The sequence below is a fragment of the Drosophila teissieri genome, chromosome 4, assembly GCF_016746235.2.
Source record: "Drosophila teissieri strain GT53w chromosome 4, Prin_Dtei_1.1, whole genome shotgun sequence".
Classification (NCBI taxonomy): domain Eukaryota; kingdom Metazoa; phylum Arthropoda; class Insecta; order Diptera; family Drosophilidae; genus Drosophila; species Drosophila teissieri.
The window spans coordinates 122675-411032 of record NC_053033.1 but is presented as its reverse complement, the minus strand read 5'-3'; the positions used below and the strand labels follow the sequence as shown (position 1 = coordinate 411032).

General features: G+C 34.6%; 20 protein-coding genes and 3 long non-coding RNA genes across 94 annotated transcripts; 12 read left to right on the top strand and 11 right to left on the bottom strand.

Moving 5' to 3' along the window:
* Nucleotides 1–9844: 9844 nt before the first annotated feature.
* On the top strand, nucleotides 9845–22632 carry LOC122622905 (nuclear factor 1 C-type). 8 transcript variants are annotated; one of them, XR_006326361.1, is made up of 10 exons: nucleotides 9845–9994; nucleotides 11110–11249; nucleotides 16593–16748; nucleotides 16802–17399; nucleotides 18232–18414; nucleotides 18471–18737; nucleotides 18802–19470; nucleotides 19569–19577; nucleotides 20348–20543; nucleotides 20591–22632. XR_006326361.1 is itself a non-coding variant. In XM_043801595.1 (9 exons), coding segments are annotated over exons 2-9 (2259 nt in total). In that variant the 5' UTR covers nucleotides 9845–9994; nucleotides 11110–11168; the 3' UTR covers nucleotides 20593–22630. The 8 variants fall into 8 exon arrangements, 6 of the variants coding, with proteins under 6 accessions (XP_043657530.1, XP_043657533.1, XP_043657528.1 ...); XR_006326360.1 differs by having other exon boundaries at nucleotides 20604–22630; XM_043801595.1 differs by having other exon boundaries at nucleotides 18802–19577; nucleotides 20591–22630.
* A 1665-nt stretch (nucleotides 22633–24297) lies between these two features.
* Nucleotides 24298–34500, bottom strand: LOC122622900 (rho GTPase-activating protein 6). Of its 2 annotated transcripts, none has more exons than XM_043801559.1 (12): nucleotides 31522–34007; nucleotides 30252–30406; nucleotides 30048–30192; nucleotides 29580–29672; nucleotides 29346–29503; nucleotides 28257–28538; nucleotides 28044–28194; nucleotides 27706–27991; nucleotides 26850–26984; nucleotides 24911–24988; nucleotides 24675–24853; nucleotides 24298–24611 (listed from the first exon to the last, which is right to left on the bottom strand). In XM_043801559.1, exons 1-12 carry the CDS (start codon nucleotides 33437–33439, stop codon nucleotides 24394–24396), a joined length of 3798 nt encoding a protein of 1265 aa, XP_043657494.1. In that variant the 5' UTR covers nucleotides 33440–34007; the 3' UTR covers nucleotides 24298–24393. The 2 variants fall into 2 exon arrangements, with proteins under 2 accessions (XP_043657494.1, XP_043657495.1); XM_043801560.1 differs by lacking the exon at nucleotides 31522–34007 and adding an exon at nucleotides 34203–34500 and having other exon boundaries at nucleotides 24313–24611.
* On the top strand, nucleotides 28876–41810 carry LOC122622908 (zwei Ig domain protein zig-8). Of its 3 annotated transcripts, none has more exons than XM_043801604.1 (8): nucleotides 28876–28942; nucleotides 36361–36476; nucleotides 38148–38358; nucleotides 38843–38896; nucleotides 38950–39049; nucleotides 39106–39293; nucleotides 39349–39528; nucleotides 41695–41810. In XM_043801604.1, exons 1-7 carry the CDS (start codon nucleotides 28891–28893, stop codon nucleotides 39483–39485), a joined length of 858 nt encoding a protein of 285 aa, XP_043657539.1. In that variant the 5' UTR covers nucleotides 28876–28890; the 3' UTR covers nucleotides 39486–39528; nucleotides 41695–41810. The 3 variants fall into 3 exon arrangements, with proteins under 3 accessions (XP_043657539.1, XP_043657540.1, XP_043657537.1); XM_043801605.1 differs by lacking the exon at nucleotides 28876–28942 and adding an exon at nucleotides 34332–34464; XM_043801602.1 differs by lacking the exon at nucleotides 28876–28942 and adding an exon at nucleotides 35651–35811.
* A 2007-nt stretch (nucleotides 41811–43817) lies between these two features.
* Nucleotides 43818–60311, bottom strand: LOC122622901 (MATH and LRR domain-containing protein PFE0570w). 23 transcript variants are annotated; one of them, XM_043801568.1, is made up of 15 exons: nucleotides 60205–60272; nucleotides 58939–58982; nucleotides 58082–58636; nucleotides 56317–56397; nucleotides 55721–55801; nucleotides 55010–55090; nucleotides 54597–54677; nucleotides 53138–53428; nucleotides 50749–50830; nucleotides 50309–50485; nucleotides 48613–48681; nucleotides 47585–48000; nucleotides 47422–47536; nucleotides 45018–45428; nucleotides 43818–44596 (listed from the first exon to the last, which is right to left on the bottom strand). In XM_043801568.1, the coding sequence occupies exons 2-15, from the start codon at nucleotides 58960–58962 to the stop codon at nucleotides 43962–43964; spliced, it is 3099 nt and encodes a 1032-aa protein (XP_043657503.1). In that variant the 5' UTR covers nucleotides 58963–58982; nucleotides 60205–60272; the 3' UTR covers nucleotides 43818–43961. The 23 variants fall into 23 exon arrangements, with proteins under 23 accessions (XP_043657503.1, XP_043657499.1, XP_043657501.1 ...); XM_043801564.1 differs by having other exon boundaries at nucleotides 48613–48831; nucleotides 50297–50485; nucleotides 60205–60271; XM_043801566.1 differs by having other exon boundaries at nucleotides 47585–47910; nucleotides 48613–48831; nucleotides 50297–50485; nucleotides 60205–60271.
* Nucleotides 60312–60533: 222 nt separating this feature from the next.
* LOC122622907 (protein yellow) lies at nucleotides 60534–72532 on the bottom strand. Of its 3 annotated transcripts, none has more exons than XM_043801599.1 (3): nucleotides 68574–68927; nucleotides 61800–62466; nucleotides 60534–61067 (listed from the first exon to the last, which is right to left on the bottom strand). In XM_043801599.1, exons 1-3 carry the CDS (start codon nucleotides 68807–68809, stop codon nucleotides 60579–60581), a joined length of 1392 nt encoding a protein of 463 aa, XP_043657534.1. In that variant the 5' UTR covers nucleotides 68810–68927; the 3' UTR covers nucleotides 60534–60578. The 3 variants fall into 3 exon arrangements, with proteins under 3 accessions (XP_043657534.1, XP_043657535.1, XP_043657536.1); XM_043801600.1 differs by lacking the exon at nucleotides 68574–68927 and adding an exon at nucleotides 72459–72532 and having other exon boundaries at nucleotides 60544–61067; nucleotides 61800–62434; XM_043801601.1 differs by having other exon boundaries at nucleotides 60544–61067; nucleotides 61800–62434; nucleotides 68574–68592.
* Nucleotides 72533–72709: 177 nt separating this feature from the next.
* On the top strand, nucleotides 72710–86868 carry LOC122622904 (fibulin-1). Of its 6 annotated transcripts, XM_043801586.1 has the most exons (13): nucleotides 72710–72841; nucleotides 75454–75948; nucleotides 76010–76339; nucleotides 76921–77142; nucleotides 77200–77282; nucleotides 77338–77395; nucleotides 77909–78202; nucleotides 78555–78692; nucleotides 79184–79628; nucleotides 80350–80482; nucleotides 82012–82100; nucleotides 86311–86541; nucleotides 86604–86868. In XM_043801586.1, the coding sequence occupies exons 1-13, from the start codon at nucleotides 72769–72771 to the stop codon at nucleotides 86764–86766; spliced, it is 2754 nt and encodes a 917-aa protein (XP_043657521.1). In that variant the 5' UTR covers nucleotides 72710–72768; the 3' UTR covers nucleotides 86767–86868. The 6 variants fall into 6 exon arrangements, with proteins under 6 accessions (XP_043657521.1, XP_043657523.1, XP_043657522.1 ...); XM_043801588.1 differs by lacking the exon at nucleotides 86604–86868 and having other exon boundaries at nucleotides 86297–86530; XM_043801587.1 differs by lacking the exons at nucleotides 86311–86541; nucleotides 86604–86868 and adding an exon at nucleotides 82182–82333.
* Nucleotides 83391–85411, bottom strand: LOC122622909. Its single transcript, XR_006326362.1, has 2 exons — nucleotides 84078–85411; nucleotides 83391–84006 (listed from the first exon to the last, which is right to left on the bottom strand). It is a non-coding gene; the product is annotated as an uncharacterized LOC122622909 (long non-coding RNA).
* Nucleotides 86869–88039: 1171 nt separating the features above from the next.
* On the bottom strand, nucleotides 88040–95185 carry LOC122622888 (adapter molecule Crk). 7 transcript variants are annotated; one of them, XM_043801531.1, is made up of 6 exons: nucleotides 94946–95185; nucleotides 94748–94870; nucleotides 89763–89982; nucleotides 89570–89698; nucleotides 88494–88595; nucleotides 88040–88434 (listed from the first exon to the last, which is right to left on the bottom strand). In XM_043801531.1, the coding sequence occupies exons 1-6, from the start codon at nucleotides 94975–94977 to the stop codon at nucleotides 88210–88212; spliced, it is 831 nt and encodes a 276-aa protein (XP_043657466.1). In that variant the 5' UTR covers nucleotides 94978–95185; the 3' UTR covers nucleotides 88040–88209. The 7 variants fall into 7 exon arrangements, 6 of the variants coding, with proteins under 6 accessions (XP_043657466.1, XP_043657467.1, XP_043657468.1 ...); XM_043801532.1 differs by having other exon boundaries at nucleotides 89763–89967; XM_043801533.1 differs by having other exon boundaries at nucleotides 94748–94842.
* Nucleotides 95186–97617: 2432 nt separating this feature from the next.
* Nucleotides 97618–108307, top strand: LOC122622869. The gene is made up of 5 exons (XM_043801491.1): nucleotides 97618–97806; nucleotides 100963–101142; nucleotides 101206–101797; nucleotides 103238–103458; nucleotides 103516–108307. The coding sequence occupies exons 2-5, from the start codon at nucleotides 101082–101084 to the stop codon at nucleotides 107073–107075; spliced, it is 4434 nt and encodes a 1477-aa protein (XP_043657426.1). The 5' UTR covers nucleotides 97618–97806; nucleotides 100963–101081; the 3' UTR covers nucleotides 107076–108307.
* Nucleotides 108308–110963: 2656 nt separating this feature from the next.
* On the top strand, nucleotides 110964–120692 carry LOC122622853 (ATP-binding cassette sub-family D member). Of its 4 annotated transcripts, none has more exons than XM_043801450.1 (9): nucleotides 110964–111233; nucleotides 114648–115318; nucleotides 115374–115472; nucleotides 115529–115668; nucleotides 115730–115902; nucleotides 116667–117529; nucleotides 117588–117677; nucleotides 120231–120356; nucleotides 120417–120692. In XM_043801450.1, exons 2-9 carry the CDS (start codon nucleotides 114717–114719, stop codon nucleotides 120514–120516), a joined length of 2193 nt encoding a protein of 730 aa, XP_043657385.1. In that variant the 5' UTR covers nucleotides 110964–111233; nucleotides 114648–114716; the 3' UTR covers nucleotides 120517–120692. The 4 variants fall into 4 exon arrangements, with proteins under 4 accessions (XP_043657385.1, XP_043657386.1, XP_043657384.1 ...); XM_043801451.1 differs by lacking the exon at nucleotides 110964–111233 and adding an exon at nucleotides 111269–111425; XM_043801449.1 differs by lacking the exon at nucleotides 110964–111233 and adding an exon at nucleotides 112896–113144.
* Nucleotides 111423–112595, bottom strand: LOC122622856. Its single transcript, XR_006326344.1, has 2 exons — nucleotides 112362–112595; nucleotides 111423–111860 (listed from the first exon to the last, which is right to left on the bottom strand). It is a non-coding gene; the product is annotated as an uncharacterized LOC122622856 (long non-coding RNA).
* LOC122622857 lies at nucleotides 117689–155248 on the bottom strand. Of its 2 annotated transcripts, XR_006326345.1 has the most exons (5): nucleotides 155179–155248; nucleotides 136657–136741; nucleotides 132030–132096; nucleotides 131030–131057; nucleotides 130835–130960 (listed from the first exon to the last, which is right to left on the bottom strand). It is a non-coding gene; the product is annotated as an uncharacterized LOC122622857 (long non-coding RNA). The 2 variants fall into 2 exon arrangements; XR_006326346.1 differs by lacking the exons at nucleotides 130835–130960; nucleotides 131030–131057 and adding an exon at nucleotides 117689–118971.
* On the top strand, nucleotides 124396–127626 carry LOC122622855 (ADP-ribosylation factor-like protein 4C). 5 transcript variants are annotated; one of them, XM_043801458.1, is made up of 5 exons: nucleotides 124396–124553; nucleotides 124608–124727; nucleotides 124783–124880; nucleotides 124980–125038; nucleotides 126969–127104. In XM_043801458.1, the coding sequence occupies exons 1-4, from the start codon at nucleotides 124488–124490 to the stop codon at nucleotides 124996–124998; spliced, it is 303 nt and encodes a 100-aa protein (XP_043657393.1). In that variant the 5' UTR covers nucleotides 124396–124487; the 3' UTR covers nucleotides 124999–125038; nucleotides 126969–127104. The 5 variants fall into 5 exon arrangements, with proteins under 5 accessions (XP_043657393.1, XP_043657391.1, XP_043657392.1 ...); XM_043801456.1 differs by having other exon boundaries at nucleotides 124397–124553; nucleotides 124936–125038; nucleotides 126969–127626; XM_043801457.1 differs by having other exon boundaries at nucleotides 124431–124553; nucleotides 124624–124727; nucleotides 124936–125038; nucleotides 126969–127626.
* Nucleotides 132773–152487, top strand: LOC122622852. Of its 6 annotated transcripts, none has more exons than XM_043801448.1 (10): nucleotides 133058–133100; nucleotides 134343–134396; nucleotides 146118–146312; nucleotides 146368–149926; nucleotides 149986–150218; nucleotides 150278–150407; nucleotides 150465–150988; nucleotides 151046–151542; nucleotides 152243–152292; nucleotides 152350–152487. In XM_043801448.1, exons 2-9 carry the CDS (start codon nucleotides 134394–134396, stop codon nucleotides 152286–152288), a joined length of 5187 nt encoding a protein of 1728 aa, XP_043657383.1. In that variant the 5' UTR covers nucleotides 133058–133100; nucleotides 134343–134393; the 3' UTR covers nucleotides 152289–152292; nucleotides 152350–152487. The 6 variants fall into 6 exon arrangements, with proteins under 6 accessions (XP_043657378.1, XP_043657379.1, XP_043657383.1 ...); XM_043801446.1 differs by having other exon boundaries at nucleotides 152201–152292; XM_043801445.1 differs by having other exon boundaries at nucleotides 152201–152261; nucleotides 152350–152459.
* A 327-nt stretch (nucleotides 155249–155575) lies between the features above and the next one.
* Nucleotides 155576–157620, top strand: LOC122622875. The gene is made up of 3 exons (XM_043801515.1): nucleotides 155576–155855; nucleotides 157020–157140; nucleotides 157207–157620. Exons 1-3 carry the CDS (start codon nucleotides 155708–155710, stop codon nucleotides 157391–157393), a joined length of 456 nt encoding a protein of 151 aa, XP_043657450.1. The 5' UTR covers nucleotides 155576–155707; the 3' UTR covers nucleotides 157394–157620.
* Nucleotides 157621–160201: 2581 nt separating this feature from the next.
* Nucleotides 160202–161798, bottom strand: LOC122622890. The gene is made up of 4 exons (XM_043801537.1): nucleotides 161410–161798; nucleotides 161165–161348; nucleotides 160602–161108; nucleotides 160202–160541 (listed from the first exon to the last, which is right to left on the bottom strand). Exons 1-4 carry the CDS (start codon nucleotides 161787–161789, stop codon nucleotides 160251–160253), a joined length of 1362 nt encoding a protein of 453 aa, XP_043657472.1. The 5' UTR covers nucleotides 161790–161798; the 3' UTR covers nucleotides 160202–160250.
* Nucleotides 161799–168536: 6738 nt separating this feature from the next.
* LOC122622897 (polyamine-transporting ATPase 13A3) lies at nucleotides 168537–181700 on the bottom strand. Of its 4 annotated transcripts, XM_043801554.1 has the most exons (9): nucleotides 181555–181697; nucleotides 176389–177739; nucleotides 173925–174213; nucleotides 173760–173869; nucleotides 173342–173703; nucleotides 172782–173285; nucleotides 172518–172718; nucleotides 169427–171305; nucleotides 168537–169360 (listed from the first exon to the last, which is right to left on the bottom strand). In XM_043801554.1, exons 2-9 carry the CDS (start codon nucleotides 176831–176833, stop codon nucleotides 168768–168770), a joined length of 4383 nt encoding a protein of 1460 aa, XP_043657489.1. In that variant the 5' UTR covers nucleotides 176834–177739; nucleotides 181555–181697; the 3' UTR covers nucleotides 168537–168767. The 4 variants fall into 4 exon arrangements, with proteins under 4 accessions (XP_043657489.1, XP_043657491.1, XP_043657490.1 ...); XM_043801556.1 differs by lacking the exons at nucleotides 176389–177739; nucleotides 181555–181697 and adding an exon at nucleotides 174764–174966; XM_043801555.1 differs by lacking the exons at nucleotides 176389–177739; nucleotides 181555–181697 and adding an exon at nucleotides 174310–174451.
* Nucleotides 181701–182562: 862 nt separating this feature from the next.
* Nucleotides 182563–195008, top strand: LOC122622896 (ankyrin-3). Its single transcript, XM_043801553.1, has 12 exons — nucleotides 182563–182697; nucleotides 182852–182969; nucleotides 185771–185878; nucleotides 186132–187245; nucleotides 187614–187717; nucleotides 187782–188723; nucleotides 189546–189870; nucleotides 192393–192486; nucleotides 192545–192769; nucleotides 192826–194510; nucleotides 194594–194694; nucleotides 194753–195008. Exons 2-10 carry the CDS (start codon nucleotides 182868–182870, stop codon nucleotides 194483–194485), a joined length of 4674 nt encoding a protein of 1557 aa, XP_043657488.1. The 5' UTR covers nucleotides 182563–182697; nucleotides 182852–182867; the 3' UTR covers nucleotides 194486–194510; nucleotides 194594–194694; nucleotides 194753–195008.
* Nucleotides 195009–197229: 2221 nt separating this feature from the next.
* Nucleotides 197230–238772, bottom strand: LOC122622926 (protein pangolin, isoforms A/H/I/S). 8 transcript variants are annotated; one of them, XM_043801705.1, is made up of 13 exons: nucleotides 238156–238772; nucleotides 235832–236129; nucleotides 235558–235603; nucleotides 233433–233530; nucleotides 230927–231035; nucleotides 226501–226588; nucleotides 226367–226447; nucleotides 225309–225458; nucleotides 216404–216596; nucleotides 216016–216181; nucleotides 210737–210806; nucleotides 203725–204697; nucleotides 197233–203670 (listed from the first exon to the last, which is right to left on the bottom strand). In XM_043801705.1, the coding sequence occupies exons 2-13, from the start codon at nucleotides 235994–235996 to the stop codon at nucleotides 203605–203607; spliced, it is 2205 nt and encodes a 734-aa protein (XP_043657640.1). In that variant the 5' UTR covers nucleotides 235997–236129; nucleotides 238156–238772; the 3' UTR covers nucleotides 197233–203604. The 8 variants fall into 8 exon arrangements, 6 of the variants coding, with proteins under 6 accessions (XP_043657636.1, XP_043657635.1, XP_043657639.1 ...); XM_043801702.1 differs by having other exon boundaries at nucleotides 197233–204697; nucleotides 238156–238303; nucleotides 238430–238772; XM_043801703.1 differs by having other exon boundaries at nucleotides 197233–204697; nucleotides 238156–238303; nucleotides 238548–238772.
* Nucleotides 238773–243807: 5035 nt separating this feature from the next.
* On the top strand, nucleotides 243808–244828 carry LOC122622832 (40S ribosomal protein S3a). The gene is made up of 2 exons (XM_043801385.1): nucleotides 243808–244194; nucleotides 244286–244828. The coding sequence occupies exons 1-2, from the start codon at nucleotides 243854–243856 to the stop codon at nucleotides 244749–244751; spliced, it is 807 nt and encodes a 268-aa protein (XP_043657320.1). The 5' UTR covers nucleotides 243808–243853; the 3' UTR covers nucleotides 244752–244828.
* Nucleotides 244829–256319: 11491 nt separating this feature from the next.
* On the top strand, nucleotides 256320–264339 carry LOC122622829 (transcriptional activator cubitus interruptus). 3 transcript variants are annotated; one of them, XM_043801380.1, is made up of 6 exons: nucleotides 256320–256489; nucleotides 259782–260142; nucleotides 260205–260854; nucleotides 260914–261426; nucleotides 261493–261657; nucleotides 261712–264339. In XM_043801380.1, the coding sequence occupies exons 2-6, from the start codon at nucleotides 259848–259850 to the stop codon at nucleotides 264187–264189; spliced, it is 4101 nt and encodes a 1366-aa protein (XP_043657315.1). In that variant the 5' UTR covers nucleotides 256320–256489; nucleotides 259782–259847; the 3' UTR covers nucleotides 264190–264339. The 3 variants fall into 3 exon arrangements, with proteins under 3 accessions (XP_043657315.1, XP_043657314.1, XP_043657316.1); XM_043801379.1 differs by having other exon boundaries at nucleotides 256320–256755; nucleotides 259766–260142; XM_043801381.1 differs by having other exon boundaries at nucleotides 256320–256755; nucleotides 259766–260142; nucleotides 261560–261657; nucleotides 261712–261924.
* Nucleotides 264340–268074: 3735 nt separating this feature from the next.
* Nucleotides 268075–281155, top strand: LOC122622828 (plexin-B). Its single transcript, XM_043801378.1, has 5 exons — nucleotides 268075–268645; nucleotides 272463–277232; nucleotides 277291–277877; nucleotides 280563–280745; nucleotides 280800–281155. Exons 1-5 carry the CDS (start codon nucleotides 268075–268077, stop codon nucleotides 280905–280907), a joined length of 6219 nt encoding a protein of 2072 aa, XP_043657313.1. The 3' UTR covers nucleotides 280908–281155.
* A 1661-nt stretch (nucleotides 281156–282816) lies between these two features.
* LOC122622831 (sodium/potassium-transporting ATPase subunit alpha) lies at nucleotides 282817–287529 on the bottom strand. Of its 2 annotated transcripts, XM_043801383.1 has the most exons (7): nucleotides 287366–287529; nucleotides 287049–287315; nucleotides 285042–285987; nucleotides 283904–284981; nucleotides 283349–283523; nucleotides 283051–283283; nucleotides 282817–282992 (listed from the first exon to the last, which is right to left on the bottom strand). In XM_043801383.1, exons 1-7 carry the CDS (start codon nucleotides 287510–287512, stop codon nucleotides 282872–282874), a joined length of 2967 nt encoding a protein of 988 aa, XP_043657318.1. In that variant the 5' UTR covers nucleotides 287513–287529; the 3' UTR covers nucleotides 282817–282871. The 2 variants fall into 2 exon arrangements, with proteins under 2 accessions (XP_043657318.1, XP_043657317.1); XM_043801382.1 differs by having other exon boundaries at nucleotides 283904–285987.
* Between the last annotated feature and the right edge of the window lie 829 nt (nucleotides 287530–288358).

Sequence of the window (288358 nt, the reverse complement as noted above, 5' to 3'; positions counted from 1 at the left end):
TTGAAGTTTTCTGACCGAATTTTCTTTGGTGGCCTCCCGAGCCCGTCGCGGGCAAGCGTTTTCTGGACCCTTTTTTTTGGCTCTTTCCGCCGTGCTAAAATAACACGGTTTTTTCAACCGACTTCAGCGGCCGCATGCCATTTCGTCTAATCTTTCGGCGACGACTCACTTGTCGCGCCAAGAGGTGACAAGCCCTGATCAGCAGAAGTCGATTCTGAGAATGCCCACGGGAGGCGACAAGAAGCCCCGTACGATATCTTCGATCCGCTTGGAGAGGTCCCAATCCGCATCTCCGCGGCCGTCTCATTTAAAGCAAAAGGCTGCCACTACTATTCAATGGGCAAAAAGCGACTAATCCGTCAATACCACCCCCGGTCCCCCATCAAGGTTTATTCGATCGGTCGCAAAAATGATGCAAAGTGTGGTAGATGTCGCCCTAAAAAGGTTTATTGCCACGACGGACAGTGTTAGCTTATACGAAGCTAACCTCCACACTACGGGCGCCTCGGAACCTGAGAGATTTTCCCCGCAGATGTGACGAGTCCATCTGGACGAAATCCGGGCCTTATGGCAAAATGTGAAGAAGGGCTATGATAGCTGCTCCGATCTCTTTTCCGTGTCCGCCGAGGATCCCGCCACCTTAACAGTGCTGGAATCCAAATACAGCTACTATTATTCCGTCTTTTCGAGGTGTGTTGCCAATCTTCAAGAGATAATAGAAAAGGTGGCCGTCCAGTCCCCGCAGGCTTCCGTCAGTGTTCACACACCTTCGACTACAGGGTGTCGTCTACCGCCAGTGGACCCCGAAGTTAGATTATCTCCGGTGGCCCGAATTCTGAGACTTTTTCACCGCGATATATGTCCAAAATCCTCGTCTTACACCGGTGGAAAGGTTGTTTTACCTGCTTGTCCAGAAGAGTGGCGATGCACACGTAATTGTGTCAAAAGCACCGGTGACGAATGAAGGGTTTAGTTTCGCGTGGCGAGACCTTACGGATCGCTATGAAAACAGACGCTTGTTGGTTAACACCCACTTGAAGATTTTACACAGCCTCCAAGCTGTCCACCAAGAGGCCGGGACCGCCTTAAGAGACCTACAAAGCACAATTCAAATTTAATTTGACAGCTTTAAAGACGTTCTCCATTTCAGTCGAGGCTTGGGATTGCAACTTGGTGTTTATGGTGTCCGCAAAGCTTCCCAAAATCAGCAATCGATCCACAACAAGGCCGAAATTCCAACTTGGAATGAGATGGACGCGTTCCTGACCGAGCGCCATCGTAATCTGGAGGCCGTCGACGAAGTCCGGCCTAACGGTTCGGGGCAATTTCCGCCGAGATCGCCAACTGCGAGCGCCCCACCGCGCAGGCTCAACTCATACGAGACCAGGGTGGCTTCAGCCCCCAAAGGGTGTGATCTCTGTTCCAGGGAGAGCCACCCTATTCGCTTATGTCCACAGTTCCTCGAAATGGATGTAAATGGTCTCTACGATTACATTATGAGAAGGCAGCTCTTCCTGAACCAATCCATTTTGCAACCACTCCAAGTTCGACTGCGACAGCTAGGACTCGGCCCGCACCTACTCCAGAAGGCACGGGCGCCTCAGAGGATTCCTCAGATGTGCAAGTATGCTTTGCTTCCGGTTCAAGATCCGTTCTACTGTTCATTGCCCTCATTAACGTGTGCCATCTGGGGAGCCCTGGTTGACCCTGGGTCCGAAGCAACCTACATTACAGAGCGGCTGTTCAACTTAGCAGACTTCCTTTCAAGACAATCCAGGCCCAAGTGTCCGGCCTAAACCAAACCGTGACCGGCCTTGTCATTAAGGTGTGTAATTTTTCCATCGCCTTCCAGACCTGGGATACAGTTAGAGACCGCAGCCTATGTTCTTCCGCACCTGGCTGGAAATCTGCCCTCGTATCCAATCCCACAAAATCTTCTTAAGGATCTTCCTGAAATCCCCCTTGCGGACCCCAAGTTCTTTGAGAGCTCCCAAATCGATGTCTCGATAGGAGCAGACATTCCTCCGTCTATTCTCTCGGCAACTGCAAAATAAACATTTGTGGATCACTTTCCGGCCAGGAAACCATTTTTGGATGGGTGTTGACAGGGTGTTTACCCGAGTCCGGTCTTACAGTCCTACTTAACTATTCAAATCCTAAAGTGGCGATACTTTAAGTTCGTCTTTAATGCCGACATCGAGAAGATGTACCGGCAGATTTGGGTAGAACCCAAGCAATCTATTCTCCAGCGCATTCTGTTTCGCAATTCCGATGGAATGGAATCGGTCACCATCGGGATCAATTGTGCTCCATTCCTGGCGATACGGGTCCTACAACAGCTCGCCGAAGACGAAGAGTCGAGGTATCCGCAGGCTAGTCAGATTATCCGACATTTCATGTACGTCGAGGACGTGCTCGCTGGGGCAGACTCAAAGACGCAGGCGCAAGCAGCTATCCGAGAGCTCCAGGGGGCCCTGGGTTCAGCGAGGTTCCCACTTAAGAAGTGGACGTCCAATAGCAAGGCGATTTTGGCAGACATCCAGACTGACCATCTCCTTCGGGCTGAATTTCTCGAAATCGACGCAGAGATCATGACCAAAACTTTCGGCGTGCGGTGGAATTTCTCCAGAATTGACCTCAGGGTCGTCATTCTGAAAGCTTTAGGTCCTTTCCTAAATTGCCTAGTTATTCGATCCAGCCGGCTCGCAAGCCCCCTTCATTGTCCGAGCGAAGATGTTTATGCAGGACATCTGGCTCCAGGATCTAGGCTGGAACGATGTTCTCCCTCAAGAATTCTGCAAGAGATGGGTTGACTTCCGGGAAAATTACTCACATTCTGACCACACTTGAAGGTAGAACATCATGGGTTCTGTGATGCCTCGTAAAAGGCGTATGGCACCGCCATTTACGTCCGAGTTGAGGTCGGATCCACGGTAGCGTTGAACTCGCTAACGGCAAAGCCACGGGTGGCCCCGGTAAAGACGGTGTCGCTCCCGCGGCTAAAGTTTTGCGGAGCCGTTTTATTGTGCCAACGCCATTCTTCCAAAGATGCCCGGGCTCGCTTCCGCCCTTTATTGTTGGACGGATTCAACTATTGTTCTCGCCTGGTTGCACAGACCGGCGTGTCATTGGACAACATTCGTGGCAAATCGGGTCACAAGGATCACTCAGTTCACGGAGGTGGGCAAATGTCCGCTCCGAGCATAATCCAGCTGATCTCGCTAGCCGGGGGGTAGGGCTTCAAGACCTCGCGGACAGTCGGCTGTGGTGGCATGGTCCTGCCTGGTTGCAAGGGCCGCGTTGCGAGTGGCCCACTCAAGGCAATGACTCCCACGGACCCTTCGACATCAAAAACTACACCGGACGAGCCTGCCTCATTACAAAAGGGTATGTGTTGGTACCTGTGTGCCTCTCCACCAAGGCCATCCATTTAGAGCCGACGTCCGATTTCAAAGGGGCTCAAAGGGGCTGTGACGGGTGCCTATAGTCACCAGCAGCTGCTTTGGGAATTCATTCCTCCGACGGCCCCCTACATGGGAGGCTTGTGGGTGGCCAGTGTCTACAAGTCTACGGCCACGCATAAATACACATTCGAAGAGCTGTCCACGCTTTTGGCTAGGATCGAAGCGTGCTTGAATTCGCGTCCGCTCGCGCCAATGTCCGAAGACCCCGCGGACCTGTGGCACTTACGTCTGGACACTTTCTTTTTGGAGGGCCCCTTCTTGCAACGGTTGAACCCGAGATTAAGAGGGATACAACGTCCATGATAAGCCGCTGAATACTCTCCTTCAGCAATTTTGTCTGCGATGGAAGGAAGAGTACCTTAAAGAACTCCATAAGCGAAACAAGTGGCGAGTCCCTACTAGAGACCTCTGTGTCGGGGATATGGTGGTTGTTAAGGAAGACAACCTTCCGTCCAATGAGTGGCGATTAGGCCGAATTGACGCGGTGTTTTCAGGATCCGACAGCCTTGTCCGTGTGGTCGACAGCCGCACTGCGCGGGACTCATCAAACGTCCCATAGCAAAGGTCGTCCTTCTTCCGATGGAAGCAGCCGGCTGCCCTCAATACCAGTAGCTGGTCCACTCCAATATTTCTCGTCACTGTGCTGTTTTGTAATCCATAGTTTTACCAGTACTATTACTATTTCCGCTTCTCTCTCCGTCCTAATCCTCCAGTCATATCATGCACGATGTCTCTACGTCCGCGCAGCGCCACCGCACTGAAGAGCAGATGTACTCGAGTTACCAACGCCTACCGTTGCCGAGTCTGCAGTGGGATCCATTCGTTACGAAAATGCCGCCGATTTCTACGGACTTTCCTCGCCAATCGGTACTGCCCCAGCTGTCTGGCTCACGAGCACTCCGATGGAGCGTTTCGGTGAGGGAACTGCTGCCAAACGTGCGGTCAGGATCACTACCCGCTGCTGCACCTCTTCGAGCGCCAGCCGCGTCAGGAGGCGCGCCGGTCGCAGAACCACAGCCCGCGGAACTCTTCAGACGCTCTTCGCCCCTCGTCCGCCACTCCACGGTGGTCCCCAGCCGCTCGTCGGATCTCGGCCGGCGCTCCACGGCGTTCTTCAGCCGCTCGTCGGCCCTCGTTCGCCACACCACGGCGGGAATTTAGTTAATTCCTGTTCCAATCTTGGCTTTTGAATCACAACGCAAAACATGTACTTAGAAAATAAAACTGCGTATGGAGGAGCAAATTAACACAGATTCTAAAAAAAAAAAAGACTATGTGGAATTTATTCCTTTGAAAAAGAGTTCTTATTATGGGTAAAGCAGAAATAACGGTAAAAAATCCCATTATTCCTCTTTAATCAATTTACAATCTTCAAAATTTAACCAAAGTCTTTTTGTCGGCTGATGATATTCAAGTGTAAATAGCTTTTTGGAAATGTGCTATGTAGAGTAAAATTGTATACTAGATTCGTTGAAAAGTATGTACCAGGCAGAATGAAGCGTTTCCGACCATATAAAGTATATATATTCTTGATCCGGATCAATAGCCGAGTCGATCTGGCCATGTCTGTCTGTCCGTCCGTACGAACTTCGAGATCTCAGGAACTATAGAAGCTAGAAAGTTGAGACTAAGCATGCAGACTCCAGAGACATAGACGCAGCGCAAGTTTGTTGCCCATATTGCCACGCCCACTCTAACGCTCACAAACCGTTCAAAGCTGCCACGCCCACACTTTTGAAAAATGTTATGATATTTTTTCATTTTTTTATTAGCCTGGTAAATTTCTATCGATTTGCCCAAAAAAAATTTTGCCACGCTCACTCCAAGGCCCACAAACCGCCAAAAACTTTCAGTGTTGAAGTCTCTATTCACACTACCAATAGGTGAGTAACGGGTATCCGATAGTCGGGGAACTCGACTATAGCGTCCTCTCTTGTTTAATCTAAGGATACGACCTTTACATCCAGAACAATTGAAAACGAAGAAGGTCGGGATCGGTTGCTCCCAGCGTTCTTAGTGCCTTAATCATGCATAATGAGTGGAAAATCTTCTTTTGATGGAGGAGCTATCGATTTTATCTGAATGAAGTGTGAAGTACGAGTACAACTGCAAAATTTTGGATTTATAATAGGAATGACCTTTTTAGCGAAGGATGCAAACTATTTCATCGAGTTTTTATTAGTACACGCTATCTAAAATGAAAGTATGCGAAAATTAAAATGAAAACATTTAATGCTAAAAGGCATTGAAAATACACAAGCAAGACATTACCTTAAACTTCTTAATAAGTAAAATTACATCTATAATTTTTTCGGCCATGAACCAGTAGAAAATTTGACTTCAGTGACTAAAGCTGTTAATATTATTTTTGAACCTCACACACATTCAAGCCCCTCATATAATATATGTATATAGTAGCATAACTTACAATAATTAACACAAATCGATATCATCCTCATCATTCGTCGTTATAGAATTCTCACGAACGCTATTTTTGTTAACTTAAAAGTTCGTTTTTCTTTAAATAAAATGTCATACATTAGCTGTGGCGTTAACCCGCAACAAAACAAACTGTAATCGTAAGACTTTAAAGATATACTCATCAAACATCCAAAAATATGAAGCAGAGGAGGGGTGCAACTGGCTCGTTGAGTCAGACTGATAGCAACAAAGAAAATGCAGTTCGACTTTGACTAAAGCTCTTGTCTAGTATAAGAAACCTCAGCTGACTCAAAATCGGGAACTAAAGATTTCGTGTCCAGAGGGGACACAGTCTCTTTGGGACTGAAGATTTTATGTTCAGGGGGGACACAGTCTTTCGGTGACTACAGATTTCGTGTCCAGAGAGGACACAGTCTCTAGGGGACTAAAGATTTCGTGTCCAGAGGGTACACAGTCTCTCAAAGATTACAAGTACAGAGGGGACAACATATTTCAATTCCAGAGGGGACAGAGTCTCCCGCCAGGACCAGAACAAATTCTTGACCCAGGGACAGTACCAGTAAATAAAATGTTTTAAGATGGACGGCAAGCAATACAATGCCAGCGAAAACACCACTAATGCGGTCACTATGATAGACCACAAGGACGAGATCTTAGCCTTGCCGCACACTCTTAATGTCATCGTCATAGTGTTGCTGTTTGCGATAATGAAACGGGTTGTATGTGTTCAAGAGATCACTACTGTGGCGTCGAGACCGTGCTTTAGAGAAGATCCACATCCGCATTCGCAAAAAATGTGTAACGTAAAAGCAGCAATTAAAGTCGTAATGCAGTGGCATAAAAAAACCGGCTAATTAAACTCAAATAATTGCAGCCAGGAATAAACAGTCGGCAAACAAACAAAAGAATGCATGAGTGTCCGCTACGGCTCTGCCAATATCAGAAAAAAACTGACACCACGGATATGGAGCGACGAAGATCGAGCATCCGGGGACTAATAACAGATCTTGTTAGTCTTGTAAATTTCTCTTGATTTGCCAAAAATCTTTTTGCCACGCCCACTCTAATGCCCACTAGATGAGTAACGGGTATCAGATAGTTGAGTTATAGTCAACTATAGCATTCTCTCTTGTTTTATCTGTGAAGGACCTAGTAACACGTCCTCCAGTGGATATCAAATACCTTGCTCTTGAAAGACAAAATCAATAGTACCAAGACATTAGCATCGACCCGATATTCTGGTAGATCGCATTATTCTGGAAACAATAGCGGTAGCTCGATTGCCGATCGCTTAGCTGGGAAAACCTTCCCTCCACCAAGGCAGAAATAAACCTTCTAATAGAGCGCAGAATGTGTCGCTCTTCCAAAAACCTTTGGTCCAGCACACTCTTGTGGAGACTGCCGAAAACTGAACGCAGCTACGGTACCAGATAGACAAGATTTTAATGGACAACTCCAAAAAAAAATTTAAGTCAGTGTTGATGGGCAACAGTGGTACTCCGTGGCCACTGCTGCACTTCTAGGACTACGTACATGTTTTAGGAAAGACTTAAAGTCATAGGCCACAGAAATGTTATATTAAGTTCCATTACGCCTTCCCAACGAATTCTTTAATGACTTGGACACAAGCGCGGATCCTTCCACATTCTTATCAACATTCAAAGAACACATGCGAGGGATGCGACTTTCTCCGACCGTCACCACGTTAAGAAAAAGTTATTCAGATTAAAGGGGATTGATCAATGCTCGTATGTATTTATCCGGACAGACTCCTTACCATACACAGGTCCATAAAAAGTTTTATGTCGACTTACAGATCATTTTTTCATACTTAAAGTGAAAAACAAGGAGACGGCGTGGCTTTCGCAAAAACCAAATTAATGGGCTGGGACTTTGTTGTGGGCTCTCAGATGTAGATTATGTCGGGCTAGCAGGCATTTTTCTAAAAGTTTTAAAATACATGAGAGTAGACTTATTGGTCTGTAAGATGATGTGTGGTCTTTACCAGGCTTTGGAATCATTATGATGATCGATTTCTTCCATCGTAGTGGGAAGTAACCATAGCAAGCTGCAGAATGTGGCAGCTCGATGATCATTTCCGGTGTTATACGGTCGCACCCGGCGAATTTTTTCGGGCTGAGATTGTCTTTAATTATTTTAGTTATTTCTTTTGGACGAATCGCAATTGAGGTGAGTTGCTGGTGGTAGTTAACGGGTGAAGACAGTACCGCGACTATGCCAGTAGCCTCGTTTGTCGTAAATGCATTTTGTAGGTGAGCGGCAATTTTGGTGGCGCTGTATTCATCAATACGGACCCAGCCGCCTGAGGAATTCCTTTTTCGTAAAACGGTTTTAGTCGGTGAGCGAAGAGTTGTCCACAGTACTTATGTTTTGTTCCTGTTGGTGAAACTTCTATGTATCGGCGCTGAGCGTCCTCTTGTTTCAGAGCGTTGGCCAATTTTCGTGTGGCTATTTTACGCTTTTTTTGCAGATGAAGGTCCGAAAGTTTGTGGTTCTCTACGTAAGCGTCGCTTTTCGTGGACGAGTTGCACGATTTGTACGTTAGTCTTATTCGGATTAATTGTAACGTTTGAGATTTTAGGTGTTGCAGTACGAGCTGCTGCCGTAAGAATAAATTCGAATGTACCTGTGCAGTTCTTTATATCAGATTCAGTGTTGAGTTTTGGGCAATCTGTAAGATGGTTTTTAAATGCAGACATTCAGCTCTAACCAAGCTCCGATAAATATTTTTCGTAACTGCGAAGTTGATCAAGTCAGGCAGCTTATTGAGGTCTGATGGTCAGTATGTGGGACTCCCAGGAGAAACATGATCAAGTTTATTACTGGCTTTAATTATAGTCTTATATAGCTGTTTTCCTTTTGGATTCACAAGGCGCGATCCCCACTGAAGATGTTTAACATTGTAGTCGCCTGCTGCAATAAAGTGTGGCCCTAGTGCTTGGAAGAAATTAAGGAATCGATCTTCCAATACTGTGAAACGGTGAGGGCGGTATATGGCTGACGCTATGCGTAAGATAGCCATTATTTATTTTAATTGTTGGGTTGACGGCGTCATACCTGATTTTAAAACGTTTTCAAATGAAGGAGTGTTATGTTTAAGCGGCTCTTCTACTGCAATCTTACGGCGCAGAAGGAGCTGAAGTTTATAAATTGGGTGAATCACTTTTTTTTAAGATGCTTCTTTTCTGGTTCAAGCTCAATCTTAAAGAGTGGATGTGGCTGCCTGTTTCTGTTTTTGATATTGAACACGCTTTTGGGGCAGAATCTTTTTACCTTTAGCGCCTCTATTATCTCTTCGGGCTACTCGTATGCCCTTGCCGCTTTTAAGCTGCTAAATTAATTACATTAATAGTAGTTCTTACGAGGGAAATTATATAAAAAGTTATATCTTCCAGTAAGAAAAATGTTTATATATTTTTTCAGTTTTGTATTTCGTTTGTAAATTTCTATCGATTGGCCAAAAAACTTTTCGCCACGCCCACAAGCCGTCCAAAACTGTCACGTCCCTTTTGAATCATTTTGTAATGTTTTTTGATTTTATTTTTTCTTCTCCTATTTCTATCAATGTGCTCGAAAAAAGTGAAAATTTTTCGTTCGCGCTTCCACTAGCTGAGTAACGGGTATTCGATAGTTAGGAGTACTCGTTCTCTTGTTTTTAATATAAGAAACTTCACTGTTCCTTTAAGCTAGGTCACATAGTACTCCCGATAACTTAAGGGGCTTGGTAGATGATTCCGGCACGTTGAATTTTTACTGTAGTTGCATGTCACATGCGCATTTCGAATTTCAATAAGCTCTCTCATTTAGTTTCAGTTTCTCAGAGCACAAGTATCCATTTTTAGAACGTTTGGTTCGCTCAGGCCCTTTGGGTCGCTTATGTATTTGTTGATTAATTTGGATTCATGCACATATGTCTCTCAAAGAGAATAACAGTTGACTTGAACAAAAATCCACGCAGTCATCTGTGATTTGCCCATTTTAAATTTAGTCTATAAGCACAAGTTTTGCATAACACAGCTACTCAGTTATTGTTCAGTGTGCTACGAATTTTCATAATATATGTACATGTAAGTGTTCACAAAAAAATGAAATTCAGTTTTCCACATAATTAAAACCGGTGAGGTCTTAGAGCTGCCTTAACTATATGAGTAAAGTCAAAGACTTAATTAATATATGAGTGCTTATATTAAATACCGGTTTACTTAAAGAAAAAATAAAAGCTTTACTTCAGCGTTGACTTTTCGAAGCTTAATAACATTAAAGACGAGCTAATGTTTTACTTTAAATTTCTAAACATTAGTCTACTTAGAGAGCCCAAAGTGTAATTTTGATGTATTTATCCGTAACTTTGTTGTGGATTGTCCCTACAGTAACTGTCGAGTCTCTCGACTAACGGGTCTTTAAGAGAGATCGAGACATGTAAGTTGGAAGGCGATCCGTAACGACGGTCCGATTAATTGCTTGACCGTTATTCGAAAAAAGTCTTTACAGAGTTTTTTAATCGTGGGTGTTAAAGAGGACGTAACCAAAATGTTTTTGTCATATCAATAGAAATAGACACGGAAAATAACGGACATGGCTAAATCGAGTGGGTCTTGATGATCTTAAATAAGAATATATATACTTTACAAGGTCAAAGGTCCCACAAACCGCTCAAAAATGCGCTTGAAAAATGCGTTGATATGTTTTCATTTTCTTATTAGTCATGTTTTGTAAATTTTGCTACATTTCCCAAAAAACTTTATAGACTATAGCGTGCTCTCTTGTTTCTATTAAATACCCTTTTTTTATTGTTTTAGCATTTAAGATATTGTATTTTCTAAGTTAAGTATAAAATAATTGTTCGTCACAAAAGTCAAAGATACAATCGTCACTAGATTTTACCTCCTTACGAAATGTTTTTTATTGATAATGTATATATGTTTATTCATATTCAGGATAACTAGGCGAGTATATCTGGCAATGTCCTATAAACGTCAAAAACTGTAGCAGCTAGAAAGTTTAGATAAAGCATGCAGATTTTAGGGAGCATAGCCAGTTTCTTTTAGTTTCCACTCCCACAAGCTGCCCAAAACTGATACGCGGATACTTTTTGAAAAATGTTGCTCAGAATAGTTATTAAATTTATATAACTACATAGGAAGTATTTATTCATTTCAATACATTTTTTAATTTCCTTTAGACTGCTTTCGATGTAAACAATGCCATAATCGATTCAATGAAAATAACAATACCTGAGGTATGTTTATACCAGAAACTTTAAGAGGCTGTATGATCGAGACGGACGTTTCTTCTTATCTGCAAACATCATCATCGGGACAGGTAAAGCGCCGTACCTTAACTTTTTTAGGCTTTTATAAAAAAAAATTGGTAGTGTTGCTTAAACCAAACAATCGGTAAATTATTTAGTAAGATAGATAAGATTACAAGTGCGATAATTTATATAGAACTAACTTATGCTTTCGTTTATGTATATTTTACATTTTACTTTCAAGAATTACCCAAATAATCGGATTTTACTAATTTTATCGTCAGGTATGCATATTAAGTTTGTTGATCAGGATAAGAAATATGTTTGAATTCGTTTATGTATCTATTTAGATTTCCCGTTATCGTAAAAAATCTCATGATTTTTATTATCACGGTTATCTGGAGTGCATTAGTAATAAATTTTAGGGTGTCTTACATCAGCATACATTTAATATACAAAAATAGGGGTCAAAATTGCGAAAACCGGAACCGCAATGTACATAATGCATCCCGTCAATATTATTGTTAGAATATATATAATAATATATATATTATTATCTACATATGCAACTAATTATATAATTGTGTAAAAATAAGGAAATTACATCCACAGTACATAATCTTCAATTATATATGTACATATGTATGTATTTACGCATATATTTTCGTATGCTGATTCTTGTTGCGATGTTTGATTTCTCGCTTTCAAAATGAATGTTTCACTTCGCTTCTCAAAAGAAAGCTGATCTCCATCTCCGTGTTGTTTAGTTCGTTTTTTACACAATACAAACCTCTTCCCATTCGTAAAAAAAATATATTTATTTTGATCGCAATTTTATTTGACATTGACATTACATATTATTTTATTTCAAACATCATTGTAAATTTTAAGGATATACTTATTAGACGGATCTTAAATTTTTCATAAATAATTCAAAGTAATTAATATTTCATTACATTTAGACTTTATTGGTTTATGTAAGGAATGCTCTTATTATTCCGTGGACTCTAATTTATTAAAAACCCTGATAAACATGGTACACCTTATAAATGTATTATATTCGAATTATTATATACATACTTAAAATATTACTTCCGTTTTTCCTTCAATTTATATAAAATAAATGTAAGAAATGCACATTAAAAGCATTCCAACCAACGACATTACTCATCACCAACAGAATTACAATTGAGCTATTAAAATTGATAATTCCAAATGCCTTTTGATCAAGATGTATTTGACTGGACTATCATAAAAGATTTGCCATTCTGTGGGCCTGCACTGTGATTTGAGTTACGCACACGAGTAACTAACAAATTGCAAAGCCCACTAGAGACATGGTCCCGGTAGTAAATGTTGAGTCTTTTCTCTCAAATGTGACCCAAAATTACCTTATATTAACTAATATTTTTATCTCTTCTTCTCGTCCAAATCAGTCTGGCATTTCAATCAAAACATTCTTCGTTTTAAAACATTTTGTTTTCGACCGATATTTAACTTGTTTCACAGCACATAATTTTTAAAATTAAATTAATTAATTAATGATGCTCGTCTTAATAATAATTTTGGCTTACCAAAACAAAGGTCAACTCGTTTAAAAGGACCCTATTTCCTCCACTTACCAATGCAAATAATCCACAGCACCTAATAACTATTTTTTATTACATTTTCTTGGTATTTACAATACCGCGTTCAACGTGAGCTGTAAAACCATATTACATTTTAGCGCAGACATACATATATTGTCGGCGGAATACGCAATATAATATACTTATAAACTACACATGGCACATTTTCTATTTGCTCTTTCTTGGTAAGCAAAACAGAGCTGCCAAACGGCATTCCACCTATTTGTCATTTCTGCTGTTTTCTTGCGAACAATGTGAAAATCGCTTTGACGTAATATGTAAAGCTTACATCGACAGCTCTCTAATCCCGTTGAAAGTGCAGTTTCCTGTCATTTTCACTTCTAAAATTTTAAAACTTTTCCGTCTATAGCTCAACAACGTTTCTTGTTTGAGCGATTAGAAAGCATGATTTCATTTTTCACAGTTCAACATTTTATGGTTTAAAATCAAACAATTAAAGCAACACTGTCACACTAACAAAACTGCACATAGTTTTACATACGAGCCACAACCACTCGATGGCACGTGGTAAGCCTATTGTAAAGGCGGATCATCAGCAATCATTAAGAAATTTGGTCGCAGAAAATAGGTCAAGCGAAAATGTACGTACTGCAAGAGAGAACGATATAGTCGAGTTATCCGATAATCTGATACCCGTTACTCAGCGGGTTGAAGTGCGAAAGAGACTCCTTAACACTAACCGTTTTTGGCGGTTTGTGGGCGTTAGAGCGGGTGTGGCAACAATTTTGTTGGCAAATCGATAGAAATTTACAAGACTTATAGAAAATGAAAAAATATCGAAACATTTTTCAAAAGTGTGTGCGTGGCAGCTTTGGTCGATTTTTGGGCGTTAGAATGGGCATGGCAATAAGTTTTTTTGCAAATCGATAGAAATTTATAATACTAACAAACAAATCAAAAAACATCAAAATATATTTAGTGTCGGCGATACGAGACATCAAAAGTAAAAGGAAAGTAAAGTGTCTTGCAAGCACTATGGTATGGGGATGTACATATGTCTGCCAAAGGATTCAGAAAACTGCATTTCTATAGGAACTATATATTAATATTTGGAAGAAAGTTTGCTGCCATTAATATCAAAACTGGCTGGTTGTGGTGAATTCACTTTTAAGCAGAACGGAGCATCATTGCACTCAGCCAAAACAATAAAAGAAAGCTTCGAAATGAGCCGCAAAGGAACATTTTTAAGCTCAAAATGAAGTTGCAAGAGATGTGAGACTCGATTTCTCGAGAACATTGCCAAAATTGTTTTTAAATCAAAACGTGTTAAAGAGGCGACGTTCCACAATTCTAATATTAATTAATTTACGCAGCGTTTCGTATCTCTTAGGTCTACAATTTGAATAAAATACTCATATTTTTATTGTTGTTGAAATTATAACACAATTTTTTTATCATCTTAAAAAGAATAAAATTGTCTTTTAGATACTAGGATTCGTTAATATGTGAGTATGTAAGTATGAAAATATGTATATACAGAAGAATCCGGTTATAACGACTCCGCTTATAGCGTCAGTCCGGTTTTTGCGACGGAAACTCGATAGCTTGGTTGGTCCCTATACAAAGTTATATGAAAGGACCTCCGGTTAGTAGGTCTCCGCTTTTAGCGACAAACCGCTTATACTGACGCGATTTTTCATAATTCAACCGGATATTGCGACGTGCCAGAACAAATACAGCAAAATAATGCCAGCAAATTTAAGAATCTAACGACTCTGTTAGAAATGAATGTAACTATCAGTGACCGACGTCGCAAAAATGTTTACAGCGTGCGTGTGCAGACCTCATGCCTATATTCCATGAGATGTCCCGTTATATTTCTAGTTTTTTCTTTTGAAAAACCATATTAATTAATTAAATTTATTAAAATTTTTGTTTGATTAAAAAATGAATTTGTTTTATGTTTAAACATATTACAAACATGGCAACCATAAAAAAAAAACAAAAAAAAAATTTTTTTTTATACCTTTCTGTTAGTGCGTCTTTCGGGTATAACGACGTAAAATAATTAATAATATCAATAAATTGATCATTTTGAACTTAATGCCGTAGCTGCCTACGACCCGAACATAATACAGATGTATGTGCAGGCTCGGGCCAAAATGACGAACACAGCGAAGTTGTTTTTTGATTCCACACTCTGGTGTACGAGTTTGGTGTACTCAGAAATTAGTATGCCGCAGGAGACCGAGTTCAGTCGACAATATGAGTGCAGCGCGGATGTGCACGAGCATCTCCGCGATCGCAAAAAAAGGCAAGCAGGACTCATTTCATGAATACTTAGATAAAATAGATTTAGATGAAAAAGATAGCTTCACATGGCAATATTGATGCACGTTCGGTTATCCGCTATGTTGACCAACATAGCTATGGACCAACCACAGAAGCTGAGCACAGTTATATAGAAATCTGCTGGGATCGCCGCTTAAGCTGGTAACGGATTGCTCTGCTTTTAAGCAGAAGGCGGATGTGCCAAAGGCACATGATGCCTGAGTCCTCCGAGATCACAGCTCGAAATCAAAGTCGCACTAGGAAAAGATGAAAACATTGCTAAAGGCAATTGTGGGAATTCTGGATAGCTGTCCATATGAGGGCTTCAAGATGAAAGCTGGACTTGTCTTTAAGGAGGTGAACGGCAATGACCTCCTTGTGATCCCGAAAGCAATGGAAATAGAAGTAATTGTTGAAGGCCACAGTGTAGGCCATTTTGCATCACAGATCATCACAGAAAACCGTGTATGCTGTTCAACAATTGTATTGGATTCCTTACTTAGAGTTCAGCAGGTGTTAAACATCTATGTGAGATGAATAATTTTCAACAAGAAACTTGGCAAGAAAGAAAGGTGATCAACCCCTTCACACGCTGCACGTTGATCATCTGGGCCCCATGGATGCGATGGTGGATTCATTGCCAAGTTTATATGGCTGTTCCAAATGCGCACAGGAATCTTATAAAAAGAATTTTGACCTAAAGCGGAAACCGGAAGTCGAATATAAAGTAGGAGACTTAGTCGTCGTACGGCGGAAAAAGTTTGTTGCAGGAAATAAGTAGCCCGGAGAAGTTATGGGATAGTACAAAGTTTCAAGGGTCAAGAGGAATGGCAGATACGAAGTTCGGAAGGCAGCAGATTTTAAAGCTTTCACAAGCTGTGATTATATAAAGTTGTGAAGGTATGTCCAGGACAATGAGGATGGTATGTTATCTGGTACAGATGATTAGTCAGGGATGGCCGAATGTAAAAAAAAGAATATTGCGATTACGCCCACAAACCGCACAGAGCTGCCACGCCCACACTATTGAAAGAGGTTTTGATATTTTTTCAAATTTTTGTTAGTCTTGCAAATTTTCCTCGATCTGCGAAAAAACTTTTTGCCACGCCCATTGTCAGTGTTGAAATTTCTCCTTTTCATTTGCACTAGCTTATAAGGGGGAATCAAATAGTGGGAGATGTAGATTCATAAAATATCTGATGTGTAAATGGTTTTTATTTGATAACTCGTAGTTATATTTAGATAATACATTTTTGTCAATATTTTTTAACCATTTATTTTTTTGCACAAACAAAAATATACGTTGAATTATACTTTTAGGCTAACTACATAAAGAAGAATGTAGCGTCAATTAAGGTTTTTTAAGTCTCTATTCTATGGTCCTTAAATCCTGATTTAGCCTATATTTAAATCACATATTACATTAAGTTGTTTGCACTAAGACATCTAAAATTAATACGTCAGTTACTAATTTAATGCCTCTTTTACATATAGGATGAATTTCACCCTTTTATTGAGGCACTCTTACCGTACGTCAAATCATTTTCCTACTCTTGGTTTAATTTGCAAGCCGCCAAACGAAAATATTATAAAAAACATGAAAAACGTATGTCGCTGGAAGAAGAAAGACATTGTAAGGATGAACTCCAGGTATTAATTTTAAAAAAATATTTAACAAAAGTATAAAAGTATGTATTTTTTAGAACGAAAAGACTGAGGTGAAGCAAAAGTGGGCTTCCCGTCTTCTTGGAAAACTGAGAAAAGACATTACACAAGAAAGTCGAGAGGACTTTGTTCAATCTATAATTGGAAAAAGAAAATCAATTTGTGTTCTATCCAATCCCGATCAAAAAGGAAAAATGAGACGAATAGACTGCTTAAGACAGGCTGACAAAGTATGGCGGCTTGATTTGGTTATGGTAATACTCTTCAAGGCGATTCCATTAGAAAGCACAGATGGTGAGCGGTTAGAAAAAAATCCGGAATGCTTACATCCAGGATTATGTGTAAATCCGTACCATATAAACGTTTCTGTTCGAGAATTGGACTTGTATTTGGCCAACTTTATAAATACTCATAATTCATTTAATAATACAAATACGTCTTTTACAACTACTCCGGGCCTAAGATCGCCACATTTAACTATGTATAATCAAAGTAACGATCCAAACAGAAAAGATGAGGTCGCTGACATAAAAAATGACGTCGTTAGGCAAAATCCATATAATGGTGTAGTTTGTAATGATATTATTTTAGCAACTGGAGTATTTTCTTCTCAAGAACTGTGGTCCTTATCCAAAGGTACTAGTTATTTTCAAATTATGAACTATTTCAACAGACTATGTAAATAATCACCTACTTATACTTACAAATAACGTATTACATAAATTATGTTGTTTCAATACATATCTATGTATATTTTATATAAGTAATTTATTTTAGAGTAAATAATGCTGTCGACCACGCATATTTACGAAGATATATGGTTTTAAACTTATGACTTAGAAACAGGTACGCCATAATAGACTCTCTGCTTTAATTCACGCGGGAAAACTCAAAAAAGACGTATATATAGATACATGATTTTTCGTTTATAAGAATTTGTGTGCACTATTAAGTTGCTTGCTAAGCTCAGTTATCGTGCAATTATTTGGAACTACGCATTATAATAAAAAAATATAAATTCATTTAATTAAAAAAAAATTTTAAGTTAACTTGTTATTATTTAGAATTTCCGATAAGCTGTTAATCCTAATGTTACTTCATGTCTACCGTAAGTCAATATAAAAGGAGGGTATTCAAACTTTTCCCTGTAAAATTCTTTACAACCCTTTAAATGTTGTTTTACTGTATAGTAGCAGATAAAGAAGAAAAAATTAACAATTTATGGAAAAATTTGCAAATATAACGATGGCTGGTTTGATTTGAAGAAATTATCATTAAAGGGAAATTAATATTATCCGATTTTTCAATAGAAATACAGAGTTTTGGGGTAAAGGGCATCCCTTAGTCCCAAATAAATTTCCTAAGCAAACTTTGAAAATCAAATTTAAGTATTTTGAATGGTCATTTTACATAGTCTGCACAAAAAGTATAATGACAAAAGAATTAATTTTTAATGAAATTTTATTAGATTTAATTTTAGATGAATCAAATGATGTAAGCCTAAGCTCTAACCTCATAAAGAGGGAGAACGCTGGAGCTACCTATGAGTGTAATACATATCAAATTAACTCTGAATCTTCAATTTCTGCTACCCAGAGTCTGGTTCAAACTGGGTCAATTGTGGCTAATCCGATTCCACTTGGATACAGCAGTACGTAGATATGCATATGATATTGTTTTTAAAATGTTAACGAGATCTCCGTATAGTTGATTTTATAGATCAGAGGATTACCCAATTATCGCAAAGTCCATTGCAACGTACAGAAGGCACAAACGGCGATGCCCATGATTCTAACAAAATCGATCAAGGCAGCCCACCGCCGATTACAAGCACTGCATCAGATAATAGTATAAGTAGCTTTTCCTTGATCGTAAGAGCTACTGATAGTTCTATTGGAGATCCAAAAACTTCCTCGGACTCATCCATTTCCTTGCATCGCTATACGTCCTTGAATAGTCGGACATTGCCTCAAGGTATCGTAAAAGCATAAAAGCAGGATTTATTATTAGGATTTTAAAATGTTTAATTAAATTTCAGCTATCCCACAACATAGTTGCTCCTTGTTACATTCGAATTCCACTAGTCCGTCTAATACTTTATATTACCCCCAGCATACTAATACAAGACCATCTCAAACATCTTCCGTTGAGGAAGAAAATCGTGCTGGCTCTGATAAATATTCAACAGAACCTCAAGATATTTCGGACTTTGTCACTTATGTTTGTCAAGATACTAGTCATACGACAACAGTAACAGGATCAGCTGATACCCATTCATTTCAACACTCCCATACACTCCCACAAGGACATTCACCACATTTTCAAATTCATCAACAGCTGCGAACTGCAAAATTGACAAACTCACCGTCAACTCATTATCACAGTACAATGCTTCCGCCGATGCTGCCTCCAATGGCTCGACCTGTAGCTATAATTCGCAGTAGCAGTGATCTAACCCTAGTCCAGTCCCCACCTCCATCTTTAGCGCTGACAGCCCAATCTACAAGCTTGAACAACAATACTTGTATACCAAAAAATAGCTTGCAAACAGATAATATTAGACTTGCAAGTAACCTAGACAACAGCAATAGCCCCAATAGCACAGATGTTGTTTCACACCACGAAATGACCGGAACTACATCGCCTCAACCGCAATCACACACACCGGCCTTAGCGAGTCCCCAATCTTATCTGGATCCTGGACGATGTAAGCTTTTATCAGCTGGCTCAAACATAGGCAGAATTACAACGCAAATGTATCCCTCATCAAATAATAGAGAATATTTTAATCACTTTCATTCGCAGCCTACATCGGTAAGTAGGAATTGTAGATATGAGGTCTTTGCATTTGCTACAGAAAACAAGAGAGAACGCTATAGTCGAGTTCCCCCGACTATCTGATACCCGTTACTCAGCTATTGGAAGTGCGAAGGAGAGACTGACAGTTTTTGGCGGTTTGTGGGCGTTGCAAAAAGTTGTTCTGCAAATCGATACAAATTTGCAATACGAATAAAAAAAATTAAAAAATATCAAAACATTTTTGTTTTGGTTTTTGTATGTTTATTCTCAACTTTCTAGCTTTTGTAGTTCCTGAGATCTCGACGTTCATACGGACGGACGGACAGACAGGCATGGCCAGATCGACTCGGCTATCGATCCCGATCAAGAATATATATACTTTATATGGTCGGAATGTTCGTACGTCTCTGTATCCAAACGTTTGTGAGAATATACAACATGAGCTAGAATAATGATGAGCTAAGCGTGCAAAAACAAAAATCTTTCCCATTCATACTTTTGAACAAAACTTTACTATTGAAATTATCATATGAGTCCGAAGTTTTTAGGAATTTAATTTTGAATGGCCTATAATTTCAAAAAGTTTTGAACAATTAATGCACATTTCCATTTCCCTCGCACTTCGACCAACTGTTTTTCTTTTTATACGCATTAATTGTAAAGTAAAGGGAATACAGGGTTATAACGTATAGCATATAAAAGAAAGAGTTTCCGAACTTATAAAGATTGTATTAAAGTATGTATTAATTTATTGCTATTGACAAATATGTTTACTGAATTTTAAGCTTTTGGGATATGCCGGCTCTATTTCTACAATGTCTGGAGTTATAAGTCCAACAGATTTAACACTTTATTCAGCTCCAATGGCTATAGCACGTTCAAGTACCAGGACTAGATGGAACGAAGAGGAGCATAATGTAATTCCACATGGTGTATCTAGTACAAACATGGATAATACCCAAGTTATATTAATGGAAGACTGTAAGTTTTTGATTACCTTTGAAGTGACTACTGTTTAATTGATTTAGGAACTTATTTCAGCGACTGGACGTTATATAGATGAGTATTCGAATCGTGACTATGTGTCATGATCTAAGCTCTATAAAATTAAAGTGAACACACTCTTTGGCTTGGGCATGCCAAAATGTTGATTACTTAAGCAGTAACTAATAAGAGTACCTTAAAGAAATACATAAAATCCTATTGCAATAAATTTAATTTTTATAATAGGGGAATCATGTTAGATCTTCAGTAATGTCTGTACAATTAGACCGTTAAAAAGAATATTTTAAAGTCCATAAAAAATCAGAAGAAAGTGAACTATTAATACATCGGAGAGGTATTAATTTTTTTGTAATTACTGGTCTTGCTTATTTTAATCGGATAAAAAATTGTAGCCACACCTCTTTTATAAATACAATTTCGAAAAAATTTGCTAATTTCTATTGCTTGCCAAAAAATATTTTTGCTGTAAAGATAATTTTCCCTACTTCCCTAACATTTACGTTTAGAACAATATAATAATGTTTTAGTTCAAGTACAAAAAATAATAGACACGCATTGAAATTGCCAGACTAGCAAAATCACTCTATGAAACAGTATTAAATATATTATTGCTTTGCTGCTTTTTCAATTTGTCTAGTACTTTTTTAAAAAACCATGCTTTTGTGATCTTTAAAGATATACTCCTCTTAACTACTTATCTTAACTATGACTATAGTAACCACGTTGCCATAAAAAAATTATTGAAATGCAAACATAAAGCTACCAAAGTCTTAATCCATATTTGAGGCATGTGTACTACATACTTATCAAAGAAATACGTATAAACCTTTCAATAGAAAATGGAATATTAAATCGAATGTTAAAGCAATATGTTACTTAAGGGCGCGGTGGAAACTTCTTATTAAGAAAATTTAATTTTAACCTAAGGCATTAGTAAATGTTTAAATTAAATTAACTTTCGAGAATGTATGTTATATAAGGTAACTAATATTATGACAATAGTAGCACAGGACATCCAATCGTTTCTTTTTTATAAGTAAAGACAAATTTTAGAAAATAGTCGAGTTTGAGTACAGTCGTGAATCCTCAAACTTTTAACAATTTGATTTTCTTATGCAAGTTGAACTTATAGAGAATGAAAGAAAGCCATTATAATAAGTGCCTAAAATTTTATCATAAGATTAAAAACTAAAAACCCTAATAATCGATGTAAAGCAACATATGTAATTCTTATTCTGAAATAGATCTTTGCAAGCTCCACTCAATTGGTCAATTGAGTGGGCATCTATTTCACAAAACTTTCTCTGCTTGGGTTAAATTGTTTGCCCCCAAAAAATTTTTTAACAGCATAAGAAATATATATAAATTTAAGAATGTGTCGCTTCATTGTAATCGTGAGTTCCAGAACAAAACAAATAAAAATGTTAGTACAATAATAATATTAGGTTGATGGTAAACACATAATATATATAAAACTATTTATAAGATTTGGCTGTGAATATAATTATTACGCTAACGCTATTTGTAATTTAGGGTAAAACGAAAGTGCTTATTATAAAAATATATATAATTGTATTAAAATATCAATATATAGACAACTTAAATAGACTGTACACAAACGGAGACTTGGTAATAATAAATAAAAATTTTATCGAACAAAGCGAATTCGTTTATAAAAAGTATTTGGATTACATTTTTGATTAGTAAGAAAAGCACAGGAAAAATTTTTAACTTGGTATTCCGCGAACCACAAGAATCAGTCAGGAGGACGCAGGGAAATAGGGCAGTCAAATATACTACTTTCCTCATCGAGTTTACTCCCTTCCAAATACAAAAGTATCAGAGGATTCAAACAAGTAATAAAGCCGTAACCGAAACATTTTAATGAATGATTTATTGAACTCGCAGGTAAATTCTTACGGACTCCCAAAAATCTTTGACTGGATCTGGGAGTTCTAGAGATGGTATGTTTACAGCAGATATGGAGCCTTTTGCTTGGTGTCCTTAATAATTTTAATCCAGCAATGTACATTTTGTGCTTTGACTGACTGACGCAGTTCACTGTGTTTCGCCAATTGTTACATGTTCTCCAAGGAACATCTAAAAGAGTCGAATATTTATAAGCACAATTAGCTAATTTTAATGCATTTAAAATTAAACCAATAACAAACCTGCTCTCATCAACATGAAGAAGTAAAATACCGCCCAAGCAAGGATGACAATATAGTAAACATTCATCCAACAAGACATTACTGCAGCAGCATATTCAATTCCTTAAAAAGAGATAGGCTTAATAAAATACCAATGTTTGTGTTGCCGTAACTTGTAGCAAATAACGTAAATAAAAATATTTTCGTATAAAATATTGGGACGATTTTGAATACACCAAGTTCACCAAAAGTGAACATTTGACAAAGTGTTAATTTCATAAGAAACATTTGGCAAATCGATAGAAATTCGCAACACTAATAAAACTTTGAAAAACAAATCAAAACATTTTCCAAAAGTGTGGGTGTGGCAGTACTGGGCGGTTTGTGTATATTTTTTATAGATTTTGTTTATTTGTTGTTTATTCTAATTCTAAACTGAATAATTCTCATTTTTCATGAAATGATTGTGGTCGTTGCGGTGCAGTCGGATTTGCGGATTTGGATGCAAGGCTATTTATACCCGTTACTCGTAGAGTAAAAGGGTATACTAGATTCGTTGAACAGGGAGAAGGAAGCGTTTCCGACCATATAAAGTATATATATTCTTGATCAGGATCAATAGCCGAGTCGATCTGGCCATGTCCGTCTGTCCGTCCGTATGAACGTCGAGATCTCAGGAACTACAAAAGCTAAGATTAAGCATGCAGACTCCAGAGACATAGAAGCAGCGCAAGTTTGTCGATTCATGTTGCCACGCCCACTCTAACGCCCACAAAACGCCCAAAACTGCCGCGCCCACACTTTTAAAAAATGTTTTGATATTTTTTCATTTTTGTATAAGTCTTGTAAATTTCTATCGATTGGCCAAAAACCTTTTTGCCACGACCACATACCGCCAAAAACTGTCAGTGCTAAAGACTCTCCTTCGCACTTCAAATAGCTGAGTAACGGGTATCAGCTAGTCGGGGAAGTCGACTATAGCGTTCTCTCTTGTTTTTCATTGTATTTTGCTTTTTCCCTAGTAGTGTCTCGATAACAAGTTTTATTTGCAAGACTCTGTGTACCATAGAGTTCCAGTAACAATTCTTAGAATCCATAACTTTCCTCGCTGGTCTTTTTTCGATGTGGTTTCTGAATGCATTTCCTTATAGTTCAGATCCATAGGTCCATATGCGTTTTAGAAACTCCACGTTTAGGGAAGAGCAAACGTGTTTACGCCAAGTGAGCTGCATGTCCAGCATATTAGCTGGTAGTCTGTTTGAATATCCGCCGTGTATAGCGTTTGTGGAATTGGGTTCAGAACACTTCTTTTGAGCGCTCTAGCTTCTATTGTGCAAGCGCTTGAAGTGCTTGAACTCCATCTTATAACGAAAACTCTTTCCTACAGGTATAACCTTAGAAGCCTTTCTGTATTTTGAGTCAGCAGTTTGCTTATTTTAAACAGAAGTCCAACCACCTTACTCTGTCAAATGCTTGTGCAAGGTCTAGGAATAAAGCTTTGGAATATACACGATGTTCAAAAGCAGTGCTAATTTCTGTTGTGATGCGGTTAACCTGCTCATTAGCTCTATTTAAAAGTGGGAAATATATAATTCATCAAAAACAGCAGGAGTATATACATTTTTTAAAAACACTATTATTTGTTAAACAATTTTATAAATTATTATAAGTGTTATCTATGGTTCTTGGTTTATTCGTCTTGAGCTCGAAATTAGATGCTGTCGCTTATACGTTGTTTTTTTGGGAATATTCTGTTTATGGATGCCAAAGAAGTTGTTAGATGTAGGTATTTTAATTTTATTCTCGTCGTCATCTGCCCCTAATGTCTTGACACCGACATCTGATATATTGGCTAGGTGGCTAGAATTAGGCTTTTTGTATGACGTTTTAAGTTCTATGTTAAAAAAAATGAAAAATAGAGTCAGTATTGGATTACGATTAATAACTATATATTTACCTTGGTTTTTTATAGACTCTTTGGGACTTATGTGACTTTGTTCAGGAACAGATATTTTGAGACTAGCGGTGAGAATCTCTAAATTTTCATTATGACTTTCAGCCGGATGACTATGATCTGTTGGCTTATCTTGCCAATTTTTTAAGTCAATGTTGTTTAAATCGTTGATATTGTCATTCCTTAAATTTTGTAATGTAACACAATATTATTATAAAAAGACATTTATATATACAAACCGCTTTCCTTCGATGGGCGTTTCAAAAGCGACATTCGATAAACTGCTTGGTTGAGGGTCATCTATTTGCTGTTGGGGCCTAAATAATAGCGTTAAGTTCATTAGAAACATACATAATTATTGCTACTTAAACCATATTTGTAGTATTTTGAAGTTTCACACATAAAACCAGCCAGAATCTAAAGCAGGGGAATCGGTGCAACTGTCTCGTTGAGTCAGACGGAAAGCAAAAAAGAAAATGCAGTTCGACAATAAACGAGTGTCTGATGACCAGTCCAGCGGCCGCAATCGTTCACATGGAAATTCTACTCGAGTAATGAGCGCAGTTAATCAACAGGGTATTGACTCCCAAAATAGGGGAAATACGAAAACATAACTGCTAGGTGGCAACACTTGGCCTATGAAACTGATGACCGGAGTAGTCCAGAGAAAGCTCTATGCCGGTATAAATAGACCTCAGCCCCCTGATAAGGTGCTTAATTCGCGGAAGGTGTCAATCAAAGAAGGTGTCGTTATCGGGAGGAGACCGTCTTAAGAGCCAAGGATTTCGGTCGAAAGTGAAAAGTGGACATTTCAAAGTCAAGAAGTCCAGAGAACCCAGAGAGGACATCTTCGCTCCAATCCTATAAAAAGTTCCAGGATTTCAGAGTCCGGGACTGTAATGATAAGGCGAAGTCAAGAATGCGCCTCGTGAAGGAAGACTGACAATCAAAAGCAATATACAAAAAGTCTCAAAATGTACGGCAAGGAGTCCATGCCTCCGACAAAACAGCCAATGAGATCAATTAACCACAAAGACGAGATCCTAGGCGTATAGCCTAAAATAAAATGTATATATTAGTAAGTACAACGGAATCAGGAAAAGCTGGGTTTGCTCCTCCAATTCGGTTTACCATATTTTAGCTAAATACCTGAAGAACATATGCTATCGTTATGTGTTTCAAAATAAATAATGTCTAAATACAACAAATATCACCAAAAATAAAAAAACAATTCGTTTTTTTTTACTCTTTCGCGTATTTTTCAAAAAAGAGTCTAACGAGTTTAAAGGTGAGGCTAAAGACCTTCAATCATTTTCGAACGTTGTCGATCTTGACCCCTCATCGACCATACTTTTTTATTCCAAATTTACCTATTCGACACTCTCCTATAGAAAGTGAATGATACAAATGTTGGTAACGCTTTCCGAATATTTAAATTTTAGATATTGTATTTGGCCTGAAAATTTTATATTTTTTATTTTTTATAATCTTTTGTATGAGTGTATTGAAATAAACAGCTCTGTTTGGGGAAAAGATTGACACCTTTATTTCAGCTACTAAATCGATCAAGAAAATATAAACTTAGTATTAGAATAGAAAATAACCGATCGACGCCTTATTCCAATTATAAACAAGAGGGAACGCTATAGTCAAGTTCCCCGACTATCTGATACCCGTTACTCAGCTAGTGGAAGTGCGAAGGAGAGTCTTCAGCACATACAGTTTTTGGCGGTTTTGTGGGGGTTAGAGTGGGCATGGCAAAAAGTGTTTTGGCAAATCGATAGAAATTTACAAGACTAATACAAATATGAAAAATATCAAAACATTTTTCAAAAGTGTGGGCGTGGCAGCTTTGGGCGGTTTGTGGGCGTTAGAGAGGGCGTGACAACATGAATCGACAAACTTGCGCTGCGTCTATGTCCCTGGAGTCTGTATGCTTAATCTTAGCTTTTGTAGTTCCTGAGATCTCGACGTTCATACGGACGGACAGACGGACATGGCCAAATCGACTCGGCTACTGATCCTGATCAAGAATATATATACTTTATATGGTCGGAAACGCTTCTTTCTGCCTGTTACATACTTTTCAACGAATCTAGTATACCCTTTTACTCTACGAGTAACGGGTATAAAAACTAATGCACAAAACACAAATGCATATTTTTAATCAGAACTTACCATTCGGATCCATTTACTTTCGTTGAAATGAGCTCATATAACTTTTCGGGGCAATCTTCCAGCCCTTGCGTATAAATGGCATTCAGTAATTCTGCTGATATCTTGAAAAGTTCTTCATAGTGATTTATCATGGTTCTGGCAAAAACAATAATTTGAAAGAAAAGTAACATATATAAAATTTGTTGTCAAAACAATTTTTAAGACTTTGCAGTTGAGATAATTTAAAAAGATATATTAGAAAATGTTATGTGTTAGTGTAACCGTGCACTAACAATGCAATTGTCATACAGTCAATATTATTTATTTTATTGAGCTCTTAAAAAGAATTTATGTATTCTTATACATATAATAATATATTTATTTAATAATAATATTAATTTAAGAGTTTTGTGTAGATGTGAATAAGTTTCCTTTGATCCAAAGACATCGTAATGTCATTACATTACATTTCATTACATTACACATACATATGTACATTATCTAGGTCGTTATCTATATCTAAAGGCAAATTTCCTAATCTCAAAATGATTAGACAAATCATGGGTATGTCCTGGTTTAGATCACACTTTTGTTCTGTCGGTATATCAAAAATAATTTGGTAATTTTTTACCTTTATTTTTTAATTTCCCCACTCTCCATAAAAATGCCGACAAATATTGAAATTTGATGAGTATCTGATAGACAGGGAACGCGACTATAGCGTTCTTTCTTGTTCTTGAACTATTTTTTATTTATAATACATTAAGAAACCTAGCAAACATTTTACGAGGTAGTAGATTGGGTTAGGGCTTCAAAATGTCTTAAAAATTACGTAATAATAAATTGAGGCAACAGACAAGTATTATATTTGACTAACCTTACGACATTAATTGCATCGCTCATATTTTCTTGCTCTTTATCCCTTGAAAATGTTAAAAGAGTGCTACGCAAAATATTTGGAGCAAATACTGTGGCTAGATTATTGCTATCCATTTTATTTCCCAGAGTTAAGCAACATCCATCAGTAGACCATATATCATCGCTGCGTGATGCCACTTTAGCTAGAAATACTAGTAAGACATACAACGTGTCTCTGTGTGGTACGGGAAGTAGTCTTATCAAATGTGATATAGCCTCTAGTTGCAATCGTCGATTCCGAATACCTGAAAATCGTTTGATTAATGCTGAATGCTTACGCAAGTTTACAATACATGCGTTGTGTTTTTAAAAACGTTAAATAGAGTGTGTTGCAAAGTAGTGGTTCCGGAAGATCACGTAGAAATTCTTTAAGCAGTGTGGCTACATCATGTGGGCATGTGTCAACAGAAATTCCAAAATTAATATCTTTATCGAATTTCTCTCGCAACTAGTAAAGAAAACAGAGATAGAAATATGAAGACACTTTTTTAATGAATGTTCCAAACTTACTTGATTTACTCGTTTTTTGGATGTGCTCACCCGAAAGAGCCCAACCTGTTTTAATCCTTTCTCTTCTAAATAATCAATACAGGTGTTTACGAATATTGGTACCATTAATTTTGATGGTTCTTGATATGACTTAACGAAATTCATTTCATTGTGTTCAATTTCAGAATGAGATAGCGATGCTAAAGGCTTTGATATATTTGTAAAGGAACCTCTAGAATATTCAGAGAGGTCCGTAGTTCCGTATTCAAGAGACTTTGATGGTAAGCTTTCACATGACCTGACCTAAAAAAGGAACATACATTTAACATTTTATATTTTTGATATAACTTGAAGGCTAACTGTACCAATCTCCATTAAATCATAAAAAAATGTAGTTTTTATAACTATAATGTGTTTTTAAAATTTAGATCTACTGTTAACCAAGTTTTGGGGTTCTTTTAGTTTGGAACGTTGTTTATGCCATGTCTATATTAAAGAAATTTCTAACCACATACCAAAAGAAATTTAGAAATTTTGTTCTCCTTGTTTTTTTCTGTCTGAAAACAACCCGGTCTTTTATTAAAACTGAAATCATTTTATTTGTGTTAAGCAACTTTATTATACGAAATTACGATAGTTCTACCTATTCCTATGTATGTATAATATCAACAAAAAAACACTACAGGACGAGGTAAAGTATATATCCGGTAAGTGTACATATTACATACATTTATACATATAACAACTTCTAGGGAGTCTAAAGAGCTAGGACACTTAAAGGATAGGGCAAATAAAACTTGGCTAGGTATTGCTCAATTAGCGGGACTTAAAGCGCCATCTTCTTAAGGAATATGACTGCCCTTTAAATAGTATAAACACTTCCACTATCTTATTGGGAGTCGCTTTAAGTTTTAATTTGAAAATTCTTCTTAGTTCTTTGTTTCTAACCGATATATTATATAATCAATTAAAACTGTGCGGTAAGCTCAGCTTGTGCATGTGTTCGTTTATAAGAACCAGGACTTAGCAACAACGGAAATACTCTGAATTTTTTTATAGATTGTATAAAATAGATACATTTAAAAAAATTGTCGGAGTTATAACACTTACATTATCATTAAGCTTCAAAACACTTCCTGGGCTACCACCGCTTCCACGAAACACTGACATTAGTGAATACTTCGATCGGTCTTCTATATAAACTTTTCGTTGTCTGTCTCTTGCTAAGCAACATTCCAAAGAAGTTCCGAACAATACTGTGCGAGCATCTTAAAATATAAATAGTTACAATTATTTTTAAAATTGTGATTAATAATAGTAGACTGTATGTATAAATTCACTTACTGTGATCATACTTCTTTCCATTATCAAAAAAGCTTGTAGTCAAGGATTTTTTTTTAGGTGCAGCTTGTCGTTTTTGTGACAATATCTTTAAATCTATAAAACATGGTAAGCTTTATTTTTAAAATATACATATAATAATTAAATAAAAATATAAATTATTTTGTATTTATTATGAACTATTAGAATTTTCCCAAAAAACACCTCATGACAATCCTCATACAAGATTAATAAAAAATATAATTTAATATAATTCTTGGGCGTTAGAATGTGTGGGTATGATTAGATCTCGACGAGCATACGGACGGACAGACGGACATGGACAGATCAACTCGACTAGTGATCCATCTACATGTTACATAATTTACAATAACTGAACGGACAGGTTTAGATCGATTCCGCAGGTCATCCTTTCAGAAATACAATTACTTTATAGTGATTACAATTTTACAAATGTTAATTTTAACTAACCTTCAATATTTCCAATATTTAGTTCCTGAATTTTTTCTAATGCAACATTTTTTACTATATCTGATTCTGTTTTTGACAGCCTTGTTAGATTTGTCTCCACTATTTGAAAAGATTCGCCAGACTCTGAAATCCATAAATAATTCTCCTGAAATTGATTTGAAAAGGTTTTGTATTTAATTTCAATTTCAAGTTTAATTTTCTCACCGACGGATACCATTTTAGAGTTGGTGTACAGTTGTTAGAGAAACTCCGTTTATTTTGGCTTTTGGATCGACTCCGCCACATTCGTTTTGTTACAAATTGGCCCACATTAGATAACGATTTTGACTTCTGCATACTTGCCGTTGCATGACCCTGATCTAAAATTGGTAGTAAGTCAAGGTAATTGGGAGGAAGTTACAATGTTATACCCTACCTGATATGTTTTTTGGTAACTTTATTATAATATTTAACTCAAAGTGGACATTACCTAGTTACACTTCCATTGATCCTTCCATCTCAAAAAAGTAAAATAAACGATTTTTTACAAGGACTGTACATTTTGCATCATGTTTACTTTAAAATCAAAAAATATTTGTATAACCGTTACTCGTAGAGTAAAAGGATATAATAATTTGTTGAAAAGTATGTAACAGGTAGAAGGAAGCGTTTCCGACCATATAAACTATATATATTTTTCATCAGGATCTGTACATGTCCGTTCCTCTGTCCGCTGGTAAGAACGTCGACATCTCAGGAAATATAAATGCTAGATGATTTAGATTAAGCATTCAGATTCCAGAGACATATACCCAGTGCAAATTATGGAATGTGTCGCCCTTAAACCGTCCAAAACTTCCAACACATTTTGAAAAATGTGTTGAAATTTGTAAAAATGTTATTATTTGCCTTTTCAAATTCAAATTTCTGTCGATATGATAAACAATTATTTTTTCTCGTTTGCCCTTCTACTAGTTGAGTAACGGGTATCTGATAGTCAAGGAACTCGACTACGGCGTTCTCTCTTGTTTTGAGTATTATAGCAGTGAACGAATCTACCATTGCGTTATAGTAAAGATTTTGAGAGAAGGAGATAGATTGAAAATATTTTCCACAAATTCTAATTTATCGGTTTAGATTATTGTGAAATATTAAACACATCTTCTATACATAAAACCACAGTTAAACCTCAAACACATTCCTTTTGAATTTTTTTAATAAGTTTGCCTGCATGTTTTAAAAGGTAGACAGTTATTATTTAATATCCAAATCTGGTAACAGATCTGGTACAGAAAATTTTTATTTTAACTCTTTGCAACTATCATATTTTTGCGCCCAGATTCTTAAATAATAATAATAATAAAAAAACGTCAATGAACACCAAAATCTAGTTCAAATCGAACCCAGGCACCAGAGTAGGGCGTTCTGTTTTGCTTAGTTTAGACCTTACTCAAACGGTATATAAATAATATAAACAATATGCATGTATACTTACTTGAATCCAGAAATTTGTCTGTAAATGTGTTAAAATTGTTTCCAGCATTGCTATGTCCGTGCCAAATATTTAAAATAAATTGAGAACTTGAAGAGATTATTCCGCTGGAAGTCTTTATAGCCTTTTCTAACTTTGAATGACTAGTCGGCGAAGTAGGTGCAGAAGCGCACTTGGAATACGTATGGCTGTTTCCCGGACTAGCAATTTGTGGATTTGTGTGCACTTTACTCCTTATTTCTGTTAGATTTTTTTCCCACTCTAAATGTATCTGACTTCGTTCATCCTCTAATCTTAACCATTCTAAGTGAGCGTTTTTAAGACTTGAAGAACATTCGTTTCCCCGTATAAAATCCAAAGCTATGAGAGGCCAAGCATTTAAAGTTTGTACAGCCTTGTGTAATCCTGCACTTATTCCCGGTGGATTTATTGCGCCCTTTGCTTTGATATTTCTCAAGTTCTTATCATAGTTAATCGATTTAAATCGGTTTGAGTCAGAATCCTGCATACTTTTTTTTCTTGCCATGTTTAAATACCGTTTAATCGTATCGCTAACTGATTGAGAAATATCTTCGTCAATTGAACTTTTCCTACTTATTAAATTTGAAGTTTTTAAACAGTCTTTTTTATTTGGCTCTTCTAATAAATTTAAGGTAGTATCGCAATTTTTAACCATAGGGTTGTACTGCTGCGCCAAATTTTTTAGCTCGCTAAGTTGAATAAAATTCGTTTGAGTTCCACAGGTTTTTAGGATTCTCTCAACGATATGTCCGTTTGAGTGGCATTCGTTTTTAAACTCAACGTTTTGTGGAACCTTATAGAGATCTAAATAAAGTTCTATTTTTGCGCTTGATAAAATGGGGGTAGTATCACAATTCTTAAGACATACGAAATTTTCATGTAGTAACTTATTGTTTATATCAGTGTTACCTCTAGATAATTGCATTCCAGTTTTTAATAAGCAAGACAATGAAGTCGAAATATTATCTTTATACGGATCATTGGAATGTAGCGTTCGATGAAGCTGCTGTTTCTTAAGTGCACTATAGATTTTCTTCAAAAGAACTTTGTCTTCGAGAATGTCTAGTGGTGCATTGCCAAACTTAAACTGAACTCCCTCATGTGCAAATATAGGGCTATTAGATAACAATTTAAGATAGGACAAAAGCTCGCTTTGAATCGATGTGTCGGATGACATTACTTGATGGTTGTCACTCTTGTTTTTAAAGTTAGGCCTTTGTGCACTAGGAGATGATGTTTGGTCTGGCCGAACCGTTTTAGTTCCAAGTAATGTTGTGGTTTTGTATGCATCACGAAGTTGAAGATACGTCTGCAATAATTCGATGACTCGATCGGCAATATGATAATCTTTTGTTGCATCTACTGCATGTTTTCTGCGGCTGGCACTTGCGTGCCTCGACAATGGTTTTAATCTCCGCTTAGAACTGCTGAATGCTCCTGGATATGATGTTCTTCGACTCCATAAAATAAAACTTGGTTCAGATAAACACACCCGTTGAAATTGATCTTTAATTAGGTCATGATTACCTGACCCAGTTTGATAACCATCGGGAATTAGCTTGCGGCCTGCATCTGTCATATATCTCCAAGTTTTTCGAGTTAGAAGCCAGCGCTCGCGTTTTTTTTCCTTGTCTTTTGCGCTGCGTCGTCGCAGTTTATTTGGAGAAGAAGCTCCTTCAAAGAGCTTACTCCCAAAATTCACTGGCTTACGCATGCTGAAGGCATCTGGACAATGTGGGTCTTCTAATGGCAACGACCATATTTTTGATACGGCTGTACCGTCGTTCACTTCGTCAAGTGCTATATCCAACGGCCCTGACCTTTTTTTTACGACCGCCATGGGACTTCTCAATGTCGTCAAATAGTTCACAGATTTTTCGTGTTTTTTTGGAAATTCCATATTTTACGTTGACAGATAGATTAAAGATGGTATCTTATAAATAAATACCAATAGGTCTTTGTACCTTTTTATTGTATATACAGGGGTTCGAAGTACACATTTTTAGGTTTGACACTTATTAATTGATACATATTAATTGTCAGCGCATTTGCACATCACATATTTTCAGAAGGTAGGTTAACATTTATACGGAGATTTTAAAAGTAATATGCTAGGTAAACACACCAATTTATTTATAAATGCATATATTTGCTTTTCTAAGGGAAAATAGCATACATATACAATAGAATTGGTATCTACATATGTGAGTGATTTTATATATATTTCAAAGTACACAATATTAATGTTGGATTCTGGAATAAACAGTACTCTTGCATAACTTTATTAACAGAAAGTAACTTAGCCAGGTTGCGGTTTATGATTATTTATTTGTTAGGTTTTATTTTAATACGTTATATTATTGATTTGCACTTTAGACACTGTTAAACATAAGAACTCGCAAAACAACACCAAATCCATGACGAGATAGCGTGTACATATTAAGAGAAGGAACAGTATTTTCAGAAAAATACATAAAAATATTTCGAAGTTTACGAGATATTATTTTGAATGTATTTATGGTACACAAGCTTTCCGCTTGTGTACGACTAGTATAGAAATGTACATACATATAAATGTTCTCAAAACACACAAGAATATGGACACTTTTTAAATGTATATTTACAAACAAGACAGCAATCATATATGTATAAAATATACATACCTTATTTTCCCAATCGCCGTGCTTATACCAGACAAACCTGTTGGTGAATATCTAAACAATTTTTGAATTTGTATTTTCATTTTCAATTTAAGTATTGTAATAACAAATAATGCGACTGCTGTGAATGATAAATTTCGAAAATGCGCTAACCGGATACGGTGTTATCTTCTAAAGTAAAGAATTTGACCACATTTGCAGAGTGTATATGATCTTTAGTTCGATGCGTGTCATTTTCCATATGGATCAGGTTCTATGGAAGCTGGTAATTGAAAAGTTATAGTTCTACCTTTATGAAGCTATTTTTGGAATTAAAAATTGATTTTCAATAAGAAATACCGAAAGGTTGACGAAGACGGGGCAAGCCTGCAATAGAGCGAAAGATAATTTTATTGTGTGCCCCTTCTTGGCCGTAACTAACTGACACTAATCCTCAAAAAATTAAATTTCAGATAAAAACAAGAGAGAACGCTATAGTCGAGTTCCCCGACTATCTGATACCCGTTACTCAGCTAGTGGAAGTGCGAAGGAGAGTCTTCAGCACATACAGTTTTTGGCGGTTTGTGGGCGTTAGAGTGGGCGTGGCAACATGAATCGAGAAACTTGCGCTGCGTCTATGTCTCTGGAGTCTATATGCTTAGTCTCAACTTTCTACCTTTTGTAGTTCCTGAGATCTCGACGTTCATACGGACGGACAGACAGACGGACAGACAGACGGACAGACAGACGGACAGACAGACGGACAGACAGACGGACAGACAGACGGACAGACAGACGGACAGACAGACGGACAGACAGACGGACAGACGGACGGACAGACGGACATGGCCAGATCGACTCGGCTATTGATCCTGATCAAGAATATATATACTTTATATGGTCGGAAACGCTTCCTTCTGCCTGTTACATACTTTTCAACGAATCTAGTATACCCTTTTACTCTACGAGTAACGGGTATAATAATTAATTGTAACCTCCGCAATTTTAAATTAGTGAATAATCTCCAAAATTGTACGGCAGCAAACATATGTGACAATGGGCATGCGCGTATATTTTCAGGGGTGCAGAATAACACAAATCTGTATACAAGTCGTACTTGCAGAAACATTAAAAAGCGCTGTTTAGGGGTTGATAAGAGCTTACCATAGAAAAAATGATTGTCGATGCCAACGAAATACGTGTTAGAACTGAAAACATTTTATAAAGATTCAAGCCAGCAAAAATAATTGTATTTATCTGAAAAACACCGATGTCAAAACCAAACCCCTTTAACAGAATATTATATAAATCCATTAAAAGGTTGAAAATAGGAAGGCTGATTCAGAGTTGTTATAAATAAAGAAATCTTGTGTCAATAAGTGTTCTCGTGTGTGTATATTATTTAACTTAATTTAATACTTAACATTTAACATTATTACATAGGTATGTGAAAGTATATTCAAAGAAAAGCATATATGTGAAAGACAAATGAATTAAAGCAACATGTCTCGTGGCAAACATGCCACATTTTCGGATAATTCGCCAATTAAAATCAAACCATTCATTATTTTAGTCTTAAATTTAAATATATGGTGTCAGAATATTAGTGCAACTTCATATTTAACCCTAAATGGTAAGATTTATTTTAAATTTAAAACTTACCTCTGGAATAATATTTATGCCTTTAACCTTGCGGAGATTATTTAAATTTTCGTTGGACTCATTTCCTATTGCAGAGTGTATAATAGGAAAATTTTATGCATTACAAACTTGAAACGATTTAAAAATTTGAATACAAAAAGAAGGCTCGTAAATAATTACAGATATTGTTGCTTAACATTATTTCTAATACCTGTATTTCTATTACCTGAAATCTGAAAACGGAAGGAACTTCGGATTTTAACAGATGACAACGATTTCAATGTTTCCAACCTAAATCTTTTGTTTTACCGCATTTTCTGATCTTTTTTTTTTTTGTGCAACATTTGTCGCAATCACACTTCCTGATGCTCTTTGTCTTGATCGGCACTAGCGTCCACAGTGACAGCGAATTAAATTTAAAAACTTCGTCTTCGTATTTTATTTATTATTATATTTCATTTCAAACCGAAAGGGTAAATAAACTTCGCATAAGGAATTTAGCTTCCATTTTGGTTTTACATAAAATACAAATTCTTTTTAGACCTAACCAATTCTGAGCGACCTTACTTTGATGATATCAGCCCAAGAAATGTGTCGGCCGTCATCGACGAAATCGCAATTTTAAGATGTCGGGTGAAGAATAAAGGAAATCGAACGGTAAGTTTTAATATGTAATTTTTTTTTTTTGGTTTTTTTACAAGTAACAACAAAATGTTATACCCATTACTCGTAGAGTAAAAGGGTATACTAGATTCATTGATATATTCTTGATCAGGATCAGTTGATCTGGCCATGTCCGTCTGTCCGTATGAACGTCGAGATCTCAGGAACTACGAAAGCTTGAAAGTTGAGATTAACCATAAAGACTCCAGAGACTAGACGCAGCGAAGGTTTGTTGTAACGCACACACCGCCCAAAACTGCCACGCCCACACTTTTAAAAAATGTTTAGATTTTTTTTAAATTTTTTTGTTAGTAATGTAAATTTTCATCGATCTGCAGAAAAACTTTTTTTCACGCCCACACTTTTGGAAAATGTTTTAATTGTTTTTCATAGTTTTATTAGTCTTGCTAATTTCCCACACTTTTGGAAAATGTTTTAATTGTTTTTCATAGTTTTATTAGTCTTGCTAATTTCTATCGATTTGCCAAAAAACGTTTTGCCAAGCCCCCTCTAACGCCCACAATCCGCCAAAAACTGTCAGTGTTGAAGTGCCTCCTTCGCGCTTTCACTAGCTGAGTAACGGGTATTACATAGTCGGGGGAACACAACTATAGCGTTCTCTCTTGATACATTTAGTCACACGTTGAATAGACGTCTCTTCGACTTTGAGACTTCAATTTGAACAATATATGGGTTCACACTAAAATAACGTTTTATTTCTGAAGGCAATGTCGAGTACCAGTTTTCTCCCGAAGCCTTCATTCCGCTCTCACGCGCTGTCCCTTCGCTCCCCCTTTTCCACTATCCTCTTGAGTTTGCGTGGGGATTATCTTCCATTTCTAGTGAACAAGCTTGTTTTAGAGACAATATGCAAATTAAATATGTGAAAATTAAAAATGTTTTAAGACCTAAATTATTCTAGCAAGCTTGTCTATATCTAACCAAAAAGATTCATATATTATGGGATAAAGTCTGTTATAGTCAGAACATAATACTCTGGTCATGCAACTCAAAGTTATTTTTACAATGATAGACTCCGGACATGAAAGACGAAATATGGTATAAAAATGTTTGTTTAGGGTCCAGAAGAACACCAAGCAGATCATTAACCCGTGTTATTCTTTTTTCGAAGAGCAGCTACTGGAGTGTAAATCGCGTGTCTTGGGTTGACGCGACAGGTCATAACTTTACACTTCGAGCCATTAAAGTTTAGTACGTTATCACGGGACCATACCTAAGTACACGCGAATGTTTTATTCATTAGTAATATATAAGATAAAACGGAGCGGACCACAGTGGCTCCCTTGTGGGACACCGGATGTGACTTGCATCCACTATTTGTTACCTCTTTTTATGGAGAAGGATCACAAAGGACTCTTTCCATATATGGGGGACCTACGAAGATTCCAGAGATAAGGTAAACAATAGTACTAGAGGCTTGCACAAGGCTTTGGCACAGAATCCAAGCACACAGCCGGAGATTCTGTCGGGGTCTGGCGAATAGAGGGGCTTAACACGCTGAAGACCGTAAAAGCCAATTTTTTTTTCCGAATGATTTTTATAGCGGTGATCATATAGCCAAGGAATCGACTATATTGCTTTTCCTTGTCCCGAAATTGTTTATCTATTAAATAAAATTAATAAATACTTTTATTATTATTTTAGGTATCATGGATGCGTAAGCGGGACCTTCACATTCTTACAACGAACATTTATACGTACACCGGCGATCAACGATTTTCTGTAATACATCCACCAGGCAGTGAAGATTGGGACTTAAAAATCGATTATGCACAGCCACGAGACAGCGGCGTATATGAGTGTCAAGTGAATACTGAGCCTAAAATAAACTTAGCGATTTGTCTGCAAATAATAGGTATATATGAATATTTAAATAGAAAATGTAGTTAGCTCCGGCTTTTATTATAAAGTTTTTATATTAAAGATATATAATATTTTTGGATGTTGGTCCACATAGTGAGAAGCGCACCATAAGAGTGTGCGAATAAATATACACGAAGAAACGAATGTCTGCTGTGGTTGTCCCATAAAAATGTGAATATATTAAACATACACTTTCAGATTCTCTTTCAACTTACAAAGGGTTCTGATATCAACTGATAACCAAAAGACTCATAAAAGCTAGAAAATTTATATCAGATTGCTATGTAGCTGATTCGAAAACACACGCTTTTCTGTTTAAAAAACAACGAAAAAACATTACTTGCATTTAGTTGAATACGGGTTTATGATAGTTGAGAACCGCTTTCTTGTTTTAGGCCTCATTTTCACAAAGAATTCATGGATTTGCTTACACGCATAAAATCTTGTGCTAAACTTAATTTTGTGCAAATTTTCAGCTGGCAATGACTTCCAAGACTTAAAAACTGAGAAGCGCTTTTACGACACAAAATGTAAGGCTATTTATCTAGATCCAAATAAAAATTATCTTTGATTTTTAAATCAGCTCGAGCAAAAATTCTTGGATCAACGGAAATTCATGTAAAACGGGATAGCACTATTGCCCTGGCTTGCTCAGTTAATATCCATGCACCATCAGTGATTTGGTAAGAAACCAGGAGCTTTCAAAGAGCTTTTTACAAATTATCTTAATATCTAAAAGGTATCATGGCTCATCAGTTATTGACTTTGATTCACTTCGCGGAGGAATAAGTTTAGAAACGGAAAAAACTGATATAGGAACCACGAGTCGACTGATGCTAACGCGAGCTTCATTAAGGGACTCTGGAAACTATACATGTGTTCCAAATGGAGCCATTCCAGCTTCTGTTAGGGTTCATGTATTAACCGGTAAGAACAAAATTATTATAATTTCATAATTTTTTAAAATTTTCACTTGGAACAGGTGAGCAACCTGCAGCAATGCAAACTAGTGCTGCCATTCGGATTAGGGCTTACACTGCAATGATAACTATCATATCAGCAAAAGTGTTGTTATATATTTCAAGTCTTAAGGAGCATATGTATCTTAAAGAGAGATGACTAACTAATAGAATTTCCATTATGATATATAAATAACATTAAGGTAAGTTGATAAGATCATTAAAATTACGCTTACGCATTACGCTTTCTGGTTTAGTTTAGGGATACTTTTAAAAATATCGTTTCGATCTTTTTCTTTTTTTAATACAAATTATATTGAACGTGTCTCTTATCTTAAATATATGCGTTCATCATTATCATATTACCGGCGAAAATGTTGGGCTCGCACTCACCTAATACCCCCCGCTTTTTAAATCACTCTCCCAAGAATATCTCTTATAAAACCGGAAATCAGTCTCCAGTTCTCTCCTTTTTTACACATCTTGGGCACAATATTTTTTGACGAAATTTGTCCGTACACAGTGGAACACTGTGTGCTTTGCGTTGTCTAGTTCGGCATCTGCATACACACAGCGGGGGGCATCAATGGTCTTGTCCATCCCGTCCATATATGTATGTACGAACTAAAATATCCATGACCTATGCGTGCTTTATTTACATAGAAGAGTGCGTCGGCGCGCCGTGCTCAGTGCCTTCGCTGTCCCTCATTTTTTCCAGAGGTCAAGGGTCTTGATCTAAGATTACTTATATTTTAATTTTCCCCGCTTTTCGAACCTCTTACAGGGTCTTACGTTCTCTTGCTAACAAGTCTAACGCTTCTCTAATCAGTCAATAGTGGCATCTAGTCTGCTTTTGGATCTCAGCATTTCAGCCTAAACTTCGGAGCCATTTAGAATGGCGTTGTTGATATTCATAAGCATTCAGCATGATATTCATTCCGCCTGGATGGAAGTGGCGTGCTGGGATCACTACTACTAAGTTATCCGCGTCTCCTACCAGGAATGTGTCGTCAATTATTTTCAGCTAATATCGTCTTAGCTAATGTTCCACAGTTCAGGTTCTAGGATAGAATATTTTAAACGTCTAGCTTCGCCAAAAGCACACTTTAAATATTTGATATATAGGGGTTTTTCAATAATAATATTTAGTTTATGAAACAATATTCTGTAAATAAACCAAAGTCTCCAAGATCTATCATCATAAAAGAATATTCCCTATTATTAATATTATTTATTTTGTTTTAATAATTACCAGTTTTAATTGGAATGCCCTATTGCTTATTGCTCAATTTAAAAAGTTAAAAGATCAGTGTAAAAAAAAAAAGATTTGTTTATTATATTAAACAGTAAAGTTAACTACATTAGAAATAATGTAGATAATAACATTTATTATATATTTTTTCAATATAAATATATTTCAATATTTTTAATTTACTGATTGAATAGGAAGTTGTGGCTATGATTGTTGAGCTGGCTGATCATTACGTTGTAGGCGGGCTTGGCTAGAATTAATACAAAGGTGCCTTAGAATGAATAAGGTCGATATTGCTGCCACTCGTGTTTCTCCATAGCTGGGATCCGTAAGTCCGCACTGGCTTAAACGTAGATTTTTAATTGAGGATCTTAAAGCCCATGCAAAGGGGGAGAACGAGCGAGCGGCCAAAGAAGGCTATTGTCCTGTAGTTTTAAGTAACTTTTCAAAGCTCCGCCATGTAAGCCGTCAAGGTGGACGCCAAGGTATGTTACATCGTTGGCTTGTGGCGCATTATTCGGGTTTAGCAAGGGATATGTTTGTCTGTTATTTATTTACTCTTTTGCTTGTTTATAACCACCTGATAACTGATACAACGGATTGAAAAGCCATAAGTAATGTTACTTAAAGTAAGCATCTGGATCACCTTGTCATCTTGTTTTAACAAATAGAGTTGTGTTGTGTATTTTTGGGCAGAATGGTTCTGATTTTATACATCGTTCTGTACAAGTAAAGATTTATCGCAATACAACATTTACAATTTTCGAATGCGGATCGTAATTCTGTTATTTCGGTCTATATTTTAATTGATGTGCCGGGATACGCATTCTACCCATTTTACACATGCATGTGCGTTCGCTTATTTGTCATAACGATGCTGATATTGTCTATCGAATTTTTAACCGGTTTTCCAAAGATAAAACCAAGTGAAAGGTTTTCGATATGACAGAAAGACATGCTCTCAAATTTGAAAAGATCGACTTTCTTGCTTAAGAACATTTTCTTTGGTCACTAAACTATGTATTATATATTTTCCAACCTAAGTTAAGATTACTCATTAAAAACTTCAAACCTTACTGATTTCTTTTAATTAGTATATAAAATACATTTTTTTCAGATGACAGCGTGTTTGGAAAGGGCCCATTTCAAAATTGCGGTCTGTTTAATACAAATACGAACACTACTTGTAATTCCTATAGTCCTATAAAATAAATAACTATTATAAATTATAAATCCTTCGTTTATGTTATAGACCTGCAAGTAATAATGAATCTATATACATACATACATTTGTACGCGCGCGTTTGCTTTTAGAGTATTTTACAGTATTTCCTTACATAATTTATTAGGTAACTTTGTCGAGATTTTTTGTTTTTGATTTAAATTTTTTTATTATAAGCAACAATAGTCATGAATTTTGTCCAAAAATCGGTATTTTCACTTTTAAGTCTTGTAAAAAGTTCACAAATTTAAAAAAAAATGGAAAAACTTGACAGAAATACCTAGAGGAACATAAAAATTGATGGAAAAACTTTGGTTATTTCATATCAGATGATCCAGTGCTGAGGTATGACGTACACCGCAAAATGTATTTTTTCTGAGGCGCCTGCGAAGAATTGCTGCCATTCGGTCAAAATTGAAAATTGTTTTAATATTTTTCAACCAACACTTCACAGAATATAGTTCAATTACTACTCTTTAATGTACAATAATCAGAAGTAAATTTACTTTCACCGTATGCCCAAAAAAAATCTGTAAAAACCTTTTTTTTTCTGCCTTTAAGACCCTACCCCTCCTCTAGGAACCGCATCGTTTACCCTTATTATTCGTTGTTAGACCACATCTGGTTATTTGGCATCCAAAATAAGACTGGTTATTGCGAGAGCACCATTGCTTTTTACTTTTTACAGATGAACTAACATTATAACCATTCGAAACCGCTTATCCAGTTATTTTATTCTGACATTTTAAAATTTAAATCAATAAATATTTTGTTTAATAAAAAAGGAGAAATCTACTAGGGTTTTCTTTAATATATTATAATATATTTTGCTTTGAACTACATGAGCTAAATGTTCCACTTGAAAACCGAACTGATGCGCTGGAATAAAGAATCGTATCCCGAAGTAGGGAGTTATCCGGGTCATCATCACATTATTAAAATAGTTTCGTTGCCCTTAATCGTTTCCTTTCCTTACTAAGATTAACTTCCTTCATCTCTTAAAAATCTAACCTAGTTATACCCGTTAATTGTAGAAGAAAAGTGTATACTAGATTTGTTAAAAAATATGTAAATGGTAGAAGGAAGCGTTTCCAACCATATAAAGTATATATATTCTTGATCAGGATCTATAGCCGAGTCGATCTGGCCATGTCCGTCTGTCTTTCTGTCCTTATAAACTTCGAGATCTCAGGAATTATAAAAGCTAAAAAGTTGAGATTCAGCATGTAGACTCCAGAGATATGTTGCCACGCCCATATTAACGCCCACAAATCGACGAAAACGTCCACGCCCACACTTTTGAAAAATGTAATTTTTTGACGGAAAAACTTTTTGCCTTGCCCCCTCTAACGCCCACTAACCGCGCAAAGCTGCCAAGCTCACGTCTTTAAATAATATTTTGATTTTTTGTATTAGTCTTGTTAATTTCTATTGATTAGCCAAAAAAAACTTTCTGCCACGCCCACCCAAACGCTCACAAACCGCCCAATACTGCCACGCCCACACTTTTGAAAAATGTTTTTTCACATTTTTTTAGTCTTGTAAATTTCTCTCGATTTGCCAAACATGCCCACCCTAACGCGCGGGTTGCAGAGATACAAATGAGTAATACGCGTTAGACGACGCTTGTCTTTGTCTCTTTGACGTTGAACGCGTATTTCGTTTTGACTCATGTTATTAGTTTGCTTTTAGGTAGAATAGTAGTATAACATTAATGAATTGCACAACTATTATAATAGGCGATTTTACATTGCGTCAGATACGCGTTTCTTAGCTAATGGAAGAACGAACGAGAAATGTTAACATATTTTTCGCACATCGATAGAAATTAGGGAAAAAAAATAAAATAGAAAAGACAATTAAATAACAAATAATCAAACATTTTCAATTGCGTGGACGTGGCACGTTGCGTCTCTGGAATCTACATACTTAATCTCAACTTTCTAGCTTTTATAGTTCCTGAGATCGAGGCGTACATTCGGACAGACGGAAAATTTTCCAATCTTAAAAAAATCTTGGCAAGTTAAACAATTGCATTTATTTTTCGATGCAGTACCATTATAATTTTAAAGGAAAAATAAACAAACACATTAAATATTTTTTTTTATAATCGTGTAAATAATTGGTTTATGTCGTAAATCGCTTAGTTGCTAAAGCAACACCTAAAAATCTGAGTACGGTAAGTTTCCAGCTAATGGTGAGGTGTATTGACTTGAATAGGACTGTTGCTTGACTGGTGTAGATCGCCAACCCCTGGCACATTTGTTAAAGGTTTGAACGTGGTTCTGCAGCGGAGAGATCGGAGTTCCCTTTAGTAGGCCTTTTGGAGGCCACGAAGTCTGTTCATTCAAAGAAGTTTTAAAAGGTATTGGCGATGGGTTGCGTATTTGAGAGTTTTGTAGTGCATTTAGGTACTGTGGACTTCCACTTGTCAAGCTTCTCCTGTCGGGTTGTTCATACCTAGCCAAATTCTCTGGGGGTAGAGGTGTCTGGTTAAATTTGATCACAGACGAAACTTTTTCGAGCCCAGGTACTATTTTTGTATAGCTAGGCGGCGGTGAGTAAGGCTCCTGATTTGGGGTTCCAGTATTAAATCCAGTTGCCCATGGCTTTGATAAAGGAAATTCTCCTATGCCAGTATTTCCAAACGAATTTTTATTAGCTGAAAAGTTGGTCCTTGGTAACGTGTGCGAAAATGTGTCGTCGTATGACCGTTCACAATGTTTCGCGTGCCCTCCGCATTGTTGTGGGGGTGCTGCATAGCTAGAAAGAGATATTTCTTTCGGAACGTATAAGCCTGGGGAAAAAAAGGAAAGCAATACATGAGTATGTTTAAAAATATAGAACATGACTGGCACGTATGTACATATATGTATATGTATTATTAATTCACTACAAATAGTTTTTACTTGTTTTGAAAAAATGTAAAATTAAAATTTTTAAGTTCCCATGGCCTCTATTGAATTGCAGGTGTAGTGTGTAAATATAACAGCAATAAAGACATTTTTCTTTATAGAAATTAACATTAACTATATGTACGTTTACAAAGAATATAACTTCGATCGAGCATTTTATCTATCAGTAACGGGCAGTTCTTCAGGGTTTCAACAATTTGTTATTTAACATTGTTATATGCCTACATGTATGTAAATTTTCTTCTGCATATATGTACACATACAAGTACACAAAAATGACACAGACACACAAAAAAGCCTTGCCTTCATTGCCTTCTATTGGTGCTGGGACATGTCCTAGTTTCGTTGTACTTTGTTTCTCAAACGACTCAATTAGTTCACGCACATTTACCTTCTCATCTAGGTCATAATTGGCTTTTAATTCTTCGCCGCTTAACACATTAAATTCATGTTGTGGTGTAAAATCGTTAATGCTTTCATAAGCCTCGGGCTGTAATTCACAAGCACTTTCCCTGTTTTCAAGGCGCTGGTAATCCAAAAAGTATTTTTGAAATTTTTCTAGGGAATGTAATCGATTTTGCACATCAAAAGCAAAGTTAGATGCCATGCTCTCTCCGAATATATTATTATTTAAGCTATGATCGCTGTCATCTGCTTTCCCGAAATGGGTTTGAGTCTGCCAAGATGATTCACTTTCGTTACATTGAAAAGAATCTGAAATATGATACGATGATTCAGTTTCCTTACATTGAAAAGAGTCTAAAATATTAATATACTAAAGAAAATACCAAATACATACATACATGTACATACGTACATACATACATACATACTGAGCGATTTATTATTTCAGGAAAATTGAGAAATTGAAGTTTTAATTTTCTTGTACGTTTTAAACTTCTTACCGTATTTTTCCGTTCACGCAGCCTGAGGACAGGCTTCATATATTTTCAATAACAGTGAAACCGTTTTGTTGTCAAATATAAATCAATCATGGAACTTAAGTTAGAAAAGGGCATAGTAAGATGCAATTATAAGATATTATAATTAAAGACCAAGCAACAATAATGATCTGGAACTTTTGGATTTCTCCTACTATTCTAGGACTAATGAACTATTAGGTTTTTGAAAAAAATTTAGAATATCATACAGGTATGTACCCTTACTCATTACAGCATTGACAGTTTTTGGCTGCTTGTGAGCGTTAGTGGAGTGGTCGTAGTCAAACAATTTTTAGCAAATCAAGAAAAAAAAAATACAAGACTAAAAAAAATGTGAAGAAATATCAAAACATTTTAAAAGAGAGCGTGGCAGTTTTGGGCGGTTTGTGGGCGTTAGGGTGAACGTGGCAAAAACTTATTGGCAAATCGATAGAAATTCACTAATGATCCTGATCAAGAATATATATACTTAATATGGTCGAAAACGCTTCCTTCTGCCTGTTTCAAAATTTCTAGTCTAGTATTCCCATTTACTGTACGACTATCGAGTATAATTAAAACAAGAGAGAACGCTATAGTCGAGTTCCCCGACTATCTGATACCCGTTACTCAGCTAGTGGAAGTGCGAAGAAGAAATTTCAGCACTAACAGTTGTTGGCGGTTTGTGGGCGTTAGAGTGGGCGTGGCAAAAAGTTTTTTGGCAAATCAATAGAAATTTTCAAGACTAATTAATAAATGAAAAAATATCAAAACATTTTTTAAAAATGTGGGCGTGGCAGCTTTGTGCGGTTTGTGGGCGTTAAAGTGGGCGTGGCAAAAAGTTTTTTGGCAAATCGATAGAAATTTACAAGACTAATACAAAAATGAAAAAATATCAACACATTTTTAAAAAAATGTGGGCGTGACAGTTTTGGGCGGTTTGTGGGCGTCAGAGTGGGCGTGGCAACATGAATCGACAAACTTGCGCTGCTTCTATGTCTCTGGAGTCTGTATGCTTAATCTGAACTTTCTAGCTTTTGTAGTTCCTGAGATCTCGACGTTCATACGGACGGACAGACGGACATGGCCAGATCGATTCGGCTATTGATCCTGATCAAGAATATATATACTTCTGCCTGTTACATACTTTTCAACGAATCTAGTATACCCTTTTACTCTACGAGTAACGGGTATAAAAATATTTGTTTTAAAGAAAAATTTTGCTTGTATGTTTGTTTTGTCAGTTGATTTTTGATACAAAAATGTATTAATAATAAATTTGCACTTAATAATTTGTTGTATATACTATTTATCTATTTGGAGCAGTCAGCGTTTCATTAATAATTGACGTTTCTTTAGACTCCCCCGCTAACATCAAGATTATAGAGGTAGTATAAAGGGTTCTACCGACTCTATAAAGTATGCTCATAATGTCCATTTATTCAACTTAACGAGTTCTTTAATAGCTATAATATATAAAACGTCTTTTATTTATGGCATAGAGATATGCTTATATGTACACTAACAAATGTCGTTTTTAAAACTCCTGATTTCAATCAAAATCAACTCCTAACAGTGAGTTTAAATTGAACTCGTTTATTCGCTAAAAGGTTTTCTATTTAAGAAAAGTTATCAGTCACGTTTTTGGACCTCTTTTCAAGCCAGTTCAGTTTTGCCTTATGAAACACAATTATGCAATTACACCTCAGTACACAGATCTTCAAAAGCTATTTATGGATTTATAAAAGTATGAAATATTATTACAAATATGAAAGGAGTTTACTAACCTTTCGGTAGTTCCACATTTCGGCTTCCCCAGCCCTGAGCAACGCATGGTGTATATGCGAGATCCCTTTGTGGATTCGAGGGTACAATGACTGATCGTGACGAAGAAGCAACTGCCTGTGAATAGATTTTGTTATTTAAGTATATGAAATGGAAAACTCATACATTTGTATGGTGTCTCGGAGAACCATATGGCATGGGATCAATAGCGTCCGTCAAGTCCTTACAACAAGTTTGGGAATACGGAATTGGTGATACAGCAGGAGGTGAAAAACATTGGTCTTTGGTATCCTCTAGAAACGCTGAGCTCGCTGAACCAGTTTGCAAAGCTGCTTTCCAAGGAGACTGGACGACCTGCAGTCCTGGTTTTGAATACCTCTCAATTAGCTGATTTTGATGAATATTTAATTGGACGCGATGCTTCCCAGCATCAGAATACGCCGGCAAAATGTTTGGGCTTAGAACCGGCCTTTGGTGATACTGCTGGAAATCTGGAATACCAGATGGATGATATTGAGTCCCTGAATGGGATTCATCGACAACCCAATTATCAGCCTTTCTGCGGCGTTTCGCAAAAAGTTCTGCACCTTCATTTTTTATGAAGTTAGTTGTACTCAAGTTGAAGGCGTTGGCAGCGGCGTCGTCGGAAGAGCAGCAGGAGCGGCGCAGGAAGCATCAGTGATAAAGCAAGGCAAACGAATTTTATATTATTTATTTAGCTGGATTCTAATTCCGTTTTAAAACAGATCATATAAAATATAATATTTTTTAAACAAGTAATTCATTTCTTTGTAAATTTAGCTTTCGAACTAGAATTGTACGGAATTTTGGTATATCGTGAGATATAAACCGCAGCTTACGAGTAACTTTCACTAAAGTCATATGGTCTAATATAAATTACATAAACTGGATAAATAAATTACATGTTTTATAGCTATAAATACATATGGCGGTCGAGAGCCTGACGGCTACCGAGGGTCACCCACATACCCAACTAATTGTAGTAAAATTACGATTATCATTACGATAAAGGATTTCTTTGTATAAACAAAGCTGGAAATTAAATTTATTTTATTTAACATTAAAAGTGCAGTAAAGTTGAAAGTGAAATAGTTTTCTTTTGTGGATACAATTAATTTTTTGCCTCCTATTGAAATAACTTCACAAATCACATCTAAAATTTATAAAATTACCTCGTCCTTGATGAAGTTGAAGTGCAGTTATTAGTTCAGCGCAATTGTCAGGCGATAAAAGGCCAGCTTCTACATTAATCAATTCCTTTAGCGAATTATAATCACGAACTTTTCCATTTGGGTTCATTATAAGCTTTAGGGGTATTTTTTCCAACTTTTTAAGTTCAATTGTGGAATTTGTTTCAGAATTTTCTTTATATGGATTTATAGCATCATTCCCTGAATATGTAAATATTTGTGTATATACTTCAAAATTATAACTTAGTAGATTCTTGTTAGTATATCTTTAATAAGAATATAAAAATTAGAAAAGGAGGATTTCATAAGCAATAAGTGATTTTATTGGATAACAATATCACTACTTATGTATATTTTAACATTTTAAACTGTTTCTCATATGTATCTACTTAGTGTATAAGCTAGTAATAATTTACCAGCAAATCTGAAAATGTATATTATGAAAATGTATGTAAGCATTTAAATAGAATTTGAAACTAATTTTCATTTTTTCATTTTAAAGCTTTTTCATTGATACGATACATGAAAAAGAAATGCATTTGAACCTAATAAATAAAAAGGATAATTATGAAAGAAATATTTTTATAGTTCGCAAAAAATGAAATGAAAAAAGTTTTAAAGTCGGTATAAATGTATAGGTAGAAAATGTACATATATCTTATGCTCTTGTTGAAATAAAAGTAATCTTAAGCATCTATGTATCTTGTGAAGTAAATTGGCACAGATCATACAAAAGTTACATTTTTTGTGCTGATTGGAATTAGTATTTCTGTCAGATATTAGCAAAGCAGTAATATATGAGTAAGTATTTGCATTCTTGTGAAGTAACTACAGCCAAGTCGATACACTATAGGAGAATTGACCACTTTTTCTGTCAAAAATTAATAACTCCAGAACGAAGAGAGAGAACGAATTAGAGAATTACACTAGACCGTATTAATTTTGGTACTAAAAATTATGAGCATGGTGCCACTCTTATATTTTTTGTAGTTTGTAACTCCAGAACTAAGAAAGAAAGATTAAATTAAAAAATGTACCTTCGTTGTTTCTAATCTAATATAATCTACTTTTGATCTAATCTAATTTATTTTTTAATCGGTATACATAATTTTCATTCTTCTAATATATATTTACTGCAGGACAAAATATGTACATACGCCGAATTTGGAAAGAGCGAATTTCGCAAATTTTTTCAAACTAAGCAGTTGTGGACATTTTTCCCCCATTTTTTTTAGAAACAGCTATATATAAAAAACTTGACAATAAAATAGTTAAAAATTAATTTTGATTTCGTTCCTTTTATGTTTCTACATTTTATTGCGAGCGTTTATATTTTTGAGGGTCGTACCGGAAACCTATCAAATGAAAACGTGCAGTATTTTTGGGCTAATAATGCTTTATAAAAACAATCGGAACATACTAAAAAATACCTTTTTATTAAACTAACGTTAAACTACGCAACTGAATTTGTATACAATACAAATTTTTGTAAAATAACTCTACATACATACAAAGGCAACTCAAAATAAAATCGGTAATCCCTGTGACTGTGCAGCGTTAGACTTTCAATCAGTGTTATAATAATAAAATTGTAAGAATAAGAATTCATTAAGTTAAGAATTGACAGGTATGTTGACAACAAAAAAAATTGAAAAAAACACCATACCTTGAGATCTACCTTCATGAACCCATTTGTCTGACCGTTTTTTGCGATTGACATACATTGACTGACCCTTAGAGGTTTGGTTACTGATATCGCTTAAAGAATGTGAAATTCTTCGCGCTAGCTCGACTTGGTCTTCCACTGTAGGGTGTAGTGTTGGAGAATAAAATGCAGACGAGGCATATAGCTTTCCTATTTTAAATAAGTTTAATATTGATGTTAAAATATTTGCACTTCAATTTTTTTTAAAGGCGATACGTAAAATAATTGTATAAGCGTTTATGTAGTAAGCTATATCGATATTTTAAGCTTAAATAAGAAAAATTTTTATAAACGCAAATTAGTCATGTTATTATATTGCCTAAGTAATGGTAAATACAATAGTACGACTCTTACGTATCACCTTTTCATATTACTAAGATTTAAATCATATCATATCATATCATAGTGCTTACGATTGGGTAATATTTCAGCAGCATCGGTCGCAGGTGTAAATATTTTTCGCAAATCGACCGTCTTTGACACATTAGTGGATTCCTAAATTATTAATTAAATGTAAACTTTGATATATCCTCGTGTTCTGCGACCATGTCTTAAAAATGTTTTATTTTACTTAAATACGCAGTTATATAATACGTATGAAAGTATATACTTTATGCGCATAATTTATTTTTAATCGCTTTTTTTTTTAAATTGGTCAAGATGTTTAGAAATGGAAGCAAATGTAAACAGATTAAAAGTCAAATTTTAGAAAGAATTACTTTTTTTTTCTGCCAAATCTGCTTACTAAGGCTTAATAAAAGTTGACGTTTACTAGGATCAATAAGATCACTTGGGCGATAGCCCCTTTTTTTCTCAACTATACAATTCATAGTTTTTTGTGCAACTTAATAGTAACGAAATGTATTGACGTCTATGTCCATTAAAGTTCATAAACACAAAGAGAAATTAAAAAAATAAACACATCTTCCAATACAAATTTATATGTCCATACATACACAACGCATATATGTACTTTTCTGTATAGAGCGTAATGTGAGCGTCCGAAATGTTCATGAAAATTCTAAATTTAGAATCTCATTGGGTATGTGCTTCAAAGAGCGTTTTTATATATACATACTTTGTATGTACACTGCTCGGCACTTAAGTGTACAAAGTTTCTCGGCTTCCCCTGATCATTATCTGATGTATTGGTGCTTTTGGGCGGTTGGCGGGCTTTAGAACAGGCGTGGCCAAAATGAGTTTGGTATACCGATGTAAACCATTTTCCGATGCATTGGTGCTTTTGGGCGGTTTGTGAGCGTGGCAATATCAGGAAACAAACTTGCGCTACGTCTATGTCTCCGGAATCTGCATTCCTAATCTGTATAGCTTTTATAGTCCTAAGATCTCCAAGTTTACGGACATGGCCACATCAAGCCGGCTAGTGATCCTGATCAAGAATATATATACTTTTTATATCGGATACGCTTCCTTTTACGTGTTCAATACTTTTCAAAGAATCTAGGTTACTCTTATATAACTGGTAAAAAAATGTACTATAACTTTTAAGTTTCTAGTTTCAACCAGTTTTGTCAAGAAACTGCATTAGCATTTAAAAACCAGAAGTACGTATGGATCTACCAGCACTGTTACATCGTTACATTAATATGGTCGGCACACTTGCCACATCAGCTACACACCGCACTTGAACTACAAGTGCCCACTCGAGCATATTTTTACCGACAGGACCTCCTCAAAATTCACGTGTGTAAAACGAAAGCTTAGTTCCCAACAAAGCAAAACAAATAAAGAAAGACGAGGTATACTCCATCTATTATCGGCAATATCTTCTATATTGCCCAATATCAGTTGAAAAGCACACTAACGGACAACACGGGTTAACGCAAACGCGTTAACGACATAAAACTCTGCCAAAACACCTGGAATGATAGTTGGTAAGGTTTTATTAGATAAATCATTCAGGCGGCAAAACCCATGGTGGCCCTGGTAAAAAAAAACGTATATGACACAATCTCTTTGTAATATACTTAACAGACAAGCTGCAACAATTTATTAGGCGACCACATAGCCGCTGCGCAAGTTTGTAGACCCAAAACTCCCAAAACTGCCACGCTGACACTTTTGAAAAATGTTGATATTTTTTAATTTTCTTATTAGTATTGTCAAAAATGTTTTGAAATTTTTTCACATTTTTGTTTGTCTGGTAAATTTAATGTAATCAAAAATCTTTTTGCCACGCCCACTCTAACGCCCACAAACCGCCAAAAACGGTCAGTGCTGTAATTTCTCTTCGCACTTTCACCAGCTGAGTAACGGGTGTTAGATAGTCGGGGAACCCGACTATAGCGTTCTCTATTGTTTATTTTTGTGTTAGTCTTGTAAACTTATATCGATTTGCAAAAAAACTTTTTCCCACTCTAACGCTCAAAAACTGCCAGTGTTGAAATTTCACCTTCGCATTTCCACTAACGGGTATCAAATAGTCGACAAACTCGACTATAGCGTTCTTTTTTTTTTAGCGATTTTAATTAGCGTGACAAACGCTAAAAATGGCTTGTAGGCGTTAGAGTGGGCGAGGCCGAAATCTTTTTGACATATCGATATTATTTGGTGAAATAATTTTGACCTATTAAACTAATTTATATGGTTTTAAACCCGTAATTCAAAACATGAAATAATGAGGAAAACTATAGTTGAGTTATCAGATGTCTGTTACTCCGATAACCAAAATTTCTGTTTCTTCAAAAATGTATTCAAATATTTTGATTAAATAATAAGTTATGCTAAAACAAATTAATGTAGTGGCAGGTTAATAATAATTCCTATTAGTACTTTACTTACTTTACTGGAGATATTTTTCTGATACAGTGTCGAGGTGGGTCCGCAGCGCTCATTTTTATATTGGCTTTGTAAGTCGAGCTCTCCACTTTGACAATTATTTTGTGTAAGCTGATTTTGTGCACTGAGCTGCTTAGCTAGGATCTGCTGCTTTTGGATTTCATTTGCCAGATCGTTCTGTTTCTGAATGAGTTTCAGTTCTTGCTCTTTTAGCTGCGTTATTTTTTCCTGTGCTTTTATATTTATATCTATATCCGATATAATGTCCAGAATTTGGTTATTAAATTCGTTCTGCTATGTAAAAATTAAGATATTGCAAAATAAAGTTATTTAATTGTGTAAATGATTATGATTCTTGACCACTTTTTATCTAATTCGGATAACAAAGCTTTTGTACAATTCTAAGTTGATTAGGTTGGTATGTTGATTGCATCCAAAGGTTTGCAACGCAGTCAAGAAGACATTTCCAAAAATATAAAGTTTTTACATATTATATGTTCTCGATCAATATTAACAGCCGAGTCTATATACGAGGGTCGTTTGATAAGTCCGTGACTTTTTGTATTTGCCGCGCACCTGCTCTAAATACAACACTGCTCCTGTCAGCAGTTATCGATTAACAGCTGACTGTAAAATTTTGAGAAAGCTGCGTTTTTTGGTTTGCGTTTTATAGGCATTGAAAGCAGACGATCTCGTGAATTTTTTGTTCCATCAGGACAATGCACGGGTGCACACGTGTGTAGTCAGCATGGCAAAATTTCATAAATTGGGCTACGAACTGCTACCCCATCCAGCATATTCTCCAGATTTAGCCCCCTGTGACTATTTTTTGTTTCCAAACATGAAGAAATGGCTCGGCGGTAAGAGATTCGGGTCAAATGAAGAGGTCATCACAGAAACAAACGACTATTTTGAGGGCCTTGAGAAAACCTATTATTTGGAAGGAATAAAAAAATTGGAAAAACGCTGGACTAAATGTATAGAGCTAAAAGGAGATTATGTTGAGAAATAAAACGCTTCTTTGACGAAAAAAATATATTTTATTCAAAAAGTCACGGACTTATCAAACGACCCTCGTACAAGTAAGTCCGTCCATTTCAGTTTCTCAGTTCAAAGGCTATCTGCACGAAACTTTTACTACAGTCTTCTATTTTTTACAGGTAGCTTTCATGACGGGTCGGACCATCAAATCATATAACTTTCATTGAAATACTCAAAAAATATAACAAAATATTTGCACTTCGTCAAAAAATGTTATTTTTTTGTATGTACATATATGGCTATGGCCAATTTGACCAGAGAAATAGCATATCAAGGCTTTGATATTTCTGAATGGTAAATACACAGAAATAGACATAGTGTTTACATAAGGTGTTTAATTTTTTTTGAATTACATCTGAATTTGTTTTTTAAAAAGTAATTCTGATAGTGTCGTTATATAACTATATATGGTCATACTTACAGTTTTATTTATCGAAGCACCGTCTGCTTTAGTGTTTTCGGCCGAAAAATCAGATGCAGTGGTTATTTGTTCATTGACATTCTATAAAAAAATTGATATTTTTAATCACCAATTAAAGTGAATAAGGATATTCACGAAACAGTAAGTACTTCTTTAGCAAGCTGTATATTATAATATTCAAGTGCAGCTAAAATAATGGGCAATGATGATCTAGATGATCTAGATGATTAATAAAACAAATATAATATAATATAAAAATATATCAAGGCTTTGATATTTCTGAATGGTAAATACACAGAAATAGACATAGTGTTTACATAAGGTGTTTAATTTTTTTTGAATTACACCTGAATTTGTTTTTTAAAAAGTAATTCTGATAGTGTCGTTATATAACTATATATGGTCATACTTACAGTTTTATTTAGCGAATCACCGTCTGCTTTAGTGTTTTCGGCCGAAAAATCAGATGCAGTGGTTATTTGTTCATTGACATTCTATAAAAAATTGATATTTTTAATCACCAATTAAAGTGAATAAGGATATTCACGAAACAGTAAGTACTTCTTTAGCAAGCTATATATTATAATATTCAAGTGCAGCTAAAATATTGGGCAATGATGATCTAGATGATTAATAAAACAAATATAATATAATATGAAAATATGCAAGTGTGCAAGGAGTCGTAACTAGCCAGTTTGCCTTATATTCGGCGAAATTTAATCGCAGAGGCGAAAGACCAATATAAAGTATAAAGAAAGACCAGTAATTTCTATAGATATCCAAGCAGAGTCAACCATAGCCTTGCCTATTGTAACTTAACTTAAAACCTCACTTTTCTCGCTCAGAAATTCTTCTTCAGATGCAGAGATACAGAAACATGCAGACACAATTTTGTACAAATTAAGGAATTAAAAAAAATGAGAAAATGGGAACGTAAAATACTGTTACCTAATTTATGTATATGTTATTAGAAAATTATATGATAGAAACAATCGAATGCATAAAGACTTTTTCTGAAAACCGATAAGCACTATCGATAGTCATCTGCAAGCCGAGCTTACTTCGATATCGATCTGAGTACGTCGATCTTTGCTAGTTTTTCAGTGTGAGGTGGTGTTACTTACCGGTTTAATTGGCGATGCAACGCTGTTTTTAGTGTTTTCGATCGTCAAATCAGATGCAATGATTAAAGATTCAATAGCATTCTGAAAGTACAAAGAAATGTTTATTTAGTGTATCGGACTTATTATACTCTTGTAACAGGTAGAAGTAAAACGTTTCTGACCATATAAAATATATGTATTCTTGATCAGGATCAATAACCGAGTCAGGAACCTCAAAAAGCTAAAAACTTGTGATTAAGAATGCAGATTCCAGAGACATAGGCGCAGCGCAGTTTGTTTCCTGATGTTGTCACACATCCATAAACCGCCCACGCCCACAATATTAAAACATGTTTTCATTTCTTTATATTTTATTAGTTGTCTTGCCTATTTCTATCGGTATGCCAAATGTTTGATTGCTACACTCATTCTAATGCCCACAAACCATACAAATTTAGTAGGGGATGACATTGTCTACACTTTTATTTCGTCTTCATTGAACTTTATATTTCGGAATGGTATATAGGCAAAAATACAGATAGTGTCTACATGAACTGTTTGTTTAAACAAATGTTGTTGGTAGTGTCATTATAAAACCATTTAGGGGTCATACTTACAGATTCATTTAGCGAAACACCGCCTGCTTTAGAGTTTTCGGTCTTCAAATCGAATGCACTGGTTGTTTCTTCATTGACATTCTAAAAAAAAGTAATTTATTAATCACAAATTAAAACTAATATTGGATGATATGCACGAAACAGTAAGTAATCTTTAGCAAGCTGTATATTATTATAATCAAGGGCAGTTAAAATAATTGGTCAACATTTTCAGTTAAATCTACTAATAATTACTATCCCCGACTATCTGATACCCGTTACTCAACTAGTGGAAGTGCGAAGGAGAATTTTTCACACTGACAGTTTTTGGCAGTTTGTGGGAGTAGAGTGGGCGTTGCAAAACAATTTTTGGCAAATCAAGAGAAATTTACAGGACTCGACTTGATCAAAAATATATATATACTTTATATGGTCGAAACCGTTTCCTCCTGCTTGTTACATACTTCTTTACGAATCTAGTATAATTCTTTACTTTACGAGTAACGGGTATAACAATTATAATATTAAACAAATGTAAGTGAACACTGTGCAAGGATCCGTAATCGCTCAGTTGCTTTATATTTTCGAAAGTTTACTCGCATAAGCTAGAACTAGTTAACTAGTTGCTATTAAAGCATTATACCTGGTTTCTACAGATATCCATGTAGCGTCTACCATAGCCTTGCCTGAACTTAAAACAGCAGTTTTCTCGCTCACTAATTTCTCTCCATATTCTTTTTGGGTAGTAAAAAAAACCGATTCCCACCATGTCAATAATTCTTTCATTGCCATTCAATTGCTTAATCTTTTAAATTGCTTGCGTTACGCTGAAAGGCAGAAAGCATGAATGCAGAAAAGGCCGCCTATGCGATGGATTAATACCACAATAAACCATTATCAGATTTTGTGGCTAAGTTCGCAATTAAGGGAAACATGCACTTAAAATGTCGTACAAATTATCAAAAAAGGAAAAGAAAATACTGTGAACTTAATCTGATAAAACATTAACTGATTGTCGAGATAAAAAACAAAATTGCGACTGCTACAATAATAAAGTACACTTCTAATAGATACTAAGCGGGCCCCAACTTTTAATACATTTTTGTCATGGCAAGAATTATAGAGGCCAAAACTATAACTAACTACAATGCCAACAAATCAAAATATTTTTGGTGCAACGATTTCAAATATGTAAGGACCGATTGTCGTTCAGCTTACAACAGCGGCGGCTATAAAACAAAAATCAAATAAGGCGGTACTCCTACTATTGCCCTTAGTTAGCATAAACTAAAGAAAAAAAAAAGGGGAAGGTCAGTTAAATAAAGTGCGATGGAGACATGCAAGTTATTAAAAAAATGATTTTGTTTTGGTTCCTATTACAACCGAGATCTCGAAGTTTAAAAGAAACGTATTTGATCCTATAAAAAGTATATATTCATGATTTTATTCTTCATTTAAGTCTGTCCGCACTGACAGACATCGCGAGAAACAAGTCTTAAAATCAAGAATATATACTTTTTATATGATCAAATACGTTTCTTTTCTATCTTTTATTTAATTTTAAACTTACTTTTGAGTAAACGGGATAATTATTATTTCGAAATTAATTGCTAATACTTTCTTTAATTTTCTTCAAAAATATAAAAGTGTACAAACGATAGTTGCTTTACCGAAGCATTTTTTAAAGATTGTTTACATAAACTGTATATATGTTATCTCTATAAATATAATGTTAAATAAGCTTGAGGCAATAATATATATCATTTATTCTTAAAAATACAAATACTTTTTCTGCCGAATATTTAGTGTTGTCCTGTGATACACAAACGTCGGTCCTTTTATCTTCCTCGCCTTCTTTTAGAATGTTTAACCCATCTTCTTCGGATGATGCCTTTTCTGAATTCGACGAGTTTTCATCCATAGTATTGCCATCTACTATATCCAACTTTAAATTATTCTCAGAAATGGTGGACAAATTTTCCACAGATATGGATGGGTTCGTCTTAATAGATGAATCAATAATAATGGGGTTTTCCATCTCAAGAGTTTTCTCCGCAACTGATGAGTCAATATTTAAACACGGCTTTTCTATTGGTTTAGACGGGTTGTCTCCTAAATCTGTTGTATTTTTGTCTTCTGAATTGAAGTCTTCATTTTCTCTTTCTTCAATTTTTAGATCGTTGTCATCTTCATTATCTCTTGGAATGACGGATTTATCAAAATCACTGTGAATATCAGATTCTAATTGCTTTCCATTGAGGTTATCGTAATCTTGGGAAGTAATTTTAACTACATCAGCGTTAACTTTTTGGCTTCCATTTTTTGTTTCAATTTTTTTCTCCTTAAGATTGTAGAAAATATATGTATGTCATGTTAAGTTCTATTGTATAAACGGTATTATAACTGTGCAAAAAAATCATATATTTTATATTTATTTTTAATAACTGACACTATTAATTCCATTAAATTATTTTAACTAAAATGTTTAACAACTTTCTCCTTACAAATGTTGTCAAGTCCCAGTTATATATTAAAAAAGTGGGAATCAAGATCAGAATAAATTCGTCTTGTAAAATAATCTTGCCACTGTCCATAATTTCTTAAAAATGTTATATTGAATTAAATTTAGCTTTCTTCACTTACCTCAATATTTAAGGTAGAATCCATTTCTCAATTTTTTTACCAATCTATAAATAATAATAAAATTAGCAATAAAGAATTCATGAATGATCAATATGTACGTAAACATTTACTCGTATCAAAATAACAACGACAGGTTCCTGCACATATATTTACATGTTTAATTTATAATAATTCATTATACAACAACGGGTAATATCCTAAATGTACATACAGACGCACACAAAAAAAGTTCGTTAGTGCTGTTCTTATGTAATATATATATATGTAATATAATTTGAGCCATATACAACATGAGTGTTATTTTTGCTTTTACCACATTCATTTTTCTTTTATCATAAATATACATAATAATAATTTACACATGTATCAAATATAATCTTTTACTTGCCTAATTAAAAAATATTAAAATATTTAAAATATTTACTGCAAACAATGCTGTAGTATCGAATTATTGAATGATAATAATAAAACTAAAATCCGTATAGGCCAATAGAACGAACATGAATTCATACGCCCGCCTTGAGGAATATGATTGCACATCAAAGATAGCTTCCACACTGTCCACATGCTATTTACTTGATTATTGGCTCTTTCGCATACAGCAATTTAGGAAATGTATATTTAAAACTCACACACATATACAGATATTTTCACAAATACAAAAATATTTACTCGTAAATTTATATGTATGTACATATATGTACGTCAGTACGTCTCCACAGAGAGTAATATTCTCTTTCAGAAATATTATAAAAAAAAAGGTACAAATTGTTTTAACTATACCAAAAAAAAACTTTTTTCCGAATAAAAGAAACTAGTGACGATTTCACGAACTTGACGATACCAAGAACCGATTATACATTTGACAAAATATGTTCACGTTATGTGCGCATTGGATAGCTTCTCAAAAGCCTTTTTTTATGAAACGAACACGTCGTAGTGGAAAATTTTCATTCGGCATTGGAAACTATTATTTAAGTTTGCTTCACATTACTACAGAAGGCATTAACATAACCATGTCGAAGCTACAATAAATAAATTGTCGTAAAATAGCTTAAGCTGGAACAAATAATTAAATAGGTAGACTGTAACTTTCTCACACTTTAAAAATAAAAACGTAGGGCATTACATTACAATTATTTTAGCAAAACAAACCGTATTATAATTAATTGTTATCTGTAACTACAAGTCCCCGACCTTACTGCAGCTTAGTGTCAATATTATTTGTATTATTATTATTATTATTATTATTAGTATTATTATTACCGATATAGAAGTTTACAAAACCAAACGACCTGCTTGGCCTTATTGTTCCAAAATTAAATTAAAATCAGAGAGAACGCAATAGTCGAAATCCCCGACTATTAAATACCCGTTACTCAGCTAGCGAAAATGTAATCGAGAAATTTCAACATTTTTCTGGCATATCGATAGTCACGCGCACACTTTTGAAAAATATTATTTTTGTTCATTTTAATAATTGTCTATCAATATATAAATATTAATAACCACAAATTACAATTATAATAAGTGTTACCATCTTTAGCGTGCAGAAGTGAGCAATATCGAAAAGGGTATTTCCACAAAGCAGTTCAAACATTTGCAAATTTTTTTGTGCATTAGTTTATTTAACATAGTTCTCAATAACATTGTCCTTCTTCTATTAACACAAAAGCGGATTTTGATTTATTTATGTAACTATTATCCGGATTACAAATACTATTTCCTATAATCTTATTCACATTCGCCTTTAAAATTCGAAAATTTACTTCTCCATAGTCTAGATTGCTGTATAGAAAGAGTGGTAGTCGGTTACTTATAAGCCACACACTTTGCTCTTCCTCTTTGTCTACTTTTAAATCATTTGGAAATTGAATAAGATTTGAGTTTTCCAAATTAAGAAATTTTTCCAAATGCGCTCGAGTGTATGGTTTTGATGTATCCCAGCATCCAATAGCATCCTGATGAACTTGTGTAAAAAACATAATGCCATTCCTGGTGACTCCAGAGGTAGATGATTGAGAATTATACCCTCGGTCTCCAATCGAAATAAAGTATTTTGCGTATTCTTGATTATTCGATTGCCAAACAGTTTCGTTTAACAAGAGATTCAAAGGCACCATAAACTCCTAGATGAAATATTAAGAATTTTGGCTAATTAATATTTTTATTAAAATGTTTTAAAGAAAAATCATTATCATAATTATTTATTATTCCTGATGCTCGTAGAGTGTAAGGCCTTGCTAGTTTCGTTAATAAATGGGACATTAAGACGGAAGCGTTTTCAGACCGTAAAAGGTATGTGAAGCTGCAGATCATTGGTCTACTTAAATTAAAATTGAAATGTGTTTTATATTTTAAGATTTAGAATTTATAGAGTCCAATTTAAAGATTAGTACCTTAAGTAAGAGCGACGTCAAATGCTGGACCTTGGGGTGGATTTTGGGAGTAAATTGGTGAGCCGTTATTTAGACAATAAAAAGCTGAGTGGAAGTGCATTTATTTTTAAATTTCTCATCTGGCTGGATGTGGTTACTGCAGATATGGCATTTAAGTCACCGCTTCGTGATTGTAATGCAAACGAAATAAGATAATTGCAGCCTTGCTCAAAGGAGCTAATACCAGGGTGCACCATAGACACTAAATATGATGAAATTGTATTGTTGTAATTGTTTATTGTTGTTTTTTATTATTACAAATAGTCAAGATAATTTGCGTAGAAACGGACAGTTGGACAACTCGGCTTATTATACTGATCTAAATCATATATACTTTATTGGGTTGCAAAATATTCTTTACTGCGATGCAAACTGACTAAAATCGTTAGTGATCGTTATTTCTTGTCGTACCCTTATACTCACCTTAAAACTTGCCATTGGATGAAAATAAAGAACGCGTTGCATTATTTTCTTATTGTAATATATACTCATTCCAAAAACACCATCCATCCATTGAAAATTTAATCCGTAAACATTAAAATCTGAAGCAATTGGATCCGGATAAAAGTTATAGTTAGTCACACGCCAGCTTCGGTTTTTAGATAGACTGTAAACAACAAGGCCGAATCTCCATACATCCGATACGATAGCATGCGCATCATCGCAATCTTCTACAATATCCACAACAATATTGGAGTACAACGAATCTTGCATCACATGAGAAGCTTCCAAATTGTACCGAACAATCAATTTATCACTTTTAAGATCATAAACAACAATCTTTGGTGGGCAGATCTGATTTAAGTTAATTGTAGCATTGACAACTCCAGAATCAATAAGCCAAATTCGATTACACTTATCTACAGCTGTTCGATAAACTGACATTAGTTTCGAGCAGTCAGGTTTGTTTGGGTTTCCATGAGCCTCCCAGCTTGGATAGGGCTTAATTGCTGGACTGGACTCTTTTGGAGGAAGCGGCAGTGTACCTAAACTAGCAGGTACACCATTTTTCCAACGAGGAGTTGTAACAAACAGGCGGTTATTATGGACATCAATGCCTAAAGGTAAATTATTTTTTGATACAAAGTCTCTGTAAATATTAATAGATTAAGTCAATTTGTTTAAATGGAAAATCAAGAAAAATGTCCATGACTAATATAAAAATATCAAAACATTTTTCAAAATGTTTTGTTTCTAGACCTATATATGGTCGGAACACTTCTGCATGTAACTATTTAACGAATCTAGTATACACTTTTACTTAACGTAACAGGAGTAAAGTTAATGTAATATAACATAAGGTGAGTCACTTTTTCACTCACAGTACCCGTCAATTATTTAAGCCAATTCGTAGTTCTTCAACTAAAACAAGAGAGAACGCTATAGTCGAGTTTCCCGACTATCTGATACCCGTTACTCATCTAGTGAAAGTGCGAAGGAGTCTTCAGCACTGACAGTTTTTGGCGGTTTGTGGGCGCTAGAGTGGGCGTGGCAAAAAGTTTTTTGGCAAATCAATAGAAATTCACAAGACTAATCCAAAAATGAAAAAATATCAAAACATTTTTCAAAAGTGTGGGCGTAGCAGCTTTGAGCGGTTTGTGGGCGTTAGAGTGGGCGTGGCAACATGAATCGACAAACTTGCGCTGCGTCTATGTCTCTGGAGTCAGTATGCTTAATCTCAACTTTCTACCTTTTGTAGTTTCTGAGATCTCGACGTTCATACGGACAGACAGACGGACAGACGGACGGACAGACGGACATGGCCAGATCGACTCGGCTATTGTTGATCCTGATCAAGAATATATATACTTTATATATCTAGTATACCCTTTTACTCTACGAGTAACGGGTATAAAAATGTTTTGGCAGAGATTCCAAATTGGTGGTAAGTATGTTACTATTACGAATAATTATTGCTGAGATATATTCAAATTTTAAGGAAAAGTCATGCTACCAAACTTAATAACATTGAAGTCTCGGATCTTCTCGAAAAGATTCTGTCACCTCTGTCAACTGAGAACATATCAAAGGTTTTTCATTTGAGTTTGGCTAAGCTAAAGAATGTTCTAGTCAGAAAGGGGAGCGTGGATCCTGCTACCTATGCAGTACTTTTGGACTTCGTTAGATAATGTCCGTATCGTAAGAGCGTAAATACATATTGTTAAGCAAGTACAAAAATCTGAAAAAAACATTGCGATATTCCGATTTTGATAAATTTAAACCGAATCAACGAATGTTCATTTTGTTAATTTGTTCGATCATGCTTTCGTGAAGTGCGTGGCAAAAATCTTGTTTTTTGTTATTTGGGAAACTAAAGTTGCGATGTCAATGATTCCGTTCTTCGTTAGTTATGCCCTACTCGAAATAAAGGAAAAATAAAACGGATAAGAAGCAATTTAAATGGCTGTGGTTGCAAATCACAACAACCGCTGAACTCAATTTTTGCATTAAAAAAGAAAATTGATATTATAGTAAACTTATCAACTGCGCCTTAGTGGAGCATATCCACAGGGAAACACTGTGACCTTGAAGTCGTTAATGCTGTGGCAAAACTTTAAAACCCTTCAAAAGGTCTAAATTGGAGCTGATGTAGCTGCGGCCAAAACGAAAATGAGAGATGCTTTAAGTCCTTTTGCATCGTCCTCTAACAATGCTCGACTCATTACAGCTCAAGAGTCTGAGCAAGATGACGACGACTTTTGGACCCCACGTGTCAAGAACAACATGCGACGATTAGATTCAAGCTACCATTTCATACATAGCAACTCAAAGAGTAAAGATACTACCGCATAGTCATCCGAGATGTACATCCCTCCGTCCCGGATGAGGACATTAAGAAGAGCATTACCCCACTTGGCCACATAGTGCGGTTTATAAATAAGCCCAGAAGCCGTTTCGACAAAACAAAGCTCGTGAATCTAGTCTTTGAATTAGAGTTCGCTGCCAACAATAAGAAAATACGTGGGCTTAAGACGCTCTGTCGCCAACGGATTCGCTTTGAACTTTCACACAAAAAGAACGACATCGTGCAATGCCATCGGTGCCAATCCTTTAAGCACACAAAAAATTACTGCCATAAACATGCCATTAAAGACTGCCCACGAATGTAGGCTATCTACCAGCAGACAGAAAGTCGACGTAAAGGAGCTACATCCCATCGTGGTTCTCCCAGTGGTTCTATACACACTCAGCAAGCAAGTTAGCAGCAATGAACAAGTCACCTGCATCAGCAAGAATTTTCTCCACTAGGAATTAGGAACCGGAAGCATAACCAGCAAAGCCGACAAAGGGATCGCAATCGGCAGACGCAACAAACAATCCAGGACACAAACCCAAGGCAACAGCAACATAAAGGTCCTCAACTTCAACAACCAAATTCGTCACAGCTACAATCAGCAATGGCAACGATCTGTCCTCATAACTCAGTTTGACAAAATGTTGATGTCCATAATAACGGACATCACTGGTCTAATATCTTAACCTGCGCTAGGAACTGCAGAAGTAATCTCTGGCCTTCTCCCCGGTCATCCAAACCAACCATGAGTCAAATTGGGCTCAATTTCGGTCTTTATCGGTTTTACCGTTCAAGTCGGTACAACGATCGGCTTCAGGCCCACACCAACATCTAAAACGTCTTCACTGGCTAACCCGATGAGGCGAAGACTGAATAGCCGTCATCCAAGAGACCTTTGAACATGAGGAAGACAAAGAACACGAGTACTTCACCAGGAGCCAAAACTATATCAAAAAAAACAAGAGAGAACGCTATAGTCGAGTTCCCCAACTATTTGATACCCGTTACTCAGCTAGTGGAAGTGCGGAGGAGAGTCTTTAACACTGACAGTTTATGGCGGTTTGTGGCCGTGGCAAAAAGTTTTTTCGCAAATCGATCGAAATTTACAAGTCTAATACAAAAATTACAAAAGTCAAAACATTTTTCAAAAGTGTAGGCCTGGCAGTTTTGGGCGGTTTGTGGGCGTTAAAGTGGGTGTGCCAAAATTTGATTTGGCAAATCGATAGAAATTTACAAGTCTAATACAAAAATGAAAAAATATCAAAACATTATTCAAAAGTGCGGGCGTGGCAGTTTTTGCCGGTTTGTGGGCGTGGCAACATGAATCAACAAACTTGCGCTGCGTCTATGTCTCTGGAGTCTGTATGTTTAATCTCAACTAGCTTTTATAGTTCCTGAGATCTCGACGTCCATACGGACGGACAGACGGACATAGCCAGATCGACTCGGCTATTGATCCTGATCAAGAATATACATATATACTTTATATGGTCGGAAACGCTTCCTTCTGCCTGTTACATACTTTTCAACGAATCCAGTATACCCTTTTACTCTATGACGGGTAAAAAAATGTCACTCAGCGCATACTTTAAGAAGATGTCATCTCTCCTATCTGGTGCAATCTTGGCCCGAAACCCCTTCTGATTAAGGTCCGACACAATTCATGTAGAGTTAAGCCTATGCGAATGACCTTGTTCTTTTAATAACCGATTGCCTGAAGAACACATAACGGGGACCTGTACCATAGCCCATACGTCCGCCAGGTACAACGTCCCACACTACAACTTATGTAAAAACTGCGCGGATGAAACGGTGGAGCATTACACGCACGTTTCAAACATTTCAAAGGAACTGACATTTTAAGTTGGAATTTCCCAAAACGTCCTTCAGCAAGATATGACCATGTTGGTCATTCAGATGAAGAGTCGAGAAATCAAAGTATACATAAATATAAGAGTACAGAATATTTTAAAAAATCAAGAGAGACCGCGTCCAGTCGAGTTCGTCTACTATCTGATACCCGTAACTCAGCTAGTGGAAATGCGAAGGAGAAATTTCAACATTTTCTGGATATCGGTAGAAATTGGGAAAACAATTTTTAATGAAAAATTTTTATTTTTAATGATAAAGTGTTGTTGTGGGCGTAACAGTTTTTGGCATTTTGTGGGCGTCGCAATAAGTTTCTCTGTAAATCGATAGAAACGTACAAGACCACTTACCGTAACGCCCACAAATCGTCAAAGCTGCTTCTTATTAGACTTTTAAATTTCGATTTGCCAAAAAACTTTTTGCTACGCCCACCCTAACGCCCAAAACTACCACGCCCACACTTTTGAAAAATATTTTGATATTTTTTCAATTTTTTTTTTGCACAAAATTGTTTACGACGTCCACTCTAACGCCGCGTCCAAACCGCCAAAAACTGTCAGTTTTGAAGTTCCTTCGCACTTCCACTAGCTGAGTAACGGGTATCACATAGGCGAGGAACTCGACTATAGCGTTCTCTCTAATTATACCCGTTACTCGTAGAGTAAAAGGGTATACTAGATTCGTTGAAAAGTATGTAACAGGCAGAAGGAAGCGTTTCCGACCATATAAAGTATATATATTCTTGATCAGGATCAGTAGCCGAGTCGATCTGGCCATGTCCGTCCGTCTGTCCGTCCGTCTGTCCGTATGAACGTCGAGATCTCAGGAACTACAAAAGCTAGAAAGTTGAGATTAAACATACGGACTCCAGAGACATAGACGCAGCGCAAGTTTGTTGATTCATGTTGCCACGCCCACCCTAACGCCCACAAACCGCATAAAACTGCCACGCCCACACTTTTGAAAAATGTTTTAATATTTTTTCATTTTTGTATTAGTCTTGTAAATTTCTATCGATTTGCCAAAAAACTTTTTGCCACGCCCACTCTAACGCCCACAAACCGCCCAAAGCTGCCACGCCCACAATTTTGAAAAATGTTCTATCGATTTGCCAAAAAACTTTTTGCCACGCCCACTCTAACGCCCTTAAACCGAAAAAAACTGTCAGTGTTGAAGACTCGCCTTCGCACTTCCACTAGCTGAGTAACGGGTATCAGATAGTCGGGGAACTCGACTATAGCGTTCTCTCTTGTTTTATTCTTAATTTGTTGGGAAAATTCTCATAAGCTAAAGATAAATTTTACCTATCTGGTCACATGAAAGGAATTATATTTATTGTTTAAACATGGTTATTTAAAAGCGTAAATTATTTTCTTTTTTGCAAAGTTTTTTTACCTGTTACTCGTAGAGTAAAAGGGTATACTAGATTCGTTGAAATCCGATCCGATCTGTATGAACGTCGAGATCTCAGGAACTACAGAAGGTAAAAAGTTGATATTAAGCATACAGACTCCAGAGACATAGACGCAGCGCAAGTTTTGCCACGCCCACTCTAACGCCCACAAACCGCCCAAAACTGCCACGCACACACTTTTGAAAAATATTTTAATATTTTTTCATTTTTTTATTAGTTATGTAAGTTTCTAACGATTTGCGAAAAAAACTTTTTGCCACGATCACTCTAACGCCCACAAACTGTCAGTGCTGAAGGCTCCTTCGCACTTCCACTAGCTGAGTAACGGGTATCAGATAGTCGGGGAACTCGACTATAGCGTTCTCTTGTTATACCCGTTACTCGTAGAGTAAAAGGGTATACTAGATTCGTTGAAAAGTATGTAACAGCCAGAAGGAAGCGTTTCCGACCTTATAAAGTATATATGAACGTCGAGATCTCAAGAACTACAAAAGCTAGAAAGTTCAGATTAAGCATACAGACTCCAGAGACATAGTAGCAGCGCAAGTTTTTCGATTCATGTTGCCACGCCCACTCTAACGCCCACAAACCGCCCAAAACTGCCACGCACACACTTTTGAAAAATGTTTTAATATTTTTTCATTTTTGTATTAGTCTTGTAAATTTCTATCGATTTGCCACGCCAACTTTAACGCCCACAAGCCGCCCAAAGCTGCCACGCCCACACTTTTGAAAAATGTTTTGATATATTTTCATTTTTGAATTCTTGAAAATTTCTATTGATTTGTCAAAAAACTTTTTGCCACGCCCACTCTAACGCTAAACCGCCAACAACTGTCAGTGTTGAAATTTCTCCTTCGCACTTCCACTAGCTGAGTAACGGGTATCAGATAGTCGGGGAACTCGACTATGGCGTTCTCTCTTGTTATTAACTGGAATTTTGGTTTAGAGCAAGATATTTATATGTTGTGACTTTTCAAACGTTTTAAATTTAAATTAGGTCAGTTTTTTTGCATTATTTTGAACTAAATTCTTTTGTCATCTATTATTATTGAATTATTTTCCAATTAATGTTTAACTTTAATATTTGTTATTATAAGCAAATTAACTGTTTCGTTACCCATTTAAAATAGATTGTTGGCGTTGTACAAAAGTTGAATATAGGAAATCCAAATATTTCCATTCATAAACAGTCTCGAATTGACTTTCACTCTGTAAGTTCTGCCGAAACGACTGCGAAGTATATTCATAGTCATAAAGTGGTTGAAAAACTGGTTGAACACTTAAGTTTCCATTTGAAGTTTTCAATAAAAAAACCAACTGCGTAATTATATTAAAAATTGTCCTGAAGTGCATAGTAACTGCATAAAACTTAAACAATTCCCAAAAATTCGATTTAATCTATGGATCCAGTCGACCAGATCTACCAACGTTTAAAGACTGATATTTTCTTTGTTAAAGATCTGTTTTACAGGTTTTTGATGCACGTCAGAGCTTTTTTGTAAGAGCAAAAGCTTGTTCAATTATATATATATGTATCAATATGTTGTCTTGATCTTTACCAGCCGAATTAATTTTTGATTGTCATTTTGTTGCACAATTGGTTTAAACCTGTAGTAAAATCTTAAATAACAAAATATTGAACTTGTTTACTGTGCAGTGCATTTAATAACAGTGATCGAATTTCACTTTCACCTTACACCCACTATCAGATACACGTAACTCAACTAGTGGGAGTGGGAAATCTTAAAATTTTTTTCGGCATATCGTTAGATTTGATCAAACAAGTAAAAACATGAAAAAAATATAAAATTAAATCCTTAGTACTGTTTTAACATTTTGGCCACGATCGCCAACAGCTCAAAACAAGCACGCCCACACATTTAAAAGATTTTTAAATTTTAAATTTTCGGATAGCTGAGTAACGGATTTCTCATAGTCTAGGAAGTCGAATATAGCGTTCTTTCTTGTTTCCTTTAGTTTTAATGTAAGTTTCAATATTGGTATCAACGGAATACGCGGTATGAGCACCATTTCTCCTTTCGCTTTTCCAGTCAATATCGTGGCTTCAATTAAATTCGGCATACATTTTTTTACAACCAATCTTGTGCCATGGCACAATTTTGGTGCATTTAAATTCCGTAGTAAAATAATTGATGAGCCGATTTTTAGGTTCAAACAAGAGAGAACGCTATAGTCGAGTTCCCCGACTATCTGATACCCGTTACTCAGATGCTGAAAGTGCGCAGGAGAGTCTTCAACACTGACAGTTTTTGGCGGTTTGTGAGCGTTAGAGTGGGCGTGGCAAAAAGTTTTTTGACAAATCGATAGAAATTTACTAGATCAATATAAAAATGAAAAAATATCAAAACATTTTTCAAAAGGTTGGGCGTGGCAGCTTTGGGCGGTTTGTGGGCGTTAGAGTGGGCGTGGCAAAAAGTTTTTTGGCAAATCGATAGAAATTTACAAGACAAATACAAAAATTAAAAAATATCAAAACCTTTTTCAAAAGTGTGGGCGTGGCAGTTTTAGGCGGTTTGTGGGCGTTAGAGTGGGCGTGGCAACATGAATCGACAAACTTGCGCTGCGTCTATGTCTCTGGAGTTTGTATGCTTATTCTCAACTTTCTAGCTTTTATAGTTCCTGAGATCTCGACGTTCATACGGACGGACAGACAGACGGACAGACGGACATGGCCAAATCGACTCGGCTATTGATCCTGATCAAGAATATATATACTTTATGTGGTCGGAAACGCCTCTTTCTGCCTGTTACATACTTTTCAACGAATCTAGTATACCCTTTTACTCTACGAGTAACGGGTATAAAAATGCGGTGGCATACCAGGCGGTTCTAGGGAATTTAAAAATTCAACTGGATAATTCACTGCATCATCTTCTTTCATTGCGCTATTAAAAGATTTATATGATGTCAGTGCGCCTGGCAATTTTTCTTGAATGTGAAAATTGATTTCATTGACATGTACATTTTTTGGTGACAATATTGCTCGTTCTGTCAACCAATCGTGATTTCTGTGATTTTGAATTATATTTGTAAAAACGCTTTCTATTAATTCGCCTTTAGATTGTAGAATTGTACAAAAATTGTTTGGCAAAGTGATCAAGCCATTTGTATTTGGAACTTTGCCACTTCCGATTTCTAATAATTGCTTCGAAAACCGCTCTGCAGATTGATCATTGTGCAATTAAATACGCATGTTTATGTTCAATGTCAATTTTTGGACATATCGCCACAGGAAATAATACTTCAAGCACGCATTGACCTGATCCGCTAACGGTGCACGTGGAATAAAATATCCAATTTGATTCCCAAAAGCATAAAATTGAATGAAAGAGAATAGCACTCTAGAACTAACTGACCAGAGAAAAATGACATCCTATATTTCAGAAATGGCGCTGCAGCTTAAATCAATGAAATTTTAGATTCAATAAAGTGGTAAGTTGAACTGTGTAAATGATGTGATCGTGCATTTGAGGTTAAATTCACCGTTTTATCCCTCTTCGTCTTCCTCCTCCTCCTTCGTCTTCCACCGCTTCCTCCTTCTTCCTCCTCCTTCTTCCTTCTTCTTCTGACTTTTTCATGCTCCTTATTCCATCTTCTTAATCCTTCTTCTTCTTCCTCCTCCATCTTCTTAATCCGCCTTCTTCTTCTTCCTTCTTCGTCTTCCTCCTCTTCCTTCTTCTTCTTCATCCTTTTTTTTCTTCTTCATCCTCTTTCTTCTTCCTCTACCTTTTTCTTCTTCCTTCTTCTGAAAACCTGCGTGATTGTTGAGGCTTTAGTCTTCTTGCTTTATTGCGTTCGGCTCGTGTATCTTCTAATTGATGAAGAAGAAGGAGGATGAGGAGAAGGTCGAAGTGGTGAGTTTAACCTCAAACGTACGATACACATAATTAACACAATTCAACTTACAACCTCAAAAACAAATGCCAGCTGTTACAATTTATTTATGAACCAAATAAAGTTTGTCTCATGAATTAAAAAAAACGAAATGAGCAGAGAAGAATGACATCCTATGTTTTAGAAATGGCGCTGCATGTAAAAAACGGTTTTCCCAGCTTTTCTTTTGACTTTTTCCAGAATTTTCTTTGCTCCTGTCCTAACGGAGCCCGAGACTTTTCCAACGAATGCAACGTTGAAATCGGCTCATGCGTTCTGGAGTTATATATAGATTAATGTATGGAAATAATATTTATTATGTTACTTCTTAAATTAGTTTATGACATTTTGTAGGCCTTCTTCCTTTATCCATTGATAATACGTTTTGGTCCAATCAGTCCGATCTCCTTGTCTCCATTTTTGTTGAAGGATAGCAGGTTTTTCGTAATTCCAATGATTATACCCGTTACTAGATTCGTTGAAAAGTATGTGACAGGCAAAATAAAGCGTTTCCGACCATATAAAATATATATATTCTTGATCGGGATCAATAGCCGAGTCGATCTGACAATGTCCGTCTGTCCGTCCGTCTGTCCGTCTGTCTGTCCGTCCGTATGCACGTGGAGATCTCAGGAACTATAAAGGTTAGAAAGTTGAGATGCTGACTCCAGAGACATACATAGACGCAGGGCAAATTTGTTGATTCATGTTGCTACGCCTACCACGCCCAAAACTGCCACGCGCACAGTTTTGAAAAATATTTTGATGTTTAATTTTGTTTTAGGCATGTACATTTCTATCGATTTGCTAAAAATCGTTTAGCCACGCCTACTCTATCGATCACAAACCGCCAAAAACTGTTAGTGTTGAAATTTCTCCATCGCACTTCCGTACAGTAAAATATTTCACTAGATTTTTATAGAGCATGCTATAAAATTTGAAATAATAAAAAATCCAAATTAAAAGAGCGGACGGACAGAAGGATAGAGTTCCAATAAATCACTTTGATCAAATGGTTCCAAACTTTGAAGACAGGGTTACCAATGTGTTTAATATAACAAAATATAGCAGCAAGCCATTTTTAAAAAAATCAAATTTATATACGTACATACGTGTAACAAGAGCATATGTTTTACTACATGTATACACACATATGTATAGAAAACTGGCCTTGGCGCCCACACGCGGTTCAGTCGGAAATCGTCTTTGTTCTAAAATTGTATATTTGCTCTTAAATGTTCATATGTACAAGCATACATAAACATGCATATGTGCGGTGCTAAGTGACTGAGATAATTCCAGATAGCGTATGCACACAAACGTTCTTTATTTCTTTCTTTGCCGGACCTGTTCATTAAAGCTTCCATCTTTTTATTAATTTTATTTTTTACAATCGGTATAAGTTTTCTGGAACCGTAATGTTTTATAAACTATGTGCACTTATGTGTTTTTTGATCGTTGTAGAGCATATCACAACCACAATGTCCAGTGGTAAGTAATTTGAATACTTCCGTTTATGTCAATAGATACATTTACCTGGGGACTTAAATGCAAAACATACTATAGATCGTGACCGCTCCCTTGCACTGTGGTCCAGAATTCGATTTTATTGGCAAAAAGTCTAAAAATTAAGATACATACTTGAAATTTTGTACATTTTGTTGTTAAATCACAAAACTTGGAGTCCGTGCGACCACGCCCTCTCTTGCCTCCCATATTAACTACTGTTATGAGTCGGGAGTCAACGAAATTTTATTGTTTTTTTAAATATAATAAATGTGTATACGTGTATATATACTGTTTTATGAATAATCGCCCTCTTCTTCTTCTAGTTCTACATTATAAATTTCCGAATCTGAACTTGAATCAGAATCCGAATGTGAATCCAATATTTTGTCTGATGGATCAGGTTTAAAATTAGACTGTATTTCCAAAAGACTTATTACTGCCTTCGGAAGTGGTTTTTTCCTATTTTTTCTCCCTCTTTCTTTTAAACAAATTGTTGATAATAGTGGGTCCGAGGAATCAATCATAATGTTGAAAATATCACTCATCGTATTGATTCGACTACTTTTCCTGGCATGTGATAGTCGGTCCCTTTTGTAAAGTTTATTTCGGGCTTCACTCACATTATCGCCTAGGCATCCAAGTGGAACCAACGACGAATTATTGATTTGAAATCCGTGGACCAGTACTTTATGGATCGTTGGTGACATAGGATACCATGGATATGTTTGCATATATAATTGAAAAGTTATATCGCAAAAAAAACGAAATTTGTTGGAATTTATAAAATAGTTTGACGATATTGCTATTAAAATAATGTGAAACTTTTCCAAAAGATAATCTAATAATAATAATAAACGTAATCTGAAACATAGCTTATTTGCCGATTGTTACGCCTCCAAATGTCCAGGAGGTCGCTATGTCTGAACTCGAACTTGCCTATATAAAATCAAATTCTTAGAAAACGAGCAAAAATGGGCAAAAGATATTATTATACCGTCAAAGACAATAGTTAAAGGTACAAACTGACGTTTTTAACTTTTGTCAGAAATTGTCAGAAAATGAGTTATACTCCACGAAGCACAGGGGACACGTTAGAATTTTCTATTAAAATACACATAAATTGGATGTTACACAACACAAAAACAGTACAACTACACATATATTAACTACATACGTTAAAAACAACATACCTTAGCTTTTATTTTCCATATTTTACTATAATTTATGGATGCGTATTAACAATCGTACCACGTGCAAAAGTAAGCAAATAATTTGGCGGGAATTGCCTTCTCTCACTCAGCTGTTAACACTGCACCCCTAAGAGCTCATAAAAAGCTTTAGTAAAGCTTTCGGTAAATTTTGTTTTTGTTTTTTATTTATTTGATCAATTTTCTTTTAGAAAATAATTGATAAAGAACGATATATTGACATAAAAATTAAGATTTAATGACAAAACGAATTCTGGACCATAGTGCCTTGTATAAATTATATAAATTGAAGCACCGATCCGACTTATGAAGAAATCTCCGTTTAGTTTTATAAAACTAAAGTTATTAAGATAGGTTATTAAGTTATAGAGTTATTAAGTTATTAAGTTATTAAGTTATTAAGTTATTAAGTTATTAAGTTATTAAGTTATTAAGTTATTAAGTTATTAAGTTATTAAGTTATTAAGTTATTAAGTTATTAAGTTATTAAGTTATTAAGTTATTAAGTTATTAAGTTATTAAGTTATTAAGTTATTAAGTTATTAAGTTATTAAGTTATTAAGAGCTCATAAAAAGCTTTAGTAAAGCTTTCGGTAAATTTTGTTTTTTATTTATTTGATCAATTTTCTTTTAGAAAATAATTGATAAAGAACGATATATTGACATAAAAATTAAGACTTAATGACAAAACGAATTCTGGACCATAGTGCCTTGTATAAATTATATAAATTGAAGCACCGATCCGACTTATGAAGAAATCTCCGTTTAATTTTATAAAACTAAAGTTATTAAGATAGGTTATTAAGTTATAGAGTTATTAAGTTATTAAGTTATTAAGTTATTAAGTTATTAAGTTATTAAGTTATTAAGTTATTAAGTTATTAAGTTATTAAGTTATTAAGTTATTAAGTTATTAAGTTATTAAGTTATTAAGTTATTAAGTTATTAAGTTATTAAGTTATTAAGTTATTAAGTTATTAAGTTATTAAGTTATTAAGTTATTAAGTTATTAAGTTATTAAGTTATTAAGTTATTAAGTTATTAAGTTATTAAGTTATTAAGTTATTAAGTTATTAAGTTATTAAGTTATTAAGTTATTAAGTTATTAAGTTATTAAGTTATTAAGTTATTAAGTTATTAAGTTATTAAGTTATTAAGTTATTAAGTTATTAAGTTATTAAGTTATTAAGTTATTAAGTTATTAAGTTATTAAGTTATTAAGTTATTAAGTTATTAAGTAATTAAGTTATTAAGTGGCTATGGAATCAACTTTTGATACTGATTAGAATACTTATAGCGTTTCTATCTTCTGACTGGAACCATTATATGCTTTGCAAGGGTGATAATGCTTAAGTATGTATATAAATTGTATTTTTTTTTTTGTAGACAGCATTTCGGGTTATATACGAAAATGTTGTATAAATGGACTTCGTCATGCGCGTACCACCGCCTCCTGCAAAAATATAAACATAGCCCCAACAATAATTCCACAGCTTTGGCTTGGACTTTGTCATTCTACACTTGAAGTCTGCTGTTCTCGAGAACTGGACCATCAAAATTGTGAGCTAGGTCGACTGGCTGCTTTAGACGGTACTCGCTGCGACAGAGAAGGAAATGTTACATCTAGTTCGTACGCAACATGTTGTCGTTCTTGTCAAATTGGATTGGCAGTTAAAGCGAGTAAAGCTAATTGCAAAGATCCATTATTTTCATTTCTTTTCTCAATTGAATCATACCGAACGTGCTGTCACGGAGCTGCTGACCTTAACGACAAGCCCGATATTGGCAAAATTGATAAGGCTAATTCTATTAGTGATGGTGGTGAATTACCATTTGTTTCTGAAGAGGATATGAATGTAACTATTGTCCTTACCGGCGATGGTAAGTAAATAGTATATGTATATCGTTTGAAGTCAGAATATTTAATATTACTTATTGTTAGATGACATATGTGGGAAAATAGAAAATCTTTGTGCCCACATATGCGAAAACACTTTTGACGCATACCAATGTAAGTGCCACCCCGGGTTTATGTTAGATAATAACAACGTAACATGCTCTCCGATGAAAACCCAAATATGTCCCAGTGGGTACAATTTAGATAAACTGGATAACAAATGCATTGATATTGATGAATGCCGGGAAGAACTTCATGACTGCAAATCATCCCAATACTGCCATAATACGAATGGCGGGTTCCACTGCTTAAATGTGAAAGCAAAAGACTGCCCACCTGGATTTCATTATGAACATGATTACGATGAATGTAAAGGTAACTTTAAAGTCTGTTTCAAATGTACTAGAGTTCCTCAACTATCAGTTACTTAGCTAGTGGGAGAGCGAACGAGATATTTGAACATTTTTTTTACATATTGACAGACATTTGTGGGACAACATTCTTTATTGAGACGACATTCTTTAAAAGTGTGAGGGTGGCAGTTGTGGGCGATATTAAAACATTTTTTAAAAGTGCTGATGTGGCAGGTTTGGGTGGTATATAGGCATTAGAGTGAGTGTGAAATAAAATAGAATATGCATGCTTAATCTTAACTTTTAACCCCTTATAGTGCTTGAAATTAAAGCGTTCATACGGACAGACAGGCGGACGTGGCCAGTTCGACTCGGCTATTGATCGTGATCATGTATATATGTACATATATACTTTATAGCTTCGAAATCGCTTTCCTTTACCTATTTCATACTTTTCAACAACTCTTGTATACCCGTTTTTTCTACGAGTAACGGGTATAAAAAGCTAAAAATCAGTTATCTGAAGATTGAAAACGCATCTAAAGCCATACATACTTTTATTATTTAAGCTTTTTTAATTTGAGGTCAATTTTATTCACATAGATGAGTACAAATGCAAGGATCGCAAATGTGTTAATGGTCAATCTTGTGATAGAGGTTTCAGTTTTAAAAACGGTACCTGTACAGATATTGACGAGTGCTCACATAACACATTAAACAACTGCCATGGCATTAGTAATCAGGATTGTATCAACACCGTTGGAAGCTATACCTGCAATTGCCAGGCTGGATTTCATTTGGATGCCACACTAAATAAGTGTATTGGTAAGTAATTTTTCATTAAATTTTTAATTTAGTTAGTTTTTTTTTAATTTTCCATAGATATAAATGAATGTTCAATAAATAATCACAACTGCCTTCCAACACAGAGATGTGATAACACGATCGGATCATATATATGCACGGTATATTAATCCTTATACTACATGTTGCTTTTGTTACATCCCGTGTTCTATATAGCGTCTTCAAAGCTGCGGCACAGGATATACCTTGAATGCGGAAACGGGGAATTGCGACGGTAAGAAACTTCATTAAAGAAGAGCTTTTCTTATATAAAACAAGATAGAACGCTATAGTCGGCTTCCTCGACTAACAAAAATGTTGAAAAATGTAATTTTCAAAAGAATGCGCGTGGCAGCTTTGGGCGGTTTGTGGCAAATCGATAGAAATTTACATTACTAACAAACAATTTTAAAAATATCAAAACATATTTCAAAAGTGTGGGTGTGGCTGTTATGTGCGGTTTGTGGCCTTGGCAACATTTGTCAACAAACTTGAGCGTCTATGTCTCCGTAGTCTGCAACTTTTTAGCTTTAATAATCGTAGTTCCTGAGATCTCGACGTTCATACGGACATGGCCAGATCGCCTCGGCTATTAATCCTGAGCAATATATACTTAATATTGTAGGAAACGCTTCCTTCTGATTGTTACATACTTACTTTACTATTCCTTTATTGATAATCCCATAAAGATAATATTCTTGTGTTACGACTTTTATAATTGTGTAACTGACATTAATTTTCTTCTAAGATGATGATGAATGCATGCTGAGTACACATAACTGTCCTTCAAACTATGATTGTCACAATACAAGAGGATCATTCCGATGTTATAGAAAAATCAAAACAATGTTTACAACAATAACGACATCAACTACAGTTTCGCCTTCATCCTCGGAAAATGGACAAAAAGGTTTTAATAGCCGATACCCATACCCTCTAGCTGTACGCCCGGAATATTCTCTACACAACAATTCCTTTTCCACAAGTCGGCGCATGGACTGCTCCCCTGGATTTTATAGGAATAATCTTGGTGCCTGCGTCGGTAAGTGAAACAAATGTATACACCATGAACCGTGATCATATGTAATCGTTACCTTTGGAGCCGTAGATCTTACAAATTACCTTGATTTTACTTTTGTTAATAGAAACAAAAAATATTCAGTTGCACATATAAAAATAAAGCTGAATGATGTGTACATTACTTTACTTTAAATTAAACATTTCCGAGCAAACGACAACTTTTTTCTTATGAATATATACATATCTATAGTTTTGCAGAAATATATTGAATATGGAATACGTAGAATATATTGAAGTCTAAAGCAACCTATGCTTTTCTTACAAAAACGATTATAAAATGTATTTTCATTTTTAAATATCCTTATTTTTGCAAGATACAAATGAATGTATGGAAAAAAATCCCTGCGGTAACCATGAACGATGCATTAACACAAATGGGCATTTTCGCTGTGAAAGCTTAATCCAGTGCTCGCCCGGCTACAAATCAACAGCGGACGGTAAATCTTGCATAGGTAGGTGGCAGGTTTTAATTATTGTTGCGTAATTCATTAAAGGTAAATAATAATGTCTAGGAAAAATTAAATTGGGAGGTGGGAATTGAAATGTGTGTGTTAATTGAAATGAAAACTAGCTAAAGTACATAGTTGAAATTAGAAAGGAAGTAGAAGCAGTAATAAGATAAAATCATTTAGCTATATAAATAAATAGTTATTATAAATAAAGATTGCCACGCCCATAAACCGTCAAAAATTTTTACGCCAACAATTTAAAAAAATGTTTTTCTTTGTTTCATTGTTTATATTGCCTATTTCTATCAATATGCCTAAACATTTTAACGACGCTCACTCAAACACAAATAAATTGCTCAAGACTTTTACGCCCAAACTTTAACAAAAAAGCCTAATCATTTTTCCTAAATTCTGTAGGTTTTCTATATAAATGTAACTATATTCCCTGGGCATATACATATGGTAATATTTTTTTTAATTTTTAATTTTAATAGACATTGATGAGTGCAATACTGGTGAACACAACTGTGGCGAAAGGCAGATTTGCCGTAATCGAAACGGTGGCTTTGTGTGTTCCTGCCCTATAGGTCATGAACTTAAAAGACACAGTATTGGTGCTAGTACATGTGTTGATACGAACGAATGTGCACTAGAACAACGTGTATGCCCATTAAACGCGGAATGCTTTAACACCATTGGGTCTTACTATTGTGAGTGCAAATCTGGTTTTCAAAAGAAATCTGACAGTAATAATAGCACACAATGTTATGATATCGATGAGTGTCAAGTGATTCCGGGACTTTGTCAACAAAAATGTCTTAACTTTTGGGGAGGATATCGATGCACATGTAACTCTGGATACCAACTAGGACAGGACAACCGCACATGCAATGATATAAATGAATGTGAAGTACATAAGGATTACAATCTATGTATGGGGTGTGTATTTATCAATTTTTATACCCGTTACTCGTAGAGTAAAAGGGTATACTAGATTCGTTGAAAAGTATGTAACAGGCAGATGGAAGCGCTTCCGACCATATAGAGTATATATATTCTTGATCAGGATCAATAGCCGAGTCGATCTGGCCATGTCCGTCTGTCCGTCCGTCTGTCTGTCCGTCTGTCTGTCCGTCCGTATGAACGTCGAGATCTCAGGAACTATAGAAGCTAGAAAGTTGAGAGAAAGCATACAGACTCCAGAGATATAGACGCAGCGCAAGTTTGTCGATTCATGTTGCCACGCCCACTCTAACGCCCACAAACCGCCCAAAACTGCCGCGCCCACACTTTTAAAAAATGTTTTGATATTTTTTCATTTTCTTATTAGTATTGCAATTTTCTATCGATCTGCAGAAAAACTTGTTGCCACGCCCACCCTAACGCCCACAAATCGGCCAAAACTGCCACGCCCAGACTTTTGAATAATGTTTTGATATTTTTTCATTTTTGTATTAGTTTTGTAAATTTTTATCGATTTGCTAAAAAACTTTTTGTCACGCCCACTCTAACGCCCACAAACCGTCAAAAATTATCAGTGATGAAGACTCTTCTTCACACTTCCACTAGCTGAGTAACGGGTATCAGATAGTCGGGGAACTCGACTATAGCGTTCTCTCTTGTTTTTATATGTCTTTCTATTAATATTATAATATTTAAGATTATGCATTAACACTCCTGGATCCTATCAATGTTCCTGTCCACGTGGATATATGTTGTCTGCAGATATGAATACGTGTCGCGATATCGATGAATGCGCAACAGATTCCATGAATCAAGTTTGTACTGGCCGGGTAAGTTTTTATTATGGCTTCGTGTGTAGAGAGCGAAGAAAATACATAACCAAATTTCTTACAAGAAAATTACATTATATTGCAGTAATTCTATATATAAAAATAAAAGAAATGTATATCGAATGTATACCATTTTTATAAAAAGAATACTATAATTTCAAAGAAACAAATTTGCAAAACTGTTAAAATGAAATAAAATAATTTTTTGAACGCAAATTTATTAGGAAAGACCTTTAATTTCTCGTCTTCGCACTTATTTTATACCACTGTTTATTCCAACAAAGTAACAGTTAAGAGGACAAGGATAACACCCAGTAAACTTCACTCTCTCATTCTTTTTATACCCGTTACTCGTAGAGTAAAAGGGTATACTAGATTCGTTGAAAAGTATGTAACAGGCAGAAGGAAGCGTTTCCGACCATATAAAGTATATATATTCTTGATCAGGATCAATAGCCGAGTCGATCTGGCCATGTCCGTCTGTCCGTCCGTCTGTCCGTCCGTCCGTCTGTCCGTCTGTCCGTCTGTCCGTCTGTCTGTCCGTATGAACGTCGAGATCTCAGGAACTACAAAAGGTAGAAAGTTGAGATTAAGCATACTGACTCCTGAGACATAGACGCAGCGCAAGTTTGTCGATTCATGTTGCCACGCCCACTCTAACGCCCACAAACCGCCCAAAACTGCCACGCCCACACTTTTGAAAAATGTTTTGATATTTTTTCATTTTTGTATTAGTCTTATAAATTTCTATCGATTTGCCAAAAAACTTTTTGCCACGCCCACTCTAGCGCCCACAAACCGCCCAAAGCTGCTACGCCCACACTTTTGAAAAATGTTTTGATATTTTTTCATTTTTGTATTAGTCTTCTAAATCTCTATCGATTTGCCAAAAAACTTTTTGCCACGCCCACTCTAGCGCCCACAAACCGCCCAAAGCTGCTACGCCCACACTTTTGAAAAATGTTTTGATATTTTTTCATTTTTGTATTAGTATTCTAAATTTCTATCGATTTGCCAAAAAACTTTTTGCCACGCCCACTCTAGCGCCCACAAACCGCCAAAAACTGTCAGTGCTGAAGACTCCTTCGCACTTTCACTAGCTGAGTAACGGGTATCAGATAGTCGGGGAACTCGACTATAGCGTTCTCTCTTGTTAGTTTTCCCCTTACGCCCCTCTTTAACAATCTGCTTTCGTCTAAAATCGACACGAAGATCTTTTTCATCTCGAAATCAAGAAGGGTTATTTTCGTGAACACGATTGAGGCTACTAAGCCAGCTGAGACAACCAGATCTCGGGTTTTATTGATCAGTATCAACAGCAGTGTCGAATTAGCCATGGCCGTCTTTCCGTCTGTCCGTTTATTTGCAACCCAGTCTCTCAGTTTTAAAGCTATATGCATGAAATTTTCCAAGAAGTCTTCTATATAAGGCAGGCAGGTAATAGCATCTAGTAGTAGCGAGCTTCCTTTCTTGCTATATTTGTTTTAACAGTATATACTAACACCATTTGTATATTTATTTTTACGTAGAATGATATTTGTACAAATATCAGAGGAAGCTACAAATGTACTACAATAAATTGCCCGCTTGGATACAGCATTGACCCAGAACAAAAAAAGTAAGTGGAAAAGTATAAATAATGCCACAAGATGTTTTTAATAGATTTTTTTAAGTTACAACATTTTGTAGTTTTTTACAGGCCTGCGCTTAAAGAAGAAACTACCATTAGAGACCAAAAAAAAATTATTTTTCAGCCGCTATGTAGGAATATGAAGACAATGCTTTTGATATCCATATAATATTTATTTAGAGTGATGACTGAGGAAATAAGAAAACAATTTTTTTTCAAAAGTGAAGGGTCGTTTCACTGCTGATAATTTGGGTAATTGAGCATCATCGGAAAATCAAAATTCGTGATTTTTACAAAACAAATTTCGTTTAATTGCTGTCAAAAAGTGACAACAAATTTTTCGTATTTAAAATCTTATGTCGATATACAACAATTTTGAATGCTTTTCAAAATGAATGTTAGATGATGAAAATCGGTTCAGAATTTTTTTTGTTATCACTTACAAAAATGTGAAAAACCATGGTTTCGAGAAAATTACGTTTAAAGTTTCCAGTCATGAAACGACTGGATCGGTGCCAGTATCTTTTGGAAGGCTCTCTTCTACAATTTCGAAACATCGATTTTGATATTTTGCCACGATATTCTATACCTATCGATTAAAACAATTAAAAAAATTAAATTTTTTAAAGTGTCTAATGGTAGTTTCCCTATAAGTTAATTTAGTATTTATGATCCCCTTTATTTTTTTACATTTCGATAGAACACATTTTGTTTCAGCTGTTAATTTTGTTTTTCAAACTTATTCAGAACTTCAGCTGAACTTAACTCTGAATAAGTTTGAAAAACAAAATTAACAGCTGAACTTACTCGTAGAGTAAAAGGGTATACTAGATTCGTTGAAAAGTATGTAATAGGCAGAAGGAAGCGTTTCCCACCATATAAAGTATCTATATTCTTGATCAGGATCAGTAGCCGAGTCGATCTGGCCATGTCCGTCTGTCCGTCCGTCCGTCTGTCTGTCCGTATGAACGTCGAGATTTCAGGAACTACAAAAGCTAGAAAGTTGAGATTAAGCATACAGACTCCAGGGACTTAGACGCAGCGCAAGTTTGTCGATTCATGTTGCCACGCCCACTCTAACGCCCACAAACCGTCTAAAACTGCCACGCCCACACTTTTGAAAAAGGTTTTGATATTTTTTCATTTTAGTATTAGACTTGCACATTTCTATCGATTTGGCAAAACCGCCAAAAACTGTCAGTGTTAAAGACTCTCGCACTTCCACTAGCTGAGTAACGGGTATCAGATAGTCGGGGAACTCGGCTATAGCATTCTCCCTTGTTTTTTAGATCGTTTTTTATCGTGAGACCAACAATACTTATTCAAATCTTATTATATAAATTCGATAAATAACAATAAGAAATAATTGTATTAGTCAGAAACAGCCCTAAAATTTCGTTGTTGAGCTGGAGATATTTGCACATTTTTAATATCTGAATTTCCTCGTTGACAAGATTTCTGTGGAGGTCTCTATGGATGCTTTCGCTGCGTAGGTCCTATGGTGCCTCAGTGATAGCTCGCATAATCGTTGACTGAGCAATGTTACTAGGTCAGCTTATGGAATGAATGTATTGTTCAGGGTACAGGGTGGGCACGTTTGTCTGTTTAGTGCCTGCGTTTGGCCTCGTTTATTTTGATGCACTAGTCCGAAAACCATATTTTCACTGTTTTAAGATGACAGACAAGTTGTGCTGGGAGTATAGATCGTCAGCAAACGTAGAAGTTGTGGGCCCAAAACAATACATGGGGGACTACAGCATAGATAACCCGTTCGTGTCAAACTGTTACACCGATGAGATTCCAGCACTTTGTGTGTGTTCCAGGAAGCAACTTTCTTATCTTGTACATTATTACGTCCAGACTGATTGGTCTGAAAGATAAATGTTGCGTCTGCCTATGAAGAGATTGAAGGAATTAGTTCAGAACCGCACACGGTGGGAATTATATGATAATTTTTGTGTTCACCAAGTGATGTTCAGATGTTCGTTGCGTATCCAGCTCCCAGAGGAATATCACTTTGGAACGACTGTTTCTGTCGGTGTCTGAATATTTTTGTATACTTTTCACAAAGCGTTCTCTTTAATGGTGGGCGATAGTTGTTCGATGTATAAATGTATAGATCCTTCCAAGTGTTTCCTCGATCGATTTGGTCAGGCAATCAACATCCATGGATCCATGGATGAGTACTAACTTATTTCGCGTACCTTGCACAGTTACCTGTCAGCCTGTAAGGCCGCTCGATACCTAAGAGTAAGTAGAACTGGAGAGTGATCAAATGATAGTTCTGCAAGTGACTCGACCGAAATATTATTTCTTAGGATCTTTATTTTTATTACGACGGTTATGCGATTCGTGTGTTTATTTGTAACGAGTAGTAAGGCATAGCAAGAACGCGCTCTTTCTTGAGTTGTTGGCAAAGGTAAATTTGTTGGGTTAGGAGTGATTGACTATTCGCTGCGTTTTCGCTGGGCACAAGTTTTGTTCTAATTTTTGTTTTTCTTTTTATTTCTTTTTTTGTTTGAATATGTAAAACTACTACTGTACTCTACTACTACTTCGGACACAAAATATGTATACAAGCAAATATGTATATTATGCATCGCACTGAGCGTCTCTTTCGCTTTCGGGTTAATTATTTGTATATTATCAAATCAACCGATTTTATACGGAGCTCAATAAAAACACGTCTTCATACGTCCGCGACTTATATTTAAAAAAAACTTGGGTTCGTTGGTAAGCATGCCAATATTATTTATTTGCGTACCGTATACAAAATTTATTACTTCGCAAAAATATCTAAACCTATTTATGATGTTTAAATTAGTTTTTTATATTTTTATCGATATGCTTTTATTCTTTTAATTTTAATTTAATTCTTTATTGTGACAATAAGTTTGGTAAGTTTGAATGCCATTAAGTTGAAGTCTACTCGAGTCTGATTCTCTCCCAAGAGTGTCGCTTGGCTCGTCAGCTACGAGCCGTTGAGCCCTCAGCCAGCCAGCATAAGTGCTGACCAAGCGCAACGTGACTCTCGCTGTCGCGCTCGAGTGTTGCAATGCTGAGAGTGCCGGCCCAGCACCTCCATACAATGTTGTCGATATTCGGCTGACACAGCGGAATACCAGAACTGTGCTGACGATGATACGGGGGCAGCAGCGGCGGTGAGGCAGGAAACGCCCCACTTGCAGATCGATGACAGTTTAGCCGTAACACCAGTTGTATAGTGTGAGGGGCCAAGGGAAGCGTTTAGCTGTTGTTAACTTATATATACGTATATCTCTTGCTTTTATTAGCGTGTAACGAAGTAAGTTTGCTTTAGAATCTAGGTCTTCGTCTACAAAATAATAAGATATATGTGTTCGCAATATACCCTGCCCTAGCTAACTAAAATAAATTATTGAATTGGCTGTTCAAAACGTGTTAGTTTTTGTGTAAATTGCGTGCCTTTGTGTTTGACGTTTTTTGGTGTGTGCAAACTTTTGATATTTACATAGCCCCACAGAAATTTGTCTAGCGATGTTAAATCACAAGATGTGGGAGGCCAATTCACAGGTCAAAAACGTAAAATTAGACGGTCACCAAACGTGGCTTTTAATTAATCGATTGTGGCACGAGCTGGGTGACATGTGGCGCCGTCTTGTTGGAGATTAAACTCCTGGACATCATGGTTGTTCAGTTCAGGAATGAAAATGTTAATATTCATGTCTCTATATCGATCACCATTGATTGTAACATTCTGTCCATCGTCTTTTTTGAAGAAGTACGGACCAACAATTTCACCAATTTATTCAGCGCACCAAACCATCAGTTTTTCTGAATGTAATGGTGTTAGGAGAATGAGCTTCACCTCAAAGTTTGGCTTCTTAACTTGTCTGTCGATTTTGTCGACGATAAAAAGGACGAAGTGCGCGATACGCATTCCGCACAGAACCAATTCGAAATAAAATTCTACTATTTGCAAGCGTTTTTCAGGCGTGTGTCTACACGAGATGAATGGCCAAACCAAACTAAAAATATATCACTTAACAGCTGTTAAATCGGTCGCCATCTTAAGCAGTAATGCAAACTTAAGATTCTATTCCTCGATACAAAACACCCACCCGTTAAAGTGATTTGCCTTGTTATTTAACCTTGAAAAGACACTTAGAGTGTTATATAACATATTTAAACACTCATTCAAATAGTTTTTTTCTTGCAGTCGATGCCGCCAGAACACTAACTTTTGTGAAGGAGAAGATTGTTACACCAAACCGTCAGCTTACACATATAATTTTATAACATTCGTTTCTAAGCTAATGATACCTCCAGAGGGTCGTACCATATTTACATTGAGAGGACCACTTTGGTATGATAATATCGATTTTGATCTTAAAATTGTTCGCATTCAAGCAGCCACCCATATTCAAAGGGCAACCAATGGATGTTTTGAGTACGTATTAAAAAAATATATTTATCCTAAATTTTACAACAAAGTGATTAAATTATTAACAGCACTTTAAAAAACAACAACCAAGTAAACGTGCAACTAAAGAAATCATTGGAGGGTCCCCAGGATATCGAGTTGGAGTTAAGTATGACAGTGTACACAAACGGAATGCCCCGTGGGAAAAGTGTAGCAAAACTATTTCTTTTTGTTTCTCAACATACATTTTAAAAAAAAATAGTGTATTTCATTTGGTACGAACATGTATAACTTTAGACTTCCTACAAATCTGTATAGTAGACACAAATAAAAATTATACTAAAGGACTTAATATTTACCTCGATGTTACATTTTTAAGTCATTTTATAATCCATCTCCTAATAGTAGCTAAAATTCAACATTGTTGAATCTGATCGTCCTGACGAAGGACCGCCTAGTAAATTGATTCTATATTGGGTTGAATCTACAATTTAAGTTAAAATTTTGCGGTGCACAATTACTTATACTATGCAGCTTGGACACTTTGCCGCCACACCGACATTGTAAACGATCCTGTGGCTTCGGCAGACGTGTTTTCGGCTTGACTCGCAAAAATGTCATGCCTTGCAATAGTATTACTAGAAGACGACATTCAATGGGTCAGCTTGCTTGCTGAAGAAGCATTATACTGCGTTAAACTTTCAAAATTCATGGTATAAATACACCATAACACAGAATCGTATTCGCTTGAGGCATGGATAGAAATGTTAAGAAAGTACAACTGAAGGTAAACAAAATGTAATCCGATTCCCAAAAAGTCAATTTCTATATCTCCTTTCTAGTCAAAAACCTTTGAAAGTTTAATGTCTGTAGGATCTTATCGCTTAAGACGCAACACGATTGCAAGCAGCACAGCAAAACAAATGCAATCCTATCGAAATAAATTTCCGCAAATCATTTCTTGTCACCCTAAAGTCTATCTGGTACCCTTTATTTAGCTATTGGAATAGCGAAGGAGAAATTTTAACACTGACAGTCTTTGGCGGTTTGTGGGTGTTAGAGTGGGCGTGACAAAAAGTTTTTTGGCAAATTGAGAAAAATTTGCAAGACTAACCCAAATGAGAAAAAATATATCAACATTTTTCAAAAGTGTGGGCGTGGCAGTTTTGAGTAGTTTGTGGGCGTGGCAGCATGGGTCAACAAACTCGCGCTGCGTCTATGTCACTGGAGTCTACTTGCTGAATATCAACTTTCTAGCTTTTGTAGTTCCTGAGATCTTGACGTTCATACGGGCGGAGAGACAGACGTACGGACGGACAGACAGCTGGACGTACAGACAACTGGACGTACAGACAGCTGGACGGACGGACATACGTACGGACGGACGGACATGGTGAGATCGACTCGGCTATTGATTCGATTCAAGAATACATTATATAGTGGAAAACGCTTCCTTCTGCCTGTTACATACTTTTCCGCGATTTTCAAATTTATAACGTAGTAAGTTGGGAAAGTAAGGAACAAATTTTGAACGGGAAAGAATTTTATTGTGTCCTTTATACCCGTTTATTTCCATTTTAGTTATTAAATGTTTAATTTTCTGATTATGTTAATTGGTTTGCACAACTTATTATTCATACAATTAGCTTAAAAATTGAAATGGTCCAAAGAAAAATGTATTCCATTCGTTCTAAGTTAGCGTATTTCTGTTGAGTTTTTGCTTAAATCACAATCATCGACAAATTCAACGTGCGTGAAGGGAAAATGACCATTTTTTCCATTTAATTCTCCCTCCCATTGCCCATTAATGTTTGTTTTAGTGACTTTAATAATATCACCTATTTCCAATTTTAAAGCAGTCTTATCGTATGCGTTTGGAACCCTTGACTGTTTTACGCGGGCGTATGCAGGCAGTTTTCGCTACGTTAAAAAAAAACGAAAACATTATTTTTATAAAAATACTTTTTTGCAACGCTTACATTTAAATCTGTTCTTTTAAGTGTACTTCCAAACACATTACTAGATCCCGAAATGGATGGTTCGTTTTTATCAATTCCATCTTCATCCATATAAACATCATACTGAAAAGAAAATTTTTCAAAATGATTAGATATTCAACGCTTTTCAAAAATAAATAATGTGTCGTTACGAAGTTTTTTATTTTTTTTTATTTATTTCTTTAAGCTCATCTCATTTAAGCATCCTCTACTTGACGAGCAAAAGATTTGACAATTGTCAGTAATATCGCTGCAATTGGATTATGTTTGTTTATTAATGTATGTATGTAAGTTTTTAAAGATTCTAAGATTTCGACCTCGCAACAAAACTGAGAGAAATTAAGTATTATATGATCTCAGCTACTATTCCTGAACAGTTTTCTATTTTATCAGTTACCTGTTAGTCATATGGGCGCAATTTAGCGGCGGTTATTAATTACAATTTTTTGTCGTGTTATCTTTTAAAGTGTTTTGGTTTTTGTAAATAAACATTTTTATGATTTGTGGGGATTGGTGTCACCGTAACCCAGATCAATCATAGTTTAACGACGAACCATAAAAAAACTCAAATCATTTTTCAAGTATGCGAAGTCGCAAGACATTAGCTAAAGAAAAATACGAAATTTTGTTATATGCCTAAAGCTTTGACTATAAAAATAGAGTTTTAATTAAGTGCTAGGATAAATAGGAAAAATGCCGTGAATAAGTTTGCTTTTTCACCCGTGCTTTTGGTTTTTTACATAAAAAAAAATATTAAAAAAACCAAATTAAAGAAGAGAGGACGCTATAATCGAGTTCGCCGACTATAAGGTTACTTAGCTATTTCTGGAATATCAGTAAAAATTAAAAAAAAAATATAAATTTTTTAAAACGTAGGCTCGACAGTTTTGGGAGGTTTGTGGGCGTTAGAAGGCAAGGTGGTAAAAATGTTCGACGTTCATACGAACGTACGGACAAATCAATAATAAATATACTTTATATGGTCGAAAGCGCTCTTTTACTTTACGAGTAACGGGTATAAAAAGAGTAATAAGATCCAAAGATATTGCTCTACGCACCTGTTGTATATAAGGAACCGGTATTTGTCCAATTTTCCCTGAAGAGTTACGCGCAGTCCACCATTGATCCTCGTCTTTTCGAACTATAGTCAAAACTTCACCTCTTTGAAAAGGCAAATCATCTTGATCCTTTAATAAAGATGATAAATTAAATTACCATTTTACGAAAATTGATAATGATGTAAATGCTCACGCTGCCAACGAAATCGAATTTTCCTATTACTTTTTCCACCCTTTTACACGCAGGCCGTTTTAAAGGGGTTGTATCCAAATAATGGAGAGTGTAAAATGTTAATAGTTTCGGTAGATTATCAAAAGATTGATCCCCAATGCGGTAAACGATTTGATCCTGTTGTTGAACTTTGTTAATGATGTAGTTGCTAACTTTTGTATCTTCTCTAAATAATAAAAAACTTTATAAGTAAAAAATTATTTTATAGTAAGCGCAAAAATTCTTAAAAACTAAGCAAGATATTTTTTTAGGGTGATATATAAAACTCTATGTTTTAAATAATTTGATATATTTTAATGTTATATTAATAAACAACTTTTCAAAGCAAAAGGGGCATTCTCGATACGTTATTTCATTTTATCATACATGTAATAAAAAGTAACATGATTAATAATCCTTCCATGAATGACGCGTGGTAATGTTTTTACTTCGTAATGATTTTCAGTAATATCGCTAAATTCTTTAATTTATTTACCTCGTCAATACTTGGCGTAAATATTACATTCATAAAAAACTGCTATTGGATATAATGAGCTCATCATAAATATTTTATTATCTGTTTTAAAATTGCATCTCATACTATGGTAGAGAAATAGAAATTTAAACCCAAGATTCTGATATCACTGATCCCACTGGATCTAAATATCAAATCAAAATTTAACACGAATTTTGTAATATTTTTTTTGTGTGAAGTTACCCTGTTCTGTTTTAAAATTGCATCTCATACTATGGTAGAGAAATAGAAATTTAAACCCAAGATTCTGATATCACTGATCCCACTGGATCTAAATATCAAATCAAAATTTAACACGAATTTTGTAATATTTTTTTTGTGTGAAGTTACCCCATTAATATTTTGTACTTATAGCTTTTAAAATATTACCAAATTTTCTTATGAACCGTTTTCAAAGTCTTGTCTGTTCAGATCGGACCGCCACAGAAGATTTAATTTTCTTAGTGTGGACGGGTGCCCTTCGTCCCTAGGTGGAGTACCGTACTCAGTGATAAACTGGCATAGTATTGGTTAATGTTTCAACCGACCACTTTTGATGGCCTGCAGGTAAACTTGGATTAACATAGACACTTGGGAAACTAATATTGGGATTTAAATTATAGCCATTACATTAAGTTTGAGAATTCTATGACTATCCCGAGTCCTGTTGTTTGTCTCAGAGGAGCAGATGATCCTTTTATTATTATAAGGATATACATAATTTACAGATTTTATCTTCAGCCTCCTTAATATCTTAGAATCAAGGTCCACATGGAATAATTAAGATTGTTAGTTTTGTCATATGAAAATATTTTCATATTTTTCGTTACGTTCTTTCTTCAAAGCTTCATTAAATTTTTTTGAGGCGCCATTAACTGCAAAAAAAATGTGCGAAAGTAACGATTTTGCATTGCAAATTCATATATTTAAGAAATGGTCTTTTTCTCCATATCATCACTTCCATTATTCATTTCCCATTATTCTTAGTAGTACAAAATTCTAGATTAAAATACCATTTAATTTGTCTGGTTCATGGTCTATTTAAAAAAATAAAAGAAACATTTGTTTTGCGTTTAAATTTGGTTTCTTATTTTAAGATAAGGACATTGTTCACATTGACTACAACTATCAAAATAGCATAGAAATGGAATCTCTGAACAAAAGTTCACCCAACTTATTTTATGAGTCCCAACGTTGTATACACTGTGGCCAATTTCAGCATCAGAGAAAAGATAAAACAGTCTCTTAAAACTAAAACGAACAAATAATGAAAAAGTTTTAAAGCACAATATTATTGTAATATATATGTAATTTATTTTATACTTTTTTGCGGCAAGGGTTCGTACGGCTCAATTTGCTAAAACGGATAGTTTTGATCGCTTAAGAGATAAAGTCTATTTATAGTCAGAACATATTACTCTATAGAAGTCATGCAACTTACATGATTTAAATTTAGGGAAGCGTAATTTCTAATTGAAAAGTTTAGTCGACTAGAAAATGGAGGTAATGTAGGGTTCTCATCCTATTTTAGGCGATGTAAGATTACAATATAAAAAGCACTATTTCACGTTGTTTGATTTTGAGAAATAAAATAAAACAGGTGTTTGCGCAGCAAGAAGCGATGAGAAACGAAACATTCCGATAGCAAAACGATAGCAAAAATTTTGCAAAAACCAGAGCACCTACAAATCAAATTCGAAAAAAAATTACGATTACCGGAGCATGCCTGATTGGCTTATATTAAAGACTGTATGTATTAAATCAAGCGTCGACCTTCGATCGATATGCCGGCCGTTATTGCCTTATAAGTTATCGAGTGGGAGGACTCAAAGAAGAACGGCGTGAAGCTTAGTAAACTCCACGGCACATAATTTTAAATTATTAATCCAATCCGCTAATGCGCGTAAGGGTGGTAAATGTCTTAAAACTGTTGGTTTTAAGGGGCAGATGCCCTGAGAAAGCCAAAATCCTGCGCCCATTAATGAGTCTGCCTGACGCGGAATCGAAGAATATAGGGCAACAATATATCGCCATTAGGGTGAAACTAAAAAAACAACATATTTCACTCGTACTACGTAGTTGCAAATAAAATTAAAGATTCTGTAATATCCGATACGAAAGCAGAGGTGCCTTTACAAAGTTTGCTTAGCCACACAGCTGTCTGGATTCTAACTTTGCAAGAATTTGTTTTAAAAATAAGGGAAGATTAAGGGTCAAGTTTTTTAAATCCGAGCTTCGACTAAATTATAGGTTCGATGGAAGCACATGGCATTCCAGCTATAAACAAGGACATACCGATGTACAAAAGTATCATGTCGACGGAAGTATTTTCGCTACAACAGTATTTCTTTTGCGAATGATTGATTCAAGCGATAATGTACTTGGAAACAATCGCTCACTACAATTTATTAGGTTCTGTAGACCCTTAAAGTTGGAATTTATTCAAGAAACAATAGAAAGCCTAATTTTGCAGCACAAAAACTTGGAAGAACATATAAAGTAAAGTCTTCCAAATTTGTTTTGGAAAATGGGAAAACGATGTGTGTTAGGTTTTGTTTGCACATGACAGTAATTTATGGGAATGCACAAGATCAAGCCAATCTTGTCCTATTTTTCGAGCAACTCTATCTATTCAATACAAATTTCAAGAGTGAAACCTGGTATTAATCTAACATTAATAAAATACTTAAGAATTATTTATATGCCAATTGCCCATAAATGTTATCAAGTTTTAAAGCTTTTGCTATAATACGGCAGATATTATTATACAAAGATAAATATACTTGGCATACTATGAATGCAACGGTACACAACGTCCTGGTACATGTAAGTGATATTATTAAAAATACAATACTTCCCGTGGGATATTTTGGTGAGAAGGGGGCTGAGGCCAGGAATAAAATCTACAATACGGATCGACTTCATCATGCAAGGAACAGCAGTAAAACCAACAATTTGAAGGACTTATTCCACAGATCAATGAAAACATCAGATACGGTCCTTCGGTCGATCGGTCAATAACCGTATTAAATTACAGCATAAATTTTCGTCTTTCAAAATATGTATTATAATTGTGTGGAAGTGAATATCAATGCACTGACGACCATTCTGGAAATATTGAAGACGATCCACTTGAGCTCAGGACTTTTAAATTACCTGCCATAAGGAAACGACTTTTTCTTAAAATATGTTTCATATTAGCATAGAAAGCCTTTTAAAAACAAGAATCAAAATACTAAACCCGAATACTTAATTTTGTTTTAAAGTTATAAAATTTAGTTTTAAAATTACTCGCATTTAATGACTCGCATAGTGTATGTATATCAATACAAAAAAACTAAATACCTTTCTATATAAGATTATAAGATACAATTTTTGTTATTATAAAAGATTTGGAATGCCAGGATTGCTTACAAGACTAAAAATGTTTCTTGCCGTTCCTGCTATTGAAAACAAGAGGGGATTAATAACATTGCGTTGTTAAACCGACACTTATTGATAGCCTATAGTTCGCTGCCGTGACATACCGGCAAATAGTAGCTATCCTACTTGCACATATTCTGTCATTACTCCATTAAACTAGGAAGCGGGTAGCTGATAGAAAAAAAACCCTATTAAAACAATTTGTTTGGTGTCCGTTCAAGATTATTTATAAGTTCTTATTAAGATTATTTGATTTGCAGACTGGCGCCACATATGGTTAACCGACAACCTGGTTACCAGCAGTAATGGGACGTAAGATAAAGGGATAAATGCTCAAAAAATGTATACGTGCCGGACAAAAACACGAATCAGAAATTATTTGTTTATTGTTTCGAAAGAAGGTATCTTCCTTTAAATTTTTTGTTGTCTTGTCTTAAATTGATCTTGCTACATGTGTTTCTCATTGCATTGACAATGTCTGTTTAAATTGATCTTGCTACATGTGCTTCTTATTGCATTGACAATGTATATTCCACTTCTATTCTATTCTACTTCTTGTTCTTTGAGCAACAAAAATGTCATTGGACATTTATGACGTTAATTCGCTAACCAGAAACATCTAAATTGCTAGATATAAATTGTACTATTCATTCAAATAGTTCACATATCACAAATTAAATGTTATACATCTATAAGACACATATGCTCGTACATAGCTTAATAAGGAAGGATAGAAACAATTAATACCTGTCTATTAACAATTATTGTAAGCTGCGATTAAGACAAACGGACATTAAATATTTCTTACTAACTACTCCATAAATTCCGTTAATTGGGCCTCAAGGGTTTTTAGTGTCTGACAAGAAACGTGATATTTGCTAGAAGTTTAATTTCAAAAATAGACTTTTCTTGACTTTCTATGCAAAACATACGTAGAACATATGGGTAAAATCATAATGATAGAAAACAGCAATTAAACGATGAGTATGCAGCTGTAATATAGCGGGAAGTCTGTATTTGGTTTACTTACCTCACACATAGTACATAATCCCCTGTTATCGAATTACTATCACGGACCAAAAATACTCCTCGCTCGCGTTCGTTCATCAATACTTCGGTAGCATCCTGTCGGGACATGGGACCAAAGTACCAGCTATTAGGAACACATTTTGATGTTAAATAAACAATTGATATCTTTTTTTTAACTCTTAACTTGATCTATAGTTACCTGTTCCTATCAGAAACGTCAAATGTATCCATTTCCGTTTACGGTTTATCTCAGACAAATTACAACAAATTCCGTCCAGATTAAAGAAACAGAAATGACGTGATAGTATTTCCAATGTCGCATATAGCCGATTAAATACCAATATCCTTCAGTGATTTCATTTTTAAATTTCTTCCCTAAAACACATTAGAGTTTTGCCCTTTATATGTGTATCTAGCTGGGCCACAGTTTAGCTATCTAAGAAACACTATCGATATAGTTTGATTATTCATTTCGACTTACATATTTGATGCCAATATTGCACGGTTATGCCGCAGTTGCACAGACCACATCTCACCGAAATTAACAACCTTCAAGCATGTTCTCTAGGGTATAAAACAATTTAGAAAATTTTGTCAGCTTTTGAAAAGGAAAGAAAGAAATAAACTATCGAAAAATAAATACAATTTAGATGCGACTGATTTATTTTGTGTTACTGATCAATTTAAAGATGGATACAGTTCAAAATTATATATTATATTAATATGAAAAATTTAAAAGCAAAATATAGTCAACTTCTTTAACACCATGTTAAAACGCTTTTCTTGGAAGAGAAGGTCAATATCGAAGAAGTGCATAAGTATGTTTTTTAAACCTTCGTTCTTGGCGTCCAGTCTGTTCCGTCGTCAATTTGCAGTTGCTTTTATGCAGCTGGTTAACCTTCGTAAAGTAAAATATGTCAAATATGGGAAGTCCTATTCCTAGTTAACTAAATATACGTTCTCTTGTATATTTGTATCCTGTATTTACCATAGTCCTTTCTGAAATATTTAATATTTTGGGAACATGAAGAGGAAAATAAGTATTAAAGAGTGCATATTTTTCCACAGAACAACGAAACCGTTTCTTTTTTCCACAAAAAGGAAAATTGCTAAACGCGTTGGATAGAAGTCTTCCTATGGTACTCTACTATAATGCATTTAGAAGTACTCTTTTGAATATGTTGAAGAAAATAATAAGCCCGAAGTTTGCCGGTTGCTCATAATTCTGTTTTGTCCACACACAGATTCCGCAAATATACTAGCATCTTTTTTAATTATATATTTATCGCACAATGTCCTCTTATTATATTTTTGAATATTAAAATACGTTTTTTAACATACATTTATATGTACTCAAACTACTCAAAATCGAAAACACATATGTATGTACATCTATTTAAAATATTTTTTTGAAATGTGTGTACGTTTATGTTTTCTTACATAATATGACGCCATATGGTTGATCGCCATTCGTAAGAAAGGCAAGCACATTTTAAACAATCGGTGTGAAGCTTTTGTAGTTTTATTGGGTTTCTGTTTAATTGGTCTTTCAGTTTTGAACAATCAAGATCGTCAGTGTTTTCTAATGCCTTACAGATTCACCAATGGCGTTCAGACTTGGGTTTGTTTTTTGCAAGTAAGTAGCACATTATTAATGTTTGTTTTATTTTCTTGTCAACTTCATTTTTTTTTAATTAATAGCATTAAAAAGTCTCAATACTTCTATATGTATGTTATCTATATTTTACAGATGTTTGCTTTCCTCTACCAGGTTAAGTCAAAAAAGTTACTGATACTGAAATTTATTAACTTGGAGTACACTCATTAGAAATTTTCCGAATAATTAATTTCGAAAATTTCCATAAACAATCCTGAGTAACGTTTACGAAAGTATCGTAATATTAATATTCTGGAGTACTTGTTTCGGAAAACATCCAGAAGCCTTATTAGGGAATGCATCCTGAAGCTTTTCCTACTTGTGAAAAACCTTACACTCGAAAAGAGTTATAAAGAACTTGTTCCGGAATAATTCCACATCAGACTGGAATACACAAGAACAAAAACATTAAAATGTGTTCATTTTGCCTAAAAATAATCCTGACAGTTGTTTTATTAAATGTGACTAAGGTGCGAAGAGTTCTTACTACAATATTTATATTATGCGCTGACGAACGCATAGAGCAGGTATGGACCAGTGCGCAGAAAACCGGAATTTTCCATCAATACGAACTCCCAGGTACAAAATCTGATCTAACGAGGACAAAACTTCATTATTTGTGGAGTAAGAAAAAACAATTGTCGACAAGCATTTATTGCATTTTTATATAAAGGCGGTATTATTTTAGTGCACCATTTGCCAATTCTGTCTAAACCTGCCTGAATCAAGAAACTGTCACTAATAGTGTTAACTGTCATATAGATTTAACTGTTATACTTTTATATAATATTATATTATATATAATATCGCATGTTTTTACATTGTGCTTAACACACCTTTTCTTGTTACCTATTTCCACTGAAATCTCTTTACAGGGAGGTTAAACAAACATTCAAACATTTTAATATTAAAACATTGAATTAAATTTGGCCATGCATCAGCATAGAATCAAGGTGTTTTACCTATGGAATAATCATATTCAATATGTAAAACACCTTGATTCTATGGAATGTTGCATTATATAAAGTCACGAATATTTTCCTACGTTGTTACTGCGATACTATCGGAATCTTTAACTAAAGCGTATTAGTGCGCATACCCTGTAAGAGAAATAATCATATTACATGGACTTCAGGACAAGATATAAGCATATATATCGTTTTTACCGATTATTGATCGAATTAATATCCACCATTTTGTAGTTGTGTGTTTCATATAGTGAAAAGTCGAGACGTCATAATAAACTGAGTTGTTTTTATCAATGATTTCACAAAATGTGTTTATAGTGGATAATTTTTAGGAGTGGTGTTAATACCAATGGCCTACTTAAAGATATATTAAATCCAAATGTATACCCAAAGAATATAAACATATATTACTTATGTGTACACATCCAAATACATGTACGTATTCTATTTAATCTTTAAGTATAAAGCCAATATGTTGTATTGCGCTAGTGCATAAAGGATTTTTTTTGTCAATTATGGTATTATATATAACAGTAAATTTATACGTATTTAACTTTATATTACATCGTGTGTATATGTGTACACATATTAGGACTATATTGACCGAGTTAAATTAACGGGATATAAATTCAGCTGGAACAGAACTTATATTGATAGACGTTGATTACACATTTTCGTCTTAAATCATGGATTTCTGGGGCATTCCCGTTTTTATCCATCCAATCTATTTCATTTGATGCACATCTGCCTAGTATCTGTTTATACATAAATACTATAAATTAACGTTTCCAGAAACAGAATGGAAGAACATATGATTATATACCCAAAATAATTCGTACCGTAAATAAATAAACGGTGCATATATAAGCTTTTAAAAAATGTTTAACTAAACCTTTGTTTTATTTTTTATATTTAATTAATTTGTGAGATAGCTAGAAATGAAGAAAATAGGCCCTCTTTTGATTTAATTATAAATGAGTAATTAATAAAATTGTTATAATATGTTAAATTAATGTTAAATATTTTTTAGTAAATATTTTGTAGTCGTGATCGAATTGCTAACAAACATCCTTTACCTTTATGTCTATCTATGATTGGGGTATTTCCACTAACTCAACGCTTTCGGGATCAAAAAACTTTATTTAAATAAATAAATTAAATTTACAAATTCTTACCATTTTCTTAAATACTAACACTAAGATTCGTACAAAAATCTTGTCGCAAGTGAACCCGCAAGATAGGACGTGGGCCTCTCCGAAAAAGGCTCTGCTTATCAAGATATCCATTACTTTCCTTACTGTTCCGTTTCTTTGGACTAAACCGTGTTATTGTAGTTATTGTAGTAGGTTTTTAGGATTCCCAATAAAATATAACCATATTTATACCCGTTACACGTAAAGTAAAAGGGTATATTCAATTTGTTGAATACTATGCAACAGGTAGAAGGAAGCGTTTCCGATCGTATAAGTATAAATATATTAGAGTCGATCTGGCAATGTCCTTCTGCCTATCCGTCCGTAAGAAAGTAGAGGTCTCAGGAAATGTAAAAGCTAGTGAGTTAAGTTAAGGTTAGGCATGCAGATTCCAAAGACAGATGCAGCGCAAGTTTGTTTATTCCTATTGCCACGCCCACAAACCGCTCAAAACTGCCACGTTTGTGTTGTGTTTTTCATGTTATTATTTTTTTTTCCAATTTCTACACAAAATTCTCGAGCTAAATACATTTATATACCCGTTATTCGTAGAGTAAAAGGGTATATTAGATTCGTTGAAAAGTATGTATGTAACAGGCAGAAGGAAGCGTTTCCGACCATATAAAGAATATATATTCTTGATCAGGATCAATAGCCAAGTCGATCTGGGCATGTCCGTCTGTCCGTCCGTCCGTATGAACGCTGAGATCTCAGGAACTACAAAAGCTAGAAATTGAGAGATTTAAGCATACAGACTCCAGAGACATAGACATAGTTTGTAGATTCATTTTGCCACGCCCACAAACCGCACAAAACTGCCACACCCACACTTTTAAAATTTTTTTGATATATTTTAATTTTTTTATTAGTCTAGTAAATTTCTCTCGATTTAGAAAAAAAAACGCCCACTCTAACGCCTTAAAATCGCCCAAATCTTCATTTTTTTGTTAGTAATATACATTTGGATCGATCTGTAGAAAAACTTTTTGCCACGCCCACTCTAACGGCAACAAACCGCCAAAAACTGTCAGTGTCGCACTTTCACTAGCTGAGTAACAGGTATCAGATAGTCTGGGAACTCGACTATAGCGTTCTCTCTTTTTATACCCGTTATTGGTAAGGTAAAAGAGTATACTAGATTCGTTGAAAAGTATGTAACAGGCAGAAGGAATCGTTTCCGACCAGAATCAACAGCCGAGTCGATCTGGCCATGTCCGTCCGTATGAACGTCGAGATCTCAGAAACTATAAAAGCTAGAAAGTTGAGATTCAGCATGCAGACTCCAAAGACATAAAAGCAGCGCAAGTTTGTCGATTCATTACCACTCTAACGCCCACAAACCGCCTAAAACTGTCACGCCCACACTTTTGAAAAATGTTTTGATATTTTTTCATTAGTCTTGTAAAGTTCTATCGATTTGCCAAAAAACTTTTTGCCACGTTCACTTTAAAGCCAACAAACCGATTGTTGAAGACTCTCCTGCGCACTTTCACCAGCTGAGTAACGGGTATCAGATAGTCAGGGAATTCGACTATAGCGTTCTCTCTTGTTTTTAATTCCTATCGATATGCCAAAAGGAATGTTGAGCTTTCTCGTAAGCACTTCCACTAGCTAAGTAACGGGCATCTGATTTTCGATTCTCGACAATGAGCTAAGGTTTTCATGCCTTTGGGCATGGAATAATACTTCATTTTGTTGAAATTACTTTTTTCCTTACGTCGTTTAAGCTAACAATATTCACCTTTTTATTACTTTAAATTTTAAAGAGAGATCGTGCACTAGAGACAGTTTGCAAAGAACATTGGCAAAGCAGTTGGATCTGCTGGCGTAGAAGCCGTCTTTGTAATATTTTTGAGCAGTGATGATTGTGGAACTGCAGAAACAGCCCTGGTTCTCAAGCAACTTTATTAAAGTTTCATATGTTGTATATGTACATATGTATTCTTCATCAGGTCTACTTGCAGAGCCGATCTGGCCATGTCCGTCTGTCCTTCCATGCTTATGAACGGTAGATCTCGGGAACTATATCTAAAAGCAGATTCCAGTGATTTGAAAAACCAACAAGAAAGAACGCTATAGTCGAGTTCTGGTCAACTTTCTACCTTTTGTAGTTCCTGAGATCTCGACGTTCATACGGACAGACAGACGGACATGGCCAGATCGACTCGGCTATTGATCCTGATCAAGAAAATATATACTTTATATGGTCGAAAGTGCTTCCTTCTGCCTGTTACATACTTTTCAACGAATCTAGTATACCCTTTTACTCGACGAGTAACGGGTATATAAATTTAAAAAATACTAGTCAATGCAAAATAGGTTTTTTTAACCAACAATTGTAATAAATAACATAAATATATAAATACTGCTTACCTATTACTTATTTATCTTAAATTAGGTTATCACAAACTGCAACGGTTTTACTGGGTGTAACAATCGGCATCCACTATCGAGCTAAAGGCCTAATTAGCTTAGCCACCGATACAGTCACCGATTCACATTATAGAATACGATATCATGCCTGAAACGTACCATAGCTTTCGAATAAATGTGAAAAAGAAGAGTTTATCTACATCAGGTAAGGGATACACATATATAACTGTGCCCATAACCTTAAAAAGATTTTTACCTTTTTTTTAAGGCTACAAACATGATTATAACAAGGAAATTAATAGAAATTTAAAGGAAAATCGTATTAAAATCTCAACCACCAATACAAGCGCTATATCAGTATTAAAAAACGATGTAAATGCACCAGCTGCTATACTGATTTGTGCTCATAAAACGTTTACTGAATGCAATTCCAACATCACGCGGTTAAAGCCTAGATATTTGGGCTCCATATTTATCTCTATATTGCCCCCTAAAATGCATTCACGTCAACGTTATGTCAATTTTTTATTTATACTTTTAATTGCAATTCACCATATTTCCTTGACGAAGTCATTATTTTTGGAGGACGGTAGCTCAACGGGCAACATGACCATTTCGTCAGAAAAGTCCAATGGAAATCATAACTTCGGCAACAGCACTGGAATCAACATGATTTCCGGGACCTCATCGATAGTGCAAAAGGATTATTTGGAAAAATTAAATAATATTGAGCGTAGTGTCGCAGCTGTTCTCATAAAAGTAGCATATGGTACAACCTCAACCACAAAGCGAAGCATACCAGACACAAGTTATTCATTAGGTCTAACTACTGTAGCCACACCGTTTTTAACAACACAGAGGTAAGTCGTTGAAACGTTTTCTAAACCCTATCACTTGGTGTTTATTGTCTCGCTCCGATTGATAACGTAAGATGGGTTGAATTTTAAAGACCTAATAATGTCTCTATGTATAAAGTGAGTATTGTTGTCAATTTTGTTTTCGTGATGTTAAAGACAATACTAGATCAAACAAAAAAATCCCTAACGAGGTCAGAAACAAGTTGCTAAAGTATTTATGTGTTCTTCCGTTTATATTCTATTGTAATTTGCCGAGTAAGTTAAAATCATATTTACAGAGGTTGAATTCACTTTTCGTCTTCACTTTCGTTACTTTGTAACAATTTCTTATTTATAGGATTTCTTGTTTACTTTAATACTAATAAGTATTAATAAACAATTAAAAAGCTTGGTGACTGCAGACAAGTTTTCTCTTTGCGTCGAAAGATCGACACGACGACTAAAATATGTTTGCGAAATGTTGTTCAATGATTTCACAACAAAACAAGAGAGAACGCTATAGTCGAGTTCCCCGACTATCTGATATCCGTTACTCAGCTAGTGGAAGTGCGAAGAAGAGTCTTCAGCACTGGCAGTTTTTGGCGGTTTGTGGGCGTTGGAGTGGGCGTGGCAAAAAGTTTTTTGGCATATCGATAGAAATTTACAAGACTAATACAAAAATGAAAAAATATCAAAACCTTTTTCAAAAGTGTGGGCGTTGCAGTTTTGGGCGGTTTGTGGGCGTTAGAGTGGGCGTGGCAACATGAATCGACAAACTTACGCTGCGTCTGTTGCCACGCCCACTCTAACGCCCAAAACTGCCACGCCCACAATTTTGAAAAATGATTTGATATTTGAATTTTTGTATTAGTCTTGTAAATTTCTAACGATTTTTGCCACGCCCACTCTAACGCCCACAAACCGCCCAAAGCTGCTACGCCCACACTTTTGAAAAAAGTTTTGATATATTTTCATTTTTGTATTAGTCTTGTAAATTTCTATCAATTTGCCAAAAAAAAATATTTTGCCACGCCCACAAACCGTAAAAAACTGTCAGTGCTGAAGACTCCTTCGCACTTTCACTAGCTGAGTATCGGGTATCAGATAGTCGGGGAACTCGACTAGCGTTCTTTCTTGTTTTATATCACTGTGCTATAACCATGAGTTGCTTGCCTCCTATGTTCTGACTATAATAACCTTTAGCATACTATCTTATTCAGACTCTCTCCCGCTCTTAAAGCGATTGATACTAACTTTTTATCACCAATTAAGATCTTAATTTTGGATACCTATTACTAGATTCGTTGAAAAGTATGTAACAGGTAGAATAAAGCATTTCCGAACCTACAATTCTATGTCTCTAGCCATGTCCTTTATTGTCCTTTACTAATTTAATATATAATATTACAATATAAAAAATACGTTTAATCATAATGTCATTTTATTTTTTGTATTTATTTTTAGATATCACTCGTCACATCATCAACAACATGGCGTCGGTGGTCGTCCAAAAAATTATGAACTAGACTTGGAAAGGGACCATGCATTGCCAACATCCGCGCCCAACGCTGATATACTAAAAAGTAATAACAATCCGACATACCCAAATCCAAACCGCCACCATTCACATGATAGGGATCGTCACAGGAACGTCGTACAGCATACTTCCACGTCAATACCGTTGAGTAAGTACGATCGAATTATTTCTAATAATTTTATTCTTTAATGTGATATCTTTGTAGTTCCCAACCTTGTAAAAAAAATAAATGGAGCCCAACCACCAACAATACCAATGTATCCTGGTGATATTCCATCGTATTCTCCGCCGTCTCGGGCCTTTTTCACACCTCCACTTCCTCCAGAATATCAAAACCCATTTGCGGACAAACCAACTTTACGTGGTACCAATAACGAGGGTCTGCTTGCAGTGAATAGGCGTCCTATCCCACCGCCTAGTTTGATGCCCAGCCAGGACCGAATACCAATTCGACCACCAGACCTAGGAAGCAATAGTAACGACGCCGTTGTCAATAAACTGACGAACTTAAATTACGCCCCGCTTGGCATGGATGCAAAGCTACGTCTCGAAACAAATGTCTCCCATGGAATAGTGTCGGACACATCCATAACAGAACGAAAAAGCTTAAAAGCTTTAAATACACCAGCACGAACTAGTGGAGAAGAATTTTTAAACGAAAAGGCCAGTAGCGCAAAAGGAGAGACGTCCTATGACCCGGATGCCATTGGTCCAAATAAAAGACAGGAAGTTTTACCTAACATTAGACGTATTCTGGGATCAAACGGAAAGAATGGCGACATACCAGAGGTTTTGTTGAAGCAGGTAACTCAGCGACCCATTATTACAATGCGGCACCCTCCCTCTTCCCCAATTGTACTGATCGAAAAGTCTACAACAAACGAGGAAAATATAGATGCTGATGTACCTTCCGTGGTTAGTCCTAACATTAATCATAGCAAGTACCAGCCTGGTCAGTTGGAGTATTATGAGAATGCTAATCAGACTGCAGGGACAACGCCATCAGCAGCTGCTGCTATTGGAGATGTATCAGCCACTTCATTTTCATACGCCACCACAAATGCGGGTCAGCCCGGACATACAGGAAAGACATCTAATGGTTTACGGGAGCTTGGTACGAGCACAGCTGACCACAATGCTATTGGGGCAGCTGCAGCTGCTGCAGTACGCACAACTTGGACATGGGCCTGGAATATTCACATCTATCTGTCAGTTGTACTCTTTACTATTTTATCTGTATATTCGCTTTACAAACTGCTTACCTATAACAAGCTTACTCATTTGTTCGCACAGGCATATTTTGTGTGCATTCATCTAATACTGATAATGATATGCATATTGAGAATATCTTTTCTTTGTTTTGATGCATACAATGTTCATGGGAGCTTTAATTTATTTACTTCAGAGCTCTTGCTTAATCTACCCTCCACATTTCTAACAGTTGCTTTCTCTGTTCTTATATTGTTTCTCTTCCTTAAGGCCTTAAATCACAAAAACAATAGATACTCTGCTTTGATAAGACCGCTGACAGTTGTTGTGGGCTGCGGAGTTCACGTTATACTTTGCATTACATTACATTACGTTGAATCCTATACCTTAAAAAATCATAACTTATATTTTCAACAACAGCAGCAACAACAGTACTTTCGTCGGCAGCAACTTTATAACCAACAAGGCCAAACTACTGCTACAATGCCTCCATCGGCAATTTTGCCACCACCGCCCCGGGTATTGACTTTAATATGTCAGATAATTTACATTTTTATATGCCTTAGCCTGGGGCTACTATATCTTTACTTATACCGCATTTTAAAACGCATTCTTCGCAGCAAATCTCAAAACTATATACATGGTTATCAAAATTTGTCTTACGCTATCCACATTACGATTGCAACAGCTCTTTTGTTTGTACTACTGGCAGCCCTTCAGATATTCGGAGCTATATATATTTTATCTCGTCAAACCAGTATTGTCGATGTCGACTGGCTGCAATGGGGATATCAGTTCTCTCTGCGTCTCATAGAGATAGCTATAATTACGTTAATATCCTGGGTAGTTGGACTAAAGACAAGTGTCGGGCACGATTCTTTAAGCGCTGTTGCTGGCGATGTTCGAATGATTGGTCCAGGCGTGAGTGCTTATGGCCAAGATGGTGGTACACCTAACAATGCCATTAGAGAAAAACATGTTGGAAACGGCACAGGCACGCACAACTCAAATGTGACAAATTTTTTTCTTCCGTGTACATCAAGCTCAAGTCAGGAGCATTTTGAAACTGACTACCCAGCTATTTGCAATGCAAATACAAATCTTCATACCTACACAATGCGGACAGGGAAACTTATTTACGACGATAGTTACGCTCTGAATTCTATGGGACCAACAACAGCTGCAACTTCAAACGGTCGTCCCTGTGAATATCAGCTACAGGAGCCTATGTACCAGAGGCCATATGATACGGGGTCAATTGGAAGTACTTTAAATGGTCAAGCTTCTCAAAACTACAACCAACAACATCAATTGCATCAAATGCGTTTCCATGAGCATCCGACGTATATGAGTACGGACTATATGACAGACGCTGTTCCTGATCATTACGAAAATCCAAATTTCAGTTTGCACAGTACCGCCATTGCAACCACTGAACAAAATCGAAGAGATTTTTACGAACAAAATGGAGTTTGTTCTAACTCAAGTTCTGGGACTTCGCAGCAGCAAGTCGAATTGTTGCAAAACAATTGTTATTCTGAACCACTAGAGCAGGAAAACAAGCCATATGAATTTAACATCTTTGAGCGACCGGTGTTTAAGGAAAAATCTGTTCACAGTGTTCAGTCCAATAGTGAGTGTATTCAAGACCGACAAAAAATTTCAAATGGACGCGAAAAAAAGATTAACGGTGCACTTGAACGGCATTTCTTTGAAAGCAAGACTCATGAGCGCCGAAGTTCGAATTCAGCTAATTCGTGCTCTTCATCAAATGGGGGAGGTGGAGGGCGATATGCAAGTTTTAATTCATTTGAACGCGGATATTTCAACGGCGTCTGCAAAAGTGGTACTCTAAGTAATATAGCCAATGGTGGTGCTTTGGGTCAAACCCTTGAGTCACCGATGGCTTCTGCTGATACTCCACGAATAGTCGCCAATGGAGCGCAGACGTTAGGAATACCAGATAAGGATAGACCACGTTACTACCAGAGAACAAGTGCACGTAATTCGAACTTAAGGTCATTGGAAACTGGAACTGAACTGTTTAAAAGAAAGCCCATAAGGGAGAACCATTTACAAAAGCTACCTTATGATCACAATTCCGAGGAGGAAGACGATGAAGAAGACGACATTACATCGGGAACTAATGTAGAGTGTACAAACTTGATAAACAACGATCACGGTTCTATTATTCCTGCTGAAGATACGGCATCTAATTCTATATCTATCAATGGAAAAACATCATCACTTGTCGGTGCAGCAGCAACAAAAAATTCAAGTTCTCGCGCACAATTACATATTTCAAATAAAGGAAAGCAACGTTCGGAGTTATGTACGACTTCATCAGCTTCGGTGGCGTCTGCATCTTCAAATTCATGCACGACATCCAGTGCTTCCGATAGTATGCTTGTAGCAGACCAAGGTTTTGTACGATTTAGGCCTATTGACGTTCAAAATACTGTTCAAGACGGAAGCAATATAGGTTCCGAAAGGACTGCTCTTTCATCTCTTCGTCTTAAAAGTTGCAGTGCGACTGTAAATGGCATCGATTGCTAAGATTCTATACTTCCCAGATACATAGCTTTGCATGTCATTACAATAACTATCTTGTTTTTATAACTCACTATCAATCAAGCGCAGTGTTGATTGTCAATAAGTAGTAAAATAGACACTTTCAACTATCTTCAAACTTGTGATATATATATATAACAAAACAAAATATAATCTATATATATGCGAATTTTCAGTATACCAACCTATCACTTGGTAAATAATTATTTAATGCTTACTCTAAAATCTAATTTAACATTTAATTTTAAAAAGTTAAATGCTTAACTGTCTGCATACTAAAAAGCCTTTCGTTTTCCCATTAGATTTATGTTTTTTTTATTTAAAAAGCTTTCATAAATGTATATTTCGTCCGCAACCATTTATTATTTACCTAGTAAATATGTATATAATATTTAAAAATACTTCATAAATATGTCACAGCATTTCTCCGTGTAAACAAATAATAAAATTAATTTCACATACTGATTATGTTTATTTTAAGTATCCGTTGCGATTAATACAGGAAAATAAAATGAAAAATTAAATCTTTTTAGATGTATTTTTGCGAAGCCTTTTCGTACAATGAAAATAAATAATTTTGTGCGCATATGTATGGGACAATAACAAAAACGGAAAAAAATTCAATTTTGTCACTTAACACTAAAATTCAAGGATTATTAGTTTTCATATACACTAAGTATTTTTAAAGGCCGACGTACATAATATTGCAAAATAAGTTTTTAAACCTTAAATTCATATTTATTGGCTTTCCAAAATTAAAAGATTTACTTATACAAATTTCTATTCGTTTGACATAAGTAAGAAGCCTGTTACAATTAAACGTTAATTACATAGTACTGATTAGTTAAGGCTTTTGCATTTTCTATTGTTAAAATCTTCAAAAATAAATGGATTCTTAAAAATAATTATAATTAATCATACAATTGTAAGATTATAATTTTACTATTTCAATGCAGCACCGTCAAACTGTCATGTTAGGAAGCCATACATAAAATATTAATATTAGAGATAAACTGTAAATATTTTTATATCTATATGTAATATTAATTTCTCTTAATATTAATAAAATTATAAGTATTTACGAACAATATTTCCGAATTATAATTATACATAAACTTTGTACACATTGAAAAAGACGCAACATGTATGCATGTTCTTGAATGTAATTACCTTAAATAAGCTAGCCAAGCAAAAATAAATATTAAATACAGCATTTACATAAATTGAATTATCATTTAGTAGAAAGGTATGGAATTATAAGTAAGTAATTATTTGGATGTTTATTATTATCTTAGGTTAATTTACCTTTATGGATATTTTGACCAGTATTATGCAGGAAAGTGAGTTGGAATAAACCTGTTCTGAAGATCGTGTAATTATACCCGTTACTCGTAGAGTAAAAGGGTATACTAGATTCGTTGAAAAGTATGTAACAGCCAGAAGGAAGCGTTTCCGACCATATAAAGTATATATATTCTTGATCAGGATCAGTAGCCGAGTCGATCTGGCCATGTCCGTCTGTCCGTATGAACGTCGAGATCTCAGGAACCACAAAAGCTAGAAAGTTGAGATTAAACATACAGACTCCAGAGACATAGACGCAGCGCAAGTTTGTTAATTCATGTTGCCACGCTCACTCTAACGCCCACAAACCGCATAAAGCTGCCACGCCCATACTTTTGAAAAATGTTTTAATATTTTTTCATTTTTGTATTAGACTTGTAAATTTCTATCGATTTGCCAAAAAACTTTTTGCCACGCCCACTCTAACGCCCACAAACCGCCAAAAACTGTCAGTGTTGAAGACTCTCCTTCGCACTTACACTAGCTGAGTAACGGGTATCAGATAGTCGGAGACCTTGACTATAGCGTTCTCTCTTGTTTTTTTATAATTTCATTATCTGCTTCAGCAAAAAAACGTTATTAAATTTTCATAGCTATGCATATATGTATATATAGCGCCATATATCAAAACATTCAAAAAGATTAAGGTAGTGATAAAAAATTAGCTTTTGTATATTTATACTCTATACATAGAGTAAAAGGGTATACTAGATTCGTTAAAAAGTGTTTAACAGGCAGAAGGAAGCGTTTCCGACCATATAAAGTATATATATTCTTGATCAGGATCAATAGCCGAGTCGATCTGGCCATGTCCGTCTGTCCTTCCGTATGAACGTCGAGATCTCAGGAACAGGAAAGCTAGAAAGTTGATATTAAGCATAAAGACTCCAGAGACATAGACGCATCGCAAGTTTGTCGATTCATGTTGCCACGCCCACAAACCGCCCAAAACTGCCACGCCCACACTTTTGAAAAATATTTTGGTAGTTTCCCATTTTTGTATTAGTCTTGTAAATTTCTATCGATATGCCAAAAAACTTTATTACACGCCCACTCTAAAGCCCACAAACCTTCAAAAACTGTCAGTGTTGAAGACTCTCCTTCGTACTTCCAATAGCCGAGTAACGGGTATCAGATAGTCCGGGAACTCGACTATAGTGTTCTCTGTTGTTTAATATATAGCTGTTAGAATGTGCGTTGTAAAATTGGTGGTCTTATGAAATAGGTACAAAGCTACATAGCCGCTAGATATTTTGTACACCTCGTAGTGTAAACGAGTATAATAGATTCGTGGAAAAATGTGTAACAGAAGGATGCGTTTCCGATTTTATACAGCATATACATATATGTATATACATATGTTCGCCATGTTTGTCTGTCCGAATGAAGAGATCTTAGGTAATTTTAAAGCCAAAGACATAAACGCAGCGCATGTTTGTTTTCTAATGTTGCCACGCCCATACTTCTAAAAACTTTGTGTTAATATCTCATTAGACTAGTAAATTTCTATTGATTTGCAAAAAAACATGTTGCCACGTTCACTCTAACGCCCATTTAATTATACCAGTTACTCGTAGAGTAAAAGGGTATACTAGATTCGTTGAAAAGTATGTAACAGGCAGAAGGAAGTGTTTCCGACCATATAAAGTATATATATTCTTGATCAGGATCAGTAGCCGAGTCGATCTGGCCATGTCCGTCTGTCCGTCCGCCTGTCTGTCCGTCTGTCTATCCGTCTGTCTGTCCGTCTGTCTGTCCGTCTGTCTGTCCGTCCGTATGAACGTCGAGATCTCAGGAACTACAAAAGGTAGAAAGTTGAGACTTAGCATACAGACTCCAGAGACATAGACGCAGCGCAAGTTTGTCGATTCATGTTGCCACGACCACTCTAACGGCCACAAACCGCCCAAAGCTGCCACGCCCACACTTTTAAAAAATGTTTTGATATTTTTTCATTTTTGTATTAGTCTAGTAAATTTCTATCGATTTGCCAAAAATCTTTTTGCCACGCCCTCTCTAACGCCCACAAACCGCCCAAAACTGCCACGTCCACACTTTTGACAAATGTTTCGATATTTTTTCATTTTTGTATTAGTCTTGTAAATTTCTATCGATTTGCCAAAAAACTTTTTGCCACGCCCACTCTAACGCCCACAAAACCGCCAAAAACTGTATGTGCTAAAGACTCTCCTTCACACTTCGAATAGCTGAGTAACGGGTATCAGATAGTCGGGGAACTCGACTATACCGTTCTCTCTTGTTTTATATTGTTTTTACCAATATCTATTTATTTGCCTGAAAGTTTTCGTTTGTACTTCGACAAGCTAAGTAACGGGTATCTGATAGGCGGGGGACTAAACTATAGCGTTCATTCTTGTTTCCTTTTAAAAGTAAATAAAATTAGCCCCGTATTTGAAATTTTACCGTTCCATAAAAGTTCCTCAGCATTCGACGCTATCTTCACACATATTGCACTACAACAAAATATTATTTGGAATAGATCGTGACGGCACTTAATATGCTTCTTTAATATATGCATAATCTGAAACTACGAAACTTGCTTTTCGCAACTAATGACTTGTCGATCAATTACTTTTAATATACCAATTATTGAACTATCGTATAAACGTATTAAAATGCTGTGGACAATCATTTGGACAATTAATGTCAAGATGTACATATGTTTGTATGTACTTATAATAAGAAGTACGGCTGTTTCACTTAGTTTTCCACCCAGTATTGACGTTTAATGTATCTTAAATGGTACAAAACGATCAAAGCAGCAAACATACTAAGTGTGTACGTACATATGGATATGTACATATTTCTACTTAAAACAAAAAGCTTTAAGCTCTTGTGTAGTTCGGTCATAATATTAGATTCTTTACGGGTTTTTGTATTAGTACGAATCGTTAATCAGCATTGTCTTAAAGCAGATATGCAACTGAACTGCAACGGAGTTTTTCGAACAAAATGTGCTAGTAGATGTCTGTATGTATATATTTTTATTGATCTTTAGGGAAACAATATTGATTTACGAAATCCAATTCTGCATTATACTTCTGTACACATACAAACCTAGAAATCAAGTATTTATATGTACAAATTTTCTGTATACTGTGCATAAAGTACACATATACATACTTACATATAAAATGAAAAATTTTGGAAAGAATTGAAGTGCACTAGCTGCAGTATTTTTAACAAAAATTAATTGACAACTTTTAAATTAAAATATTATAAATTATCCATTATTCCTTTGCTCGTAACAACGATAACTGCTTCAATCGTATGCGCTGCGTTGGGTTCATATGTATGCATCTCGACCGTTAAATAAGCTAGTCAAAAGAACTGCAACATCATTAATTGTCAGTGCACTATATCGGCCTGTGTGCTGCTCGATGGTACTTTGAACCACTGGAACGACTAGTTAGGATGCTTTATTAATTTTTTTTCATTAATGCATTAAACCCTCTACTATTCTAAAATTAACAAATACTAATATATTTCTTGACATTTTTTAAAGATTCAATTTAGTTACTATTTTAGTTTTTTAGTTTACCATTTTGTAATCCAACTAATGAAATTTTACGGATGTAATAAAAAATAGAGGAATATCATGATTGTTAATACTAATATGTGTGAAATCCGTGGAGTTTGTTATCTCAAGGTCTACAATGAAAAACAAATCAATATGACCATTTTTGAAAAATCACTGAAACGTACAAGTAAAGATAAAGCCGGACTTTAACTATAATTTATAGTTTTATACAAACGTACATTGATTACTTTTCAAAGACATGTATACGTAATTTTGCTGAGATCAATATTTAATAAATATCGACAAAATAAGAAAGGAACAAAAACTGTAATTTTGAAATAAACCATTTTGTCTTGGTTTTTAAAATGTTAGTTTCTCTCTTTTACCATTTTTGATGATGAAGATATAAATTGAGCTCTTTGCACACCACACTCTCAGTTCTCATCGTCACTACGTGGACTGCCGTCTGGTATTGTTTGGAGAATATGAATTGTTATGGACTCAGCTCATAGTTACAGTCAATAAAACGATAACGTAGTTTCAAAGTCCTCTTCCGCTTACTTATCATTATTCTTTGTACATTAGGTGTTTTATTTTAGCAGTGTTGGTTTGAATTAATCAGTAAGTTATCAAAGGTGCTTTACTTTACATGTTTTGACTTATTAGAAAAATATTTGTTCAAACACATTTCATTAAATTTATTAACATATTTTTCTTTTTAAAAGTGATTTCCGTTTTAGTTATTTTCATTTCCTCTTATTGTGCTATAAGAATTTATTTGTTATATACTTGTTATACCTTCGAAAAGAACATTTTACGGCAATCCATATAAATACATATATAAATAGAGAATTGTACAATTACTGTTTCGAATTCTTAATTATTTTTATTTAATTTATTTATTTTAATTTAATTTTTATTAATTTAATTTTATATATATAATTTTTATTTTTATTAATGTAATCTGTACTGCGCAAAATATAATTTTCTGGTTTGATTTCTAATTCAACTTCCACCATTTCCTGGTTTGTCCAAGCACAATTGGGAATTTCCATTTGAGGAAACTGATTTGCTTCCTGGCTTTTTCAAGTCTGTTTGGTCCCTTGCCACTTTAGTGTGGATTAAAAACTTCGTCCTGCAAATGTAATCTTCTTGTCATCGGGTATCTCGTAAGTATTCACTTGCGTGATCTTAAATGCCAGATTTTTGATAAGTCCCATATTTCATTAGATTCTTAGTACCTTTCTGGTAGAGTAAATTAGACTCGTTAAAATGTATGTAACTTTATGCTCCACATTCTCAACGCCTCTATTTAGGTGTAACAGTGTAGTATATTGCAAATGATTCATATCGATTCGGATCGGACAACTATGAAAAAAAGATATTAATTAAAAATCGTTGTTTTTCATATTAAGTTATCCTACTTTCCAGTTTTTGTGTACAGTACTTATAAAAATCGGAATTTGTTTAATATACTATAGGATTGATCGATAACTTAGTGAAATATGTATATAATATCAATAACTTAGTTAAATAAATATATAATTAATGGACAAATTACGGAAATATATAATGGTTTATAATGTACAGTACTTATAAAAATCGGAATTTGTTTAATATACTATAGGATTGATCGATAACTTAGTGAAATATATATATAATATCAATAACTTAGTTAAATAAATATATAATTAATGGAAAAATTACGGAAATATATAATGGTTTATAATATATACATATATCATATTATATTATATTATGATATATAATATTATATTATGTTATGATATATACATATAATATTATAATACATAAAATATTATATATTTTGTAATGTTTTTTTGGTTACTTGTACACTTTTACTTTATATTATATTTAAAAACATTTCTTAGCCAACTATTGCCGCAAATAATTAATTTTTTTTCTATTTCCTTGTGACGGTACAATGTGCAATATACATGACTTTAATACTTATCTAATCCGTTTAAACCGCTTTAGATTAAAAGGGGTATTATGTGTCGTTTAGTTTTTATTTAATAGTTGGCCTAGCTATGTTTAAAAAAATATTCGCCGATAAGAATTTTTGAATATTTATTAAATTGCTGGTATTAATAAATTTTTAACTTATAAAAATAATACATTTTTTAAATCTTGCTATGACGGGTATTTTTAGATATCCGTAATGGCAACAAGTGGTTCTTATCAAAGGTTTTGGGAACTTATCAATTTCTACGTGTTTCTATTAAGAATATGAATTTAAAAGCCTGATTAACTAGTTTAATATAAGAGCGTGCCGAATACGGACCGTATTTTTGTGGCCTCCAAAATATTTAAGTGTTTTTTTTCATTTTAAATTAAGCACAAGAAATTACGGCTTACATTTTTATATTTACGAGCTAGTTTGTGTAATAAGTAAGTTGTTTAACCAGATCCTAAAGCCTTTACATATTAACATTAAAATCTATGCCAAAACAAAAGCTGTCTCCCCCATAATATTTATTAATTTTTGGTACTTTATAATTTTATTGCTAATTTATTAATATAGCAAAAAACAAAATTGGAAAAAAAATTAAATTGTTTTTACAGTATTACGAAAATATATTTTATATCGAAATATGATTATTTTCTATCTTAGCTTTGTCTAATTTAAAATATTTTATATAATTTTTCAGACCGATTTTCCATAAACTGTTTTGACCAACGATTTATCCAAACGTCAAAGAAAAAATAGACTTTCTACAATGAGTGTATTATCCAAATATGTTGACCGGATTGCAGAAAAATGTGAACATAGTGGGATTACAAAACACGCTTTTAGCTATGCTATTGTAACTAGTGCTATACTAGCACTTACCATTAAGGTTACCATTCCTTACGTTAAAAACGTGCACACTTCGTCTAGTGTAAGGGCCCAAAAAGGAAAAACTAATGGCAAACTTTCACCAACGAAAATAGATAGCGCTGAAGAGGATTTCCAGCTTGCAGAGGCCGAAAAGTTATTGGTTGCACAGCAGCTTAAAAAAAAAACTACAAATAATTTTGTTGAGCCTGGACTAAATAAGGAGTTTTTAAAACATTTAAAAATGTTGGCAAAAATAATGATTCCTCAGGCCTTCTGCTATGAAACAGGATTACTAAGCATTCATACTTTTTGCTTGATTTCTCGAACGTTTCTTAGTATTTATGTTGCCGCATTGGAGGGGGCTCTTGTTAAATTTATAGTTCGAAAAGATATTAAGCAATTTGGCCTAGTGTTGCTCAAATGGTTCGGAATTGCTATTCCTGCTACGTTTGTTAATTCCATGATACGGTTTCTCGAAAGTAAACTGTCTCTGGCGTTCCGGTAAATACAACATTTGACTACTTAAGATAACGTAAAGATTACATTTTTGATTTAGAACTCGGCTTGTGCGTCACTCATATCGGCTCTATTTTAAAAACCAAAACTACTACAGAGTATCAAATTTGGATGGACGCATTGAAAACGCGGATCACAGGTAATTTTAATAATTCAAAAGCAATACAACATTTAATAAGGTTATTTTTCTTATAGACTTACGGAAGATATTTCTGTGTTCGCAAATTCTATAGCTCATTTGTATAGTAGCCTGACTAAACCATGCTTCGATCTGATGCTTATTGGCTTGGCACTAATGAGATCGTCTAGAAAAATGAAAGCTAACATAATAACTGGTTAATTCATTTATTTTATTTATTTTATATGCATATCTGACTACTTTATTCCAATATTCAGGACCAGCTTTATCAATCGGTGTTATTGCCCTAACAGCCCATATATTAAGAATAGTTTCACCGAAGTTTGGACAGCTGGTATCGGAAGAGGCAAATAGATACGGGTATCTAAGGCACATACACTCCCGCATAATAACAAATGCGGAAGAAATTGCCTTTTACGGAGGTCATAAGGTGAGTTTACCCTTCTCTACACCCTAGAACAAAGTTTAAATTGCTTATGTACATGTAAATGTAAAATTTCATAAAATAATTTCAATCTAAAAGTAATAAAATAATAGCATATAAAATAGTTATACCTGATACTTAAAAACTTTTCGTTGAAAAGTTTAAGGAAATCGGAACAGCTAAGCGTTAACGTACTTATAAAGTAACTATTTTTTGGATTGCGATCACTGGAGTCCTTTAATAAATGTGGCTAAACATTAACCAAGACACTAAAGAGTCGCGAGTAATTCGATATTAGTATTACCCAATTTATACATATATGTACTTGAAAAGAAATGATAAGCGTGGGATATCCGGGCGGTTTGTGTGTGTTTATCTAGCTGTAATAGTTTCCGCGACGTTCATACAGACGGACAGACAGACAGATTGTCCAAACGGACATGGTTACATCGATCGGCAAGTGATCCTGATCAAGAATACATATACTTCAAGGGTCGAAAAAATGTCCATATACCTGTTACATACTTTTCAACGAACATAGTATACTTGTTTACACTAAGGGTTTATAACATTTTTAACAAGTTTCGATGTTGCCACTAGGCTGTTAACTTTTAGCCTTGAAACAAAAAGTTTCAGAGATAGGCTTGCGTAGATATACATACATGGAAATGGAAAACTCTTAAAAAAGTTCTTTCCAATACTGTTAAAACAGAGACTAGTTTGTATACAAATATACATATGTAAATAAATTTTTTATTTGTATCTTTTAGGTGGAGATGCAGCAGCTACGGCAGGCATACAACCGCCTTGTAAATCAAATGACTACAATTTTTAACCAAAAACTTTGGTTTATAATGCTTGAACAATTTTTTATGAAATATGTTTGGTCGGGTACTGGAATGATTATGGTATCACTTCCGATTTTGACAGGAAGTGATGTAGGACTTGAAACCGTTCGCAACACGGTCATTACGGAATCGCGAGTTAGCGAACGCACTCAATATTTAACTACTGCTAGAAATTTACTAATTTCCGCAGCAGATGCTATTGAGCGATTGATGTCTTCTTACAAAGAAATCGTGTCGCTTGCTGGCTACACATTTAGGGTGGCTGGTATGATGGATGTGTTTGAGGAAACTGCCCTCGGAGTTTATTGCAAGACAAGTGTAATGGAATTAAATCTGTCGAACGGTATTATTGAGTTTCGTAATGGCAAACCAATAGCAAAGGGTCGCATAATCTATTCAGATGATCCCGAAAATATGTCGATAAGCCTTCGTGCAGTGCCAGTGGTGACACCCAACTGTGATATAGTTGTACCAAAACTTACATTGTGCATAGAACCTGGTGTGCATTTGTTAATAACTGGTCCGAATGGATGCGGAAAATCGAGCTTGTTTAGAATACTAAGTGGACTTTGGCCTATATACGCAGGGGAATTGCAAATACCAAGGCCTGTGAAAGACGTCCCATGTATGTTTTACATTCCACAACGCCCATACATGTCAATCGGGAGCCTATGCGATCAAATTATATACCCTGACACGCGGGAAGATATGAAACGCAAGCATATAACTGAGAACGAGCTAAGATCCATTTTGAAAATGGTCAGTCTTCAGCACATTGCTCAACGGTAAATAATATTTAGTTAATTATATGAAAGGAACGTTTAATTTTATCTTTATTTTCAGGGATAGCTTCGACGTTGTTCGTGATTGGAAGGATATTTTATCCGGTGGCGAAAAACAACGTATGGCGATAGCTCGCTTGTTTTACCATAAGTATGAATGAATTTATTTTTTCGTCACGTATTCGTTTGTATTCGTTATGTAATATGGTATCGTTATTTTATGTAACAGGTAGAAGGTTGCCTATTAAGTATTATAGCCGAGTTGACATGACCATCTGTCCGTTGATCCGTCTGTCCTTATAAAAATAAGGATCTCAGAAACTATTGCATCTAGAAAGTTAAGACGCAGCATAAGTTTCAGAATATTGCCACGCCTACTATAACGCGCACAAAGCGCTCTTACTACTACTGCATTTCAATGAGACCAATAATAATATCTTTTGAAAATAACATTTTTTAACAAAGTTGTAGTATATTTCGTTGTAGGTTTTTCTGTTAGTTACACCAGCTGCCCGGTTTTAACAATATCTGCGCAGGTCAACCTTATTTAAAAGTCTTTTTTTTATTAGTTTTTTACTTTTACTCTCATATATTATTTTATTGATTGATTCTCTTAAAAAAGGAGGGAGAACGCTATAAGCGAGACCCTCTACCATCACATACTCTTTAGTCAGTGGGTTGTAAGAGAGACAAAGATATTATTAATTATTGATAATAGTTAAAATATCGACTGATTTTGAAATTTCACACTTTCGCCTATTGGCGGTTTCATTTATTGCAACTCTGTGACGAAACTGACTGCAATAAGGTCTTCATTAATTTATTGCTTCTAAAGTTATGTTGAAAATTGAAATGAACATTTTTGTTTATTCAACTATATTTTAACCGCAATATAAATATTTACTTTCTAGACCCTACACTCCACCTAGGTTTTAGGCATTAAAGTGGGCGTGGTCAAAAAAAAATTTTTATTAAATTAAATTTTTTTATTAAAATATAGAAAAACAAGAGATAAACTACCAACGGCAAGCCAAAGCTTATACTCCTTTGCAGTAACTAATACCGAATAAGAACTCTTTAACACTCGAAACTCGAAAACAATGAGCTCCGATTTCTTTCCTATAATTATCTATTCCTTTTCCGTGTGCTCCGAGTGTTCGTATGGTGATATAGTCGTCCGATGCTTATCAAATTAAATCCAAAATTATATATAGTCGAAAACCATTTTTATACCGAATCAAAACATTTCTTGATCAAAAACAACTAATGTAGGTTTGACAAAAATTAAATATAATATGATATATAATAGGAAGAAGACTTGCAAAGTTTTATCCAGTTTTATTCAACTAAGACAGTATATACTGAATATATACTGACATAGTTGATATTGAAAAAGAATATATACTATGGGTTCAAATGTCTCCCTCGCTGTTGGAATCTTCTATCTGCAAGGGTAATAAAAGAATGAAAACATTATTTAAATGGTGCGTATGAAATTATATCCGTTTTAGAGGGCTTTTTACATAATCTTTCACTAGAATTGAATTGCTAAGTATCATTAGCTCTTAGCTTCTGTGATATTTAGACAGACATACTAATGGGCAGACGAACATGGAAACGAACCGCCCTCTACAAAGTATTACCTTTTACTCTACGATAAACGGAAAGAAAAATAAAAAAAAAAAAACATTATAGAACGCTATAGCCGAGTTACCCGACTATCTAATACCCGTTACTCAGTTAGTGGAAGTGTAAACGAGAAATTTTCACACTGACAGTTTTTGATGGTGCGTTAGAGTGGGCGTGACAAAAAGTTTTTTGTCAAATCGATAAAAAGTTACAAGACTAATACAATAATGAAAAAATATCAAAACATTTTTCAAACGTGGTGGCGTGTTAGAGTGGGCGTGTCAAAAAGTTTTTTGTCAAATCGATAAAAAATTACAAGACTAATACAATAATGAAAAAATATCAAACCATTTTTCAAACGTGTGGGCATGGCAACATTGGGAGGTTTGTGGGTGTTAGAGTGGGCGTGGCAAAAAGTTTTTCTGCAAATCGAAAGAAATTAACAAGACTAATGAAAAAATATCAAAACATTTTTAAAAAGTGTGGGCGCGGCAGTTTTGAGCGAATAGTGAGCGTGGCAAAAAGTTTTTTGTGCAAATCGCTGTAAATTTAGAAGACTAATAAAAAAATGATTAAAACATTTTTCAAAAGTGTGGGCGTGGCAGTTTTGGCCGGCCTGTGGCCTTTAGAATGGGCGTGGCAACATGAATCGACAAACTTGCGCTGCGTCTATGTTACTGGAGTCTGCCTGCTGAATCTGAGATCTCGACGTTCATACGGACGGACAGACAGACGGACATGACCAGATCGACTCAGCTATTGATCCTGATCAAGAATATATAGACTTTATATGGTCGGAACAGCGTTCTTCTGCCTGTTACATACTTTTCAACGAATCTGGTATCTACGAGTAATGGTTATAATGAATAAATGGTAAAATGTGTAGCTTTATATGTTCTGAACTTTTGACGGTTCATGCTTCTATGTTTCTTAGACAGTTCTTTCCGATTATCTATAATACCCTCTGCCACTTTAAGAAAAAATTGTCGGAAAAGTTAATAAAAATATTAGGTTAACCAACCATTACGTTATAAGTTGGAAAAAACTCAATTGAACACAACATTTTTCCCGTTAGACCGCGGTATGCCCTTCTAGATGAATGCACGAGTGCGGTATCTATAGATGTTGAAAGCTCGATTTATGAAATTGCTAAAGGAATGGGAATTACTTTGTTAACCATAACCCACAGGCCTACTTTATGGTAAGATGACTCTATATTATAAAAAGTTCCCTAAATGTAATATAATTTGTACTATTTTAGGAAATATCACACACATATATTGGAGTTTGACGGCCTGGGAAGCTGGCAGTTTAGAAAAATGAATGGAGATGAAGAACAAAAAGATCAATTTATATCGTAGTACATTCTAAATGCTTAGCTCATTTCGGCAAACCGGAGCTTATATACCCTTGCAGTTTTTCCAAAATCGTACTTATCAAGATCGTAGGCACAAGAGTAAAGGAATACAGTCTTTTGATTTATAAGCGTCAGACTTTCAAAATCCTAATTACATATACGTCCATCTAATAATTTAAACTTCTTTTATTTTACTTCTAAAAATTATTTGAATTGAACAACGACGGGTATATATGTTTAAATAGAGCCGGACAGAGAAGGGGCGGGTGTTAATAAAACATGGTTATATAAAAATATATCAATATCAATCGAAAGGGTAAAAAACAGGATTGTGTCACATCACCTTTTAATATTTAATTAAGAAATTAATCCTCGACTTTATAACGTCATAAATAACTTTTTTGTAATTACAGTTATTTGAAGTAAAAGGTATATTTAAAAAAACTTGTTTGTGTCGCAGCGTGTTTTACTTTAGTTAAAATCTGTCGAGATGAGGAAGTATTAGGATGCAATAAGATTATCGACTTATGTAGATAAACGTTGGCTACATAAACTTTTCGTTGGAGTGTTCCGCATAGTGTGGATCTGAAAACACCCAAAAAAATAATCAGGCCTGCTCCGGTAATCGAATTCGTAATTCGATTTGAAATCGAAAAAATGGTGCTCCGGTTTTCAAAATCGTAAGAAGTTTTCGATTTGCACTTTTGTCTGGCCGAAAAGATAAGTAAATGCCTTTTTTATATCAAATCCGATCTTATTTACCTAGGGAACAAAATAGTTTAATCAGTGGTCTATTGATGTTTATTCCACATCACTACAAAATCATTCTGCCACTTAGTTATTTTATAAAAAAATTATTTCTGACCCCACCTCATATTTGACAAACAAAATGTTGGCAACAAGAATTTACGACTTGGTAAGGGGTCGATAAGTACGTCGCCAAAAGCTATCGCGAAGGTTGCCATACTGTTCGTGGAAAGAAGCAGGCTGGTACAGATACTTATAAAATAAAAAAGAATTCATTAATTAATTAAAAATAGGGCCAATAGTGTTGCTTGTAAATAATGCTATTTGATTTAATTACTTAAATAGTCAAAGTGCAGTAAAAAAGTAATAGCGAAAATCGGAATTAAAACTGTGAAAAAGGTAGCAGCTCTAGATTTTCTCAAGCCATCCAATTTCTGCCTTCTCCTGGCTTCAAAACAAGCAAATGCAAATATAAAAGGCATGTTTCACGTTGTTTGATTTTGACAAAAAAAATAAAACAGGTGTTTGAGCAGCAAGAAGCAATGCAAAACTAAACATTCCGATAGAAAAAATGTTGCGAAAAACAGAGCACCTAAAAACGAAATCGTAAGATTTGGCCCAAATCGAATTCGAAACCAAATTACGATTACCGGAGTGAAATGAGTATATATAGTATATGGTTTGTGCCTTATGAGTCGAAATAATGTCCCGTCAGTTGACTAAGGACAACGCTAAGAATACAAAAACTTGAAAAAATATAAAGACGTGAACTTTACTTCTTTGATCTCAGCTTAAGACTACATTTTAGTGACAAAAATCTTTCTTGTGCTGCCCATTTGAGATCGCCCGCTTGGCATAATGATTGCATACAATAATTGAAGAGTTAGAGTGCCGCTTAGGGAGAGCGGCATCGCTTGCTCCGGATGTGGATTGTTTACATTGCGTGCACACTCAACATATTCTTATATATTTGAACAGTTCTAGATATGTGAATATGTCACTATATAGATAGAAACATAACTAGTGCTTAATTAACATTTCAACGTATGCATATCGTACGAACATCGAAACAGGCGAAAATCATCATAGGGGAACTGTAGTCTCTTTGCGGCTTATGCAAATATGCAAAAGTACACGGTCAGCAATCTGTCCACAGCGCTGGATCTATTCTAATCACTGCTGCCGACCTCCGGCCTAGCTCTTAGAAAATATTTAATTTAGCTTAAATATAATATAATATATATATATTAATGTAACAGACTCGTAAAAAGTGTAAACGGATTCTAAATAGTAAAACCAATAGCCCAATAATCTCTAGAAGTAAATATTATTTTAATGTTTTAAATATCCAAACGCAAATATCTGGAATACTGTTCTTTGTTGATAAAAAAAAGATAGAACGCTATAGTCGAGATCCACGACTATCTGATACCCGTTACACAGCTAGTTGAAGCGCGAAGAAGAAATTTCCACACTGACAGTCTTTCACTGTTTGTGGGCGTAAAAAATGTGAAAAAATATCAAAACATTTTTTAAAAGTGTGGGCGTGGCAAAGAGTTTTTCGGGAAATCGATGCGCTGCGTCTATTTTACTGGATTCTGCATTCTGAATCTCAACTTTCTTGCTTGTATAGTTCCTAAGATCTCGACGTTCAGACGTACTGTACGATGAACATGGCCAGATCGACTCGGCTGTTAGCACTATAGCATTAGTTTTAATTTTTTGTAATTTAATATGTCCATGCATACATTTGAGTTCTTAATATGTAGTTATGAATTAGGTTTAGTCTGTGAGACCTATCTGGCCCACCAAAAAATATGTGGCTAAATATAGTATATTTTTTTTGGGCCAGTTTCTGTTTTGAGTACTGGGCCTTTGAATCGGTTTATTGATTTATTTATTAATTAGTAGGTATTTGGCTGCATTCCTTTTTTGCAAAGCGCCTTTGCAAAGAATCAAATGGACCACCACAATGATATTGATTTTACTGTTCGTGATCCATTGTATGTTTTGTATCATTTTGCATTTTGTATCAATGCATGTCAAATTTCTTTTTAATATACATAGAACCAAAAACCCAAGAACCCTGTTATAAAAATATATCAAAATTATATCAAATATGACGTTTAAAAATGATATATCGATATTTTAATAGATGAATCGAAATGTATCCCTCGACTGGTGGACTGATATTTTATTTTCAGAATGTACTGTTTTTAAGTTTATAAAGAAAGTAATTGAAACGTGTCCACAACAGCTTTTCCTTAAAGGCATCTGAATGCTTTCTGAACCAAGTATTCCTTAATACTTATTTTAGAAAACTTTCTTAAGCGTTACTCAAGGAATTGTTTGGATACGCCCCATAATTAATTATTTGGAAAGCATCTATTTAATGCTAGTGAATGAATTTTAGCTAAACTTTGAGCGAAATAAAAAATATATCAAACAAAATACTCCTTGTATATAGTAACATTAAATACAATATAACGACAGTGTGAACATTATATTAGAAAAAAAGCTACCATTGTACACCGATACTATCGATTCGAGTTACAGATCGATTGGAGAGATTTTGGACTACTTTTTCTGGTCGGCGTTTAAAATAAGTAAAAAGTAAAAATGAAATACAAAAAAATACGGGTAATACAAAATTAATTTTTTATTTTTATTTACCTACAATAAGTCTTTATATATTTTCGAATCAGTTGTCGTTTTGGTATATTTTTGCTTGCTTTTATCCTAACCAAACATTTCCAAGATATATCTTATTATTTATAAATAAAATATAACTCTAGGATTAGGATTATTTAATTACTAACAAGCATTAGAAAATTTGAAATACAAATACACAAATAATGTTTAATTCTGTTTGATTAAAATAAGAATCACATCAATTGGAGTCGACTATTCGGCGGTTAGAAGCCATAAATTTGATGGACAACTCCAGCTTCCAGGCGAGTAATTACTTTTTTAGGTGTGACTATAAATAGTTGGCTAGCGTCATCTTTCGTATAACGCTACGAATTAATTCCAACGCCAATTAAGTACGATAAGCAATATAAGGTACCATACAAAAAAGTTTCATAATTTGAACATAGTGGGAGCGAAGTGTAATTTAAGCTACATCAATTTATTTAATCGGTAACATTGTAACATCTTATGTTATCGAATTAAACAAAAATGTAATGGAGCAGAAGTAATGTGAAATCGACAATATTTCTAAAGAGAATGGGGGCTACGATGGTAAAACCTTTGGTAAAGAATGGAAATATTTTGGATGCACTGCCATCACAGGTAGTACAAAAAATTTATTTAGTATATATAAAACAAACTTATTTCGGATTTAAGGCAACTCTGCATGTAGTTATGTTAGGTTTGGATTCTGCGGGAAAAACAACAGCATTATACAGACTTAAGTTTGATCAGTACTTAAATACAGTGCCAACTATTGGATTTAACTGCGAAAAGGTATGTGTGTTTAGAACATTCAGCTTCTTTAGGTTGTCGACATTTATAATATTAGGTACAATGTACCCTTGGCAAAGCAAAAGGAGTTCATTTTTTGGTTTGGGATGTCGGAGGACAAGAGAAATTGAGACCACTTTGGCGAAGTTATACACGGTATTATATTTCAAATTATTTAAATGAGAGTAAATGTTTATTAAATCGCTTTTAGTTGCACTGATGGCATTTTGTTTGTTATTGATTCTGTTGATACAGAAAGAATGGAAGAAGCTAAGATGGAGCTAATGCGTACCGCTAAATGTCCTGATAACCAGGTAAGAAAACCCAATTTCTACCTTTCTCTGTGTTAAAGAATAAACCGCTGATCCTAGTTGTGCATACATCAGAAAAATAATGCAAGGCCAATTATTTATGAAATTCTCTGACAGTTAATAGGTAAAACTTACCCAAATCGCTTAGCATTTAATTTTTTTTTAATGTGATACTTCTGAGTGTGGATCTGCTCGTTTAAATATGTACATACATATGTACATGTTTGTGCAGCAACTAATATCTTATGTATGTTTTTTTCTTTTTACTCCTTTTTCCTTTGCAATTGATTTCGGTTTCGAAACTTTTTTATATATGTATGTAAGTGTGTACAATGCCATTGTAAGAGAGGGAAAAAGTCATATTAAATTTGTAAAATGTCATCTGTCTACGGATCACTTTCGAAAAATCGATTTTTTTTATTCCTTTATTCGATAGCTATACTATTCAAAAATATTATCTCAAAGTTTGAATGTCGTACTACGAATAGTTTAGGACCCAAAAACTTTAAAGCGTGTTTTCTCGAAACCACTCTTTTTTAGTCGGTAATCACGATTACGAACGATCCGCTGCACGTATAAAGTTCAACATACACTCATTTTTTAGATTAAAGTCACCGCCAGGGATTAAAACTCTAACATCAGTAAAAACTAATTGTTAAAACAATTTGTCAGTCGATAACAAAAAAAAAAAAAAAAGTGAAAATTTGATCAAATTGTTACTAAATTTCAATGTTTTTTAACATGTTTTTCATACTATGGTATGAGTCCCAAACATATGATTGATGGACCAACACGTACATATATGAAAATATACTTAAAATGTTTTCAACCTTATACTGAATTTATCATGTATTCAATATGGACATTCCAACAGGATAATGATCCTAAACACACAAGCAAAGAGGTTAAGATTGGTTCCCGGAAAATAAATTAGACATATTGCCATGCCCAGCACAATCTCCCGGTCTAAAACCGACCAAAAACCTGGGGGGCGACATTATGTGTCGAAAAACTCCCCGACTTATAAAACTCAGCTTTGGCAAGTTGTGCAGGACTTGGTGGACTCCATGCCGCGAAGGTGTAAGACACAACAAAGGCTATGCAACAAAGTATTAGACCCCATTCAAAATATAAGTAAGAAAAATAAAGTTATTTCTGTCATGTAGAATTTTGTTGCTATTTTTTCATAACATAAGAGTAAAACATTTGTTGAATGACCTAATGATATTATAAATAAATGTTGTCCTTTAAAAGTGTAAATCATAGGTTTTCCTATCTTAAACTCGAAGGTCATAAGCACTGCTATTTCAATGAACACAGCTTTATGTACATAGATAACGCAGTAAAGGCGACTTACCAACCCAATAAAATATATTTGTTTTACCCCAAGGAAGTTTAATGTTTAAAACATGTATTTTAATTGTCTGATAATATGATCAGGTATGTACATAGATCGTTAAAATAGATTATGAAATTTGAAAGCTTGCCTTGCTGTGACTGTGACTTAATTATCGTCGTAGTCATTGACTCAGATAAAAAAAAAATAAATTAGCCAACCCTATGTACATATGGAAAGGAATTATCGTGTAACCTTCTAGGCGTTCAAAGGGACAGACACTGATCGAATTTTTTTTAAATGTAAAAAGGTAGAAGCTAAACCGAATTGGTTTATTTTTCCCACAATTTTTAATTTTTCCGAGACCTTTTTTTTCAAAGTCTTAGTTTGGGGTCCTTTTGGTGTCTTTTGGTCCCTTAGTTACAAGTTTTATTTCATGTTCGTTATAAAGTGATATTTTTCGCACTCTCCTACAGTGTGTTCCACATTTATATCAGCGGTTTCGGTCATTACGTATTTATATATAAAAGAAAGTTATTAACATCTAGTTAGGATAAAATATGAAACCTAAACCTATTATTTTTGTTTATTTTAAAGGGTGTTCCCGTGCTGATACTAGCAAATAAGCAAGATCTGCCCAACGCTTGTGGTGCAATGGAGCTGGAAAAACTTTTAGGACTGAACGAACTTTACAACTTGGTGCCGAATATATCAATGCCTTCAAGTTCGAACTCTTCATCCACAATTAATTTAATCGGCTATAGCGTTTCAAACCAAAGTATTACAGATAAATCTTTAGAAGAGAAAAAAGAGAGTCATTTGCATTCTACTATGATTCACATAAAACCTGCACTTGATAGTAATGACCACAATTCCCCGTTAAGCGGAGAAGAATTGACAGCATTCATATATCCGCAATACCACAACGATTCTACTGTATTGGATCAAAAAAACCAGCAAGATGTTAAAAATGGTTTTCATAACAAAAAAATTAACAGGACTTCATCAAATTCTGTGCAATTTAGGGGGTGGTATATACAGCCGACCTGTGCTATAACTGGCGAGGGTCTCCAAGAAGGTTTGGACGCTCTGTATGATATGATTTTAAAACGCCGAAAATTTAATAAGTCACATAAAAAAAAATGTTAGCATATTTAATCTAGCACAGTCTGGCAGTCAGTGTTTTAAAATTTATTTATTTTAGCACAATTAAATAAAAAAAACCCAAATAATTGATGTTTTATTAGAATGTAAATATACTTTTTTAACTTACTGTACATTTTACAGTGACATTTTTGAAATTAGCATAATGAATGCATTAAATATTAGATGATGTGCAAAAACTAATGGTTTCAAACGTGATCCAATTGGTGCCAAAAGCAAAGAGGTTTTTTCGTAGAGTAAAAGGGTATACTAGATTCGTTGAAAAGTATGTAACAGGTAAAAGCGTTTCCGAGCATATCAAATATATAGCTAAATAATAAATAAATAATAATAAACTGTCAGTGATGAAGACTCTTCTTCACACTTCCACTAGCTGAGTAACGGGTATCAGATAGTCGGGGAACTCGACTATAGCGTTCTCTCTTGTTTAGTATTAAAAGTTTCTGAGATCTCGACGTTCATACGGACGGACAGTCGGACCATTTCGACTCGGCTATTGATCCTGATCAAGAATATATATACTCTATATGGTCGGAAGCGCTTCCTTCTGCCTGTTACATACTTTTCAACGAATCTAGTATACCCTTTTACTCTACGAGTAACGGGTATAAAAACTGAGATTACGCATACAGATGTTAGAGACAAACCCGCAGCGCATGTTTATTAACCTACGCCCATCTAACGCCCACAAACCGCCCAAAACTGCCACGCTCAACCTTTTTAAAAATTTTTTAATTTATATTCATTTAATTTTTTTTTCTATTTCTATGCCAGAAAAATGTGAAAAGTTCTTGTTCACAAGCTGAGTAACGGGTATCTGATATTCGGGGAGCTCGGCTATAGCGTTTTCTCTTGTTAAATTTAGTTATATTATATTTTTTTTTTCTTGCAATTTTTATCAATATGCCAGAAAACTTTTTAAATTTCTTGGTCTTTTATTTTCTTTAGCTGTACTTACAATCAACAAATAAGAAGGATTTTAAGGATTTAGGTACCAGCAGGGAAAGAATTAAAGTTGAAGAAATGGCTTATTACTAAAATATACTTATATGATATTCCAATTACATTTGACGAATGATGTTTCCCGATAAAAGGTCCTAATGAGTGCAATAATTAAATAACAGAACATAGGTTCCTTGTATTTGACAAAAAAAAAATTTGAGTTTGGTAAGTTATTAAAGTAGAACGGGTACATGACTTACTCCGAGTAGTTGCACGAAACTCTAGTTGCCACTTTCCCATCATTGTTAGTTGCTGGTTTAGGAAAAATACAAAATGTTCCTATTGTTCGGCGTAAAAGTATGTGTGTATGTATATTTTAAAAACCATATATGATCTTAAGCAAGCCGTTGTGTTTGTGTATATGGTCTGATTTTCAGGTCTAAACATCGGACAACCTCTATGTTCAAATTAGATCATGATAATCAACTGCTAATATCCACTGCTACCTAAAACAAAATAGTGATTTGCCTGCAATCTACCAATGATAACGCTGGAACTAAAATCGTAAAAGGCGGACGTTATATAATCTTAGTGATTGCAGGAATTTGTATACAAAAAAATGGTCCAAGAGCTACCTGATTCCGAATCCCAATCCAATTTATTTTAGAAAGAGCAATCCAAGAGCTTCTTACTCCTCAAGCACACAGCGAATCATCCCAGCGACCACAATAAAGATGACAAGCAGTTTCAAAACTAAAGCAGCACCTTACTGGACACAATGGTCACATGACTATCAACAACTTCAGCATCGACAAAAATGGACAAGGTCTATTAGTCAATGTAAAGACTGGAGCAATGGTGCTGATAAAATAATAATGCCCATTATCGAGCATCAAAGGCTATACATGGAAGAGACAATTTTGGTATGTTATTAAATACTTATACTCTTATACTTCCCTTCAGTACCAAAATTCTTCGCCCGTATTTTTCCTCGCGAGAGTTCGAAAAAACAAAAACAAATCTCACAGGTTTCGAACACCGAAGTCAATCCGAAATGTTGTTGTGGCTCTGCCGCGATATGTTGTTTTTTTTCGAATTAGTTCAGAGCAGTGACCAAAAATGAGAGTGAGAGATGAGAGAGGAGACAAAATCAGAGTCGAGAAAAAAACTTCTGAATACCGTTCTAATAATTGGATGGATACTTATATATTTTTAAGGGTATGTTTAATTTATATATGTTGATTTAAGGATTGAAAATTTTGTAAGAAAATAAACTCGCTTTTAATTTTAATTATTTGTCTATGTAATTCCAATTACACGGGATTAGTATGGTCGGAAATACCCTGGAACGCGCCTGTCAGAATTTTCGGTTTCAATTTCATTGCATTTGGATTGAATTGTAGCACGTGACAAGTGGTGTTTGGAAAATTTTCAACGTTAAATACATATATAAAACCGGTAAGTAGGGTTTCGCATTGACAAATAAGCATAGCTAACTGCATTCCAAACTACATGATATTAATACCAATACCAAGGAATACCAGAGGAATTCCTCGGGAAAACCCATTGCTTATTTTTCGATATTCCTCGGGAAACCTTGCCTTTTCTTCAGGAATTTCTCGGAAATTTTCCCAGGAATTCCTCGGGAACTTCGAATACCTCGCCACGAACACCTGTTGTATGGAAATTCCTCGCCGATTCCTCGCCTAAGGAATCCCTAGGGACTGGTACTGAGGGGAAGTATGAGATACAGAAGACCAGATAGTAACGTTGGCTAAGAATCATAGGTTGATGAGTGATTCTACAAACTTACGCTATGAGTAACGGGTATAAAAATGGCACGGAATTGGGCGAATGACTATGTTGTGAGTGTAGGAGATAAGGAGATATTGTATTGCGAAGATGTACACATAGTAGTAAGAGTGATGGTAAAAAGTTGCTCGAACACACAACAAAAGGCAGTTGAGTTAGTTTACTTAATTAAATATAAAATTAATTATATATTTGATATTTAATTTTAATTGATTTAGTAGAGTAAAAGGGTATACTAGATTCGATGAAAAGTATGTAACAGGCAGAAGGAAGCGTTTTCGACCATATGAAGTATATATATTCATGATTAGGATCAATAGCCGAGTCGATCTGGCCATGTCGGTCAGGAACTATAAAAGCTAAAAAGTTGAGATTTAGCATGCGGACTCCAGAGACATAGAAGCAGCGCAAGTTTTGTCGATTCATGTTGCCACGCCCACACTAACGCCCACAAACCGCCAAAAACTGTCAATGTGGAAATTTCTCCTTTGCACTTCCACCAGCTGAGTAACGGGTATCAGATAGTCGGGGAACTCGACTATAGCGTTCTCTCTTGTTTTTTTTTCAAAAAGTTTGGATTTCCAAACGTTGTTGAGTGTATAGATAAAACGCACATTATAAAGGTAAGATAAGTCAAATTTCCATCTTTATTTTAAAGCTGAAAGGGGTACCTAAAAGGATGCAAAGGCGCAGAGTATTAATGAAAGGAATATTGGTCTAATAAAAATTGGGTTCAATACCTCCAAGGGAATTCACAAGTCCACAAACCTATCCGAAGAGGGAGAGAGTTTGTATAAGTTATTTTATTTTAAACAAATTTAAAAAAAGAACTTAACACACTTTGTTGGTTCATAATTAATTTATTATATTAATTAAATTTTTTTAGTATTTCCAGCCTCCAGCTTCAATAGTTTTTAAATTTTTTTCCTTGCCTGTTTTTCAAAAGTGTATTCCGCTTGTCGCAAACCTCTTTCATAAACTGAGGTTGACTCGCTAATTTTATACTTTTATTTGTGAACGAACAAGACTGAACTGGATGTTTACCGATGCTTTAACATTGAAAGATACCGAAGACTCCGAACTCCTTACTCAATTTCGTCCACCATTTGGTAGATTCCACACCGAGCGACCACGTAAACGTAAATTTAATGGCGGTGTTCCAATCGGACTTACAGATTTATAGTTATAAAAAGAATCTAGCTATGTTCTCGCATAAGTTTTATGAACCTTTTATTCTGAGATGAATTATGGTTTTTCACCTGATAATATAATATAACTAAATTAATGTCGGGACTATTTGGTTCCTTGTCAATTGGTTTATATGTTTACAGTTTTATAGTTGTAAGAGGAATCCTCTAGTTATGTTCTCCCATAAGTTTTAAGAACATTTTATTCTGAGATGAATTATTGTGTTTCACCTGATAATACAATATAAATAAGTTAATGTCGGCACTATTTGGTTATTTACCAAATACATTATAGATATACCCGTGGAGTATTGAATAGTATTTAAAGTATATGGTTACGTCCGTTTCTACGAAATCTAGTATCTCAGTTCTAAGGCTGGGGTAGTTAAAAATATCGGATACAAATATCACAATAAGGAAAAAATGTACCTAAGAGTGTTATAATTTGCTATACACAGTTGCCAATAAAAAAGATGTAGTATACGGACCACTATATCATAAAGTCGTAAATAATAAAACAAGACTATCCGACTACCTGATACCCGTTACTCACCTAGAGGAAGTGCGATGGCTGTTTTTGGCTGTTTGTGGGCGTTAGATGGGCGCTGCAAAAAGTTTTTCTGCAAATCGATAAAAATTTAAAACACTAATTAAAAAATACAAATTTTTTTTTCAAAAGTGTGGTCATGACAGTCTGTTGCCGTTTGTGGGCGTTACATTGGACGTGGCATGGGCCAATAAACTTGCGCTGCGTCTATGTCTCCAGATTCTGTATGCTTAATCTCAACTTTCTAGCTTTTATAGTTCCTGAGATCTCGACGTTCAAGGCCAGATCGACTCTGCTTTTGATCCTGACCAAGAATATATATACTTTATATGGTCGGAATCGGTCCCTTGTGCCTGGTACATACTTTTCAACGAATCTAGTATACCCTTTTACTCTACAAGTAACGGATATAATAATAGATAAAATAGATAAAATAAATAAATAGATAAAAAAAGTATATAAAAGCTTATGCTGTTTTTTCACATCCGATAAACTTTTAAAGTTTTGACTATAATGGTGTCATAATTATAATATTCATTGACTCGCCTAATCTCACACTAAGCTTTAAATTATATGATTATTGACATATGTAGGGCGTATCATATCAAAACATACAATTTAAAGGCAGCTATAATATTTGCTAAAAGGGAACTATTAAAGTTGTCGAAACCAGCCTAACCACCTTTGTGTAGCTTAACCGCATAGTAACAACCGGATGAGTCTGTTATTGTGCCAGTGAAATCAGTTCTCTGTCTTTCGTTTCTTCAGATAGACGTGCGTGTTTCTCAAACTTTCAATTAATTTTAAAAATCAAATTGGTGTCTTATAAATTTATGAGAAGTACTTTAATTAACAAATTTAATTTATAAGTCTGAATCTGTTTAATATTTCGTTTTTGCATTTTAAAGAAACCAAAAATGCTTCAGCCACGTGAAGACAACGAAATATCGGATATTTACAATGAAAAAAGCGACATTTCAACCTTTACAAGAAGGATATATTCTACTTATTACCATTTAATAATGTTTACCACAATCTTATTGACCATGGTCCACATCGAAACTTCCCAAGCAATTAGTGAGTATGACGAAAATGGCAATACTGATCGCAATGTATCCCGTACATTTTTCCAAATATTATATAATCTTAAAAGCTTCGCGGAACAATACCTTGTAGTTATTTTGAAATTTCTAAGCCTCGGATACATGTAATTTTCGTTGTATTCGCGTCTAACTGGCTACCTTAGGTATTGACAGGCAAAACCGGTTTTAAGCCGTGGCCAAGTTTGGTATAAGTGGAAATCTCATAAAAGATATAAGCAAACAGCGTTAAGTTTAAGTTCAGTTAACAGTTAAGTTAGCGGTGAGCCAAAGTTTATCGGTGCTGTACAAATACATATATGTATTCGGATTTATTGATTAGCTTCGTATTTTATTAAAAAATAACATAGAAATAAAAAAATAAAATAGAAGATTTTTGAGAAAGTTTAGTTCAGATGGCTTTAAAACTGTGAAACGAGTTTAAGTAAAAACGAACATGGGTATATCGACTAGGCTGTTGATGCTGATGAAGCTTGCAACGCAGTGAAACATACTTTTGAGACCATAAATGTATAAATGTTTCTGTAACCAAAATAACGTACCAATTCTGTAATTTTAATATAGCTTCCTAGATCCTAACAGACATATAGACAAGGACAAAAACGGCAGCTACGCATTAAGAGCACATTAAAAAAACAAGAGAGAACGCTATAGTCGAGTTCCCCGACTATCTGATACCCGTTACTCAGCTAGTGGAAGTGCGAACACTGACAGTTTTTGGCGGCTTGTGGGCGTTAGAGTGGGCGTGGCAAAAAGTTGTTTGGCAAATCGATAGAAATTTACAAATCTAAAACAAAAATGCAAAAATATCATAACATTTTTCAAAAGTATGGGCGCGGCAGTTCTGGGCGGTAGAGAGGGCGTGGCAAAAAGATTTTTGGCAAATCGATATCAAAACCTTTTTCAAAAGTGTGGGCGTGGCAGTTTTTGGCGGTTTGTGGGCGTTAGAGTGGGCGTGGCAACATGTCTATGTCCTTGGAGTCTGTATGCTTAATCTCAACTTTCTAGCTTTTGTAGTTCCTGAGATCTCGACGTTCATACGGACAGACGGACATGGCCAGATCGACTCGGCTACTGATCCTGATCAAGAATATATATACTTTATATGGTCGGAAACACTTCCTTCTGCCTGTTACATTCTTTTCAACGAATCTAGTATACCCTTTTACTCTACGAGTAACGGGTATAATAATTTAAAACATTTATTTGATACTTGCAGGTCAGTCTTATCATGTGAGTCCGACACCAAGTTTGCCAGCAATAACTGGGGATGGTAAGAAATTTGAAACAAAGAGCGCTGTTCTTAAATTAGTTAAAGATTAATAATTTATTTAATTTTTAAGTGTGCTCTAAGTTTAAACATTTTAAAATGGTAGTCGAATTAAGGATTGGTTCATAGTATATTTTTAGAACTATATAGTACTTTATGATTTAAAATATTTTCTTTTTCATTTTCTTTCTCTCTTTCTATGATTTCACCAACTTTTGGAATGTACATTCTGGAATCATTAAATTACTTTATCTTTTATCGTATGCCTTCACAAAATAATATGGTCCTGTTTCTTTTAATGTGTATATATGACTTTTACGCTTTTTCTGTTTTTATTGTAATTACTACTTTACTTAATGACTGTGATTTTGGTCAATCCCTTCATAAATGATTAGATATTACCACTGTACTCTTGGTAAATAACGAATCCGGGCATGTGGCCGATTTTCATGGAAGGTTCTTAACAGTACGCCCAGAAATAGGTGTTTTAACATCAACAGCCAGAACATTTATTCAGGACGGAATAACAACAGAATTTGCCACCAAGATTTTGGGGACTACTTTAAATAATGGTCGCCTCTACGCACAATACCTAAGAAAGAGTTCGAGAGTCCTTTTTGAAAACGAAAATGTAGCTCCTTCTGTGGTTACTAGTTGGGTAGGTGAAGAAGCTTCTCTTCAAACACCGCTATTCTTACAAAGCCACAACGATCTTTTTAACTTTGATGACTCTGATTGGCAGAATATTGACGACAGTATAGGTGTTCATCAGCGAGAGTTCGTGGGTAATACGGATTTTGTGATCGAGCAAAGCACAAAAATAAAAGACTTAGGAGCTCCCGCTTTGCAAGATGAAAAAATAATAACATCAATGGAATATGACTGCAAAGACACGTCAAAGATGGACTTAAAAAAAAAAGATGAAATGAATAGATTGATTGAGGTTTTATCAATTAAACATTTGCAAACATATACAGTTAAAAGGCCTGACGGTAATTTTACCACTTTGACGTTAAACCAATCCGCGATCGACCCATATGCTCCAATAAAAGAAATCAAATATGAACGCCTGATGCAACCGCATACAGAAAAAAATATTGAAGATCATAACCAAAAAAATCGATCCGCTCGCAAGCAAATCTTAGCTACCGTTACGTATTACGGCTTCGCTGATTTTACCACCATTGTCGGTGATAGCGTAATAGTTTTTTCTCCTAGTACTACAAAGAGCAGCCTGCATTACGGACACGTTACATCAATAAAAGGCAAGCCCACTTTACATCATGATTCAATTCCCGAAGAAATCGTTCAGACTATTGAAAAATCTCAGAGTACTTTAACGATGGGTACTAGTTCCAAAAAATATGAAGATTTGGGGTCAGATATTAGTGCTAGTGAAATGTTTAATAATAATTATTCGAATAACTTATTTGTATTGAAACCTAACAACCCGTCAACTACATTTGCCTCCAATTTATTTGACGAAAAACAGGATGCCAGTTCAGTGTTATCTAAAGAAGTATTTACATTTAAGGATCTTATATCACCCTCTAATGTTACTAACGCTAGATTGAAAGAAGAAACTAAGCAGCTTGAACCTAGCATTACAAAGCATGAAGGCGCTACAACTGTATTTATTGATGACGATCCCTTTACTAGTTTTGATAGGATTAGTGATTCACCGAGCCTAAAATTGAATTCCGCTAACCAAATAAAATCTATTAAACTTAATCAATTATCAAAGAGTGATGAAGTCCATGAGACCGTGACACATCAAAATAATATAAACATTACAAACAGCAGCTTGGACATTAATCAAGTGCTTAAAACAAGTAATGAAAATCGTAACTTTGACGATTTATGCAACCATACAACTTCACAAGTTTTTCTTACTCAAATGACTAAGGCAAACAAAACAAACAAAGAAAATAATGATAGGGATACCATTGTTATAAATGCTAATCCACTTCATGCTTTTGAAATTGTAGAGACTACCAAATATTATTGCATACAAGCTTCACAATCAAAACAAAACCAAGAATTAAATATCATCAGTGATCCCCACGATACTGTTACTATGTCGAGTGGAGAATTCATATCAACTAATTTAATAGATGCTGACATAGACGAAACAACGGTTCAAGATTTACAGGAATATGAGGTGACCGCAGAAAACGAATATGAAAGCGAAGATGAAGAATATGAAAGTGTTAGTGATGAAGTTGACCTCATATATAAAACCCTATATACAACTTATACTTACTTAACCACGTTCTTTGAAGGGTCTAAAACTACAATATCTAGCCACACTGAGGTTTTAACAAATATCGTTTCCTCAACATTTTTGCCTGAAAGTAAATTAAAATCCAACACTTTAAATTATGTGAAAGAAAACCAGATTTCTGAAAATACAATTCGAGAAATTGACCATAAAGCGACTGAATTTTCGCGGAAGTATACTATACCGGATGAAATTGCTAGTCTATTAGCCCAGGAAAGTAAATTAAATACCGCTGAGAGTTCTAAACAGATGATGACCACCTATCTTGACGATTTAAAATATACTAAGACCTTGCTTACAACATATACATATTATACATCGATTTTTACAAATAACGAAACTGCAGTACAATCACGAACAGAGATTGTCAGCAATTATATTACCAACAATGTGCCAAACTATCAAACTAATATTATAAGTGTCAGCAATTCCAAAACTACAAATAAAACTTTTTTAAAATCTCAGTATTCTTTAGTAGATAATAAAATCGATAACGTAGAAAACATGACATTTGGAATAAGAGTAAACTCGAGCATTGTAAGTGAATTAAGTCCAGCTAGTTTTATTGACAAAAATCTCCCTGAAGACCAAGTAAGTTCGGAAAGTAACACAGAGGAGATTATACCGTCAGCAACGTTTCTTCTACAAACCAGTTTTACAACATTTACCTTTTATACAACTATGTATGTAGGGGATGAAACAAGTATTATAAGTCGACATGAGACTATTACCAATGTAGCTACCGAAACTTTGCAGCCCACAAAATTAGTACGTGTAGAGGATTCCTCTTTCCCTATTACTTATTTTACAACATTTACTTATTGGACAAAGTTGGCTAAAGATGGTGAGATTACAACATTAAGCAGAGAGGAAACGTCATCCAATGTAATACAACACAGTAATGGTACAACTTTAGCTGTTAACGATAAGGCATCATTAATAGATAAGGTATCAAGTCTGTCGACCGCGACTGAAAGCAATACCCAAAATAATCAGGATTCCAAATCTGACATTACCACATTCTATACAACATATACATATTATACTACTTCGTACGACGTTAATACGACATTTATTGATTCGCGTCTCGAAACCATTACCAATATAATGACATCCAAAGAAATGTCTAATCCAATGGAAGTCACAGATGCAACAATGATCAAACCAAGTCAGCCCATTGCTAATTTTGAAAATCCAATCGAAACCATTAATCCGAATGTTGTTTTGTATGATTTTAAGCAAATAATTGATGCTGAAAAAATAAGTACTTTGTATTTTACAACGGAAATTGTGTCGTCAATGAATAGTAAGGGACATGATATTAAAGTAACCAGTAGCACATCAAGGTTACACGTTGACCAGTCGAAAAAATCTAAATTGCCCATCTTTGGCAACATCCCTGAGGACGGCTTATCAAGCATAAATTTGTATAAAACGGGTTTAGTAAGGCTTATTGAAGGAAAACGCATACAAAATAGTACAACCACATTATACCAATCTCGAGTTATAGGAACTGTAATAGACAATCGATACGCGCAGATAATTGAAAGTACCTCAAGTTTTTTCTTTGAAAAAACAATGTCCGACCATATTTTGCTCCCGACAAGCGTTAAAATTTCTGATATGAATACTAAAAATGTTGACTTAATTGAAATAATAGAATCTACCAAAAGTGAAAATGATAAAACAGTTGTTCCCTATAAAGACCTGACAAGGAAACCAGAATTGGATAACATTGACGAGTTATCAAATCATTCACCACAAAATGCAAAGCGACCGTTTGCACCAGTAATTCGGCCGTTTGCCTCAAGAAACCGGCCCACATTCGCACCAAAACAAAAAACACTAGTCCCTAGTAGCGCTACTATTATTACAAGATCCGATATCACACCTACTATAACGGCAACACCTGCGTTAAAATCAACAGGTAGATATGCCGCATCTCGTCGGGGTATTATTTCTAATATTCCAATTAATTTTAACGAGCCTAACTTATCGCAGAGTCAGTCATCCAGGCGCCCGTTTGGGCGACCAAGTAAGTCATTATCAGATTTAATAGAAGTAAATGGCACTCTTCAGTCTAGCAACGCATTTTTACCATCAAAGACCCGGTTTGCTTCAGCTTTTCGCCCCATCGTTAGTTCCAGGCGACAAAATATTAATATTTCTTATCGATCATCAAGTTTTCCTGTGTTTCGTGGATCTGGAGTTATAACCAACTCAAGGTTACGCATAAAGCCAACTAGTTCCGTGCTAGTATCAAGCTATAGACCGACACAGTCCACAACGATCGTTACGGAGTCAAGCTCGGAAGGTAGCGATGAAGAGGATATCTCAACCGATGAAGTAGTTAATGTGGAAGAAGGAATCAATAACAATAACAACAGCTCGTTACTGCGCTTTCGTCGGCCCATAAATTCGCCCAGTGGATTTACTCCTCAAATTCGACAGACTGGCAATTCGCCAGCAGTTTCGCTCAGACGAAACCCGCTATCACCCCGACCAAAAACAACAACAAGTACAACAACAACGACTGCCAAGCCAAGGGCACGTAGTTTTAAGCGACCTATTGGCCCTCATCCAAGATCAAGACCACAAAACACACTTTTTCCGCCAAGAGGCCTTTTTCAAAGTCAGCTAAACAATGAAAACCTTAAGGCAGTTAGGACAAACGATAGTGTTTTTAACAATGATTTTGAATATGAAGGTGTCGAGGAACAAGATCTAGATGAAAATATTCATCGTAGAAAGCGGTCTATTAAAAATGCTGCCTTTTTCACCACTAGATATCGAGTGCGTCGGCAAGCGGATACAGTAAGGAGAAATAGATTCAGATTTCGTCAACAAAACCAAACAGTAACTACCAAAGTTGAGTCAAAGCTTATGGACTCCGGCGATAATACTGAGACTATCTTGACCCATCGCGATAAGTCTAGTTCTAGATTTGGATCAAGATTTCATTCTCCCCAGGCACATCAACTATACACGCAGGCATCAATCGTAGACTCAACAACAGCAACCAATCATAGATCGATTCGCCCAAGCAGACCGACAACAAAGCGACCACAATTTACGTTGAGAGAGAAAGATGCTAATTTAAAAGGCACTGTATCTAATAACTTTCGACGTCAACCAGCAAGTGGAAATTCTTCAAAAAGACACCCTGTTGGAAGTTCTGGAAATTCAAATAGTCGTAGACTAAAGAGCTATGCAAACTATAACAAAAATAATTTAGATAACGGGCGACAATCCACTTCAGCCCGTTCACGAAATTCGAACTCTAATACATTAAATAGAGGAAGAAGTCGTGGTCGAAATCGAATCGAATACGCATCTGATTTACAATCCGTAGAAAAAGATCTTCAAAGTATCACAGTTACACATTTTATACCATCTGAGGTCGCTGTGCCTGTAGTAAACGGACATGTAACTGAGTACAAAAACATTGTCACTGCCAAATCAAGCACCGAGATTGTAGGTCCAAATGAGTTTGCAGTAGTATTAGGTACAAACGGGATAAGTTCCACATACCTAAATCGAGAAACGTCTATTATAAATATTGCTGGTGCTACCGAACAAACAAAATATTTATTGCATGAATCTATCACAAGTTCTGTAACTTTTACACCAACCACTATTCGAGGAAGAAAGACATCCTTTTCACATATTATTCCATCCACAGCATATTCTGTAGAGTACATTGTAACTACAATACAGCCTCAAATTACTGAAAACGCACCGCTTGCCAACATTTTACTCTCCCAGTTGCTCTTAGGAAACTTAAACTTACCTGCTCATCCCTTGATTGGGGCTGTCGGACAACAAAACGTCCCATCCGCTGTAATTCCCACATCTGTTGAGCCTATCACTGAGTATCGAACCCACACATCCACATATATTACTACAATATTCGACGGGAAGTCTACTATTCTTCCAGTAACATTTCAAGGAAAAAAGATTTTAACTACTGTTTATGACACTACCGCACAGACTATAACAGCTACAGAATATAGTGTGGATACCATAATTAACACTATCCCACCAGTTCAAAGTGTGCATACTGTTGGACCGGCGGCTCATGTAAATAATTTGTTATTGCAGCACTTACTTATTCAGCAACAGCAGGAGTCACTCGTCCAAGCTATATCAAATACTACACCGTCACAAGTATTGTTAAGTGAAAACCTGCAAATTTTGGACGATGGGACACGGTCATCAATAAAATCGGATGCCATTGACATTAATGAATATGATTCGGATTTGGTGTTGGTCAGTAATGAGTCTCAAGTTACCAAAAGCCATCGAAAAAAATCACGAAAAACAAGCAGTGGCAGTAAGAGAAGTAAGCATCAGGAACCCAGTGTAATAACACTTTATGTATCGGGCCGCAGACCCGGCGAATTCAGTACTGTATTGTCAACTGTGAAAAGTGAGTATGATCACTCTGTGCCATTGCAGAAAAGACACGCAATTTTAGAAATACAGCCAACCAATTCTATGAATTATGTTTCTAACACCGAAAAGAGCGAAAATATGATGGAAACAAATTTAATATTAAAAGATCTAAGAAGTTCTTTGACAATTGAATTTGGATTTAACGAATTAACCGATCAAACTGCATCATTAGAAAGTATTGTAGGTGATGTGCATCTTTGGTTTGCGAATTCTAATGGACAATCTACAATGATGACAACATCAATAAAATCTGTAGTTATTTAATTTATAAATTTAAAAACCCCTATGCTTCTTTAAATTAGTTAAAGGCAGATTGTTACTTTATTTCACAAAAAAAAAAAAATAAATAAGAATGTAAGCGACATAATTCCTGCCAATCTTTGCAAGATGTCCAAATACTAGTCAAGGATAAATATAGTATCATTAGAAACTTCTTCAATACCCAACTATGCGCAACAGACTAAGCAATTTTTAATTTCATAATAGAAGTCCATTTATGGGATTTCAAAACGTGTTTAATTTTTAACATCATAATAAAACTAAAACTGATTCGACAATCGCGTTATCGCCCAAAAAGACTCAAATTTTGCAATGCATATATTATAAATCGAGATAAATTTTAATGTTGAAATAAAGAAATGCGACAATGTAGAAAATAAATAACTTGATTCGTTTACATTGCAATTTGGCTAAGATAACCGACATTTTTTATAACTGCTTACAAAGATGACCCTTTGTAAGTTGTTTGATTGAGTATATTAATAAGCTTACAATGTAACTATGTAACTATGTAGCTCCTTGGAGTCCTCACAATGAGGTGTACTTTGAAAATACGTTAAAAAATATATTTCAAGAATTTATAGTTTAAATAAAATTCTTTTCAAAATAATCCATATAATTACAACTGTGTACCTTTTTGTAGTTACTTACAACTTATTCCTTCAGTTATTGGTTATTTTGCTTCCCAATGCTTTAAACCGAACTTAATGTATATATGTAAAATAATGAGATTATTTAAAAAGTCTACGATTATTTTATAACAAAAATGTATATATATTCGTTCAATAAAAAAATTTATGTTGTTTTCAGGTATTTGAATTTATTTAAAACAAGAGAGAACGCTATAGTCGAGTTCCCCGACTATCTGATACCCGTTACTCAGCTAGTGGAAGTGCAAAGGAGAGTTTTTGGCGGTTTGTGGGCGTTAGAGTGGGCGTGGCATAAAGTTTTTTGGGAAATCGATAAAAATTTACAAGAATAATACAAAAATGAAAAAATATCAAAACATTTTTCAAAAGTGTGGGCGTGGCAGTTTTTGGCGGTTTGTGGGCGTTAGAGTGGGCGTGGCAAAAAGTTTTTTGGGAAATTGATAAAAATTTACAAGACTAATACAAAAATGAAAAAATATCAAAACATTTTTCAAAAGTGTGGGCGTGGCAGTTTTAGGCGGTTTGTGGGCGTTAGAGTGGGCGTGGCAACATGAATCGACAAACTTGCGCTGCGTCTATGTCTCTGGAGTCTGTATGCTTAATCTAAACTTTCTAGCTTTTGTAGTTCCTGAGATCTCGACGTTCATACGGACGGACAGACAGACGGACAGACGGACAGACAGACGGACGGACAGACGGACATGGCCAGATCGACTCGGCTACTGATCCTGATCAAGAATATATATACTTTATATGGTCGGAAACGCTTCCTTCTGCCTGTTACATACTTTTCAACGAATCTAGTATACCCTTTTACTCTACGAGTAACGGGTATAACAATAAAGAACGACATAGTCGAGTACCCGACTATCTGATACTTGTTACTCAGCTAGTGGAAGTGCAACAAAAAATGTATCGATACAAATTTAGAAGACTAATAAAAAATATCAAAACATTTTTTAAAAGTGTGGGCGTGACAGCTTTAGGCGGTTTGTGTGCGTTAGAGTGGGCGTGCCAAAATGTTTTTCATCGAATCGAAAGAAATTTCCGAGACAAAAAAAAATCTAAACATTTTCAAAAGTGTGGGCGTGGCATCTTTGGACGGTTTGTGGGCGTAAGAGTGGGCGTGACAAGGGGAGTCAATAAACTTGCGCTGCGTCTATGTCTCTGGAGTCTGCATGCTTAATCTCAATATTCTACCTTTTATAGTTCCTGAGATCTCGACGTTCATACGGACGATACGGCTATTGATCCTCATCAAGAATATATATATGGTCGGAAACGCTTCCTTCTGCCTGTTACATATGTACTTTTTAACGAATCTAGTATATCCTTTTACTCTACAAGTAACGGTGCACAGTGGTTTTTCTTTTTCCTTTTTTTTTGGCAAAAATTCGAAATGTTGACCTATCCTCACCAAATTTGGTTTGTGTTACTCTTTACTTCCCCCAAGATGACTCACAAAGTTTCTATTGATTTGGTCAACTTTTTCATATAGCTGCCATATAAACGATCGTGCCGATATGCCATAAAAATATTTACCTTACCAAAGAAAAAGATTTTTTATCTATATTTAAGTATTTACCAATGAAATACAACACTCATTTAAATTATTCTGACCAATGGTTTTAAATATATGCTGCCTAACTGCATCCTCAGAGCGACTATTGTTGCTTCAAATGTCTTGCAGCTCTGCATTCCCAAACAAATATTCAACTACAAAAACGTGATTTTTTAAAAAAGGAACAAAAGGAGCATATGAAACTATTTGTATACTATTATTCACATGTTAGTTAATAACTTGCCGTTAAAATTCTTTTGAAGTGGTTTGCCATACAAAAGTGATATTCCACAAAACACAGCTACATTTGTTAAGTTGACTGTAAAAACGGCACATAAACAAAACACGATAAAACTACACAAAAACATAAAAAATTTTAGTGAACTACAAATCTACATACCTGTGCTACTATTTTTCATGACAACACTTTAAACTTTTTTAATTCTCTGAGGAAATATAAACCACAAATGTTGCAAAATGATTTGCCGCCAATTTTGTCTTACGCATGTTATCGCCAATCAGCTATCTTTGAGAGGTTGGCGAAAAGCCTGTGTTGCATATAAAAGTAAAAGTCGACTTTTTTTTATCTAATTAGACTATCCTAACTATAAAAAAACCATAAATTGTTTAATTCCGTTAAAAATTTTATTTGACTTTCTGCCAAAAAAAAAACACAAAAAAAAACCAGAGTGCGGTGATTAAAAATAGACATGGCTGACTATAGGCAGAAAGTAACATATCTTTACCACTTTTGTACAAATAAGTATATTATTTTACCGTTTCGAGTATTATTTTCTTAAGTTTTAAGAATCTTTATATTATTTATATACCCAGATTAGTAGAAACGTAGGCAACAGGTAAGAGAAATCCATGCTAACGCCCATAACACTAAAATTTGTATGGTGATGCTGGAAAAGCATAATGGTGAAATTGTTTTGTTATTTTTAAATAATTTTAATTAATTATAAAGTGTTAGGTCCCCGTCAATAGGTTGCAATCGTGTTGAATCTTGTGATCAGTTGCGGTTCCGCTTGCATGGGTCCATCTTTCTCACATTTTCCCGCATATCTTTCCCGCGGTATCTTGAAGACGTCTCAGTGCATAGTCTTTTGTGCCTTTGTTTATTATTTTTATTAATAATAATTGACAATTAAATCTACACTTTAGATGAGGTCAAGACGTTTGTGATCTTCCCTAAGAACTAAAACCATTTAGTAAGCTAATCACAATGCCTATCAAAAAAATGTAGTAGTAAGCGGTGAATAAAGATTTGGTAACGACAGTTGCAATTCACAGGGAAAATTCAAAGCTTCGCACTTAATAGTAAGTAAGGTCTTTGGTGTAAAATCTTTAAGCTTTCTTCAGCGTGCACAGATTAACTAAATAGTATGGTCGCCAGAATACTCAAAATATGTGGAAGGTCCTGCAAGTTCAGATCAGGTCTTACGATTTGATATTCCCTAGTATTAGATATCCTTCTGTTGGATACAAAAATTTTGTGATATTGATGTGACTGCAGTAATACCAGTGACGATTCGCAACAAGGCTGCGATCAGTGAAGAACAATTTTTAGTACCCGTTTGTGCGGTAAAACGGTATACTACATTTGTAGTACGACCTAAGTATGCTTTTTATGTACTATGGGAAAGTTCTTTTCAAACACGCCCACAAGCCGCTCAAAGTGTTACGTCCTCGAAACGCATCATTGTATTGATTTTTTGTATTACTAATTAACGCTATATACCAAATAAATAAATGACAATCGTCATGCCCGATGTATATAGATCGTATAAAAAAATTATATACAAACATTAAACTCTACTATGAACAAAACGCATAATGGAGATTATCGGCTAACATCATTTTTTATTTTTTCTAAACTGTGTGACATCTCATTAGTTATATCTGTACAGCAAATACAATTAGGTAATAAGACATTTTAATATTTAGTCTTTATTTTGTTGGTTAATATGTTAAGAAGTGTATATGTTTTCACATTTCTCTCTTCTCATATCGCCTTAATCAAGACCGCAATTAGACAAGTGACCACACAAATATAATATTAAAATATTCTTTTGAAATTGATATAGAGCGCAGTCAATTAGAAGGTTATAGTTTCAAAGCACATAGCGAAACCGAGAAATATAATAAAAGGTACGAGTTAAATAACGAAAGTAATTTGTTATATGGCTCTGTCTCGGAAAAAGTATTAGACGAAGCCAGGTACAATCTTGCCACTCATGTTATGTCAAATGGAGTGGAACTAATAATTGCCGACGAAAAGGGGAAACATATTGAAAACCTAGCGATGGCAACCCAAAAAGCAACCAGTAATTATAGTCAACATATTTTAAAAACCTTACGTTCCGACAAACCTTTGACATTGGCCCCAAGTACATTAAAAAATCAGATGATTTTAACATTGCCTTTAATTAGACAGGTAAGAGTTTTCTACACGATTTTGAAAATTTAACAAGTCTTGTTTTCTCATTCCATAGGAAACACTTATTATTCCCAAAAACGTATTTGTAAGAAAAAATTGTTTAACTACTTACAAATATCACACAACCAATGTTGAAAATGGAAGCTTTCATTTGGTTACCAAAAACATGGTTATTACCAACAGTTTTACTGAAGAGCAAAATTACCTTCATGCAAGTAACTCGATGATAACAGACGTAAATTTCTCAAGGGTAAGACAATACGATTATATTATATTTCCCGTCAAATAATGTATATGAAACTCAGACTCCAGATCTAGTAGTTGGTATGTTCCCAACAAATTATCACTATTTTAACACAATTGATCGAGGAAAGTTGACTCCAATGATAGTCACCTCGAATTATACTGTTCCAAACACAATTACGACAACAAAGCAGTCCTTGGCTCTTCCACATTCAACTATAGATATTTCAACTAGCACAAACAATTACTTTAGTTACATATTATTTACTACAACCGTATATGATGATCTTGGAACTCCAACATATATCTCAAGTAAAAAAAATCTCACTCAAGTCTTTAATACAGAGCCCCTTCCAGGTACCACTTCCACTTACATGAATACAGAAGTTACTAAAATAGTTTCGAGCGTGAAACAATCAAATAATTCATCTACTTTTGCAATGAGTTATAAGGAATCTGACTATCTTATGATATATTCAACGAAAGCCTTGTTAGAAACACTAACATTTTGCTCAAGTATGTATAGTTCTAATTTGACTATTTTAAAGGAATCTTGTAAAAGGGATCTAAAAGTTCCCAACCATCAATTAATGCGTCACACCCACTTTATAAAACATATAATAACGGATACCGTTAATAGTTCGCTGTTAGGTTTAAATGTTTTGCTTTCCTTAAAATCTAAACTTTTGCTTAAAAAGAGAAAACATCAGCGCCAAAGTATTGTTACAATGGTCACATTGCTGCCAAGTGAAATTATTCGAGTAACGGCTGTCTATATTCTCCAAACAACACCCAATTTAAGCAATTTGGCCACGTCGAAGAAACAAAATATATATATAAGCCCAGCAATGAGTTTACACAGCGCTACGTTAATAAGTAGTGAGCGAAAACCAACTTTAAATACTAAGAAAAGTGACTTTTATGAGAGTTTTAGCAACGTTTTAAAAAATTCACGCCTCAACAGTAGCCTCTTCAACAATACTGATTTAATATTAATGGATTCTGAAAATAGCGAAGTATATATACAAACTAAAAATAACTTAATGCAATCGCGGTTTAGTTCTGCAACTTCCCAGAAAATTGGCTTGGAAAGTTTTCGTCCTGTGCTAAATGTTGTGGCACACTTATTAAAAAAACAGTTAATCAATTTACAGAAAGATCAGACGTATAAAAAAGGATGGCCAAAATCTAATAGTGTTCAAAGCCAAACTATATCAGCAGTTATAAAAAAACCAGTATATATACCATTGGCCCAAAACGTATATGAAGAAGTAAAATTAAAAAGCGATACTCCAAACAAACTAAATATTAATTCATTACATATATATCCACCGAGAATGGACTTAGTAACGAACACAAAAAAAATAACACCTCGCCAAGAGCATGTAGAATCGTCAAGGATATATGAAAACGAATTAATGAATACGGGAATTCCTATAAGACCTGGAGAAATCATAACAGCCAGCGCCAATGTTATTTTTGGAAGGCCAAATATTCCACACATATTCCACACATTGTTTATCAGAAATACAACCGCAGTAAACAATCGCCCCTCTATATCGCTGAAATCTTTTTACATAAATAATCAAATTATTTCCAATATTTTTGAAAATTATAATAATTCATACAATAAAAGAACTTATATAGAGTATGCTAGTATATTAAAACCGCCTTCAATACCAATAAATCCTCAAAAACAAGTAAAGAGTGCAACATTTAATTCCCAATTTGACCAAAAACCAAAAATTGATCCAATAATTGACCTCAATACTGCATTTTACAACCATCATATCTTAGAAATATTTCGGATACCACAAATAATGGTTACAAGCCCGCCAGTTTCTAAAAGTTATTTTGCCATGTCAAATACTCCTGAATATTTCTTTAGTCAAGACGGTCATCAAGACCCCATAAAATCGTCGTTATCCAATGTTACGCCCCTAATCATAACTACAGTGTCAACTGCTCAACAAATAAAATTACAAAATAATGTAATTAGCCATACTATTAAAATGCATGCCCGTCCTCTGACTTTCAAAAAGGAATCTGATAGCATTCCGGGTGCGACAACCGTAAAATTATATACCGACACTTTTTTTATGCCACATATAAAAATACCTCTAAGCGACGAAAAAAGTAATGTTCGTGTAACACCCAATAGCAAAATGTTATTTTCCCTTGATTACAATAAGTTAGACCACGATAAATATAACAAAGTTAAACTTCAAGGGATTTCCATTGGAAATATGAAGAAACCAAATAAAATAAACACATATGCCCCCGTTTTTCAAAATGATTTTCCTTCCCAACCAACTGCTGGACTGGATAGCACGCATAATGATAAACAAACAAGACATATCATTGAAGCTCCTAATCAAAAAGTAAAACCTTTTTCAAAGCCAAATCAAACAGCAGACTACTCAAACGAATCATCCCGTGTTTTGAAGTTTAAAATCACTAAGAAAAATAATATTTTCGGCAACGCTGCATCGAATAAAAGGTTCTCAGTGATAACCACAAATTCGGTGTCTCCTACCAAAAAGAATTGCTTTGACATTTTGTGTGAGCTATTTCTTGCAATAAATGAAACTTCACATATTAAACACTTTACAAGACATGCATCTGATTCTGAAAACATTACAATTGTTTTGAGAACAACAAATTTCAGCGCTAACTGCTCATCTATGTCTAGTAAATATATTAATTTTTCAAGCTCATTACCTATTTTGAAGGTGTCTCATTTAAAATCAACTGAATTTATAAAGACAAGTTCTCGCGTGTTAACGTCGATAAATGACATCGATCTGCAAACATTAAACTTGAAACTTCAAAATAGTCTTCTATACAATATAGGTTCATTGAACCGAATACAAGAGCCGCATTTTGAACCTGGTCAAGATTTGCGTAGTGCGACCTTGGGTATCATATGCAATATTAAAGAGTGCAAAAATAGTTTGATACAAAAACTAAAGAACGATGATAAAATGCTTGAACCATCTGAAATGATGCAGGATGATTCTATTTCACAAAAAAGTTCGATCACAGAAAAAACAACGAACTCTTTTAATACATTGCAACTCATCAAAACTGAAAGTATTGATGCTGAAAAATATATACCTCTTAGGCATTTTGTTGTGAATACTTCGAAAACATATTTAATGAAACCTATATACATTAGTGTTCAGAAAGTACTTATATCTCAAGGCAGTCCCGATGTTAGTATTCTCAATGGGTCAGACTATAAAGCGGAGCCATATAACGTAAAGTATGATCTCAGATTCTCTGGGACTGTAGATAATTTTGAAATGGAAAATGGACCAACCCTCTCTGGGCACACCGATTTTATAAACAAATCGAGCTCGGTAATCTCTAACTCGATCCCTGATCAGATAATGTATGCCCCCAGCGACTTAAGAAGTATGCCCTTTAGAGCAGACCTAATATATTCTCAGTCACAGAGAATTGATTCAATAAAACAAAAATCTGATACTGCTTGCCATTCAACATGCAGATTAAATAAAAATGAAATATGCGTTACCTATGGAAATAGTACCGAAACTTTAGGTATTTGTGAGTGTCGACCGAGTTTTGCACGTATGTTTCCGGATCACCCTTGCAAACGTATGTATTATGACTGTTTGTTTTTAATATGAATATGTATTATTTGTAATCTATTTCAGCTACTTATACGTACGAAATGATAATTCAAGCCAACTGGACGGAAAGTCATAAATTCAGCAATAAAAGAAAAAGTAATTCTTCAATCGAATATCGACATATTAGTAAAATATTATTGGAAGCCGCCGATCGAATGGTTATGCAATCTGATTATAGAGATATATTTCACGGTGTGCAACTACTAACTGCTTTGACTCAAACCAAGAACACGTTATTGGTCACCTACCTCCTTCAGGTTAGCGTTAAATAAAAACTTATTTAACTTTATATTTATAATATGTTTGATAAATATAGTTATCAGAGAATACCAATGAGAATCAACTTACAACTGTATTTAAAAAATATTTACGGCAAAGCAACTTTAGTATTGGAGGCACGGGACTGTACACCTCAAGAAAAGGGCTCCAATTCCTTACATTCAAGGGTAACTATTTCGCCTTGACAATTACTTCTTAAAAAATAATGTATTTTAAAATTGTAGACTTTGATGAATGTCGCAACGAAAATTTTTATGACTGTTCCCCAAATGCGCAATGTTTTAACTTAATTGGAAGTTACACTTGCAGTTGCAAGGAGGGTTACATAGATATCTCAGAAAACAGCTTATACCCCGGTCGATATTGCATAGATAATATAATCGGTTGCGATAAATGTAACTATAATGGCAAATGCGTCAATGATTCGGTTGAAAAGAGCCATCAAGGGATAGCGGTATGCAAGTGCAATGCTTGGTATACCGGGACGAAGTGCCAAGTTAACTTGAAAATAATAATACTATTTATTGTTACAAGTGGCGCAATATTGTCTTCTTTGGTTCTGTTCCTCTTTTTGCTTATAATCACCAAGCGCAAAAAACAAGTCGATAGGAAAACAAGCCAATTATGCATTGCAGCTTCCTCATTAAATCCAAGTATAACAACCTCAATCAAAATTGGTCGACCGTCAATCCGTGAAAAGGAAAATATCAGGGAAATATGTAAAAACATGACATTAATGTCTAATAAGGTAACTTTAAAAGTCTTTTAGAATTCAAATAATAATAATTCTGGTTTTACCCCACAGAAATGTAATGAAGTAAAGAATCATTTCATGAATCCAGAAACACATACAAAAACAAGTACGATTCAAACTTACACGAAACCGATAGCTTCTAGAAAAGTTAGAGGTTTAAAAATCACACGTGCATTTACACAGCATGACTTTCTACATGGTAGTACCGACCGAAGCCCACAACACGAAGACCAAATTAACCGTTCTATTACTCTAAGGATTCCACGAGCAAAATTTAGCTTTCCCGATATTTCTCAAAATTCTTTTTTATGTCATCATGGTAAAAGATCAAGTATGGATAGTACAAGGCAAGGATTTTTGCATAAAGATGACGATCGTATGACTGTCTATCGATCTTTAGCCCCAAATTGTAAGCAGCACTTACAATATTTAACCTTATCAGATAACCTTATCTACAGAGGTAGCACTTTAGCCAAAGCTGCTTTAGTATCTGCTGGATATGAGGTATCTGCCCTGATAACAGATAAAATAGGATGTGAAACTTCAACGTAAGTTGCTTATTTATCTTATTGTTCAACACATAAAATAATGAAATGTGAATTGACATTGACAACTATAATATTTTGAGTCTAGTTAGTTGTCAACAATTTGCTTACTTCAAGCAACAGAATTTTAGTTTGTGAAAGTTTGCATTGCAGAAATTCAGAAGATTTTAATGTAAATTATATGTTGATTTCCTTAGTATTTCCCATTCGAGTTTTATTACGACCATAGAAAAATGTGTATTGATCAATGTCTCCAAAATGATTGTTTAAATGTATAAGCCTGTAATCATAAATAACTCTAACCTTTTCGATAAAATATATCCTTGCAGAGGGTGTACTGATTTCAAACTATCTGCATGAAACTTTTGTTTTGTGTATACTGCAGATATTGTATAAGTCAAAGACTTTCAACATTTTTTTTCCTATACTGTATATATGTATCTATTGTAAACACATTTACGTGAAAAGTGACATTTTTGTGCGATCGTATACAAACGCTTTTTTGGGTAACGTAACCATTGAAATTATGCAAAACACCAGCAACAAATAGCTCAATTTTATACTGGTTCTTTAACAATATAGATAACTAGATCATTTAGATTAGAATATTACTTATTAATTAAAAGTAATATGATAAAATTCCTTTATATATATTTTTTAGATTAAATGAAAATATTTATTTTAATGAGGTTTATTCCAACAGCCAAAGCGCATTCAATGAGGTAATGTATTTAAAACGTAAGGTGTAAAAAGGTATGCTTTTCTTAATGATATTATTTAAGAAACTTCAATTAATTAGACTTATTTCAGATACCATATGATGGGACAGGCCTAAGATATTAGTACTCTAATCTAATCTGATCTGTCTATCAAGTGAAGCTGATCCATATAAAAGGAGGCTAAAAATAATGATGTATTTTTTTCACATAATGTATTTTTATTGGCGTGTACCAATAAAAAATATATGTATAAACAAAAATAATCAGAGCGAAAGGGGACGCTGTAGTCGACTACCTCGGCGGTTTGATATCTGTTGTCTTTTTTCGTTTCCTAGATGGGTATTGACAAGTACAATCGTAACCACTGATTATTTCATCTATTGTAACACCGATCTAAACATGACTGCTAAGCACATTACTTATAAAAGTCAAATAGAAATAGAAATGTGAAAAATCGGATAGCCTTGTTCATATCCTTGCTAAAGCAAGAAACTAGATAACGGCCGTTGTTGAAAAAATTGCTAGTAATTTATGTAAATGCAATAATTGTTTTTTTTGATTAAATGATGTACAATACGCTGCAGTTTCAAATCATTCACTGCTTTATTGAAAGCAGTGTACAAGGTTCAGCCCTTATGCTCTTATTGATAAAAAATTTAAAAAAGACGGAGACAGTTTTCAGATACATTTTTGAACAAGAAATAGCACGACATCTACAAAATATTTTACTAGCCGTTAAGGAAACAAACTAGTTCGAAATTTTCCAGTTTATTTTTGTTGACAATATAATTTCCGTTTTAGTTTGACTTTAAAATATCTTTCTATCATCATATCATATCTGCAATATGATAAATAATAATTAAAAACAAGAGAAAACGCTATATTCGAGTTCCCCGACTATCTGATACCCGTTACTCAGCTAGCGGAAGTGCGAAGGAGAAATTTTAACACTGACAGTCTTTGGCGGTTTGTGGGCGTTAGAGTGGGCGTGGCAAAAAGTTTTTTGGCAAAGCGAGAGAAATTTACAAGTCTAAATAAAACAAGAGAGAACGCTATAGTCGAGTTCCCCGACTATCTGATACCCGTTACTCAGATGGTGAAAGTGCGCAGGACACACAACACTCACAGTTTTTGCGGTTTGTGGGCGTTAAAGTGGACGTGGCAAAAAGTTTTTTGGCAAATCGATAGAATTTTACAAGACTAATACAAAAATGAAAAAATATCAAAACATTTTTCAAAAGTGTGGGCGTGGCAGTTTTAGGCGGTTTGTGGGCGTGGCAACATGAATCGACAAACTTGCGCTGCTTCTATGTCTCTGGAGTCTACATGCTGAATCTCAACTTTGTAGCTTTTGTAGTTCCTGAGATCTCGACGTTCATACGGACGGACAGACGGACGGACAGACGGACGGACAGACGGACATGGCCAGATCGACTCGGCTATTGATCCTGATCAAGAATATATATACTTTATATGGTCGGAAACGCTTCCTTCTGCCTGTTACATACTTTTCAACGAATCTAGTATACCCTTTTACTCTACGAGTAACGGGTATAAATATCATATATCAAAATAATAACAAAAATGTAAAAAAGTATTAAAAAACATTTTTCAAAAGTGTGGGTGTGGCAGTATTAGCTGGTTTGTGGGCGTTAGAGTGGGCGTGACATGCGTCTATGTTTTTGGGTGCTGAGTCTTAACTTTCTAGCTTTCATAGTTCCTGATATCTCGTCGTTCATACGGACAGACAGACAAACGGATAGACGAACGCACAGACGGACTTGGCCAGATCGACTCGTCTATTGATCCTGATCAAGAATATATATATATGTATATTTAGGGTTACCGATAGAAATTGGCAACCCAAATAATAATTAAGAAAAAAAAAACAAGAGAGAACGCTATAGTCAAGATCCCCGACTGATACTCAGCTAGTGGAAGTGCGAAGGAGAAATTTTAACACTGACAGTTTTTGGCGGTTTGTGGACGTTAGAGTGGGCGTGGCAAAATGGGTTAATAAACTTGCGCTGCGTCTATGTCTCTGGAGTCTGTATGCTTAATCTTAACTTTCTAGCTTTTATAGTTCCTGAGAACTCGACGTTCATACGGACATAAATTTCGGTTTATATAGTTTCCGAGATCACTGCCCATTCGGACAGACAGACGGACGGACATGGCCAGCTCGACTCGGCTTGTGCTAAAAATATAAATACATTGTGTACAAAGAGAGCTAAATACCTTGCTATTGCTTAGCATTATTACTAGATCCCTAAACGATTTGATACGAGTACTTTAAATATATAATTTAAAAAGGGGTGTTCAAATATTTGTTGGCTTGAATCCTTATCTGGCTACTTGTAGATAAACCAAAAGGTTTAAAACTCAGATACAAAAAACGTGTACGAGTTCTTTTTTAAACATAATTTTGTATTACTACACAACTTTAATCGAAATTTATTCCGTTCCATAAAAAGAGTTAGGGCTACAAGGGCTAAAACCACTTTGAATAAAAATAAAAATGCACCAAAAATGTTTAAAAAAAAGTTAGTTTAATTAAAGCTAAAACAGTTTTCCCGGTAAACAACTACAATTTTTCGTGGTGTCTAACGGAAAGCAGAGTAGAGAGTTTGTTTCCTACTTCTGGTCATAGTAAATCTCTTAGAAAACTTCTTATGTCAAACAAAAGCACATCTCGACGATGTAAAAAACGAGTGAAGATCGCACCTTCAAATTTTAAAAGTTTTGATATAAACAATTGTGACGAAAAATGTTTATATATCTATACTTGCATATATATGTACATAAGTATCTATATTATAAAGGAATCTATACATTTGAGCACGTACATGTTGTCTTTTTATTAAGATAACTTAATTTGTTCGGAGATTCCTTATATTACCATAAATATGTATGTACGCACCATGCTCGTGTTGATTTGGATTAACGACAATGCTGGTGAAAACCGGGTCAAAGCACAAAGCTTAGCACCAGGCCCGGGGGGGGGGGGGGGGGGGGGGGGGTGGTCTGTTTCCCCAGGGCCCGGACTTCTGAGGGGGGACCCGGATTTTTGACGGAAACATAACTTATATGCAGGCCCGGCGACAGGGGGTGGGGGGACGGGGTGTTTCCCCCCGGGCACGTATTCCCTGTCGCCAGGCCTGCTTAGCACTGTTTTATTTTGTTTAATGTAACAACTTTTAAAGTGGTATTCAATCCAGCACAAAAGCTTTATCTTGGGTAGCCGCTTCATATGTATATGTATGTATGAGATCCCCATAAGTATAGGTGCGACTGGCCAGTTTGTTTAATTTATTGTGAACTTTCGCTTCATGTAGACTGGCTAATTCCAGTTGTGTTCGTTTTTTGTATTTCTTACTTGGGTCGATATTATTTTACTCGTGTATTATTATTAAAAATTACAAAAATTAAACATCTTTGGAATCTTTAAAATGAGTTTTCATTTTGTTGTATGTGCCATCATTTTGATAGCCTTGACAGACTCTCTGTGTGCTGAACAAAAAAATACACAGGATGACGATACGAAAGCAGGTGAAATACGAATTTTTAAACGCCTTATTCCTGCCGACGTTCTAAGAGGTATGTATGCCAACCATCGTATTTGTAAATAATTAATAAAAAAGATATAAGTACAATATAAGCATTACTGTATCGAAAGAATGTTGAATCTGATAAATTTTGTCAATATTTAGCAATGATGATTAAATCTTACTTGCGTTGCCAATACAACGCTCACACGCTTAAAGTACTTGCCAGTGTGTTTAGATCGGACCATAAGAAAGCTATTAAAAGTACATTTTAAGTTAATTGAAAAAATACTAGCAAGTAATGCCTCATCGTGCGCACGTCTATATGTATTAACTTAAATAGTCAACAGTTTGCAAAAAAGTAATTGGCAATTGCGCTCTTATAAAGTATATATTCTTAATTAGTATCAACAGTCGTGTCAAAAGCCAATATACTTCGGTGCCACAGAAACCACCGGCGGGATTGTGAATAAGAAATTGCACAATTTTTTTTTTGCAAATCGATAAAAACAGTCTTAACTGTTTGAGCGGTTTGTGGGCGTTAAAAAGGGCGTGACTAAAATGTTTTTGGTATTCCGATAGTTATTGGCAGGACTAAAAAAAAAACGAAAAAATATCAAAACATTTTCAAAAGCATTTTTTTGGGCAGTTTGGTGACAGTTTTGGGGGAATTGTGGGCTTTAGTGGACGTGCCAAAACGTTTTTTTAGCAACTCAATAAAAATGTACAATGAAATCACAAATGAAAAATGTTCTGCACATTTTTCAAAAGTGTGGGCTTTGGCTGGTTTGTGGGCGTGGTAACATTTGGAAACTTGGGCTGCATCAATTTCTTTAGAAATTGTATACTTAATCTTAACTTTCTACCTTAAATAGTTCCTGAGATCTCGACGTTTATACAGACGGAGAGACAGACGAACATGGCCAGATCGGCTGGTCTATTGATCCGGACTTATATGGTAGATTTAGTAGCTTATTCGGTATACATAAGTTTTTGTTTAATATATAATTACTGCAAGGGTATATAAGCTTGGGATTTCCGTAAATAGCTTCCTTTTTTGGTTTTTGTGCCAAAATCGTTTTAACCACGCCCATTACTTTAAAATCTGTCTGCGAAAGTAAATATGAACAAAAGTGCTTCAAATAAAAATAAAAAGACGCTTTGCGGTTAAAATATTCCCTCGCACTTCCTTAAAATAAATTTTATAATTCTTTAGATTTTCCGGCAATGTGTTTTGCTTCTACTCGATGTGCCACTGTTGAGCCCGGAAAGTCGTGGGACCTGACTCCATTCTGCGGTCGATCTACTTGTGTTCAAAATGAGGAAAATGATACCAAGTAATTTAAAGAAGAATTTTATTTATTATATTATATTTTTTAATGAACAAATGTATTTATTCGTAGGCTTTTGGAACTCGTAGAAGACTGCGGCCCATTGCCACTGGCAAATGACAAATGTAAACTGGACACAGAGAAGACCAATAAAACCGCATCATTTCCTTATTGCTGCCCCATCTTTTCATGTGACCCCGGTGTTAAATTGGAATACCCCGAGATCGGAAGGGGTAATGACAAAAAGAATGTTGAATAACGAATTCCGTTAATATATTCTGAAAATGTGTGTCAATACAATAAAAACATCTGTTTCTTTAGTCAGAAAGAAAGGGCTACTTCTGTTCTATAAAAGTTAAATATATATATACTGCGAAAATGTAATCAAAAAATGTAATCAAAGAGATTTTTATTTGGCTTGTCGAATAAAACTGTACTGCTTTTTTGGCTCGTAGGCGCTATAGTGTGCGTGGTCAAAATTTTTAATTTAACAGCACTATTGCATGCATTATATAATTTTCTAGGTCATATAATATAGTTTCTGAGAACTCTTAGTTAAACAAGATAAAACGCTATATTCGAGTTCCCCGACTATCTGATACCCGTTCCCAGATAGTGGAAATGCGAATGAGACTCTTCAACACTAACAGTTTTTGGCGGTTTGTGGGCGTTAGATAGAGCGTGGCAACATGGAACCGACCATATAAAGTATATATATTCTTGATCAGGATCAATACCCGAGTCGATCTGGCCATGTCCGTCTGCCCGGAAACTTTATTATATGACCTAGAAAATAATTTTTTTTTGCAGATGTAGAAAACTCCAAATGTTTTCCTCATTCATTCACCGGGGTTCCTTTTCCATGGGGAGCTTGATCATGGGGAGCTTGACATCTACTTAACAAAAAAGCGAGTGAGTGTGTGTCTGGGAATCAGTGATTCTTGACTGTATTCAGTGCGATCACCGTCCGGATCACACAGTACATCTTTGACAGGACCAGTCAAAATCTTGTATTTTCTACGATGCCTGCAAGCGCTCTTGAAATCATTTAAACTGCTGCGGTATTCGTATTCGGCACGTTGGTCGTATTTTATTTTTGAGAAAATGAAAGAATTTCAAAACATTTTTCAAAAGTGTGGGCGTAGCAGCTTTTGCGGTTTGCGGGTGTTAGAGTGCGTGTGTTTTTCCAAAAGGACGGACAGACGGACGGACAGCGCCGGATCGACTCGGCTATTGATCCTGATCAAGAATATATATATTTTGGAAACTCAGCTTTCTCTCTTGTTTTATTATACCCGTTACTCGTAGAGTTAAAGGGTATACTAGATTCGTTGAAAAGTATGTAACAGGCAGAAGGAAGTGTTTCCGACCATATAAAGTATATATATTCTTGATCAGGATCAGTAGCCGAGTCGATCTGGCCATGTCCGTCTGTCCGTCCGTCTGTCCGTATGAACGTCGAGATCTCAGGAACTACAAAAGGTAGAAAGTTTAGATTAAGCATACTGACTCCTGAGACATAGACGCAGCGCAAGTTTGTCAATTCATGTTGCCACGCCCACTCTAACGCCCACAAACCGCGCAAAACTGCCACGCCCACACTTTTGAAAAATGTTTTGATATTTTTTCATCTTTGTATTAGTCTTATAAATATCTATCGATTTGCCAAAAAACGTTTTGCCACGCCCACTCTAGCGCCCACAAACCGCCCAAAGCTGCTACGCCCACACTTTTGAAAAATGTTTTGATATTTTTTCATCTTTGTATTAGTCTTCTAAATTTCTATCGATTTGCCAAAAAACTTTTTGCCACGACCACTCTAGCGCCCACAAACCGCAAAAAACTGTCAGTGCTGAAGACTCCTTCGCACTTTCACTAGCTGAGTAACGGGTATCAGATAGTCGGGGAACTCGACTATAGCGTTCTCTCTTGTTTTATTTTTGTATTAGTCTCGTAAATTTCTAACGATTTGCCAAAAAACTTCTTGCCACGCCCTCTCTAACGCCCACAAACCGCCTAAAGCTGCCACGCCCACACTTTTGAAAAATGTTTTGATATTTTTTCATTTTTGTATTAGTCTTGTAAATTTCTATCGATTTGCCAAAAAACTTTTTGCCACGCCCACTCTAATAAGTATTCAGCACATACTCTCCTTTGCACTTCGAATAGCTGAGTAACGGGTATCAAATAGTCGGGGAACTCGACTATAGCGTTCTCTCTTGTTTTTTTTTCTGATCTAAGCCCAGTTTCTGGAGGATTTTCTTGTTGCACTATTGCTATTACTATTTTGCAGCAACATTTAAATGATGAGCCATAAAATCAAATGCTTTGATTGGCAAGTTTGAACTTATAAGACTGTTTCATCAGATCTACTTTTGTAAAGACATTCTTTATAAAAGAAGATCTAAAAGAAGATGCAAAATTTGAACTTTAGTATTTTAAATTTTCTAAAGTTTAATTTCTACATATAATTTTGTGAAGATCTTCAGGACTTATAAAAATTTGACAATATTTTTTTTATGTCAGGATTAAATGAAAATTTTTGTACTCTAAAAAACACCAACATATTTGAGGTGAAATGGTGTCAAAAACAACTCCCACTTTGAGCAAATTGAATAGTGTGAATAGAATGTACTAATACAATTATGGTAAAGGCTTATTCACGCAAGATGCCATTAAACTGCAGTGGTCGCCAGAGGCGGAGACTCCTAAGACTCTAAAGATCCTTACTATTTCTTCCGGTAGCTATATTATGGGTATAAGTATTCGTATTATTAAGAACATATTAAGATTTTTAAGAATCCCCTTGATTGTATTTCAAAATTTAAAGGTATGTTGAAAATAAATAAATAAATAAATTAAATTAAATATTTTTAAAATATGGACCAATATTTGTAGAAATAAGAAAAGGTTTTTAGTTTTAAGGATCAATTTTAATGTTCTAAGGACCCATTTTACATTTCAATGAACAATTTGAATGTTTTTTAGGCGTTCCTGCTAATATTGGAAGGCGCCAATGAAATCAACTCGTCGATTGTACAAACCATTTCATTAAAAGATTGTGTAATAACCTTATAAACAAATATATTGGGATTTTGTATTGCATTAGGTTTAGTTTAATAGTGTGTAACATAAACATCAAGTAGGTTATCTAAGATATCGTCGTTTCTACCGAACTCAGCGCTATCATGTAGGTATTGGAACTGCTCGTCAATGCTGTCAACTATTTGTGGAAAGTGAGTGTAATCACAATTAATTGTTATGTTACATGGATATCTAGCAAAGGATACATCAGTTGATACATTTTGGTCTTCTACGATAGTTGAATTTGAAGCAAGCACAGGTGTCGTTTCGGAAAAGAAATTTATATTATTGAAAGTGCAGAAATTCTCTTCTCCAGAAATTGCCTGCAATGTATATTTTTTAAAAGAACACTCTTATCTTAATATGAACGTTATTAGTCTTACCGTGTTGGTAGTATCTATCTTGTGCGAAAAAAAACAGTTTACGTTTTGAGAATCTGTTACAAATTGGTCACTGCTTGATATAATGTCAAGCTCAGACTTCTTTTTTAAAATGTCCTCTTGATTTATTGTTCGTAACCATCTTTGTTCATATTGGACATCATTTTCACCAGCGACATGATGTTTATTATAAGGCACGGCCAGTTTTGCTTCTTTTTTTTTAAAGATATTTGCTTCAGTTTTTTCTGGAAGGCTATTTGTCTTTAATTTTTTAACATATCTTGAATGATTTTGCTGAGCAGATTTAGGTTCTTGTATTTGAGTTAAATGTTCAGAATGGTACCTAGCAGTTTGATTTTGCGTTGGATGACTAATTTTTCTATTTCGAATTCGTTTCCGGTCACACTTTTTTGGATCCACTCCCAACTCCCAGTAACCACCTTTTCCCTTTTCTTCCCTTTTTCGGTTACGAAAGCAATGGTGCAATGATAAGTTATGCCTAATGGAATTCTATGTAAAAGTAAAATTATTAGATTATTCCATTCAACACAATTAATAGTACTCACATTCCATTTCTTTCGAATTCTAAAAAATGCAAACTTGGCCTCTATCCAAGAACATAATTGTTGTAAGGTTATACGCCCATTCTGTAACATAGCCATTCCAATTATATGTGAATAATTAAACGGCGGTTTCTCGGTCACGTCGGTTTCATATTTGCTAGCTAATTTTTCGTATTCTTTTAAGTCCCTAAAAAATAAAAATAAATTCATATGTATGTATTCTAGGGTATAAATTCAATTTTACAAACCTTTTGACTTTATTGACGAAAATTTCAAGGCGTTCTGATGGAGTTGGTCTCTTTATTACAGATTTTTGTGCTTTAGCCTCTAAAATTATATGCGATATTTTCTCTGTGCTCTCATGCCTAGAATAAAACATTTTAATTTGTGTTTCATGGGCACTTGACTTGTAAGTTGGTTCTGCGTATCTTTTCGTATTTAAAATTTCAGATGGGTTGGAATCAATGGTTTTTGGCCAAGTTAAATTTTGATTTCTTAAAAGCCAGTTAAGGTTGGTTAGCTCGCGTTCCTCGTCGGAGTCCTCTGCTTCTTGAGAGTAAGAATTCTCTTCTTTACATGATTGTAATGTAGTATTCCTTTTTGTCGACGAAGTACGGTGATATGTCATATCCTGTTTCTGAAATGGTTCAAAAATTTGTGTTTGTTCAGTTATTATTAGAATATATAAGTCAAAAGCAACTAATAGCGAATTTTCTGCCTTCGAAGTGTGATTTCAGTCTCGTTTTTAGTTATTTTACTAGTGCTGCGAAGGAATTCCTATGCTCTTTATTATACATAGTTCACAAGATCCCTTTGTACGGTAAAGCGGACCAGATTTAATCGGTTCGGCTAACTAGCCGAATCAAGTACATTTTTTTTTACAAATCTAGTTAAACGAGTAACGTGAATATAGAAAATAAAATATCAGAACACTTGTTTAACATGGCATTTAAATTTCATGCTCTTTCAAATAAACATTTTATACGAATATTTTTTGATGAAAAAGATAATTAAACACAATCTTTCACAAATTGCCTAATAAGTTTATTCTCTTTTTTTTATATTTTGTTTTTAATTGAAATAAAAATGGCAGCTATCTAGTGCTGAACTCACGAATATTCCTCCGAGTATTCATCCAAAGTGAAAGTGTGATCTATATAAAAATCGATAAAAGTAACTAAATTTGGGGTATGTAAATCAATTGATTGCTAAAGAAAAACGCATGAAAATCTGAATTTTCTTGTAAATAAAATAAAAATATGCTACTGCTTTTTAACAATTAAAAAAAAAAAAAAACCAATGTGTTTTTTAATCCTTGGGATATCCAAAATAGACTACGCAATACATATTAACGCGCTTCAATACTAATATAAAACGGTTATATAAATACATTCGTGTTTCATTATTTAATTGATTTTTGGCTGTCGTTAACATTTTCTAAGTTAAATATGTATTACAGTATATAGCATATTTTTTTTATGTAAAATTAGTTTGTATTAATAAGACTTTTTCGCTATGATATAATTAATTACTTCTTTTTATTCGACTGTAACTTTTTATATTAAAATATTATTTTTAGTGCTTTTATATAAACTGTATCGAACGAACTGCTTGAAATGCACTGCAAGACTATTCTCTACCGTTGCACCTGTATCTGTAGTCTATGAGCAACCCTCATTTTTTTCAACATAAATAATTGTTTGAGGTTAGGGAATTGCTCTCGGGCTTATGGTGTCGAAGTGGTTGTCGCTCGGGTGGTCAAGGACTCAAGTAGTCGGACTCGTTTAGTTTGGTTTGGATTTAAGTTTAGTCGGCTTCAAGCCCCAGGCCAACTTTTTAATCCACATGCGGGACACAAATTCTCTGACATCCAAAAAATTCTCAGCAACAACCCTATTTAGCTATACATCTTATTTTCTTTTAAGGTGGACATAGAGTCGTACGTTTGCACTATATCCACCACTTTTCGTCAATATCCTTAACTACCTGTCCTTTTACACCCTTATCCCTTATATACCCTTAATTTGACCGCAGGTTTTTGTAGAAAAAGAACTAAGTTCGACTGCTTTTAATATTACTATTTTTCGACCAAAGTAATATGAATATAACCGAATAATGAGTTCATACTTTACTGTTTACAAATCCTGGCAACAATTAACGTATGTAACTAGAATTTTAAGGTTTAATTTGAGATTCTTTGCTTTGAATTATGCTACGTAATCCTTACGACACTAACGATTATTGAATAACAAAAAATACAAAATACACCTTAGTTCCGCTTTAAGAAACGATTATCTTACGAGTACCGGGTATACACATTATTTTAATTTAAGTGGTGCAAAAATAATATATAGAATTGATGGTCCAACACCCACAATTTTATTAAGAATTCGGAATTAGGAATATTCTAGAAATTACGTTAAAATAAAATTTTTAAATTAACGCTCGACTAAATAAATACACTTTCTTTCGAAAAAAGATTTCATTCATTCAGAGTATAAATCATAGTTTATGCACCAGCATTTTTTTTATAAAATCGGACTATATCATATTGTGCTGTAACTTAAAGCTCACTTGGTGCTTGGTGCTTATGCTGATAGCAACAAAGATACTATATTCCATTAAATTACTCAGATCGGCAGACGGCCATTGATTATCCAACTCAGAAGAAAATATCGGTCGGAGGAAAACAGAGTCATCTATACCTCAGGTGTAACATATATTCATCATGTGTTATTTTGCTCCTATCCATCGAGCGAGACCCTCTCTCCAGGAAAGGACGTATACCGAATGAAGGCCAATGACCATTCTTAATTCGGACCATTCTTAATAAAATACACAACTTGAGAAAAGACTATCGCTTTGAACAGTACAACAATAAAAGGAGAATTACATTTAATTAATTGCAAACAAAATAAAAAAGCGCACCTAAACGAGAGCAGTTACAAAGTAACGGCTTTGAATACATATATACGACTATTACTTTATTTTGCAATTTTAAGTTCAATGTTTTTAGAAATAGTATACTGACACAGTTATATACAGTTATAAAATATATGAAAAAACACAAGACCCGTGAGGTCGATGCTAGCAGTCGTAAATAGCCTGCAGTTTTGTTCACGTGTGCACCTTCCAAGGTGGCAAATTCAATACTTTTCGCTACATAAGCTATTATCAATTATTGTAATTTTTATACATTAGAATTCATTTTAACAATAATCAAGCACCAGGATTCACTTATTATTGTTAAATTTATAATGTAAAAACTAATAAAACGTCATGATTTGTTAAAACCATTTTGAAGAAAAGACTTTTAACGGAAAACCTTGACAAAGTTGGATCGCATTGCCAGTCCCTCCCTCGTAGAGTAAAAGGGTATACTAGACGGTAAAAAGTATGTAAGAAGTAGAAGGAAGTGTTTCCGACTGTATATAGTATATATATGTATTCTTTATCAGGACTAATAGCGGAGTCTGCCCGTCAGTATGAACGCCGAGATCTTATGAACTATAAAAGCTAGAAAGATCAATCAAGCATACAGATTCTACAGACATAGACGCAGTTTGTTGACCCATGCTGCCACGCCTAGGAAGTCAGCAAAACGGCTTCCGGAAGGGGAAGAGCACCCTGGACGCACTCACGGCCGTGAGTAACATAGCCAAGAACGCCCTTGCTGGCGATAGATGGCTAGGAGGCAGGAATGAATATTGTGCAATTAAGACTCTGGACGTAAAGAACGCCTTCAACACCGCTAGATGGCCCGTAATACTCGGAGCCATGAACTGAATGAGGATCCCGGAGTACCTGAGGATAGTCGTTGGCAGCTACTTTGGGGACTGGGTCCTGTGGTACGATACGCGCAAAAACATACTTGGACCGACCCTGTGGAACATCATGTACAATGGGTTCCTGGGCATCAACAGGCCCCTGGGAGTAGAGTTGCACTGTTTTGCGGATGACGCAGTCGCCAAGGTAAGTTGATTCAGGATTAAAAGTCGATTGTCGAATCGATTCCAACGTTGTTCAAAGCTCCCTCAGTATCGACTGACCTACCATTTAGGTAGCACACACCAGATGCTAAAGTTATTGGGAATGGCTTCTTAGGAGCAAATCCACAAGATAGACTGATGGGTCTGTTGTTATATGGTGAGCAGTAGTTTGTCTTTCCGCTTTGAGGGACTAGCTCGGAGGAGACTCGGTGGGATTGGACTTTTACCCCTGTTAAAGAGTAGGTTGTAAAGAAGTCGTATTCCAGGGATCGAATGACGAAGCTTACCAATTGCTCTAGCGTGTTAAAGTTCGGAACGTCTTTTTTAGGAGGAGGGATAAGTTTCTGACGAAATCACTTAGAGAACGTACTCCAATTTGCCTTCGGTAGGTTCCTTAGGACTCCGATTTGGTATCTTGCCATTCGATGTTGAATAGTATACTGTAGTGGTACTTAAAATACAACTCGTATAACACTCTCCAGTCAGTTACTTTAAGCACGCTGCTATTTTATGAAAGTGTTTTTTGCAGAGGGTGATATACCAATACCAATTTGATATGCTTTCATCTCTCCCGTTTGCATATTGGCAAAGGTCTGGTGAGGTGTAAAAAGGATAGGACATGTCCTACTCTTCTAGAGACAGGAACATGAAATCCGACAGCACCCATAACACGTTTTGCCATTTTTAAAGTTTTGGCTTGTTTTTCTTCTCTCCCAGCTAATGTTCTATTCCATGTAGTTTATAAAGGCATTCTTCGAAAGTATCAATATGTAAATGGCGATACTAGATTAGATTAAAAAACAAATTGTCTATTTAAAAAATTCGTATATCAAACGTGGTAAAAGTCATTCAACATTCAGAAGTTCCAGCATCAACTTTTGAAATGAAAGATGATTTTGCACTTTACTTTGTAAATACCCATATAAAATGTGATAAAGTGCGAACGCACACAAAATAAAAACTAAGTTTTTTACAAGACTAATAAACTAATGAAACAACAATCAACATATTTTTCAAAGGACTTTTTGGCTAAAATGGGGAATGCCGCAGCCAGCGTATTACCCAGATCTGGCCCCCTGTGACTTTTCCTTTTTCCCTAAACTGAAGAGGCCCATGAAAGGACGACGTTACGCTACGATTGACGAGATGAAGACGGCATCGAAAGAGAAGCTGAACAAGATAAAAAAAATTGTTTTTAAGTGCTTTGAAGATAAAAAAAACCGTTGGCACAAGTGTATAATATCTCATATGGGTTACTTGAAGGCGACAAAATAAATATGTATAAATAAATAAATCATTAGTAAAAAAAAACGCGATAATTTTTGAACACACCTCGTATACATATATACGTTATAGAGTCGTAAACATTTTTTATACCTGTTACATACTTGCGGATGTAAGTGTGGGCGTGGCAAAAATGTTTTTAGTATATCAATAGAAATTGATCAAGAATATATATACTTTATATGGTCGGTGACACTTCCTTCTGCCTTTTCAACAAATCTAGTATACCCTGTATTTTACGAGTAACAAATCCAAAAATGTTTTAAAAGTGTTGCCGATTCACTGACAGTGTAAATGGCCAAACGTACATTACAGACGGACATTGCCAAAGCCCTTTCTTTTACATGGTGTATAAAATAACAACGGTTTATTTGATAGACATGCATTTCATATATCAGAAAGATAATTTTGTAGCATTACATTTTACATATATATGTTTTTGGCATATGATCGCCACGGCTGGCTCGGGTGTAATCCAATCTGGACGTCCAATTTTCGATGACTTTTTCCAACATTTGTGGCCGTATATCGGCAATAACACGGCGAATGTTATCTTCCAAATGGTAAAGCGTTTGTGGCTTATGCGCATGGACCAATGGCTTTACATAGCCACACAAAAAGTAGTCGAAGTAGTCACAAGATATGACAGGTCAATTTACAAATTTGACCAATAAGGCGGTCACCAAACTTGTCTTTCAATAAATCGATTGTTGTACGAGCTGTGTGACACGTTGCGCCGTCTTTTTGGAACCACAGCTTCTGGACATCATGGTTGTTACATTCAAGAATAAAAGACTGTAAAATTCTGGCCATCGTCGTTTTTGAAGAAGTACGGACCAATGATTTTACCAGCCCAAAAAGGAACAATCAGTTTTTCTGGATGTACACATTTTTTGACATGGCTTTACTCCAAATTCGTCAATTTTGTTTGCTGACGGAGTCATTCAACCGGAAGTGCTTTTTATACCTAAACAAAATTCGCTTTTAAAAATAGGAAACACCGCCAATCTCATTTTGTAAGCACACAAACCTTCTGCAAAATCTTTTATAAAGTAGATGGACACAGATCCAATTCCTGTGCCCGATGACGGATGGACTCATTCGGGTCTTCTCCAATACTACGCTCTACAGCAGCAATAGCTTCTTTTGAACCGTACGGCATCTCTAAGGATGCGAGTTATCAAAAAAAAGAAAAGGTGGTGCGAAAACGGACTATGGTTAATCGAACTCACTGCTCTAGAGGACGATTTTGTCGACGATAAAATGGGCGTAGTGCGCAATACCTTTTCCGCACGGAACCAATATTAAATAAAATTGCACTGTTTTGCAAGCGTTGTTCAGGCTTGCGTCTATTTACGATGAACCAAACTGTGCACTTGACAGCTTTTAAATCGGTCGCCAACTTAAAAAGAAATGCCAACTTAAAGTTGTATACCTCGAAAAAACTGCCTTAACTTTTTGTACTAGTTAGCAAAGGGTAAATCAACTGAGTTCTGCTTAAAACACAGAAAGCTACTTCAGCGTAGTGTTATTCTATGGTTTTTAAAAAAATCGCAGGATTGTTGTTTACACTGTCAATTTGAAGTTCCACTACTACTTCTTTATTGCAAACAATAAAAGGAGAAGACAAATTTTCAAAGATTATCAACGTCTAAACCGATTAAAAACAATATATCTATGTTTCATATTTGGCAAAAATTTTACATCATTTGGATCCCATGAAAAAGTATTTATAAAGTGCGCCGACGTCAGTGAATATGGCTTCGCACACATAAGATATCCCCAATAAAAAAAACCCAAAACGCAACATTTTCCATAACTAGAGCTCTATGCCAAACCTATGAACGAACAAATTACGTTTGCCAATCGAAGCACCCTCCTAAGACAAATACGTTTCTCCTTTATGCAAAATCATTGTTATTAATCGTTTTTATTTTATTAATGTTAACTCGAACACATTTGATACCGAGAAGCAAATGCTTAAAAAGCCAATGAGTTAAAGTTCCTCGAATGCTTATTATTCATCTTAAATAAAAATTGTAGCTGTATATAAACATTAAACACTTAATTATAATCAAGAATACATGACACCGTTTTTAACATAATATGACAAAAATTGTCTTAGTTTATACACAGTTCTCTTTGATGTAAGTACAATTAGCTATGACTAAAAATACACAGATTACTAACAAAACTAAATAGGAACTAAATAATTTTGCCTATATTCCGTACTATATTTATAATGCAAATTTCTCATAGTATGCCTTAGTTTATAGTAAAATTTACAAAGGGCCCGCAGACAATTATTTGCGTAATTACTGGCTACATTTACATTAAGAAAATCCCGGAAATTTGCCAAGCTGCGTATCGTGGTTTTGTTCAGCGTGCAAACTCACATAAGTGGGCTGTTCTGTTTCCCAGTCGGTAAAATTATTTGGTTCATATATTTCAGCTATAGGTGGCCAGTTTTTTATATTCGATATATCATGCTCCAGACGCATGTATTTTTGCTTCGACGTGACCCAGTTCTTTTCTCGCTGTACTTGGTATTTTTTGAACACCAGATATTCAACCAAAAATGACTCGACAAAAATATGGCAAATAAATGCTGCTGCTCCGTAAGCAAGCATAATGTATCGAAACCTGTTAGGAGGTACAATAAGTTGAAAAAAGGTGGTTACCCAAACGCTAGGGTACACAACCAAATAGACTATAATGCACAAATTTACAATAAATGCTAAACAAAGTGGCCAATTCGACCACAGTGGTTTTCTGTACGGTGCACCCTTGGAGAAAACAAAAGCTAGTATTATATACTGGAAACTGGATATGCAGAACATTGTGTAGTTTTCATAGCAACCTAAATGATCTTCATCCGCGGACTCGAAAGGTTTAAACCACTGCTGTTGATGCAGGTGAATCCAACCTATATTCGAAATTAAAAAAAAGATTACGTTATGTTTACTAACTTTGCATTTATATATATACTTACAAGTCACCTGGAATCCTGTTACAACAGTAAGATGTAGTAAAAGTGATGCTAATGGCGTGGATGATATTAATGAACTGAGCGGCACTTGTGCCACCAGGTTTCCATCAAACGATTCCGTTTTACCAAAAAAGAAGGCAAATATCGATATTATTCCAAGATCGACATAAAGATACTGCTTGTCCGTCAGATTGGAGTCGATAGAATACAAAATCATAACAGATATAAACTGAACTAACGAATAGGCCGCCATATACTTGAAAATACCAAACGATGTGACCAATGCAGCGCGTCCTTCCTTAATGACTTTTAAAACCGCCGAAATTGTGGGATTTCGTGAAGTAAAGGGCGACGCGATAGATGCTTCAGTCTCGCTTAGGGAAATACCAGCATGAGCCACCTTCAGCGCACCACAGTCATTGGCGCCGTCACCGCACATGGCAACGCAATAGTCCAAATTTTGAAGTTCTATAACCAGTGCCTGTTTTTGATCGGGTGACATTCGGGCGTAAATAGAACCCCGTGTTAATAGAATCTCCATTTCCTCCGGAAAGTGATCTTTTACAATTTGCCAGGTTTTACCATCCATTGCAAATATGTATTGTTGGCGCCAGCTTTCGTTTTGTAAGTGTTTTATTCCAAGTTCAGCATCAACTTCTGCTGCCTCATTGTGGGTCCAAGTGTCTGTAGTTTTTACACTGGCCAAACTATCACTTGTCGGCAAAACGCTTTCTGCATAACTAGAGCTCGATTCGTTAACTAATGAATTCGTCGACCCCATACGAAAAATAGTTTTTGCGATGTTGGCCCTGAACTCAGGTGTTTCTCGGCCAAAAATGTTACTATTTAAACTTGATTTGAATAGATATGCCCGAGATGTCTTGCTACCCAAATCTAAAGTGTATTGCAACTTGTATTGTTTATGTGAACCATTATCGACATTACATTCTGCACCGGGCGCAGTGGTATTAGTTTGAAAGATAGCACTGTCGTCAAGCGGATCTGCATGCACTGTTATAACTGCTTGCGAGGCACTCACTATGCCACAATCGCGAGCAACGCTTATTGCAGTTAAAATATTATCGCCAGTTATCATTATAGTTCGAATTTTGGCTGAGGTAAGCGCATTTATAACTTTAGTAGTATCTGGTTTAAGGCGATTTTCAAGGATCACAAAACCTAAAAATTCCAAGTTGCTTTCAACCTCTTCGCGAGATAACCGCTGTACTTTTGTATAGTTCATCTTGTGGGCAAGAGCTTTAAATGCAATGGCAATGATTCGGTATCCTTTTTTTGCGAACTCCGATAGTTGTTGCGAATAATTATCTGGTAAACTTTGTGGTGTACATAGTTTTTCTAACATCTCAGGAGAACCTTTGCAATAAACATTGAATACTTGGTCACTAAGACAACGAGTAACAACAGACATCCGCTGAAGAGCTGAAGTAAATGGAAATTCTCGAACGATACCATGATCAAAATTCTTTTGAGCTGGCGAGATTCCAACAGTGGCCAGTAAATCGTCTACAGAGGATTGTCGCTTAATTTCACTCTTAGATAACGAATCTGGTTCAGCCATTCCGGAAAGGCAAACTCTAGGCTGTCTTAAAATTGTTGGATAAAGAATACCATATTTTTCAGTGTCTGGTATGTTATTTGAATCTTCTAGTTTCCAACCTGTAGACTGAAACATTTTTAGATCCAACGGGTCGCCCATCATTTTGCCGTTTACTATTGTTATAGAATGACACGTTACCATACCGAAAAGGAAGTGATCGAATGGCAATCGGACCACATTTTTTAAAGGAATTTGAAATTGATTAGTTGATGATTTGGGCACAACACCCCACATATCAAGTCCATCTTCAGTAAGAGTTCCAGTCTGGAATAAAATAATAATTAAATGTATATATGTCTATATGGTCGTCTATTAATAACGTTAATTTTAATATAGTGATATAGTGATTATCCAATTCAGTAAAATAATAAAAATTATTATATTATTTTAGTTTTTTCACCAAAGAATTTATTATTATTATTATTATTATTATAATTGGCAAGAAATATAATAAAATCAAAACATTTTTTATTTAATTTTGAATTTGGTAGGCGTTAGAGTAGACATGGCAAACAAGTTTTTATTAACAAAACGTTATAAACTATCAAGACATTAAAATAAATAAATCAATACATTTTATATATTATATTTTTTTCATTTTATTATTTCTACTGTAACGCCCACTAAGCCCTGCCACGTCCGCGCTTCTAAAAAATGTTACGATTTTTATTATTTTTGTTTCAGAGTTTGATTCGTATTCTTCGAAATTGAATAACGAATATTCGTTGAATCTCAACTTTCTAGCTTGTACGTTCATACGGACAGACGGACGGACATGGCCAGATCGACTCGGCTATTGATCCTGATCAAGAATATATATACTTTATATGGTCGGAAACGCTTCCTTCTGCCTGTTACATACTTTTCAACGAATCCAATACACCATTTTACTCTACGAGTAAGAACGCTATAGTCGAGTTCCCAAACTATCTGATACCCGTTACTCAGCTCGTGAAAGTGCGAAATTTCAACACTGTCCGTTTTTTTGCGATTTGTGGGCATTACAGTGGGCGTGGCAAAAAGATTTTTGGAATATCGAGAGAAATTTACAAGACTAACAAATATGAGAAAAAATATAAAAAGTGTTTTTAAAAGTGAGAGCGTGGCAGTTTTGGACGGTTTGGGGATACCCGTTATTCAGCTAGTGGAAGTGCGAAAAGTGAGGGTGGCAACATTGCTCAACAAACTTGCGCTGCGTCTACGTGTTTGGAGTCTGAATGCTGAATCTTAACTTTTAGCTTTTATAGTTCCTGAGATCTTGACGTTGGTCAGATCGACTCGGCTATTGATCCTAATCAAGAATATACATATATACTGAATATGGTCGGAAACGCTTCCTTCTGCCTGTTTTATACTTTTCAACCCTATAGTTTAAATAACAAATTAAAATATAACATAAAATAATCAAACCGTTGATTATACCTTACGAAAATGTCCGATTACCCATACAGAATAATATTTATTAAAAGTACAAACCTTGTCAAAGCAACAACAATTTATGCTTCCTGCCACATTTATAGACCTAGGAGAAATGCAAAATATTTCACTAGTCTTTAGCCGTTTTTGTGCATAAAATCGGCCGACTGTCATAGCTGCTGGAAGTGCTGGTGGGACTACAATTGTGATAAGGTCCAGTGATTCAACTGCTATTTTAACAGGATCCGTTCCACGCAAGATCTGTACGTACATATATATAAAATATTTGTTGTCTTTATAAACGTTATAAAATATCCAACTTACTTTAGTTACAAGCGTATAGATAAATCCCACACATGCAATTATTGCTAGAAACTGGATAAATTTGTACGAATCCTCTTCAAACTTGTAGTCAACAGGGGGGGGATAAAGAATAGAACGTATAAGTTCTCCTTTTGCCGTTATGTTTCCTGTGTTTATTACAAATGCCAATACTTTTTTGGAGCCAATATAACGAGTCTGAATAACCTTTGTGCCACAAAAAAGTGTATGTCTGGCATGCTCTGTTTTATCAAAAATCATGTCACGTTTCGACGGTAAAGGAGTTTTTGTCACTGGTACACTTTCTCCAGTAAGCATAGACTCATCTAGAATGCAGTTTCCAGATAATAAGATGGCATCGCAATGCAGCGTACAGCCTGATGATGGTATTTCAATGATATCCCCAGGTACTACCGCTCTCGTTGGAAGCTCCTTGGACATTCCTTTATAATCAACAACCCAAGCATTACCAGTGTTATATACTGTTTTTTGGAGCACATCCTGATTCTAAAAATATATAGGGAAATTAAATTTTTTGAATTACTTAAAGCTTATATACTTGCCTTTTTTGTTTGCAAAACAGAAACAGTTATACCAAAAATTGACATCAAGAGTATTACGCAAGCATAGTAGTAATAATCATATGTAAACCATAGAATTACAGAAAATAATTGAAAAACGTAAAAAGGGTTAAGTACTTCTAAGAACAGCAATGTCTTCAAATCTCGCAATGGTATAGTTATCTCATTGTCTCCGAAAACAATTCGTCTTGATATCTGTTCATTCAAAGTTAATCCACGCTGTTGGTGATAATATGAACACGGAATATTTAGGTCGAGACCATTTATCCTTTGAAAACTATTTATATTATTATTCCATGCATAGACTAATTGCTTGCAACGAAAAATTCGTAGTGATGAACATCCTAAAATAAATTATGTTTTAAATTGGTGCAGCTTAATATGAATGTATGGAACGTACTTTTGAATTGCGCCGAGCTAAAATGAACAGACAGTTGCAAGACGTTTTCTACATGATCGCATCCCATATGTGTGCTTTCTGTGGTCTGCTGTTCCTTTTCCAATAGTGTTCTGACGAACGTAATCTTTTAGTTTTTTTTTATTGTGCAAATTGGTATGTACTTACTTAAGGTTGCTTGAGTTTAGGACTTGAATTTGCTTTACGTGGTACATTTTGTGCTTTCCTTGATAATCCTCTGTTACCAAAACCTGTTCTGCCTCCTCCAATGAACATTGAGAGCAGGTGGCATATAAATATAAATGACGCCACCAATGTAACACGAGGCGCAAAAGACCACAAGTTAAGAAGATACATGCCCAGCAAAAACCAGTTCGCAATATGGAGCGACGATAACCGCATACTTTCATTTGATCCTGCTGATCTGGATTTAATAGCCCAGTACATGGGTTTGAATCTATAAATAAGTGACCAAGCTTTAAATACTAATAAAAATAAATGTAATAAAACGTTGTCGTGGTATATAAAATTAATTCGATTTCTATGTGCATACCTTTTGAATCTATGTCTGTCATAATTTGCTTCCAAATTTTTTCTTCTACCTATATATGTATGTACGCTTACTTTGGTTTACACGAAGAAATATGTATTTAAATATACAACAAATTCTCGCTGTTTTACTTTGTAAAATTATATTAAAAGTTTTGCATTTCACAGTAGAATGACCAATTACACCTTATATTTAAAACAAAAAAAAATATTATTTGATTTCGATATTCATCAAAGTATATAGCTTTAAAATTTATCTAACCAAACTATGTCTTGAAACTAACATCGGTAAACTGTTAGTTTTTAACAAAAAAAAATCAAGACAATTTTAATGAAAAAGTTGTAGCTACGAACAGGTTGTTAAACGCCTAATCGAAAAGGCAACATCAATAGATAAAAGAGAAGTGATAAGAATCCAAAGCGCGAACTTGATATTGTTTGCTCACTTAAGCACTCACACTTTTCCTCTCGTACACGTTTTTTATTCGTTTATATGATTATGGGCCTCTTTATAGTCCGTAATTGCGTCACTGTTGCCAACAAAAAACGTTTGTTGTAGGAATATTGTGCGTTACACTCAATTATTTCTGTAGCTTTGCTGTACTAAGTGAAAACATGAATTTTGAGCCACTTGTACACACATTCAATATGGCCATAACGATGACAATAAGAAACAATCTTCATCAATTAATGAATTCAAACATACACATATATGCACGTACATAATTCATACAAATTTTTGTGCAGCTGGCATGTGCTGATCAATACATGTATGTATGCACATATTAATACAGCAACTCTGTCAAACAGATTCGTTGTTTTATATGCATACGTTGCACATGTGTACAAGTATATAAATATACGACACCTATTTAAAATGTTTCGTCTTAAATATTCTTTCTTGATGTAGGAAATTTAAAATGTATTCAATAATCTTATCTGGAAATTTATAATACAATTTATAATAAGTTATTTATTTAAAGTTAATTATTTATTTGTTACCAGCCGAAAAACCTACATAAACCTAACTTTTTGCTAAGCATTCAGGAATATACCCGAACTTATATACCCTTTCAGTATAGCATTTATATAATGTTGTCTGATGGTGATTAAATTAAAATAAAACCCATTTTAACGAATTAAAAAATCGCAAATTGTTACGTAACCAGGGTTACTTTCAATTCAGACAAAAAAAAATTCGGCTAAAGCACTTCCTAGGTGCTCTACAACATCGAAAAGTTTCGATATTGGCTGAATGGCCGGATAAACTCACGCATGTATTTGATTAGCAAATACTTAATTTTTAATTCATTAAACTTTTGGTTTTCATTTTCTTTAAATAGTTTGGTTAATAAATTTTTTTTTTAAGACTTTCATGACTGATACATGTTAAAAATGTTGGCGCATAAATAAATAAAAGTAAGCAACTGTAGTTTCGAAAATTAAATTCAAACAATATTTGAAACAGCCTGAAACAAATCACCTATTTGTGCGGAGCACCTCTAAATGGTTTTGACCGGTTTTTATTTCGTCGAAAAATAAGTGTTTTTCACTGAAACATCTGAGAACATCTGGTTGAATAGTTCATATACAATTTTTAAGGCTCGCTCATCCGACAAGGTTTTCAAACCATTTTTTCTCGTCCTTTTTTGCTCTTCTCACCTGGACACTTTGATTAAAAAAGTCTTTTGCGCATGTATACGTGTGTGTAAAATTTCATGGTTCCTTCGTGTCACTTGGCTTTGTGAGTTTCGTAAGTTAAGCTTATTAATAATTTATTAAAAATAAACTTCATTATTGAACCAAGAAATTAGTATGAAAAATTTATTATTAAAATTTCAAGATCTACATAAATCAAATACTATGCACCAACAAGAAAATAAATTATTGCAAAACCGTTGTGTAGTAGGAATGCGTCTAACGACATAAAGCGATCTACAGAAAAACCGAAACGAAAGGAAACAGAGACGGCTACTCAGAGAGAAAACGAGGATGTATGCATTTGTGGGCTGTTCTTGCGAGTAGAGAGTAATGAAAAAAAAAACTCAACGGTAGCGAGCTAAAAATATGACTGAATACTTACCATCAACTAGTCGTTCTGAGTCTTTAGGATGGAATTCATCAACGCTTGGCTCAAGAACGCTTGATTCGTTTTCGCCACTGTCCTCTTCCTGGTCTGGACGAATATATTTGAGTAACGCAACAGATCTCGCTGGAGTTTTACTACAACCATTGACTAAAGTATTATTGTTCACAACTTTTTTTGTTTTATTGCTGGGTCCTTTATCACTTTTTTTAGGCTGCACTAATGATGTCGCTACATAATGCATTTCAACAGGAGAATGCCACCAGCTCAGCTTCAAGATTTTATTTTTAGCTGCAATTCCAGGGAAGTGAAGATCCTCATCCGTATCAACATCTGAATTCTTAAATTTTAGCTCTTCAATGTGATTTGGTAATGATTGTAGCTGCACGGCCTCACTTTGAGAATTAGTAATCTCACAAGCCTTGCTCTGACTTGTAAACATTTCTGAACAATTTAAAATTACACTTTTTAATTCTGCGACAGCTTGAATATACTGTTATTCTTCTTGGTTGTAATACTTATGCAATATTGGAAGTTATAATGTCAGCTACACCTCTGATCTTTGCAACATTTTTTTCTTAAACAACATAGGGAACGAGCAAAACAAATTTTTAATATCATTGTAGCGCAGTTCGATCTGCTAAGCTTGCTCAAAAATGGTGGACGAGGCTTGATATCAAAGCTAAATGGCACATGATTATTATCTAATAATTTAAAGTGTGATATTCTTCGACGCCGTTGCTTTAATAAAAATTGCATTCGCGTTTGACCAAAAAGATTTATGGTCCGTTTTTCTGTTGCGATGCTTCTTCTCCAGTTGTTTCTTAATCATCCAAAAAGCGTAATAGACTTGAAAAAAGCTCCTCCGCTTCCCACACGCTTTTCAAAAAAGAATTGCTTGATGTACTCCTTCTGTAAAATCTTCAAGCTTAATCTGGTCCCGCTGGGCAGGACGCCATTTAACTTGTTGAGTGGAAATGTGAATACACATACACCTAAGCACGCATTAAGCACATTTCTGTATAGTATCTTACTTTTTTCCAGTTTCTTCTTTATAACACCTTGATATGAATTCATTACGATACAATCCCCCGGATTAAATTCTTAGTGTGACAGGTGCGAATTGCTTTGCAATGTCAAAGTCTGTGTTCGTATAAATTATTACGTGCTTATTTGGTAATTAAGAATCATGCATTTTTTTTTATATTCGATACAATTGGTTATATAATTGAATTTTGTGATATCAATCACTTTATTAATAACACCGTTCAATGGCATATTAATAAGTACACATGCCAATGCATGTATTTGTTTATTTTTTTTAATAGGCCGTTGTGATAATAGATTTCTGAAACGAAGTGAAAATTGTAAATTTAATTCATCTTATATACATACATAGGGCTCTTTAATCGTACAATTGCTTATTTGTCGCAATTAACTAATAATTTATTACATCTGATATCTGTATACGATTTACCAGGTCTACACTTGAAATATATGTGTATGTGTATGGTCTGTGTATTTGGTCCAAAGTGAATGCTTAAGAGAAAGTTTCCATGAGTTTTTTTCGGAAGTTAACTGGGCAATCACAGAGATTGGACCCTTTTAAAAAGTAGAAATTGTTATACGACCCTGTATTTCGGTTCTAGTGTGAACAAAATAAAACGACTAAATCATAAAGCTGTCATGGCAACAGTAAGAAAACAAGAGAGAACGCTATAGTCGAGTTCCCCGACTATCTGATATCCTTTACTCAGCTAGTGAAAGGAAATTTCATCACTGACAGCTTTTGGCGGTTTGTGGGCGATAGAGAGGGCGTGGTAAAAAGATTTTTGGCAAATCGAGGAAAATTTACAAGACTAACAAAAATGTAAAAAAATTATCAAAATATTTTTCAAAAGTTTTGGGCGGTTTTTGGGCGATACGGTGGGCGTGGCAAAAAGTTTTTCTGCAGATTGATAGAAATTTTACAAAAGTGCGGGCGTGACAGCTATTGGCGATTTGTAGACGTTAGAGTGGGCATGGCAACATGAATCGACAAACTTGCGCTGCTTCAATGTCTCTGGAGTTTGCATGCTGAATCTCAACTTTCTAGCTTTTATAGTTCCTGAGATCTCGACGTTCATACGGACATGGCCAGACATTGATCCTGATCAAGAATATATATACTTGATTGAGATTAAGGATGCAGATACCAGAGACATAGAAGCAGCGCAAACCGCCCAAAGCTGCCACGTTTGGAAAATGTTTAGATATTTGGTAGTCCTGTAAATTCCTATCGATTTGCCAAACAACTTTTTGACACGCCCACAAGCCGGCCAAAACTGCCAAACCCACGCTTTTGAAAAAGGTTTTGAAATTCTTTTATTCAGTCTTCGTTGCGTCCACTCTAATGCCCACAGATGCGCCAAGCTCCCACTTTTGAACAATGTTTTAATGTTTTTAATTTATGCCTGATTATTATTTTATTATCACTTATACAATTTTGAGAAACCGGGTTTAGTGAAAATGGAGTTTAAAATTTGCGATAAAGGAAAGACCGGCTCAGCCCCAGTCACTTCCGGAAGGCATCTCTTCCACAATTTCGAGAAATAGATTTTAAAACTTTGACACGATATTCTGAGGCTATATACCTATCGATTAAAATGAAATGAATTTTTGTAAGTGTTATCTCTCGAAATATATATCTGCAAAATCACATCGGACCACTCTCAAGTGTTTCATGCTTATTAGCAGACCAGACAAATTCGATCAAGGCTGACGTCGTATCAAAATATATTGTACAAAAATTGATAGTACTCCTGCCTAATATCCCTTGCCGTTGTACATGATTTTAACGTTAGACACGTTAAACTAACAACTGTTAGTTAAGTTTTTAGTTCAATACATTGTAGTTAGTCTCCGCATCAAAGACTTCAAAAAGAACAAAGTTCCAAAGAAAAATTTATTTGAGTAAGTTTTAGAATGGCTTTTGCAACAAAGTGGTAGCCCATTGTTCATATTATTTCTTATTCCCGTTTCTTGTAGCCATAAATGCATATGTACTTCCCATACCCTATAAAAAAACAAGAGAGAACGCTATAGTCGAGTTCCCCGACTATCTGATACCCGTTACTCAGCTAGTGAAAGTGCGAAGGAGTCTTCAGCACTGACAGTTTTTGGCGGTTTATGGGCGCTAGAGTGGGCGTGGCAAAAAGTTTTTTGGCAAATCGATAGAAATTTAGAAGACTAATACAAAAATGAAAAAATATCAAAACATTTTTCAAAAGTGTGGGCGTAGCAGCTTTGGGCGGTTTGTGGGCGTTAGAGTGGGCGTGGCAAAAAGCTGTTTGGCAAATCGTTAGAAATTTATAAGACTAATACAAAAATGAAAAAATATGATAACTTTTTTCAAAAGTGTGGGCGTGGCAGTTTTGCGCGGTTTGTGGGCGTTAGAGTGGGCGTGGCAACATGAATCGACAAACTTGCGCTGCGTCTATGTCTCAGGAGTCAGTATGCTTAATCTCAACTTTCTACCTTTTGTAGTTCCTGAGATCTCGACGTTCATACGGACAGACAGACGGACGGACAGACGGACATGGCCAGATCGACTCGGCTATTGATCCTGATCAAGAATATATATACTTTATATGGTCGGAAACGCTTCCTTCTGCCTGTTACATACTTTTCAACGAATCTAGTATACCCTTTTACTCTACGAGTAACGGGTATAAATATTATTGATTAGGATAACTAGACTATTAGGTTTATCCATGTAAGCATACGTAAAACATTTAGTTTATTTTATATATTTTTTAAAAGAGTCTTGCACGTTTGTGTCACCAGAATCTGTATACTTAAGCCTAACTTTTTCGCTTTTATAGATCCCGAGATCTCGAAGTTTATATAGACACTCGGAGGGACATGATCAGATTGACTGGTCTTGTATTCCCGAGTATCTATATCAAGAATATAGATGTACACTTGACAGGGGAATAGTAAGGTCTCTGTTACATAGTTTTCTAGTATGCCTATTTACTCTACGAGAAACGGGTTTAACCCTTTTTATTAAAGTCATTGTCAACTCGAGAACCATTTTTGAAGCTTCAACATATCTTTGTCTCGTTTAAATTTCCTTTTTTTTAAAATACTTCAACTAATGAAAAACGTTAAATAATTCCTAAGTAATAACAAATAATTACATAATAACGTATTGGCAAGTATAATGTATTTCAGGCCTGCACGCCTCTTTGCCTCCTATCCTAACATCATTATATGGCTCCAGCTTAAAGCAAAAACTATTTAATTGTATTAAACACTTAAAATTCGTAAAATGGAAGGTATACGTAAACCAAAATGAAGAATCCTCTTATTTCAAGGAAATTGAATCAATTAAACGTAATATTTCACATATATTAACATTTACAATAAACAAAAAACAGATTCTAATAAAATATCCAGTTAGCAGTACAATATGCAAAATATGTACATATGTATGTATGGCCAAACTCCATTTATATACGTAGGTCTCGACGTTCATAAAAACATACGGGAATGGCTAGATCGAATCCGCTGGTCACGATGACCCCACCTTTAAAATAGTACAAAAAGCTCTGGAACTTAAGTTTTTTCATCTACAGTGCTACAATTATCAATCACTAGGAGGTTTGTTGAGTTAATACCCGTAGTTACAGGACGCAACTTCATGGACATAAGAGTATACTTCATTACCATTGACAGTACCGGTGCTCTCATCGTTCTGCTAACATACAGACGCATTTCTGGTAGAAAATTTCTCGCACAAAAACATAAACATCTATGTATGTATGGAATGTAAAGCCATCTTTAGATGGTAACTAAAACGATTGTACTATACATTATTTCACTTAGCTAGAGAAAATAATTATTTCATTTAAATTACTTATTTAGTGAAAATTTCATCAAAAATTTATTAAAACTTTTAACTTTCGTGACATAACATATATATCAGTCGATATATGTATTAGATACATACATATGTGGGGACAATATATATATATATTTATATATTTGTACATTGTATCTAAATTCTAGAATTTTTATTTTTATGTACATTATTTTAAAGCCAAAATAATGTCTGGAATATATGTATACTAAAAGTCTCCTAAGGCATCGTAAACTCAAACCAACTTCACATGTACGTACTTTAATCAAACGAAATTGCAGCAAGATTGATGTGTTCACTAAAATTAGAATTCTTATGTTGTTTTCACCATAAAACTACCTATCCTTTTATCGATGGGTTCTAAAGCAATTTTCAAATGCACCTAATATCATCCACATTTGGCAAAAAAATATTCAAACAGCTTATATACACTGACGGTTTTTTATGTGTGTCAAGCTAGCGTCAATAACGGAGCGAACATTTTGGGACTATGGTAACTTTTATTGCCCACATTGGAGGTCTAAATTATTAAGGTACAAATAAATAAAAAAATAAATAAAATAAAATAATAATAAAATAATAAATAAAATGTTCACCATTGTTATAACATTTCATGTAAATAAAAAATATATCTTTCATTATTTTTAGTTTTTTGTCTTTTCGAAAATTTTTCAATTAATGCAACTAAAAATGTTTGTTCTGTACAATTTGAGAATTTAATAAGAGAGGGAATACTAATCAGCAAAATATATACTCAAATCAGTAGTTTAATTATATATACTTATTGTTTATTGTTATAAGAAAACATAAGTGAAAGATGAAATAAAGCCACAACTGACCCAAGGCCAGCTTCAATAGTCCAGCTGCATCTTAACCAGCATGTTCTGTCATGACAACGTCCAAGCCTTATGACAAAGAGATTTAAATGTACTGTAATGTTTTTGTTTGCCACTTAGCATTAAGCTAGTTTGGCCATTATGTTTTGTGGAAGATGAAGTTGCGAAAAAACCAGAAAACCACCAATGTTCATTAGACACCAATAATGTTCATTAGACACCAATGTTCATTAGACACCTTTAATAAGAATAAGAACAAGAAATACTTATGTCTGACTAATCGATTTTTAAAATTATTTTAATAAGCTGAGACTTTACCGCAAAAGTAACCAGACGGACAGCACTAATTGCGTAAAAGGAATTTGGATATGGTAGAAACACGATATAAAATAGTATATATTTATCGAACTATTTTTGGTAATACGTCGTTTGGGCAATTTATGTAAATGCATACACTATTGTATATACCACTTAATAATAATTGCTCAACCTCTTATTAATATTTATTTCTATTAACTAAGCTAACACCATTTCTGGATTCCTATTATACTACCTTTTAAAATACAGGTGATTAAAATACATTGATGAAGTGAAAATAAAATACGTGTTATAATAAAAATATAAATATGCAATTATATTGTTTAAAGTGTGTGATGGTACCTGTATAGGATGTAAACTTTTCTATTTCTGTGATAAATATGTTTTGTTTTATAATATTCAGGCATTGGTTATAAATTATGACGCTTGGTGATATACGAGTTGAGAAAAAAATGCAAACAAGAAGTGAAATCTGTGCTATTAATGGAATGGCTTTAAATATTAATGGAAATGTAAAACAGGTAATCTATATGCAGTTTGCTATTATTATATATTGTTAAAAATATATTAATGATGTAAAAGCTACGTCATACGTATGTATATAAATGTATGTACATACGTATATGGGCGTTTCCAGTTTATTAATTAATTAGTGCTCGTTTTTCAAAATGATTGGCAGATGCCTACATCTGCATGTATGTATATGTATGTATATACAGTACGTATGTATATACAGTATGTATGTATATACAGTATGTATGTATATACAGTATGTATGTATATACAGCAATATATAACATATATGATTTATGATGGCATAAAAAGTGCATATTAATATTTTTTCACGTTTTAATTAAATTTAATTATAAACAATATAAAGTTTGTATACATATATAGTTTGTATAAAATGTATATATATGTATCTACATAAATGAAATAAGGAAAAATGTTATGAATACAAATAATCAAAAATACGAAAAACAAGAGAGCCGAGTTCCAGGACTTTCTAATACCCGTAATTTTCAGGACTATCGGTAGAACTTGGGAAAGACAAAAATAATAAAATGATAATAATGTTTTTAAAAGTTTCTGGGCCTTAGAAAGGGTGATGTCAAAAGGTTTGTTGGCAAATCGGACAGACGGACATGGCCAGATCAACTCGGGTATTAGTGGCGATCAAAAATATATATGTTCTTTTTATAGTCGAAACCCGTTACTTCCACCTGTTACATACTTTTGAACGCTTTAGTATACCCCATTTAATCTACGAGTAATGGGTATAAAACTCAACAGGTGCTTTTATAGGCATATATGTATGTATTCATGTGTATATATAATTGCACATGTACATATGTGAGTGAGTCCCAAATCGAAGAAATAGTTATACACGTTATAGCAGAAAAAAAAGGATCAGTATTACTACTTGAATTGGAACTATTAAGCATTAAGCATGCAAAGTCAAGGGACGTACAGCTGTGTACATTGAAATAGCAGTGCATGAAATATATAAAGGTATTTTTCCATATCCTTTTTCGTGAGCGACTTTTTTCACATACATATTTTTGTAAAATGGATTGTATAGATAGAAAAAAAGAAAGTCCCGTTAGTTTTTCAGGTTAACCTTATTATCTTTACATTTTTGAGCATATTCACATTTTTTACGCTGTTAATTAAAATATCAGTAGGTTTTGTGCAACGAAAAGTCCCGGAATGGTCAACATTTTAGAAAAAGTGATTTTGTTGAAGTTGATTAGTATATTTGAACGGGCAATAAATTAAAAAAAAAATTATATTTCAATGGAAATAAACAGCACTGCTCCCAGAAAGACACCACAGATACAGAGGATTGACGCAAAGTTCGTTTCAGTCTTTACTTTTTTTCTGTTTATCCTTTGAGTTGGAAATCAGCGATGTTACTATTTGACGATGTCTACTGAATGAAAATTTAAATGTCAGGTGCCCCCACTTAGTCAAAGGCATATTATGGCAAGAGTGGACTTCGCCAAAACCCAATTAAACGTGCCATTCTCCAAATGGCGTAATATCCTCTGGACTGATGATTCGAAAATAATGCTATTCGGTGGAACAGGTTCCTGACAGTGTTAGTCGGCCTAAAAACGGAGTACCACCCAAATCAATTACTGATGACTGTTAAGCATGGTGGATCTAATATCCTGGTATGGGCTAGTTTTTCCTACAATGGTATGAGTCCCCAACATATGATTGATGGTTCTATGAACCAAAACGTACGTATATTTAAATATACTTACGAATGTTTTGCTGTCTTATAATGAATTGAATATGTCCTTAAAATGAACTTTCCAACAGGATAATGATCCTAAACACACGAGCCAAGCAGTTAAGAATTGTTTCTCCCAAAATAAACTAGACGTAAATGCCTTGTCCAGCACAATCTCCCGATTTTAAGCCTATCGAAAACCTGTGGGGTGACATTAAACATTATGTGTGGAAGAACTTCCCGACTTATAAAGCTCAGCTTCGGCAAGTTGCGCAGAATGCATGGGCTCAGATTCCCCCCAAACGTTGCCAGGACTTGTTGTACTCCATGCCGCGCAGATGTAAGACACTGATAAGCAACAAAGGCTATGCAACAAAGTATTAGACCCCAATCAAAATATTAGTAAGAAAAATAAAGTTATTTCTAAGTCAGGTTGCATTTCAAATTCAACAACAAATTCAAATTTTTTTTTTATGTTGATAGAAATTTACAAGTTTAATACAAAATTAAAGAATATCAAATCATTTTTTAAAGGTGTGACCGTGACCGTTTTAGGCGGTTCGTTGGTGTTTAAGTGGGCGTGCGTCTATGTCTGGAATCTACTTGCTAAATCTTATTTTTCCTAGCTTTTATAGTTTCTGGATTCGAGGTCATACGGACAGACGGACATGACTAGTAATCCTGATCAAGAATATATACACTTTATATTGTCAGGAACGCTTCCTTCTGCCTGTTACAAAACTTTCAAGGAATCTAGTATATCCCTTTACTAGGCGAGTAATAAGTATACAAATATTTAGGAGTAAGGAAGCATACTAGATTTGTTGAAAATAATTAAACAGGTAACGAAAGTTTACGCCCCTATATAAAGTATATACATATATTATTGATCAGTTGAACTTGTAACTTTATAAGTAAGTTTATATTTCTATTTCGCACTCCCCTGGGCTGAGAAACGAGTTTTGGGGAACTCAACTATAGCGGTGTCCCTCTATGCTTTTAGTCTAGTGTGATTTGGTGTTTGAAAAATGGGAATCATTTTAGTATTTTTTTGCTTTTATTAACTCCGAATTATATTTGCAGAATGAAGCGACCATTTCGTTCTTACGTGCTGCTCGCAGCGGAGACATTAAAAAGGTGGTTCATTTTTTGGACAGTGGTGAAATATCGGATATAAACAATTGCAATGCAGTAAGTATGTAATCAAAAATAACAAAAACATATTGGTGTATACCTAAATGGGATTTAAAAAAGAGTTACTTTTATTCTCGTCACCCGACATGAAAATTAATTTTCCTTTCGGCATCCTTTGTGCCAGAGCTACAGATTTTTGCGGCGTAACACATAATATGCAACAAATCCAAGTTTATTTTATTTTTCTGTGCACATAACACATTAAGTTAATACACTCATTAATTACTATTGCATTTTATTTTTATTTTAGAACGGTCTTAATGCACTTCACCTAGCTGCAAAGGACGGATATGTGGATATATGCTGCGAGTTGCTAAAAAGGGGCATAAAGATCGATAATGCCACAAAAAAGGGTAACACAGCCTTGCACATTGCGTCTTTGGCGGGGCAGCAAGAGGTCATCAGTCAGCTAATATTATATAATGCGAGTGTGAACGTGCAGTCTCTTAATGGTTTTACTCCGCTTTATATGGCAGCACAAGAAAACCACGATAGTTGTTGTCGGATCCTATTGGCAAATGGAGCAAATCCGTCATTATCTACAGAAGATGGTTTCACCCCACTTGCGGTAGCAATGCAGCAGGGACACGACAAAATTGTAGCTGTCTTGCTTGAAAATGATGTACGTGGTAAAGTTCGCTTACCAGCTCTTCATATTGCTGCAAAAAAAAATGATGTTAATGCAGCTAAGTTGTTACTTCAACACGATCCCAATGCTGACATCGTTTCCAAATCAGGATTCACCCCATTGCACATAGCAGCTCATTATGGAAACGTGGACATTGCCACTTTTCTTTTGAACAACGAAGCAGATGTTAACTATGTGGCCAAACATAACATCTCTCCCTTACATGTGGCATGTAAATGGGGAAAGTTACCAGTTTGTACTTTACTACTTGCTCGAGGAGCAAAAGTAGATGCGGCGACTCGTGATGGTCTAACACCACTTCACTGTGCGGCTCGCTCTGGTCATGTAGAGGTTATTAGGCATTTGTTGGATCGAAACGCCCCGATACTGACAAAAACGAAAAATGGTCTGTCTGCGCTTCACATGGCTGCACAGGGAGAGCACGATGAAGCAGCACGTTTATTATTGGATAACAAGGCTCCAGTAGACGAAGTTACTGTGGATTACTTAACAGCTCTTCATGTCGCTGCTCACTGTGGTCATGTTAAAGTTGCTAAGCTTTTACTTGATCACAAGGCAAATTCAAATGCTCGTGCACTTAACGGATTCACCCCTCTTCATATTGCCTGCAAGAAAAATCGTATAAAGATAGTTGAACTACTCATTAAACACGGAGCTAGCATTGGCGCAACCACGGAATCTGGCTTGACTCCTTTACATGTAGCTAGTTTTATGGGTAGGTACAAATAATTAAAAAAAATTTAAGTTTTCCTACAGGGGATCCTTATTATATTGATATCTTACCCTAATTAAATTGCTTTAAAAGCATAGGTTTATATAGTTAGGCAACAATTTGTTGTTCATCAGGTTCCATATACAATTATGCATTTCATCAGGTTCCATATACAATGAAGCATTTCCTTCTAGGTATACTTGATGAGGAAAGTGGCAATTGGCATTCGTGTGTTCCGAATACGCATACGCGTATTCCACTGGAAGAAATAAGTTAAATTAGCTTACAATTAAATTTTTTTATTTAAAATATAAACAAGAAAAGCTATAATTAAAATAAATGGTATTTATATTTGTTTTAAAATTTTTTAGGTTGTGTAAATATTGTCATATATTTACTACAACATGAAGCTAGTGCGGATATACCAACAATACGCGGAGAAACACCACTTCACTTGGCCGCTCGTTCCAATCAGGTATTGCCCTAGGCGAACTAATTTTTTGTTACATTTTCTTTATAAATATATTTATTTATTTTAGGCGGATATAATTCGAATTTTACTTCGCAGCGCAAAAGTAGATGCTATTGCCCGTGAAGGCCAAACACCACTTCATGTAGCTGCGCGATTAGGAAATATTAATATAATTATGTTATTACTGCAGCATGGAGCAGAGATTAATGCTCAATCTAAAGACAACTATTCGGCGTTGCATATTGCTGCAAAAGAAGGGCAAGAGAATATAGTCCAAGTGTTATTGGAAAATGGTGCGGAACTAAATGCTGTTACCAAAAAGGGGTTTACTCCACTACATTTAGCTAGCAAATACGGAAAGCAGAAAGTGGTACAAATATTACTACAAAATGGGGCTTCTATTGATTTTCAGGGGAAAAATGATGTGACCTCATTACACGTGGCCACTCACTACAATTATCAGCCAGTAGTAGAAATCCTTTTAAAAAGCGGTGCATCGCCGAATTTATGTGCCCGAAATGGTCAAAGTGCCATTCACATAGCTTGCAAAAAAAATTATCTGGAAATTGCGACGCAGTTGCTACAACTCGGTGCAGACGTTAATGTCATTAGCAAGAGTGGCTTCTCTGCGTTACATTTGGCGGCCCAAGTTGGAAACGTTGATATGGTCCAGCTACTTCTAGAGTATGGAGCTACCAGCGCCGCCGCAAAAAATGGCTTGACACCATTACATTTGGCTGCACAGGAGGGCCATGTTGATGTATGCCAGATTTTGCTGGAGCACGGTGCTAAGATTTCAGAGCGCACTAAAAATGGTTATTCTCCCCTTCATATTGCTGCCCATTATGGCCACCTCGATCTTGTCAAGTTTTTTATTGAAAACGACGCTGACATCGATATGTCTACCAATATAGGGTATACCCCGCTTCATCAAGCCGCTCAGCAAGGCTACATTATGATTATTAATCTTCTATTACGCCATAAAGCGAATCCAAATGCTTTAACAAAAGTAAGTCTTAATATTTTATTATCAAGCTGCTAATTTACCGCTTTCTTAAGAATGTCATATAAAATTATTATGTTGCAAAATGTTATATATTAAATGTTTGTTATATTTTGGTTATGTTTGTTATATTATTAGAAACATATCCAAGCCTTTTCCAGGTAATAGTAATTAATATATATATTTATGGTGATTGCCGGCCAAGCATGTATCGGTGCTAGTTACAGCCAGGGTTTGAAAAGCTACGCTACTCCCTTAGTATTTCGGTTTGCTGTTGCTACCGCTCTTACTCTAAAGTGAGCCAAAGGTGAGCCAGAGCAAAATAATAAAAGTGCTTTGATCTGCTCGTCGTTTCTGGTGTTTACTTTGTTTTTTGCAACCAAAACGTGCGATGATATTGTGCTGCCGTATGTATTTTGTAACTAACCATTTTAAGACATAGATATCATGAAATATTATGAAAAATCGCACAAGAAGGCGACCACTATGTGTACGGAACTTAAAGCGCGCTGGGTTAATTCGAATATAAAAAGGATATAGAAACTATACCATGACTTTGAAAAATTAAATAGTCATGGAGAAAGCCGTGGAAAAAAAATCTATTTAGTCTCACCTTTATAGTAATTCTTTATTTACTGTACACTATTCATCCAATTAGTATCAAATATTATGTATGTTTATTATTGTATGATTCTCCCAAATTCAATTAAAAGATAACTAGTGAGGTACTTAATAATATGTCATATCCATATATATGTATGTTATATATATTATGTATCATTTTATTACGTTATTTCATTATTAATTCATTAAAATTCCTTAATTTAGGACGGGAACACTGCTTTAAACATTGCAAGTAACCTGGGATACGTAACTGTAATGGAATCCCTTAAAATTGTCACTTCAACATCCGTTATTAATTCAAATATTGGTGCAATTGAAGAGAAATTCAAGGTAATGGCTCCAGAGGTTATGCACGAAACTTTACTTTCCGATTCCGATGACGAAACTGGTGATGATCTTTTGGACCATAATCATTACAAATATATGGCAACTGATGATTTAAAAGCCAATTACAACCAGGATCACAAAAACTTCGATACTACAAACACTGACCACGATCTAACTAATGTTCCAGTACTAATTGAGAAAGGTAAATTATCCTTATTTAACATGGTAAAAAGGTAGTATTAAAGGCAAGCGCCAAAAAAGAGCCAAAAATTATCTTAATCTTATCTTATCTTAAAATTCAATGCAAAATTCCTAGAGTTTGTTATATGAAATTCATTTATTTTATTTGAAAATGTTTATTTTCAATCCAAAACATTTGGATAAACTATATTTTTCGTTTGTCCATTTGGAGCGAATACAAATAAAGAGTTTGGAATGGCAACTCTTGAACAGGCTACGTATAGCTGCCCATGAGAAAAACACGGCTCTTCCAAATTCAACCCGCATACTTGAAGCGGTTGTCCTTGTGCCTTATTGATGGACATGGCAAATGATAGACGCACTGGGAATTGCAGTCGCTTAAATTCAAACGGCATGTCTGTTGGTATCAACGGAATACGCGGTATGAGCACCATTTCTCCTTTCGCTTTTCCAGTCAATTTTTTTACAACCAATCTTGTGCCATTGCACAATTTTGGTGCATTTAAATTCCGTAGTGAAATAATTGATGAGCCGATTTTTAAGTTCAAAAAATGCGGTGGCATACCAGGCGGTTCTAGGGAATTTAAAAATTCAACTGGATAATTCACCGCATCATCTTCTTTCATTGCGCTATCAAAAAATTTATATTATGTCAGTGCGCCTGGCAATTTTTCTTGAATGTGAAAATTGATTTCATTGACATGTACATTTTTTGGTGACAATATTGCTCGTTCTGTCAACCAATCGTGATTTCTGTGATTTTGAATTATACTTGGAAAAACGCTTTCTATTAATTCGCCTTTAGATTGTAGAGTTGTACAAAAATTGTTTGGCAAAGTGATCAAACCATTTGTATTTGGAACTTTGCCACTTCCGATTTCTAATAATTGCTTCGAAAACCGTTCTGCACATTGATCATTGTGCAATTGAACACGCATGTTTATGTTCAATGTCAATTTTTGGACATATCGCCACAGGAAATAATACTTCAAGCACGCATTGACCTGATCCGCTAACGATGCACGTGGCATGACGGGCAATGTTTGTCGGAAATCTCCTGACAAAAATATAATATTAGTGCACCACCAAACATTTTTTGATTGCGACGTAGATCCTCTTCCTTCTTCTTCCTCCTCCTTCTTCTGACTTCTTCATGCTCCTTCTTCTTCTTCTTCCTCCTTCTTCCTCCATCTTCCTAATCCATCTCCTTCTTCTTCCTCCTCCATTTTCCTAATCCTTCTTCTTCTTCTTCCTCCCCCATATTCTTCTTCCTCCTCCATCTTCTTAATCCTCCTCCTTCTTCTTCCTTCTCCTTCTTCGTCTTCCTTCTTCTTCTTCATCCTTTTTTTTCTTCTCATCCTCTTCTTCCTTTACCTTTTTCTTCTTCCTTCTTCGTCTTCCTCCTCCTCCTTCTTCTGAAAACCTGCGTGATTGTTGATGCTTTAGTCTTCTTGACTAAGGATAAGGAAGTCGAAGAAGGTGGAAGTGGTGAGTTTAACCTCAAATGCACGATACACATAATTAACACAGTTCAACTTACCACCTCAAAAACAAATGCCTGCTGTTACAATTTATTTATGAACCAAATAAAGTTTGTCTCATGAATTAAATAAAACGAAATGAGCAGAGAAGAATGACATCCTATGTTTTAGAAATGGCGCTGCAAGTAAAAAACGGTTTTCCCGCTTTTCTTTTGACTTTTTTTTGCTCTTGTCCTAACGGAGCCTGAGACCTTTCCAACGAAAGCAAAACCGTTGAAATCGGCTCATGCGTTCTGGAGTTATAATCATTCACCAAACTTGTTCTCAATTTTTATATATATAGATATATATATAGATAAAAGAATTTATTAATTAATTTAAATGAGGGCCAAAAGTGTTGCTTGTAAATAATGCTATTTAATGCAGTAAAAAAGTAATTGCGAAAATAATTCTTGAAAAATTAATTTCAAGAATGATAGCTTAAGGAAATAAGGAACATTATAGTCGAAAGAAGAAGGTATAGATAACTAGATAGAACGTTCTAGTGCCATTTTTAAGACTGTTGGGTAGCAGTTTCCCGGCTTTTGGTGGTGGAGCCAATTTTTTTTTTTGTAAATCGCTAAATAATAAAATGATAAAAAAAATAAATAAAATATTTATAAGAGGCTTATGACCGCTAGAGTGGGCGTATCAACGATTTGGAACACATTTTCTAAGAATATAAGTCATTAAAATTGGCGTGTTTAATCTAATCGGTTTTATAGATCCCGAGATCGCAGCACTCGGATAGAGAAATTCAATTGTTATAAAATTTGAACAAAACAGTTTTAGCAGCTTCTCTAGAGCGGTTAAGTAAAGTTCTTTCCTCTATAAAAATGGTTTATAATAATGTAATTGTCAATGTAAGTTATCAAAAGAGGTCACTTCTTTCTTTAATGTCATTTCTTTAATATTGTGTAAGATATCAACAGAGTTAATTCTTGTTTTACATATCAATATAATTTTGATATATAATTGAAAACTTATATTTTATTCATTCAAGAAATACTACCCAATGACGCTAGATGCATTAAATCATCTGAAATGGGACACAAACCCGATAACGTCGATATTGTCCGATCCCAAGTTCATTTAGGGTAAGCTTAAACATGGCAGTTTTAGGGATAAACACATAAAATGTATTCCCTTGATTAGGTTTCTGGTATCGTTCTTGGTAGATGCACGTGGTGGATCCATGCGCGGATATCGGCATAGTGGTGTGCGCATTATCGTTCCTCCAAAGGCCTGCGCTGAACCCACCCGAATTACTTGTCGTTATGTTAAGCCGCAAAGGGTAGTCAACCCTCCGCCTTTAATGGAGGGTGAAGCACTTGTAAGTCGCATTTTGGAAATGTCACCTGTTGACGGAGTGTTTTTGAGGTAAAAATTAAAGAGATATTTTACCAAACTTATTAATTTATTAATTTGCCTTGAAGTCCAATAACTTTAGAAGTTCCACACTATGGCACCATAAGAAAAAACGAGCGAGAAATAATTATACTGCGGTCCGACAATGGAGAAAGTTGGCGTGAGCATAACTTATATAAAAACATAATAGGTGAAGATTTACATCAAACGGAAGAATTTCATTCGGATCGCATCGTTCGGATTGTTACTCAAAATGTTCCACACTTTTTTGCCGTTGTTTCGCGAATTCGTCAGGAGGTGCACGTTATTGGACCTGATGGTGGAACCGTTTTCTCTACAGCAGTGCCCCAGGTCAAAGCTATATTTCCGCCTAATGCGTTAACTAAAAAAATTCGAGTCGGTCTTCAGGCACAGCCAGTAGACTTGGCGGAATGTTCTAAGCTGCTTGGTCAAGGGGTTGCTGTCTCACCCGTAGTCACTGTGGAGCCACGCCGACGAAAATTTCACAAAGCTATTACGTTAAGCATTCCTGCTCCAAAAGCCTGTTCCAATAGTATGGTTAATGCATGTTATGGAAATGGAATTTCAAGTTCGCCTACTCTTCGACTTTTGTGTTCCATTACCGGTGGCCAAACTCGAGCAACTTGGGAGGATGTTACTGGGTCAACACCGCTGTCATTTGTTAAAGACAGTATAACATTTACCACCACTGTTTCTGCCCGTTTTTGGTTAATGGATTGCCGTAATATCGTAGACGCAGGACGAATGGCCACAGAACTTTATAGTCATTTGGCCAAAGTTCCTTTTCTTGTCAAGTTTGTAATATTTGCAAAACGAACTTCTAATACGGAAGCAAAATTTTCAGTATTTTGCATGACGGATGATAAAGAGGATAAGACCCTTGAGCAACAAGAATATTTTACAGAAGTTGCAAAAAGCAGGGATATCGAAGTTTTGCAGGATCAAACTATATATCTTGAATTTGCTGGTAACATTGTCCCCATTTTAAAAACCGGCGACCAGCTGTATACCAAGTTTCAAGCTTTTTGCGAAAACCGGCTTTCATTTAGTGCTCACATAAAAGATCAAGAATTTCCACAAGGTCGCATCTGCTTTATGACCGACCCAATGGTAGGGCCGGATGAAATGCCACTAAAGTCGCTTTGTAGTCTGAATGTATCAGTGGATTTTAAAACTATATCAAAGCATATTAAAAGGGATAAGCTGTATAGTTTACACGATTGTATAAATGTGCATGGAAAATTAAATCCAAATGAAGATATTAGATTTGGTGTAAAGGAACAAAATATTAAAGAAATTGATATTGCTAAATCTGGTATAATGTCGAGTGACATAGATCTGATTCATGGGGCTGATGTAACATTAGGAGATATATGTAGCCAATTAGGAAGTGACTGGCCTCTACTAGCCAATGTATTGGGTGTTTCCGAGTCCAATATCGAGCTTGTTAAAACTAATTCTTCATTAAACGACAGCGTAAAGCAGAGCATGGTAATGTTACAGCTATGGCTAGAACATGGTGGCATTTTCACGGGAAATGTACTAGCTGATGGGCTTTACAAAATTGGCCGCGCAGATATAGTGGAGAAAAGCATTAATAATGCACAGTTTGGCACTGAAAAATCGGAACAGCGTTTGCCGACTGCCAGGACTGAAAAAAAAAAAGCCGATTATGAACAGCAATTTAAACAGCCAACAGGTCCTTAGCCAGATCCTTTTCGAAAGGAAGACGGTAAGTTTATTATTAAATGCACAGGCGATAATAAAGAAGTAAAGGCAAAAAATGTTTAAAATATATAATATACTACAACGCAGGTGTCAAAAGGAGTAAAAACCAATTAATCTTAACCTAAATTGAAAAATACTAATGCAAACCTAAACACTTGACAACGAGGAGAAACAAATTTCAAAACCAGGTAATAAGAGGGTTTGACAACATTAAATCTTATTAAAATGAATATTATTTTATTTCAGGGAAAATGGATATACCTGACAAATAATTCAGCGGTAATCATTATTCGAAATAGTCTATAATTCAATTAATCTACACTAAAAACAACCTTTTACTTTGTTTTTAAATATACCATTATATTATTTTTGTTTGACTATCAAAAATGTTGGTCCAGTGTATTAGAATTTATATTCACTTTGCAATTTTTAATAAAACTATATTAATCGTGTTAAAATCTAGAATTAAAAACTAATACCTATTAAATAAATTGTTAAATCATTTAAAGTTTTAAATTTCATTTAGTGATGCACATAAAGCAAAGAGGAGGATGTTCGAGTTGTGGCATAAAATAGTTTTGCCCCAGTTTTCTGGAAACTGTTTTAAGATCGTTTTAGGGGTAGTCAAATTAATAAATTTTATCGAACTTTTCTTAAACAGAACTAAATTTTGTGTATTGTATTCTGCACTTTAACTAAAAGTTTTCGTTGTTCCCAATTAAAACAGCTGGCTGCCGTGGGTGGATTTTACAAAGTTTAAAGGTCCCTCGGTAGGTTAAGATTGGTCCGCGGTAGTGTTGGGGGTTAGCGAAGGTATTTGTATAATAATTCGATGGCGTTTGTAATAATTAAAATTTGTTCTCTCAAGTAAAAATGGTATTTCAACAAGTTTTACAAGGGTCTTGTAAGTCATATCGCTGTGTCAGCGGCCAGCATCTTGTAACCGATTCTGGCCACATTTTTAGTCTAAAGTCAACAAACTAAACCATTTCTTACTCGAGTGTTTTTTGTCGTGGTTCGTGATTAAAACAATAAATAAATTAATTTTTTTAAGTGTCGAAAGGTAGTGCTCACCTTAAATCAATTGCTATTTGAACAATAATTATTTATTTTATTGACAAATGTTCCTCTGAGATGCCTTTATAAAATAGTTATTTATAAATCAAATAAGATTTTGATTTACAAATGAATGTTTAATAGAAGGAAGGAATTTTATAAAAAATATAATTTGCATGAAAAGTTAGCGCAAGTTTTTGCGGCTGTTATGAATACTTCCTTCACGACGTTGTCAGCGGATCCTTTTGCTCCACCATAACTTGGCTTCGATAAGAAAGCTTCCCAACCTCTGATTCTCAGGATGGTGGCCCTTTCATCGAACCTTTGGCTTTCACGGATGATTCCGATAAATTGTTCTAGTTGCGGCCGCCGATCCACGGCGGCTTATAAAATTTCTCATTACAATGATTAAGGAACGACAAATGATTAACCATATCCAAGTGGATAGTCCTGGTGGTTAGATCCACGCAATCCACGCGTCTCTCCGTCGATGGCACCTTTGGAGAAACCATAGGACCCACGCAGTGGTCTCTAGCAAGAGTCCTGAACAAAAGCAGTGACACCGGAACTACTTTACGTAGCTCATCTATACCTCAGGAATTCCCCCTTGTTTTGAACGGCTGCCAAAACATGTCCAGTAACTTCTCCTTATTATCAGTCAACTAAACATTCTTATTAGACAATTGGTCGTTCATGGCAATGTTCCGGGATGGAAGAAAACTAGCACAAATCGAGACCAGCAATAGCTTAAATTTCTGTTACCCGTATGAGAAGCTCGTTGAACGACAGGGTCTGTAATCTGTATGAGCATACCCTAAAGTGTTTACAACAAAATGCTCCGAGCGACATCACCATCATTTCATAATCTCTGGGCTTCATCTACCCTCTGGGTTGTACCTAATGAGACAACTTTTCAACTGCTCCTTTCCTGAATCTCTCCGTGCCGTAGGATCCTAGTCTAGCGGAGTGTCTGGCCTTGTCCAATCTTTTGCTCAGGAGAAGCTTGCCAAACAACTCCTCTATCAGGGCCCCTGTAGAAACGCTGCTAGTTTGCTGCCTTTTGGCCAGGCGCTCGTATTATTTCCCTCTGGCTACGCATCAGCTGCTTCGGCCGCTCGTATCAGAAACTTAGCCCTTGACGGTGGTTGGGTGGATGAGCAGTGACTTAAGGGAGTAGCACCTCAAGACATTATTTGGATTTTCTCTAGATCTGCACAAATATACGCCGTATCGGTCTCCGTGAACGCACACTGGTGACTCTCAAACTCTGGAGGATCAGGCAGTGTGCGCGGTGTCCATCCGCACGACGGGCTTGGAGAAACTATTCTGTAGGACTCAGCTGGCAGTGTGAACACAATGTTGTGTTGAAGCTCCCTTATTGCTTGGACGAAACTATGTACTGATGCACCATGTCCGTAACGCAACTTGGTGTGAAATAAGTTAACCTTGCACAGCCAGTGTTGAGCGTGAATTATTGCATATTCCTGAAGTTGTGGCTTTTCTTGGTACAACCTTTACTACCGGATGTCATTAATATTTTTTAAATTGCAATAAAATTGTTTTAAAATTTTGTTTTATTCCGATTTAAAAACCTATCTATTTCTATTTCTAGCAAACATAGTTGGTTTAATAAACAGTTGACGTTCCTAAGAAATGTGAGGTCCAGACTTTTTAAGAAATTTTAAGATACGGTTTCGCAGTCTGTCTCTTGTATATTAGTCTGCTTAATGTTCAGTGTTACAAAAACTATTTAAACCGTTGTAAAATACAGTTCGCGCAGAATCCGAAGTAGTTTCATTATTTTCTTAATACTAAACATGAAATACTTATTTCCGTGCTTTGTTATTCTTTGAAAAATCGATGGTAACATCGGATTAATATCTATTCATCCAGTTGGCTGTTTTGTCAGTGTGTTCAGGTAAGTTAACTAGAAATTACGTTTCCCTAATTTTAATTCACTGTAGGTCTAACTATGAGTTCCGTTCTGGACTCTCGCCGGACTCTCTGCCGCTCTGAAAGTGTTAGAAACGAACTCTAATATTTTTCTCGTTCTTTACTGCTTATCTATATTGCGTCTATTTTTGATATATGGCGGTGATTTTAACATTTGTGATTTCTAATCTGCATACAAGTATATTGACTTTAGCATGTGCGGTTTTATGCTTTGCAGTATATAGTATAACTATATTTCCGGTGTAAAAATTGTTTCCAATATTTATTGGGTTTTTCAGGATTTTGACTTTCACGACAAAACGCATCCCTGTTGCGTCACATATTCATTAACATTACCCTTATTTTGGTTAAATGAGACCTGACGGTATACCTAACTTAAGAATTCTTTTCGTACATAAAAATTTCAAAGTTTCAACATTATTTTTTTATTTTTCAGTATGTTTGCATTATTTTAATATTTCGTACATTAGTTATTATCTATATGTATACATTCTATTGTATTTAACTTATATTTGTGATTACCATCATCTTAATTTTAGAAATTTGTATATCTGTATAGGTTTAATACAACATTGTTAACCCTTTCTACTATCTAGACCTTGTCTTAGCCTAAGAATCCATCAGTCGGCCGATAAATAATAATGAATATTGCGGTATTAGAAATGATAATTATGTTAAAAATATTAATTTTTTAAATAACTCCATCCATAAAAGCAAAAAAAATTTTCTTTTTTCAATTATGAAAGGAATTTATATCTCCCAGAAAGTATATTTTATGAATATACAAGTAAGTTCAAATATTTGTTGTGGGTCCATTTTATTGATTTGATGGTGTACTATTATTACTCGTGTTCATTTAAAGATTCTTAAAAAATGATAAGTTAACATCATAAAACTAGACATTTTGAAATTTTCCAATTAATCAATCATACAAATAAAATTACGAAATCGTTTGAATAATAAGCATAATTTTACAAACACAGGGGAAGCACGAAAGAAATCAACACTTTTTTTCATTAATAGAATATAATAAAACTTATGCCTTTAATTTTCATACATACATTACACATTTGTTCTAAACCTAAAGACTAAAGCTTTGTATAGCTATTTATGTATTGACAAATTTTCGGAGTAAACATATAAAATATGTGTTAAACAGTCTTTTAAATTGGCAATGGCCTTATTTATACATTGTTCTGATTTAATAATTAATACATTGTTTTGTTAGTTTGTTTATATAATCAGGACCACCAAACTACTGTAACACAGATTCTTAATGAAATAATATGTGTTTACGATTGTGCTCTATACTTATGTATATATATATATAATGTATATGCATGTATATGTATGTAAATAATAAATATATATATTTATACATAATTATATATATAATCCTATAATCTTATATAAATATGCGACTAGAGCCTTATATAAATCATCAATTAGATTTATCACAGCAGTATATTTGTTGAATTTCTGGTCTTGATGTAAATGTAATGTCCGATGATCTTTATTAATTTCACAAATATTTTTTCGGTTCCATAATTTTAATGTTATTGGGGTCTCATTTTATAGCGATCGATTTGTACACCACCAAACATATTTGTTGGGACCATACAAATATCGAATTATAATATATTTTTGTAAATTTCTAACAGTAAGGAAAAAAATTTAATTAGGTCAATTTTTACTGCAACCAATTTTTTTTTTTAATGAAAACACTACTCAAATGAATAATTTAATTAAAAACTTCTTGTTCTACTTTATAAAATTGCGTAATATTTAAATAAAATATATAATTTCATTTATTATTAAATATTTTTAGTGATTACTACGTTGGCAGTTTTGAGGTAGAAGGATAAACGCAATCTAGAACATGAATACAAAAATGACATTTTTAAACGATTTTTAAAAATTTGCCAATATTTTGTATTTAGCTAAAATAAATTATTTTTTCAAAAAAGTTTGCTCTACACTTTCGGCTGCCAAAATAGTGTCGGGGATAACGTAAGAAAAACATTTTTGCTTGCAAAGTAAATATGGGATAATAAAGTGCATGCATATGTAAGGTCAAAACTTCTGCCAAGAAAATTTTAAAAAGCGAAAAATCTAAAAAGGAATAAAAATGTCGTAAAATATAAATTGTTAAATTAGGTTCATTCAATAAATATTCTTTTTTTGAAGTATAACAAATTGTCGGTAATGTCCTATTTAAATAAAAAACAAGAGAGCAGTCTGTTGTTTTTAAGATTCTCGACTATTAGATATATGTAAGTTACTCAGTAAGATTGCGAATAAGAAATTTAAACATTGTTTTTATGAAACCGATAGAAATTAACAAAAAAAATAATATAAATATAATAATATAATATAACATTTTATATTGGCTTAAACGTTTTGAGCGGCTTATGGGCTTTAGAAGGGGTGTGGTGATCACAATGTTTTTCGTTTACCAATAAAAACTGGAAAAAATAAATAACAAAACAAAATATTTTTCAAAAGTGTGGGCAGCTTTGGGAGGTTTGCGGGCGTGACAACGTTCCGAAATAAACTTGTGCAGCGCAGACGTCACTCAAATCTGTAAATCTAATCTCAACTTTAAAGCTCTTATAGTTTTTGAGTTGCGAACGGACAGACGATAACGGTTATCCGAATGCTAAATTTTAAATTACTTATGATCTCACTTATCAACACGACACATTTTGTCATTATTAATATACCAATTTTTATTTTTGGTCATTATAAAATTAGTTAATAAAAATTAGTAAATAAAATTGAAAAATTGTAAATGCCGGTTAACCATGTTAAAATCGAATGTTTCAAAGCCCATCTAGCGGCGCCTACATTTATTGGCTTTACAATTTTTTAAATCTGAGTTTATATAAAGCTTCTAAAACAATGCAGTACCTAGATCCATATTTTAATGTTTCGCACATTTTTTTATAAGTGTTGGCGAATCATAGATTTCCATCTCTTTGCGGAAAAACTCGCCTAGAAATCTTAATCATTACGGGTAACAAAAATATGTTATTGAATAAACGACTACGAGAGAGGGTATGTATATTCTTAAGACCCCTTTTCATTCCATTTAATTATATTTTCTGAACAGATTAGAAATGCATATGTTCATGTGTTTTTTTAGTTATAGAAAACTTTTGCAAAACACTTTTCAATACTTATTAAATACTGTAAATTATTGTAGAAGATGTTAATAAAAAGAAATAAAGGAATAATTCGTTTCCTCTTATTTTCAAAACATGAAGGTTTAAGAAAATGTTTAAAGTTTTTTAAACCTTTATAACTTTAAGAAATTAAAATATTTTAGTATAAGAAATTTAAAATAGACGTATTATGTCTTATTTAAAAATTAGAATATTTTAAAAATTGTATTTGTATTGTATTTACGTAAGGCTTAAGCAGAATGAAAGGCAATAAAGGAAGATATAAATACATTTTCTGCGTAATACTCAAATATATAAAGAAAATATTTAACAACATAAATAAAGTACTATTTTTGTCAATGAAACTCTATATAGAAGTTATTAAATATTTTCCTTATATATTTGCAAAAAAAATTTAACAATACTGTAAATAACTTAGTTAAAAGAAGGTTATTAAAGTCTAAATTAGCTCTCATTTATGTCTTTACTTTAGAACTGTCAATTAAATAAAGATATTGAGTACTCAGCATTTAAAAATTATAATATTTCCCCCACTACCACATACATTAGCCTAATCAGTCCACTACCAGATACCCAGCAATCAGTTCAGAGTGTTAGAAAAATATTTCAAAATGTTGTTGACAATGCTATTGAATGGGCAAGACAAATAATATCATTTAAAAAAAAAATTCAAAAATGCTTTACTATTAATGGATGTACGTGTAGGTATGGCCAAAATATTCTTTATATATCTACAGAAATTGGCAAGTCAAATATGAAAGCTTTACGCGGTTTGTGGGCGTTAGAGTAGGTGTCACTATAATCTCCATGCTAACGCTTTCTTCTACTATTACATATTTTTCAACAAATCTAGCATACCCTATTACTCTTCGAGTAGAGAGTATAATAATTAAGAACCTATAGTTTGACCTTATTATTTTGACTGTTCTTTAAATGTATTTGTGAAATATGTTTTGTATGCGATGGATTTACATAAGGCTCTAGTATTATAGGATCAATAGGATTGTCGTCCCGGAAAATCAAGATATGTATTTTAAGTACAGGGTACATATATAAACTAACATCCAAGTGTTTTAAAGATTTTTGATAATAAAACCTAAAAAATTTTAAAAAAACTAACGCATTAAAAACATTTTATATATTAGCGAAATGTTTAACCGTGTACGACAAGCTTAATATTGAGGTTTAAAATACATTTGTACATTAAATAATTAAATGTGTAATAACTGAATGGAGACTAGTATAAAACTGCATATAATTATATGGGTGCTCAGACCAAACTTACTGTTTAAATACTAGATAACTATTTTTTAAATTTTAGATGTGGTATTTCATTAGAAGTTTAATTTTTACACGGAATAATGGCTATCAGGTCTTATGGTCAATAAATTCGTATAGATTATCAGTACGTTCTATGTAAGAAAATACATATTTACATTTAGCTTGTTATATATATTGTACAAATATATTATTTCACGTTTAATTTAAAATAATAAAATATATAGTATTACATTTTTGTTATTAATCAAGGATAAATTCAAAATAAATTATTAATAAATTTCCTTGTATATGAGCGAGCAGTCACTAAATTTTGCTTATAAAGCCTAAGCTGTTAAAATAAATAATAAATTGTTGTCTGCCGTTAACCAAAGAAAACGGTATCGAACTTACTACGTGCAAAGGTATTTGAGAATGTATCTATTTAAAAACAATATTTTTTATCATTTTTTTTGGCATAGCTATGTTCTATAACCATCAAATTAAGTATTTACGTTAAATGTTGTGGGATATTAACAAATTATTTTACAGTAGGATAGTTTAAACAAACTGCTAGTATTAATTTGTGCAACTTATGTGTCCCTTTCAAATTAAATAAACATAAGACCAGAACTGAACCGACTTTTTCGGCATGCTGTATGTTGATTTAACATAATTTATCTAAAAGTGAAATCATATACTTTGAACATGTTACAGTTTACCGTTTTAATGCAAATGGCGACGTGTCCGGGTCATCATACCACAATGTATACCGCCCACGGAATCTTTAGACAGGGTAACATTTTGTGGTCTTTATCTCCCCGAATCTAACAATATAATTTTAGTTTATTAATAGCCATATTAAGCATAATTTAATCACTCATTGTCTTAGCATTCTTAGCATACACAATATAAATGGTTCAGGATGTTGAAATGTTAAAATATATATGATACATTTTATTTAAATCCTGAGGCTAGACTCACGCTAGGGGGAGAAGGGTGGCGTTATGATATTAGACGTTAAAAAATTCTGTGTTCTTTAATAAAACAGTCAATAAATGACAAACCATCAAATTAACGACTAAAAGAGACTAAGTGATTTTCTAATCGTCGAAATCCATGTTTTTCTTCTTAGAGTTTTAATGCAAAAACTATTTATATTCACAACAAGAAAAGTAAAAGTTAAAAATAAAAAGAAAAGTATACAAAATTGTTTTATTAATATAGCCATTGAGCTTTGAAGTCTATACCCCTAGATGAATGTACTATTTGATGAGAAGTCAAATGCAATACAAATGTTTATGTAACCTAGTGTGTATTGTCTGTTTATTCTATTTGGCACGGCCTAACTTGAGATTTGACTCATGTTTCTTTATAGAAATATCTAAGGGTGGCACCTTTTGGAGTTGTTCCTAAATATTTTTGTGCACAAATTATATGACTTGTAATGTTTTTTATTAAAAAAAAAACAAAAACCAAATATTGCGATGTAAGTCGTGGCACTAGTTTTGATGGCCTCTTGTTTCATAAGATGGCTTTTGGCTCTCGAGAATAATAATTATTGCACGTATGTTTTTATATTAATTATTTTCTCACACATAAACATTAAAACTTTATAAATCAATTCTACAAATCCATTGCAATCCGTTATGAAACGCTAATAACGCCGTTATCGGAAGAGCCAGCATTAGGAGTCTTGCTAGATGCAATTGCCTGCGAATCAGATTCTTTATGGCATTCACTGCTATTTACAGAATGACTACTTACGGACAGCATTTTCTGCTCACTTCTATTGGGGCTTTCCGTACGGTTATTTAATTGGTGATGAAAATGTTGGTTTAAGCTGCTATTTAAAAGCGAGTGATTTGCGTGGTAGCCGTGCACTGCTACATGTTGAATAATGGATGTAGCAGCATGAGCAACTATAGTCTTTGACTCACTAGCTTCAATCATATCAACATTTTGATATTCACGTCTTTTAGTCAACTGATTGATGCTAAGGGGATTATTAATATCTCGTGGGTTAGCACCAATAGGGTTTCTGGATGTGTTTGGCATTATAGAATTATTTAAACTACAATTACCAACTGACGGCAAAGAAAAGATAGGATTATTGCCAATTGTGGGATGAGGCTTAAAAAATGGTTCAGATTTACTGGTGCTAGTGCTAACTACTGGAGGACTTAACCCCATTCCCAGGTGACTAAAACGATTTCCAAGCATCATGGCTCGTTCCTGAGAGGAACCTAGACACGGGCCGGTAGTACACGTAACTGGCGAAACTGTACTTGACGTATTTGGGGTTGTACTTATGCTACTGGTTGAGCCACTGCTCGATCCCGAGGTTGAGACCAATGTGGACCGTTGCTGTACAGTTGGCTGGTCTGAGCTGACGATTAAAAGCGCATTAGAAGTAGCAGCAAATACAACATTGCTTGTCGAATTGGCATTCATGTTAAGTGGGCTTGCCAAGCTCATTGTTGTCGATGGGCTCTGTAAACTGGACAATCCACTAAGACAGCCTGGGCTGGGCATGGATTGATTTAGGGATTCTGAGTCGTCGTCTTCTATTTTATTGGTTTCGTCGGCGCTTCCACAACTTCCTCCCAGTTTGTCATCATCGAAGTCATCTTCGTCGTCATCACTTAACTGACTCCCGTGTTCATCAAAAACACTCCCGTCCTCGGCGGGACCATTGTCGTTTAGGGATTCCATATAACGTATACATTTCTTTTTGCGCCTATGAGAAAACGAAAATGAAAAAACTATAAGTTATAATATATAAAAATTTGTTTATATATAATCAACAAACAGTGCCAAGTATTTGCATTCAGTATACAAATATTTAAATATTCATGCAGCAATGATTTCAGCCTCAAGAATTACAGAACAGATCAACAATATGTCTTAAAAACAGCATGCCTATATTGTTTTGATTCCAGTTAATCTTCTCTTCTTTATTACCGCCTCGCGAGTCAGGCAGTTTCTTTGCCGACGCTTTGCCGCGACACCGACACTGTAAACGCCACAGGGTGTCGTCGGGTGCCGTGTTTGGTTTTAAATTACTTATAACTAATCCGACAAGAAGAGTATAGTTACAATACAGTTATAAGTAGCATACATAAAATTTTGAGTTCCCAACTTATTAACAGTCATCTGATCCGGTGCATATATATTTAAATATTAATATATAAATATTCGATCTCAAACTTCGTATAATCGAAGGTGTAACGACATCATTTTCAAGATATCAAATAGTAAGTTTTAATCATACCTTCATAAAATTGTAAGAGAAACCCTTTTTTTTATTATCATTTGTTAAAAAAAAAGTATATTTGTTAAAAAAAGAAAGAACGAATAGTGGTATTGATCACCATTTATATACGCTAGAATAAAATTTTAGCAATTGTAGTTCCTATTACTTTGCTAGTATCTATTGGAGCCCTTTTGTTTTAGTTTAAATATTTTCTGGATTTAAATATAGATAATAATATAAATTTACATTGATATTATGAAAGCGTTTTCTGCCCTTATAGTAACCATAGTAGCAATACACAAATTACTATGTTCGTAATTGTGTCTGTCCAAATCAATGTTGGAGACGAAGCCTACAGATTTTATTAGTCTACGCTGTGCAAGTAGGTTTTTACTTCGTCAAAAATGTTCGATTCTGACTATTCAGTAAAAAGTTTTGATCATTTAATGTAATCGACGTTAGGTGGCACTTGTGTTCAAAAATTAGAGACGGTGTATTAATAGTTAAATCAGTCGTCTAGTGTTATTTTTTAAACTAGTGTGTTAATTAATTTATAACTAAACAAATAGAATACAAAACGTATCTGGAACGAAGCGCATCAGGAGAGTGTGCAGTGTGCAAAAAAAGAAATGCATTTCCAAATGCTTCCTTTGTTTTTCAAACGTATTTTGTCTAAGTACCATGGACTAAAAACTGTGGCTTAACAAGTAAACAAAAAATGTATATTTTGTTGCCTTTTTGGTGTTTTTTTTAACGGGCACAAAGGGCACAAAGCCTTTGAAATGAATATATTTTTTATAGTTTATAATAAACTATAAGTTTATAAGTTGATAACAAAAATGTTGGCTTTTTGACTGTGCAATCAATAGTTGTTTTTTCAAAAGAAATTTATATTCGATATATTAAACTTGAAACAAACATATTTCATAAACTTCTTATTTCGGAACGGTATCTTGGTAACAGTGTCTCTCATTAAACATGCATGTACGAATGGAGGTATACTTAATCTTTATTGAGGTACTGTTTCGATAATTTACAAAGTAGTCATTAAACTTCCTTATAAGTTTATCGTAAGGTAAAAGGAAACCTAATATAATCGGAATAATATCCTGTCATATAAATTCAATAAAATGTTGTATACATTATTTAATGTCCATTAAATATATTACAAAAAATTCAGAAATATTACCACATAGGGGATATGCTAGGATATGATATGATCATCGGGTTTTAAAGCATTATTTTAACGAAGATAACTATTGATTTTCCTTAATATTTTCGTTCATTATAAATAACCCGAATAAAAATCTAAAATCAAAAGCGTCTAAACTATGATTTCTTCTCTATTATTTATTATTATTATTTCAAAACAAAAAACGTACATTTTTGTTTACATGTGTGATATTTGATCGATACCGGTCCGACTATTACCTGTAATAAAAAGACTTTTGGGAGTTTCATGTCGATAGCTTTAAAACTGGTAGACTAGTAGAGACGGACCAACGGACGGCTATATCGACACGGCTGCAGATACTGATTAAATGTTTCCTTTATTGCAAACTTCTGATTTAAGTCAATAATCTGCAGGGGTGTAAATAAAGAAATTATAAACACTGTATACAAAAGGTAAAAAAAAAGAACATTAAAGTACAAAATTTTTTGTTTAACTACGGTAATTATTTAAAACGGGTGTAAATCAATTTAAATAACGATTAATGACCACCGAGTTGTAAAGTCAGGCTTAAAAATTGTACTATTGGTTAAATAAATATCAAAAGTTTCACCTTTAGATTATTAGATAGAATTTAGAAAAACTAACTCTTTTGATTAACATTTATGACGACAAAGTAACCATCATTAAAGTTAAAATATTATATATGTCTGCTTGAAATTATTTCAAAAGAAAACATTGAAGTTTTACAGTATTGGAAAACATATTTGCAAACACTTTTTACAATAACAATTAACAGTTCAGCAGTTTTTTAAAATGTGCTCTAAATCAAATAAAGAAATTTTCCCCTCGCAATATTTTGCCAAAGGCCCATTTGTATTTCTCAAATTATGTGCGCACTATGTCACGACTCTAGTGCATGTCGGACAATATACAGTTTACAGATTACTTGGTAATAGTAAGAATTTATTCACTATTTTTATTTTCAGACTAATACAAATATGATATTCGTTTTAAAATATATACAAAAAAAACTAGTATGGTTAATATTCAATAAAATAAAGCATAACTTATATTGTGCTTTAACTTTGTATCGGATGCACCATTATTTCTGGTGTAAGTCAAAAATTTAACTTAAAGACAATTAAATATTATAATTTTTACAACATTAAGAAATAGGAGTTTAAAGCCACTATGAAAAGCAAACAAAAATGAATCAAAAACAACACAAGTAAACTAATATAAACAATGGAAACAATAAAAAAAATATTCTATAATTTTGTATATTTCACACATCAAATAAATCAAATAACAATGAAGTCCAGTTTAAAAACGTATATCAGGGTTTAACAAAACTTATCTTATTAAATGCGCAAAAAATTAAATATTTAAAAAATATTTATTGTTTAACAACAAGGTGAGTTCTTGATTATACGAGTAACTGATCACTTTCTATATATTTTGCCTCTGCTATGCCGACTGGCCCATAATAGTTTTCATCCTCTGATGTTGTTAAATATATCGACACTAAGACGAACGGAAAAACAGAAAAGCTTGGCTAATTTGGCTAATAAGATTTTCTTTAATATGTTTTAATACACTATATTGCTTTAAAAGTTATTAAATGACAATGCATAGCATTTTAAGAAACCGAGATAACACTCTACTTAAGTCCTTGAAATATTATTATAACAAAACTGGTAATGGTTGTTAGAAAAAACACAACATTTACATTAACTAGCTTTAATAGTTTATCAGAAAAGAAAAGCAAATTATTTACATATTGTAATATATGGAAAGAAATTTTGTTATTTTCATTGGTCATCTTTAATTAAAGTCAGAAAAACTTTATTAACTCTAGAAAAAAAATAATAATCATGCAATAAAAAAATGTATATAGGCCTTTAAGGTTATACATACACAAACAAGAGCTAATTTGTAAACCCTGATATGCATTTATTTTAATTGTTTGAATTGTTATTTACGGGTTTGGATGTTGAAGCATTTTTAAGATGTTAAAACTGGTCATCATTGGTTTAGTTTATTGATTCCTGGGTCTTCAGATGTTTTTGTTCCGTTGCTGCTTTTATTTATTTGGATCTATAAATTTACATATGTCGGTGGTGCCTGAGGTGACAATTGTTGTGAACATGCGCTTGCTGCACCACCACCTCCTCCAGCTGTAACTGTTATTCCATTTAAAGATGCTACTGTGTTTCCATTACTGGTAGCCATCAATTGTACATGTGTATGAGAAGACGAGGTGGATGATGATGAGGAGGACGATGATGACGAGTTGGGCAACATTACCGTACCCCCACTTACAATAGGTGCCAGCATGCCAACACCAATGCTGTTGACTGCTGCATTACTGGTGATGCCAACGCTGCTGCCATTGTTGCTTACGGATGAAATGACACCCAAATTGGGACTTAAATATAGGTCAGGTAAGAGTCAATAAAAAGTCAAAAACAATGTAATTAACCGTCATTATTTAAATGGGGAAAATATGTAATTAGAGACATTAATATTTTGTATCAACTATATCTATATCGATAAAATTTTGTCACACAAATTATTTTACCTAAAAACTTATAAAATACACATTAAGTTTAACGCCTCTACCCGTGGATTATAAAAACACAAATAATAATCAACACCTTTTAATGAGCTCACTTTGCTTTAGGCGTCAACTATACTATGGAGTGATTTTTTTGTCTTATTGCTGTTAATTTTAAGTGAACAACAAAAAGAAAACAAATAAACAAGAAAATATGTCTGTTTGTTAATTTCATTTGCTTTTAACCTGAACAACACTTTACACTGCAACGTATGCCAAAAAGCATTATAAAGGATTATCTTCTCTAAAAGTGAAATTTAGAACTCTCAAATCCTAAATTAAAGATTAAATCTGGCATTTTGTATTCCTATACCACAAAAAGCTTTTTTTCATATATTATTTTCACTGCTGCTTAATTTTTGAAGTGTTTTGTTCCTATGGCTATGGACAGCAGATAATACCAGATAAAATAAAACTTCATGCGCCTACATTTTGGTTTGATTAACCAGGAACTGTAATTTTTACGTTTTATTGGCTAAACCTTGATTGTCATAAGCACATGCCATTGTAGTGCCACGAAAATTACGATTAAACAGAATGTTGTCAAAATGACTAAAATAAAACTGTATGTATTTTATTTGCAATCTAAATTTTAATGTGCCTCCCGCAATTTTAAAACAAAAAACAAATATTTGAGAAAAACTGAATAAAAAAAGTTCGAGGATGAAGGTCTTAAAAGGTATTAAATAAAGTTGCATATCGTGCAGTTAACAATACATAGTAGTCCTCTTGTTTCGACTAAATCATTTTATAGTAAATGTAATGGTGTGTTTCTGATATGTTGGTTTTGTGTGTGTTTTCATGTGGACGATTTCATAATATGTCTAATAGGTGCATAATCATTTTTTAGTTAGAGTATCTATCAGTTTATATAAACAAAACTCACGCAAGTCACAAAGAAATTGCAGTATTAAGGTTAATTTTGTATTCAAATTATTTTAGTAGGATATCTGGACTTCTAACCTTCGTTAAGACCATTTTGTTCGGCACCGATTCAAGAGTGGGCGTGCCAATTTATGGAAACAAACTTGCGCTGCGTCTATGTCACAGGACTCTGCATCTTGAATCTCTTGTATAGTTCCTAAGATCTCGACGTTTATACGGACGGACGGACATGGCCAGATCGACTCGGCTAGTGATTCTGATCTACAATATATATATTTTATAGGGTCGGAAACGCTTCATTCTACCTGTTGCATACTTTTCAACGAATCTAATACATCATTTTAATCTACAAGTAACGGATATTAATACGGACATATATAAATTTGTTGACTTCTAGTAATAGTAATAGAAAAAAAGGAAGAAGAAAAGTTTGTGGTTACTATCATTAAAAACCACCTAAATATAAATAAAAGATTGTTTTTAATTTGTAACCCACCTTATTACATTGCATTATAAATTAAATATTTTATACAAACTTTATATTCTTTATCAGTATCAACAGCTTGAGTTAAGTTAGAAAGTCTCATTCTTTATATTTTTATGATTTCTTTTTTGTAAAATAAAAGTATACATAAAGTTTTTCTAAGGGTATCACGTTATCGGCGATACGTTAAGATAGATAACGGCCTACGGGAAGGCGAATTTTAAAAATATTGTAGTTTATCTTAATGACTAATACGTAAGTTACATATTTTTTTCTTTAACTTAAAATTCCTTGCGTGAATCTTGTAAATCCATTTGCAATAAAATGTAAAGCAATGTACACAAAAATATATGTAAAACATACCTGCACGGCTTGCACCACTGATTCTGTTGATCCAGTCCGAAACGAGCGCGGCATTTTTTCATATTATTACCTACGGAAATAAAGGCAATTGTAATATACAAATTTAATAAAATATATATTAGTGAATACATTGTTAATGCTTTGTTAGTTAGATATATGTTGATAGTAAGGTAATGGAAATACACATGTTGTACAAAATAAATAGAAACATACCGCGATATTTTCGAATACAACATATAGTCGAATGTCTCGACTATTCAATACCCGCACTGCACATTTATAGCAACACCTTAAAATGTTTAGCCGAATATATTTTCCAACAATTATTGATTATTGAAAGTAGGCGTTAAAAAATTAATAAAAAAAAATATGTAAAATCATACGGACCGACGGACAGACAAGCGAACTAAAATAAAAGGTTGAAAACCCCTTGAACTTCCTTTTCCAAATATTCGAAAGAATACGATATACTTTACTATACTAGTGAAGGGCATATCAATATTTTCAACTGTTCTTAAGAAAATAACATATTATAATTTCATGCAAATACTTATATGCTACTTTAAAATGTACTGATTTTTAACTTGTTCATGCGACTGACTTACTTTTAGATTAAGTGTTTTAAGTTTTTCATGCAATTCAAATTATATTAATAAATATGTTATAAGATTTAAAAATTTATAAGATCTATATTTATATTTTAAAAATTTAGTTTTGTTTTTAATTTATACCGACAAAAACTTATGTTTGTGGCTTGCCAATCGCTTTAACACAATCAATTTTTCAGAATTTCAATCCAATCTTAATGGCATATATATCAGTATAAATATGTATTTTTCATACATTAATATAAATATATATAAATGTATATATTTTTAATTTTTGTACATTTATAAATAAATTTAATCAATTTTCTTATATTTGACCTTGATAATATTTAATTGATCATTTCTGGCTTCATTTAAACCGATTTATGTTCTTAGCTAAGTTTAAGAAAATGTATCTAACCTCCGTCGTTGGTATCTTGCTTCCGCTTCCGTTTTTTGCCACGAGAGGCATTTGTACGAGAGCTCCAATCAGGATACATTTGCATGTGCAGTTGTCGCTCCCTTCGCGCCAACTCGTAATACTTCGCTTGTTCCTCACGCCCCAAGGCATGCCACTGGGAGTGGGATAAACGCGATATTTAAAATAGTATATAATAACAGTATTCAAATTGTATTGGTATGAATTGCTACGCTGATATGTACATATATATTTAACCAGGACTTTGAAAAACATTTTTACGTTATGCGAAAAACGCGGTATTTTAACTCGAGTATCCCAAAAGATTATAAGAGGAGTTTTTAGATAACTTCGAATGCGCGGTCAAAACTAAGATTATTTTATAGCATGAACGTTCTTCAAAAAAACGAACTCTAGGAATTGGGGGTTAAATTTATCGATAAATCAGTAAAAACAAAATTGATAGCTAAATCAAGAACTAGTATTCAAGAATGTGTCGATATAAATAAATATTGTTTTAAGCATCGGAACTACCTGAAATTGGATAATGACATCCAATTACATACATCCGTATGTAAGTATTTTAGCTTGCTTTCCTTTTTTCTCAAAAAAGGGAACGCTAAAAATGTTGTGTGTGGACTTTTAAATAAAAGAATTATAAAAATACCCGTTATTTTTTAAGCCAATTTGTGTATGTATATAATTTAACGTTTTTAACCGAGTTTTCTTATTTTACTACACTTGCAGGAAATAAGAAATAGTTTGTACTCGTTATAAAATAAAAAGGTACCATCTCCACCATCAGATACAGAGAGTCCTACTCTGAATTCTACATACATATCTACATGGGCACTGGCTGCATCTTTCAAAACGTATCATATAAATAAAAAAAGAAAGTATACTTATTAAAATTAAAAAAGGAAAGATGACGGAGACTTCGAGTTTGGTGTGATGACTAACTTTATGTGCTGTTTTTAAATGATTTTCGAGAACATTAGTTGAAGTATTTATTGAAACAACAAACAACCTCTCTGCAGGTTACAAGTCATCGGACATGCCAAGATCGTTACGAGAAATAATAGGATGACCATAAAATACAGCTTGGTCGATTCTTTTCTATAAAGCACAGGTTTGAGATTGTTTTTTTTAAGGATCCTCACTTTACAGTATAAACATGCATATTCATTTCAAGAGAACTTTCCAAGTGACAATCTAAAATATTGGGAAGACTTTTGGCAGATAAGTATATGCTTCAAAAAAGAACTTCATAACACCTATTATTCAATTATTAACTAAGATGAAATATAGCTTTCTGAACCACATACATAGATTTAACCATGCCTAGGATATAACACCCTGTACATATGGTACCTTAGACTATGTAATATACAAGGAAAACAAACTGATATTATATGAATATACTTATTATGATTATACCTTTGTAACCCAATTTAGAGAAAAAAAAACTACAAACGTTTAATACCTATAACTGGTTTTCGTTTTTATAAAGTCATTTGCTCCAATACTAAGAGTAGAATACATTTAGAAGAATCCTATAATCCAGAATATATATAACGAAGAAATAATTTTTTATATAGAAAAAATCAACTAAGCACATAGTTTTGTTTTGAAAAGGGCTTTTAGGAGAACCCAAATAATAATATAAATAATAGAACAAATAAATCCTGAAATCTTTGTAGACTGTTTCCGAAATCTAACGTAGCCGAAACTTATAGAACAAACTCAAATTATTATTTTTTGAAACAAATCGCAGATTTTGACATACGTCTAATTGATAGAACATGGAAACATTTGTTACAATATATAATATTTGTTGTACACATTTTTAAAATTTTTATAATAATATAAACAGTATTTTGCTGTTATTTTTCTCCAAATTTATTACCTTTAGCAAAAAACTGTAGTCAAAGGAGTTTTTTTCGACTTCTTCCTTCTGCTTACATAAAAGCTCGATCACGGCTTAAACGATTTTATGCAAACAACTTGTATATATGTTTATCAACAATCCAAAGTATCTCTAAAAATAATTCGATTGGCATTGTAATGAACACTACCTTTGCCAAACATAAAAAACCAAACAACTGCAAAAGTCTTTTAACAGCCCTTCCTTAAAGTAAGATCAACATATCCCAACCATAAATGATTAAATCGCTTTTCTTGACAATCTACTTCTCGATACTCTTAAACAACAAGTTACGATTTCGTATCCATTAAGTTGCTGGTCATTTTCTGACTGTTTCTATGGAAGGTAAGGTAATGTGATTTTGATCAAATTAAACCGAAATTATATATTGTTAGAAACTGATGTATATAAAATTAGAGCTTTTATGATCAAAACCAATACAGGTAATTTTAATCCATACATTTTCGATTAGTTCAATGACATCCCAGATATTGTAGTTCAAACTGGTTCGCCCGGCTTTACTACGTGCAATAGAAACTACAATTTTGAAACGTTTAATGCAGATGTCTTTAAAACTAAAAGATTTGTTTGCTTAGAAATGGAGTAAGGGGTAAATCGACATGGCTATGTCAACTCCGCTGCTTATACTAATCATATATGGTCGCAATTATCTGCATTACTGCAAACTTCTGATAGAAATTTGTCCCAGTTACTGGGTAATAAACCATAAGCTCTGATTCTCTTTGCTTTACAGCCCTAACAATCATTTCAAACACTTTTACAGTTGCTGACGACAAAACCAAAAAATCCTAATAAAAGGCATCAATCTCTTATAGACCGCTCTATAAGTATTACAGATCCTAAAAATGTACATGTCTTAGCTAACAACACTCAACAAAACTGCGAAAACATTCTAAAATTCCTTAAATACACATAAATTACACAATATATAAATTCCAATTTAATAAAAAAAACTTCAATGTATAGTTTTACCATTGATGCTAGTGCTAGTTAGTTTGCTTTTTTGGTTTATAGTTTGTTTTATATAAATAAATAATATATATATTAAAAATTTTTTAATAAGTTAACTGTATCATACTGTATCATTCTTTAGTCAACAGTTTACTTTTGCATCACACTCCACAACACCAATGCTGGCTTAGATGGATACATCCAAGTGATGAGTTCGTTTATAGTTCTGTCAACAATTGGACGACCTTACAATATGTGAAAAGCTTGGACTGATCGATCTTCTTTACGGTTTCGGGCGCATGCTTTCGCCAATTCTATTTCAGATGTCCAACATAGTTTAAAAAGATTAACCATCGATTGCTTAATAATTCAGCAACAAATGGGTCCAAATAAAATTTATAAGAAAATAAACAATCGTGTAGATTGCCTTTGCTTTTAGTTTAAAAATTACATTATTTTACAACCAATTGTTCGTAGCTCGTTATTTAATGGAATAATATTCCAAAATATTTATAAATAATCTAATTTTAAAAACGAAAAGTAAAGTAATTGTATACTGAATTATATTAGTCTGATCTTCTGAGGACCATTTTCTCTTCATAAATTTCATTTTCTTAAGAAAGTAACTAAGACTTAAAATAAAAAAAGTAAACCAAAATAAAGCGAAGACAAAAAACGGCCGCCGACTTCAAATGTTTTTACTTTAGCAATAAATTTTCCAAATAAACTCTTTTCATTAGTTAAACAATTTTCAATGATTTTTAATAATTTGTTTGTAATATGTTTTGTGTTTGTAGTTTGTGTCCTTATATATATTTTTCATACTAATAACCTAATCTTGATTAAATATCATCATCCCTTAAGCCAACACTCAATTTAAACATTTAAAAAAATAGATTTTCAGTAACCAAGCGATGCATAAAAACATTTGTTTAGCGATGTAAGGCGATTCACACTTAAAAAACTTCCGGTATTTGTATTGCGTCAAAACTTAACTAAAAACTAAGTTTAAATTAAATTGATCATAAACCGATTTACATGGATTTTAAGATTACAAGCTATTTTACAGTGGCTAACTATGATTAAACACAACGAAGCTATGTTTAATTCTACAAATCAAAGTTTATAACTTCAAAGTAGAGAACTATTTGTGTACTCTTCTTAGTTGCGAACCTTACAATATTTTTACGTTTCATGTATGTACACAAATTACAAAGACGTATTTTTAATTTACTGTTGTTTCTAGTTTTAATGGGTTAGTTGTTTATGTTAGATGTGTGCTATACGTTTTGTATGTTAGTGATTAAATGAAATAATATAAAAGTGAAATGCAATAAAAAGAAGGGAAGAGTAATATTTTGAAAATTTTGTGCAGTACCTCCCGAATCCGTTGTCGATCTGTCTTTTTTTCGCTTTTTCTTTTTTGACACGTAACCATAGTTATCTCGTGCGCTCCACCCCGGATACAATTCCATATGCAATTGACGCTCTTGTCGAGCTTTTTCGTAATATTTGCTTTGTTCTTCGCGGGAAAGTTCGTGCCACTACAAAAGTATTATTAATAAGTTAAGCCATTAGAAGAACGATTATTATTTTTTATTCTTTATCTAAAAATGAACCCTTTTTATGATTTCAATATAGAATATTTGTCGTCCTCTAGAAAAAGACCATTTTACAAGCCCTACAACTTTTCTAATCGGAACGAATTGAATCAAATCTAGTCGCTTAAACAAATACAAATCAAAACGTTTTACTAATTATCTTACCCGTCTTCCTAAAATCTGATTAATAGCAGCGGATTCTTTTAGTGTACATTCGGCAACAACCTTAGCACGCATTTCCTTCATATAGAGCATGAACGCGTTCAGTGGTTTCTTTATATGGGGCTTTTTTTTATCATTTGATGTTTCCTTGGAGTCATTTGATTGCGTATTTGATGGGTTTTTTGTTTCCAGGTTCCTAAAAAATAAAATAAAAAGATAATTATAACTCATTATTCCCTAGACATGTGTTTTATGAAACTAAACAATGCCTTTTCAATTAATTTTGTATTCAAAAAATGGGCAGCTTGGTAATATATAAAACATGGTTGAATTTATTCTGTTAAAAGTTTTATTAAAATTTTTTTTTTTAAATATATCAGTTTTAAGATACTAAATCGTTACATGCTTCTAAACACCCACTGTAACTAAACACTCACTTCAAATATCTCCCTGCAAAAGCTTTTCCACTTATCTCCGCGATCGCTTGAAGACATACGAAAGTTATACATTTGTGGAAATATACAATAATATAGATTCAGCGTGGAAATCTTATTTATCTTATTGTCCCCGTCTATTTACCCTCATGCTTAATCTTAACATATTAGCTTTTATAGTTATCAAAAACTCGACGTTCATATGGACAGACCAGATTGAATCCGCTAGTGATCCTGATCAAGAATATATTTATACTTTACTGGATCGGAAACGCTACCTTCAAACTGTTTCATACTTTTCAACGAATCTAGTAGACCAGTTTATTTTTCGAGAGTGTGCTCGTTTTTTGAAGGTGATAAAAATAGTTTATGGACGGGACAATTTCATGTGGTTAACTTTAGAAATATTATTAATAATATAATATTTTTAACAAATTTGCACATATTGGGTACTGACAGAAAGATGGACAACCGGAAATGGTTACAAACCTAAATTTGTAATCCTTATTATCCTTGATAATACTTTTTAGGGTCGGAAACGCTACTTTCAAACTGTTAAATACTATTCAACAAAAATATTGTGTCACATTTACTTACGTTATAACATATCCACCTTAAGTTTTTAAATAATCCGCTAATTATGAAATACTTTTAGATATAAGCTTATAAATATTATAGAGTGAGACAAATAAAAAGACTACACATTGAAAATTCCATATAAACAATAAAATGTATTGAATATTTGTTTAAAAATCGAAGCACACCCTTTAAAAATTAGGAACATATTTATTTAATGTACTACTTTTTTTTTAGGGGGAAACTACCTTAAGACACTTAAAAAAAATTATTTTTTTGTCTTAATATGTAGTAATATTCCCGTGTCAAAGTTTCAAAAGCCAATTCTCGAATTTGTTAAAGTAATGCCTTCCGAAGTTACTGGCGCAAGCCAGTCTTTTTATGACCGCAAACTTTCAACGTAATTTTCTCGAAACCATGTCTTTCACATCTGTGTAAGTGATTACAAACAAGAGAGAACGCTATAGTCGAGTTCCCCGACTATCTGATACCCGTTACTCAGCTAGTGGAAGTGCGAAGGAGAGTCTTCAACACTGACAGTTTTTGGCGGTTTGTGGGCGCTAGTTTGGGCGTGGCAACATGAATCGACAAACCTGCGCTGCTTCTATGTCTCTGCAGTTTGCATGCTGCATCTCAACTTTTTAGCTTTTATAGTTCCTGAGATCTCGACGTTCATACGGACGGACAGACCGACATGGCCAGATCGACTCGGCTATTGATCCTAATCATGAATATATATACTTCATATGGTCGGAAACGCTTCCTTCTGCCTATTACATCCTTTTCAACGAATCTAGTATACCCTTTTACTCTACAAGTAACTTATAATAAACTACTGAACCTTCTTCATCTAGCATTCATTTTAAAAAGCACAACAAAGATGTTAAAAACAAAACATTTTTATACTCTTTCTGACAGTAATTACAACGAATTTTTTTTTGTGAAAATTAAGAATTTTTATTTTTGGAGACTTTAAAAGGCTTGAATTTCAAAAAGAATTTCAAAACACCCTCTGAAGTAAGCAAATTTTTGGTTTGTTGGCTTTGGATTAAAATTGTGGCCAGCATCACTTACACATGGATTATATTGATATAAAAAGAATTGTCTTCATATCCCTATAAAGCGAAAGTTAGTTTCCCCCTTAGTGATATACAACAAAAAGCTGCTTGAAATAATCATCAATCCATTAAAAAAATAGCTATTTTTTAGAGTGAGCATCGACTTCAACAGCTTTACAAACAAATAAAAGGGTTAAAATGAGTTCATATATATACTAAGTAAGGCGATATTAAATTACATGTGTTTTGTCTTGCTTCCAATACTTAAGTCGTATGGGGCATCATCTAGCATTGGAAAATTTTCAGACTTCATAGATCCGGTATTCGGCTGTGAAGCGTTTGGACGTTCTTTGAACATGTTAGTTATGGAACGTTCCTGCGATCTTAAAGAGGCATTAGGCGAACCCAAAGTGTTAATAATTAAGGGGGAAACATTTTCTGTTGGCGATGCTGTAATTAATGGCGATATTTTTAGCTGATTAGCCATTTCTTTGTCACCGTTTCCCCTTATTGCATTCGATTTAAAAGAATCTGTAGTCAGAGTTTCAATGCGCCTTGCCAGTCTTTGTTTTCTTCGATTTTGACTTAAGCCGAAAAATCCAGAAACTATTCCAGTAGAGCATCCACTATTACTACTAGTCGATGGAGTTGAAGGTGCAGTAGAAAACTCGGGGAAAATGGAAGGATCGGTAATGATTGACACAGCTGAACTTTCTCGATTGTAATTAAACATAATAGGCAATTGTGTTGTGACATTATAATTTTCAGTAACATCTGTAATTTTTGATGCAGATGTAAGCAGGCGTGAGGTATCAGGATTCGATGTTGAAGACAATGAAGCATATTCTAAAATAATCTCAGCTGCAGTGCTACAAGGCTCTACCTGCTTTTTGCGGCGAAAAGTTCGACTTGTCGAATGCCATATGCAAGTGGGTGCTGAGTCTGATTCTTCGCCATCGCTTTTAACACTATCACTGTAGGCCCCAGGAGTGGTACTAGCAGCGCTATATTGATGCATATTACCAGATGATGCGAGTTGTAATATTATATTCTCTATTTCGACCAAAGTTTTAGGTTTTGCTGAGGTCAAATACAAATCGGACTCGCTTTCAACATCTAGGAGCTTAGAGTGCACTGTAGACGATTTCTGTGGCGAAATACCACTTTCATTAGACAGTGCTATAGCAGCCAATGCCATAATAGTATGTGTTGGTGTAGGTGTATATTCACCTCCTTCCTCTGATGAGAGTCCCAAGCGTTGTAAGCTGCGAACATAATAGAGCTCAGCGCTGCTCCATTGATTATACAATCTTTTTACCTCTTCAAGTAAACTTTCAATAGACTTCCGATTTCCATCTAGTTGCCGTCCTACACTTTCCTCAAGGGCTGAATCAGAGCCATTATTTTCTTCAATGTGACTTTGACGAGCACTTAACCTTTTCCTAAATTTACCTGAGATATCGGAGAGATTTTCGAGTTTTTTTTTAATGTCGATAAGAACGTTTTTTTGTTCCCTGATAAAATCACATGTGTGTTGTAAGTCGTACCCGTCTATTGCTTCCTTGTTCGATTTTAAGTTTGGTGAGTAACAGTTGTCTTCTTGCTTCTTTTTTTGTTCTGCTCTTTGACTTTGACGAACGTTAGAAAAATCAAACAAAGGGGGATCTACACAACTTAAGCTGTTTTCGATATCATTAATTAACTTAATATTGTTATTATTATCCTGCGAAGATGGGGTTGATAAAAGCTCATCTTGTCGAAGCATGGTCTTTTTAGATCCTGAATAATGAACCATGTTGGATTTATTCGACTGGGATTCCCGTTCAGCTAACTGAGACCGAAGAAGTCGAGCATATAAGAGTTGTGTGGCCAAAAGCTGCTGCTGCGAGCATTGTTGCTGATTTAGCATACTATTTGTATAAATACAAGAAAACAGTTCATTTCGTTGGCGAATACCTTCATCTTGCCAGCTTTCTATATCTTTTGCGGTTTGCCAAGCCTGAGAAATTGTTTTTGGCGGAATTAAAAGGAGTTCGGATAACGATGCCTCCATTCCGTCTGAACTACTTGATGGTACAATAAGGATTTTTTCCAAATCATTGCCATTATTTTGTTCTATTCTTTTGTCAGTTAATTGCGTATATTGGTCAACAACAGAGACCTGGCCCGTTTGCAAATTGATTGAAGATTTTTTGTTAAAAATGTTCTTTTGTAGTTCCTCATTGCGCCTATATGTCTGGCAATTTATTAATTCGTTTGAGCTCAAAATGCTTTCACCATTATATGTTTCACAGTGTGGCATTATAGGTATTTGTAGTAACCTACTAATAAAATCCGTCGGTTATCAACCATTAGATAACTTTTTGTTTTATATTTTAAGTATATTAATTATTGGATACATTTTATTTTAAAAGAATATCGCTTTAATATGTCTATATTTTAAAAATTTCTGTTAACTTTCAGATTCTTAGTAGTCATCATTACTCGAATTTTATGAAGTTACGACTTTTTTAAGCAAGTTGTACAATAAACTTGTTTTTTCATAAAGGGTTCTTTGTTTATAATATTTTCTTCCAATATTAAAAGGATTTAGACAGCGTAATATTTCTTTGATAATCCAGATATTTGTATGTAAGTTTGTAATTGTTAGGTCATTTATTTGTTGTTTTTTTTAATTATATGGAAATCGCAGTGTTATTAAACGTTACCCTGTAGTCCGCCTGTTGCAATGCAAGGCCGCGTAAATTATTTGTTTTGCTTTTTTTCTATAAATCCCTTTTGCCACTTTGTGTTAGAGGAAGCCAAATTTATTTTACTTCTTTAGTTCTGTAGTAATATGGTACTAGCTTTAACTTCTGTCTCCATTTATTTCGACGTATTTAAATGTACTTTTACCTTATATTACTAAATCGATAAGCACTATATTATTATTAAGTATGTATGGAAAAAGAAGTTGACACAGTTTAACACTTTTTTTAAACACAGTTTTTAACACATTTCATATACACAAATTTTAAGCATATACTCTGGTATATTATCTTAGTTGTTCTCTAACGGACAAAACAAATAGATTATTTTTTATTTTATGTTTCCATTAAATTTTCTTTCCAAATATTTTTTAACTTTTTATAGGCATTGCTTCTTTTAAGATAGTGCACTTATATAGATTTTCGCAAAATTGTATATACTGCCACAACAATTGTCTGATTTACTCTCTTTCGGCCTTTAAAAATAAAACTTAACGATAAAAGTGTACGAAGTCTTAACGAATACGAGAGAGACAAGGACGAGACATCGTCTCGAACGAAAATAACTGCGTGAGAACCATTGCGCACACACTTTGTATCGTTAACATAATATTAATTGTAACGAGTTTATAAGTAAAACATTCTTTTAAAACTACTGTCCCAAAAAAAAAGAATTAAAGGGTTAAATCTAGATCAATAAAAAAAACTTCTGTGCTTTGTATACTTTCACTGAGGTGCAAATGTATATTTTTACATGTAAAATCGCATAATTATTTTACACATATTTTACATGTAAAAAATAAAGCATACAGAGTTGGTGAGCCCTCCCATCCTTCTGGGATCTCTGTTCATAAAAAAATAATTTTTCAAAATTGATTCCCCTTTCATTTAAATTATCTCTTAGCTCAAATTCAAAGTTATCTTCATATGTTACATTTTTAGGACTTTACCTGACAATATATTAAAATAATACATGACAAGTTAGAGTGTCTTCAGATATAGATGGCGCAACGTTTTTTAAAATCATATCTACGAATATATTAATGTTCTACACTTTAACCACGGTATACAGTAACTTTTTGAATAATTCTTAATGGCGCTAAATTTTATCTTTATATAAAATAAACAATCGTAAACTTGACTTGATAGTCTAAGTTCGAATTTATGGGTTTTTAGAAAATATTATTAATCTGAATTATTGTCTTCTGATACCGAATGAAAAAGTTTAACTACAATTTTGATTGTAACTTAAGGAATGAGTAAAGCTTTTGATTAAACAAGGCGTAATTGGCCTTTTAACTTTTCCTAGCACAGATGGTCGTAAATATTTATGTGTTTTCTCAATAAAGCTTTTTTTCGGTTGTGAATAAAAAATGAAATACTGACAGTTTTGAAAAACAATTGTTTGATTTAAATACTTAAACCCAATAAATATTAATTTACCTTTTTTTTATTATGTTCATATACACTCTTATAAAAAAAAAAACACCGGACCGTGAAAACCAAAAATTCTAAAATTCCGACTATCTAATACACGTTAATCAGCTAGTGGAAGTGTGAAGTAGAAATTTCAACACTGACCGTTTTTGGCGGTTTGTGGTCGTTAGAGTGGGCGTGGCAAAAGAATGTTTGGCAAATCGAGAAAAACTTACAAGACTAATACAAAAAAATTAAAATATATGAAAACATTTTTCCAATGGGCGTGGCAGTTTTGGGCGGTTTGTGGGCTTTAGAGTGAGCGTGGGTCAACAAACTTGCGCTGCGTGTATTTTTCTGAAGTCTGCATGCTTTCTATCTTTTATAGTTCCTGAGATTTCAACGTTCATACGGATAGACAGACGGACGGACGTGGCCAGATCGACTTGGCTATTGATCCTGATCAAGAATATATATTCTTTATATGGTCGGCAAAGCGAATTGGTACACCTTCTGTTAAAATTTGCAATAAGTCATACATATTGCCGTTTGTATTTTAAAAGCTATTAAAGAAACACATCTATCACGAGATAATTTAAAAGTGACTGAGGTGTAAAACCGTTATGGTTTTTTTTGAAAAAACCTCCATAATGTCTAAAAATAACGCTATAGTCTAGTTCCCCGACTATCTGATACCCGTTACTCAGCTAGTGGAAGTGCGAAGGAGAGTCTTCCACACTGACAGTTTTTGGCGGTTTGTGGGCGTTAGAGTGGGCGTTGCAAAAAGTTTTTTGGCAAATCGATAGAAATTTACAAGACTAATACAAAAATTAAAAAATATTAAAACATTTTTCTAAAGTGTGGGCGTGGCAGTTTTATGCGGTTTGTGGGCGTTAAGAGTGGGCGTGGCAACATGAATCAACAAACTTGCGTTGCGTCTATGTCTCTGGAGCTTGTATGTTTAATCTCAACTTTCTAGCTCTTGTATTTCCTGAGATCTCGACGTTCATACGGACAGACGGACATAGCCAGATCGACTCGGCTACTGATATACTTTATATGGTCGGAAACGCTTCCTTCTGCCTGTTACATACTTTTCAACGAATCTATTATACCCTTTTACTCTACGAGTAACGGGTATAAAAATTTAATACAAAAAACATATTCTTTAGCTTAAGCTGCGATTTAATAAAATAAGCTCCATTACTAAAGTTAAAATATTATACGGGGCGACATACACACAGACCAATAAACAAACTAATTTTTATTATATAAAGAAGGTTCTGATCGGATATTAAACGCAGATTTTTAGTTCTATGGCTCTATATATCTTTGCGCACCCCACTCTGAGACTAAAACAAAGCATTTTTCAAAAGTGCGCCCACACTTTCAATGTTAGGCCGTTTGTGGGCATTACAGTGGAAATTGCAATAAGGTTTTTGGCATATCGATAGAAATAGGCAAGACTATTAACAAAATAACAAAGGAATGAAAGCATTTTTCAAAAGTATGGGAGTGACAGTTTTAGGCGGTTTGTGGGCGCGTGTGGCCAATAGGTTTTTTTTATCCATAGAAATTCACTAGAATTCACAAAAATGTTGGGCGTTGCAGTTTTGTGCTGTTTGTTTGACATGCTAATCTTCTGAAACTAACTTGTGTGTCTATGTCTCAACAATCTGCATGCTCAACTGTCTATCTTTTATATTTTCCGAGAGACCGACGTACATACGGACATGGCCAGATCGACTCGGCTAGTTATCTAGTGATCTGAACGAATATAGTATATCCTTCCATACAGATAGAGGTAAAAAATTTAAGGGTAACTAATTTTTAGTGTTTGATTGAACGGATTATTCCAATACTAAATATTTGCACTGCACCTGCAATATGTACCATGCAATTAATCTAAAACACCGTTTACTGTTTTGAATACCAATGCACGGTGTAATTTGGAGTCCACTAAAAGATTATGTGATAATGCATGTAACTTCTCTCTTGTTTTACGTATATTGTTGGAAACCATTCCCGATAAAGGAAACAATGTCACAAATTACAATTTAAGGCCTAGTCCTAAGTATAAAAGTAACTTGTCAAGAAGGAGCTGTGCATTTCTGTGCTTTCTTTTTTAGAAGGTAAATAATATGTATAGCCCAGTTTAATTGTAAATTGAAACATCATTTTATCTATGCTAATTTACTTTAAGTACCACGAGTTTATGTAAATTTTCGAAATTATATGAGTCAGAACTTTAAAGTCAAGGGGTAATGAAACTCGAAATTCATTTTAGGGGTTGGTCTTAAATGCGCAGGCGCTATATCCATGAGAGGACCAATGAGAGAGTTTATATATAGTTAGAGGACTGTCTATGCATACCTTATGTATGTATATGTGTATATGCAGTGAAGAAAGCCATTGGTAAATTCAAGATGGCGGATGTAAAATTCCCACCCACCAAATTAAAACTTTAAAGCACCGTAACTAAAATAAAAATCATTACAAAAATCTACCTAATTTATTGTCTTCTAGAATTTAATGGAAATAAAATGGGAATGCCTAACACTCATACTAATAATAAAATTTTTTTTATTTATACAATTGACATTATACAAAATTTTGATACAACGTTAAGCTAAAAGATAAAGATTTTAATTTTTTGGTGAATTTGTAACTCTCTTACCTTGGATATCTATTATTCGTTGTTGGGTCCTGAACACCACATTCTTGTTTAGAGCTAACCCCCACAATAGCAGCATGAGCATTTATAACGTGGTGCGATGTGGCATGTACTGAAGGCAAAAGGCTAGGTGAAAAACGGAATGGAAAATCACTGCAAATAAGATGTAAAAAATAGGTATTCTATAGAAATATCACATTAAAAATGGGACATGTAATGCCAACTTAGCCACCGCATACAAAAATATACAACAAAATTTTTTAAATTATTGTTAAAATGACCGGTTTTTCCGTAAGTTGGTCCGAGGTCCAGTATTCAAATTGTGCTACGGCTATAATGGTCGTAACTGGACATGACTAATGTAACTTCAGTTATCTTGGAAAAAATACGTTAAAATTTCGTCCTTTGTTTTAACTTTAAACTTCTAACATATAATTTGATAAGTTTTCAAAAAAATAAATTAAAACCAAATTTCTTAGTTTTAACCTTGTTACTTATTAACATAAATAATTTTATGTTTTAATATTTTTTTTTTATGTTTTAAACCATAGAATTTGAATGTATTGCAAGATATTGGCAAAAGAAATAAATTCCTATTAAAAAACAATTCAATATAATACAAATTTTTTGAACTATCATATCGTTACCTAGATAGACTCAACACAACTTTATGCCCTATTAACACTTAGTACACTTATTGTTACTTTCTTCTGGAAAAGATACCATAAATAAAAGCAAACTTTAAATTAAATTTAAATTTTTCTGAAATTATATAAGAAAAAACAATTGTTGAAAAACATTTCATTATTTACTATATGGTTTCATTAGGGAAAGAAATACTAGCCAAGCTCGTCATTAGATCATTAGATTAATCTACAAAATACGCGTTACAACCAAAAATTTATCAGAACAAGCCACGCGCATTACCTTTTTTTATAACAATTATAATAGCGTTAAATCAAAACCAACATGAATTAAAAATGTACAAGCTATTTTACGCTTGATTCATGGAAGCATGGATGGCTAAATACACTTATAATGTCCGAAAAGCAAAATATTACCTTGCAAGTGTAGTATTTATCGGTAAAGAGGAGGGATAAGGAGTTCTAAAACTAGATGCGGAGTAAACAGAAGGAGTGTGCCTAAAAATAAATGTATATTAGTTACAATTTAAAGATCATTATAATAAACATACCATGATGCCACTTGAGACATATCTGAACTTAGCATTGGGTAGGGATATTGACCTCCTGCAAATGGGTACATCGCTGGTCGAGTTAAGCCTGAAATGTAAGTTTTGTTTATTTATAAACCACAAGTTCTTAAATTTACGTAGCATTTAAAAAAAAATGAAAAAATGTTATATTATTTAATTTTTAAGGAAATTGATAATAACATTTTTGCAATTTGGTCAAATTTTATTTTGTTACGCGTTGAATTGTTAGAACGAAATGATAATTCTTGTCGACAAACGTTGTCCCAAAAACATTTTACTTTAAAAAACAGCAAGATATTATAAACATTAGCTATCCGGAAAAATGTGTACAGCGGGAAGAGAACAGAAATTGCTCTCTAATCAACCGTAAAGTAGATGTATAAATATAGGATTATTAAGCAATTTCAGATTCTGTCCCAAGCCTTTTTATTTTAATTGAAAATTTGTTGGCCTTTCTATTTCATTCTTCACTGTTGTCTCTTATTCTTGCCCCTAAAATTTGTTCTTTTGTTGTCGTTTTCAAGTTCAATTGTTACGCGTTGCAGCAGGAATCACAACTAAGAAGGGTGACGACACGGTTACTGCAATCACCCGCGGGCTGTACCGCGTCCCATAGAAAACGGCGGCAAGCATGAATTAATCTATCGACAAAAAAAATGTCATTATTATGTGGTTGTGCAACATGTTTTTAAGGATGTTTTTCCCCTTACAATATCCCATTGAAAGGGTCATGCCCTATTAGCAATGTCCTCCCCTAACATTTGTTCTCGTTTGTCGCGCAACCCTTAAAAAGGATTTATCAACTACTATCAATTTCAACAGGGAAACCATTTTTTGAGCTCTAAGTGCCAATACTGTTATATCATGCCGTATATTGAACAAAGCTTACATTATCTGAAAATAATCTATACAACATCTTGATAGACCGAACTTGCAATAAAGTATATGGGATTTACTTTAAAAATTGCATGTGATTACATCATATTACATATTATAGTTATTTTTTTTTAACCAAAAGTAAAGGAAACTTTTCAAACACCTCTACAGGTTACTAAAGCATTAACATTTAATTAAATAATTACAAACCTCATACCCAAAAAAAAAAATTTTACGAACTTTTAGTGCTTTAAGTTTTTTAGTAGAATCTTCAATTAAATATTCGATCGAAAAATAAGGACTATTTTCTAAAGGTGGGATTGTGATAAAACAAAAGAAAATAAAGTTTCTGAACTATCAGATACGCTTCATCAGGAAGCGAAGGAAAAATTTTCGAATCAAATAAGTATTATTTAAAAAAAATTATTTTGGGTGTATTCATATAAACAGGCAATAAAAACAAGAGAGAACGCTATAGTCGAGTTCCCCGACTATCTGATACCCGTTACTCAGCTAGTGAAAGTGCGAAGGAGTCTTCAGCACTGACAGTTTTTGGCGGTTTGTGGGCGCTAGAGTGGGCGTGGCAAAAAGTTTTTTGGCAAATCGATAGAAATTTAGAAGACTAATACAAAAATGAAAAAATATCAAAACATTTTTCAAAAGTGTGGGCGTAGCAGCTTTGGGCGGTTTGTGGACGCTAGAGTGGGCGTGGCAAAAAGTTTTTTGGCAAATCGATAGAAATTTATAAGACTAATACAAAAATGAAAAAATATCAAAACATTTTTCAAAAGTGTGGGCGTGGCAGTTTTTCGCGGTTTGTGGGCGTTAGAGTGGGCGTGGCAACATGAATCGACAAACTTGCGCTGCGTCTATGTCTCAGGAGTCAGTATGCTTAATCTCAACTTTCTACCTTTTGTAGTTCCTGAGTTCTCGACGTTCATACGGACAGACAGACGGACATGGCCAGATCGACTCGGCTATTGATCCTGATCAAGAATATATATACTTTATATGGTCGGAAACGCTTCCTTCTGCCTGTTACATACTTTTCAACGAATCTAGTATACCCTTTTACTCTACGAGTAACGGGTATAAAAAAAATCAAAATTACTTTACCTTATAGACGCAGTATGGTTGCTTTTAAAGACTTAAAAAAAAATAAGTTCCGTTTTTTTTTAACATATCTTAAAATATTGAACCAAAATTGTTACAAATCTAACTTCCCTAATGAGTAAGAACTGATAAGTCCTTAGTTTCCAGAGTTTTTCCGACACTATTCAAATTATATAGGCTCGATCAGGATCATAAGGTAATTTAGTCGTGCAAAAAACATTTAAGTGATTATTAAAGTAAAAGGTCATACTAGATTGGTTTAAAAGAATGTAACAGATAGATGGAATCGTTTCCGACCCTATAAGGTACACATATCCTTGAGCAGGATGACTAGCCGAGTCGATCTATGTCAGACTGTCCATCTGATTGTCTATTTGTCCATATAACCCCTGTGATCTCGGGATCTATAAAAGCTAGAAAGCACGCGGCTTCTAGTGACGCCGACGCTGCGCAACTTTAATTTAGAACGTTCAACATTTTATATACCGTTACTGTAACAACCAAGCTTTAGTTATTAAGGTAAATAGTTTATGTTAATTTTAAAAAAGTTTAACAAGCACTTAATTTACTAACTAATCCGTAATTTTTAAATTATCTGGAGTTTCTTACAATTGCGCCATGAGCTTTCATCCGTCTTTGTTTAAAGCTGTGCTTAGTTGTAAAACCTTAACTAAACTTTTGGTTTTTTTGTTAATTTACATTTTTTGTTTTTTAATCACAATCTTAGGATCTAATGGTTCATATTATTTCTGTGGATTCATGGGGCAATACGAAACCGGCTTTTAATATAAGGTTTGAGTTGTATAATGGTTTGCTGAAAAGATTAATGGGGGTAGTTTTAGGTCATGTGCAAAGTTCTTTTAACCACTTCACTCAGAGGGCGGTTGCTCTGTATTCCTAAAAAAATGAAAACGCCCCTATTTGTGTTGTTCTATTAGTCCATCAATTAACCGCTTATGTACACTGTACCACAGCCTATTAAAAATATAATAAATAAATAAATAATAATAATAATAATATTTTTTTTTTTTTTTTGGGTTGAGAAGGGGGAATGCCTCACGCATCTCCCGTTTGCCGTCGCAAAAAAGGTATGTGGGGCTTGCACCCACTAAACCCCCGCCTCGCCTTTGGCCGTTTTCATAATAATAATAATAATAATAATAATCTTCTAATCTTCTAATTGGACTGGAACATTTACCCGTGAATTCGTATGCCCGTATTCGGGCGTATCTTCTGCCTGGTTCAAGTTTTATTGTATTATTCAATTATGAATACTTGATCATTGTGAAGGTCCATAACGCCGTGTAATCCATTGGACCTCTTAAGTGCACGCCTTTTAGTTACGCTGCTGGTTCCCATTTGATCGGCAAACTTACTCAGCCCTATATCTGGGGTTCAAATTCAAACCACCACAAATTCTATTCAGAGCGCACAAACAACGAAGGAAATTTGGCAGAATCATTGCTATAGGATTAACGATGTGTACAAATGAAATCGCATCATACGCAATTATTACTTCATAATTTGTATGAATTTCGTCTATGATAAATAGGGTGAGAAAGTCAATAATTTTGTGGGGTTACTCTTTATAAAGAAAAGAACAAAAGCATTGGCAAACCGCAAACAGAGAACGTAAAACTCGAATGAATAAATTGTTGGTTTTCATGTGTTTTGACATTTGTTCACAAGAAGGTATAACGCAATTGATAATTTTAAGTTTTCAGTAGTTTTTTTTTGCAATTTCTTTTTATAAACAAGAGAGAACGCTATAGTCGAGTTACCCGACTATCAAATACCCGTTACTCAGCTGCGAAGGAGAATTTTTAACACTGACAGTTTTTTTTTTAGTTTTTTAGTAAGCGTGGTCGTGGCAAAATGATTTTTGGCCAATCGAGAGAAAGTTACAAGATTAACAAATATGTAAAAAAAATATCAAAACCTTTTTCAAAAGTGTGGGCTAGGCAGCTTTGGGCGGTTTGTGGACGTTAGAGTGGGCGTGGCAAAAAGCTTTTCTGCAAATCGATATATATTTACAAGTCTAATAAAAATATGAGAAAATATCAAATCATGTTTCAAAATTGTGGGCGTGGCAGTATGGGTCAACAAACTTGCGCTGCGGAGTCTCATGAGTCTACATGCTTTTATAGTTCCTGAAATCTCGACGTTCATACGGACGGACAGACAAGAATATACAGATCAAGAATATACATACATATATACTTTATATGGTCGGAACCGCTCCCTTCTGCCTGTTACGTACTTTTCAACAAATCTAGTATACCCTTTTAGTCTACGAGTAACGGGTATATATATATGTACATAATAAATCAAGCTTAATAAAATGTTTCCCCTATTTAAAAAAAAAACACACACAGCTATTAGTATATTTATATTATGCGAATTAATTCACACTTACCCATTTTAGGATCAAGTTGATATGGAGGAATTCCGCAATGCGCTGGAGGTGGTGTCGATAACGGATCAGCATTGTGACAAAAAAACGGAGGCAGTCCAATTTTGTTGGCCTAGTATACAAAATATATTAATTAAAATATATCAAGACGAGTGTAATTGAAGACACCAAACAAGGAAAAAACATGATTTAACATAAATCACTGAACCCAAACATTTTAATCATGATCAAAAATGCAGAGAAATAGGATCTCAAAGTCGTGTTGGTTTAGCAAATAATCATTCATTAACTTTTTTAAACTTTAAACTGCATATTTTTAAAAATGTAATGGAGATTTTGGCAAATAATAATAATAAATGGTCACACGTCACGTTTCTAAAAACTAGCAATTAAACTTTTATAATTTTCCACATAGTTTTGAACTTGGTATTTTTTATTGTTGTACATAGTTTTTGTAGTCAATAGTTTTTCTAGGTTCAAGGAACTTCGAAGTTTAGCCACTTTAAACGAATCCGTCATCGCGTTATTTTATATACATTAGTATTTTTATACAAAAAACCACAGGTTAAAGAATTTTTGTTTTTGAAAAATCGTAAAAAGTTAAATAATAGTTTTATTCTATTAAATTGACTGTTAAGATGTTAAAATAACAATATATATAGTGTATAAACGCATATAAGCACAAAATAAAACACACTTTTAAATCGGGTTTTAAGATATTTTTTAAAAAAGGTATAGGAAAAGTACATTTTGTTTACATTACATTACTTTTACATACAAAGTTTTGAGCAAAACCACAATGGAACTGCAGGGATATATAATTTACTTGAACTACACCAGCGACCAGCGAATATTTTTAAACATAATACATAGCCTTAAAACTTTTCTACTTAACTAGTACGCTCCAATTAGAGCTCCAGGATATATACGAATTTATAAGGTAAATTTCTTGCAAACTCCCAATTTATTTAAATGTCTTTTTTACAGAACAACAACTTTTGCCTTTAAATATCTTTTGCAGAGATAAACAAAATCTTATCAAATAATTCACCCTAGATTCTCTGTTTTTTGTATTGAAATTCTTGAGGTGGGCTTTCAATTGATCACTGATAATAGCCATGTTATTACGAGTTGACGAATAAAATAGAAACAAATAAGGAGCACGCAACCAATAATAATAACAAGCTGTGATGAGTACAGCGGCAAATGATTCAGTGAAACTGAACATTTCTTTGATGTCGCCGCTGCTATACGCATATGAAACGTGCCGCCCGGCAGTAAATGCGTTTCTACCCCCATCGATAAAACAGATGTGAACGGTGCATATTTGTTTTAATTCTTTTCATATTTGCAATATGTTTTCTTAGATGTTTTCTCAGACCATCCATATTTTGGACTTCATAAATTATTTGTGGGACTCGCGCCAATTTAGAACTAATTTATCATAAACTTTACACGTCGTTTTCGTAAGAAACTTTAGAAAATATTGATCAGAATTACAAAATAGTCAGATTTAGATATCCTCATATTTTGTAACTCTATCTGCATGCTCTGGTAAAACAGAGAAAATGGTGACATGAAGTAACAAACCAAGCTTCAGTCAGTACACAAGTGATTGTGAAAATACGTAACTTTGAAATCAATGGTAACTTTACACTTTTTTGCATACATAATAGATATTATTTCAATCGTAATATTCTTGGTTCTTCATTGCTCACTTGTACATAGACTGTAATTAATGCAGATATTTCAATAGCACACATAGCATTCTCTGTGCTGCTTTAATGTGTTAAGTAATGAGAGGTACGGCAGAACCAAAGAAAAACAAGAGGAACAACCACCATAGCTAAAAGCTGGAGTCTTTTGTTATATACTCAGAAACCACCCCCAAATGTACACACCCGTTACTCGTAAAGTAATAGATAAAAAGAAGTGTTCCGACCCTATAAGGTATATTTGATTTGATCGTGTCCATCTGGTTGTTTATAAGAACGATACCAGCTAAGAAACTGTTTCTTTTTACAACTACTTTGCCAATTTTGTTACAAAACGTTGCCACGCCCAAGAATCTTCTAAGATGTATTTTCACTACGTCTTTAACTTTCTACCTTTGAAAGTTACCGAGATCAGATCGTTCGCACGGACAGACAGACGAACGGATAGCCAGATCGACTCGGCTAGTAATCCTGATCAATAATAGTTTGTAGAGTAGGGCAGCGTATCCGACTTTTTGGACCATTTAAATACATTCATCGAATCTAAAGTACTCTTTTACTTTACAAGTAACGGGTATAAAAATCCTGGATAATAATTTTAAATGTTTTCAGCTTAGTATCTCCGTTTTGGTGGTATAATCGGAAATATAATATTTTATGAGTGCAAAATCCTAAAAGTAAATACAAAAAAAATTTAACAGAACAATATTTGCTTAACACAAGAAGACAAAGTAAATAATGCATAAAAAATAGATACATATATATTATAAATATGTAAAATAAGAATTACTTACCATAGTTACCGGTAAGCCACTGGGCGCACCATTGGCATACGAATAAGGAGAAACTAAGTAACCCATATTGAAGCTAGGAGCGTGGGGATCAAGCTTATCTGAAATGTGCAAAAAAATTATTATATATGTTTAAACACTTATTCAAACTAGTTTTTTCCCCAAAGCTCTGAAAATTAATCAATTTGGTGAACTTTGGAGTTCACATAATAATACGCACATAATATACGAAAAGTAAATTTCTTCCCCGCACTCTTACTAGCTTAATTTTTTCTTGTTTCGCTTTTAGGTGTGAAATTTTGCAGCTATAGGCTCATTAATATTATGAATATTCTAAAATTGTTTAGTTGTACCTTTTATTAATGTTTGGTCACAAGTTTCTAGCAGTATGTATTCTTAATCAGCATCAACGGCCATGTCTAGGGGCCGTCCGCCCAACTGCTTGCCATTTTATTGGTCCACGCCTACGCATAATTGTCTAGTCTAACATTCCCCAAGATCTCCAACAAGAATTGCAAAAATTGTATAAAAAAAGACGAAATTGTATTACTCTTGTGAAATATTGATATAGATATAGACTAGTGAGCGTGATTAAAATATTTATTGGTCATAGAGACCAAAAGGATCTGATCTGATTATTGGTTTTGACATTACCAAGGAGGGTGTGCGAAAGCGGCTACTATATATATACAAAGAAATAAACATCTTCTGTACTAGTCCGATCATAAGAGTGATTCAACAATCGAAAGGTAATGCAAATCCTAAAGGGATTGCAAACCAAGCGATAAATGTGTAAAAGTGAACAACGCAAAAACCCGCTGGTTTACAAAGCTGTATAGTCCTTGAAAATACCCGCTAGTTTATCGGGAATACAGGTATAAAAAGCTAAATTTTATTACGCTCATAACTACCTGGGGCTAAAGACTTGTGCTAATTGTCGTTAAAAAGGAATTCCAAAATGCTTTCTATGCTTTTCCTCCGTAGAAAAATAGGTGTTAAAATCAAGTACATTACATTTTTAGTAACTAAGTTATGTTTATCAGGATGGTTAAAATGTTGAGGTAAACTAATAAGACAGCTGATATAAAACAAATAAACCTCCTAACGAGATAAAAACAAGAGAGAACGCTATAGTCGCGTTTCTTAGACTATTATGTACCCGTTACTCAGAAAGCGGAAGTGCAAACAAGAAATTTTGATATTTTGCTGGCATATTGATAGAAATAGGAAAATACAATATCTGAATTTAATAGTTTTTCCTCGTTAAATGGTGTTGTCGTTTGATAACGACGGTTGTTATTCCCGAAAGACGCATGGTAATTTCGATTCATATTAATTTCCAGAAGGTGGTAAAATAAACAAACTAGAATGGCAAAATGTGAAGTTGGTTTTTATCGGTAGTTTATTTCACTTCGTGTAGAAGTTTTATAAAAACTCATTGTTTGTATACATGTACATACATATATACACATACGAGTTTTTATGAATTTTTACGAATACACATAATCGTATATAAACACAAAACAAAAGAAGGTAAGTGCGTGCCGGTGAACAATCTTCATCACCTTGTTAGCACCATGAAACGATGGATACCAGGATAAGTCAAGGTAGCCGGTTACTTATCCGACGCGCCTTCTAACCTTAACCTTACCACTCTACCAATCGCTCTTAACTTAGTCAACATACTCTCTTTGACGCTAACTTTTAGCTCAGTCTGCACCTCAACACAATCAAATGTATTGCTTTGAGCAATACAGCCAAAGCATGGTCGAACATTTATAAGCTCTGTTTATATGAAAACTTTTGTATGCTTTTGTATATATTATCATATAATTATCTATCTATATCCATCTATACATCTCAGCCAAAGCGATTCAAGAATAATGTTACAAAGTATTCCGAGTAAAAAAACCCTATTTTTTAAAATTAAAAAATTGTATGTATGTAACTATGTCAATAAAAAAAGTCAATAGAAAAGTATATATAAATATTGATAAAAATGTATATTTCTTGTTAGTTAGCAACGATTTATGATATTAACTCTGAGATCATCGCACAATAAAAGTTAAAAAAATATTCTTAATACTCTAAACGATTATACATATTGTACTTTATAATATATACTTACTAAAAACAGGGCTGTGGTCCGGTCTTGCAATTTTTTGACCCTTTTCCTATGTACAAAGAAAAAATCAAATTCAAACCATAATTACGTTCATAAACGATGTAAAGAAACATATTAGCAACATTCATATCTTGGAATGAATAATTTTTGTACACATTTAAAATTATACTTTCCAAATATGAATTAATTAATAAAAACATTTTTAATTTAAAAAAATTGTTTAAAGTGATAAAAGAAAGAAAATAGTTTTGAATTAATTCTTAAATTTATTTATTACCTCACTTTCAGTTAAATCTATTAAGCTCGACTTTTCTTCAACTAATAAGTTTTCTGATGATATTTTATCATCCTCACGGTCTCCTTCGTCTTTAAAAATCTTCACTTCATCAGTACTACATAAATCATCTCCAGATGATCCATGCCTGCTGTGTGTATGAGGCATGTTTTTGACGTTTGGGTCGTAGTTGCCTAAATCGTGTCAACTGCAAAAGTTACATAGGCTCGCGAGACTTCTTTGCACTGCATATGGTTATACCGAATTTCATAATAATATATCATACTCTTTAAGGGCATATCTGAAAATAAAGCAAAAAGGTAAAATATTATATATAACAACTTATAGCTTATAAGCTTTTAAAAGTATTATAAAAATATTATTCAAAAACATTGACATAAAGGACAAATAGTTGTTTGCAGTAAACATCAAATGCTTTTACAGGACTATTTAACAAAAAAAAAGAAGCTTGGAAGCTGGCAAGCCAAAGTCGATTTCCACGACTATCAGATATCGTTTACTCAATTGCTAAAATTCATTATAAGTTTAACAAGAATTTTATCCATGGGATCCAAAAAAAATCGTTTGAATACGAAGTAGAGTTGGAGATGCATTTACACGTAAGGGAGCAACTGCTTTCCAGAGTGACCACCAGCGATGCATTCTTATTTATTCTAAAGTAGTGCTGGGATTCTGACAATTTTTATAGGGTTGTCTAAATGTTGACAAAGTTATCTACCATGTTTCTACATTTTGTAATTTGTGGATATTAGAGTTAGCACAGCAAAAATATTTTGAGCAAATATTCGCCTTCGCATGTTATTCGTATACTCCGTGTAAAGTTTTTGAAAAATTCAATACACAGCACAATAAAGTTATGCTCGACATGACACATTTTTGGAAATACAAATTTTTTCTTAAAAAAAGTTATACAAAAATGTTATTAAAAGTTAAATAAAATATAACAGAGTTATAGAAAAACAAGAGAGATCGCTATAGTCGAGTTCCCCGACTGTCTGATACCCGTTACTTAGCTGGTGGAATTGCAAAGGATAAATTTCTACACTGACAGTTTTTAGCGGTTTGTGGGCGTTAGAGTGGCCGTGGCAAAACGATTTTTGGAAAATCGAGAGAAATTTACAAGACTAACGAAAATTTAAATAAATATCAACATTTTCAAAAGTGTGGGCGTGGCAGTTTAGGGCGGTCTGTGGGCGTTAAAGTGGGCGTTAGTAACAAATTTAAAACGGCTTAGTTTATTAATTTGTCATTTCGCCAAGCAAATGTTAAGGACTTTTAAACAATTTTGAAGAATATTTTTTTAAGTCTGCAGGCATTGCAAACATTTAACGTGTGTTCTTCAACTACATACCTCCCCAACATTTCTAAAATAGCTGTAGATACTAGACTCACATGTCTTCTACATTTCATAAACAGTTAAAATAACCTTGTCCTTAAATTTACTTTGAAATAACTATTGCATCTACCTGCAAGGAAACATTTTCTCTTACTCTTACTTTTCTCAGATCTAAATGATCCTTTTGGATATGCATGATATATACATATGTACATAACACTGTCACATTTCGATTTCGGACGCAGGATTTATCTGCTACCTGACTGGGCCGGCGGAGATTGGAACAAAACGGATAGGTAGGCAGTACGTGATGCGGGAAATAGCTAACTACATACTAGTTTAGGGTAACAACTTTTTAGACGACGCCAGCGGCAATAACAAAAACAACGCAGAATACGTACGGCTCAAGACTAATGACACAACGAGTTTCTATTTAGAGACGAGATTGTGGCGTATCAACAGGTAGAGACGGAAACGACAGTCTAAACAAAAAAAATATATGCGTAAAACAGAATACAGAAAACTGTATTTTCAGCAAATAAACAAACAAACATCAGGGTGTGTGTGAGTACTGTCGGCTCTCTGCATTCGAAGCAGAGGATCCGATCCCGTGTTTACATATACATGCAGCGGTGTACGTATGTGTACATATGTATATATATCTCATGAGTATCTATATGAACACGCCAATGCGGTGCTCTATGGTTTATAACTTAATATTTAAGTTATTTAAAATATTCAAGTAATCAGAAAATATTATTATATTATTATTATATTAAGGTGGACCAAGACTTGGAAAGTCTGGGCCACTGACTTTTAGGAGCCATGGCAACTCAGAAATCAGAAAATAAAATCAGGAAGGTAAAGGGTTTCCTGAAGAGCGAAAAAGTGCGCAAGTTTGGCTATGTTGTAAAACTTGAACCGATGGCGGTGGATGTTGGTATATTCGAACTTGGGAAGTGGCACTTACAGTGATATTTAGATTATCCAATCCGAGAGATTTTAGCAGTAAAATTCTATTCCTTTATACATCAGTTGTACTAAAAAGCTATCCACAAAGCCGCAACACTCCAAATGTTAACAAATTTGCAGCAAACTTTTCTGTTATTTTTAACACACTGTTATATGAGAGAAAAATACTCATTGAATATGGTTTCACAATTAAAGCCACACACGCATTAATTAATCAGACATAATATTTTTGTATGTGCATACATCCATACGTATAAATTTTATTAACACACTTGCACGAGTTTTCATTCTTGGGCCAGTCAACGAGTAACGAACGCAGCTTTGATCGCTGCTCTGCCAGCACACGAATACCGATAAACACTTATATATATTTGTTTTTGGCTTACATACACTTATACTAAGACAGCAGGTTATGCATATATGTATATTTATTCATAAAAGCACAATTGCGCGCACCCGCGACGGCCAACTATATGTACACATTTTGTACTTGACATAAGGCGCATAATTAAATTATATTCAACCCGGCACAAAACAAAGAATGTTACTATAAAATAATTCCCGCTTCAAAAAGATATCAGATTTAAAACGATTTACAGAGCCGTACCACGTCTGCGTTGATCGAATTTTTTTTAAATTAGAGCTGGAATAACGACGATGGCAACTGTCGATAAGCAGGCGTGCATCGATGTTCTGCGCCGGCAATTCTCGATATTTTACTTACATCGATTGACTCAATGCGCATTAAATCTACAAATATTCAAAACACGAGATTTTCTTTTAAACTTTTTTCTTTTCAACTTTTTTATAGATTGTTAAATGTTAAAATACAATAATGACGTTTGTATTATTATTTGTATTAGGTTTTTTGGAGCTAAAGTTTGATAAATACATTTCAATTCCCAAAAGTGGTTTGAGCTCTTGCTTAATTCTTGACAAGGGTTATGTACATGATAAGCATTCAGCAGTTTTTGTGTATCGATACACAGTGCACAAATTAGGATGGCACCTCTCGATTTGTTTACAAATCACAATGGCTGCTCTTGATATCTGCAAAATTGGGATATCACTCCTTCAACTCCCGGTATGTGTAGAATTCACGATTGTAGCTCTCTATATGCGTGTAAATCGGATTGCGTCCCCGGAGATGTTTAGATATAAGGATGGTAGTTCTCGAAATGTGTAGAAATCAGATGTATAGAAACCAGGATGGCAACTCTAATGTGTATGCCAATATGACGGATTAGGAAAAAGCTTTTACTAGCAATGCCAATTATATTTTCCGCTACATCTGTCGTTTTTAAGACAATATGAATGTCGTGAACTAGCGAGTTGCGAGTAACCTCGTTATATTATCGTTTAGCGTTATGAATTTATATTCTAATTGGAGCCCAAGAAAATAACATTTTTCTCTCTTTATTAAAAATACGGGATGTTTTCAAATTCACTGGGAAGTTAATTTTAAAATAGTATCCGAGATTCCCCAAAACATAACAAAATATTCATTATTTGCTGGCATATTGTGAAATTTTCTTTTGGTCTCAAGTAAAAGAAGTGACTGGCAAGACGGCGCACAATGGCGCAAAAGATACAGATACTATACAAAAATCAAATTTTTAATGATAACGGATCGTTGCATGGGATATCGCATTCGACAGGTAATGCAGGTTTTTTTTTTATAGAAATTTCGGACTTTGCGGTCGTTTTTTAGGTAAAATATGTAACCGACCGGCTTGGTTATGGTCTCTATGGAAAGGGTCATCCAATCTCTGTAAAACCAAGGTTGAATAAATGTATAATATTATTTGCACGTGCAGGCATACCTGTTTTACCGAAGTACTAATTTTCACATATTTTTCAACTTTGATGAAAAAAAATCGATTACCAACTATTCCCAGGGTTTGGAGTATGAGATGTTGTTCTTAAATATGTTCTTTATCATAATCAAAAGAGATCGGGTCCCCAGACGTTGCACCCCGAATTTCCAAAGCAAAAGATACTTTCAACTCAGCGTAAAAAACGCGCGGTTTAGTGCCAATTCTGCTAAAAGCGCAGTTGCTGCGCAGTACAAAATTGTATGGCGGACATACATTTTTTCCTGTATTGGCGCCTTGTTTTTCAATCCCTGACTTTGTAATGATTTTAAATGAATGTATAATGATTAACGATCCTTCAAAAAGATTAAATGAAGTAAAATTGAATGATTATTTTGAACAAAAAGGTAAAACTAGATAAAAAATTGATAAAATTAAAAATAACAATTTTTTTCTTAAAAATGTATTTATTTTTTGATTTCAAAACATTAAATATGTACCATATTAGCATTTTCAGAGAAAACAAATGAAAAGTATTTGTCGAAATTGGATAACAATTGAGAAAACTACCTCAAACAACATTCAGGCATGCTCCGGTAATCGTAAGTTTTTTTCGAATTCGATTTGAGATTTGGCTCACGATTGTTAGGTGCTTTGGTTTTCGTAAAATTTTTGCTATGGTTTTGCTATCGGAATGTTTCGTTTCTCATCGCTTCTTGCTGCGCAAACACCTGTTTTATTTTATTTCTCTAAATCAAATAATATATTTGCCATTGCTTGTTTTGAAGCCAGGAGAAGGCAGATATATGAGGTCTTGAGAAAATCTAAAGTTGCCACCTTTTTGAAAGTTTTAATTTCGATGTTCGCAATTATTTTTTTGCATTTTATAAGTAATTTTACCTGCCTGTTTCGTTCCACGAACTCTCCACGCAACTCTCGCGATAGCTTTTGGTGACGTACTTATCGACCCTTTACCAAATCGTAAATTGTTGTTGCCGACGGCAACATTTTGTTTGTCAAATCTGGGATGGGGTCAGAAATATATTTTTTATTAAATAACTAAGTGGCAGAATGATTTTGTAGGGATGTGGAATTAACATCAATAGACCATTGAGTTAACTATTTTTTTCCCTTAGTAAATAAGATCAGATTTAAAATCGAAATCGTAAAAATCTTACGAATTCGATTACCGGAGCATGCCTGATTAATTTTCGAGTATAAAATCTACTATTTATCACACCATATTGTATGACCACTCGAAAGGTACTTAAATTACCTTTCATTAATAAAAAATTATGAAAATATCTCAACTGGCTCAAGAGTTATGATTTTTGTAACCCAAAAGTATCTAAGGCGCCACTGTGCGTCGCCATCGACGCCGAAAATACTACCTAGCCTTAGCAACACTTAACTCGCTGTGGAATTTATGTTTTGCACTGAATAATTTTGTAAATTTGAAGTTTAGTTTTATTTATTTACTTCCTAATTATCAATTTTTTAAGTCTAATTTATTTTTTAACTAAATATTGATTAATTAAATTTTTCAACTTCAATATATTTAGTAGAAGCAAAGCATTTTCACATTTAAAAGCCTTTAGGCAACGTTGCAGATTTTGAATTATACGGTTCTATATAGTAGTCTTCTTTGGACCACACCATCGGTGCTTAATATAACCGCGTAAACTGCCGTGCACAGGTAAATATTTTTCCAATGCTCCGTCCAAAAAATTTCCACAGAACAATTTTTTGAAGTTACCATTTTTTTTGGTTTTCTTATCTGACCGCAAACAAATTGTTATAAATTTTAAATTTTAAGAAAGTTTAGTTCTAACACTTTCGGAAAAACCAGCTTGTTTGAAAAAACATCTTTAAATAACTAAATTCTGCATGCCTATTGCTTCCGAAAACCTTTTGACAGGCCAACACAAAATGTGATTTTTTTAACTTTTTGGTGAATTTTTCGGAACCGAGTATAAGGATTTGTATTAAAATTAAAAGCCTTCAAAATATATATGCAAACTATTTCTACAAATATGCACTTTTAAACAAGAAATATCGAGTTCACCCGTTACTCAGCTGGTGGAAGTGCGAAGACGAAATTTCAACACTAACAGTTCTTGGCGGCTTGTGGGCATTAGTATGGGCGTGGCAAAAGGATTTTTGGCAAATCGATAGAAATTTTCAAGACTATAAAACTGTAAAAAAATATCAAAGCATTTTTTATAAGTGTGGGCGTGGCAGTTTAGGGAAGTTTGTGGGCGTGGCAAAAAGATTTTTAGCAAATCGATAAAAATTTACATAACTAATAAAAAAAATTAAAAAATTCAAAACATTTTTTAAAAGTTTGGGCGTGGTAGTTTTGGACGGTTTGTGGGCATTAGAGTGGGCGTGGCAACAGGGGTTAACAAACTTGCGCTGTGTCTATGTCCCTGGAGTCTGCGTGCTACATGTCAACTTGCAAGCTCTTATAGTTCCTGAAATCTCGACGTTTACACGGACGGACAGGGTCCGATCGACTCGGCTATTGATGATAATATATATAATTTGTATGGTCGGAAACACTTCCTTTTGCCTGTTACATACTTTTCAACAAATCTAGTATAGCCTTTTACTCTACCAGTAACGGGTTTAAAAATAATAAGAAATAAAAACAGGCACTTTCCAGAAGAACTATCCTTTTCCACCCACAATTTTGTATAAGCGTATCCGAATGCTTTTTCGAGATGGTACAAGAATTTAAATAATGCAACATATGTACTAGTTTTGGAACGACCGGATATTTGATCAGGCGAACCTCTTAAATAGGTAAGTTGTATGTACAATATAAGAGCATTCAATTACTACATTTGAAGTCTAATGGCTATTTTCACTTACTTTTTTTAAAGATATGGCATATAAAAATAAAATCAAACACAAATACACATCCACAAACCGGGAAATATTATGCCCACAATTTTAAAATTTTTTTTTAAAAAATGCGCTGCTCGCTCCGGGCGTGTTCGTTCATAAAAAAACAGCCTTGACTCATAAAGTGAGTATTATATCGAATAATTTGCTTCCATAAAAAAATCATCATTTGGAAATGAGGATTAAAATTGAAAATATCATGAATCAATTTATCTGAATTGGGATGGACTATACATAGTTTATATTGTATATTTTGCTTATATAAAATATATATAAAATTTATTGTGATAAATAGGCCAGCTGTATTGTGTGCGAACATATGGTTAATGATGTGCGATGGTCTTGGAAAAACGGAAACATCAAATCGATAACAATAAACATGGCCGAAACGCAACTTGCTTCCGTTTTTATTACAAAAGATTTCTATCTTCAGCTAAGACTAATAAATTAAACATAAAGTTATTTTAATGAATCCTTTTATAGATTAGGAAAAATCCGATAGTCATAAAATAATACAAACCCAGATTAGACTAAAATAAACAGAAAATAAAAAATTAAACAGAAATAATAGGTAGTCCTAAAACGGCTTCTGCTTAATTATTTTTTCGTTATATAAAGATTTTTTTGTTATGTTAAAAGATTTTTCTCGAAATTCATGGAAGGGGTTATTCCTTCTCCTGTATACAAAACTACAAACGTATCAGGTTCATTAAGAATTCCAAACTTTGCCCTTAATGCCATACCAATAGCTCATTTTTTCCCTTAACTAAAAAAAGGTGAACGTCTACACTGCGCCAGAAAATTCGGAACGACGCAGCCTAATGAAATGTGGGAAACCGATATAACACAAACATATTCTATTAGTACGTCGTCTGAAATTTTAAAATGAAACTGCCGGCGTTTACCACTACTGGTTTCCTTCTTTTCACATACGTCGCCAACGTGATTCGACCTTTTCCGGTTTATTCGTTGAACATGGCAGTTGGCAAAAATAAAGGTCTCTCCAAGGGTGGCAAGAAGGGCGGTAAAAAGAAGGTGGTGGATCCGTTTTCGCGCAAGGATTGGTACGATGTTAAAGCACCGAATATGTTTCAAACCCGCCAAATCGGTAAAACACTTGTAAACCGTACCCAGGGTCAAAGAATAGCGTCGGATTATTTAAAGGGTCGCGTTTTTGAGGTGTCTTTAGCTGACTTGCAAAAGGATATTGATCCAGAACGTTCTTTTCGCAAGTTCCGTCTGATTGCAGAGGATGTTCAAGACCGAAATGTGCTTTGTAACTTTCATGGCATGGACTTGACTACGGACAAGTACAGGTTAGTAGGCGTTCATTATACACAAGTTTTCGACCTTATATATTACATACATACAAATTTAAGTGCCTATTAAAATTTCAATATTGGTTAGGTCAATGGTTAAAAAGTGGCAAACACTAATTGAAGCTATTGTTGAAGCAAAGACTGTAGATGGGTACCTCTTGCGAGTGTTTTGTATCGGATTTACTGCCAAGGATCAGCAGTCTCAGCGCAAGACATGTTATGCTCAACAATCGCAAGTCAGGAAGATTCGTGCTCGTATGACTGACATTATTACCAACGAAGTTAGTGGTGCCGATCTAAAGCAGCTAGTTAACAAACTTGCTCTGGACTCAATTGCGAAAGACATTGAAAAAAGCTGTCAGCGCATATATCCGTTACATGATGTTTACATTCGTAAAGTCAAGGTATTGAAGAAACCGCGCTTCGACGTCTCAAAGCTTCTGGAACTACATGGCGATGGTGGTGGCAAATCCGTGGAAGCCGTTGTTTCCTCCGAGGGAGCCGTAATCGACCGCCCCGAAGGTTATGAGCCCCCAGTACAGGAAGCTGTTTAAATTGAATATGAAATGCATATTTTGCAATGTATTGCATTCAAACATAAAATACATTTCACTACAAATTGCATAAACTATTTGTTGACTTGTTATATTAGTTTGTGGGCTTCTGTAAAATCTTCCGTCTTTTAGGCATACGTCTGTTCCAGTTGTCGTTCCTGAATGTGGTATGTATATCTTATATTTTGGCGCTAAGCCGATACTTACTTGTACATTATATAGGTTCCGTTTCGAAACGATCGAGATATATTCAAAGAAGCCGAAAATTCACAGGTATGTTTAAAAATTAATTTATAAATTCCAATAAGTATAAAATGTGCAATAAAACTAGTTTTTAACAATCTGTTAACTGTCTTATTTTTAATTTTGTCGCCCTGATTCAACCTTTATATTATTTAAAGAGCTTGCTGGTACATTGGTACCATTGTGGTACAATTGGTAACAAGTTTAATCTAAAGAAACAATTTTTTTTATTATTTTTAGCATATTTTCGAAAACAGTTAAGCTTACTATTAGTACTTTATATTTTCTTTATAACATTTATCTCTTTTACTTTTATACGGCTCGAAAGGATGTTCATACTTACGCTACAGTAGTAATAACTAGTAATCGACTATTCACACCTAATGTGCTTTGTAACTAGTTGCACCTTACTTAGTTATTTCAAAGTAAAAATGTTTTTAAGCAAATCTTATTTGCAAATATAAGTAACTTCTTAAGACTTAGAAATGGATAAATCTGAAATAGTTGCATATATTATATTTGAGAAATTATTATGATGTTATTTTTCGTCTCTGTCATTTCATGATGAAAACTAAAGTGCTGAAATACCTTTTCTAAAATATCTTGCGTTAAATTAAATTTTTTTCATTTATACAATTATGTTTATGTATTTATCTTTGTAGGTTTGTCGATTGGTAAAAAGTCTATGGTATACTACATTACAAACACCTTGGATACCATTCCCAACACTTCGGTGAAAAACCGAGGGTACGAAGTCGACTACGATACATACACGAACTAATTAAAATAATGAATTATCCGAGTGACTATAGGCAACTCAAAAAATTAAATGGCTAACAAGGAAAAATGGTAAAAGTAAACCGGTATAAATTTTAAATATTTGATAAGATTTTCCACAAAAAATAAATAGAAAAACAAATTGTCAAAACCAATCATTCTATTCCATTACTCCGTTAAAAACATTTTTGTTTTAATTTATCAATATTGGGAATTTGAACAATTTTACTGTACCGCCGACTTATCCTCCGACGTATCAACTATTATAGTCGGACTGGATCCTTTGACGACGACTTGAAATTCCACACTTAATCTTGCTTCCGTTTTCGCTGCTATTTTTAGTTGTATGATGGAAACTGGCCTGGCCTCTCATCGATCTCTTTCATTTCTCAATATCCGTGTGGGGCTAGATAATTCATACGTTCATATATGATAATGATTCCATATAAATAACTAAATGAGATTCGTTATGAAATAGGATGAATTAAAGGGTTTTCGAGTCTACATATGGAATTGCCACCATACATGTTACAATCTCAAGAGAATTTTTATTTGTATTGCAGTGGTTAGTGCTAGTACCATTAAAAACAAAACCAAGGACTTTCCTACTTTTAAAACAATAAATAACGATGGCAGTCTATGGTTCGTAATATTGTTATTTTGATCAGTTCTTTGGCTAGTACGGTAAATGTTTCTGAAATAGTCGTAAAAAATTGTTGCATGTTGAGATACCGCAGAAAATCATAAAATATAATTTTTCAATGTTTTTTTTCGAAAGTTTGCAGGGTAAGTAAAATAGATTACGTGTAAGTCTTGAGGAAATCGAAATTAAAACTGGGTGGTATATGTAAAACTTCTTAAAATCGGGAAACTATTTTGGAGCCCATATAAAAAATTGTAAAATAAATGATTTCAATAAATTATCTTGTATTAGTTTATTTAATTATCTTTCCAAAATGCTAATGCACTTTAATAAATCGGATTTCTGAAAGCAAATATACAAAAAAATGTGTTCAGTCCTATGTGTGTACTTTTCGTTCAGTTATTTAATAGCATCTTTTCATTTTATTGATTAAAAAATTAACGAATTAAGAAATTATAAATTGGTTCGGCTTTTACTAGATCATTTTGACTCCACCGGGTAACTTTTACCTCAGCAAAAATGTAATTGGGCTGAAGACTTAGATGCAATAATGGTGAAATTCCTTAAGGATTCTGATTCAGTGAAATCGTAGTTTACTTTGAAATTGGCCTCAACACAGTGTGAACGTTTTATTTAATATCGAGCGAAACTCAGTTTAGTGTGGAAAGTTTTTAACAAAATTGGTAGTGGTCGATATACCTATCGATCGATAACAAAATGTAATTTTTATACCCGCTACTAGTAGAGTAAAAGGGTATACTAGATTCGTTGAAAAGTATGTAACAGGCAGAAGAAAGCGTTTCCGACCATATAAAGTATATATATTCTTGATCAGGATCAATATCCGAGTCGATCTGGCCATGTCCGTCCGTATGAACGTCGAGATCTCAGGAACTATAAAACATAGAGTTTGTCGATTCATGTTGCCACGCCCACTCTAACGCCCACAAAACGTTTAAAGCTGCCACGCCCACACTTCTGAAATGTTTTTATATTTTTTCCTTTTTGCATTAGTCTTGTAAATGTCTATCGATTTACCACGCCCACTTTAACGTCCACTAGCTGAGTAACGGGTATCAGATAGTCGGGGAACTCGAATATAACGTTCTCTCTTGTTAAAACGGCATTATCATGAGATAAAAATAACAATTACAACTGAAAAAACTTAAAAAGTTACAATTAATTATTTTAATGAAGAGAATGATTTTATTTTATAAAATTTGGACAATTGTGCTTTTATAAAGTTAAAAGCAAAGTCGGCACAGAAGTTGATATCAAAACTTTTGTATGTTGTTTTATTAAAAAGATTACAATTGTGAACGTTCTGCGGAAAGGTTCCAAATTTCTGAAGATATTGGGGCAAGCAGTTTTTTTTTTGCCAAGAATTTTTCTCGGACAAATCGCAACCTTATCTAACAATAACTTGTAACGATAAAATTTATTTTAATGCTCTTAAACCCACTGCAAAAAACATAAGGTAAGTTATAATTTTAGAATGTTCCATCAAAGTCGGATAAAATACAAACAAGGCAGATCGCCATAGTCGAGTCTGTCGACAATCAGATACCCATTACCCAGGGGTGCGTACAAAAAACTTTAAAATTTTTTGGCATATCTATAGAAATTACGCATTAAGGTGTTCATCTGCGAAACAATTATTGGCATACTGATCAAAATTGGAAAGGATTAATGAAATGAAAAATATCAAAACAAAAAAGTGTAGTTATGTGAAAACAAACTATCTAATCAGATCTTATTTACAAAGGAAAAAAATAGTTTACTCAGTGGTCTATTAATGTTTTTCCACATCACCACAAGATAATTCTGCCACTTAGTTATTTTATACAAAATTTATTTCTGACCTCACCTCAGATTTGACCAACAAAATGTTGCCATCGGCAACGGTTTTCTATTTGGCCGGGGGTCGATAAGTACGTCGCCAAAAGCTATCGCAAATAAATACTTATAAAATATAAAAGAATTTATAAATTAATTTAAAGGAGGTCCAAAAGTGTTGTTTGTAAGTAATGCTATTTAATTTAATTACTTAATTGCAAATATAAAAGTCATTTTTTCACGTTGTTTGATTTTGACAAAGTTTGAAGATAAAACAGGTGTTTAAGCAGCAAGAATCGATGAGAAACAAAACATTCCCATAGCAACATTTGGCGAAAAGCATAGCACCTAAAAACGAAATCAAAAGATTTGGCCCAACCCAAATTCGAAAAAAAACTACGGTCCCATTTTCATTTCCATGTTTTGAATGCATTTGCTTATTAGAAAATTACTGAAAAATACCTGTGGGCCCAACTGAGCATCAAGAGCGTGCTGCTCCAGTAGCTAGTTGGACTACGAGGGAAAAATTTGTTTAAATTGTCGATCGGCAAGATCGCCCCTTCCGGCCATATAAATTATATATATTCTTGATCTGAATCAAGAAGCACAGTCGAACTGGCCAAGTCCGTATGGACGCATCGATCTCATGAACTGTAAAAGGTAGAAAGCTGTAACTAGGCATGTATGTAGGTTCCAGAGACGCTTCGCAAGTTTGTATCCAATTTTTGCCACGCCCACTCTAACTCCCAAAAAACAGCCAAAAACTGCCACGTTCACACAAAAGTTCCGATTTTTTTTATAGTCTTTAAAATTTCTAACGATTTGCAAAATAACTTTTTACCACGCCCACTATAACGCTCAAAACTTCCACGCCCACACTTTTGATTTTAATTTTAACTTTTTTCTTTTAATTTTTCGCATTGTTGCAAACCAATCCTTTTTCTATATGCCAGAAAAATTTGAATATTTCTCGTTCGCAATTATACTAACTAGTATAGGGTATCTGAAAGTCGGGGAACTCGACTAAGGCGTTCTCTCTTTAATTTTTGTTGTTGCACTCTTTAATTTATCATATGAAATGGTAGCAGATGTCTAGCCATTCATGGTTAGTTTTCTTTGAAAAAAACGTATTCGTGTACTACCCGATAATAATAATACATTTTTAAATAATCAAAAAATATTTCAATTTGGACGCCCATACGAACTCAAGTAATCAAAAGCTGTACAATATTTTGGAGATGGGACATATGCAGTTAAAGAAAATTGCCTGTAGCTTTGTAGATGGATTTTGCCTTAAACATGATGGAATCGTTTCTTTAATTGTAATTTGTGGATTTTATTTTCAGAAATTGGTAAAAAAAAATATTAAAATTAAACTTATTTTAATTGACTGGCCTATTTATCCTGACTAAGAATATATATATTTAAAAAGGTATAAAACGCGTTTTATCTGTTACATACTTTTGAACGAATGTAGTACACCAGTTTACTCTATATGTACCGTCAGTATTAGTATACACGTTTACTCTATGAGTAAAGGTGTCTCACTGACCATAAATTGTTGACATTAACTTAATCTCGAAGACAGGCGCTTTGTTTCTATACATAAATGTCAGAAAAATCGTCGACTTTAAAGTTAATTTTTAATCTTTTTAATAAAAATAAAAAAAACTAGGCCATCATTTAGAAATAAAAACAAGAGTCAAGTCCCCTGTCTATCAGATACCCGTTACTCAGCTAGTGGAAGTGCGAAGGGGAAAGGAGAAAACATTGACAAAGAAACTAATACAAAAATCAAAAAATATCAAAATTTGTGCGGGTTGTGGGAGTAAGAGTGGGCGTGGTAGCATGGGAAAACAAACTTGCGCTGCGTCTATTTCCCTAGAATCTGTATGCTTCGTCTCAACCCTCATAGCTTTTATAGTTCCTGAGAAATCGACGTTCATATGGACGAACTGGGCCAGATCGACTCGGCTATTGATCCTGGTCAAGAATATATATACTTCATATGGTTGGAAACGGTTCCTTCTGCCTGTTACATACTTTTCAACGAATCTAGTATACCCTTTTACTCTACGAGTAACGAGTATAATTATACATGATTAAGACCACAGATAATGTGCCAGGTTTAATGTGCAATACATTTAAAATAGCAGGCAATTAAAGTAGTTCTCTTAATTATAGGTACGTATGTCTGTATATTTAATTTAAAAAAGGTGGTGGCACAGGACTTTGAATAAAACTGAAGTCCGCCCTAATATACATACGCATATGCCTATGTATAGTCTCTTGAGATTTTTTTTCGAAATATTTATACAAGTATCACACGTTTGTATGCGTATTGACGCTTGTGAGAATGTACATACATGTATGTTCTTGCATACGTAAATATGAATGTATGCAATATCCAGTTTAAAGGCTTAACCCCTTAAGGCTTTTATGTATATATGTATGTACATACCATATTTGACAAAATTGTGTTTAATAGGAAGAGTTGCTACAACTATGTAAAAAGTTGCGTGTGTTAATACTTTTAAACAATAAATTACTTCTCAATAAATATAAAAAATTAAGGTTAGTTTATACACGTATGCATATACATATATACATTGTACATATATATGTACCTATAAAGGCCCAAAAAACGTTCCCTTAATTTGGGTCTGTTTGTGCCTGTTTTTTTCTGTTTTTTCCTTTTTATTTTCAGCTTCGACGGACAACATTATTCCAAAGGTCTTCTCGACTCAGTTTCTTGATAATGATGATGCTTCAATCTGTGCCTGCTCCGTCTTAATCGAAAAAGAAACTGGATTCAAGAAGACATTATACGTTTACGGCTTGAATGCGTATGTATGTATACGTACAGATGTAGTATGTTCATACTAATATGTATACGTATGCACATATGTATATACACTTGCACAGACATATATACTTATCGATGTGTCTATATATATAAGTGTGAGTGCATACCGCTAAAGCCCAATTTTTTCCCCCTTTTCGGTTTCGATCCGTTGACTAATTAAGCCTTTAAAATTTGTACTGGGCCCAAGAGGAGAAGAAAATAAAGTCATTGGGTACACTGCATACTTAAAGAGCTATGCCAGGCAAGCAAAAAGTCGAAACCATTTTTATCATAGATGCATTACATTTATTATTCGGAGAGAAAAACGATTTCATTTCAACGATTTGTTAATGATTTGTCAATAAAATATATGAAACCTTAGTGTTGGCTTTTAATTTAAAATACATACATACATAGGTAAATAGTTATTGGGGAGAGGTGGTTGGGTTAGCTTCTAGTGAATGGAGATATACGTGTACACAATGGCGTGCAAACATATATAGATGTGCATTTGTGTATATTTTTTCTAACTGAATAATAATACTGAATACTAAATATGTATATATGAATGTATTAAAAAAATTCTGGTTTCGTAGTTTCCAAGAACCGACAAACCGTTTGTCATAAAAAGGAATGGAACCACCAAACATAATATGTATATATATAAATGTATGGGTACACAACATACTTAAATAAGCGTACAGACGTACCTGCAAATACGATTATTTGGTGCGGATATTTATACATACATATCCTCACACATATAAAGTCTGGAAAATCACACGAATGCACGTTAAACAAACATACAGATATGAATATGTGTATGTAAGCTGAAGAAGCACAGCATGTGTCCGCTTCTTTCATAGAGAGAAGATTTGAGTAAGACGTTAAATTACAAAAGGCAAGGCACATACATACACACTTGTATATATGTGTATGTATATATAACACTAACGCAAAACGCATGTGTATCAAGAGTATCTGACGAAACCCTATTCAATCCTGCTGTGCACTTGCAGGAAAAATGTTATTTTTCTGGTTTTAAGGCCGGACAGGGATACACACCCACAGCATGCACACGTATTGTGTGTAGTTTTAAAGTTGGGGAAATCACTGGCCTAGGCTTGTAAATGATTGTTGTAAAATAGGCATTATGACTGCCCAAATTCAAACAAATTTCAGATAAGTAATACAGGTACAACAAAGATGAGCATAATTGTAATAAACCATTTTTTTCTATAGATATATAAAGATACATTTTCTTCAAATATGACAATTACATACATATGTATATTTTTACTACGACATTACTTTAATGGACGCATCAAAATATACATATCTATGTATAAAATTGATGTATTTATATTTATGCGTACCTTTGCAGGCGGTGTTATTTATTTATTTAATTAAGAAGCTTGAAATTTATTTTCTAGTCTTCAACAGAATTTTAATGCTATCTTTTTCAAACCTATCGATAGATTTGTATTTTATTGTAGGTAGTTTATATGTATATATGTACATACATTTGTGTATGTATTTCAACAACGTAAGTACACAAAAACAAATTAGTTTTATATATATAAATCTGACATTTTTTAGAAGTACGGATGTGAAAATTTATTTTCAGTTCGTTGGCTTTATAATAGTTAATATTATGGAATAAACTGGGAATACCAACTTTCTAGATCATATAGTTCTTAAGACAAGTACAAAACAAAAAAGTTCGTATATCAGATAGTATAGTATAATATAGTATTTATTATTAAATAATATAGTATATAAATGATGTATATAAGTATATAACATTGTATAAGTATAAACAAAAGAAAACGCTATTGTCTAATTCCCCGACTATCTAATACCCGTTACTCAGCTTGTAAAAGTGCGAAGAGAAATTTCAACACTGACCATTTTTGGCGGTTTGTGGCCGTTAGAGTGGGCGTGCCAAAAAGATTTACGGCAGATCGATAGAAATTTGTGCGGTTTGTGGGCGTTAGGGTAGGCGTGGCAAAAAGTTTTTCTGCAGATCGATAGAAATTTACTAGACTAATACAAAAATGAAAAAATATCAAAACATTTTTCAAAAGTGTGGGCGTGGCAGCTTTGGGCGGTTTGTGGGCGTTAGAGAGGGCGTGGCAAAAAGATTTGTGGCAAATCGTTAGATATTCACAAGACTAATACAAAAATGAAAAAATATCGAAACATTTGTCAAAAGTGTGGACGTGGCAGTTTTGGGCGGTTTGTGGGCGTTAGAGTGGGCGTGGCAACATGAATCGACAAACTTGCGCTTTTTAGCTTTTGTAGTTCCTGAGATCTCGACGTTCATACGGACAGACGGACAGACGGCCAGACGGACAGACGGACAGACGGACAGACGGACAGACGGACGGACAGACGGACATGGCCAGATCGACTCGGCTACTGATCCTGATCAAGAATATATATACTTTATATGGTCGGAAACACTTCCTTCTGCCTGTTACATACTTTTCAACGAATCTAGTATACCCTTTTACTCTACGAGTAAATATTCTTTATTTGCAGGGTAATATAGTATACAAGATACATATGCTGTAAAGGTTATAAAACTGCTAACACTGCTAATTTTGTATGTACATTTTATTTTTTTTCGTGCCACCCACTACCAACGCTCACAAAATACAAAGTCCTTTTAGGCTAGCTAAATACTTTTTCTTTAGAGTAATTATTCACTTTATTTTTACGGAAACACCAGAAATTGTCAGAATGACTCCATCCCTGCTTCAAAAACAATTATATATGGATTAACTATTTAATTCTTTTTTGGTCCTAATTTAAAACTTCAGACTCTATTAAACGGGTCAAGCTCCATTACTTTTACGGAAAATTAATGGAATTATATGACATTTTTGTAGAATTAGACGATAAATGATATACATATACGTACATAGTTTTATCAAAACTTAGTCTTGACAAAGCTATCTTGTAAATTATGTACATACATACATATGTAAATGTTGTACACAGATGTAAAGGACTACTAATTCAAATGTTTTATAATTGTTCAAACAGCAGTTTTGTTAATTTTACGTGTTTAAAACAAACAAGAAAAATTCTTCACTTCATAGAAAGATTATTTTAAGTAAGTAGTAACTCTTTAGTTTTTTTTTTGTTTTCTGTTCTGTTACACATAGTCAAATATGTATGTACATATGTAGTTTACAGTGTGTTTTTATCATTTAAAGAGTGCATAGACTAAAATGAATTTATTTACCTGATATTACATTTCATAAAGTATGCTTAAACCTTTGGTTAGTTTTGTCTAGAGCACTTTCGTTATACTCATTTGTTAGACCCGAAAATTTCTTCTAGATTAAAGGCGCACACTTAAATCGTAGAAAAGTATGTATAAGATAGAAGGACTCGATAGAAAGGCTATGTACAAATTACTTATCATCCGAATCAATCTAGTCATGTCCATATGTACATAAGTCCGACCGTCTGCCGGGATGTCCGTCCGTGTTATTGTACATAGATATCTTGGGAACTACGAAATATGTGGGGTGGGACTCAACTTGCAAATTTGTTTCAAGACAATGTTATTAAATTGACCAGTACCTATCTAGGTCCCAAAGTGGAATTAATTTCAAAGCCATGAACACGGTTTTAAGAGCTGCGAAGTAGAGCTTGTTCTATGAGTTAGTGCAAGCAGTCTTGGGCTAAATCGTCTTTGCTATAGCTACATTTATACATACATACTTGGTTCAAAACCTTTTAATTGCTACAAACTTTCAAAGTATTTAATGTGCACTTCTGCTCTTAGATAACGGATATATTATATGTACATATATGTATTTGTCATATACCATTTAATGAAACTTTTATAACCGATACAAATACAAATACAACAAGAGAGAACGCTATAGTCGAGTTCCCCGACTATCTGATACCCGTTACTCAGCTAGTGAAAGTGCGAAGGAGTCTTCAGCACTGACAGTTTTTGGCGGTTTGTGGGCGCTAGAGTGGGCGTGGCAAAAAGTTTTTTGGCAAATCGATAGAAATTTAGAAGACTAATACAAAAATGAAAAAATATCAAAACATTTTTCAAAAGTGTGGGCGTAGCAGCTTTGTGCGGTTTGTGGGCGTTAGAGTGGGCGTGGCAAAAAGTTGTTTGGCAAATCGTTAGAAATTTATAAGACTAATACAAAAATGAAAAAATATCAAAACATTTTTCAAAAGTGTGGGCGTGGCAGTTTTGCGCGGTTTGTGGGCGTTAGAGTGGGCGTGGCAACATGAATCGACAAACTTGCGCTGCGTCTATGTCTCAGGAGTCAGTATGCTTAATCTCAACTTTCTACCTTTTGTAGTTCCTGAGATCTCGACGTTCATACGGACAGACAGACGGACAGACGGACGGACAGACGGACGGACAGACGGACGGACAGACGGACATGGCCAGATCGACTCGGCTATTGATCCTGATCAAGAATATATATACTTTATATGGTCGGAAACGCTTCCTTCTGCCTGTTACATACTTTTCAACGAATCTAGTATACCCTTTTACTCTACGAGTAACGGGTATAAAAATATAAATATATTTTTGTATACACATATATGTATGTATGTACATACATATATGGAAATGGCCATATTGAGTACAATAGGTAAATGGAATATTTGGCATACGGTGGTCAAAAACAACAGATAGGAACAAGAGAACCAAAATCCAGATTGAATCGGGGCTGCAAGCGGATGTAAGAGCAAGTGTTGCTTCAAAGTACGTTTTGTGTATATAAAGATCGTCTTTGTCAATAGCATTCTGCTAGTATTCTGTTTGATAAATAACTTGGTAATGCCGAGGGCACGAATTAAGCCACATTAGTAAGACTGAAACACAAAACTGAAGAAATGACGCTTTATCACATGATAGCGTGAAAATATCCATGTTAACAGCACTGGCACCGAAGAGTATCTGGACTCGCGTATATGTATTGTGTAGCCATCTTCGATCTGCCCGCCTTCGCCGACTGTTCGTGATCCGTAGGTACACACAGACATTTAAATCTCCAATGCACTTGTTACTGTATTGTATTTATGTTTGTGAACTAACATGTATCTATGTAGCATCTGTACCAGTATCTGTGTTTGGATAATGGTGTTTGTGAGAGGAGATCCGAACTGCTCCATCTAAACTAACGAAGCATTGCAACGGCTAGTGTTAATGTCGCTCAGTCCACTCGTGAGAAACACAGGAATAAGACGCAGCATTCGAAAATTATTGACTTGTCTTACAAAACAGATTTTCATTGTTCGTTACTTAAAATTTGTGATATATATATATATATATATGTTCGGGACTGTTAATTCTATAAATACACATGTGAGACGAGCGCATAAGCGCATTTAAGTGATGTAAATACTAAATATTACAATGCTAAAACCGACGTTTTAATCAAAGAATTTCCTTAAACTTGTTGAAATTGCTGATCAAAAGTGGAAATTAATGTGAGGAAGTTGATGAAATGCTTCTCTTTCAAAAATGGTTACGCCGACGGTGAATATTATATAAAAGAATATATGTTTTTGGCTTTCTTGAATTCATAAAAGACGTCGTTCTTGTTGTGGACTAACTTTAATAAAATGGACGCCTACGCGTTACCAACATATTTTCCACTTGCGTAAGTTTTTATTTGTATATTCGATAAGTAAGCTTTACAATAGTTAATAAATATAATTGTTGTTGTTGAGTTGTGTGTGTGTTTAAAAAGAAAACCAGCGGAAATCAATTAAAAAACGAAAAAGTGATAAGCACGATCAACAGGATCTCATTATTTATTTACAAATGTAAAAGAAGAAAATTGTTTTTAAAAATATGATATTATAATGGTATTTTTATTATAGAATTTGTTTTGGATAGGTTACAATCATAACTCCCCTTTAGTTATAAGTAAGTAATAAGTAAAAGTTATAAGAGTATATGAGTTATCAATTAAAGAATAATGGCATATGGAACTACAAAAATATTTGTATATTTATGTATATATGCATATACAATTTCTGAATAAGGAATTGATTATTAATTTTTAATCTTTTTTGCGATTTGCTATTTTACTCCAGGAATTTTACATACAACATTAAAGCACGCTATAGTCAAATTTCCCGCTACTCAGCTAAACTAAATTTTCTTGATTTTGCGGTTTAGAGTGAGCATGAACAAAATTTGTTTAGCATATTGCGGTTTAGAGACAGCATGCCTTTCGCATATCGATAGAAATCGACCAAATTTGTCTTAGAAATTCAGCCTCAAAAAGAGAGAACGCTATAGTCGAGTTCCCCGACTATCTGATACCCGTTACTCAGCTAGTGGATGTGTGAAGAAGAGTCTTTATCACTGACAGTTTTTGACGGTTTGTGGGCGTTAGAGTGGGCGTGGCAAAAAGTTTTTTAGCAAATCGATAAAAATTTACCAGACTAATACAAAAATGAAAAAATATTAAAACATTTTTCAAAAGTGTAGGCGTGGCAGTTTTTTCAGACATTTTTATACCCGTTACTCGTAGAGTAAAAGGGTATGCTAGATTCGTTGAAAAGTATGTAACAGGCAGAAGGAAGCGCTTCCGACCATATAAAGTATACATATTCTCGATCAGGATCAATAGCCGTGTCGATCTGGCCATGTCCGTCTGTCCGTCCGTCTGTCCGTCTGTCCGTCTGTCCGTCTGTCCGTCCGTCTGTCCGTCTGTCCGTCCGTATGAACGTCGAGATCTCAGGAACTACAAAAGGTAGAATGTTGAGACTAAGCATACAGACTCCAGAGACATAGACGCAGCGCAAGTTTGTCGATTCATGTTGCCACGCCCACTCTAACGCCCACAAACCGCCCAAAACTGCCACGCCCACACTTTTGAAAAATGTTTTGATATGTTTTCATTTTTGTATTAGTCTTGTAAATTTCTAACGATCTGCCAAAAAACTTTTTGCCACGCCCACTCTAACGCCCACAAACCGCCCAAAACTGCCACGCACTTTTAAAAAATGTTTTGATATTTTTTCATTTTTGTATTAGTCTTGTAAATTTCTAACGATCTGCCAAAAAACTTTTTGCCACGCCCACTCTAACGCCCACAAACCGTCAAAAACTGTCAGTGATGAAGACTCTTCTTCAAACATCCACTAGCTGAGTAACGGGTATCAGATAGTCGGGGAACTCGACTATAGCGTTTAAAAAGCGTGACAAAAACATTTCAGGAAATCGAAAGAAAATTGAAATGAAAAACAAGAGAGAACGCTATAGTCGAGTTCCCCGACTATCTGATAGCCGATACTCAGCTATCGGAAATGCGAAGGAGAGACTTCAACACTGACAGTTTTTGTCGGTTTTGTGGGCGTTTTTTGGCAAATCGAGAGAATTTTTTTTTGCAAATAGATAGAAATTTACCAAACTAATAAAAATAATGAAAAATGGGCGGTTTGTGGGCTTTAGAGTGGGCGTGGCAACATGGGTCAACAGACTTGCGCTGCGTCTATGTCTCTGGAGTCTACATGCTTAATCTGAACATTCTAGCTTTTATAGTTTCTGAGATCTCGACGTTCATACGGACAGACAGACGGACATGGCCAGATCGACTCGGCTATTGATCCTGATCAAGAATATATGTACATATATACATTATATGGTCGCAAACGTTTCCTTCTGCCCGCTACATACTTTTCAACGAATCTAGTATACCCTTTTACTCTACGAGTAACAGTTTTTTTTAACATTTTTTGACGTTTCAGGGGGCGTTTTGAAACTAGATTGCAAAAAAATCTGCATTATTCATTTGAATTTATATTATATATATATCCTGAGATCTCGACGTTCATACAAACGGGCAGACGGACATGGCTAGATCGACTGGGCTAGTGATTTTGATCAACACATATACTCTAAAGGTCTGAAACATTTCATTAGTATGAAAATGTATACCAAAACAAGACACATTTACGTCATTTTATTTGGATGAGAGATGTTTTAGTTTCTGACACATAATTTTTATATGGTTTGTGGGCGTTAAGTGGCAAAAATATTTAGGGCAAATCGAGAAAAAATTTACAGGACTAACAAAAATGTAAAGAAGTATAAAAACATTTTTTTTTAAAGTGTGGTCGTGGCAGTTTTGGGCGGTTTGTGGGCGTTAGGGTGGGAGTAGAAAAAAGATTTTCTGATGATAGATAGAAATTTACAATACTAATACAAAAATTAAAAAATATCAAAACATTTTTCAAAAGTGTGGGCGTGGCCGTTTTGAGCGGTTTGTGAGCGTTAGAGTGGGCGTGGCAACATGAATCGACAAACTTGCGCTGCATGTATGTCACTGGAGTCTGCATGCTGAATCTCAACGTTCTAGCTTTTATAGTTCCTGAGATCTCGACGTTCATACGGACAGACGGAAATGGCCAGATCGACTCGGCATTGATCCTGATCAAGAACATATATATTTTATATGGTCGGAAACGCTTCATTCTGCCTGTTACATACTTTTTAACGAATCTAGTATACCCTTTTACTCTACGAGTAACGGGTATAAATATGCCACGACCAAAATCTACTTATTTTCAATAAACTGAAACCTAAGCTGTTGCAATAATACTAACTTATTTATAGATGTTAAAAATTTAAACAAAAATGTATTTATTTTTCTATAGGTATTCTGAATTGCAGTTTTTAGCGTCCAGGCGAGCAGCTGCTGTCGCTGCAGCTGCAACCGTTTTACCAGGATCCCCATGTATGAACCAACTTCACCCAACTGATGTTTCAAGCTCGGTAACAGTTCCATCAATGATTCCAACGGTTGGACCATCAGATTCAATTAAAACTTCAATTCAACCACCAATATGCAATGAAAACAACCTTCTTGCTAATGCTACTGGTCACCAGCACAATCATCAGCCTCAACATGTTCACAATTTGAATGTTACTGGACAGCCACATGCACACGACTTTCACCCGGCTTATAGAATCCCCGGATACATGGAACAGTTGTATTCTCTACAACGAAGTAATTCAACTTCATCATTTCACGGTATTTAATTTCTTGCATTTGTACAAAAGTAACTTTAAAATGTACGGATTTTTGTCCTTTAGATCCATATGTCAATTGTGCGTCAGCGTTCCATCTTGCAGGACTTGGTTTGGGATCAGGTGATTTTTTGGCCAGCCGAGGTATGAGCTCTCTGGGTGAACTGCATCATGCGGCTGTAGCAGCAGCTGCAGCATCATCTCTAGCCAGTACTGATTTTCACTTCAGCGTGGATGGAAACAGGCGTTTAGGTAGTCCTCGACCACCAGGAGGAAGTATTCGTGCCAGCATAAGCCGCAAACGAGCCCTTTCGTCATCGCCTTATTCCGATTCATTTGATATTAATTCAATGATTCGATTTTCGCCAAATTCTTTAGCCACAATTATGAACGGTTCTCGAGGAAGTAGCGCGGCTAGTGGTTCATACGGTCACATCTCTGCTACCGCCCTTAACCCCATGTCTCATGTACATTCAACCCGTCTACAACAGATACAAGCTCATTTGTTGCGTGCTAGTGCAGGTCTTTTAAATCCGATGACATCACAACAAGCTGCTGCATCCGGATTTTCTATAGGGCATATGGCAGCCTCTGCTTCTTTGAGAGTAAATGAAGTACATCCTAATCTAAGCGATTCACCTAGCCAGATTACAACATCCTCAACTGCAAGGCTTGTTAATGCGGATCCAAACCAGGTCGGAGCGGCAACACTCTCGGTAATTTTTGCCTGATTTAAAATATTGAAAGTTTATAATATAATATAGCATTTCTGTAGTTGAAGAACTTGGATGATGCAAGAGAAAAAAAAGGCCATTTTAAAGATGTTATCACTGAGCAGCCTTCATCAACATCTGGAGCCGTAGCTCAAGTAGAAGCCGACAGTGCCTCATCACAGTTGTCTGACCGTTGTTACAATAAAATAGTGAATAATATTAAAAGCATTCCTGGTGACGTTAAAGTAAGCACCCGCTTGGATGAGTATATTAATTGCGGATCAGCCTCGACTCCATCAAATGAATATGATTGTGCTAATGCTGATACTACGGATATCAAGGATGAGCCTGGAGATTTTATAGAAACGAATTGTCATTGGCGTAGCTGTTGCATTGAGTTTATTACTCAAGATGAACTTGTTAAACATATAAATAATGACCATATCCAAACTAATAAGAAAGCTTTTGTCTGTCGATGGGAAGATTGTACTCGCGGTGAAAAACCATTTAAAGCGCAGTATATGCTTGTTGTGCATATGCGTCGCCATACCGGTGAAAAGCCACACAAATGCACGGTAAGACAAATAATTATTTATACAAAAAAATGTGTATTAATTCCTTATTAAACTTGTTTAAATTAGTTTGAAGGCTGCTTTAAGGCATATTCACGTTTGGAAAACCTGAAAACTCATTTACGGTCACACACAGGAGAAAAACCATACACTTGCGAGTATCCGGGATGTAGCAAAGCCTTTAGTAACGCTAGTGATCGTGCAAAGCACCAAAACAGGACACACAGTAATGAGGTAAGCCTATCCTCTGTTTAAATAATAATATCTTTAATTTATAGCTATTTCTAGAAACCATACATTTGTAAAGCACCTGGATGCACAAAACGTTACACCGACCCAAGCTCTCTGAGAAAACATGTAAAAACAGTCCATGGTGCTGAGTTTTATGCAAATAAAAAACATAAAGGATTGCCTCTAGATGACGTAAACTCTCGGTTACAACGAGACAACAGTCAAGGTCGGCATAATCTTCAAGAGCACAATATCGACTCAAGCCCTTGCAGTGAAGACTCACATATGGGAAAAATATTAGGCACGTCTAGTCCTAGCATTAAATCGGAATCTGATATAAGCTCATCTAACCATCAGTTAGTAAATGGAAGTCGAGCATCGGACGGTTTGTTAACATATTCGCCAGATGATCTGGCTGAAAATCTTAATTTAGATGACGCCTGGAATTGTGACGACGACGTGGACGTAGCAGACCTACCAATTGTTTTACGTGCTATGGTAAATATTGGTAACGGAAATGCGTCTGCCTCGGCTATTGGAGGTGCTGTTTTGGCTAGGCAACGGTTTAGAAGTCGTCTTCAAACTAAAGGAATAAACTCAAGTACGATCATGCTCTGCAACATTCCGGAAAGCAATCGTACCATTGGAATTAGCGAACTGAATCAGCGTATTACAGAACTAAAAATGGAGCCATGTACCGCTGGTGAAATTAAAATTCCAATGCCCACCAACACGGCCATAGGAGTATTTCCGGAAGACCTCTTACAAAATCATACAACTTTTCGTAATACAGTATTGAATAAGCAAGGAACTTCCACAGTTTCCGGCTCGGTGCAAGGACAGTTTCGCCGCGATAGTCAAAATTCGACTGCAAGCACTTATTACGGTAGTATGCAAAGTCGCCGTAGCAGTCAATCATCACAGGTGTCTTCTATACCTACTATGAGACCAACCCCCTCGTGTACTACGACTACAGCTTCCTTTTATGATCCCATTTCACCAGGGTGCTCACGGCGCTCTAGCCAAATGTCAAATGGTGCCAACTGCTATGCATTTACATCCACATCAGGATTACCCATAATAAACAAGGACTTGAATACATCTATTAATAAACCAAATCTTGAGGTTCAGGGTGTTGGAATTTACAATAGCTGTTTTCCCCCGCCTCCATCATCCCACTTAATTTCAACAAATTTAAAACGCTTACAGGGGAAAGATTCAGAAAAGTTTTATCATAATTGCAGTAGCGGCCGATTTTCTATTCCTAGTTATATGAATTCTCCACACATGAAAAACAACAATCCAGTCGGACAAAACGAATTTGATAAAGCAAAAGCGAATAATACATTACGACGTCAAACTGAGCCAGTGCCAAACTTAAATTTAGAGCCATTAACAAATATTCCTCGCTTAAGTACAACACCGCAAAGCTTTGATATTAATGTTGGAAAGTCTAATAATATAGCATCTCCAATTAATAAGGATAGTTTAAGAAAGGAACTGTGCACTGCTTCAATTAAGCCTGACATAGCAATGACTAGTGACCAACATCCAAATGAAAGAATAAATCTGGATGAAGTTGAAGAACTTATACTTCCCGATGAAATGCTTCAGTACTTAAGCTTGGTAAAAGAAGACACAAATCATACGGAAAAAGATCATCAAGCTTTAGCCATGGATTCTAATGTATCCGAAACCTTAGCTTCAAACCACTACCGAGAACAATCAAATATATATTACTCCAATAAACATATTTTAACACCGCCTACTAACGTTGATATACAACCAAATACAACAAAGTTTACAGTACAAGACAAATTTCCAATAACGGCGATCGGGGGTTCATTGAATCAGAGAGAATCTAGTACCCTAACTGTACCAAATGAACATGGGCGTGCCAAATGCGGAAGCTTCCAACAGTCTGGAAAATATATAAACACTGACATTGCTATTAAGGAGCAAACTTTGTTACCATCAGCCTATCAACGACAACCAGAAAAATCAAACTTTAATCAAATCATAGATTCATCGATGACTAGCTTGCCAGAGCTTAATGTAGTTTCAATATATCCACAAAACGAAACAGAAAATATTTTAAAAGTAAACGGACGCCATGATAATGAAATCCAATGCGGAATTATAAGTCAGTCTCAAATGTCTCCTTCTGCTAATTTGAATAATGAGGGTCAGATTTCTAGCGTAAATATGCAACCAATAACAACATCAAAATTACTTTCCTCTGAATCACAACAAATAGTTTGTGACACCCAGGCGAATAATACTTCTGTTATGCATTTAGATACATACCAGCGTACTTTGGAATATGTACAAAGTTGTCAAAACTGGATGGAGACAAACAGCACATTTACCAATCAAATACAAGGCCTCTCGGGAATGCAGATAAACACTACATTGTGGCCTGATGTTAGCAGTTCTACACATCCATATCATGGGACAAATATGGTAATCAACGATATGACAACATCCCTTACTTCCTTACTTGAGGAGAATAGATATCTTCAAATGATGCAGTAAAAAGTGTTATCTAGATAACACTGACAAGAAATTAAACATTTAATTTTTAGTTTGGACTTTCTTTATAGGCAATAAAAAATTTAATTTACATTGAAATCCTTGATTGAGCAACTGTAATTTTTTCTACACCTGTATTTATAATCAAAATCATTTTATTATTCTTCGAAAAGAAGAATTTTATTTTAAGATATAAGCAACAATAATGTCTTCCGATCTATTTTAGAAATAAAAATGCAAACTATGCACTTACTAAATAATATTTTGACTGCGTTTATTTATTACAACCTATTACTACTTGTTTACATAATAATGATTGCGACGCCACAGTCGAAGCTGACAATTACTTAACAAGCATATCGCTACCAACAACAAAAGGCGTTGCATACTTGAGTTCCTCGACTATCAGATATATGTTACTCAGCTAGTGGGAGTGCAAACGTGAAAGTTTGACATTCTTTTTTGCATATCGATAGAAAATGGCAAAATAAATAATAAAATTTTTAAAAAAATGTAAAAGTGTGGCCTTGGGGGTTATGGGCGTTAAAGTGTACGTGGCCAAATTTTCGTTTGCATATCGATAGAACTTAGAAAAACATAATACATACAAAAATGTGAACATTTTTGAAAACTGTGGGTGTGTCAGTTTTGGGCGGTTTGTGGCCGTTATAGTGGGCAAAGCAAAACGGGTCAAAAAAATTTCGATGCGTTCATGTCTGAATCCGCATGCTTAATCTTTTATAGTTCCTGAGATCTCGACCTTTATTCGGACGGACAGACAGACGGATGAACAGGCAAACATGGCCAGATAGACTCAAGAATATACATATTACATACAGTTCAACTACTCTAGTATACCCTTTTACTCTACGAGTAACGGTTATAAAAATCGAACATTTTTTCAAAAGTTTATACGGACGAACGGGCAAGCGGAATTAGGCAAATCGATTAAGCTAAAGATCATAGTCAAGAATATTTATATATATATAAATATATATATATACTCGTAAAATGCTACCTAACATATTTTTCAACGAATCTAGTAGACCCTTTTAATATTCAAGTAACGGGTAAAAAATAAATTGCCAAAATTATCAGTACTCGTTATGTAGATTAACCATGCTTAAATTAGTTATGGCTACTTTGTATATCTGTTTTCTTGTGACTGACCCTATGACCCACATGACGCGCATGTATGCACCATCGTTGCTGAGTCCGGGTCTGCCTTCGTACCGTGGGAATATGCGGGCTTATAAGATCAGTAGCCTTAATTTCGACATCCATTCCCGGTTCCATTATTTAAGACCCCCATCATGATATTTAGTATCATGGGACCATCGCCTCATAGTATTTTCCCGCCAAGCAGCTCAAACCATGGTTACCCCCCATATCCTTGAATGCCTTTGCCCAAAGAAGATCAAAGGGAATGAAAAAGAGAGCTTTTGCATGAAAGAACAGAAGAATCGCTAGAGTTATACCATTGCGACTTGCTGCGGTACAGAGAACACAAAAGGAAACAGTAATGGTCGACAATCCTGGCCCTTCATCAGCAGATAAATACATTCTTCATATTGACTATCATTTAGTCCAGATTGGTTTTTTTTGTCTATTGGGTTCTTTATTATTGTACAGACATTTCCGGAACTTTATTTAATGCAAAATGACAGCTTGTAACTAAAAATATATTTTTTGATTATAATATATTTTTTTATCATAATCAGTAATAAATTTTATATTCTTTAAAATAGTTTCCAATTTGTTTTTCTTTTCTACTTATACGCATTTAAAATCAGCTAATCATCTCTATATTTTCCAACTATAAGCCTAATGGTCTACTTTTCATATAACAATCTTGATTTATTTTTATAACTTTTTTTTTATAAAATTAAAAAAGTTGTCCCAATGATCTAATCAGTTGAAAAAGTTTTAGTAGCCGATCTTTTATATTTTATTTTATATAATCGCACGTTCTTGTCGGTGCAATAAATCAACCATTCTCAATCCCACGTCGGAAAGAGAGAGAACAAAAGAGATCTTCTTAGTTTCATCCCTGTCCCGTAAACAAAATCGAAAAATTGTAAAAAAGTCACAAACTTTTTAGTTTTCAAAACAGGTTCAAAAATATACTATTTGTGAATATATATTTAATAACGCATTTATTGTTTATAGTGTTTTAATTTCGGGTAGTTTAATATGACAAAATTCTTTGCATATTATACTTGTTGAAATTGTTTAGTTATAATTTATATAACTATATAAAATATATATAGAATTATCTTCTGAAATCAACCAAAATTGTTTGGTTGTATTATATCAAGTTTTTTTATTTATTGTGTTGTGTGTGTAAATGTAGCCTGAAATGGCAATATTTGATTAAACCTATAATATAGGTATACTAGATTCGTTGAAAAATATGTAGCAACTAGAAGGAAGCGATTCCGACCCTATTAAGAAAATATATCCGTGATTGTATAGTGTGCCATGAAGGTTAGCCGCTTGCATTAATAGTTGAAGGGTTGACCTCCTCTAGATCGATAGTTTAAATCCTAGTTTATTAAACCATTTTTTAGCGTTATAGTAGTCGTTACCAATTTCTTTATGGCTCATCAATAGAAATGTGCAAGACAAATATTGCATCCCAGTTTGTGGGCGTTGGAGTAGGCGTCATGTTTTTGGCTTATTAATGGAAATTGGCATGACAAATGCCAAAAATACCAAAAAGCAATCTTTAAAAATATTGGTTTGACAGTTTTGGACGTCCTGTAAGCGATAGAAAGGGTGCAATATAATGAAAAAACCATGAGACACAAATCATATTGAAGTCAAAGAGAATGCTTGAAAAATTCTTCTATTCAGTCAAATTTTATAACTACTTGAAAAAACCATTTAACTAAACTAAACTATTAATTGATAGATCATTATGACATCTTGTTTTTATTTACTGTTGTAAAGAAATTAAAACAATAGTTGTCATTTCATTTTTAAAAACATGACAATCGAATAAGGAAATATCCATTCGTATCACAAATTGGTATTCCTAAATCATTTTGATTTTAATAATATTATAAGTAAAAGGCAATCGAAATAGATATTTTTGAATCTATAAATATATATATATATACATAAGCGTCCAAACCCTCCGAAGCATATGTTGATCCTAAGCAAAGCGTTCGATTGCAGCGTTCATGCCATGAGAACCCCACATTAAAATTATTTACTATAGTTCATGTTAAGTTATTAAAATTATGATTTAAGTAATTGTATATTTAAAAGCACTGTGATCCATCCAGTCCCTCCTCATATTCTGATTCGGATTTTTATATAAAAAAATCGCATTTAAAGCAAAAAAAAGTCACTGCAAAATTTGAGCAATTATTTGATTGTTGTTAAAACCCTTTAGTTTCCATCGGTGATTTCTACGTTTATCCTGTACATACGGTTTTTTTTCCAGTTTGAAATAACTTTGAAAAAGTGCTTGTATTTGGATTCTGAAACTACATACGGGATATATACATAGAAGATATTTTAATGGTAAGCCCTTAATTTTTGTATGTGTTCCGTGAAAATAATGTATTTCAATGCGATCTAGCTCGATAGTTTAATGTGTATTCGATAGGCCGATACCAAGGCGATAATCTGCTCGAGACTGATAGTGTACACACAACGTTTGAGCGTTGCTTTAGAAGTTTTTTTTATAAATATTTGTTTACATTGACTAATCGATTTTTGTGTTAAAGAACCTTTAACGAACAAACGTGCTAATGTAAAACAGCTAAATGGATTATATTAATTTATAAATATTGATACACAACTAATTAATATTTTCGATATTAGAAAATTAAAATATTAAGGAGAGAATGTAGTGGTAAATAAAAATAAAAATGACTTATGGAATTGATGCCCAAACGCACCTACAAGCAAATACAATACACAAAAACCAAAATAATTATGTTGCGAAAAGAATTTTATTGTGCAAACTTTATACATGTGTTACATGGACTGTGTATTATTACCATATTCGGTTCGCAGCATTATTCAGTTAGCTGCTTCGAAGAGCTGCCGGCTCAGGTGATGTCTCCCTTAAATGACATTGTCGCCCAGTTTAACTTGCCATCAATACCAGCTCAATCAACGGAGTCCCCATATGGCAACCGATCAATTGGCAACCACGTAGAAAATGTTGGAGACTCCCAATCTAAGAATTATTTTACACACTTGAGCTTCGACTTTATGCATAATGTTATATTTGCGGGTGCTACAAATAAAATACTTAAACTAAATGAAAACCTTCGAGTGCTGGCAGAGGCAGTTACTGGGCCCGTACATGATTCACCGCAATGTCACGCAGGAGGCTGTCCGGAGGAAATTGAGACATCACTTGTTAATAACTTCAACAAAATTCTCGTAGTAAGCTACGCTCACGATGGTATTCTTATAGCGTGTGGAAGCATTCGTCAAGGTAAAATAGCCAACATCTATAAAAATTAAAGTAAAAGTAATGTCAGTGAAATCGTATAGGACCGAAAACGTGACAAATCGTATTGGCTTATACAAGTATTTGTCATTTGTCGTAATAACTTTAAGTGTACACTGTAGACCACACACACGCGGTGTGCATGACCAGTGTTTTTGGGCGCCACATAAAAAGCCGCAGCTATGAGGACAGTTATTCGGGAGAGCAGAAAAAAACTAATGACAAAGACATAATTTTAAAATGTAACAAAAGAAAAATTTCAATTGTCAATTTCTTTATGGCACATCGATAGAAATGTGCAAGACAAAGAATGCATCCCAGTTTGTGGGCGTTGAAGTAGGCGTGACCAAAATGTTTTTCGCTTCTAATAAAAATTGGCATGACGACAAAGGCCAAAATTTCCAATATTAAAAGCAATATTTAAAAACATTGGTTTGGCAAAAAACGGTGCAATATTATGAAATAACCATGCTGCGCAAATCATAAAATCAAAATTGTTAAATCTAACTGTCTTGCTTTTATAGCTTCCGAGACTTCAATAGCTCAAAGAAGCTGGGGTCAGTAAAATCGTATTTTTGAAATTTGAAAACTAGAATCGTTTGCCCATGCTTGCCCACCAATTGGTTTTTTTTTGCTCAGATATGGAATTTCAAAAAGACGTTTTTGAACTTTTTATTTTTAAATCGCAAAAACATAGATTTTTAAAAACAGATTTAGTTTTGAAAATAAAACCTATTAAAAAATTAAGGGTTTCTAATGTGTTAAAACTATATATTTTCATTAAATACCGTTTGGCCACCCTATAAAAATAGTTTTTATCGTTAAAACTAAAATATTTTCGTTTGCCCATCCTTAAAATATATTTAAAAAAATAGTTTTTATCGTTTGCCCAGCCTTAAAATTAATTATTTTCGTTTATCCACCTCTTTAACTAAATATTTTCAATTAAAAATGCTTTTTTTTGTATGTAAATTAAAATTGTTGTTAAAAAATTATTAAAAAAAATATTTTATTTTTATATTTTAATAAATTTATTGGTGATAAACTTTTTCACTTAAACAATATTACAAGACACTATTATCAGATTTTATCTTCGATCGTTCTCGATCCGATCCCGAAACAGACTGACTCTTAGATTCTAAATCCTGATCCATTTAACCTCGGCCAGAAGCTTTTCTTTGGAAACTTCTTGAACTTTCAATTATGTTTAGAATAAAAGCTTGATGCTGAAATTATTTCTCTGCATTGTGAAATTCAATTATGCTGACCGATGCAGTTCGATTGAAGCGCAATAAGTTGACCATGGTTTGGTCTCCAAGCGGAAGCTGTGTTTTTTTGGAGTTTGATTGTTTATCTTAGCGGGTAGCTAAGCGCTGGCAAAGGCAATGACAAAAACAAAGACAAAGGAAATGCCGCCTAGATTGAAATTTAAAATTTGTTTATAAACTGGGATAGAGTGCTATGTTTACGGGTTGGATAACTTGTATGCATGTATTGTCTGTAATTCCTAAAGTTTCGTCCATCGACTTTTCACCGGTGAATCACCACTTAATAAAAATTTCGAGCGCTTTATTACCGCTCTATTTATATGAAAACAAGATGGTTTTAACATTGGCATGTCCTATGAAAAATATCAACATCATCGTTTATGATATGAATCAATTACTTGGAATAATTATTGAATTAAACTCGAATATGATTAGAAATTTAAGTTAGTAAGCATCGCTTTTTCAACGTATTAAATTCTTAGAAGAGAGATCGCGCGCGAAAGAGTCGGAAGAGCGTCGGCTATGGAGCCGAAGCAGTTGGCTCTGCTGGCGTAGCCGATGGTATTGTGATGTTTTTGGAGGACATATTTACATACATGTATATGTAAAATTATGGAATAATATTTATAGCATGAACTTTATCAAAGATCATCTAAAGTTGATAAATTGTAAGCGAATGTTTAACCTAAAGTTATTATTAATATATATGTTTCCGCTGGCAGATCCCAAGACATGTGAATTGGCGCCAGAACTTACAGAAAACACATGCATACATATAAACGCTTTTAATTGAAAATATTTAGTTTTAGGAGGTGGGCAAACGAAAAGAAACGGAAAATATTTACTTTACTAGCTTATTTATCTACTTGATATTAAGCTCATTGATCATTTATTCTTATTAACAATTTTTTAATTATCAGGCATGCTCCGGTAATCGAATTCGTAAGATATTTACGATTTTGATTTGAAATCGAAAAATAGGTGCTCCGGTTATCGAAATCATAAGAATTTTTCGATTTGTAAAACGGGCACTTTTGTCTGGCCGAAATTAAAAGTAAATGCCTTTATTTTATATAAAATCAGGTCTTATTTACTAAGGAAACAAAATGATTTACTTAGTGGTCTTTTGATGTTTATTCCATATCACCATAAGAACATTCTGCCACTTAGTTATTTTATACAACATTTATTTCTGACCCACCTCAGATTTGACCAACAAAATGTTGCCATCGGCAACAAAAATTTTCGATTTGGAAAGGGGTTGATAAGTACGTCGCCAATAGCTATCGCCAAGGTTGACATACTGTTGGTGAAACGAACCAGGCAGGTATATTTACTTATAAAATATAAAAAAATGAATTAATTATTTAAATGGAGGGCCAAAAGTGTTGTTTGTAAATAATGCTACTTAAAGTAAACAAGTAATTGCGAACATCGGAATTAAAACTGTGAAAAAGAGATGCCACTCTAGATTTTCTCAAGCCCTTCAATTTCTGCCTTCTCCTGGCTTCAAAACAAGCAATTGCAAATATAAAAGGCATTTTTCACGTTGTTTGATTTTGACAAATAAAATAAAAAAAGTGTTTGAGCAGCGAGAAGCGTAAGAAACGAAACATTCCGATAGCAAAACGATAGCAAAAATTTTGCGAAAACCAGAGCCTTTAAAAAGGAAATCGTACGATTTGGCACAAATCGAATTCGAAAAAAAATTACGATTATCGGAGCATGCCTGTATAACTTTTTATCAGATTTTAAAAGTACATATATGTATTTCACTTTAAAGGAAACATTAGAAATATATGTAACTAATGTGGCGTCACAGCTTAAAACAAAGTTGCCCTGTGTAGGCGTTACTAAAATCGGCATTTTGAATATAACTTTTTAGTACGCGATATTTTGACTTTCATAAGGTGATTCTGATCAACAGAATAAACATATATTTTATGGAAAATGTTTTCGACCCTATAAAGGATATTTGTTTATTCTTGCACAGGATTACGAACGGAGTCCGTATGAACTTCTTGATCTCGGGGACTATAGAAGCTAGAAAGTTGAGATTAAGCATGTAAATTATATTAAAGCTTTCGCAGTGGAAGTTTGTTTCAGATCGTTGACACGCTGTGGTTTGGAGTTACAATTTTATTATTCTTCCAAAAGTTCAATCGATATGCCAAAAATATGCCCCTCTAACGCCTAGAAGCCGGAAATAGGTATCACCCCTACACTTTTCAGAAAAGGTATTTATACCCGTTACTCATAGAGCATTTGTCTAGGCGATTTCCATCAGTTTCTAATTTGTGGGCGTCGCAACGTTCTGACTTGCACACTTGCGCAGCGTAGGCGTCACTTATGCGTCACTGGTTACTTAATCTGAAATTACTAGCTTTTATAGTTCCCGAGATTTTTGTTCTTTTTACCTGTTAAATTCTTTATCTGGTAAACTTTTTACTCTACAACGGGAATGAAAAGTCCAATTTATACTAAAAGGTTTTAAAAAATTCAGCGATAAATAATTATATAATGTTTAATTTTAGGAGCCTGCGAAATTTACAGCTTACCACGGTTTCCCGCAACGCCTCAGTTTTTTGCAGTTCCATTGGCTGCTAACGATGAAAACGCGTCTACATATGCATTTGTAGGTCCGTCCAGATATACATGGAAAGAAGAGGATATTTTATATGTGGGGACAACATTTACAAATGTTGGTGATTATCGACATGACGTGCCAGCCATTTCGTCCCGCCGACTTGATGATTTAAACTATGCAGAATTCTCAATACAGCAATCAATTATAAATATCGATGTAAAATATCGGGATCATTTTCTAGTTGATTATCTTTACGGCTTTAATTCTTCTGAGTATGCCTACTTTATAATTGTTCAAAAAAAATCACATCTAGCTGATGAGGCAGGCTATGTAACACGCTTGGCACGTATTTGTATTACAGATCCAAATTACGACAGCTATACTGAAATAACTGTTCAATGCACTGCAACTGAGAACAATGTAGACTACAATATTCTTCGGGATGCGAAGATTACCACGGCCAGCCACAAATTGGCACAAAAAATGGGCATAAAAAAAGACGATCACGTCCTAATAACCGTTTTTTCCCCCTCAAAAGAAATAAGTAATCAGCCAGAAAACAAGTCTGCTATGTGTATATATAGCATTAAAGATATTGAAGACATGTTTATTGAAAATATCCATCTGTGTTTTAACGGAACCATAAAAGATCGCAATTTGGGATATATATCGGGCACCATTAACGATGGCAGATGTCCAATAGTTGGTTCGCTCGGTAACATATACAACTTTTGCTCTGTAGGACTTAAAATAAGCGGAGTATCCCCAATCACTGCACATGCACTTTTTCATTTTGATAATGTTTCCGTTACGTCAGTCACAGCAACTTCAACGACTGATCAACAGCATTCCCTTGCATTTCTTGGAACGAGCAAGGGAGTGATCAAAAAAGTTTTATTGTCTGGTCAAAGTCCAGGTGAGTACGAGGAAATAGTTGTGGATGCTGGAAATCGTATATTACCAAATACAATGATGTCGCCCAAAAAAGATTATCTTTACGTGCTTTCTCAACGAAAAATAACTAAGCTTAGAATTGAACACTGTTCTGTGTACACAAATTGTTCCGCTTGCTTGGAGTCTCGGGATCCTTTTTGTGGATGGTGTTCTTTGGAGAGGCGGTGCACTGTACGATCAACGTGCCAGCGAGATACATCTGCATCCCGATGGCTTTCATTGGGTAGTGGACAGCAATGCATAGAGTTTGAATCTATTATCCCAGACAAAATACCAATTTCCGAACTAACTCACCTGCATTTAATAATTCGAACTTTGCCCGAACCTTTTAATGCAAAATACCGATGTGTTTTTGGGAACTCTACCCCCATTGATGCCGAAATTCTGGAAAATGGACTTGGATGTGCTACACCCCCATTAAATGAAAGACCACTAATACCAACAAACACTGATCATATTTTGGTGCCATTGTCAGTAAGAAGTTCGGAGACAAATAAGGATTTTGTATCAAGGTATTTTGCATTTTTTGACTGCTCGCATCATGGAAAGTGTCAGGAGTGTCTGCAAAGTTCCTGGGGTTGCAACTGGTGTATTTTTGACAATAAGTGCGTTCACAAATCATTGCAATGCCGGAACATAGAAAATTCTGTGAGTACTGTTGGTCACTGCCCCCACTTAAAAAAGAATCGTCCGGAAATACTTATACCTGTGCGAGTGCCAATTGAAATAAGACTAGAGATTGAAAATTTACCAAAACCCAAGAGTGCACATGCTGGTTTTTTATGTACCATACATATTGAAGCCGCTCAGATGCTACTCCCTGCTCACGTCGAGTCAAACAAAATTGTAGTTTGCGAAAAAACACCATATTTCTACGAGACAAATACGCATGAATATCAGGCGAAGGTTGTAGTTACATGGAACTTTCAGCACTATGTGGACACAGCAATCGTTACATTATACAAGTGCGACGTATTGGGCTCACATCGGGAACACGCTGACTGCAGTTTGTGTGTCACTCGGAATCCAAAATATAAATGTGCTTGGTGCAGCAACTCATGTGTATATAATGAAACTTGCATAGCTAATAGAATCTCTATCAGCTCAGGATCTGAAACCGCTATAGAAAACGAGTGCCCTTTACCAAGAATCGATATTATTAAACCATTATCAGGGCCAGTCGAGGGTGGAACTCTTATTACAATTGAAGGAAGTAATTTGGGTATCCGGGAGGAAGATGTTCGTGGCAAAATACTTATCGGTTCTGTGCCGTGTGAATTAGAAAATTATCAAATATCGGTAAAAATTGAATGCCGGACTGGAGCGGCATTGTACGAAATGTCTGCACCCATAAAAGTTGCAAATGATGCTGGATATACTGAATCAAGTGTTCAGTTTCATTTTAAGAATGTGCTGTTAACAGGTTTATATCCCACAATTGGCCCTAGGTCGGGAGGGACACAATTGTCATTAATAGGAAAGTTTTTGAACATTGGTTCAACTATGCGAGCATTTTTAGATGAGTATGAGTGTCATATAGACGTTACACAAGCTTCATCGTCGCAAGTTAGTTGTACTACATCAGAAGCGACTCAACCAGAACCAATACGGTCCCTTCACCTAGTTATTGATGGTGCGAACAGGACATTAGAGTGTCAGATCTCAGCCCCAAGCATTACCAATACAAATCCGAATCGAAGTAATTTTGGTTCTTATCAACTCCGTACGCCACCGAGGCAACCCTGCTCTATTTTTAACTATACACAGGACCCGCGTATAATGCAAATTAAGCCATTACGTAGTTTTGTAAGTGGTGGTCGCGTCCTGACCGTGCATGGAATATATCTTAATTCAATCCAAAAACCTGAACTAGAGGTGTTTTATGACAATGAACGAGTCAATAAAACTTCTTGCGTAGTGATCAACTCTAATCAAATGGAATGTCCATCTCCTCCGGTTAATTACAAATTTGAGACGTTTAAAAAGACGAACAGAGTGCCGGATACCGAATTGCACTTACAAAATGCATCGTCGCCAACTGAAAGCAGGTTCAAAAATGAATATTATAGAAAAAAGCGGCTAGCCGACTTTGGAGACAATTTTCGTATATACACAACTGGAGGAACTTCGGCCAGCTATTTTGTGAACAATAATATGGATGTCACTACGTTCGTAAAGGTTCATGAAACTCAATTAAATTTACAAATAAGTTTTGTAATGGACAATGTACAACTAGTTCGAAACTTGAATAAATATTTTCATGACATAAGGAGCACTATTGTCTATTCAGCCGACCCGAAATATTTGGCATTTCCAAACGACGGAGTAAAACTTTACAAGGGTGACAGCTTGGTCATAGAAGGCGAGCTATTAAACTTGGCAGCTGATGAGTACGACGTAAATGTAACCATTGGCACCTCCCAATGCAATATTACCAGCCTGGCACTTACCCAACTTTTATGCATTCCACCGGAGCAACAACCACTGCCAACTGATGAAAATGGTGTGGATCAACCGACTGATTTACCTCTTGTTGTCGTTAAAGTAGGAAGAAATCTTCGTTTTGTTATAGGATATCTAAAGTATGATTTAAATAAACCTTATGTTTTCTCACATGCCTTGTTCGTCGTTATATTAACGGTAGCACTTCTTGTCATTGTTTTTGTAATTGTACTCATAATATTCAGAAGGAAATCAACACAAGCAGAACGCGAGTATAAACGTATTCAGATACAGATGATTACATTGGAAAGCAACGTACGTTCTGAGTGTAAACAGGCATTCGCTGAGCTCCAAACGGACATGACCGACCTAACAGCAGATTTGGAGAGCACAGGAATACCAACTTTAGATCACGTCAACTATATTATGAAGGTGTTTTTCCCTGGTGTATCAGATCATCCCATTTTAAATTCTCAAAAATTTCGTGGAGGTATCCCACAAACTAACTATGACGCTGCTATGATACAGTTTGAACAACTGATTGGGAATAAATACTTTTTGCTAATGTTCATAGAAACATTAGAAGCTCAACGGTCATCTTTTTCAATTCGAGACCGAGTTAACGTGGCCTCTTTACTAATGGTGGTTTTAATGAACAAAATGGAATATGCCACGGAAATTTTGAAGTCCCTTTTATTGCGGTTGATAGATAAATCACTTGCCAGCAAACATCCTCAGCTAATGCTAAGGCGTACTGAAAGCGTTGTCGAAAAAATGTTGACCAACTACTTAGCCATTTGTATGTACGATTACCTTAAAGAGTACGCCGGATCGAATTTATTTTTGCTTTTCAAAGCAATAAAGCATCAAATTGAAAAGGGCTTAGTGGACGCAATAACCAACGATGCCCGTTACTCACTTTCAGAAGAACGGCTTCTGCACGAACAAGTTACCCACTCTGTTGTAGTACTGCATATTTTACAAGATGATCTTGATGAAAAAGTCCAATGTCGCGTAAACGATTGGGATACCATTTCTCAAGTAAAGCTAAAAATCCTTGACGCAATTTTTAAAAACACTCCGTTCTCTATGAGGCCATCTGTACACGAAGTAGACTTAGAATGGAGGCACGGCCGAGGAGGTCATCTTACATTACAAGATGAAGACTTAACAACCAAAACGGTTAACGGATGGAAACGCCTCAACACATTAGCCCATTATGGAGTCAAAGAATCTGCAGTAATGTCACTAATAGCAAGGCAAAATGATAATTATCATATACCATACAGTAAAAACCAAAACTCGGCACCTTACCACAATTGTAAGTACTAAGCCCAATATATAAGAATATACAAATTATCTGTTTTGCCTTCTTGCAGTTTATTTTATAAATAATTCACAAAGTCATATTATAATTAACAATGATATCGAATCAGGTCTGCAGCAGCCTCGACTTTACCATCTTGTTAAGCCCAATATACCTGATCATTATATGAACATTAAAAACTCCGTTTTATCTGGAGGATCACCAGCATTTCAATCGTCGCATGTCGTAAGTAACTGTATAGACAGGGTGAACAAAACAATTCCAGAAGTCTACCTTACACGTCTTTTGGCCACAAAAGGAACTATACAAAAATTTGTTGATGATTTCTTCTCAATTATTTTAACTGTTAATGAGGAGTTGCCACCTGCCGTTAAATGGCTTTTCGACTTGCTTGATGAAGCTGCACGACGCCATGATATTGCTGATACTGATATTGTGCACGCTTGGAAATCCAATTGTCTACCCCTTCGATTCTGGGTTAATTTTATAAAGAATCCGGATTTTATATTTGACGTTAATAAAACATACAGTGTTGATTCCTGTTTAAGTGTCATTGCACAAACATTTATGGACGCTTGCTCAACATCAGAGCACAGACTTGGAAAAGATTCACCGTCGAATAAGTTGCTTTTTGCAAAAGTAAGTTTAAAAGATACATTTTTTAAATTTTGTTTTGGTATTTTCATAGAATTTATACGTTTTGGTAATAAAAACTAGTTTCATAAGACATTTTTTATTAAAGAAAACGTTTTCGATACCACTTAATACTTATATATACATATATTATATATTATATAATATATATTATATTAATTATATATATTATATATTATTATATATATTATATAATATATATTATATTATATATATTATATTATATATATTATATTATATATATTATATTATATATATTATATTATATATATTATATTATATATATTATATTATATTAATAAAAAAGCATGAAAATATATCGACAAGCAATAGAAAACTAGCTTAGTTGGGGAACATGGAAATATTTTAGTGTTAAACATTTAAATATTTCAAGGCGACTCGAAGGCCTATAAATATACGACCCTATTACTATTGTAATGCCCTCGCCGAGTGTTCCGTGTGTACTAATTATTACATATATTACGTATTTTTAAGAAAAACAAGAGAGAGCGCTATAGTCGAGTTCCCCGACTATCTGATACCCGTTACTCAGCTAGTGGAAGTGCGAAGGCGAGTCTTCAACACTGACAGTTTTTTTCGGTTTGAGGGCGTTAGAGTGGGCGTGGCAAAGTTTTTTGGCAAATCGATAGAAATTTACAAGTCTAATACAAAAATGAAAAAATATCAAAACATTTTTCAAAAGTGTGGGCGTGGCAGTTTTGGGCGGTTTGTGGGCGTTAGAGTGGGCGTGGCAAAAAGTTTTTATCAAAACATTTTTCAAAAGTGTGGGCGTGGCAGTTTTATGCGGTTTGTGGGCGTTAGAGTGGGCGTGGCAACATGAATCAACAAACTTGCGCTGCGTCTATGTCTCTGGAGTCCGTATGTTTAATCTCAACTTTCTAGCTTTTGTAGTTCCTGAGATCTCGACGTTCATACGGACAGACGGACGGACAGACGGACGGACAGACGGACATGGCCAGATCGACTCGGCTACTGATCCTGATCAAGAATATATATACTTTATATCGTCGGAAACGCTTCCTTCTGCCTGTTACATACTTTTCAACGAATCTAGTATACCCTTTTACTCTACGAGTAACGGGTATAAAAATATATAACTATAGATATTTAAACTGAAGCTAACTCGAGCGGCGTTTTAACTAACGAATACTAAATATTTCTTCAAAAAAATAATAGTTAACTAATACTATAAATAATATTTTCTTAGATTATATTACCACGAAATTTACCAAAACTTTAAACAAATGCAATTCTTAGGTCAAAATTGATTGATTTTTGGGCCGAAAATCGTCTTTTAGCACAAGTACGCTACCATACACACATTCTTGCTTATTATACCCGTTACTCGTAGAGTAAAAGGGTATACTAGATTCGTTGAAAAGTATGTAACAGGCAGAAGGAAGCGTTTCCGACCATACAAAGTATATATATTCTTGATCAGGATCAATAGCCGAGTCGATCTGGCCATGTCCGTCTGTCCGTCCGTCTGTCCGTCTGTCCGTCTGTCCGTCTGTCCGTCCGTCCGTCTGTCCGTCTGTCTGTCCGTATGAACGTCGAGATCTTAGGAACTACAAAAGGTAGACAGTTGAGATTAAGCATACTGACTCCTGAGACATAGACGCAGCGCAAGTTTGTCGATTCATGTTGCCACGCCCACTCTAACGCCCACAAACCGCCCAAAACTGCCACGCCCACACTTTTGAAAAATGTTTTGATATTTTTTCATTTTTATATTAGTCTTATAAATTTCTATCGATTTGCCAAAAAACTTTTTGCCACGCCCACTCTAGCGCCCACAAACCGCCCAAAGCTGCTACGCCCACACTTTTGAAAAATGTTTTGATATTTTTTCATTTTTGTATTAGTCTTCTAAATTTCTATCGCTTTGCCAAAAAACTTTTTGCCACGCCCACTCTAGCGCCCACAAACCGCCAAAAACTGTCAGTGCTCAAGACTCCTTCGCACTTTCACTAGCTGAGTAACGGGTATCAGATAGTCGGGGAACTCGACTATAGCGTTCTCTCTTGTTTTTTTCCTCACACTAGCAAGTGAATTTTTAAATTTAAAATTTTTCCGCTTTCTATTTTACGCGAGCGGACAGAGAGCAATTATTGCAGCGGTTTGGTTTTTGTTATGGTGGTGTAAATTGTTGTATCAAAGTAGTATTTTTTTTTGGATAAACTCAATTTTATTGCGGAGTATAAAGTGGAATGTTGTATCTTTTGTACCCTGGTATCTTTGTTTTCTTTTTTGTATGTTCATCAGGTTGATGAGTGGCGCATCCATCGCATGAATAAGGTTTTTGTATAGTTTGGATTTTAGATGTTAGTTAGATGTCCTAACCCTGCGCATATTATTCAAATGTCTGTTTGCCCAAGCATGCATTAGCTCAGTGGCGCCATTCGACGCATTTTTTCAGCAGGAATAAATCAAAGTAATAAAAATTGTTAAATTTAGATAACAACTTTTTTCCAAACCATTTAACATTTTCAAATGTAATACTTTTAGTTTTTGTAATATACGTATATATATACATGTATGTTATTACATACATATATAATTATTATACATTAATAAAACATTTTTATATTAATAAGTAATAGGTATAAATATTTTTATAAAACCTCTTTTATAAACTTTTTTTGGCAGGATATTCCAAACTATAGAATTATGGTTAAAGAGTTTTACCGCGATGTTTCAAGGCTTCCACAAATAAGCGACCAGGAAATGAGTACAGCTATGCAACAACTATCAGTTAGGCAGAATGAAGAGTTTGATACCATTTCTGCATTAAAAGAGTTATATATTTATATAACTAAATATAAGGATCAGGTAAGCTTTTTACATATAGTAATTTTGGCTCTAATCAATTTATTCTGTTTATAGATTATGGAATCACTTGAAACTGATATTAATTGCCGAAAGATGCACCTTTCACGAAAATTAGGAAATGTTGCTGCTATATTAGATGGTGACTGCACATCTAATTGCTGACATCCATATGATTTTTTACGAATTTTTGCCACATTCATATTTTTTGCCAAGATTACATTTTATTTACACTTGACAAAAACTATAAAAATTAGATTAAAAAAATGTAAGGACTTATATGTATGTAAGAAAAGCCGGCTTTGTATTATAAGAACTATGCCCTATCGATATTATTACAAAGAAAAATACACAACATTTTTGTCAAATTACTAAACATTTTTAACGTTTTTTCTAGATGAAGTTATATCTAGAGTATGGAGGGGTTATTTCATTAGCCGTTAGTGCTTCCTAACCATATTTATATTTTTATTATTATTTATTTATTTTATTATTTTTATTTAACAGAAAATTTTTAATCAAGCTTAAAAGTATTTATGTACTCTTTTTATTGGTTCACTCTCAAGTAGACTTCATCATTAATGTATGCTATTGTTAAGTATAGTATAGTACTTTAAAGTATGTGAACCCATTACCCATTTTTTATTGTTTTTATACTAGTCTAAAACAATTGCTGATTACAAATTCACAAAAAAGGATATATAAATAAAAACTCAGATTCCTGCAGGTCCAGTTCATCCGTTTTCGACACGAAATTCCCAAAATTATTGACGCCTATAATGAGGTACTTTTAAATTGGATTTAAATTATTTCAATGATAGTTCTAATATATGTCCTTTAACCGACGAATGTATACAAATTGTATAGTCTATTATTATATGTTCATACTATTTCGTAGATGGTTTTTGTAAAGTTTACACAACATGGATCGAGGATTTCTTTAATAAACGTAAGGAGATGCAATTTCCATGTTAAAACTATTTACTAAAGTTACAACATTAAAAATTGTGGATTTTAAATAACCTATAAATTGATTTTATAGTCTCTGTGTTGAATGACCAATATCACAGTAAATTGATTTTGTGCTTTAAACAAAATTGACAAAATTTAAAAGATGTGAAATCTGTGCAAAAAGGGAACACAGGTTGTTTGTGGACTTAGGGCTTAGTCTCTAAGGACCACCTACCGTATGAAACGGGTAAATTATATTCTCGACCAGTTACAGGAGGCCGGGTTTATGTGCAACCTGGACCTAGGAATGGATACTGAAAAACACCTCTGGAGAAGTATGTAGAAAGTTTTCTGCATTGACGGTAGCAGTGGGCTTATTTGGGAAAACCAAATTTTCCTTAGGCTCTTCCGCCCGAAAAAGTATCAATTTTTCAGTCAACCCCTATTGTACTTAGGATACCGCGTTGCATGCCGCGTGAGACCGAGAGCGTACTTAGAAGATTATAGTAATGTCGTTTCGTGCCAGAATCGGAAAACTAATTGTGAATGGTCAACGAACCATCAATACAAGTGTGTTGAACTAGTGTGTTCCGACCATGCAATAACGTTCATCATACAAACAGACGCCAGCGAATAGGCGCGATTCTTACGCAGGATACTGAAGACGGCAAAAAAGTTAAACAACATAGGAAGAATGGAGCGCTAGATCTGAGCGCTAGATGAGCGCTAGATCTGCAGCAGAACGACACTAAGATTGCATACAGGAAGGGACAGATGAACGTGGTAAACTACGCACTTTCGAGACAGTCATTACGAGATACGTCGGAGAATGGTAGACGCAAAATCGATAACGAAATTAAGCAGTAACGCATCCCATTTATTATACGTGTTACTCGTAGAGTAAAAGGCTATACTAGATTCGTTGATAAGTATGTATCAGGTGACTTTCGATAATTTTTGTTTCAATATTAAGAAAATGTCTTCTACTTACAACCGATCACGGTATCGAAAAGAGCCGATTTTACTTTTGAGATATATATTATGTTATATATTTCAAGATTTATTAATATACAATTTTCTTAACATAATACATACATATATACCTAAATACAAAAAACTCTACCTTAATCACGGCGACGGAAATTTATTGGTTTAACTGGAGTGATACATAACTTTAATTAATAATAAGTTTCTTGTTCCACCCAGCCCCCTGGATTTCTTCTTATTAAAAATCGGCGACTCTCATCAAAAAAAAAAATTAATAACCCAAAAGGGAACGCATATATCCACCAAATAAATCTATAAAAAATCAAGAACATTCGTTTTACGCCTTTTTTTCATATTAATGTGTACTTACTTAATTGAATACATTCTTAATGCCTTTTCAAATACTGGAACATAACAGAGTAGACAGGCAATAATGATTTCAAGAACCAACGCGAAGTTAAGTACATGATTGCCCATACCCTGTTGCAGTATGGAGTTTCGACGAGTTTTGCATATTAAAAGGTCAAATACCTGTGTCACAACAATCGACACAAAAAAACCGGTACTTGCTCTATACTCAAGAACTTTACGTTCTCTGTAGGTCTAAAAAAATTTTTATATATATTAAACAGAATAATAATATAAAAAATAGAAGAAAATACAGTTACCCATTCTTGTCCGTAGTCATCTTCAAGGTCTTCCACATTTTTGGAGTCCCAGTCCTCTCGAATTCCTTTAAGTCTGGACGGGGGAAATCCATGCTCCGCCATTATGGCAAAAAAAGTAAAGTAAGCTGCAACCGTTTGTATAACTCCAATTTGCAAGTAAGCCATTAAAATTAACCTAATGATTTAGGGATACCAAACATGTTATTTCTGAATTTCTTCAAGAGGTATGTATCATTGAGTTCTTTCGATGTAAACAAACTACATATTTTTAAAACCCCTTTGGTGAACCACTATATATTGATCCATGATATGGTGAGATGCACAAAACATTAAAAAGTTTACTTGTTGAGTTATTGGGCGCGGGTGCATTTCTAACTCCCGGTGTCATAAACTGCGTTGCTTTAGTAGGATGCTCGGATAAAATAAAGTTTTTTAAACTCTTAAGAACAATGAGAATCTTTATATCTGATTAAAACGAAAATTGGGTATATTTACAAATCTCTAGCCCATACACAATGATATAATCTCTTTACTCTGGGGAGTATAAAAACTTACTTTTTATTTACCAAACGGTCTTCAAACGGATCTCTTGGCATACGCGCCATTATATCGGATTCCGCTTTTTCATAAGCTAGCGATATTGCCGGAAGCAAATCAGTGCCGATATCGATGCATAGAATTGCTATAGTGCCTAGAGCTAAAGGTATATCAAATATCACAAAAAATAAAAACGGCACTATCTCCGGAAGATTTGAGGTCAAGGTGTATGCGATGGACTTTTTAAGATTATCGAAAATAATACGCCCCTCTTCAATACCAACCACAATTGATGCAAAATTGTCATCCAGTAGAATCATATCTGCCGCCTGCTTAGAAACATCAGATCCAGAAATACCCATGGCAACGCCAATATCAGCTCTTTTTAATGCCGGGGAGTCATTAACACCATCGCCAGTTACAGCAACAATTTCACCACGTCTTTGACAAGCTTCAACGATTATAAGCTTCTGCTGTGGAGATGTTCGGGCAAAAACGATTTCGTTATGATAGTATATAACAGCGTCTAATTCTTCCGCTTTCATCTCACGGAGCTCACCACCGTGGACCACAATAGCAGTAGCTTGTCGGGGATCGATGTCGACTACTGCAACGCCACGTTGTTTCGCAATGTCCTCTGTAGTAGGCGTTGTAATAATGCCTACACTACGGGCTATGGCTTTAGCTGTAATAGGGTGATCTCCGGTTACCATAATTACACGTACACCTGCTGAACGGCACTTTGCAACTGCGTCTGGGACTGCCGCTCGTGGCGGGTCTATTAACGATATTAATCCAAGAAAACGAAGATTTTCTAATGGAAAATTTGGAGGTTCTGCTTTAAACTCGTAAGTAATTGGATATTTAGACGAGGGAAGTAGGAGGTCAGCAAATCCTAATACTCTTTCACCCATACCGCCCATTTCCAAATAAGCTTCCTCAAATTCCAATTTTAATGCAGGCGAAAGTTCTACAGTCTGTCCATGAATTATTATCGTATTACAGCGATCCAATATTCTCTCTGGAGCTCCTTTCATTTCAACTATAAAGTATCCATCGTTTGAATTAAATTCGTGAACAGAAACTTGATACTTTTCTGTTGAATTAAATGGAATTTCGGTCAATTTCAAATGCTTTTGGCGAAAAGAACCAATACCTCCAAAAATCGTTTCAGCGAATTTCAAAAGAGCAGCCTCTGATGCATTCCCATTAACATCTTTTTTAAATACAGGTATATCATCTTGACCTCCTTTAAATTCAGCTGAATTGCAAAGTGCGGCACACATAAAGAGAGCATTAAAAGATTTATCCTCAATTTTAAAATGGGATCCTCGGAAAGATTCAGTAGTGTCAGATTCAACAATTATTTGATCATACCATAAGTGAGCAACAGTCATTCGATTTTGAGTTAGGGTTCCTGTTTTATCCGAACAGATTGTTGATGTCGAACCTAAAGTCTCAACAGCTTCCAAGTTCTTAACCAAACAATTTTTGGAAGCCATACGTTTTGCAGTAAGTGTTAAACATACAGTTACAGTTACCAGTAAGCCCTCAGGGACGTTTGCAACTATAATTCCGATAAGAAACACAACTGCATCAATAAATTCATAACCTAAAGTTAAACTTATTGCAAAAAAAGATAGTCCTAGTATCGTTGCAAATATTGTAATAAATTGAATAAAAAGTTGTATTTCTCGGGAAATAGGTGATTGTACGTCGTCCAGTCCTGCCGCTAAGTTGGCTATTCGTCCCATCACTGTGCTGTCACCAGTAGCAATGACAACACCTCGGCAAGTACCTTCAAGGACGTTTGTAGAAAAAAAAGCCAAGTTTTTTGTTTCCAATGGGTTTTCATGTGTGAATTCTGTAGATCTCACTTGAGGCTCGGATTCTCCAGTCAAGGAAGAGTTATCCACTTTAAGTCCATGAGCTTCTAATATTCGAATGTCAGCTGGAACCCTATCACCAGATTTAACTTCCACAATATCTCCTTTTACTATTTCTTCTGAACTAATAGTGTTTATTTCCCCTTCTCGTATAACTGTAGCGTATTGCGGAACAAGGTTCTTAAATGAGTCCATTATGGAAGACGATTTATGAACCTAATATGTAAATCATTATTAAAACTATTATCTCAAAATTGTTAAAAATTTTTTGTATATTAAAAAATAAAATCGGTAAGAGATATTCGATACCTCTTACGCAAACAAAAAATATTAGCCAATAATAGATGTTTTAAAGCAAAATTAGCTGGTGTTTTAAAATTTAGTAGAACTAAATGTCCTATTTTACATAATCATGACCTAAGAAGCGTTTGGATACGCTCAAATGATTTGCTTAAAAAGGGATTCGTTGAAAAGTATGTAACAGGGAGAAGGAAGCGTTTCCGACCATATAAAGTTTATATATTCTTGATAAAAATCAATAACCAAGTCGATCTGGGTATGTTCCGTCAGTACGACCGTACAAACATTGAGATCTTATGAACTAGAAAGTTAGAAAGTTGAGATAAGGCATGCAGACTCCTGAGACATAGACGCAGCGCAAACCACAAGACCACAAATGTTGTCCTTTATTATTAGTAGATTTATATCGATTTCCCAAACAATTTTTTACCACGTCCAAAAACCGCCCATTTCTGTCACGGCCAAACTATTTAAATATTTTTTAATTTTATTTCATTTAACTCAATTTTTCCCTTTTTCTATCGCACACCTTTTTTTTTTTTCGCACACCTCTAAAATTTAATAACCTACAAAACAAACTCCCAATTCAAATGAAGTATTCAACTTTTTTTTATATTACATTTTCCTATCATAAATAAAATATTTTCCAGTGCTGATATATAATATAGTTGCCCAACGACGCTTGTGTATATTTTCAATAAATTACAAACGTTCAATGCAGAAAGCTTTAAAACTGACACACTAATTTTAGTACGAACGGACAGAACTGCATAATATCTGATTGCGATAATGAATATACTTTATATGGTCGCAATTGCGTTCCCAACTGAAATCAATCAGGTATTATTACAACCGCACTTCCGATGAAAAAAAAAATCCGTTCTCCTCTTTAAGTCCATAGTACATATGCGTATCATAACAATTGGACCTTTTTTTTAGATTTTATGTATATTTATTTAGCATGTTTACTTATTTACCTGAAAATATGTAAATAATCCAGTAAGTATCACCAAAACGGACAATGCAATACCAAGATAAAGATTGTCATCTGGTGGTTCGTGCTGCGTTTGTAATTGTATAAGATATCCAATGTAACAAAGAAAAGCTCCTGCCCAAAGTAGTACAGCGAATCCACCAAACATGGTTTTCAAAAAAACTATCCATTTTGGAGTTGGAGGCTGTGGCGTAAGTATGTTAGGACCATTTATTTCCAATCTTAATTTGGCCTCCAAATGAGATAAACCCTGTTAAAAAATATTATGCTATGCAACCGACTTATTATAGATTCTCGTACCATGTTGGGATCTGTTTTTAAGCGCTCTAATAGTTCGTCTACAGATATTTTATGATTATCAGTTTCCACATCTTTTTTAAAGGACTGAATGTCCTTTTTCTTTTGTTTTTTATTAATTTTGTTAATTTTTTTTTTTTTTGTTGGCATTGTTTACGTTGTGAAGCTTATTTTCAACTTCTGAATGAAATATCTATGATATATTGATATAATATATATAATATATATATATATAATAATATATAAATTATGATAAGGGTTGGCCGGCGGTTAACGCGCGCGACTTTTACTAATCAGGTGTCAGGCGGAGCCGTGACAATGAAAGATTAGGAGTTACTTTTTATGCTTTATTACACCGAGCCAAGCGGAGCTGTAGCGTCGGAGACAAAATCAGAACTGAATATAAAATACAAGAATTCAAACTTAGGAGCTAGCATGAAAACGAAACACATTGTTGCGATCTCATATTTGTAGCGGCCACGCAAATCTGCAGTGTCTGCCGGCTACGTATCGACATCCGGCATAATGCTTACGTTGCAGTATGCCGATGTTGTCGTATTTCATGCGCCCGTGGGTGCAACGTTTGCGCCCTCGGCCGACCTTAACTCAGCAATCGCCACGTTCAGTTGTCTTGCGGACCTCTTGGCCTTCCAGGCGCGCCAGCCCACAATGGCAACACATAACAGGAGGAAACATGATGCTGCTACGGTCAGTGCCACTCGCTGGGGTCGTTCGGCGTTGAATTCTTCTCTGAACCTCCGGATTGTCTCTAAGTTACCTTCATTTAGGCGATGAAGGTACGGGAGACTGAGCACGCTTTGGTGAGAGGTGATGTTCAGCAGAGGGAATTTCGCTACCCCCGGTACTCTGTTCTGGATCCCGTTCTGGTTGACGTACAGGGTTCCGTTAATGACGGCACGTCGGGCGAAGGTAACAAGATGCGTACCATGCACCCAGATTTCAGAGCCGTTGTCCACTTGTACCTTGGCGGCCCTG

Coding starts and splice junctions, on each gene's coding strand:
- LOC122622905 (XM_043801593.1), top strand. CDS start 11,169: ATGTTTATACCAGAAACTTTAAGAGGCTGTATGATCGAGACGGACGTT. Junction 16,749..16,801: donor ATTGTAAGGATGAACTCCAG/GTATTAATTTTA, acceptor TGTATTTTTTAG/AACGAAAAGACTGAGGTGAA. Junction 20,544..20,603: donor AGTTATATTAATGGAAGACT/GTAAGTTTTTGA, acceptor AACTTATTTCAG/CGACTGGACGTTATATAGAT.
- LOC122622900 (XM_043801559.1), bottom strand. CDS start 33,439: ATGGAATTTCCAAAAAAACACGAAAAATCTGTGAACTATTTGACGACA. Junction 29,673..30,047: donor AAATATTGGAAATATTGAAG/GTTAGTTAAAAT, acceptor CATGTTTTATAG/ATTTAAAGATATTGTCACAA. Junction 26,985..27,705: donor GATGCAATTAATGTCGTAAG/GTTAGTCAAATA, acceptor TGTTTTTGCCAG/AACCATGATAAATCACTATG.
- LOC122622908 (XM_043801602.1), top strand. CDS start 35,682: ATGTCTCGTGGCAAACATGCCACATTTTCGGATAATTCGCCAATTAAA. Junction 35,812..36,360: donor TTCATATTTAACCCTAAATG/GTAAGATTTATT, acceptor AATTCTTTTTAG/ACCTAACCAATTCTGAGCGA. Junction 39,294..39,348: donor TAGGGTTCATGTATTAACCG/GTAAGAACAAAA, acceptor CACTTGGAACAG/GTGAGCAACCTGCAGCAATG.
- LOC122622901 (XM_043801561.1), bottom strand. CDS start 58,962: ATGGATTCTACCTTAAATATTGAG. Junction 56,398..58,081: donor CTAAATATTCGGCAGAAAAA/GTATTTGTATTT, acceptor ACTTTTTTTTAG/AATGTCAATGAAGAAACAAC. Junction 48,832..50,296: donor TCATGAAGGTAGATCTCAAG/GTATGGTGTTTT, acceptor TTACATATTCAG/GGAATGATGCTATAAATCCA.
- LOC122622907 (XM_043801599.1), bottom strand. CDS start 68,809: ATGCACTTCAGGACAATTTTTAATATAATTACGCAGTTGGTTTTTTTA. Junction 62,467..68,573: donor CAACAATCTATTTTAAATGG/GTAACGAAACAG, acceptor TAATATTTACAG/AGACTTTGTATCAAAAAATA. Junction 61,068..61,799: donor ATCCAATGGCAAGTTTTAAG/GTGAGTATAAGG, acceptor TATTTCATCTAG/GAGTTTATGGTGCCTTTGAA.
- LOC122622904 (XM_043801586.1), top strand. CDS start 72,769: ATGTTTTATAAACTATGTGCACTTATGTGTTTTTTGATCGTTGTAGAG. Junction 75,949..76,009: donor TATTGTCCTTACCGGCGATG/GTAAGTAAATAG, acceptor ACTTATTGTTAG/ATGACATATGTGGGAAAATA. Junction 78,693..79,183: donor GGACGGTAAATCTTGCATAG/GTAGGTGGCAGG, acceptor TAATTTTAATAG/ACATTGATGAGTGCAATACT.
- LOC122622888 (XM_043801531.1), bottom strand. CDS start 94,977: ATGGATACATTTGACGTTTCTGATAGGAACAG. Junction 89,983..94,747: donor GATTATGTACTATGTGTGAG/GTAAGTAAACCA, acceptor TTACTTATAAAG/TTTTTTATTATTTAGAGAAG. Junction 88,596..89,569: donor CGGTTCCTTATATACAACAG/GTGCGTAGAGCA, acceptor TTTTCTTTTCAG/TATGATGTTTATATGGATGA.
- LOC122622869 (XM_043801491.1), top strand. CDS start 101,082: ATGCCTGAAACGTACCATAGCTTTCGAATAAATGTGAAAAAGAAGAGT. Junction 101,143..101,205: donor GAAGAGTTTATCTACATCAG/GTAAGGGATACA, acceptor CTTTTTTTTAAG/GCTACAAACATGATTATAAC. Junction 101,798..103,237: donor CCGTTTTTAACAACACAGAG/GTAAGTCGTTGA, acceptor ATTTATTTTTAG/ATATCACTCGTCACATCATC.
- LOC122622853 (XM_043801450.1), top strand. CDS start 114,717: ATGAGTGTATTATCCAAATATGTTGACCGGATTGCAGAAAAATGTGAA. Junction 115,473..115,528: donor ATTGAAAACGCGGATCACAG/GTAATTTTAATA, acceptor TTTTTCTTATAG/ACTTACGGAAGATATTTCTG. Junction 120,357..120,416: donor ACCCACAGGCCTACTTTATG/GTAAGATGACTC, acceptor GTACTATTTTAG/GAAATATCACACACATATAT.
- LOC122622855 (XM_043801453.1), top strand. CDS start 124,488: ATGGGGGCTACGATGGTAAAACCTTTGGTAAAGAATGGAAATATTTTG. Junction 124,881..124,935: donor CTTTGGCGAAGTTATACACG/GTATTATATTTC, acceptor AATCGCTTTTAG/TTGCACTGATGGCATTTTGT. Junction 125,039..126,968: donor CTAAATGTCCTGATAACCAG/GTAAGAAAACCC, acceptor TTTATTTTAAAG/GGTGTTCCCGTGCTGATACT.
- LOC122622852 (XM_043801443.1), top strand. CDS start 132,941: ATGCTTCAGCCACGTGAAGACAACGAAATATCGGATATTTACAATGAA. Junction 133,101..134,342: donor CGAAACTTCCCAAGCAATTA/GTGAGTATGACG, acceptor TGATACTTGCAG/GTCAGTCTTATCATGTGAGT. Junction 134,397..134,788: donor GCCAGCAATAACTGGGGATG/GTAAGAAATTTG, acceptor ATAAATGATTAG/ATATTACCACTGTACTCTTG.
- LOC122622875 (XM_043801515.1), top strand. CDS start 155,708: ATGAGTTTTCATTTTGTTGTATGTGCCATCATTTTGATAGCCTTGACA. Junction 155,856..157,019: donor TCCTGCCGACGTTCTAAGAG/GTATGTATGCCA, acceptor ATAATTCTTTAG/ATTTTCCGGCAATGTGTTTT. Junction 157,141..157,206: donor AATGAGGAAAATGATACCAA/GTAATTTAAAGA, acceptor ATTTATTCGTAG/GCTTTTGGAACTCGTAGAAG.
- LOC122622890 (XM_043801537.1), bottom strand. CDS start 161,789: ATGACATATCACCGTACTTCGTCGACAAAAAGGAATACTACATTACAA. Junction 161,349..161,409: donor TTCGTCAATAAAGTCAAAAG/GTTTGTAAAATT, acceptor TTTATTTTTTAG/GGACTTAAAAGAATACGAAA. Junction 160,542..160,601: donor AGATAGATACTACCAACACG/GTAAGACTAATA, acceptor TATACATTGCAG/GCAATTTCTGGAGAAGAGAA.
- LOC122622897 (XM_043801554.1), bottom strand. CDS start 176,833: ATGTTTACAAGTCAGAGCAAGGCTTGTGAGATTACTAATTCTCAAAGT. Junction 173,870..173,924: donor CTAAACTCAAGCAACCTTAA/GTAAGTACATAC, acceptor TACGTTCGTCAG/AACACTATTGGAAAAGGAAC. Junction 173,286..173,341: donor CTGTTTTGCAAACAAAAAAG/GCAAGTATATAA, acceptor ATATATTTTTAG/AATCAGGATGTGCTCCAAAA.
- LOC122622896 (XM_043801553.1), top strand. CDS start 182,868: ATGACGCTTGGTGATATACGAGTTGAGAAAAAAATGCAAACAAGAAGT. Junction 187,718..187,781: donor TGGCCGCTCGTTCCAATCAG/GTATTGCCCTAG, acceptor TATTTATTTTAG/GCGGATATAATTCGAATTTT. Junction 188,724..189,545: donor ATCCAAATGCTTTAACAAAA/GTAAGTCTTAAT, acceptor TCCTTAATTTAG/GACGGGAACACTGCTTTAAA.
- LOC122622926 (XM_043801700.1), bottom strand. CDS start 220,770: ATGCCACACTGTGAAACATATAATGGTGAAAGCATTTTGAGCTCAAAC. Junction 216,597..218,707: donor GGAAGCAAGACAAAACACAT/GTAATTTAATAT, acceptor TTTATTTTTTAG/GAACCTGGAAACAAAAAACC. Junction 204,698..210,736: donor CAGTGGTGCAAGCCGTGCAG/GTATGTTTTACA, acceptor GTTTTCTCATAG/GCGCAAAAAGAAATGTATAC.
- LOC122622832 (XM_043801385.1), top strand. CDS start 243,854: ATGGCAGTTGGCAAAAATAAAGGTCTCTCCAAGGGTGGCAAGAAGGGC. Junction 244,195..244,285: donor TTGACTACGGACAAGTACAG/GTTAGTAGGCGT, acceptor AATATTGGTTAG/GTCAATGGTTAAAAAGTGGC.
- LOC122622829 (XM_043801379.1), top strand. CDS start 256,718: ATGGACGCCTACGCGTTACCAACATATTTTCCACTTGC. Junction 256,756..259,765: donor CCAACATATTTTCCACTTGC/GTAAGTTTTTAT, acceptor ATTTTTCTATAG/GTATTCTGAATTGCAGTTTT. Junction 261,427..261,492: donor AAAAGCCACACAAATGCACG/GTAAGACAAATA, acceptor TGTTTAAATTAG/TTTGAAGGCTGCTTTAAGGC.
- LOC122622828 (XM_043801378.1), top strand. CDS start 268,075: ATGGAATTGATGCCCAAACGCACCTACAAGCAAATACAATACACAAAA. Junction 268,646..272,462: donor GTGTGGAAGCATTCGTCAAG/GTAAAATAGCCA, acceptor GTTTAATTTTAG/GAGCCTGCGAAATTTACAGC. Junction 280,746..280,799: donor TAACTAAATATAAGGATCAG/GTAAGCTTTTTA, acceptor TTCTGTTTATAG/ATTATGGAATCACTTGAAAC.
- LOC122622831 (XM_043801382.1), bottom strand. CDS start 287,512: ATGCCAACAAAAAAAAAAAAAATTAACAAAATTAATAAAAAACAAAAG. Junction 283,524..283,903: donor GACCGTTTGGTAAATAAAAA/GTAAGTTTTTAT, acceptor CTAAATCATTAG/GTTAATTTTAATGGCTTACT. Junction 282,993..283,050: donor TTAAGAATGTATTCAATTAA/GTAAGTACACAT, acceptor GATTTTTTATAG/ATTTATTTGGTGGATATATG.